Genomic DNA, 271,867 nt, shown 5'->3' with positions numbered 1-271,867 from the left:
TACATATCAGACAAGAATCTGTCTCTCCGCACTGGACAGCCACCCCTTCTCACCGATATCTATTGCGACTTGACTTTACCAAACAACTATTTGGGCTGTTACACATATCTACGAGGGCTTGAGGAATGCATCTACCCTTGCGACGCACGCATAGAGAATCCCACACCGCACTTTTGGGGTGACGCTCAGCTTGGTGGTCTCAAGGAGAAAGTTTTCCGACTTCTCTACTCGATCCAAGCGATGAACGACAAGGATAATCAATTACTCGTGCATATTCGGCAGCTGGATAATGAGATCGAGTGCTGGCGGTTATCCGTCCCTGTAGACTTTCGTCCAGCTCTATCAGTTTCCCCAGAGACTCTGATCGTCACGCCCGAGATGAAAAAACCCCGGCGGAAGCGATATTTCCATCTCCTACTAGAGTATTGGTACCTCATGATCTTTGTGCACACGACAGTCAGAAGATATGATGCCCATACGGTTATAGGTGATGGAAGGCACGACCTGCACAGTGTTATTCACTCAAGTTACGACCTGTCTTTGGAAGCTGGTAGATCGACTCTACGGTGCTTACGGGCTTTCATAAAAACACTCTCGGAGGAAGATATGTGGTAAGCTTGCGTGTTTGGTGAACAAGCGCTATTACTGAGAATGGACCGGTACCGACCTTTGACAGCGAGTAATTTTGTTTGACTAACTCATTCATAGGTTTCTCATCTTTTACACCACCAATGCCGCCATATCACTCTTCCTTAATATCATCATACATCCCGAGGAAGCAGATGGACAGCTTGATCTGGAGCTTCTTATATCGGCTGCAAACACCATCCGTACTATGAAACCACGGGTTGCAGTACCAGACGAAGGAACACGCATACAGCAACACTCCGATTTCATCATGTGGCTTGTATGGCTTGGATCCTGCGCGATAACCAAACAGAGAGAGGGAAGCAGGCAGCATAACTAGGATGAGCAGGCCTGCTACACTTAGTCCGAGGTGGCCTCTCAAAATAGCGGCTGCTGACCCCCAGCGTCCAAGGACTGGATTCCCGAGCCAATCTGAAGAGCCAAAGAGCCCAGACCATGATCGTATTTACTCCACACAAGCCATGGAAATCAAAACTCCATGTCAACTTTTATGGGTGTCGAACGAGAATAAGGTTCAGTCCGGGCGGGGGATTACTACCCATCCACTTTCCGGAGGCATTGAGCTATGGGCATAGGCGGTTACCATGGAACATATGGAGCCAGGTATTGACTCGGCTCATTTTCATCTTCTTAGCGAAGGTCGCTGGGCTTCTACGGCCAATGAAGGTATCATATTTTGTGGGCTTGGTTGTTTTGGTTGATCTTGTGAGCTGACTTTATACCCACGACCCTTCGGCCCCACCCGGTTTTGAGCTGGACGAGCACACCGAAGTGGTCGGTAAGCGGCGAAGTGGGTTCAAACACGACCCCGACATAAATATCGAGCTTCTGTTTTGCTGCTATAAAACCCGGCGAGCCAAAAGAGTGACCAACATACTTCAGCGGTTCTCTGCACCCCTCGATGAGTAATCATGCTTCAACTCCCGTTCCTCGGCCTTCTATTTGGTCTTGTCGCGAATCAGATTCATACGACCCAAGCGCAGTCGCTACCGAAGCAACTCGCCGTTGTTCGCCGCCGATCTGGTCTGACGCATAAAGAGTTCCTATACTACCACACGCTAGTCCACGGCCAGAAATCTTGGAATGCTCCCCGGGATGATTCTTTCCCATTGGCGTACATCCAAGACCATGTCTTCGACGGGGTGTTTGGTGCCAACAATAGCGTAGCAAACCAAATCTATGTAGGGCGCGATGATGTCGCGGAGCTCTATAGCAGCTCCCCAACGTCATTTACTGGCCCTCCCTCGACGAACTACACCCAGACGGTGATTGGACCGGATGGTGACAATTTCAATGACTTCGAGACGGCCATGTCGACCATAGCAACCGAGACATTTCTCACCGACATCCCTAAAGGCCCCGCAAGTGCTCAGCCAAAAGAAAACATTGGGCCTTTGGTGGCCTTCTTCTGGGCCATGGCTACCAAGGATGCCACTTCCAACGAGACGTTTGCCAGAGACTTGGCTGACGCGCTGATCAAGCCTCTGCCGGCCGGGACCATTTCTAACGCAAGTATACACGTTCCCATTCCTGGAGCCGATGTACGGCCGTATTTTGGTGGACAAGACATGCCGATTATCAACACTGTCATCAAGTTGTGGCTCAATGAGGGCGACTCGTCAATATCAGACCTCCGGTCTTCGCAAACCAAGTTGGATAGTCAAAAGCTCAACCTTGATGAGAATTTGTCTTTCATGCTGTTCTCGAGGGAGGTGACAATTTGGGATATGAGATCAAACATTGACGTAAGCTTCTCTCCAGACCATTCAAAGTAGATTCGCTGACTCTGAAGCAGTTTGACATTCCGCGCCTTACCGCGACACTCAAGGCAGAAACGTACTAGTGTCAAATGTTAATTTTGCAAGAGACTGCGGAACCAGCTTGTACATAAAATAGCTACACACCATCATACTTAAATCTCTGCCACAGTCGTTGCGTTTGCAATCGTCGTTTCTCGCACATCCGTTTTCGGCTACTGAGAAATATTGGTCCAAGGGTTTGCTCACTACAGATCTTGCTCAAACAATCTACGGACTGTATCTATTCGAGCTGGCACAGGCACACGAGTATTGAGTACGTAAACATCCCACTGGAATTTCATCCACAAGCAGTTAAAACTTCTATAATTTCATCATTTGAATTCAGGCCCCAAGTCCAGTGGATCGGGGGAAACCAATGCCCCAGGGTCTCGCTTTCCGAACTCCTATAATTTATGTTTCCCAGGAGCAACCTGAAAGCCAATCTACGTTCACTAATCTACTTACACGATGATACGCTTAGAGAGTAGTAGTTGTGAGCTTTACCTCCTAATGCTTCTACTCCAGTAGAAAGTAGCAAAGCCCAGAACAATGTTCATCAAGCTGGGAAACAGCTCGGTGCAGGGTTCCAAAGTCAACGAAGGGAATACACTGCAGCCAATCAGGTTCAAGCGCACAATGAGGCAGCAGGCTGTGTCACGTTGTCAAGATGGCGGCCCTTCTGTCTTGGGACAAACCGCGAGACGATTCCGGTGCAGGTAAATACGGATACACGTACCATCCGACCAGCGTGGCTCTGAAATGTCGCCGGTATCAAGACTTTGCGGCTTAAAACCGGTGTCTTTACGCTCAAGGTGCCGCCTTTTCGCCTCTGGGAGGTACTCCCGACTTCTTCAATTAATCTTATTGGACAATGATACTTTCATCGCAGTTTCGTGATAAAAGCCACATGAAGAACAAGTTCTCGATTTTGGTCAAGATTATCTCTTCCTAAGCCTATTAAAACCGTGTTTCCGTCTCATTCGGCCATAAAGTCTCCTGTCCCAAGAAAGACATTCTCGAACTGAAGCCTGACGCGACAGTCAATAGAAAGCTATTCCCATAGCGCCTCAACTTCGTCTTGCGTGGAAACATGCACTATGGATAGTAATGTCCATACATACTCGATAGGAACAAAAGCTGGGACCCTATTATCCTCCTTGGGTGCTTGCGACCTTGGCAGGAGGGTCTTCCTTCTAAACAGCCCCTCTATCGATCCCCGCCATCTGAAGCAAACGATTGTGCTTCTCGGTAGAGATTCCAAGACAGACGGGTGACAGATGCCAAAGCATGGAGCCACAGTGGAAAAACTATTTTGAATACCCAGACTCTTGCAAAATAGTGATGTCGGCGTCGTCTTGAGGACCCTAGCCGGTAGAGCAACGACAGCAGAGAAACACGGGCGCACCGAGCCATCCGAAGAGCACACCGAAGGCGGCTAACTAGGTGGGTTACTTTAAGGATCAACCCCCCCTCGCATTGCCATCCCGCGCTCCGCTTTTAGGTGCGATATCCTGCTCTCCTTGTTCACTTCCCGGCAACCCAGGCGCTCTATCAGACAGATAACAACGGGTCGCGAACTCGTAAATTGACGACCAATGAATGGCTGTTCCAAACATTTTTTTATTTCCTTGCAACGATTTTCTTTCCTTTCTTTCAGGAGTCGTCGTTGACTTTGCTGCGCCTCCTCTCCGCATCCAAATGCTGGCAGCCACACCCGGATGGCGCACCGCTGGTCGGCGACATCCGACCGACATATCGACAAAAGCAACCTCACACAAACTGATATTTGCTATCGGGAATATAGACGTTGAGATGGGCTCGCGTGCCCTCCTGCCCAAGAGGGGTAGCTCATCCCTTGTGCTAGCGTCCGCATCATCGGTCGCCCTTTCTTATCTTTCTCTAGTCATCCTAAACAATTTTAAACCCACGTTCCGACAAAATCAAACCCGACCGAAAGCGTTACGCAAGCTCGGCCCAGCAGCTAAGCCAACCTCATCGCCGGGATCGCAGCTGAATTACCTTTTTGACTGGCATGGCTAAATGCTTGCCAGGGCGGAGCGGAGCTCAGCGCTGTTACATTGACCTTCCGTCTTCGGCTTAGGACTTTGAACAGGCCCCAACGTTATCAGGGAACTTTGCCAGGTGCAGCGTGGGATTGGATGCTCGCTGAATTTAACGTTATTTTTTTCCCCTCTCCAAAACCCCACAGGCCGATCAGGGCTCTATGGCCCGTGTTGCCAGTACCTAGCCGGGGAGGAGTTTGGGAATGGGCAATCTTCTTCTGTTTCGCTCCAAAGCCATGTACAAGATGCCGGCTTCGTGGAGCTTGGATGGAAACAGAATGAGGGAAGAAATGCCGGAATCCAGAGTGAGACATCTGCTCAGCCAGTCTGGAGCAACACAACGGGCGACGATGACGTTGTAGAATTACACAGTATGTCGTGCTGCCGGCCTGGGCTAATTATGCGGTGTTCCCGATGGATTGTCTCGCTCTGCAATCAGGAGGACCTACATTACATCGATCGGCTCCATGACGAGGGTCTGTTTGCTCCGCAGATGTCCATCAGGGTTCGCGGCGTGGACGGTTGTAATTCCGATGCACGGAGAAGCTGAGCACTGTTGCGACTGATGGTTATGTGTAGTATAAACCTCGGTCGCCCTTTGAAGAAGTTGACCGAGCTGAACAGAAGCTGTGGCCAGTCGCTGACCGCAGATTGACCATGAGTCGCACTTCATGCCCAAAGGAACACCCGCCAACACTAACCCCGGCTCGGGTCTGGAACCCCCTACGAAAAGTCCTCGTCCCCCTTCCTTCGGGCCAACGTCGCGTCTCCAGAAGAGGCAAAGGGACCGCTGATAAGCCAATCATTTGGAGCACGACCACACGTGTATCACGCCTCATCTAGCCCGCGACTCTTGGCATACTGCGACTTCATCACCGAAGAAGCTGTTGTCCCGGCATCAACCACCCTGCCAACGTTCTTGGCGAACAACCACAAGCACTTCCAACCGGCCTTCCTCGTCTTTGTCCAGCCAGTCAGCGTCCTCCGAGATGCTTCACAAGATGCAGGGCCCTGTCTGTCCCCCTCGTCGTTCTGTGCCACCGCCGTCGCAATCGCATGTGCTTCCCCCAGCCGTCCACTCGTGTGCGCGCGCGCAGAGATCGGCGGCTCATTACTTCTCCGAGTGGGTGCCCAGTAGTAGAAGAAAAAAGTTGTATATATTGAGGGCGTACGGCATCAATGATACATGCGATAGCTCTCGCGACGCCAGCCGAAGCTCATCCAATACTCTCCTCCACTCAATTGTGTGGCACAACGTCATCCGCGGCATCGTGAAGGCTTAATTCACTATTTGTGCAACCCGGACATCAGATTGAGCTCAGCTTCCGTTCGCGGTTCATCTTTCTGTCTCTCCCACACCCAGCCCTTGCCCACGATGCGTCAGTCCCTTCCGACGCTGGCCCTCGCCCTCGCCAGCACCGCATTCGCGGTCCCGGAGAAGGAGGATGGCGATCACCTGTACTCGTCGCGCTTCACCAAGCGCGGCATCGACGCCGACGGAAACTTCAACGTCTCCTTCTTTCACGTCAACGACGTGCACGCCCACCTCGACGAGTTCTCCTCCTCGGGCACCGACTGCACGCGCCCGGAGCGCGGCTGCTACGGCGGCTATGCTCGTATCAAGCACACCGTGGACGAGCTGCGCCCGCAGTACAACGACTCGCTGTGGCTCAACGTTGGTGACGAGTTCCAGGGCACCCTATTTTACTCTTTCTACAAGGGAGAGAAGATTGCCGAAACCATCAACCAGCTCGGCTTTGATGCCATGACGCTCGGCAACCACGAATTTGACGGCGGCGACGACCAGCTCGGCGACTTTTTGCTGAACCTCACCTTCCCCGTCATTTCGGCCAACATCGTCTCGGACAACGAGAAACTCAACCAGACCATCAAGCCTTACCACATCTTTAACGACCAGCAGCTCGCCGTTATTGGTGTCACAACCACGACCACCCCAGGCATCTCGTCTCCCGGCGAGGGCACGAAGTTCCTCGACGTCGTGAGCACTGTGCAATCTACGATTGACCACATCAAGTCCACCACCAACATTACCCGCATCGCCGCCATCACCCACATCGGCTACGAGGAGGACCAGAAGCTCGCCGAGCAGACCTCCGGCCTCTACCTCATTATGGGTGGCCATTCCCACACTCTCCTCGGCGATATGGAGGACGCCGAGGGTCCCTACCCGACCATCAAACAGAACAAGGACGGCGATGACGTCTTCATCGTGACTGCCTACCGATGGGGTGAGTACGTCGGCTACATCGACGTCACCTACGACGCTGAGGGCAAGATTCTTGCCTACCACGGCGGACCCATCCACCTCACCAACACCACCGAGCAGGACCCAGAACTGCAGGCGCAGATTGAGTCGTGGCGCGGACCCTTCGAGGCCTTCGCTGCTGAGGTCGTTGGCGTCACCAACATCGAGCTCGACCAGACTCTCTGCCAGCGCCAGGAGTGCATTCTGGGCAACGTCATGACCGATGCCATGTACGAGTACCGCCTCAACAACTCGGAGTCTACGGCGCCGGACTTCGCACTGATCAACGCCGGCGGCATCCGCGCCACCATTGACGAAGGCAACATCACCCGCGGCGAAGTCCTCACTTCGTTCCCGTTCGGCAACTCTATCGTCGAGATCACCTACAAGGGCTCTGACCTGCGCAAGGTCCTCGAAGGCGCCGTCAGCAAGGTCAACCAGTTCAACAACCTGCCCCTTACCTCATTCTTCCAGGTGTCCAAGAACATCGTTATCGAGTACAACCCGGCCGGCAACAATGGCTCCAAGTTGGTGTCTGTCGAGGTCGCTGGTGAAGCCCTGAATGACGAGAAAGACTACCGCGTCGTCACCCTCGACTTCCTGGCTGGCGGCGGTGACAACATCTTCGTAGCGACCTCCGACTTTGTCTCCCTCGACACCCAGGACGAGGTCCTTGTTCAGTATGTCCAGGCCAAGAGCCCCATTGACGCCAAGATTGAGGGCCGTATTGTCCAGAGCAACGGCACAGCTAGCACGCCCTCTGGCACTGCTACCGGCACCGGCGCCGCCCCGACCTCCACCTCAGGAGAGAGCGGTGCCAGCATGGTTTCCATGAGCATGGGTGGCATTGCTCTGAGCCTGTTCGCAATCTGGGCGATGTAGATAGCCTGAATATGGAAAGGGTGCATGTGTAATGCTGTAATGAAGCGGACGATGGAGATAGATGTATGAGTAAAAGTAATTAAAAAGCACGTCTGTCAACCGAAATTGGAATTATTCCCATGATCTGCCAATATGGTGGTGAGATGATGGCTTTTCAATGCTATGCTTCTCCATACCTGGAAATAGATGGACTTGGTTGTTGTCACTTGCGCGCCGTAGCCATTACGTCAAAGTATCCCATAGTCTTCCGGATACTTTGATATCCGTCTCACTTTGCTGCCCCCTACTGGAGGTGCAGGTATGTAAATTGAACTTTTTCCCGGAGAATGATGAGGAGAAAGAGGTGCCAAGAGTTTAAGGGTAATACAAAAAGCTACTGCAACCGGTAAACTTCTATGAAATGTCACACAAGTTGAATTCGAACGGGTTGCTATGGGCTCTTTGACACGCAAGTCCGTTGCCATTCAGCTACCTGCTCTGTAAAAACACCAAATTTCGCAGCTGACTGAGTCTTTCGAGTAACTCCTGAAAGATCGTGAATCTCATTTGGCTCAAGGTCGTTGTCAAACAGGTCGCCCATCACCACTGCACAGTCTTCTTGACGTCTTCCAGCAGCCCTTCGGGAATAGATTATGGCACGGTCTGTCGCATATTGCCACTCGATATGCCGGTAACTACTTTTGGTGCTGTTTTTGATGTTGCTCGAGGAAAGGGCCAATAGAAGCGCCGAGAAAGTCAGCTTTCCCCAACTGCACGCCTTGGGAACGCAAGATGCAGTAAGCGGTCTGGACGTGGAAGAAAAAGTTCGGAATGCTGTAGGCGCGGATGTAGTCGACGGCCTTCATCTGAAGGTCCTCCTCAAGATGAGGAAAGGCAAGAGGTATAAGAGCGTTTGTGCGGCCTTCAAAGGCATCTTTGCTGGCGGCCTTGATAAGGTCAATCGTATGGTTGACCCTGCCACGCAGATCCGAGACATTCTTGAGATCGTTGGTATAGGGTTCCGGCTCGACGTTAATGATACGTGTGACGGTCTTCATAGCGGTATCGGTAGCCACGTGGTATTGAAAGATAAGTGGATGCATGTCCTCTGCCAGCTTTGCCTGGAGGAGTAACGAAATGTCGATGTTCTTCTCGGCGGCATGTTCTTCAGCCTTGTCTAAAATGGCGAGCAATGTGTTGAGGCTGTCAACGAAGAGAGGGACAGTAGCATCGTAAAGAGTGTAAGTCATGGTGGCGGCAGCGCTTGAAGACTTTTCGACGAATATTTTGTGTGTTGTAATAACTCCCACAAAAAAATGCGGCTGTGACGACGAGCTGAGGACAATGATATAATACAGCTTTGTTCTCGAGAACTGCGGTATAACTGGGGGCTTATATTCTACCGATGAATGCTCCAGATGAGGATACGCTAGCATCTACATCTCCTCCCGGTTAAACCGGCAGACTAAGTCCTTCGTTCGGCGGTTTAATCAGTCTCACCGGCGTCCATTCAACCTAGATATCCTTGTCAACATCATACCGCTTCGCTATATGTGTGCCTGAATCATTGTTACTGCGGGGGGGGCGCTTATGGGGCAGGTCGCGCTATGCTGCGGCTTTTTCCTTTGGCAAGAGACTTGGAACAAGAATTAGCTTTACATGGATGAAGTAGCAGGCCAATGCCACTTCCTAGTCGGCGTTAACAGTTCTTAAGACGCCTATTATCCCCGGAGGCTTCAGGCCGTGCTTGGTGGAGTCGTGTTAATCAAATTCCGTAGGACTTCGACACAATCCGCATGTTGTGATTTCTAAGGAAAGCAGGCCATGCGGTTGAAAATGCAGCGTAAAATTTGGTCGTTGGTGGATAAACTCAGTATCATCTTGAGTGCAGAAGGGTGTCAATCCCTCGATTCTGTTTTCTTTCCTGTCACTGACCTTGTACTTACTAACAAACTGCGGCGTATATCAGAGGCTTTCTGAATACATCAATGAAATAACTGCATTCAGCACTAGTTTTGCCGATTTATCACCGGGATGTATTTGAGCTGCTCGCTATGATTGACAAATGTGTATCTATGATGAGATGACTGTATGCCTACAGTCTACAGTTACCAGCGTTAGCTCTGAGCGCAGGCCGAGAGTCAAATGCAGTAAGCTGTGAGCTAGCCTCTTTGCGACAATCCGTCTGAATGCCCATCGGATTTCGGCACCGCGGTTGGACGGAGATCGGCTCAACTCTTCGTTAGCTGACACATCATCTGAACCGGCACTAGTAGACTGGGCCACCGACGAGAGAACAACCCCATCGAAAGTGCTACGAGTCAGCTTAAATTTTGTTCGTCTGGGCTTTGATTCACTCACGTACCTGTGCCTTGTTTCTTTTATTTCCTGCTCATGCTAAGGTTACGTTAACTGTGATAGCCTGTCGGGAAATATGATAAAATTAGTAGCTCCGTTACCATTTTCTTTCTGCCTTAAATGCCACGAGTCAAAGAGCTTCGTATTCCAATAAGCTCCAGATGCTTTCCCGACAGGCAAAGGTTATTGAGCGGGCTTCGATAGAGTATCTATTGTGGCCAACATCAAGTCACTTATTGAGAGATTGCCGCCTAGCCGGTCATCGTACACCAGGCTTTTCTAGACATGGGGCTCGATTCTGCCGGTGTCGTTGGTTGATGACGACGTTCCCAAAACTCTATACCAGTAGATGGTTGATATGCTAATGATGGATTTCTTGATCATCTTTCGATTTTAATCAAGCAATATTTTTGCTGAAATTTTACCAATCTCCAAGGGAAATCGACTCTTTCATCATTTCGTATTACCTTTTCTAGTTGAACTTGTGGTGTTGTCGGTGCGCTACATGTTGTCTGGTTACCTGGTCCTTCTACCGCTAAAATCATCTGTAACTGCGCTGTCGGGAAAGGAAACTTATCAGGACTCCTCCGGGTGCTCCTGTTTTCCCTAATGCTTGGAATCTTTATAATAAGCCAACAAATCTCTGTATACTTTAACCTGGGGGCTCAATGTTCAAAAAAGAAAATAGTCTCTTACTGTTTTGCTGTGGCGCTGCCCCCGAAATCTCCATTCCACGTCAGCACTACAAGCACCGTCTTTTTTCCTCTTCAGGACGGAGAAATACACTTGCCTTGAGGGAAAGACCCCGTCTTGAACCTGTCAGAAGTCTCCTGCCTGATTTCTCGTTCTCCAACAAGGCTCTTGTTGGCAACATCTGATGGTTGCTTCACAAGGAAAAAGCTGTATCCATAATGTGGTGTAGTCCAAAGCGACATTATGGCCGCTTGATACTCCTCTTGGCCATTCATCGCCTAGATCTAGGAACCCAGGTGTTTTACGTCTTCTGAACCGCACCCGTGTAGTGCGATGAGCCTTATTTCGTTCCAGTAGAAAGTCTCTTGACATAACGGGTCTGCGTCATCAGGTGTAAGACCTGAAGGTACATTAGGGGTTAGGAGACAAGATATGCTTCTTAATGTTTGCAAGCAACAATCAATGGAAGCGTGGCGAAGCATGCTGTAACTAGTTTGCGAACCTCACAACAAAATTCCTGGGTTGCCCCTGCATCCTTTGATACTAACGTAGATATGCCACTGCGGGCACATGAAGAAGGCGCTTGGCTATAGTTCGGCAAAGTTGATGTTTCGGAAGACCCGGTGAACCAACAGTGCGGGGAGAGCTCGGCAGATCGTTTCCGATCAACATGCGTCGACGATGCGGGGACTACCGCTACGTAATGAACACTAACTCAGCCAAATCGTTCATTCCAGTATAATCATCGAGACTTCAGTAAACCAAGCTACTGTTATTATTGCATGATGCAGTCTTCACTCCTGGAAACGAATGGCGCCTCAGTCTTACTCACATTGCTAGCGACTGTCATCATCATAAGATTGGCAGTTTACATCATATACCAGCGATATTTCCATCCACTAGCACATTACCCAGGCCCGTTCTGGGCGTCCATCACGGATCTATGGCAAGTCAATGAGTTTCTGTCATTAAAGCAGCCTTACAACCTGACGGAGCTTCATGAAAAGTATGGCGAATTCGTGCGCTATGGCCCAGACAAACTAAGCATCACCGCCGAAGAGGTCATCCCTCTCGTGTATCAGAAGGGTGGCCAACGACTGCCAAAGACGGAATACTACGACGCGTTCGGCTCAAATACTCCCAATGTGTTTGGGATGAGATCTCCAGAAGTATGAACCCCGAAACTCTTCATTCTCGGAGTCACACAGCACTTGATCTGACCGTTGATAGCTGCATTCCATTCGTCGGCGCCATATGTCACACAGTTTCTCAATGGCGAGTGTCAAGGGTATGGAACAATACCTCGATGAGAATATCCAAAATCTACGCGACAAGATTGTAGCATTTGCAAAGGATGGGAAAGCATTTGATATGAAGAGACTGCTTCATTATTACACCATCGACATCCTCGGAGAGCTGGCATTCAGTCGGTCTTTCGGCGTCCAGCTTTCCGGCGATGAGTCTCGTGTCCCCCCGGTTATTCCACACACCCTACTGGGTTCGACGCTGGGGGCGTGGCCAGCCATGACCCATACACTCAAGAAATGGTTACCAAGACTGCAGCATGAAGGTCTGCAAACCCTGTTCCGAGGGAGAGCTAGATGTGCGGGTTTGGCAGTTGAGTGCGTGCAGCGACGGCTTCGCGAGGTAGAACAGGACGAAGAGAAGGGAAAGATTCAAAGGAAAGACATTCTCACCAACCTCATTCTAGCAAGGCATCCCGAAACTGGTGAAAGAATTGCGAAGGCAGACCTGGAGGCTGAAGCCTTCGGAATGATGTAAGTACATGCTTTCTTAATGTTGATGGGCGCTAAAGTTTGGACCTCTCAGCATTGCGGGCACACATACAACAAGCGCCACAACCACGCTGCTTTTCTGGAACCTGCTACATAATCCGGAAGCATTGAGAAGATGTGTCCAGGAGGTTGACGAAAACTTGACATCTCTGGACAATGGAAAAGCCGCTTATTCGATTGCGGAGGTTGAGAGTTCGTTGCCGTTTTTGCGGGCGTGCGTAAAAGAGAACTACAGGCTTACTCCTGTGTTTACCATGCCGCTGGCGAGGCGTGTGACGGCACCTGAGGGTATTGTTGTCGCGGGCAGTCATATTAAGCAAGGAGTAGGTTGTCTTTCGGTCTTTACTGACACGAAAATATTTTCAGAGCTGTGGCTTTTCCTCTAGAAGTACTATTACTGACAATCATCACCACAGACATCAGTTGCGGTATGCATTCATGCGTTTCACCATAACCCACAGATTTGGGGCAACGATCACGATGTGTTTGACCCAGATCGATGGGAACGGCCCGAAACAGCTCCCCGCGCACGCTATCTCATGCACTTTGGCTTGGGAGGACGCCAGTGTCTCGGTAAGATGCTAGCACAGTCCAACATCTACAAACTAGCCAGCACTCTGCTGCGTGACTTCGATTTTCAGTTGGCCGACCAAGAGGAACGAGACCAAGCAACGAAAGGGAAGTTCCATGGGAAGTTACCAGAGATGATCAGTGTAGGAGTGAGTGATCTGAAGGGGCCGTTGTTAGTTGTCGTTAGATCGAGGACCGGGAATGAGGTGTACCCAAGTGATGGGTAGTGAGTTGAGGTTTAACAGTGGGAAGGACCTTCGTGGTGAACGAAGTATTCATCTTGATGCTGAAACTACCATTCCCATCTCATCTTGAAAATTGGACAGTCAGGAAGTTAGGTGGATATTGCGACTAAAAGCCCGCACCCGTTTTAGTAACAAGATTAAGGCATCTATATGATTTCTTCAGTACAGCTGTGCCCAATATGTCCACAGCACTCGAAGTTTTAGCGTCTATGAGACAACTGAAGTGCGAGTCTCTATCATTAATCCAAGTTTTTAAATTGTTCAACAGTACGCTCAATCGGTCTCTGACTTATATCTAGCCAATGCTGGGAAGTTGAATTTGGGCTCGCACACGTTATAATCCTTAGCGTTCGTGTTACCCTCTGTTCGGTACCTATTCGAGTATTTGAGCCAGAGATTTGAGCCAAAATGTTCAATATCTATTTCATGTGTTGACTGAGAGTAATGGCGAGGAAGCCTTGGAGGCGTGGGAACACAGTAGATGCTTCTTTCTTTCTGTCATGGAAGACCCCCCTAGACAACAAGAACATGTTTATGAATGCTGTCGAAGTTATACATAGCCTCTCTTGCTCGGACGTATGACAAGAGATGATGCCTGAAATAGAACAAGTGCTGATAACACACACACAAACACATATATATGTATATATATCTAAACTCCAGAGTTCCAGTCCTTTCACAACATGAAACCAATCATCATATATGCCGTTTCCAAACGCCGCATCAGGCTGAAGCTGAGCCAGTCCCATCATTCATGAATCCATTATAAACATTATAGACACAAGAGCATTGTCTTGCATCGTCATCATCATTAGCATCCATCAGATCGGTGCAGGCTTGACCTTGGCCAGCTCAGTCGGAAGGCTGGAATGCCTCACCGGGCCTTCGGCGTTCCAACCTCGAAACATGGGATGCGAAAGAAGAGGCGGCGTCTTCAGCCGTATAGTAGGCGGGCGAATAGGCCCACCTGACTCCTCTTCGACAGGCAATGTCACCCGGCGTGTCGGGTACTTCTTGTGAAGCAGTTGCCACGTTCTCTCAACGCGGGCTTCATGTTCTGTCCAGTCGCCGCGAACAGACATTAACAAACCCTCGCCCTCTTCGGCCTCAATGCTTGTCTTCGATCTGTTGCGACCATGCCATGTCCTGGAGCGCGTGCGAGCGGGCGGCGAGACGGGCGTGTCCATGTCGGAACTGCAAGAATCAACTGGATTTATGGTGATGGACGTCCGGTTCTGAAGTGACTTGCGGATAATTGTGTTCCTCAACTCTTCCTCGGCCAGCATGATGCGCGACTGGCTCAGCTTCGTCCGCCGCGTATACTCCTCCCACGTGAGATCCGGGTCGCGCAGGCAGGCATTTTTGTAGTCCTCAGCAAACTGTCTTTTTCGGCGGCGTGCGATGATGAAATATGCGGCGATGGCGATGGCGAGGAAAAAAGCGGTCCCGAGGACCGTGGAGATGATGATGAGTGTCTGGGTGCTGGGGGTGCCGGAGGCCGGGCCGGTGAAGTCGGCGGCTACAGGATCGGTTGACGAAGATGAAGAGGAGACGATATTTGCGTCGGATCTCGAGGCGACAGGGATGATCATTTTTCCCCCAGTGATGCGGCGATGCGGCCGTGAGATATAGCGAGTGACAGATTATAAGATTAAGTGGTTATAACGAGCGTGGTGTGGCCATAAATCCGACTGAAAAGGCGGACCGAACAGACCGACTGCGGACGCGCAAGGAATATGTGGATGAGTGCAGATTCTTGACCGCTTGAAAATGTGTGAGTGGCGATCGCTCGCGAGTGGGGGAACGCATCAGTCTTTTGTATGTCCACGAGAACTCCCAAGTCCATCGGCTGGGCAAACCAGTCAACATGGCGGTATTCTATTTTAAACATAAAAACATGCAGTTCCCCAAGCAAATGTTCCACGCAGCTCGAAAGACTAGCCTCCTGTTCGACTGTGCAGGAACGCCAGGAACACGGCACTCGCTGCGCAGCCCTGGGCTGCTCACCGCATTCCACAGAGCTGCAGGTGATTTTCTCCTCTGCACGCCATCCCATCCTGCCACCCTTGACGGGCAGAAGCGAGACCTCGATGCGCCATACGGAGACCGCATAAGTACCCCCGAAGGGAAGTGAAAGTTCGGATACGGGCCTGTGCTGAGAGCAAAAAATGGATAGGGGGCAGCGTAAGCATGCATATCGGAGTGGGATCTCTCTGTGATGCCGGGGTGGGATGAGAGGAAGAAAAGATGGCTGGACAGTTGTCTCTCTGGTGATTCGGCCGTTATCCACGAACTACGAAGACCCTCTCGCCAAGGTCAGTCAACGGCTCGCTGCAACAGGGGATGGGGAAAGAAAGCATGCGTTCGTTGCGCCCCCGGCCTTAAAAATCAACAACACGACCACCCAGCCAAACACATGAGGGACTTTAGGGCCCGTCAGAGGTGCCGGATTGGCTGTCTGTGCGCTATAATTGGCTCCGGACCTGGCCTTGCCGGGGTTGTCAACACGAGGTTGGGCACAGTAGCGCCGCGTTGGCGGAACGGGGCCCAAAAAGCAAACCCGGGCAGCATGTGCCGGAGGGAAGGCTCTGAGCTGTCTGTTTGTTGGGTGGGAGAGAGAGATAGTTTTCGATTCACTTGAAGACCCGGGGCGGGATGTGACGCTCGTCACCCGCGGCCTATCAGATTCTCACGCACACCCGACGGCTGGGCTGACGACCAAGCCGTGCGAGACAAGGATCGGATGTTATCCTCTCAGCCGCCTTGTGGTCCAGTCGGGCAGGATGGGACTTCTTGGTCTGAGACTGGAAGCCCATCTGTGGTTGCAGTTACTCGTTGGGCAACAATGTCATCTACATCATCCCGAGTTTGTCGCAGCCTTTTCCTCGCCTATCGCAACAGTCCCTTGATTCCTCATCTCTACAAGCACAACATATCTATCTGGTATGCCTGTTGGGAATACCCTGCTGCATTGCTGTGCCTAGAATGCTGCAACTAGCGAAGCAGAGCATTTGGCTGTCTCTGCACTGCAAAGAGTGAGCTGTTGGCTGACACCCCTTACACGCGCTTGGCAGCTAAGACCTGTGCGGAAGACGGGAAGCGGCACCTCGAACATGACGATCACAACATTGTCTCACCCATTGACTGCCCACACTGTCTTCATGTTCTACCTTTGCTTCATCCGGACAAACGCAACCTCACCGCCTCGCCGGTTTGCGTCTCTAAGCGTCAGGCAAACATCGCCTCATATGTTTCTGGTTTTAGTTTTTTCCCCTTTCCTTCTGTGATCGTGCGACAGCATGTTGCAAAGTGTGGTAGTTTCAGCGATGCGGCAAACCATGCAGGATGCCGATGATTCCCTGCCGTCTCTCACCTTTCTCGATCGGGCGGCTCTTTAGGGTGGAAGGCTGCTGTATTGGCAATACATCAGAGATCCTCGTTCAAAGCAAAGTCCAAAACCACCACCTTTCTTTCCTTTTCTTCGGTCCGTGTGAAGATTGAAACCAGCCGCTGCGAACCCGATTCATACGTCTCAGCCTGCGGCTCGCCAGAGAACCCGTCACCTTCCCAAATTGTGGCATACTCCAGCTCGGTTTCTTCGGTCGTAACGTCCTCCTGAGGCAGCCGAGCGCCAAGGACGGTGAGTTTGTCGTCTCGATTGCCCGGCAGCGCAAACACAATCGTATTCTTTCCCGGCACAGCGATAACGTCCCCGCGCGCTCCTGTCCGCGTCGGTCGGAGGTTGGGCAGCGCGTTACGGCTCCAACTTCCCAGCGGGCTCCGGTAGTAGTGGATCCAGACTTCGTTTTCGCGGTTCAAAACGTGGAACCCGCCGTTGTCGTCGGCTGCTTGGGCCTCTTGGTTCAGGACACCGCTGTTCATGGGGATGTCGAACACGATCAGTCCGTCGCAATCGGGAAAGACTGTCTCACCGAGCTCAAGGTTGGCGAGCCGTTCACCTTTGGTATTGTTGAATGTCTTTCCACCATCGTCGCTGCTTACGTAGAACAACTGTCACAGATCAGCCAAGTCTCACATCAGAGATCAACCCAGACCGGTACACCCACATTATAATTGTTTTCTGGGCCGTTCGGGCCGGCCTGGACCGTGTGCAGCCTCGCTTCCGGGTCGTCGACACCTTCGTACCAGACAAACCCGCGGTACGTCCCAGACACATGGATGCGCCCGTTGGCATATGAGATGCCGTTGATGTATGGGTTATTCTTGATGCCCGTGAGAAACTGTCCGATATAGGAATATGACTGGGTCTTGCTGCTGTATTTGAAAAGGTGATCGGATCCTGCTCCAGCTCTGCATATGAATCAGTCGCGAATTTGCGTCACCAGTCGGCGCAATCCACCTACATGCCAATCCGGTAGCTCAAGAGAAGATCATCTTCGATCGGAATGAAGCGAGGATACGTTGTCTCCAAGAAAAGCTTCTCAATCCCTAGCTGACCAGTGCGAGTGTATCCTGGGAGTTGATTATGAGTCGGGCTGAATAATGACGGCTTCCACTTGTGCGCTGCTGGGTTCGTCGCTACGCCTTGTATCGACATGCGGTAATGCAGACTGCGTCGCGCGCATCTGTCAATGAGGCTCCACGAGATGAGATGACTGTGCAACTCACGGGTCACAGTGATGGTCGAACGAGACATGGATCGAACCGTCTCCAGCACAGACGCCTATGGAGATGGTGTTGTGCCCATCGTCCGCCGTCTGCTCATAGTCATCAAACGTCAACGTCTCCCAGCTGCCCAGAGATTCTATGATGGGGCGTCGCGCAAGGCTGACGAAGAGAGCATTGCCGGTTGCGTCCTTATGCGTATAGAAACAGGCGTACTGCCAACCGTTGAAGGTCGTCAGCGCATCTTGCTGGAACGAGTTGGCGTTAATCCGGTGCTCTCGGCGTGCTTCGAGCGTCAACTCAGACTTGGCGATGAACTTTAGTTTGGAACCCATTTCGTGTTGTGATTCTTCCCCAAGTCTCACCAGCCTCAAGTTGAAGCCTTGCGGAAACAACCCCTCTATGCGCTATTCATCGTGACGTATGATGAGCTTTCCTGCTGGATTCGGGGAAGATGGAGCCGAGGCCACAAATGATGGGCCGTTCCCCGCCCGACGATTCCCCCGATGCACCGATGCGACTGCGGGTCCCGAAGCTTCGCCCGATACCCGGCGCCCATTCAAAGACCCGGCGCTTCAGACGACGCCCGATTCAACCTCCCTTGTTGGTTCGGACTAGAGATAACCATGAACAGCAGCGAAAATCCAGCCCGATGAAACTTGGTTCCCCCGCAATTGTCTCCATTGTTCCTGGCTCTCGCCATGTCCCCCATGTTTCCCCGCGTCTGTAACCATGTGCCGCTTCTCATAGTACTTGCCAATGAATCGCTCCCCGGACGAAGGTCTGGGTGGGACCACCCGAGAAGTCAAGACTTGACAGCGAAGCCGTTCAAATGGCTATGATTAGCGAGGGGGAATGCGATCTTGTGGAGTTAGATATAAACAACCGCAGGCGTCCATCATCTCTGTGGCCTCAGAGTGTCATGCCCCCCATGTTCATCATTTCTACCAGATAGGTTAGAGGACGAGACAACATATCCGCAACCATGGGCTGGAATCTCAAGCTGAAGAACAGCAATGACCGTCAAGCTCTTGAGTCAACGACACCGACGACCACAAAAACAGTTTCTTGGCTGAAGGATCCCGGACTCAGACCCCTCAACTTTGGCCTGTTTTTCCTCCTCTTCGGTGACGTTGCACACGGCTTTGACGGATCTTTAATCAATAGCTTACAGCAGATCAACAAATGGCAGGAAGGTAGGCAGGAAGAAACGCCTAGAACCTTTCAAGCTTTCGCTGACACAACCTTGACTTCGACCACCCGCGCAAGAGTGTTCTTGGCGCCCTCAGCGCGTCCTACTGGATCGGCAATATACTCGGTGTTGTTCTCATTCCACTCGTAAGCGATCGTCTCGGCCGCCGGCTTGCCATTGCCATGGGGTCGTTTCTCTGTATCGGAGGCGCCGCCGTTTGCGTCGCAACCACAACCAACGGAGCCTTTATTGCTGGCCGTATCCTCCTTGGCATGGGCGGCGTCATGTGCTCCTCTGTCTCGACAGTCCTCATGACAGAATTGGCATATCCAGCGCACCGCGCAACGGCGACGGCACTCAGTAGCACGACATATAGCGTCGGTGCCATTCTCGCCGCATGGGTTGCTTTCGGCAGCTTCCGCATCGAGGATTCATGGTCAGTTTTGCTGAATGAGGGAGGTATTATTGGTGACAAGAGTCTTGACTGAAGCCTTCTGTAGGGCCTGGAGAACGCCAACGATAATACAGGCATTCCCATCAGCAATGGTACTATGCGGACTCTTTTTCCTCCCAGAGTAAGTTCGCCAACAAACCAAACTTAACTTACCAAGATTTCTGAACCTGTTCCTCAGGTCTCCTCGATGGCTTTGCAGCAAGGGCAAGGAACAGACGGCGCTCGAAATTCTCACTAAGTACCACGGTGCTGGCAGCGTTGATGACGTGGTCGTGCAGCATGAGTACTCAGAAATTCGTGATACCATCGAGGCCGAGATCTCGCAAAACAAGAACCCCTTCCACCTCAAGGCCCTGTTTGCGACTCCAGGCAACCGATGGCGCTCATTTATTATTATCTGGTGTGGTATTTGCAAGCAACTCAGTGGGAATGGCCTGATAAATTATTATACGAATGATCTACTGAAGAGCGTCGGCATCACGAAACAGATCGAGACGACACTCATCACGGCAACGTCGCAGATGTTCAGCTTCGCATGCTCCTTCGTATTTGCCTTCCTTCCTTCGCGTGTCGGTCGCCGGCCCTTAATGTTGACCAGTATGGCCGGTATGTGGGTTGTGTTTGTCGTCATCACAGCCACAACTGGAGCCTACGTTGAGACGGGCAGCCGACACGCTAGCTATACGACCGTCGCTTTCATTTACTTATACAGCGGGGTTCATAATCTGGGATGGACAGGCGCGCAGATGCTATACAGTAAACACGGGCCTTCTCATACGAAGCGTAAATAGTTGAGGCACTGACATTCTGATAGTCGTCGAGATCCTTCCTTACACTATCCGCGCCAAAGGTATGGCCATGTTCTCACTTGTCGCGGGTATTTGTGGCGCCTTCAACACTTACGTCAACCCGCTCGGCATCGCTGCCATGTCTTGGAAATATTACTTCTTCTATGTCGGCTGGATCATCGTCCAATTCGTTGTCGTGTATCTTGTGTTTCCAGAGGTAAGCCCCAGAGTGTTATGACGTAGATTCATCGCTGATTCGTTGCAGACCAAAGGCCCTAGCTTGGAACAGATTGCTTTGCTCTTTGACGGAAAGGATGCCCAAATCGGGAGAGTTAACGCAGTGGCGGACGAGATGCTTCATGAAAAAGAGGGTGGTATTTCTGTAGAGACGCGAGAGAAACAATAGTTTAAAAACGTTGAATCTCGCTTGACTGACTTACATGTAAACGGAGGGCACATTAACGATGACCATAACCTAGCCAGACTTTTACGAGCGACTTTCCCTTACCTTTTGATGCCACTTTTCATCCGGAATTTACTTTCATTTTCAAGGCCTCAATCAAACAGGGATGCTGCTGTCTGGCTCGCGGTGTAATTTCCGCTGGGAAGCTCAACTTCTCTTTACTTTGTTCGTAGTGAGCGATTCCATACCTAAAGTTTTTCAATATGCGTAATTCGATTCAGGATTGTCTGGTCAACTTTGACGCTAGGAGCGCCAAGAAAGCATATTTCTTGCCTAATATCCAACATGACTAGAGAAACCACCCGAAAGCATCATCCAAAGCTCCCTTGATGCCAAGACGTTCAACCAAGACCAATGTTTGACAACTTGTCAAGTCCAGGTCCGAATGCCACCCACGTACATCGTTCGGACCGAGAATCTCTTCAGACTCAGCAGCAGATGAACGTGTTATCTGGCAGTTGTATCATGAAACGCAGACCACCCATCGTCTCAAAATGCCCAAGTGAGGCTTCAGTTGGTGGCACAGACTCAGATCTTGAACACTTAGATCTACAACTCTCTCATATGGGCCGAAAAACAGCGTTTCTCCTTTTCGCTGCAGCTTTCCGGAGAACAAGATCTAACTTACAAATTGGACAGCTTTTGAGAAGCGTAAATGGTTGCACATGCTTGGGTCGGTAGCGGAACACATGAGTGAAACTTAGATCATTTCACAGATAATTACCACGATAATATTTCTGCCTAATCCCAATGTCACTTTGCGTCAGTGAGCAAAGCTATGGACGCACTTGACTGCCATCTCAATGAAGTCTCGGATTGGTTATTTACTGCACCGTATTCGACTCAACGAGAACGAGACCAGATCGAAGCACTGCTGTCACGAAACCAAATTAAAAGTGTATTTACAGGCGTTGACGTCATCACCTTCGGAGATAGTTGTCCTTCTTTTCTTCTCAAACATCGACAGTTTTGGATTCCAGCTGTCAACCGCTACTGACAAAAGTCTTCCACCTGACCCTAGCCAGCTGTCCCACACGCGTTCGGGTAAGTTTCCCGAGCTGTCCACGGGGAGGTGGATTCATGGGGTAGAAAACCGAATCAACAGGTGGAGTGATTTACCACGGACACCAGGCATAGTAACATATTCCCGCCGTCTTATCCAGACTGGGAATCAAGCTTTGAGATTCTGCTACTCTTGGCTCGCCTGGAGAAAGAAATAGCACCGAGTGCTCATCTAATTGGTCAATAGAGGACTTTGAACAAATTCTTCGGCCTGATCAGCTAATTCCACCCGCTGTACTGGTTGCAGTCTGCGTAATACGGCAGATAGCATTTGCATCGAGAGCTTGGAGAATGTTCATATTATTGATTGTGTTATTTGTATGCTTACAGTTCATTGGTTTGTACAACCAAATATCATATCGGGGTATATCATAGCTCTGATGAGCTGCTGTCAGGCTAGGCTACTGAAGCCTGCTCTGCCGTCAATACATAGACATCTAAAGTGTTGATCGTAACCTAAACACCCCATTTCGTGCCACCAAAGAAACAGGAATTCTTATTCCTTGATAAAACCTGACTTTGATGATCGTGTGGAATCGATGCTGAAACTGCTAGCTTCGCTCATCTTTCTACCCACAGCGACGAGCTTCGGTCTTGATGGTGGCGCTAGTGTGTTGACCTCCACAGAAACAGTCGTAGTTGTCTCACATTGGATAGCCATGCCCATAATAGAGCCCCCTCCAACGCCGAATCCCCTCATGCTATCAGTACTCTCAGTACTCTCACTGCACTCGATCTTTAGTCCTTTAAGGCCGCCTGATTTCGGCCCCTTTCGTGCTAGCTTGTCGCACCATTTGCTGCAACTATTTTTTTTCTTGTCTGGGCTTACTCCACCCACCACGACGGTAGTGTTGCCAAACTTCGGAGGTGTGCTGCACATGAATGTAAACGTCTCTAAGCCGACGTCTTGCGTGGGTGGTCCTTCAGAGGAAAAGACAATGGACCTCCGTGTCGAAGAGTAGAGAATAACATCCATCCAGCCATTGCAAGTGATCATAGCCCCTGCAAAACAGAAGTACGCTAAAGAGACTTCGTGTCCAGCCATGGATGCGAGACGACCCGCCGCCAAAGGTATGGTGCAGATAACATAGACCAACGGATACAAGAGAAAGGTGTGTTGGCGGGCGTAATCTGGTATGCCTGGTAGCCGTCTCAAAATCGTCGTGAAGCAAAGGGGGCGCCACGTTCGCCACTTCTGGCTGCCACAGCTGCTTCCTATCGTTCGTGCCGAGCTTGTTGCGCCGCAATTTGTTGAAGTTACTCCCCTACAGCTCGATGAACTGATTGCAGGCCCAGTGTTGCCGCAGCAAGGGACAACACCGCCACAAGTTTTCGCGAGCGACTGCAGATGCAAAAACACTGCAAGATAAATCATGGTTGTGACGACCAATGAGATGAAGATCCAGAGATAATGAAGATTCAGGCGGATATCCTGGTATTTGGAGTTGATCCAGCACTGTGACATTATTAGCACATCAGACGTTGACTTGCGCAGCATCAAAACTCACCCATGCACCGGCTCTGACGTACAGACCACCTTCACTCTTTCCATTTTCCGTAACAATGACACCGAGGATTCCAGTTCCGTAGACGAACGCCCACATCATGACAATTGCCGTGTGAAACACCCAGGTCGGTATTTTCTTGGCCGAAACGATCGATATGTAGGTATGGATTGCGATACCTGTGATAAAGACGGACGATGCTAGGTCGCCAGTTGACACAAACCAGCCCTGAGTCCAACAAGTGCTTGTGCCGACCTCGATCGCATTTCTCGTGAGCCATTCGACGTTGAGTAAAAACGCCAACGCCTGTTGAATGTCGGCAAGCAGCAAATTGAATATCAAAACAAGAAACTGGTTCGGCGGCTCGTTTATCGCTCTTCTCCACCAATTATCTTTTGCGGCTTTCTCGGCTTCGGCTTCTGTAGCAGCAGTCCAGTTGCTCGGAATGATGAATTCTGCGCCTGTTGGCCTTGGCGATTCGACTTTGATAATTGGTTCTTCTTTTTTCGTCGTTGGAGGTCCGTTGTGCCATGATATCAGTTTGTATGTAAGAAAAATCAACAAACCAAGGCTGGTGAAGAAGGAGATAAACCCCATTGTCGCCACCGCGGCGAGGCCATTGCGAAGCACTGGTGGCAGTGGACGGATCGAGTACGGCGAATTATCCGAATCGTAATGATTTGGCGACTCATTCATCTCCGCTATACAAAAATAATTGGCGAACCTGCGTGGCTTTGTGACAATGTCATGGGGGACCGACGTGATGTGTGATGTTTTGTGAATTTATGTCGAAGTTATCCAGGGTCTCGAAGAGTAGAAGACTCATGTATTAGAGGAGGCCAAGGCTCGAAGTCAAAAGGAAAGGGACCGTCTGTAGTTTAAGAGAATACGACCCAGCTTTCCCATCAACCTTTAAGCGGCAAATAGTACAAGGAGCAGCTGACGATTTCCAAACGCCAAGATCCGTTATTCCCGCCAAATGGAGGAAACATTCCGAGTCAAGATCGGTAGAAACGACTCAGCCAATGGAGTAAGGATGAGTCTCTATTTTTCTGCCAGTCCGCTCCTGTCGTTGGGCCCCCGCGGCCTGCCAGTAAAGTTGTGCGCTATGGTAAATAGCTGATCAGCGATTGGATTTAGGGATTAGGGTTCAGGCTGGGCAGTGCGCAGTCTGGACATGCGTTAGCCCGTCTTGGATTAGAAGAGTGTTGCATGTTCCATCCCCGTTCCAAATCGTTCCAGGCAAAAGTATGTCTTGACGGGACGGACTCTCGTGGGCTCGGAATGCGGCGGACCGGGATGACTCAGGCGCTCTGCCTCCTGTCTATTAGTAGTTTTAATGTCCAAAGTAAAGACGGAAACTTGGGTTTTTGCAAGGAGTCAATGAGTCAAAAGCCATGATTGGTTCTCGTGATGGCTGCTTTCTTAATCTACAACTGTCCGAGCACGACACGATACTAGTATGGGTTGAGGGCGGACGTGCGCCTTCCCGCCGGTCAAACATTTGATTCCGCCTCGTCTGAGACACCATGAACGGTTGGACTCTGCCTGGCTCCCACAGTGATCCTGATATTTTTGGTTTTATCGGTAATCTAGCCGCTTGTGTCCTTGCAACTTCTTGATGGGAAACATCTGGACGCTGCCCGAGACGCCGCTTGGGACTTCAGCCGCATTACTGTGCGACGAAATGGTGTGGTTTAGAAATACGGTGCTCGACAAACCCATTTATCTCCCCGGAGATGTGGAGGCCAAATGACCAAGGCGGTTTTCATGCCTGTCAGGAGGGGTCCCATACTGATACTGATCGTACTGGGGTAATGTACCGACTCTACTGCACGAACGTTAATATTTGAGGCGGATGGTTCAGGCGGGATTTGCAGATAGAGCCGATCATATCAGAAAGTTCACAAAAGTTACCAACCTTATGGACACTGGAAATCTTCTATTGTACTAAGCGCACCTCTATATATTGCCACCACGCGGATATCATATAAAAAACATGAATCTCTGGAAGCCCGGACTCCTTCTGATATAGCAACGCAATAAACCTCTTCATCTACCATTGACTTAAAAGTTGCGACTCGAACAGCGCGAGGGATAGTTAAACCGGGATTGTGTCAATCCAAAACTATACCTACAGCCATCATCGGAGATCTCGTCTGATTGTTTTACACAAAAAGCTCCAAAGAGCAAAGTCTAGACGCAATATTTATGTGAGGCTAGCTAATGTTACACAGCTAAACAGTTATGCCTATCTGCCTGTCGCTTTCGGATGATATGTGTGCCGACTGCCTTGCACTGCAGTCGTTGGCTGTTAAGAACGGACTGTATTCCGTTACTTTCCTCTGCCAATGTCTGTGTCGAAGAGGTCCCGTCCAATCGCAATTTCATCAGGGGAATATGCGACGTGCTATAAACTTTCTAAGGTTATCCGATGACTGAAGCATCTTGAAAAAAGTAACGGCGGCTTGTTTCTTTTCTCGTGATTCTGAGTAGTCTCGAGCATGTACCCCTGGATCATACATCTGACCAACACCCCAAGGGGATAGGTCTAGGTACCCACATACGGAATCATTGTATAAAAAATGCCTAACGTTGTGTTCCCTGCTTCGGTCGTGCCGTGCTGTGAGTTTATCTCAGTATCATTCAGCTCATCGGAAGTTGCCCATGACACAGTGGAGCTCAGGCTGTGCCGCTTGTTGCCAACAAATGTTGAGGGAAGACACTCTCTTCGCAATATCATCGGCTCGAACAAGATTGAGATTTCATGAGAGACTATCCGGCCGAAAGTGGCGAATACTGTGTGGTCCTCAAAGTTTGGATGAGGGGTCTGTTTCGTTTTGGATTTGATGTGGACGCAAGGCCCTCTTGCAAGCCAAAGCGGAACCTATGACTTCTCATTGCGGGGTTCGCTCCGAGTGGCCCCCGATCATTTTCTTCCAAGTGTCTACCGGAGGCAGTGTGTTGTTTTTTATACCCGCGGATAGTCAGGGAAGAGCCTCGCTTGGCGCAAGTCGCCCACATCGTGAGATCAAGCTCTAGATGTGATTCGCTTTAACCCCCACGATACGACATGCGTGCAGCCACTAAGAAATATGCACGGAATAACAGAGAAATAAACGCAAAGGAGCGGCCCCATCAGTTTTGATAATAAGCTTGCCGAGAAGACATTCGGATCCGCAGAGTCGAAGCTCCTCTCATCCAGCTTGTGACAGTTCGGAGATTGGTTTCGCCGGCGATGAAACCAACCTCGATGTGTCGGATAAGATGGTGAAGACAAGTAGTTACATGTATTCAAATTGACAGTCCACCGAAATCATGGTAACTTACGTGTCGCATCGCTAAGTGCAATGATCTTGGTGATTTCACCTGCATGGCTTGAAACAAACTGGTCCCTCCCGCTAACGACTATCCTCAGGGATGTAGTTCCCTCAATGCACCTAGGGTTCATGATCCAATTGTCGAATATGCATCATTTTCATAGTATTCTTGGTTACAAAAGTAACTATGGCTGAACACTAACAAGGTTTGCTAAGGGCAAAAGTGACCGTTGACACTTTCTGGGATATGAGGTTGAACTAAGGGAACCACCGCCATGCAGTTCATACATGAATGCGGGAGGTCAATAAACCTCGCGACCTTTGGACTATATCAGCTTCATCGAGCACCGTAATCTGAGCCCATACGCAAGACGCCTTGTAAGGATGCTGTTGAGTAAAGGGTTAGGCTTTAGCATCTAGGGGTTTGCGGTTTTAATCACTGAGATACACTTTTTAGCCTCATCACTATACGGACTCTATATTTTGAAGTAGGCCGTTCCACTGCTCAAAAGTCGACGGTAAGTGGAGACAGCATAGTCCGGCTAATACCAATGAATTTTGATTACGAACATTCTCCTGGCACGTATCTCACATTCCATCAACAACCCTTACAAATAAATCGAGTAGATGATGCGTTGCATGCTTTTTATTGAAATCTCAACACGTGACTAGTCGTCCACTACTGGGTCGCAAATGAGGATGACCACTCCACCTTTCCCAAGGACTTGTTCGGATCACTGCTCGGGTTGAGATGGAACTCATGACTTCACAGTGATACCGTAAACACATGCTCAACAAACGAAATGCCTAAGATATATCATTCATTTGTCCGTGAAGTGGAAAGTCTTGGTACGGAAGGATCCATCATCTCTATTATAGTGATTTCTCGTTGCGCTTTTCAAACAAGGTAGCTAGCGCATATGAGCATGGTTCGTCATCTACACTAGCGGCCTATGTCCAAGGATAGTTCAAGAGTGTAGCTGACGCTGCAGTCACTCTGACGGCTTTGAACATCAATTTATACCGACCCTTATCGAGATTTTGGAGCCTCGATGGTACCACCCGGTTTCCTAGCCGAAATGGCAACATACCGCCAACGACCCTTGCCGCGGTAGGTCTCAACGCCAGCTACAGTATTGATGAAGTGTTTTTCCAGGCCAAAAAACTTGATGAACAAGTAGGGGACAATCCCAAGGAGGAAAAAGAGGCGGCACAATGGGCGAATGTTCTCCGAGAAGTCTCGGACTTGCACATCGACGAAGCCCGCTTCTTCCAATAGCTGCTTAAATACGCCAGGGTTAGAACGGTCGTTGGTGGGCATCGCAGCCCACTCGTTGATTTTGCGCATGTTGTCGACCATGTCTGATGGGGAGCCGTCAGTGAAGTGATGGTCGTACTCAAAGTTGGAAATGTGACCGCCTGGCTTGAGTAACCGGTAGAAACCGGCAAGAACGGATTCCGGATCGGTAGCGTGTACCAATGTCTCCATGGTATAGATACCGTCAAAAGACTGATCTGCAAGTGACTCGAGGTGGTGGTAGTCTCGTCGATTGACCGTAACAGAAGCTTCGAGACCCGCGTCTTTGATTGATTTACGAGCCCTCTGCACATGGCGCTCGACGACATCGAAAGCCTCAATTTTCAGACCATGCTTTCCAGCGAGATGCCGCGCGACATGTCCATTTCCACAGCCAGCGTCCAAGACCGTTGCCCCCTTTGGAAGGTCAAGAACTTCAGCCATCTTGTCCTCCATGCGCCGGAGACTACGGCTGACTGGGAAAGGCCAATACGTGTCGCGCTCCCAGTAACCGAAGTGCCTAGTCCCTCCAAGGACCAAGCGATACCCAATTCGTGACTCGAGTGATGCATAGTAAGACTGCAGAGTCGGATTTGGGTTGATGAGAGGTTCCGTCTCGGTGGCCGTTGTGCTTGAGGCCATGGTGAATGCGGGGGTGGGTCTGTTTCCCGCTCTTCGAAAGTCAGGTTTTGATCGTTTGGTCAGAAGCCAGAAGCGCGATGAACCCCCAAAACCAGCTGGAAGAATGCAAGATAAAAAAAGAGAGCCGAGATGCGGCCTTGTGACGAGGGAAGCGGAAGAGAAGATATTGAAAAGGTGTGGCCAGGTTGTGGAAGAGCTTGGAGGGGCTGGGCTGGGCGGCTATCCGCTACCTGGGGCCACGCCACCTGTCTTCCAATTCGCTCACGGAGAGACACCCCAGCCAATGCCGAGAACTCGAGAGCAACCCTACACTTCACGACGTTGTGTCATTGGCTTGAGAAGCCCCAGTGGGATGCAGACAACCATGTCCACCGAGCGATGATTTGAAGCTCGACCATATCAGTACCCCTGGCCCGCCCCTGGCTTCGCGGGAACACAGCTGCATACCCGCGCAATTGCACGCGGGCTCAACCCCCATGTTGGTTACGATGTATCAGCTTTTGAACCCCCCCCCCCCCTTTCTTGGAACAAACCAACAGCAGAATCAACACTGGAAGCGCCCGGGATTTGCACTCACGTACGTCGCAATGGCCCCCAACTCCAAGGCATCAGGTGTCTGTTGCAGGTTGACCTGCTGTTTTCAAGGGCAAATGCACAGTAGATACAAGGATGTTGGCAAATGATGGTGTGCAGCCTGATGGCGAAAGATGCCCGAGTTGGCAGCGAAACCCGCGTCAAGCCTGCCTTGCTGTTCGCCGGTTTCCCTTACATAGTCTTTGCTGCCCTCCAACTTGAATTACAGAGCCAGTTGTGCGTTCTTTTGCTCTGAGAGCTGGCGTCAATATACGCGCACTAGTTATCGTCACAACCCTCGCAAGCCTCGAACACAGCCCGGAGCTATCACCGAATCATAGATCGACAACTGGAAAACGTGTAGCCTGTTCGCGACTTGCGCGGCGCCGAATGGCAGACCAACAGAACATTAGCCTGCCAAGCACCTCAGCCACGGGCAATAACACCAACATACACAGCCCCGTTCAAGGATGGGTTTGGGGTGGCAATGATCGCGGTACCCCCGATATTCTGTGGTCAAGCCTTCTGACCATCGTACTCTGCATTTGGGTATCGACTCATCCGAACGCGCTGGCGCCTAAGGACAAGTGGTACCATGGTGTCATTGACAAGTTCAACCTGGCCATGATAGGTCTTCTTGGTCCCGACTTTCTTTTCGGTATCGCTGTGGGACAACTTGCCAATGCTGGCAGAAGCGTAAAAGTAAGTTATCGAATGCGCGGCGGCTCGGTGCTTTCTCTTTTCACTTTGTTGTGGTTCCGCATCGCTGATTGAAGTGACGACAGCAATTCAAACACGACTTGCGCCTAACCAACGGTCGGAAGTGGACGTACACGGATGCCCTATTCGTCGATATGGGAGGAATCCATCTGAAGACCCCCGATTATCCAGACGGCTTCCCGATCAACGCCGAGCAACTGCACTATATTGTTAAACATGATTTTGTCGAATTCCCTGATATGGATTCAATGGATATTTCAGAACGCAACACTGTGGATACTCTTTCAAGGTATTCAAACTGTGTGACTTGGGCACATCGTTGAAGGGAGCTAACAAGTTGTGGAAACAGAATGATAACAGTGTGGCAAGCCCTCTGGTTTTTCATCACAGAGATGGATCGCCTCAGAAATGGTCTTCCAATGACACCTTTGGAGCTCACCGCCCTGTCGTTCACATTCGCAATGTTTGCAACATCCATCTGTTGGTATTTGAAGCCTTCAATAGCGTATCCTCGGTTTATTGAGACCAAGTTCCATAACGAGCAACAATTCACTGCAGAATCGATTCGGAGTTTTGCCAGAGAAAGAGTAAGCTTCAAACCGTGGCACCTGCATGCTGTTCAGCCAGCTAACAATTCCCTACCCTCCAGACGCATCTCAATCTTTCTGACAAATGGTACCGCACTCCATTAGACTTTATAAGTCGGCGGGAGTTTCGGATTGACACCCACTGGTGCTACTACAAGCGAATCGGCGACATTTTCCATCTCCACCCATACGGACGGCCCATCAAGCAGGACTTGTGGGACCGATTTCCGTCAGACATGTGGTTTCCCATCGGCTCCACCACTCTGCCTTTGAGCCTTTTCTTGATCATGGGCTTTAGCGCATCCTTTATGTTCGGATGGAACTTCTACTTTCCTTCCCACGCCGAACAGCTCACCTGGAGAATCTTTAGTGTGTACCACATGGCCTTCTCGTTATACGGCGCTGGGTACTACAGCGTCGAGGCATGGAAAGCTGTTAGACGATCTGGACAGGAAGAACTGCCGAGCACAACCATCGAACTGATCGACCCCGAGGCTCAGCAGTTACGCGGCGAGAACAGGGGATCGGAGAAGAGGCCACGGGATTTCATCAGCGGATGGATGAATACCTTTCGCTCCTGGAGAAATATTTCACCGGACCAGGATCCGGGCATGGCGGTCCCATTGAAAGTGATTGCTCCGACTACCATCATCTGTGGCCTGTACGCTGCTTGTCGTATGTATTTCTACATTGAGGATTTCGTATCGTTGCGGGAGCAGCCACATGGCATTTACTTGACGGGAAACAAGTTCCTGCCCTTCATAGTAAACCCGGTTTGATAATGCCCAGCTGTTTCTTATGTTTTCTTTGGTTAGATGGAGAGCAGTAAAACTTGAGGAACACAGATTCCTTCTCTTTTTTCTTTGTGTAACCCCTTCACAATACTGAAGCATGGCAGTCGCAATGAACTACATTGAGTTACGTGGAGATGAGAGAGGAGTTGATCATTGCAAAGGCTGAAAAGTGACGGGGTGTAACTTCGAGTCCTCTTTTGTGTTTTTAGCTGCAGTCTTATCGCTGTGAAGATAACGCTGTCGTCGGAGTACACAGTTTTACTCTTGTTTTTCGTTCTTCCCTCGGTGAGTCCAAGCGCTTCACTGAATCAACCTGAGGTGACCTATTTAGGCAATTCTAACAGTTCTTCAGCGCCGTGATCCCAGCGTGTCACAATCGGCGCTAGCGCCCGGGTCTATGAGGCGACGGACGGGCAGAAAATGGGGCGATTTTCTCCGCTGTCCATTGGGAAAAACGCCGAGTTTGTCCCTAGTGACGCAATGGGGTAATCTTCGCCCGTCACTCCACCAGAGCTCCAGTCCCTCCACGATTGCCCCTCATCGCGCTTCATGCTAACCCAAGTGACGCGACTCTTGACAGCTCTCTATAAAGCTGTGAGGTCGCTGCTCTTGTGAAGCGTGTGTTATGAAAATAATTCTACATTTTCTCGCAATTTATCCCTAAAAGATCGAGCAAGATGGCAGACAAGACCTACAACGTTGGAATCATTGGATATGGGTGAGTCGAGGGCAACCCCGTGGGTGGTGATCGGACATCCTTGCTCCGAAGCAACCCCCTTGCATGCTTCCGGAATAGCCTCGCCGCGGCGCGACTCACCGAGTGATACCATGTGCTGACATTTGCTCACAGCCTGTCCGCCAAGGTCTTCCACATTCCCTTCATCAGCCTGACGCCTCAGTTCAAGCTGCACAGCATCGTCCAGCGGAAGCCAACGGCCTCGTCATCCGCACCAAATGACTACCCGGAGCTGAAGCACCACACCTCACTGGAGCCCATGCTTCAGGATCCCGAGGTCAACGTCGTCAATATCCTCACGCCGCCCAACACCCACTTCAGCTTCGCCAAGCAGGCCCTCCAGGCCGGCAAGCATGTGTTGGTTGAGAAGCCCTTTGTGCCTACCGTCGCCGAGGCCGAGGAGCTCATCCAGATCGCCAAGGAGAACAAGCGCCTCATCTGCGTCTACCAGAACCGCCGTTGGGATAGCGACTTCCTCACAGTTAAGAAGATGATCGCTGACGGCGTCTTCGGCCGCGTCTACGAATTCGACACCCACTTCGACCGCTACCGTCCCGAGCGCCCCACCTCGTGGAAGGGAGAGCTGGGCATGGCCGAGGGCGGTGGCGCGCTCTATGACCTCGGCTCACACCTCATTGACCAGGCCTACCACCTCTTCGGCATGCCGGAGTCGGTCTACGGCAAGCTAGTCAGCCAGCGCAGTGGCAAGTTCGACCCGGAGGACCCAGACAGCGTGAACGCGCAGCTGGCGTACAAGGACGGCCTCATCGTCAGCGTGCGCATCGGTGTCATGAGCGTCGAGTCGCACCAGCCACGGTTCTGGGTGCGCGGCACCAAGGCGTCGTTCCACAAGACGGCGCTCGACCCGCAGGAGGACCATCTCAAGGCCGGCAAGAAGCCCAACGAGCCCGGTTTCGGCGTCGAGGACCCCATCAACGGCGGCAGGCTGCTGCTCGTCAAGGAGGGCGGCAAAGTTGAGGAGCGCACGAAGCTGACGGCCGAACCCAAGACGTACCTCAAGCTCTTCGAGGGGTTCGCCAAGGCTGTAGAGACTGGAAGGGATGAGGACGTTCCCGTGCCGGCGAGCGAGGCGCGCGATGTTCTGCGTATCATCGAAGCCGTCAAGGAAAGCGCGAAGACTGGAAGCGAAGTACGCTTCTCTTGAGACATGGAAGCATGTCTCGGTCGCACGGCCCGAAGTGTTGGCGGTTCGGCGATGATGTTGGAAGCCGGTGCGCGGCGGCGATGGTGGCTTGACGTGCCGAGCCGACGGGCGGCGACTAGAGCCCGTTGACGCAATCGCATGTCACGCAATTGTGACTATTTTGGGAGTGCCAAGGAAGGGGGTTGGCCCTGTTTATAGCGGTTTCGTTTGGTAAAAATCGAAAACGATTCACAGTTCAACCTCTTTGCGGTATGCGATGTCGCCGGTTACGGCTGGCAAGTCTGAGACGCGGGAGGGAGAGGTCTTGGGATTGGCCGCAACGGGGCACCGCCGCCGCCGATCTCCCGTATGCGCGAAGCCAAGACCATGGGGAAGAGGGACTATGGGTTCCATCTACTGGCAAAGGCAAGTCTTCCTATCCGGTTGGGGATTAATCCGGATAGAAGGAGTCTGGCTTGCTTGCGGGAATTCTGACTGTGCTTACATTTTATCTGGGTTGGCGATGTCTTAGAAGAGAGATCTTGGCAGACTGTGATGGACCGCCCTACATTCTTTCCTCGCCATGATGATGTCTGGCGATCATCTGAATGGTGCAATAACTGGCAACCCTGACGTCTTAAGGCTCATGAACTCTCACGCGGAGGAGGGATCTTGTATAAAAAGGTGTATGCGGTCACGATGTCTAGTCAACATCTAACAACACATCACAACATCAACCTCATAGTTAGACCGCCTCAAACCATTTTGAGTATCAACCAAAGCCACTCATCGGCTTACTCGGATTTAAAACACCGTAACAATGCGCTTCACCAACCTTTTCGCCGTTCTTTCTTTCGTTGCTAGCGCCCTCGCTGCCAAATACATCCTCGTCTTGAACCCTGTGAGCTTCCCCAACTGGCCCTAATCCCCACTACTCTTCATTTTGAGGCCAGTGCTAACTATGTGTATCCACAGAGCGCCGATATCGACAACTTCAGTGCCAAACTCGTGGAGAATGGCATCACCATCGTCTCCGCGTTCCCCTTTTTCAACATTCTGGTTGTCGAGACCAGTACCCATGACGTAGCGGCGCTACAGAAGTACGAGGAGGTCTCGAGCGCGGAGGCGGAGCAGATCTACTCAATTGGTCTCCCGCCTTCCAGCCCGGAGCCAGCCCCGGTCGAAACCCCCTTCCCCCTTCCCGGCTGGTCCTAGGTCCATGCCGAACCACTTTGGATCTGAAGCACAAGCGAACACGTGCAAGTCAGGCAGCTCCAGATAGGGGCTATTCTAGAAAGAAGGGTCTGGGAAGTGGTCACAGTAGACCACGAGTGCTGGGGTCTGGTCTTTTTAATAGTCTGGACTCTTGGTTTGGGACGTCTCTACTGCTTATGTTGTTTGTTAGCTGTCAATGTTCTCGACCTCGATATAAGTGACTTTCTCTACAATGAGCTTGTGCCCAGTGACTTCGTCCTACTGCTTCATCAAGGCAAAGCAGACACTAGTTCCGATCTCCTCCTATGTCCATTGCAGGTGATCTACCAGACCAGGAAGGCCAGTGTTAGGGATGACTGGATGAAGAGCTTACTGTCTTCACAGGAGTCATGTTTCCTTCAGGTGTTTCAAGAGTATTCCGGGAGTTCAAAAGAGCAAATGACGAAACATACCAAGGTATGATCACGCCGAAGTATGCGTATGAGAACCGGTTCTTCTGCTCAGGTACCTGTGTGGAAGAGTTCCGATAGGGGATGCTCATGTGGAGCGTCTGAATGCTGAAGGATATGCACGGTCCACAGGATTCCAAGACTACCCGCACACTGACGATGTTCCTTCAGCACCTAGCCGCAACCAATTAGTTATATCAACAAGCCGATCGACCTTCGTTCATTAGCCTAGCAGCCCTACCCGTCATGTCCTTTCAGGCATTGGGTGCCCTTCCCCAGGTTATTCCGCACACTGGAGATGAGTGCGACACATGCTTCTGGCTCTGTGCAGTAAAGGGACGCTCACTTCCGCTATTCGCGGCAAGCGGACTTTGAAAACTTGCCCTGCAATTTAGTTAGCTTTTTGGAATAAGCACACGTCATGACGACCATGACTGGGATGATGCATGACAGCCTGCCCGCCCGCGGACTGAAGATATCTGTCTTGGAGCCGTTTCTCGGTTGCTACAAGGCCACTGCAGCCTGGGCTCTGCAAGTCGAGGTTTCAACCTCCTGGCTGTGCAGCAGGAGAAAGACCATTAAGGACTGGGCTCAATCTAATCAGGCTCAGGCTACATCGCGATCTCCGTGTATAGTAGGATACGAGAAAGTCGCATCTTTTCATTTTTTTACTTTTTTATTCTTTGGAGCTTAAGGCTGGCCTGGCCGTTTTACAGGGAACAGGGCGTGGCGCCACGAACCATGACTGGGATTTGCCGGCGTAGGAAACTAGTGGCACAGGCTAAATGGCTGACTGGATAGCAGTTAAGACAACATGCATGTATTATAGAAAGATCGTCAGGGGCGACTTTTTAGCAAAGCAGACAAGAGGCCATCGCCGAACTTCGGATTTCACCGAGGCCTAGTCTGAACCTAGAGTTTCTTCGTTAGGTTGAAGGGATTGACATCAATTCTATAAGTAATTCCCACTGCCCCGTCACTAAGACGATCTAGAACATCAACCAGACAACTCTAGCTCTAGGCGATCGCCTGTAACATTCATTTCATCGTCACACTCGTTTTATTGACAGTCTCAAATTAACAAGCTTTTATTAGCCAGTATGCGTTCCTTCATCCCCACCTTTCTTAGTGGTCTCCTTATGGTCACGCCGATTTTGGCCAGCATCTCCTTGTCCCTCTAGTTTCCTTATGAACTGGACAAGCGCAGTTGCGGAGGCGATTTCTGCAAATGTCAGCGAGTGCAGTATCATCTTATTTTTTGCTTTGATGATCATGTAGACCCATGGATCTTGGTTGATAATGCCAGCAAGTAGACATCCTCGCAAGCGCTTTGCTGCGCCACGAGAAACTTCACTCTTAACAATTCTCCATTTCATTACAGTGAACCAATACTACGGAGTGGACTGCGGTCAATGGGACAACTGGCAACGAAACGACCCCGCCGAATATTGCAACAACGGCCTGCGCAAGGGGAACGGTGTGTTCAACATCAATCGCAAATTCGGAACGCTCGGCGGGGCCTTTGACGTTTCTTATACGAATGGGAATGTGACTGATCCGAGCCGGGGCTCCGTGTCTGGCAGCTGCTTCTTGTCTAAGGTCGTCGTTTGCAAGTGTTACGGGACATACAATGCTACCGCCCCTGATTGCTCGGGCAAATGCGGGAGTTAAGTCGCGCATTATACAGGGTGGTATATTGATTGACATGGGTGCTAGACTGCAATTCACAACGAGAAATCGGGAATTGAAGAACAAAAAACCCCTTGTGGGACTCTGAATGCGATTTGACCACCTATGAATCCCGAAATGATATACTCCGACATCATGATAGTTATCATGCTTGACATAAAAGGCCAACCATGGCCAGCAGCTTATGTGTCTATCCTGAGACTCTCCATGAGCAACCGCAACGTAGGGTTTAGGGTGCCGAACTCTCTCTCGAGCGTTTCGATCTCCTTGGTAATACCCTGCTGCCACTCCAGAAGCAACTTCCTGGTCGCATCCAAGGACCCAGACTTGTGCAATAGCGAAACGATAAACTTCTTCGTCTCCAACGCGTCACCATCGCCGTTCTTCATTGCCTTGAACATCCCTTCCACCTGATCCATCATTTCCGGACTTTGCTGTGCCATATAGACCAACATGTAAGAAAACTTCTGCTCGTCAAGGTCCTCAGCATACCCTTTCTTGCTGGCGTAGTCCGCAGACATAATGTTCATGTAGTCATCGCGAACTTGATAGTACAAGCCGGAAAGTCGAGAAAAGTTGGAAAATGCCCGCTGAGAAAGACGTTGCTGACTTGGGTTTGCTGCTCTGTAACTTGGGCTGGCTGCGACCATGAGGTCCGACACCATGGAAAGGAGAGCGCCCGTCTTCTGGTTAATCATGTCAAAGTACTCCTCCTCACTCGGGCATCTCCTGTTGAAAGTCCAGTAGAGGTCCAGTGATTGGCCACGAAATAATTGTTTCAAATGACTTAAGAGGACATTCATCATTTGCTTGTCCTCCAGCTCATAGACAGTCTCCACAGCTTGCACATACAGAAATGTCGCGCTGTTGATGGCCTGACTAGTGCCGTAAACGACGTGAGTTGCAGGGAATCCACGACGGAGCTTCGCACCATCTTCAATATCGTCCAGGATCAGTGAAGAATCATGAAGACTGTTGATGACCTTTTTAATGCACTCCATATCTTGCTGGGGTACTTCGAGCCATCTGTTGAGGCAGTCGATCAAGGTCACCCGGAAGCCTTTTGAAGGCAGGCTTTGAACATACTGGATGGGGGCTGAGATGACGTTCGTGTCGAAATTGCGCGCTTTTGACTGCTCTGAGAAAGACACACTCGACGCCGATTCGGAAGATGTAGACATCGACCGCAATGTAGTGGACATTCCAGCGCTGCTCAGTGTATTGGTCTCCGAAGCCGAGGCAGATGAACCCACTTCTACTTGTTCATCCTGCGGAGAACCCTTTTCAAGGAATGAAAATAGAGAAGCTGCATCAGTCGAAAGTACCAGGTTGGATTCTGCAGCAGCGCCGGACATCTGAGTCTCAGTCGTGTTCGACAAGACTGAACCTTGGGGCTCTGTGGGCATGACAGCCTTGCCCAGAGAAGCGAGCTCGTAAACCTTGGGATGGTTCTCTGATGGCTGTTCTGGTACATTAGACCAGTCGTTGTGGCGATAACATTGCGAACTCCAGTAATCGTTTCCAGCAAGCGCTGTGTGCAGGTTTTCCAAGAACTTAACCAGGTCAGTTCGCAGATTTGGGTTCTCCTGGTAAATTTGCTGCTTGGCATCAACCCATCTGGCCTCTTCAGCAGCTACCATATCAGCAACTTTGAGTTTCGCCTCTTCTTCTGAGCACTGCTCCTGTTTCATCAGGAACCAAACAGTATTGAAGACCTTGCCAGCCTCTTGCGTCTTGGCCTGCTCTCGTTCGCGTGGCCAGCTCCAGTAGTCATTAGTAAGAAGCATGCAGCGCTCGACGTGCTTGATGGGTGTAGCCATCAGCTCATATTCTTTGTCTGTAACGACTATTCCCAGAGAAAACTCAAGCATAGCGTAGTACGCCCTGTCGATGATTAGCCTTCAGTGTTGGGCTAAAGACATACAATGTCTACGTTTGAGTTGCAAACTTACCCCATGCCGCCATTGTTCGCGCGAGAAAAAAAGTAATCATCGAGGTTGTCGATTTCTTCTGTGTTGTAAGTTTCCATGATAGCAAGCCATTTCTTGCGGTAGGCTTCGAGCATCCTAAGAGCGCCCACACGATCGACTTTGACGCATTCGAGAATGGCCATCGATACAAGTTCTTTGGTCTTTGCAGATCGTGAGTTGTTGCTTAGTGACCTGTTGTCTTCAACATCCATAGCGGCGTCAAGGTCAAGGTGTTCTGCATGAGCAGCTGCAATGGTCATTTCTTCACATGCGTCTAACGGATGTCAGCATCAGTTAGAGCAAAAACAACATGAGGACATACCATCGTGGAAACAGCCGACATCCAACAGATAGCATAACAACCCCATTCTGTCCGGGATACTTTCAGGCCAGATAAAGCTTCCCCAGTTTCCTACAACACATGGAGAACCGTTTGACTTCTTGTCTTGTCCATCTTTCATGATGCGACCCCAATCTCCTGTAAGACAAATCGCACCGGCGTTTGCCAGGTCATCGTGTTGATGAATGCGAACAGGCAGTGTTGTCAGGGCTCCGGATCTCACCACAGTGTCCCGATCAACGGGCATGGAATACGGGTAAAGCTCCTCTTCAGACAGCATTTTGAGATTTGGGACAGGATAGAACTAAGAGGGTCTAAGAAACAGCATGGGATGGGAAATGAATTGTTGTAGTGTGCGATGGCCGCCCTTCGGTTTGCAGTCGAAACTCTAGTTGGCGTGGTTCATCCACAGGTCACTACATATAAGTTATAAGTTGAGGTCCGAATGTCTCGTTGCCCAAGCCTGTACCCACGTCACCTGCTTTCGAGAAAAAACTCCTTTCATCCCTACAGCATGTATGAATCATTGTTTTTGGTCGACCGGACGGTAACTTTCCATTGTTTGGTGTTCGGTCGGGCCTCCACCTTTGGAAAGTAGCAGGTGCGTAAGCTGCCATCCCGTGGCGGTACAGAATGCCAAGATTGAAGTAGGGTTTCAAGAGCGGCTTGAGTCAAGCATTAGACTTATCCGGGAGTTCTGTCAGTTCTTGGCGATTGGCGATAGTCAAGCATGGTTGCTGACATTCTCCATACCGTCGGGTACAGATATGTGACCGTACGGTCGGGTCCTTGGACGCGAGACATTCGGCCGCCGATGATCCTGGATGTCATCCTGGCATATGAGGCCGATCCCACAGCCAAGACACCGTAGGAGTACACCGTTATTGCATTACTCTCAGAAATCAGCGACGTATCAAAATATCGTGCTTGGCAGACTGTTGATCACGGCGCATCTGTAATGACTCGTCTCGGGGCCTGTCAGCTGCGAAAGCTCTCCTGCTCTTCGTCAATGCGCAACTTAGGTTATCGTTTCGTGTCGGCTGGAGCTATGTCTGTTCGGCCCCAACCAGGCAACTAATCATTTCAGCCGTTTCGCGTTGTTCAAAACGGGCCTAAGTCTGTCTGGGTTTCTCGGCCGGACAGGACACGCCCACAGCTGTTTCTCTTGCAATGGATCACTCGCAGGGATTGCCAAGTTAGTCACAGTTTCTTTCTATTTTTTTCTCTTTGCGAATGGGCCTAGCACTAGCTTAGATAGTGTGTTATGCTTATTAGCTTTTCTTGTCAAAACAGAAATTGGAAAATTGGGATCAAATTGTGGTGACAACGTGCTGAGGTCTGCGAGAGTGTTTAACATGACAATTTCACACGATTTAACGATTATGTTTGAAATTGTGACAATGTTCAATGTCATAACTCATTGCTAATCCTTGTAGAAGGAGCTGCTTTGATGAACAAGGCCCCCTTTTCTCTCATCATTCTTACTGTGGCATTTGTGCCAGCAACCCAATTGTAGGATTCTGAGCACAACTCTATATCGAAGTGCCAAAAAAGTGTAACAATAACCATGCGCACCTCATGATACACCAGGCTAGATTGCATCATCCGTTAGCAGATTAAACTCATTGCAACAAAAGGCTATGGCCCGCATGTTGTACTCAACTCACCGCTTTCCTATGCAATCTAGACTTCCTTTGGCGAAGGGTTTGAATGAATCTCTCTTGTCATTGGCGTACCGAGGATCGGGATTAGGCAGCCAACGTTCAGGAACAAACATATCAGGATCAGTAAAGTGAGACTTTAAGTGTGCGCTGGCCCAATGCGGAACACCGCACACAGTCCCCGCAGGTAAGAAGTACCCGTCAACCACGGCGCCACCTTCCGGCACGATGCGCGGAATCGCAACTGAGAATGGCGTGTGCTGCCTCAAGCTCTCCATGATGCAAGCATCCAGATACGGCAGCTTAGAGACATTCGGCACTGTGATGTCAGACGACTCTCGAATAGCAGTCCGGATCTCCTCCCTGAGCTTCGTATGCGCGTGTGGCGTGCTCAGAATCCACCACATCATACCGGACATGAGGACGGGAGTTGATTCCGCTCCAGCCAAACAGAGAATTGACGCCAGGTCGTCCGCCTGTCTTTGCGATATCGGAGTGTTTTGATCTTGCATAGCTTTCCATATGACGCTCATGACGTCACCTCTACTATCGTCCGCGTTTTCAATCCATTTTGCCGCTTTAGCTTCTGCAGTCGCTCGAAGGCTGTTCCAGAACCTCATCCACGGTAGTTTGAGGAACAAATCATAGAGCCCTCTTGTGGCTTCGTACCGCAAGATGATTTGTAGTAATGACAGGAACGGTGCGCCCATCTCGATGGCCTTGAGATACGGATGTTGACGGTTTGTTTCGATACATCCGAACGATTCTCCGAAGCTCAACACACCCATGGTATCGAAGGTCATCCATACCAATTTTTGGGCTATGTCAACCGGTCGTCCTTGTTCTTTCAGGATATTGAGTCTCAGTTTCTCAGTCCATATCCCGAGAATCCTCTCGTGTCGAAGAAGTGAGCGATCGGTGAAGGCAGGCTGCAACAGACGCCGGACAGCGTTATGTTCGGTCTTGACGGGTGAGATAAAACTGTGCCGCTCATCGAGCTGTGTGACCCGCAGGAAATTCAGGTCTCGCACAAAGGTCTTGCTGCCACAAATGTCTTCCCAAGCTTTGGCCGAAGCGTTAGAGACCTCATCTGGTCCTGTCCGAACGATGCAGCCATATTTCTCGTGTAGTGCTACAAGGTTTTTCCAGTGGGTGCCACGAATCTGCTGATGCCACAACCGCGGTATCCACGAGATGGCATAGAGTTTCGGTCCAGGAACTTTAGCTAGAGGATGAAAGTAAAGATTGTGTATGATTCGGTAGATGCGATAGAACAACTATCATCGTTAGAAAATCAGACGAGATCCTAGCGGACTCACGCGGAGGCATTTCCAGCGGCACCTACAAAAAGAGCAAAAACCGCCCACAGTGTCGGTGACATGGTTGGTTCGGTTAATGCTGCTACAGTGTCAGAAAAAGAAATGGTGTGTACAATCATATGCAGGTAATGACTAGTGTGAGATCAATTGACAGAGAACTAGTTGACATACCGTTGATGTAGTGGTGGGAATGGGAGGAAAAGGATAAATTACCGACGCAACAAATACATGTCCACACCAGGTCTCCGGACTCGCCCGCTAGTGGACCGACGGCGACATTGTGCGTCTCATTTAACATCCACGTCTAGGAGAACCATTGTGAGTAGAAATGACCATTTACGCGCAGGTCCGGAGATCAGCAAAGAATTCCCCGCGCTCCTGTGTCTCGGTTTCAGATGCCAGAAGCTCAGGATGATCATTGTTAATCTTGGTTCATCTTGTCTATAGTTCCCATAAATAGGGTCTCATCCATAGTCGATCGGGGCGTCCACGTGTAGAGGAGCTTCACGAAGAACCTTTGGGGAAAGGCCCAATAGAGGTCTGGCAAACTGTCTGCCCAGGTTGCCTTCTTGGTATCAGAACATCCTTGGCTTCCCCACGCGCTGCAAGACACGGTCGATTCAGAATCGTTCAGCCAAGAAGCTGACATTGCGTGGGGCATCCAGGCAAGAAGAATGGGCGCCCCCGGTTACACTCATCTATTTCTGTGGTTGAGCGCTTTCACAGCAACTCGTGCGGGTTCGCTGCAAAAAGCCCCGGTCTTGGGCTTACTGATGATTTGTGCGATGTCATCAAGGATGAGTCGTGAACGTCGCCTTATAGCTGGGCTCTCCTTAATGGATACACCGGAGGGTTTCTGGATCAAGATATGGAACATCTCCCAAAAACTAGCCGTGCGACATGACTAGTAAACATAGTGTGTACGAGAGTGATGCACGAGGGCTATCATTCGTCTCAAGGCTTTGATGGACGTCAACTTGCAAAAAAGTGGGCATCAAAAAATAACTTCTGATTATTCAGACAAGTCCGTGTGGTTATCTTTCTAATGTTATCACGTAGAAATGTTCGAGCAGTTCTGTTGCGTTGATAGCCTCCGGCAAGACTGCGATACACAACATGGGCTTACACACGATTCGACAGAAGTACGACGAGGAACGAGACAAGCGGTACCACCCTGCAGGACTGCAGCAGTATGTGGTTGACCTTGCTGCTTCGGACAAGTTTAGACGATTTCAGGCTGATCCCTGGGTCCGGCCTGGACACTCACCACAGACGTCCAACGGTGATCGTGTCCACACTGCTGGCACCATCGCCAAAAACATTGCGTTGAAAGATGGAGATTCTTGTGTCTTTCTCATAGTTGGTGCAGGATACGGAGGAATTCTTTTTGCAGCCAGCCTTATCAAGGCGGGCGTGGCCCCAAACGACATCCGACTTGTCGACACGGCCATGGGATTTGGCGGCACTTGGTATTGGAATCGTTACCCCGGACTCCAATGCGATGTTGAAAGCTACATCTATATGCCGCTTCTCGAGGACACAAAATACATGCCGAAGCATAAATACTCGTTCGGTCCAGAACTAAGGTCTCATGCTGAGCGCATTGCCGCACACTTTGGCTTTCAAGACAAGGCCCAATTCGGCACTCGAGTCGACACTTTAGTCTGGGAAAATAGCAGCTCCGAGTGGAAGGCCAAATTGCATATCGAAAGAGACGATACATTTATCCACGTGCGCTCCAAGTTTGTCTTGACCGCATACGGCATTGGACACTATCCCAAACTACCGAACATTCCAGGACTCGACTCGTTCCAGGGATCAACTTTCCACACCAGCCGTTGGGACTACAGCGCCACTGGAGGGTCGGAGGCCGAACCAGGTCTTACTTCCTTGGCGGAAAAACGAGTAGGCATCGTGGGTACCGGCGCCACGGCTGTTCAGGCAGTGCCATATCTTGCTCGCTGGGCAAAGCATCTGTATGTGTTTCAACGCACGCCTAGTGCTGTTGGGCCCAGAAACAACAAGCCGACCGATCCAGACCTCTGGCAGACTGAGATTGCTACACACCCGGGCTGGCAGACGGACAGAGCGGAAAACTTCAACGCTTTCTTGGCCAACGACCCAAATAAGCCGCAAGTCGACCTGGTCAAAGACGAGTGGACCAAGCTGTCATCGTATAGTGCGCTCATCGGGAATCCAACCAATCTGGACGGCAAATCAAGAGAAGAGGTGGACAGTTATGTTGCTATTTTGGAAGGCCTGGATTTACCGCAGCAAGAATCTCGTCGATCAAGGATCGACAGTATTATTCAAGATCGAGACACCGCTGAAGCTTTGAAACCATGGTATCCTTCGTGGTGCAAACGACCTTGCTTCAACGACGACTACCTCAACGCCTTCAACCAAAGTAACGTCACACTTGTTCCAACCGGTGCCAGAGGCATCGAAAGGATCAGCAATAGTAGTGTGGCAGTTGACGGCTGCGAATACGATATTGATGTGCTCATCTTTGCCACGGGTTTCAGGCCACCAACGTCTGGAAGTCCTGCCGAAAGAAGCAGGATGAAGGTTTATGGACGCAATGGGCTCGACATGGACACCAAATGGGCACAGCCCCAGGGTCAAGCCACACTTCACGGCCTTATCAGCAAAGACTTTCCCAACTTTCTGTTCCCTGGTCCCAACCAGATGGGTGCCGCGCCAAATGGGACATATCAACGGGATCAACTTGGCCAGCACTTTGCATACATCGTCAACGCTGCGGCAGAGATACATAACAGAACCCATTCACGGAAAGAAGAGCAGAATTTTTCGAAGTATGGCAAGTACGACGTCGTGATAGAGCCAACCGTCGAAGCTGAAGAGGACTGGGCCAAGGCAGTTGCACTGCATGCGGTGAAGTTATCCGCAATGGCGGGCTGCACACCAAACTACATGATAACACCAGAAGAGCAAGAAGCGGTTGCGAAGCAGAAAAAAGACCTGTTGCATCGGAATGCAAGGGGCGCCTTGTGGGGAAAGGGGGTTGCCGATTACATGTCTATCCTTCGAAGCTGGCGCAGTGAAGGTATACTACGAGGTCTAGATGTTACAGCTTAAGAGCTCGCGTACACTTGGATTCGAGATTCGACTACTATCAACGTCCTTCTTGTCAAACAGTGTCCTGAAAGACAGATTCAACTCGTATTGCGCGACGTGACAGAATTGGGGAGGCAAAGTAATTTGGGATCGAGAACGGATAAGATGGGGTGGTTGAGTATGACCACAGCAACAAAGACTGCCACTACATCATTTTGGAAACCAGTGGCAATAATCAAGACCTTAAAGAAGATATCTTTACTAATGAGAGACAGGCGGAACGAGAAGTTAAGTATAGACCGTCTGTTGGCCCTTGGTATCCCTTCTGACTGCAACCTTGGACGTTTGTTTTTGTTCTCCAGACTTGCCTTATCCAACTGTACCAATACCAGGTCACAAGCCGTCAAACCAGTCAGTCTTGTTCATCAATATGACAATCTTGCCAATAACCGTTATGGGAAAAAAATTTGGTGAATGCATCAGAGTGGCTCGTCGGCCCAGAGTTTATTTTTTCCAACCTTCTTGCGCCTGATTGGCAGGTTACATGGATAGAACCTCGGAGGCCACTCGACACAGCCTCATAGATCGGCAACTCCATTAAAAACAGAAAGAAAACAACTGTTATTAATATATTAAGCCCAAAATAACAAGGAAAATAACATTAGTGCATTGCCTTATTCCACCTCCTTAATCACCCAGCGCGAACTTTTTGAACAAACTCCTCGCCGCCAAGCGACCACTAGTTAGAAAAACATTCATAGTTTTCGGCTTCCTCCGAGTAATTTCCTCCTAAACCGCATCATCGGATATCTGATTCACACTATTTATGATCTCTTGCCAGTTACTAAAACATGATTTTGCAACTTGCTATTTCTAGGATAATTCGGGTTTTACCCAGCCACTTTTCGGTCTCTTCCTAACGATATTCCAAAGCAAATCGATATCTATGCGCCGAAGCCCCAAATAAACTCTCAATCATGCATCCTTCTCAATTTCTACCAGCCGTTTTCCTTCTGGCTTACTCCGTTGCGGTGGATGCCAGTCCAATGGCAAAGCTCGAAGGACGCGCAGTGGGACTCGTGCCTCGCGTACCACCAACATCAGGTGCAGAATGTATCAAGGCGCCGGTTAGTGCTGAATACGACTATTCCTACTATACTTTTCACATCGACGCAGCCGTGAAGAACGCAGCCGCTACAGCAGGTCTCACTAAGATCGGCGTCCGGCAGCACTGTAACTCCAATGGCGGAGCCTTCGGTAGTTAGTTGGTCTTGTTCTCTTTTCGATCCCTCCACTCGCCCCTACATAGCGGCTAACTCTGACAACCTATAGGCTGGGCTGTGAACACCGAAAATTGGGCGTATGTACCACTGGACAAATTCGGCCCTGAGAACACATACACAGTCAAGGTAAACCGGTGCAAGAAGGACTTTAATCGGCATGTCTGGAGCTACAACGTGTGGCTGTGCAATGACAACGACTGGTGCGGGACCACGGATTGCGGCCTAGACAGAGAGATTTGCCCGGATGAGAAGACGAAGTCGGTAAACTTGACAGACAGTCTTATTTGGAACTGCTCTGTCTGAAATCCTCCGAATAATGATTCTCACTGATGGGTAGGCTACTTTAGTCGTGGGCATTCAGGTGTTTTGGAAAGGCTCCCAATCGACGCATAGAACTTGTCAGTTACCCCTTATCAGCGGCATAAGACCTCTAGTAGATACGAGTCCGGCTATAGATATAGATGTGTAATACAGCTTCCAGCCCCAGCAACTCTCAAATCGTCGTAAATGGACGGCATCAATTTCTTGTTTCTTGATGACAACAATTCTAGCCTAGGCACGTGGCCTTTACTTCATATACTTTGACTTCGGGCAACCGAGGTTGAGCGACATAGTTTCGTGCCACACTCAGCGTTTTACTAACATTTTTGTATATTCAGGGCAGTCATAATAGCATGACATCGAGCAGCTAGAGTGGTGCCTGGAATGGCTCTTTGGACCGGGTAAAGATCACGGTCATGTTCACCTCAAGTGTCGTAGTCACGATCTTGCGTATGCATGTTCTAAATCATTAGCTTGGAGGCAGGACTATGGATTGAAACTCGGGTGAAGTATCGAGATCCAAAAACAAGTGTTCAGTTCCGGGATGTTGCTGCATTATCCTCGGTTAATTAGCCTCGCGTGGGTAATTATCCAGCGGAGTAAGGCGTTCTAGAAGGGTAGTGATACGGCTTAGAAGTATTGCATACGACAAGGGCGTCTTCACCTTTCCAATCGTACGACATGGTCTAGGGTCCCGTACAAACTGCAAATATGTGTCACATTATTGGCGGTTTACCCTGCTCCAGCAGCCCAGATCAGCGGTCCATGGCAGCAAGTCAATCAAATGTCAGGACCAACGGTTCCCAGTTTTGATCCACCACGCTGCAGAAACAAATGTTCCTTCCGTTTTCAAGCAACTCGCCGGTCTTGATGCTACGCTCGGGGAGCCTTGCTTGTTGGAACCAACAAGATCAAATAAGCAAACTGCTCTACTACCACCAACCTGCATAAACATATTCGGCCAAGAAGAGGGGTAGTTTTCTATTGTCTCAAGCAAAGATAAATGGCTCGGTGCCATCCTCAGTAAACTGCATCGTTCTCTGTCTAGCTACAACTTGTCGGATCTTCCGCGATGGCCGACACTCAGACTACTACAAGGGCCGCCCAGAGTCTCATGCCTGTCACTATCCCAGGACCGATCGATGATGCTGCGCCTACTAGTATCCCAGCGCCTCTAAGCCCGGAGACTGCCCATGGTCCTATTATTGAGACCGAAGACGGAGATGTAAGGGATGATGAGAACAATTAGGACCTGTGATAGCACTGACTCTCCGATGTAGTCCAGTGATGAAACCAACTCGGACAGGGCAACCGTAAGCAAGGCCACCAGCCCCAACCCAATTTCCCATTCAGCGAGACTTTCTGACGCTCCTTAGAGTGTGGTTTCTTCTAGCACGAGCTTGGCCAGTTCAATTCTTCAACACCGGTTGGAGAACGGGAGAACCTACCATAAGTACAAGGATGGGAGTGAGTTCTCTCTTGGTCTCTAGAGTCTCATTGAACCAATCAGCTTCTGACACGATCAAGAATATATCTACCCCAATGACGAGAAGGAGAATGATAGGCTAGGTGTGTTTCATCTGTAATTATTTGGTGCTTTACTCACGAAAAACTAGATCTGCAGCATAACCTCTATCTTCTAACACTGAATTATAAGCTGGGTCTTGCTCCTCCCAACGAGGAAAATTCGGGCGTCAAGCGCGTCCTCGACATTGGAACCGGCACTGGACTTTGGGCTATCGAATTCGCCGAAGAGCATCCTGAGGCCGAGGTAACCCTAATTGTGGCCGCCGTGTTGAGTGGACTAGATGCTGAACAGAATCTAGGTTCTAGGCGTTGATCTCACTCCGGTGCAAGTTCGATTGTAAAGCTCTCCTTGTTTGCGTTTTGGTATCCTTGCGTCTGCTAACTGGTTTCAGTGTCCCGCCGAATCTCAGATTCGAGGTTGATGACATCGAGCAGTCCTGGACGTACAGCCAACCATTTGACTATATCCACATTCGCGGCATGACTTCTAGTATCTCTGACTGGCACGGCTTCCTTAGACAAGCCTACGAGTGAGTCGTTTCTGGATCCATTTAGCGTATGACACACACTCATCTCCCTAGTGGTCTTGCACCTGGTGGCTACATCGAGTTGTTCGAAGGCCACGCTCGCACCCAATCGGACGATGGATCCCTGACGCCAGACCACGTGCTTTGGCAGTGGTCAGGCAAACTTGAAGAATCCTGTAAGATTTTCGGCCGTCCGTTGGTTCACGTCCCAAGCCTCGTCCCCATCATGGAGGAGGTCGGCTTTGTCGATGTGACCATCGTTCCGTTCAAGTGGCCTATCGGCCCATGGGCGAAGGACCCGCACTACAAGGAGCTAGGGTCATGGGCCCTCGAGAACTCATTTGAGGGCCTTGAGGCCTGGAGCATGGCTGCCTTCACCAGGGCTCTTGGATGGACTCCTGAACAGGTACAAGTCTATCTTGTCGACGTGCGGAAAGAGTTGAAGGACAAGAGCATACACCATTACTGTCCTCTGTAAGTCCTCTTTTCATACCCACCTCTGTCACTCGCATCCTTTAGTTTTCTGTTGCCGCAGAGCGCCAGCTTGACTGTTGCATACAAGATTCTAACTAGAAGCAGTTGGGTGATCTTCGGGAAAAGGCCACTGGAGGAAGCCGAGTGATTGGGCTTAGCCTTTAGGCTTGGAGTCAAACCTATATGTGTTGCGCAAGACTTGCAAAGGACTAAAGATTACTCTATGCCCGAGGCATTGCACGTGGTGTGCCCCAGTTATTATTCTGTTACAGTTAGTGTCGCTCTTCGAAGCAGTTCCGTCGCAAACTCGACCGAAAGATAGAATATCATTATTTACTTATCAACTGTGCTTAAACTGCATTGCTATATGAAGACTCCTTCATACTCCTGGCTTCCGCTTAGGCAAAAGAGAACAATGACTTCACACTAATAGAACGGGTGTGGTGTAAAGAACACTGGTGCGGTATCAGACGCAGCGTTTCAAACGTTGGTTGGATTAGGTGGCGGGACGGAATAGCCTAGTACTAAATTCCCCAGATGGACGCTTAATATATCAATGTAAAAATTGTTAGGATACAATCGATTGTGTTCTGACACGCCGTGAAGGCTGTCGCGCCAGCAAAGAAGCAGCAATTCCTCAGCCTCCACTGTGTTTAGTTTGAATGCGCTCAGAGGCAAAGACTCAGACAGGTGCAAATTTAGTCCCTTCTCCCCACCATGGCACACTGGTCGGCGGCGATTATTCCGAGCCATGCCCTCCGCGTCGTCCTCGTCATTCGAGTCGGGTTGTGTTTCCATTGCTTTCCAAGATAGAATATTTGTGAATACCTACAATCTCAGAGGATCCGGATGATACCAAATACGAGGGGCAAGCAATCCCTGGTCGCCCCTTTTTGACAAGCAATAATCAGCTGACGGTGCACTCGAACAGATTGACGCCGCCAAGCTCGTGGTATACGGCTATACTGCGACGCCTGGATATCATACTTCCCGTGCTCCCCTGGTCCAGTGCCCCCGCGAGGACGCCTCGTCGTTGGTTGCCCGCGCGGTGGTGTGTGGCGCACGGAAATACATGCGCTGGCGAATGCACATACCGATATGGCAGAAATGATGATAAAACACCTGTGGAGCGCCAGGCAGACAGATGTCAGCTCATGCAGCTGTGCTGGCGAATGAGGAGCTGTGCCACAATTCTGTCCTTATAGTAGGGACAATGGGTCCCAGGCCTCCCATTCAGTCATCGTCAACCTCACGCGCGTAATCATGGAACCGGTAGGACTGGCCGTCGGGGTCCTGGGCCTTGCTGGCCTCTTCAGCTCCTGCTTGGAAGCCGTCGAAAAGTTCGACTCGTACAAGAATTTCGGCCGCGATTCACGTTCCTTGGCCACCCAGTTCGACGCCGACAAGCACCGCTTCGAGCAATGGGGTCGCGCTGTCGGCTTTGAGAAAGGGAAGTTGGCCGATCATCATCACCCCGCTCTCGACGATGGGCAGAAAATGGCAATAGTGCACAAACTGTTGGCCAGCATCCAAGACTTTTGCAGTGGCGCAGACGATTCTTTCAGTCCACAATCTACGCTGGCAGATGACAATTATCTGAAAGACGGTTTGCTTTATGCACGGCAGGTTCAGCCTCGCCATGGCGCGCCTGTGGATTCGAAATGGCGGAGGGCGGCTTGGGCGCTGACCGGCAAAACAAAGCGTACCGGCCACGTTCAGACTTTCGCAATCCTGGTGCAGTACCTGTACATTGTAGTTCCTCCCGACGACCCAAAGAGTTCACTACCAGGACATGGAGCGCACAGCTATGGTCCTGCGCCCCTACACGGTTCAGACCAAAACCCCCTGATCACTGCTTGACGTGTCAAACTAAAGATGCATAGACATCGCCCTGAATGAGGGTCCTTGGCTTGACGACATTCGAGCGTTTCTGCACAAGGCAGAAGAGGAGATGAGAGGTAATGATGACTTAATCCTGCACCCCTTTCATCCAGCTAATGGGTGCAGCCGAGACAAAACGGGACCTACACACATGGCTTGGGTGCCCGTCCCCAAACGATCTATACGATGACTCTATCCAGAAGCGACTGGGTGGGACGTGCGAATGGATCCTGGCGCGCAACGATGTTCACAACTGGCTTTCGCCTGACGGCTCGGCCGCTGCTAACAGCGTGCTATGGATCAATGGTCCGGCAGGATTCGGCAAAACCATTTTGTGCGCCAGGCTGGTTGAAGTCCTTTCTTCGACTCTCCAAACGCCTGTCGCACATTTCTTCCTGTCGTCCAAGTTTGAAGGTCGTGATGACCCCTTTATGGCTCTACGGTCGTGGATTGCAGAGATGACATTTGGCAGTCAAGCTGCTTTGGACGTCGTCTGTAAGAGACGATTAGCCCATCACGAACAAGTCGCGACGCGAGCAACAATCGTCAGGCTCTTTCGTGAGGTTCTCCAAGCCGTGCCGTTTTGCACTTTCGTCTTGGACGGGCTGGACGAATGTACTTGGTTAGGGGAGAACCGAAACGGCAGCCATTCCGTTGCCCGGTTTCTACATGAGCTCGAACAAGCAATCGCTGGTACGACTGCCCGGATTTTGATAGTCAGCCGCAACGAGCCTGAAATCCGGCAGGGACTGTCGCGTTTCCCCGGGTTCAGCGAGTATGCGATATCCCCCGAAGACGTCCGTGCCGACAATATAGCCTTCTCAAAGAGCATTGTCAACAACAAGCTGCCTAACAAAGACGAACTAACGAGACTGAGTATCTCCGAGAGAATGGCTGAGCGTTGCAACGGTCAGTTCCAGTGGCTGAAAATGCAGGAGGAGATTTTAAGAAAAGGCAGGAACAAAAAGCAGCTTGAGAAGGATATTGACGAGACTCCGGCGGGGCTTGAACAGCTCTATGACCGCAACTGGGAGAGGATTGAGAGATTGCGATATGCCGAGAAAACGAGAGCATACTCCTTGCTGCGATGGGCCGCATTTGCTTTACGGCCCCTGACTGTCTGCGAGATCACTGAAGCCGTGCTCATTAACGACGACTGTGAGGATCTGCCGCTCGACGAAATGCCGGACTCTATTGATGACGACTATATCGAAAGTGAGATCATGGGTCTTTGTGGATCTTTGATTGAGGTACGAGGCAGTCTACCGGAATCTCCCGCTGGATCGAGGAAGATACACCTAGCCCATTTCTCGGTCAAGCAGTACCTTCTTTGCAGGATTCCTTTACAGGGGGCGGTTCTGTTCGCCAATGAGAGTTTACGCGCATCCAACGAGGCTATGGAGAGTACCGCCCTTGCTAAGCTATGTCTTCAGTATATCAGTTTTCAGCGAGTCTGGGACGAATCACATACCGAGGAAAAAGACCAAATTGGAATCTCGTTCCGAAACTACGCGGCGGAGTACTGGCATCAACATACCGACCTGAGCGAGGCAAAGGAAAATTCATTGGTGGAAGCTATGAACGGCCTTTTCGACGGACACGTTCAGACTTGGGAGTCCTGGAGGCAATGGTTTGACGTTAACGTCGAGGACTTGCAGTCAGAGGCGACAGAAACAGTAATGCCAGCAAGCCCCTTATACTACGCTTCCCGTCTGGGGTTGACTGGGGTAGTAATGCATCTCATACAACAGTGCAAACACGACCCGAACGAGCATTCGATATCAGGAAGATCAGCGCTTGGCGTTGCATGTGAAAGAAGAAATCTGGAAGTAGCTCGGGTGCTGCTTAGAGCGGGAGCTGACGTGAATGTCGCCGGCTACAGAGGGCGAACGCCACTCTATGCAGCATCAATGAACGGTCACGTTGATGTCTTGAAACTGGTTCTTGACAATGGAGGCGACGTCACGATTGAGAACATCAATGGATGGACACCGCTAAATGTAGCCTCAGACGACGGCCATCTTGAGGTAGTGAAGCTGCTTCTTGACAAAGGCGCAGACATCGAGGTTTCTAATGAGAACGGCTGGACGCCGCTCTCTTCAGCCTCAAGCAACGGCCATCTTGAGGTAGTTAAGCTGCTTCTTGACAAAGGCGCAGACGTCTCAGTTGCTAGTAAACACGGATGGACAGCGCTCTCTTCTGCCTCAGATAGCGGCCACGCTGAGGTAGTTAAGCTGCTTCTTGACAAAGGCGCAGACATTACAGTCAGTAGCAAGGATGGATGGACGCCATTAGCTTCGGCCGCAAACAATGGGCATCTTGAGGTTGTCCGGGCGCTTCTGGATAACGGAGCAGACATTAATGCTAGCATTGCCAACGGATGGACGCCACTCTATTGTTCTGGGGGTAGCGGCCATACAGAAGTAGCTAAGCTGCTTCTTGATAGAGGAGCAGACATTGCGGCTAGTGACGTTTATGGGTGTACACCGCTCTTTATAGCCGCTCTCAATGGCCACCTTGAAGTAGTTCGGCTACTTCTCGATAGGGGTCAAGATATTACGGCTACTGATAGACCCGGATATTCGCCACTCTTTTCAGCTGTTCAAAAAGGCGATACTGAAGTGATCCAGCTGCTTCTTAATATGGGAGCAGACATCACAACCACTTCCTACGACAGGTGGTCGTTGCTTCACCTCGCGTCACAAAACGGTCATTTTGAGGTTGTTCAGCTACTTCTTGATAAAGAAGCAGACGTTACAGCTACTAGTAAGGACGGCTGGACACCACTCATGCTAGCATCACAAAATGGCCATCTTGAGGTTGTTCAGCTACTTCTCACCAAGGGAGCAGATATCACAGCTGTTGCTAAAGACGGCTGGACTTCGCTTAATACAGCATCAAGTAACGGCCACCTTAAGGTAATCCAGTTACTTCTTGCTGAGGGAGCAGATTTCAAAACAGCTACTAAGGACGGCTGGACACCACTACACACAGCATCAGAAAGCGGTCATCTTGAGGTTGTCAAGTTACTTCTCACCAAGGGAGCAGACATCACAGCTGTCACTAAAGGCGGCTGGACTTCGCTTAATACAGCATCAAGTAACGGCCACCTCGAAGTTGTCCAGTTACTTCTTGCTGAGGGAGCAGATATCACAGCCGTAACTAAGAGCGGCTGGACACCGCTACATATCGTATCACTGGAGGGTTGCGTTGAGCTAGCCGAGTGTTTCCTTAAAATATGCCGAGATCAAGCCGATGTCAGGGATGATTTTGGTCGCACACCTCTTTTCTTTGCGGCGATGCGGGGACACAGCGAAATCGTGCGGTTGCTGCTCGCCGACAAGGCATCAGTAAATGTGAAGGACTTTTATGATATGACCCCACTGATAGCAGCGGCGAAAAACGGCCACGAGAATGCAGTAAGGCTGCTACTCCAAGCGGAGAATGTCGGCCTAGACTATCAGGACGATATATGCCTAACCGTGCTATCTCGGGCGAGAGAAAGCGGAAGCATTCAGGCAAACCAGCTTCTCCTCCAAAAGTCGGATAGGGTGGAGGTTGAATTACCGTCCACTCTACAAACACAGGTGGAGAAGAGTCATGAAGAACCAGAAGACATTGACGGTATGTGCCTTAATTCTGCTTAAAAACAATAACTTCATTGAGTGGCACCGTTGTTCTGAGTCTCGCCATTCTTGCATATATGACGAGCAGTAGTTGACGATGAATAAAGTTTCGGGACACCCACGCAGCGCCCGGCCCTCCACTATCCGGCCAACGGCCCCACCAATGTGCTGTCACATATCTGATCTGGCTTTGGCTATGTTTAAACCCTCGGTCAACGAAGCTGGTTGCCGAGTCCCCCCAGGAAAAGGTTTGATTCTGTTCTGGTGTGGTATATCAGAAGAGAGTGTCCTTATGTGTCTCTTGGTTTAACCTCGCTCGCTCTCTGTGACTGACCGAAACCTTGACCTATCTTGCAATCCGATTGATATAAGGATAGAAACTGGCTTGTCTGACACGCAGACCAAGAATAACACAATGCCAGTAAACAGAGCTGCTTGGATTACCTCCCCCAAGTTATACCCGTTCAAGGTGGACGATGCACCATTTCCCACAGCCGGGAAGGGCGAGGTCGTCATCAAGAATGTTGTGACTGCACTGGTAAGTGATGCCCACGTCGCATCACCTCAGTCGTGGTTGTGTGGATATGGAACCAATGCTGATTGAACGGCAGAACCCAGCGGAGTGGAAGATCCAGTACGCGCAGCCTTTATTGTCTGCGAAAGTCTGAGTGACTTGTGAGTTGACTTGTGCTAGGGATCTCGGAATCATTGTCAAGAATTATCCCTCGATCCTCGGTGCCGACGCCGCGGGCTTTATTGAGGAGGTTGGAGAGGGTGTGACCCATCTCAGGAAAGGGCAGCGGGTCATTGGGTATGTCCTCAATGTTCGACGGGCAGAACTACTTCGTCCGATCAGTCTGGCTCGAGAACTATTCAGGATGGCTGTGCCCCTGGCGGATTCCGACTGATATCATGGTTCAGATATTGCACCGGCTTGGGTCGGCAAAACCACGAATTCGGAACCTTCCAGCTATACAGCAAAGCAGATGCGAACCTCGTTTCCTCCATCCCGGACGGCATGAGTTTCGAGAGCGCGGCTGTCTTGCCGCTCAGCATCGCCACTACCGCCGTCGGCCTCTACAAGAAGGAGCACCTAGGCCTGCCGTTACCCTCTCTGGACCCAAAGCCCACTGGTAAGACGCTCCTTGTCTGGGGCGGCGCATCATCCATTGGAGGCACCGCTGTGCAGCTAGCCGTCGCGTCGGGGCTCAGGGTCGTGACGACGGCTTCCCAGCGCAACTTTGACAAGGTATTAGCCCTCGGCGCGGCCGCGGTGTTGGACTACCACTCGGCGACGATTGTCGACGAGGCCGAGAAGCTGTTGCTGGACACGGAGTTCGTCGGCGTCTACGATGCAATCTCGACTTCCGAGTCGCTGAAGCCCATCAGTGCCATCCTGGACAAGATCGGACCGCGTAGGGTGGTGACGGTTCTCCCGGGCAATGGGGATTTTGGGAAGAACGCACTCATCACTGTTGGTAAGCTAGGAGATCCCAAAGATTGCCCCGAGGGGTGACGGCGATTCTGATAGCCTACACAGAGACTGCCTATCAGATCACGCAAAACCCGGAAGAAGTGCAGAACCCCGTCTGGCGGGACTTCGTGCCAGGAGCTCTGGAGAGCGGGCAGCTGCAACCCAAGCCGGAGCCAGAGGTGGTGGGAAGGGGACTGGAATCAATTCAAGGCGGTCTTGACACGCTGAGAAAAGGCGTGTCTGCAAAGAAGCTGGTGATCCAGTATTGACCGAGCGCACATGTAATTAAGTGCATGCATGAAAAGTAGCGGGCAGGCTTTGGCTGAGGGGTTGAATTGAGTTGATCTCATGTTTGGTTGAAACGGATGATCGGACTAGTGCAAAGGCATAACGAGTGCGCATCGAACGAATTTTGAACAAAACTTTTTTTTTCTTTGCAGCAAGGCGGATTGACATGTGATGGAGATGAATCACAACAGTCAGTAAGATAGTTGAAGCATCATCGTCAAGTCTTCGTGTTTGTGTCGGTGAGGGCCGCCTCCCCCACCGTGGCCATACCGAGAACAGCGGCAGGAACGCACGTGTCGGGCGGGATTACCCACGGCGGGATTGGCCCGGAAGACGCCGATCACGGCCCATAAGTGGAGACGAACGGACACTCAGAGGGACGGATTTCGGCTGTTCAATGATCCATGGCGTCACTCTGCATGCGGCCTGGCGCGTGCGTTCTGCCCCGCCATGGAACCATTCCACTTTCGTCGCCCAGTCCCGTGGGATTGACAGGTCCCGCGGGTTGCAGGCTGCACCAAGACGGGCAAGTGCTGTGCAGTGCAGTACCTACAGTTTCCAGAAAGCGCGGAATCCAGACACAGTAAGACTCTCCGTCTCCGAAGAAGCCGGCAAATGCCAGTCACAGGCCACTTATCTCTCCATATCCATATCGATATCCATCCCGCTGCTGACACAGCGAATCAGTACAGTAATACGGGACGATGTTTGCGCAACCCCCTCCCTAATCGTCCCAGATTCAGCTCCCAACTCCTCCAAGGCCGCCCGCGCTCGGCCGGTGGAAGTTCAGGCTCAGACTCAGGCCAAACCAAACCAAACGAGACCAGACCAGACCGGCCGGCCCGGACCATGACTGGGCCGCAACTCACCCTCGACACACATTGCAAGCCTGTCGCATAGTCAGCAGCATGGTTTGCTAGCTTCCAAAGTACCTAACCCATCCGCCGCTTAGCCATCTCCGTTGCCTTGGCCCTGCCTGTTGATCATCCTTGCCTAACAGCTCAGCTGTCGCAGCATCCTTTTCTTGCTTTCTCTCCCCAAAAGCCTCCAGACCGCCATGACATCGCACCCATAGCTCCAGTTCCAACGAGCCGCCGACCTGATCTGATCTGACGAGAGCAAATACCCATACCTGCCCGGCTCCGAACACGAACATTCTCCTACGCACCCCGCTCTCGGTGGCTCTGATCGACCCTCTCCTGCCTCGCCCCGACCCCGCCGTACCAGGCATCACCCCGGCTTCCGACTGTCCAGCTGCTCGTCTCACATGCCAGGTTCGCACGCGACACTACAACAGACGTCTTAATCCGCAACGAAGCTCTTTTCCATTAAACACCTAACCACGTCTCGACCCTCCGCGGGCGATCGCATCCTTTCGAACCTCCTCCAATCCGATGAACGACCTTCTCCCCCCTACCTCGTTACCAAATTTCCCACCGAACCGACAGACACATACCGCCATCATGGCCACAGACGTCCACAAGAAGATAGACCCCAAGGAGGTGCCCGCGCCGACCGCGAAGGCGGGCTTGGTCAGGAAACCAAGTGATTCTCATCCAGCCGGCCGGGCCAAGTACGGCGTCGCCATGCAGCTGTTCCGCGGGTTGACTTTTGGCATCTACTTCGCCGCCTGCTGCCTTGCGTACGTTGTCCCCAGTGGCGCTGCACCCGTTCCATGCGACAGCTCCCCCACTGACCGTTGTCGCGCGCAGAATCATCACGACCCAGATGCTTGGCATCCCGCTGTACTTCTTCAACCGCGAAATGTTCTACGCCTACATGGCCCTGACGAAACAGTCCTTCGGCCTGACCATCACGGCCATGACGCACATGTGGAGCAACACAACGATCCGCATAAGCGGCGACAAGTCCATGGACGGCCAGATCAAGAAGACGCCCGACGGCAGGGTTGAGTTCAACTTCCCGGAGCGCCTCGTTCTGGTCGCAAACCACCAGGTACGCCCCGCGCTGCTTGGGACACAATGCTGCTTCGTACAGCGCACAAGAAGGCAATACTGACGAACGGACGGCAGATCTACACCGACTGGTTGTACCTCTGGTGGGTAGCCTACGCAAACGCCCCGAGCATGCACGGCCACATCTACATCATCCTTAAGGAGTCGCTCAAGTACATCCCCGGCGTCGGCATTGGCATGATGTTCTACGGCTTCATCTTCATGTCGCGCAAGATGGCCACCGACAAGCCCCGCCTGGCGCATCGCATCAACAAGCTCAAGACGCAGCACGTCGGCGCCAACGGCAAAAAGTACCTCGACCCCATGTGGCTCCTGCTCTTCCCGGAGGGCACCAACCTGTCCACCAACGGCCGCAGGAAGTCGGCGGCCTGGGCCGAGAAGCTGGGCCTCAAGGACCCGGAGCACGTGCTCCTCCCGCGCAGCACGGGTACCTTCTTTTGCCTCAACGAGCTCAAGGACTCACTCGAGTACATCTACGACTGCACCGTCGCCTACGAAGGCGTTCCGTAAGTCTGCCCCGCGCCGCGCATTCCTCGCGCCCCGCTTGTGACACCCCGTTCTGCGACACGAGCTAACAGCATTCCAGCCGCGGCAAGTTTGGCGACCAGTACTTCAGCCTCATCAGCACCTACTTCCAGGGCCGGCCCCCGCGCTCCGTCAACTTCCACTGGCGCCGCTTCCGCCTCGCCGACATCCCCCTCGACGACCCAAAGGTCTTTGACGTCTGGCTGCGCGAGCGCTGGTACGAGAAGGACGCCATCATGGAGGAGTACATGTCCACCGGCCGCTTCCCGGCGAGCGCCGACATCGAGGGCGGCCACCTCGAAACCGAGGTCCGCCTGAAGAGCTGGTTCGAGCTGGCGCAAATCTTTGTCGTCGTCGGCACCGCGGGCATCATCTGGCGCATGGTCCTCAACGCTGTTGCGAGGTTCTCCACGGTTCTCTAGGCGGGGGACGGGGGGTCTGCGAAGACGAAAAGAGGAAACGGGGTCACGCATCGGTGTTGGAGTCGCGTGGCGGCGGCTGGTTACAGGTACATATCTCGGTACAGTGGTTCGTTCTCATGGAGGCTGTTGCTTAGCGAGCGATCTTATTACACGGAGCTTTCGGTCTGGTTTTCAGCGGCGGTACGGGCGGGCGGTGTCTTGGGTGTTTGGCTTTCCCTGGTCTAGACCTCGACGAGTGCTTGGCATGATGCCTTGCACCGGCTCAGAAGATTACTACAAGTCTATTCATACTATATTCATGATATTTGTTCAAGTCACCCATGACGTCCTATTCGATTGCGCTTGCCTGCAGCTGCGCAAATGCAAACCCGATCGGGAGCACAGCCGGCATCGAACTATTCGTAAGAAATAGCCAGAAAGTCGAATCACACATGGCCGCGTCTGTCTTGGCCCTTACAACAGCATTTGAAGGGCACCCAGAACCAACATGTGTTTCAAATAAGTCCAATGACACCCCCGAGACGCAGGTGGAAGGATCCCTTAACAGCCAAACCAACATGCACTGTTTACTGAGATTATTTCAGTCACCAACCGCTCGCGGCCCATTCAAAGACCAACAACCTAACTGTTTGGAGCCAATAAGCATCTCATGCCCAGGCTAAAACCCTTCGATAGCATTTTAGGCGCTGGGCGCGTTTTGACGCTGTCGATCGCCTTGACATGATTTATTTAACCGCGCGGTTATACCAACTGCATTTGTCGCTTACAACTGATAACCCGTTGGTTGTGCAAAGATGAAGTAAGATAAAGCCAGCGACGCCACGGTTGGGAACCTCTTTTCGAAAACACATCTGAGACAGCATCTCATTTTCTATAGATTTACAAAGTCTCTATATAAATACACTTACTTTACCATTCCGGCGCAAGTTTCGCCTACTCAAATTCCCTCTTGTTCCAAATAATCATCTTCCATCTCTTTTTCAAGGTCGTACCACGACTTTGTATTGTACTCAAAATCCCACAATGGTTGGTTTTTTGAAGCGTCTTGGTATTTCGAGGCAAAGCACGGCAACCCAACAAGTGGAACCGAATCCAATGGCCAAACCCTCAGCCATACCGACCGTCAATCGACGAGTTGTATCTGCACCCTCATCAGCAAGCAGGCAGCCAGCTGGAAAATCCAACAATGCCCCCTCTTTCCGGGCGAACAGCTCAGTGGCTGTGCCTCGAGCTCGCTCAGGTATGGGACCCAAACGCCGCTGTTCAAGTCGCCTGATATGCAGCCTCACACTAACCCTAACAAGTGTACGAAGCATATCCTCTTGGCGAAAATGATTTCCGCCTCCTCCACATTCAGCCAGCATCTTCGTTCTCATCGCCCGTCGTCGCCCGGCTGTCAGTCGTGCACCACAATACCGCCACAAAGGAACCCCCGGCCCATTATGAAGCCCTGTCGTACAGATGGGGAGATCCCAACGATCGGTCCACAATTTTCATCAATGGCTCAGGGGTGAGTGTCTTGAAGGACTTGGAAATCGCTCTGAGGCATTTCCGTTACGATAATGAAGAGCTCGTTCTCTGGGCCGATGCCATATGCATTAATCAGGATGATATCGAAGAGCGCAACGTACAGGTAGCCCTTATGGGAACGATCTACTCCAAGTCTTATCGCCTTAGGATCTGGCTGGGCGAGCCCGGTCCCGATACCGCAGCTGCTATGAAGCTCATGGACGAATGCTCCGAGTACCCGCCTGATGCGGACGGTGTTAAGAAGATCTTCAACGACGAGCGCGGCTCCACTGGCCTGACGGAGCTGCTCGGACGTGAATACTGGAGCAGGATGTGGATGTTTCAAGAAATCCTTCTCTCCAAGATTGCACGAGTGTACTGCGGCCGGTATACTGCGAATTTCGACGGCATCAAGTACTTGGATATGGTGTCGGCCAATGCGCGCCTCTGGCCGGAACCCAGCAAGACCCCGCCGTGGGTCCTCCCGCTACGCAGAGCGCTGGTCAACACTACACAGTTCACCATCAACCCTAGCAGGCTCGGCGAATTGGAGAACATGCTCGTCCTCACGAGGCGGCTCCAGGCGGGCGACCCTCGGGATAAGCTCTTTGCGCTCATGGGCACTTGCGACATGGCGCCGTACCTGGCTGTGGACTACAGCAAGCCGGCGCGTGATGTTTATATCGAGTTCACGCGGCGGCATATAGAGAAGACGGGGAGTCTAGCACTGTTGATGCTCGCCGGGTGGGAGAACCCGAGGGCCAGACGGATACCACGCTGCCGTCGTGGACCCCTGACTTCCGCGCGTCTAAGAGAGTAGCGATATACGTCGGGTATGGTATTGAGATTCCTGGCGTATTCAACGCCTCGAAAGGGACACGGTTCACGGCGGCATCACATAGCGGACATCCTTTCAACCATTCAGACACAACCCTCGTCGCCGAAGGGCTTCTGCTGGACACAATCCAAAAAACGGCACCGGTCGTGAAGATCAACAGCTGCCCCGAGCAAATGATATTCACATTTGGTCTCGGGCAGGTCGGTCGTCATCCGTCAGGCAGATCTCAGGTCCAGGCTTTCTGCGAAACAATCATCTTCGACATCTACGGGCCAAGGGATGGAGATTCGGCGGAAAAGAACAAGTCCAGGCAGCAAATCCGGTTGCAGCATTTGCTCGGCTTCATGAAGCACATGGAGACTATCAAAAACAACGCCGTCCCTAGGAAGCGAGATGGTTCCGTTGACTTTCCCACCTTGTTCGGCCCCGAGGCTAGTCGTCCGGGATCGGTCGTGCGTCGTTACGAGGACCTCAAGAGGTCGCAACCGGACCTTCTCGAGGAGCATCACAAGTTGTTCATGAAGGAGTACTTGTACAGAGCGGGCAATATCTCGAGCATGTTCTCTACTGGGGGTCACTACTTTGGACGGTGCAATCACAGCGTGCAGCCGGGCGATGTTGTCGCACTGCTATTTGGATGTACTCTTCCTGTAATTTTGCGAAAGACTCAGTCCGGGTTCAAGCTTATTGGTGCTGCGTATGTTAGTGGGCTTATGCATGGGGAGTTGATGGATAATCCGAGGCGTGACTTGCGAGTTCAAAGGATTCCGTTGGTGTAATAGACAGTGATTACTCAGATACCGATTCATTTGGCGTGTTCGATAGCCGGCATCCTTTTCCGTCGTTTTTCCCACTGATGGTTCGCCATTGCTTTGCTTACAGCGGTGCATTAAACAGATGTGGTATCATCGCGCGGGACGACACCTGCGGCGAAGCCCACGCGGGCCAATGAATATTGAGGCGCAAGAACCGCAGTGGGATGCCAAAAATCGCAGATAATGCAATGAGTTTTCGTGCAGACACAGCCACACCGCTTAAAGAGTCTCCAATGCACTAAGCTTACACAATAATTTATATTTGACATGCAAGGCCCCGCTGCCAGCCTTCCCACCAGTCATTCCCTCTTCTGCCTTATTCAAATGTGTTACCAAATAGTTGAGCTCTTCAGCGCTTGCCGCTGCTTGTATTATCAACATGCTATTGATCGCTGTGCAGCTTTTGAAAGGCCTGGGCACTCTATCCAGAGGCGCAGTATTTTAATTGGTTACGCTTGCGCCGAGCATTCTCAGGACTCTGGAGACTATTCTTGTCCTATCGACAACGCGAAAAGAGCCAGAGGCTCTTCTTTCCTTGTTAACTATCTAAGTAGAGCCAGTGAGCTCGCGTGGACCCATCGATATACAGCCCACGCTGAGAAGGGTATCGAGAAATCGGCAATGGTTCCCGATATAGACCAGGCCCGAAAGGAACGTTCCGTAATTACTGCGTTGAGTAGAAACTTTCATCCCGGTAAGCGTTCTGAGTTTTCTTGATCCGAGTGCGGCATTGTGCATTAACTAATAAGTATGTTGTTCAAGTTCACCATTCCCTCCCAATTCGTCCGGAGGAGTTTCGTCTCATGAGACTGAAGCCAGCCGCCTCTGCATCTTCCCCTATCATCATCAGTATGTTCGTTGATAAACTCGATGACCCAACGGTTCGATATGATGCACTCTCTTACACCTGGGGTGACGATTCGGGGGGCGATGTTATCATCGCCAACGGTTACTCCCTAAGCGTAACAAATAACTTACAAGTGGCTTTACAACACCTTAGACGACAAGAAGAGGAAATCGTGATTTGGGTTGACAGTATTTGTATCAACCAAGAGGATACAGACGAAAGAAGTGTACAGGTCGCTCAAATGGGCAAAATTTACAGCAAAGCTGATCAGGTGAGAATCTGGCTAGGACCAAAGTCTCGAACATCGGAAGCAGCAATGAAGATGCTTGAGGATTTCGAAGTCATGGATCCCAAGCAGATTGTGCAAAGGATTGCCACTGACGAAACGGCGACGCGTGCACTCATACAACTTTTGCAAAGACCCTACTGGACCAGGATGTGGGTTTTCCAGGAAATCATTCTTGCTCGAAAGGCGACTGTTCATTGCGGCTCACTTACGGCAAAGTGGTCAACGTTCAAAGCTTTGGACGCTGTTACAGGTGACCCCTTGCACTGGTCACTCTCAAAAGTCCGAAAAGAATGGACAATGGAACTTCGCAAGGCATTCTTTCGCATCGCTCAATTTTTCATTAGCATACAGGATGCTCAGGACACGATCAACGTTTTGCATACAACAAGGACCTTGCAGTCAACTGACCCTCGCGACAAGCTATTCGCTTTGATGGGGGTTAGTAATACGAACTCCTTGTTGGAAGTTGAATACGCCAAGCCAACTCGAGATGTTTATATGGATTTTACAGCGAGATTTATACGCAAAAACTTGGATTTGTCGATTCTACTCACAGCTGGGCCTTGGAATCCGAGCAACGGGGTGGACATTGACCTGCCTTCCTGGACACCTGATTATCGTGGCCTGAGCGGCGTAGATGTGCGATATCTAGCGGCCAGTCACCTGGAGTTTTTCAACGCGTCGAAAGGGAGGTCCTACGCTAGTCCTCTTCCTGAGCTGCTGCCGTCGCCCTCGGGAATGGGCACGCTCATTGTCGAGGGAGTCGTCTTGGATATGGTCACCAAGTCAACTTTGTTGGGAAAGGGGGAGTCAAGGCGGAATCTGGTCATGGAAGAGGTCGACCCAATCCGTCGCCACCCGCGTGCAACAAAGAAGCAATCTTTTGAGGTTTTCTTCGAAACCATGATATTCGATAATACTGTTATGTATGGTGGTTCCTCCGGAGAAACAAACTCAATCAAGAAAGAGAACAAATCGCGCTTGGCGCTTGGGTTTCTTCATGATTTCAATGAGTTTTATCAAAGTCGAACCTCAACAACAGGCGAAGAAATCGATATTACATCTCTCGAGGAAATCCGCGAAACCGATACATTCAAGGAAGTTGTTGGAGAGTATCGTCATTTACGAACGACAGAACCCCGTACCCTTTCTTTGAGTCGCAAGGAGTATGTGGCCAGGGTCGAGGAGGCAACAGACGGGAATCTGACCAGTATTTTTTCTACAACAAGCGGCTACCTCGGCAGAGGCCTCTCAACCATCAGAGAAGAAGACATTGTCGTGGTTCTATTCGGGGGTCGACTTCCGTTTGTACTCCGCAAAGTTGTGCAAACTTCGACACATCAGCTCATCAGCCCGTGCTACGTCTCGGGCGTCATGCTGGGTGAGCTCATGGAAAGGCTGCAATATGATAGTGGGGGGGAAAGTCGAAACGAAGAGGAGCGTGAGAATGGAAACGGCAATGAGAAAGAAAGGAAAAGCGAAAATGGCGGTTTGCAGGTAGAAAAGTTCATCTTGGTGTGACCTGCTTTTCTAAGCTATACACGGGCTTATCATTTATCTTGATATGCATGAGCTCAACGTCCATTGTTAACTGCCGTTTTCCTTGCCCTTTCATTGCTTTTGAAGTTCTCGGATTCCAGCGGGCTATGTATCATGGAGTCCGTACTCTGCGTTCCCTCAACCTGATTCTTGATTAAGTGCAACACGCCTCAAATCCAACCTTACATAGTCTAGGTGTTTGAATCCACAAGTTGCTAGATGACGCCCACGGCTGTTGTTAGTCCACGATTGAACGTTTGGTATTCGATCAACTCCTCTCCTTTGGGAATGACGTAGATGCCTTTCGTGGGGTTCCCCTTGAGGACCGACGCAGAGCAAAGGCTCAACCGATTTCGGCGACCGGCCCATGGCCATATTCCCCAGCTCAGTTCGGATGCGTAAATCAGGAGAGAAGATAGCAGAGCAAATACCACAAGGGTCCTTGAGGGCATTCGAACCGTGTTCCGATGGAGAAGAGTGACGTCTCCTAAGACGAAAGGGGCAATAAAACCACGGCCGACATCAAGAAATATGTCCTTAGTTGGAGGCACTATCGTCATACTGGCTCCGATTATCACCACGAGCCGGCCCGCCCAGTGCCCCACACCTCGGTGAGTCCTCGGTCGGGGCCGATCGGGCTGTACCCCTCCGCGATCGCCTTGCCGCTGAATATTCTAGAGGCGCGAGCCCGCTGAAACACCAAGTTTTTTAGTTTTTGCGGCGCGATGCGCATCTCGATGCTATCGAGGTGGGAGGAGAATAAGGGTGGGGATGATGTAATTCGTTGCTCATCCCATAGCGCCAAATAATTCTGAAGGCGATAATGTGGAGAGCTGAAGTCATCCCGCAGTGGGTGTGCCGTCTGTGCTGGGGGAGTATTCTCTCCGGCTGAGGTTGATGTAAGACGAGTTCAACATGATGTCATGTGCCGAGACGGTGTTTAAAGGGAAGCGTTTGAACCTCGAATAGACGGGATAGATCAGAACCATCCAATTCAATCACAACGCTTCCATACCAAACGACTTGAACTCATCTACCCGAGTTTTTGACACCCAACAAACACCTACAACCAATCCCACCGCCAGATCTCCAAACAATAACAATGTCTCCTCAGTACAAGGCTCCTAGCGCTGGCACCAAGGTATGCTTTTGAAAATATTCCGAGGCCTGCGTGCCTTGTCCAAACTGTCTCGATAACAAATGCTAACAAGCCCAGGTCGAGCCTGGTTCCGCAGCTCCCACTCGTAGCGAAGCCACCGGCCCCGTCCCCGACGGCTCCCTCGCAGCCGAGTCCGCCAGCCACGGCGGCGAGTTCGCCAACAACCGCGGCGTCGACGCCTCCAACCCTTCCTCTTTCAACAACAACGGTTCTTCGAGAACCGGCACCGGCGCTGCTCCCGGGTCCGGCGCCTCATCGATCCCCGGTCAGGCCGGCACGGCGCCGTCTTATGTGAACAACCAGTACATCCGCGACCCCAACGGCCCCCACGGCAAGAACATCACCGAGGGCTTCGACACCAAGAACACCAAGGATGGCGTCCAGGCGGCGTTCAACGCCGAGGTCGGCAGCGAGAACGACCCCGGCCGTGTGGCGGAGCAGGGCTTCCAGAAGGTCCAGACCAAGGCCGGTCGCGATGCCGGCCCCAGACAGGCCGAAGTCGACGGCCAGAGTGTGTTTGAGAACTTGAAGAGCGATGTTCAGGCATAAAAATTGGGCTAGCGGGACATGTGTAATGAACTTGTATGAATAGCAACAGAATACCCAACGGGTGGTTGTGGAATAAAAAAGTAAATCCAGACTTAAAAATCCCAACTCCTGCTGCCCACGTGTATGGTGCATTAACGAGGAAACATAATCTGGTAGGGAAGTGATGTTGTGTGCGTTTTCGATTATGTGACAGGTTACGGTAACCGCGTGAAGACAGCATCTCTTCATCTTAGCATGGCGACGTTCATCCCTAGACCGATACGAAAACCAGGAAACGGATATCATCTCATCGTAATTGCTACGGCGTATCGCGATGTTATTCGCTGACTGTAGAGAGCAGTGTGAGGCTAGAATGATAAGCCTCATTCCAATTGAAACATGCATCGATCATGGGCGCTTGGTCTAGGGGTATGATTTTCGCTTCGCACTTCCAAACGGAACGCGCTCTTGTGAAAGGTCGTGGGTTCAATTCCCACAGTGTCCAATCTTTTGCGGCTGACGACAAATCTTTTGGCGTGCAATCTGCTTGAAGCCACCCCGGTCGGCGCATGATCGAGAATTTCATCATTGCCTGTTTCAAGAGCTCGAGTGAGGTGAGTGGTGATGACTGAGAGGACAGCCGAGCCGAATCTGTAAGTTACGGAGACGGCCGACGGTATCCACCACCAAAACACAACTCAGACGCAGTCAGATCCCTCAATTGATGTAGGCGTCCAACTGACTGCGATTCGGATCCATCGGTAATGGTAGGCATGCTCCTGATGAGCATTTCCAAGATGCAAGTGAGTTGTCCAGTTACGGCGAGGGACGAGCACCCAACGCAGATGGGCTTTCGCAGCCTCCAACACGGACGGATTCGGTCGGTTGCCGTTGCCGAATGTGGAGCCCCTTGAAAAATACGGTTGCCTAATTCTTCTCTCTGTTAATTAACTGCATGAAGCGGCACCGCGTCCGGGGGGGGGGGGGGTTCGGTCTGGAGACGACCGTTTCTCTCATTGAAAACAAGGGGGAATTGAACATGGGCTGGATCGAGTCTTAATCCAACCTCCATTCCCATCTTTCTTTTTCCAATAACATTGCCGACTTGGCTTTTGGACCCCGACGTCGACTTCTGCATTGTCAACATCGAGGCGCAGCCGCAAACTCCGTTGTGCTTCTTGGCCTTGTTACGGGGCGAGTCAGGAGAACCTTAGGGAGAAGCTTCTTCTTATTCAGCGGGGGTCCCAACGTCGATGCGCCGATAATACGAGGAAATTTGAGACGGCGGAGATTGCTCCGTTCAACGTGCGCGACCCGGTTCAGTTTTTTGAATAGCAACAAGCGACGACGAATGTTTACGAGACACCGGCATTAATACAGATCAGCGACAGTGGGAGGACGAGGTCGACCGCAATCTCACCCATGACCGCCCTCCGGTCACGACAATGAGTGCGACCGAGTCGTACCAGCTCGAGTCCCTCGCCTCGGAAGCGGATGGCGTCAAGCCCCCCTCGCCAACGGCTTCAATCGACCTGGCAAATGTGCGATGGCTGAACCAGGGCGGCCGGCGATGGGAGGTCAGCAAGATCTTCTTACGCATCGTCTCGACGCTGCTGTGCGCCATCATCCTCATCATGAACATGGCATGGTATGCGCATCCAGAGTTTGACAATTACAACGTCTGGCCATGGCTATGTCTCCCAGGGGTATGTCCTCACCTCGCTCTCCTCATCCTCGACGAGACTTGGTGGGATTCCATGGACTTATTCATATCATAGGCTTTACTCTCGTTTATGTGGGATCTGGGCGAGTTTCTTTCCGTGTGTGCCCGTCACGGCCGCGGCATCACACCAAAAGCCCATATCGGTGTCGAGGTGATTCTGTCCATACTGGCCTACATAGGCGGAGCGTGGCTGGCTTACCAGTTGGGAGTCGAGGAAGCCGGCCAAATCGGCACCAGCCCCCTCAACTATGCCCTCGCGCAGTGCATATTCATGTTTGTTATCGCGTGAATACCACCGTTGCCCCCTCCTTGGCGCCCAGCTGCTGACGCCTCTCACCAGAACAATCCATCTATTCTTGTTCATCCGCGCCTGCGTCGAACGCAGGCGCGAGATCCGCCGGCGCAGGCCGCGCGTCATGTACATCCCCGAGACGGGGCAGACGGTCTACGTCGTCGCCAAACCGTTCCCCAAGCTGCCGACGTACAAATCACAGCAGCAGTCCGGCCGCGCGCCGTCGTTCCCCCGACCGCCGCACAGCCCGGTCAACAGCCCCTTGCGCAACGACTTCCAGCAACTGCAGTTCGAGTCCCCGCCGCCGCTGCCCCAACGCCCGGGCAACCTCTCCCCCGCGACGTCGTCGATCAAGAGGAAACTGGTACCCGGCATACCGCGCAACATAGCGGTGGGCGACCGTGAGCGGCTCCTCCGACCGAACATGCGCCCGCCGCCAGAGGACTACGAACCGTCGGAGGAGGAAATCGAGAGGATGAGGAGGGGGGACGCGCAGCCGCAGCTGATCCTGCCGGGGGACGTAGACATCAAGTTTGCGACGAGCGTCACGGGCATGACGCCGGCGGACGCGAGTGCGCGAGAGGGCAAGTATCGTGTGAACATGACGCAGATGCCGATGATCCTGACGGGGAGTCGTCGAGTAACGGCGGAGGCAGGCCACGATCGATGTGATCTGGCAGCAGTATACTCTGTATTTAAAACCTACATGCATATTTGAACGGTTATACGACATGGTGGCACGGCGTTTAGGGGAAGCTACACTCTGTATGCGTATTGGACTACCAAAGGACTAGGGTAGTCCCACTTACACAATGACACATCTTTGCATATAACAGTTTCTGCTCCTACGAATGGCTTGATTTACTGTCTATGAACTTCATCCCGAGGTTTGTATCTTAACACAAAGGCCAGTTCATCGCCTGCCGAGAAATCCAAGCCAACTCCCTGGGCGAAACATTGTCCGCGGATCCTCTACTTCTCATTTTTCCAAGGTCAATCTCGGGGATGCAAATGTCCCAAACTTTGAGGCTGGCGCATTCTAGTTTTACACTAGGTAGTGCACAGCCCGTCAGGGGCATGTCGCGGCGTGGCAGGCCACTCTAGGCCCTGCCTACAAGGACGACACGCCCCCACCCGCGCCCCGCCATAATGATCGCGTTCTGAATGGATCGCAACGAAGGGTCCCGGGCAAGGGTGGAGTAGTACACCGAGTTCCATAGTGTACTAGTGTACTAGGTATGTATCTAGTGTGCGGTACTACACACAGAGCACACACACTACCTACTAACGCAGGCAATGCTGCCCTGCCCTTCTCTGATCCTTTTCTGATCCTTTCCCAGGGTGGCTTTGGCTGTTACTGCTCCTGCCACCATCCGCCGACTGGCCCCCCGGTATCAATTAGCACTGCGACGCCCCGTCCGTCCCTTATTTCCCGATCACCGACCTCCGCCGCGTGAGACACACTCACGGAGCAAAAGAACACCAACAAATCATTATCGATCCCTAGAGTCGCTCTCGACCCTCGACCACGATCGGACCCATTGACTAGCGACCCCAGGTCTCAATGGCGAAGCAATTTTGACCGCGCGATCTCCCAGTCGACTCCTCCCCGTGGGCTCCGAAACCCTCCAGACAAATAGACAAAAAAAGATAAACATCAAACGATGCAGACCTCCGCCGCCGCCGTCGACGACGATTTCCGACGACAATGGACAACACGCCCCTCCACCCCGATATCATAACCCTGCCACCGGACAACGGTCACCGCCATGGCGACTTCCTCACCGCGATCCCCTACAACCGGTCCATGTACCGCACCACCCTCATCCTCCGCATCAGCTCCATTCTCGTCGCCTCCATTATCGCCGCCCTCGTCGCCTCCAGTCAATCCGACCCCGCTATAGCCCTTAACAACGTGGCCTTTGGCTCGCCGACGGCCGGCTTGGCTGGGCTCTGGAGCATAGGCGACGTCGCCGCGCTGCTCGTGCGGGACCGGGGCTTCCGCTGGACCAAGAACGACCCGACCAAGCTGCCGCGCAGCACGCGCTTCAGCTGGGGCAGCCCTGGCGGCCACGTCGCTGCGCATCTGCTGATTTGGGTTCCGACGTTGGCGTTCTTGGCCATAATCATCTCGGGAGTGAGGCTCGAGTCCTACGGAAGCCTCTCCGACCCGCAACAGCTGGGTACGGTCGCCGCGTTGATTTTCTTCATGTTTGTCCTGATGTGAGTCCACCGCCAATCTACCGCGCGGAAGCAGACGGAGAACGTTGGCTAACGGGAGGCGCCCCCAGGATGATTCATTTCTCGCTGTTCGTCCTCGCCTGCGTCGCCGTCGACAACAACAGGCGGCAGTACTCGGACGTGGTCTTCGTCCCGCGCGGGGAGCTGTGCGAGATGGTGCCGGTGCCGCCGACGACGCCGTGGGAGCTCTTCTCGCCGAGGAAGCTGCTGCTGTCGTACTTTGCGAACCACTACGTCCGCTTCGTGCCGGCGGCGGACGGGACGGTGACTATGGCTAGAGACTATAGCAGCCGACAGGCGAGGTTCTGAGTGTTTCACACGTGACGATTCGGCATACAACTAAACAATGCCAGACGGCAGACGATGACGTCGAAAATGTCGAAAGGACCGACGGCATTGCCGAGCGAGGGGCGCGATTTGGCTTACCAGGTGATACATGGCCATGTTGTAGTCTATGACATAAATACCGACGATACGGAGAGCCTCGGTAAAAAGACGGAAGCGTCTACCCGACCACGGACGAGGTTCTGTTTCGATACACTGTCGTTATTCACACCCAAGTTTACTTGGGTTGGTAGACAGAGGACACAGAGGGCCCCAGAGGAAACCCGAAAGTACCGATTGAGAAAGGGGCGCAACGCTGACCACTTCATGGCATACATGACGGCTTGGGGAAAGACAACGAAGATAAACTGGAAATGGTCGGACGTCCTAAGACAGGGCGCGAAATATAATCGCAGCTGTCTAGCAAGGGCCGACAAGCTTGGCCAGCAACATGTTGCAAAACATTACAACGGCCAGCAACCATGCAATGACGCCAACAAACCCGAACCATATATCGCAGCAGACGCCCTGCTGCGGTCGGCCATGAGAAGGAAGACTCATGTTCAACACCTACAGCACCATCTATAACACGCGGATAACGCCGCGAGAACCAGGAGCCATTGGGTTCTTACGGCTGGATTGATACCCAAGGGCATACGGAGTACTATATGGCAGTACATTACACATTTAGCTTATTAAATAGAACATAAAGACGCAGCTCAACCACGCACTATTGTGTCATTCACCCTAAGCCTCTCACACACGGCTGTTTCTGCGTCGGATCAGTCTCCTGCCTCAGCCACCAATCATGTCAGGCGCATTAGCACGTGATACGTGACGTCAAGCCCCGCGTCCCCAGTTTGCTGCACGGTGGCGTAAGGGAAGCCACTCAGCGCGGGTCATTTCTCGAGCTTGCAGGGTCCGATTAGATAGCGATAAGTGTACCCAGCGATGGGTGCCCGAGGGGTTGAGTCGAGGCTCTCGCCGGATGTTCAAGACAGTCCCAGGTGAAATCCCGTGATAGGTGGCCTCCAAAAAAGGCCTCACGACGCCGCCTAGCCTCCAAGGCAGCCTCATGCATGGTTATTGGCAAAATTTGGCCGGCGCTTGACGTGTATGTTTGACAATTCCATGTGTTGCACGGGGTGGAAGGCGGTGGCGGTACGTACCGCTTGCTCGCGCTGGGTTGGTGCCTTATCGCCTGCGCTACCCTATCGGTTATCAGCTTTTCAAATTTTTGAGTCGTTGCCCCACTACCAACTCCTCGAACCTGGCAAGCAGGTGCAGCAGGCAAGCCCAACGTAGTGTGTGTCCAGTTGCCCCTCCCCAGGCTGTGTGTGTGTCTGTGTTTCGCACCGCCGCTCTTTGTCCTGTCGGAGAAGAACATCGAATTTTTTTTTTCCCTTCCACCTTTTCTCCTACACGCCTCATTCTATTTCCCCCTCCCTCTCTCTCTTTACAAGTCGACTTCATCGCCGACTTGACGCCTGCGTGACACATTTCCGTCGTCGACGCATCAAGGAAAAAAAAAGGTTTCTTTATACAAAACCTATTTCTCTCCTTTTGTTCTTTTTTGGGCGACCACAGGTTCCCCGCCATCGCTTAAAAAAAACAAGAAGCAACCCCGCCATCACCAAAAAAACCACCGTCATCATGGTTTCCTCATCCAAGGAGAAGAGACTCGCCAAGAAGGCCGCCGAGGGCAAGCTCGACAAGAAGAAGGCCTCCAAGAACACCAGCACCACCGCTTCCTCTGTGAACGGCGACGATGGCCCCGCCACCGGCGCCGACAAGATGGACGAGGTCGCCCGCCTCGCCGCCCAGATGGACCAGCACGGTATCTCCGACCGTGTCACCACCGGTGTCCTGGCCTCTACCCAGGCCAGCAAGGACGTCAAGATCACCAGTGCCAGCTTGGTGTTCCACGGCCGTGTCCTCTTCAACGACACCACCCTCGAGCTCTCCTACGGTCGCCGCTACGGTCTCCTGGGTGAGAACGGTTGCGGAAAGTCGACCCTCCTTAAGGCCATCGACGCCCGCGAGTTCCCCATCCCCGAGCACATCGACATCTACCTCCTGAACGAGGGTGCTCCTCCCACCGAGCTCGGTGCCCTTGAGTGGGTCGTTACCGAGGCTGAGCGTGAGATGGAGCGTCTGGACAAGCTGGCTGAGAAGATTCTCGAGGAGGACGGCCCCGAGAGCCCTGTCCTGATGGACCTGTACGAGGTATGTTTGCTCCCCTTGCCCGATGCTTGAAACACAGCCGTCTAACAGCTACGCAGCACATGGAGAAGATGGATCCCTCAACCTTTGCTACCCGCGCCTCCCTCATTCTGACGGGTCTGGGTTTCAACAAGGTTACCATTCACAAGAAGACCAAGGACATGTCCGGTGGATGGAGAATGCGTGTCGCTCTTGCCAAGGCTCTGTTCGTCAGACCCTCGCTGCTGCTGCTTGACGACCCCACTGCCCATTTGGATCTCGAGGCCTGTGTGTGGCTGGAAGAGTACCTGAAGAAGTGGGATCGTACCCTCGTCCTCGTCTCTCACTCCATGGATTTCCTCAACGGCGTGTGCACCAACATGATTGACATGCGCATGAAGCAGCTCCTGTACTACGGTGGTAACTACGACATCTACAACAGGACGCGTTCCGAGCAGGAGACCAACCAGATGAAGGCCTACCAGAAGCAGCAGGACGAAATTGTTCACATCAAGAAGTTCATTGCCAGCGCCGGTACCTACGCCAACTTGGTCAGACAGGCCAAGTCCCGCCAGAAGATTCTCGACAAGATGGAGGCCGACGGCTTCATCCAGCCCGTCGTCCCCGACAAGGTCTTCACCTTCCGTTTCGCCGACGTCGAGAAGCTCCCCCCTCCCGTCCTGTCCTTCGACAACGTCACCTTCTCCTACTCTGGCGACGCCAAGGACGACCTGTACCGCAACATCGACCTTGGTTTCGACATGGACTCCCGTACCGCCCTCGTCGGCCCCAACGGTGTCGGCAAGTCTACCCTGCTGCGTCTGATGACCGGCAAGCTCTCCCCCACCGACGGTTCCGTCACCCGCCACACCCACTTGAAGCTCGGTCTGTACTCCCAGCACAGCGCTGAGCAGCTCGACCTGACCAAGTCCGCCCTTGACTTCGTCCGTGAGAAGTACTCGGAGAAGTCCCAGGACTACCAGTACTGGCGCCAGCAGCTCGGCCGCTACGGTCTGACCGGTGAGGCCCAGACCTCCCTGATCGGCACCCTGTCCGACGGACAGAAGTCCCGTATCGTCTTCGCCCTTCTCGCCATCGAGAGCCCCAACATGCTCCTGCTCGACGAGCCTACCAACGGTTTGGATATCCCCACCATCGACTCTTTGGCCGACGCCATCAACGCCTTCAGCGGTGGTGTCATTGTCGTGTCCCACGACTTCAGGTAAGAGCTCCCCCGTGCGCAATGATATGACTAGACCTTGACGCTAACAACTTTTCAGACTTTTGGACAAGATTGCCAAGCAGATTTTGGTGTGCGAAAACAAGACGATCAGAGCTTGGGATGGTTCGATCGGAGAGTACAAGAACTACCTGCGCAAGAAGATGATTACGGCCGGTGCTGTCTAAGGAGAAGACGACGACTCACTTGGTTCCGGATGCATCTTTCTTCAGCGTATGTGGTTTCTTTTTTCTCGGGAGGGGAAAAAAACAGAACACAAAAAGTGTTGTTCATGACTTGAATGAAAAAAGTGCCGCCATGACCGTCACGACCCAGGCCGGGTTGGCTGCTGCGGAAACGGGAAACCCTCGAAGGAGGAGCAAAATTGGGATGAAGAATGAGCGGCATGGGACGGCATCATCGAGGGACATTTTTCAGCATCCATCAGGGCGGCTGCTGGCACGGCATGGGATAGACAGATATCTGCAGCTGCGACTTTTTTTCCTTTTTTTATCCATCGTCTTTGTGTAGATGACGAGGACAATAGAGGCCACGAGCCATTGATTCGAGCATTTACAAGGTCCTTGTCCGCTCTGGTGATGTTGTTTTCGTGATATGCGCTGGCGTGTTTGCCGTTATGAGGCTTTAGTCGAGGCCACAACCAGGTATTAAGACCGTTATATCCGGACGATGTAGCAATGACAACGCTAATGGTGTCTGCGCTGACGAAGACGGTTGCAGTGGTAATGACTCAATCGAAAACCCAGTGTACGCGGCGTCTCCGCTGGCGCTGGAGGGGAGGATGAGGGGGATCACATTCAACGAGAAAAGCTTGCTAGGCCGCAGATGGGTGAGAGGGAAGACGATACACGTGATGAGAGAGACGAGGCGCTCAAGGTCGTGGACGGGCGGCGGATGGCGGCGTACAAACGGTTGGCCGGGAATTCTGGGACAGGGGTGCGGGAGGGGCGAGACGCGGCTTTGGCGTTGTGGAGGGCCAATCATATATCCGGGGAAGGGCGGACAAGTGGGGACAGGGGTCTGTTGGCTAGTAGGTAAGGACAGGATGCCCTTTTCTCTCTCCATGTTCAACATTATTCGCCTCGTATGGATAATAGTCGGGTAGATGGATCAGAAGGATCAATGATGCTAATGGTGAAGACGATGACGGGGCAAGACTTTGTTTCAGGGATGTGCTGATTGGCACAACCCGGACGGGAAAAAAAGACCATGGGCGCGAGCGAGTGCACGAGGAAACCAGAGGACAGACAGTTGGTTTTGTCACATCTTGCTGAGGTGTGAGGGAGAGATAGGGACGGAAGGGAGGTACCTGGTTGGAGCGGCACTAACAATTATTGTCAGGGCGGGTGGGATATGCCACGGCCCCCTGTGCTTTTTTTTTTTTTTTTTTTTTGGCGCCCGTCATTGGGCCCCGAGCTTCTGCCTCGTGGTTTACTACCATTTTCATAATGATGAATGTGAAGTTCGCGACTTGATGCATCATGGGCAACGGGCAGATGAGGTGATGGAGATTGCTGGACAAAAGGGGGGGAAGATGAAGAAGTAGAGCATAGGGTGGAATGGGGGAGTGGGTTGGTCATTTGTTCTTGGTTGGGGCTGACGCTGCAGCAGGTTTCGGAGGCGGTACGTGGAGGAGGGAGACGTGGAGGAGGGCTGGAGGGAGGAACACATCGCCAAAACCCACTCTGAGGCAGCACATCATCCGGCACAGGTGAGCTGCAACCATCGCCATCCGTCTTTGCCGTCCCAAGCAGGCATGTTTTCTGATCGTCGCAGACTGTTCTTGGAGGGTGTCTTGGTTTGCGTTTTGTTTTGAACCCCTCCCGATACCGCCACGAACTAATTGCCAGTGGCGATGCGAGCCAGTTTTGGGGCGACGCTCTGAGTTTCTCGTCAGTTGGGACAATAATCCGTTTTTGGCACCTCGACTGCCGAGGTGGTGGTGATTCGGGATCGGGCGGGCGGGCGGATTGAGGCCATTCCCAGCCCAGGTCCCCGGGGGAGGCGGGTTGCACACTGTCGAGAGCTGTTGGTGGTGTTGGGCTTGAACAATGTGCGGGCCTCGAGCGTTCAGGCCGTCGCCATTTCAAACGACGGGACACCCGCACAACGCGACCATTTTGACACGCATTGTGTGCATTCGCATTCTCGTGGCCCGTGTTTCTGCCTTCGAGTCCACACGACTCTCGCGTCTGGAAAATACAGCAAGACGATGGCCGGTGGTTCAGGAGTGGCCAGAGCAGCCGGAGAAGGCGTGGGACGGGGGAGGCGGCTGAAATGCCTCACTGACAGGCCATGTAGACACATGTACCGACAGGGTGGGAGTGGCCGGGGGAGGTACCTTTGGCGACACATCCGTCTGGCCTGAAGTGGGGGGGACTGGGCGGACCGGGGCAGGGAAGGCGCGAAGCAACCCAAGAGGCTCAGACGTGGCCCGGGATTGGCGGGAGCGTCTGCACTAGCCCGAGTTAGCAGCCCGGTGCTAGGTACCTGGACCGCGCCTGCGCCTGGCAGCTGGGAAAGCATGGAGCTGGGGGCAGCTGGGAGGTGACAAAGGAAGGAGGTAATGGGAGGAGCACGAGGAGGACCTTCCACCTAACAATCACGACACTGACGGCCTTGGACCGATGAATTGGCATCCTCACTCCTCAGGGGAAAGAACTGGCGGCCGGTGACTTCTTAAGAGGCAAGAGAGGGTGGCAGAAAGGTAGGGGGATAGAATAAACAGGTCAAAAGGCAAGAGCACGGTTGCCTGGCAGCCCGCCCTGCAAGACAAGCGCCTTCCATTCTCTCTTTCCTCTTGCATTCTCACCGCAACCTGCTGCTCATCCTTGGGGAGAAACAACAGCAGCAGTGGCAGCCAGCACGGGGAGAAACAGGAAAAAAAAGAAAGAGACGAAACCACACCCATCTTCGGATCTCTCGCGCCTGACATCGCTCCCCAATTCAAGGCTGTGCGGTGGCCTTGAGCAAGTGATACCGACACCCGAATCCAACACTGGGAACTGACTGCGACTGGGCTGGACTGGGGACGGCACGTCAATGGAAAAGTCTGGACTGGATGGAACTGGACCTTACACTCATCTGCAGCATCGGCATCGGCCTCGCCCACACACCCCATCGGATCCAATCCCCAATCCAAACCCATCGCACACTCACTTGCGCAGTCTCGCTCACTCTCCATCTCTGCGAGCGAGCGTCCGCCCCCCGATTTCCAAGGCATGAGAGAGCCAGAGATCTCATCCTCGCTCGTTCTCTCCGTCCTCCACAACAATTTGCCTTCCCTTCTTCCCCCCCTCCAACCCGTCCCCGTCCCCATTCCCTTCTCATCACCACCACGTCCTCCTAACTGCTGAATGCATCGTCGTCGCCATCACAACGCCCTCACCACTTTGCAGCAGGGCACACCGCACCAGCATCGCATATTCGGCTCCGACTAGCTTCGTCCCCAAGACATCCGGCGATACCGCCCAGACAGGGCGAGGCGACATTGTCAACACGGACATCACGCTTCCCCAGCAAAATACTCCCCACTTGCTCTTGCGCCCACGCCCATCCGTCGCATCCCATCGTGTTGCAAGTTCCAAGCTGGGCCACCCGACCTGACCCTGGCCGCTCTCTCTCTCTCTCTCTCTCTCTCTCTCTATTCCCTCTTCCCCTCCAAAATCAATTGTCAAGAGACAAGTCATCCACACCGTCCACGCACCTGACCTTAGCCCCGACATTCGCACACCACATACGCAGCCGACACCAACTTGAACCGACGCGCCCAAACCAACATCGCCACCCATTCCTTCAACGATAACTGGGGACCCCGTCGGCCGCCCAATTCGCTTTCACCAACGTCGCGAATAGCATCACCCGCTCCCGCCATTGTCGTTTCGCCGAACCGGCGGAACGCCCGACCCCCCTGTACACACACACACACACACCTCTCCCAACGACACCAACACCCAACTCCACGTCTTTTTTTCGCGATCCGCCTCACCTGCTTCACACCTGCCCCCCGAAACCCTCCAGGCGCGTGATCCAATCAACTCGTCGCCATTGTCTCCCACCACTCATCTTCTGCACATGGGTCCGCGATCCTCGCTGAAGTAGCATTCCCTCTTCCCCATCCCCTTCTTTCCTTCCGTTTTCTTTCATCCTTCCCCCACTGCCTCGTCGTGCCGCAACCTCCCCTACAAAAGACAAGTAGGGTCTTGCGATCGCGACGCCATCGCCGCATCCCGTCACGATGGACCATCCGAAAGACTTCCGCTCGACGGTCCTACAAGCGCCTTCCCGCCACGACGATCGCGACCGCGACGATGACCGCGATCGCCGCCATCACCGCGACATCATGAATCCGACGCCTGGTAGCACGCGCCATTCTGGCTTCAGCTTGCGATCGCCTACCCAGTCTGAGTATCATCACCCCCAGCACTCGTCCTACTCGTCGCCCAAGGCGGCGTCCCATTCGCACCCGCACCACTCCCCGCGATCCCACCAGTCCGGCCTGTCGCATCCGAACCCCTACTCCTCCTCATCGTCGTCGTCCACCGGCCCGCTCGCGCCCGCATTGCCTGCCCTGGGAGGCAGCAGCAGCAGCTCGGGAGCTGGCCATCATCAAGCTCCTCCGTTGTCGCCGTTGCACCCTCCGAGCGGATACTACCCGCCGCCCGAGGCGCATCAGACGCGCGAGAAGCCGACCACGAGCAGCTACTACGATCCGTTGACTGATACCACAAGAGAGAGGAGGGTCTCGGACGCGGGATGGAACGGGAACGCGGCCAAGGGCTCGCCCAAGGTAAGAGATATTCTAGCATGTCCGTCGTTGCATATTCCATCACTGCCCGTCGCATCGCATTGGTTCGTAGGTGATGCGATGCGACTTTCGTAATCTCCTTGTTTGATGTCCCGCTCCCACGTAATCCTTCTTGTCGTTACCCTACAAAAGCTTGCATCATATATCATGTATCTTGTATCGATCATAGCTCCCCTGGTCCTTCAATTAGCGTAGCAGCAATCGCAACACCAGCAGCGACTACGACAACAGCGAGCAAAAAAGGGCCCATTTGGCCTGGTTGATTGCTGTCCGTGCTGCAGATCGTTTAGTGGCGGCTGGTGTAGTGCTGCTGTTGCTGGTGGTGGTGTTGGTGGTCATGCTGACACCTCTTTGTAATCTCTGCCTGCTGCTTTCCCCCATCCGGATTTTCGGAGACGATGGCGTGTAGAGCACAGAGGAGGAAGACCGGAGGGCGACAGTAGCAGTGAAGGCTGGACTGGGACAGCAGGATAAGAAACACGCGGAATGCTTGGATCCCCTATTGTTCACGGCTTCAATGATACCAACGTCCCCCAGTTTTTTCCCCCTTCTGCTGCACTTTTGCACCTTTTTTTTTTCCCTTTCTCTCCCGTTTGGCGGCGCTACACCACTCTTCACATCCCGTAGCCATCCCTTCCCTTCCCATTCACCTTTTTTTCCCTCTCCTTCCCTTTCCCCCGTTGCAGCCCTCGCCCATCTCCAACTTTACCCGATGGGACCAAAATTCCCAACCAACCCAATCCTCAACCCAAAATTAATTCCATCGTGGCCATTTCCATTTCTTCACCTTGACTAATTTTTCCTTCTTTCCATCATCAAACAGACCACCCGCGATCCCTACGGTAATTACTCGCACCAACAACAACAAACCGAGCCGGTATCTCGAGACTCCCACGCGTACTACAAGAACGGAGGCACCAACGCTGGCTACACGTCGCCATCAGCCGCCAACTTCCCCCGAGAAGTCCGCGATCCCATTCAAAATCCCACTCGCACTCCCATCAACCACCCGCCGGTTCCATCAGCCCACCGAACCGGGCTACGCCGCACATGACTTCCCCCAGTCTGCGGCACGCCGCGTCGCCCAGCGTGCACTCGTCATCCAATGGCGGCCCCGTCACCTCTCTACCTCCCCTGGGAAAGCCCGAGCCTTCTCCCTTGAAAGCTCCTGCCAGTGTGCGTACAGTCCCAATTGACCATCCTGGGAGACGCCAATCTGACACTTCGCAGACCCCTAGCCGCTCCGCCGATCCCATGTCCTTCTCCAACATTCTCTCCAGCGCCGAACCCATCTCGAAGCCAAAGTCAAAATCGCCCCCACCTGTCGACGAGGAGAAAGAGGCCAAGGCCGACCCCAAGCCCGAACGCGAGAAGCCTCGCTCCATCGAGCCTCCTGTCAAGACTGAGCGCAGCGAACGTGAAGCTGAGATCGAGCTCCGACCCGAACCCGTCAAGGAGCGATCGAGCACACCGCTGGTCAGAAAGGAGAGGAAGGAGAGGGTCCCGAGAAAATCAAAGTCCCGGGCCTCCGATATCAGAGATGCCGAGTCCACTCCTAAGAGTCGCCGAGCTTCCTCCAAGCTCGACACACCTACTCCCCGCGTTCCTTCCAAGCGTCAGGCCAACGGCCAGCCGAAGCAAAAGACCTTGTCCGCCGATAAGGAGAAGAAGGTCATGGACCTGATTGCCCAGCTCGATGCAGAAGCCGACGAGCTCACCGATTCTGACCTCGCCGCGGAGCGTGCTCAATACCAGGAAAGCGGCAACAAGAGGCGTCGTCTTATGCAAGAAAAGGACGGCAAGCGCAACGTCGAGCGACGCGAAGACTTCTCGGTGGAGATTGGCCGTAGGTTGGGCGCTCTTGCCGACCTCGGCAAACGCCGCTACGATGACATTTACTACGAAGAGGCGATGAACGAGGTCCGCGAGCGCGAGCTCTTCGCCGAGAAGGAGCGCAAGAAAGACATGCAGCGCAAGCGCCGTCGCGAGAAGTCTATGGCCGTCACGATGGAGCAGCAGAAGCTCGCCCTCGAGCGCGCACGCCTGGCCGAAGACGAGACCGAGAAGGCGAAGCACCTTCGAGACGCAGAGCGAGCTAACAAGAAGGCTCTGCAAACGAAGCTGATTCTCCAGAAGGGCATCAAGGGACCAGCGCGTAACCTGGTCGAACTCAACCTCGACGGAGGCACCATGGCCACCTTCCAAGCATCTGACATGGAGCCCGGCACGAAGCCCAAAGGCAAGGGCCGCAGCGGTCCTCGGCCAAAGAAATCCAAGGAGCAGAAGCAGGCCGAGAAGGATGCCGCAGAAGCTGCTCAGGCTGCCATTGACGCCGGCGAGGAGCTTCCGATCAAGGAAGAGTCCAAGATCCGCATCAAGTTCAGCAAGAAGTCCAAGGACAAAGACAAGGAGAAGGACAAGAACAAGGACAAGGACCTGGACGAGCCCGATGTCGAGCTCGAGGGCGATGTCGAAGTCGACCTCGACGACGACACAATCATCGAGCCCGTCAAAGAGAAGAAGGAGAAGAAGGGCAAAAAGAAGGACAAGGAGAAAAAGGAGGAGAAGCCCGAGGAGCCTCCCAACAAAGATGCCAAGTTCGAGACCAAGGGTTTCCTCCAGATCTACGACCAGATTTGGCGCGACCTCGCCCGCAAGGACGTCAGCAAAACCTACAAGATGGCGGCCGAGTCGTACCAAACCAAGGCGTCTAACCTTAAGAAGACAGCCATTCTCGCGTCAAAGGAAGCCAAGAGATGGCAGCTCCGGACCAACAAGGGCACCAAGGACCAGCAGGCTCGCGCCAAGCGCGTCATGCGCGACATGATGGGCTTCTGGAAGCGCAACGAGCGCGAGGAGCGTGATCTCAGGAAGGCTGCTGAGAAGCAGGAGATTGAGAACGCCCGCAAGGAAGAAGCTGAGCGCGAAGCCGCTCGTCAAAAGAGAAAGCTCAACTTCCTCATCTCGCAGACTGAGTTGTACTCCCATTTCATCGGCAAGAAGATCAAAACGGACGAGGTCGAGCGCAGCACCGATAACCCGGAGATTGCCGCCGAGAACAAAAACGAGACCGAGCATAACAAGCATTTGGACATTGCCGAGCCGACCGGACCTCTGGGCGCCAAGGTCACCGACTTCGAGAACCTCACGTTCGAAGAAGAGGACGAGGAGACTCTGCGCCAAGCAGCTATGGCGAATGCTCAAAACGCCATTGCCGAGGCGCAGAGAAAGGCCAGACAGTTCAACGAGCCCGATGGCCCCGACATGGATGAGGAGGGCGAGATGAACTTCCAGAACCCTGCCGGCATGGGCGATGTCGCTATCGAGCAGCCCAAGTTGATTAATGCCCAGCTCAAAGAGTACCAGCTCAAGGGTCTAAACTGGCTCGCCAACCTGTACGAGCAGGGTATCAACGGCATTCTCGCCGACGAGATGGGTCTCGGAAAGACTGTTCAGTCCATTTCCGTCATGGCTTATCTTGCGGAGAAGTACGACATCTGGGGTCCGTTCCTGGTAGTCGCGCCCGCCTCCACCCTCCACAACTGGGAGCAGGAAATCAGAAAGTTCGTTCCGGAGTTCAAGATCCTCCCATACTGGGGCTCGGCGGGTGACCGAAAGGTGCTCCGAAAGTTCTGGGACCGCAAGCACACCACGTATAAGAAGGACGCCTCGTTCCATGTCTGCGTCACGTCGTACCAGCTGGTGGTGTCCGACGTCGCGTACTTCCAGAAAATGAAGTGGCAGTACATGATTCTTGACGAGGCCCAGGCCATCAAGAGTTCTCAGAGTTCCAGATGGAAGAGTCTGCTCAATTTCCACTGCCGTAACCGTCTCCTTCTCACCGGTACGCCCATTCAGAACAACATGCAGGAGTTGTGGGCCTTGCTCCATTTCATCATGCCGTCTCTCTTTGACTCCCACGACGAGTTCAGCGAGTGGTTCTCCAAGGACATTGAGTCGCACGCCCAGAGTAACACGAAGCTCAACGAGGATCAGCTCAAGCGTCTGCACATGATTCTCAAGCCGTTCATGTTGCGTCGTGTCAAGAAGCACGTGCAGAAGGAGCTGGGTGACAAGATCGAGGAGGACGTCTACTGCGATCTTACCTACAGACAGAGAGCCATCTACAGCAACCTGAGGAACCAAATCAGCATCATGGACCTTATCGAGAAGGCGACCGCGGGCGACAACGACGACTCGGGAACACTCATGAACCTTGTCATGCAGTTCCGAAAGGTGTGCAACCACCCCGACTTGTTTGAGAGAGCAGACACAACGTCACCGTTCTCGTTCGGCTACTTTGCAGAGACGGCTTCCTTCATCCGAGAGGGCAACATGGTGAATGTGGGCTACTCTACGCGCAACCTGATCGAGTACGAGCTGCCGCGCCTTATCTGGACTGAGAGCGGTAGACTGCACAAGGCCAGCAAGGACAACCTGAAGGCTGGCTGGCGGAACAAGACCCTCCAGCACATGATGAACGTCTTTTCGCCGGAGCACATCCGCGACAGTCTCGAGGGATCCGACGCATTCTCGTTCTTGCGCTTCGCCGATGCCAGCCCTAGTGAAGTCTACAAGGCCAGCCACCAGGACATCTTCTCCCGTGCCGTCGAGCTGTCACGGAAGAAGGATCGCTTGGCCCTCATGAACATTGCCTACGACGAGCCCGAGGACATCAACTTCACACCGGCACACGCTCTGTTCAACATCAAGGCCCGAAACAACCGAAAGCCGTTGGCTGACATCACTCAGGAGGGCATCCTGGCCAAGCTCATGAATGTGGCCCGAGAGGAGTACATTGACAGCAGCTTGGGACGTCTGGAGCAGGCCGGTCGGCCGCGTGCCTCGGCGCCACCCATCGAGGTGAGCTGCTGCAGCCGCGGAACGGCACTCGAGACGGAAAGCGTTCTCTTCAACGTGAGCATGCGCAAGAGCCTGTTCGGCCCGAGCATCCACGAGGAGCGCGCATTGGTCACCGAGAAGATCCCCTTCGAGCGATTCCCTCCCCCTAAGCTGCTCCCTGCGCCTGACAACGAGAAGAAGAAGTTCAACAACATCGCCGTCCCGTCAATGCGCCGCTTTGTTACTGACAGTGGCAAACTGGCCACGCTCGACAAGTTGCTGACCCGGCTCAAGGCGGAGGGTCATCGCGTGCTGCTCTACTTCCAGATGACTCGCATGATCGACCTGATGGAGGAGTACTTGACGTACCGTAACTACAAGTACTGCCGTCTCGACGGTTCGACCAAGCTGGAAGACAGACGAGACACTGTCGCCGACTTCCAGACGCGGCCCGAAATCTTCATCTTCCTGCTGTCGACCCGTGCTGGTGGTCTCGGTATCAACCTCACTTCTGCCGACACCGTCATTTTCTACGACTCTGACTGGAACCCTACGATCGACTCGCAGGCCATGGACCGAGCCCACAGACTGGGTCAGACCAGGCAGGTTACCGTGTACCGTCTCATCACTAAGGGAACGATTGAGGAACGCATTCGGAAGCGCGCCATGCAGAAGGAAGAGGTGCAGCGCGTCGTCATCCAGGGAGGTGGCGCTAGTGTCGACTTCTCTGGTCGTCGCGCTCCCGAGAACCGCAACCGCGATATTGCTATGTGGCTTGCGGACGACGAGCAGGCCGAGCTGATTGAGCAACGCGAGAGGGAGCTTCTCGAGAGCGGCGAGCTCGACAAGCCGCAAAAGAAGAAGGCCCCCAAGCGCAAGCGGGTAGTGAACGAGGACATCAGCCTTGACGAGATGTACCATGAGGGTGAGTTTCAGTCGGCCAACGATGGGCGGGACGACACTAATCAGTTGACAGGCGAGGGCAACTTTGATGACAACCGTGCCGGCGCCGCCGGGACCTCAGGCACTGCCACGCCTGTTGCTGAGCCTGAAGTGAAGGGAGCGAAGAAACGACGCACTGGTGGAGGCAAGAAGGCTAAGACCTTGAAGCAGAGACTTGCCGTTGCCGATGGGCAGGTCTGATGCGTCGACAAAAGGCCGCCCTGATAGAACGATGAGTGATTACAGCAAACGAGCACCGATTCGTTTGGAGCTGAGGAAGAAATGGTCGTATGGATTGTAGCAACATGGTTTATGGATGGCATACTGCTGGGCGCGAGAGATATGCCTGGCGTCGGAGTGGACACGCGATTTGCATCAAGACGACGGACGCGCCTTTTATGACGGTGCTGCGGCTTGTTTGTTAGACTTTACAAAAAAGCTTCTTTTGTTTGTACTTTTTTATCTCCTTCATTTTCAAGATTTGGGTCCGGGAGCTCGACCCTAGATGACTTGGTCTTGGGGGCATCCAGGACACAAGGCGGATTTCGGTGGGCGCCGGCATTCCGAACGAGTTGTACGAAGGCTTCGGGCAGCAATTCCGGATGGGGGAGGTGGACATACACTCGAAGGGTGGCTATGGGTGTGCATGTGGTTGTATTACTACCTTTACCTTAGACGAATGGAACCGCCACTGAGATGAAGACTGCTTGATGCGCGTGATGGTCAAGGAGATGACGGGAGTCGGTGCTTTTTCCACGGTTGCAATTGTCCCCTTATTGGACAGCATGGTATATTGATAGCATACGCGATACTTTGCTTGCATTCGTCCCATCCCAGTTTGGGATTCATCAATCATGGGTACAGAAACGGAGTCATTCACTATAGTGATAGTAATCACATCGGCCGGGCTTTCTGTCAATTATTCTTGGTAAACAAGTAATCAGTTGGTTCTTCATCCTAAAACTCCCAAGTGACATTGAGCGGTTCCAACTAAGGGACTAACTCCCCGTCAGTCTTGGCAGAACATGCCTTGGGGAGCGGCATGGAAGAATTGAGCATCTGACGTTCACCTCAAATGTGAAAATATCAACTGAACTGTATTCCGCGAAGGGTATCTAAGAATCGAACGATGACTAGCCAAGTCACACCCCGTCGAGAGCGAGGTCAAGGAACTACTTCCATGCAGGCCGTACTGCCATCACACTATAACCAGCCTTCTCTCGACTTTTACAGCCGGAGGCAGCATTCCCCAAGCCAGAAGCACCGCTCCCGGTCTTTCTTCCACACCGCCAGAAACCTCTCTAGCACTTGGCGCCCGAGCCGGAGGGGATGTTGGAGCAGTCCTTGGCTGACTTGCCGCCGGTGACGGAGACGCCGGACCACTTCCAGTTGGAGCAGGCGCCCTTGGCGCACAGGATGTAGACGTTGGTGCCCTTGGAAGCGACGGTGCCCTTGACGTTCTTGACGGTGACGTCGGTGATGGGGATGCCGGCGGTGGGCTTGCCGGTGGGGCTGCCGTTCTCGTAGTCCTGCTGGATGACGATGCCCTTCTTGTTGATGTTCTTGAGGGTGATGTTCTCGAAGGTGATGCCCTTGACGGAGCCCGTCTCGTGGGCAATGGTCTTGATGCGGATGCCGTTGTCGGCCTTTTCAATGGTGGAGTCGCGGATGACGACGTTCTGCACCGTGTTGGAGGAGCGGCCGCCGACGGAGCCGATGGACAGGCCGTGGGAGCCGTAGCAGTAGCCGTTCTCAAAGGTGATGCCGGTGCCCGAGTTGATGGCCAGGCAGTCGTCCTGGTTGTAGACCTTGGCGCCCGAGATGGTCACGTCCGTCGACTGGCCGACGTCGAAGGCGTCGGTGTTGTGGCCGCCCTTGGAGTCGCCGTCCTTGTTGTCGAAGAGGATGTTCTGGCTGCAGGAGGTCAGTCGGTGTAAGGGGAGATGGACCGGCACCAAAAGACTTACACCTTGAGGCCGCTGACGCTGTTGATGCTGAAGCCGTGGGCGGGGGTGTTCTTGACGTTGAGGCCGGAGATGGAGCCGTCGTTAATCTTGACCTTGAAGAACTTGGGCTTCTTCTTGCCGCCGTTGCCGCCCTTGCCGTCCCACCAGCGCTCGCCCTGGCAGTTGATGGAGTTGCCCGAGGCGCCGACGACGCTGACCTTTTTGCCGCCGACGGCGATGAGGGGGCCCTCCCACTCCTTGTAGCCAAAGGTGGTGGTGCCCTTGAAGGTGACGCGCGTGCCGTCCTTGAGGCCGGTAAGGTCGAGGGTCTCGCCCGCGGGCACCTTGATGCCATTGAGGACGATGTCGGTGCACGACGTCTTCTTGGCCATGGCCGTCTTGGCGTCGGTGAAGGTGCACGAGGCGCGGGTGTCGAGGTCCGCGGGGGCGGCGGCGGCCAGGGCGCTGAGGCCCGCGATCATGGGGAGGAACTTCATCGTTGCGGAAGTCTTGTTATGTATGTGATCAACACGTGGGATACGTCAAGTATGTACAGAAAATGGGGCTCGAAGGAGAGACTAAAGTTGGTGGTAAAAGAGCGTGGGTTGAAAAGAGAGTGGGTGGAAAAAGACACAATGGGGTATTGTGAAGTGAGAGAAGGAGGCGGGCAGAAGAGACGGGTTTTATAAGAGGTTGCCAGTTAATCCAACTCAATCCCCCTTTCATGGACTTTCTCGCTGACAGACCGCAATTCTCGAGTGATGAGGTGCGGCTCCCATATCGGATAACCGGCACCGTTGTTGTCCATCTCCCCAGTCTCCCGGAGGATCTAGGAGGAGCCCATGATATCCCAAACCACCTTTAATCTAGCAGTGTAGCGCCGGAACCTATTCCCGATTTCCGAAGAATCCTAATTAAATCCACTCTGTATTGAATCGTTCAAATCTCGGACTCTGTGAAGTCGGCGCGCTAGCCAAGTGGGGAGCAGGATACCAGACGAAGCGCGACAATGGGATCATGCCGGGTCGTTGGGATGGCAGGGCTGACGTTCCGAGATTCTTCAGAGCTAGTGTAAGTGGCCACAGTAGAATACCGAGACACGAACGCTTCCATGCCGTCTAGACTACTGTGAAAGAGCCCGTCCTACCGGCCGAGACGCGTGGTCCGCTGTGAAAAACGGCCATTTCAGGCTGTCCCCAATCTCCAGTGTCATCTTGGCTACGTCTTGGCTTAGGCTTGATTCTGCCGATCTATCCGATCATGGACCTCCGGACCCAGAAGAATGAGCCTGTTTATCCACCAGTTGATGCAGCCGACCCATTTGAGGCATGTGCAAAAGGAGGTTTCCACAAGAAGGATTCCACTGGCAGGGTTGTTGTGTGCAATAGTCGAGGTGGGTTGGTAAGAAGACCTTTACAGCTCTAGTAACGTCTTCCGAAGCAACAATCGTTTTTCACAACTGGACGCTGTACACGCCGTTGGAATGTCTCAACTAGACACAGACACACCCGCAAACTTCACTCGTTTCTCTGACGTCTTCTTAAGGATTTTGCGACGAACCTCCTACCGGAGAGCCCGGACATCACCCGAGAGTATGATTAACCTTAAAGCCCTAATTGCGACCAAGGACGCTAAGCGGCCGACGAGCCGTCCGCCTTGTGGGGCCAGAGCCTCCCATTTTGGCGGATACGGAATTACGCGTAAACTTGCCCTGTTAGTGGGATGTGAGGCTCAAGGGGCATGAGCTCGCCACTGTTGCTTCGACTCATCTTATAGTTAGAAACTTGACAGCGTGTTGTTTGGTCAAGTCTGGAGGGGAAGAGCTTGAAGAAGGTCTGCCGAGAAGAGGAGATGATGGTGAAATAATATCCGTCTTGCAGTGGGAACACTTTGATGGATCCTCTAGTCTCTGACTTTGCCTGCTTTTGGTGGCCTCTAGCGCCGGAAGCTGCTGATTCATGGAGGAGCTAACCGTTGGCCCTAGCCGACTCAAGCAAGTCGGACACCTCACGGTGCAATATGGCCGGCAACAAAAACCGTCTTGGTATCGCGCTCATGCAGGAACATCGACGCTTACACGACGGAGCCTGGCCATGGAGAATCAACATACATGAAACTGCCGGACTTGGGCGTACTTTATTTCCGTCTCTGCATTACGCTAATAACTAAAGCAAATGTACGAATAGCTTGTTCGTTTCGGTGTCATTTTTCGGCGAGGTGTCTCAATCTCGTTTTTCCGCTCACCGCAAGTGGATATCACATCCCAACCGGACGTCATCCCAGTTACAAGTGACTTTGGAGCTCGTCCTCGGTCCACTTCCACAGCTGCTCCTTCTTCTCGTTGTCCTGGCTCAACTTCGTCCCCTTGCCCGCAACGCCGACGGGGAAATAAAACGTCCCCGTCTTGACGTCCGGGTGGAACGACGCCCAGAGCTGGTTCAGCGCGCCCTTTTGCGGGCTCACGGCCACAATTTTTGTGCCTATCCAGACGAGCGTGCCCAGCAGCATGTTGGAGTTGTTGATGAGGGCCTCCGCAAGGTTGGTGTCGACGACACCAGGGTGGACGCTAACGATCTTCATCTCTGGGTTGCGCTCCGCGAGCGCGGCAGCGTAGTGGATGTTAGCGACCTTGGAGATGCCGTAGCGGAACCGGCTTGCCGTCTCGGGCATCTTGGTCTTGAGCTTGTCGAACTGGTACGTGCCCTTGGGGGCCCAGCCCTCGGCGGCCGAGGAGAGGAAGACGACGCGCACGTCGGGGTTCTCGACGGCGGTCTTCTTGAGGGTGGGCAGGAGAAGCTGGGTAAACAGCGCGTGGCCCATATGGTTTGTGCCGAACTGGATCTCGTAGCCCTCTTTTGTGAGGCCCTCGGGCGTGGACATGATTCCGGCATTGTTGATGAGGAGATCAAGGCGCGTCGAGGACGCTGTGAACTGCTTCGCTGCGGACTTGACACTCTCAAACGAGGCGAGGTCCAACGGGAGATACGAGATTGGGGCAAGGCTGGCGTTTTCCTTCTTCAGGGCCTCAATGGCGGCCTCTCCCTTTTCCTTGGAGCGGCCCGCCAGGTAGATTTGCGCGGGGTTGTGCTTGGCGATCTGGCGGATCGTCTCCAGACCGAGGCCGGCGTTTCCGCCCGTGACGAGGACGACTTTGCCGGCAAGGTCTGGAATGTCAGTGTCTGGCTGGAAGTTGCACCCGCCCATCATGAGTGCTGTCGCCATGTTGTCTACGTGTGTTTGATTGGAATACTTTTACTAAATGATTATCTCATAGGCAGCTCCGATGAAGCATCGGTTAGATTGTTGGAGCTTGTTGGATCGTGATTTGCAAGCACGTGTGCTTTTATACCGCGCTGTTAGAGTTTGGCGTTTCACCCTTGGCGTCCGACCGTCCCGAAGCTCAGGACCTGTTCGCCAACGATACCGGTCGCAGGGTGACATTTGCGGTTTCAGGGTCCAGGGTCCCCCGCTTTGACTAACATTCTGCAGTTCGATTTGGTCGATCACGTCTACCCAGCTAATTACATGAAGGCCCAGTTTGAGTTGCCGAGGTATGGCGAAACAGGGATTCTTGGGAACCATTCTTTGGTTACCAGATCTGTGGTTGACAGAGTGAATCATCTTGATCATTAATATTGATATAAGCCTTGTAATTGCCTGTTCAACCGGAAAACATGGACACTCCCTTGACATCACATATCAATCGTATCTCGGAGACAAAAAGGACTGAGCAGATCCGCCAGTCTCGCGACATGTTCACAATATTCAGTTTACAAATAAACACACTGCAAGCTCAGACTTACAAGATGTGACATTCCACCATCTGACGTCTGAAGACCGGGGAGAAATACCCAAATTCCATGAAAAAGATGTTGAAACCAAGAGAACTCTCATAGAAAACTCTGCTACGGGGCACTGCAAACACTCATATCTATCTACGCGCCATCAGCATCATTAACATCCTGCTGACTCCTCAGCTGTCTGATCCCTGTGTATTGCCAGTTAGAGATATAAGTTTCGAAGGCTTGTTCCCCATGCTTTCCATTGGAGGTTGCGAAGACGCCGACCACGACACCTAGATCTCGTTAACGCGAAATGATCAGTTTCGCCACGTACGGCAAGTATTACTCACCAGAATAGTAGGGGACCAGCTCGGTCCCCTTGCAATGACCAAAGACCCTGAGCTCAGTCTCCTCTGCAGGGCCAGCAAGACCAGCTGAGAATGCAAAATGAGTACTGTTAACCGCCTCAATCTGCAGAGAAATCTTCTTTCCCGCCCAACCCTCGGGGAGCGGGAATACTTCTCTTGGCGGGTTCTCTGTCGCACGATATGGCGTCTCCGAAATACCACGGAACCGAAGATGCGGCCGAAGGTCCTCACCTCCATCGGGCTTGAGCATGACGATGCCCAGGTCGAAATGCTGGGCTTGGTCCTGGATAATTGAGACACCGACTTCCATCTCCTCTTTGGTCAGAGACTTGGCCCATTCTACATCAACGCGGTATCGGAAGAGCGAATGGGCCATCCGTCGTCCGATGAAGGTCTGGCCGCGCCCTAGGGCAAAGTCTGCGTCAAACCCCGTGAGGTTGAGAACAGAGGACTTGAGTGCCAGGGTGTTCCAGTGTCCCGGGGGTGATATGGCGTAGTTCCTTGTCTTTGGAAAGCGCCAGTGGATGAAGTGGATGGGCATACTGCTTCCGGGCGGGAAGTTGATGTCGTCGTCTGCATCGTTGAGTTGTCCTTCTCCCTCTTCCGGGATGGATTCCGGCGGGAGTGGCCAGCCAGAGACATCGCCGGTGACGGGCGTGAACACTGGAAACTCGCCCTCTTCCCACGTTACAGGAGTAAGCACGGTTTCTCGACCCATTGGCAAGTTGCCAAAGTATGCGCCAGGGTCTTCGCCATAGGAGCCACCGGCACGGACTGCTAGTGCGACAGCCCACCACTGACCTGCGGCATCTTCGAAGAGGTCGGCGTGTCCAACGGCTTGGAAGTAGGAACTCGTGTTGTTCGCCGAAGTCAGGAGTGGGTTTGCCGGCGCAGGATCATAGGGTCCTTCAATGCTTCGGGATCGAGCCATTGTAACCATGTGGTTCTCGCGAGTGCCACCTTCGGCAAGGAGGAGGTAATAATATCCGTCTCGCTTCCAGATGTGAGGAGCCTCCGGGGATCGTCCGCCGGTGCCATTCCAGGGCATGATGATGTCTCCGGTCTCACCGGTCTCCAGGTCGAGTGGCGCATGCATGATGCCAGGGTAGTAGGCAGCTGTGTGCGCACCGGACACGTAGGTCTTCCCGTCATCATCCCAGAAAGGTGACGGGTCGAAGCCAGGGAAGCTGAAGTGCACCGGATCAGACCAAGCGTCCGAACTGTAAGGGTCCGTCGAGGCGAGAACGAAGTTATCCCATCGACTGTCGTTGGTTCTGGGGAGTTGTTGGTTGACGAGCGTGCAGAGAAGATAGAACACGCCCTCATGGAAGCGTAGCGTCGGTGCGTAGATGCCGCTAGTTGCCTTTGGCAAGAAGGCCAGTCCTGGGAGTTGGTCTGCGCGGCTGAAGGCGTTAGAGACGTGTTTCCAGTGTACCAAGTCTCGACTGGCGTGGATAGGGAGGCCGGGGAAGGCGAGGAAGCTCGATGTCGCGCAGAAGAAAGTGTTGTTCAGCTCGGGGACGAAGATACAGCTGGGATCTGGGTTGAAGCCGCTGATGATGGGGTTCTGAAAGGTTGAGTTCTCTGCCTGGCTGACTCCGAAGAGGGCAATGACCGAAATCACATGTCTAAATCGCATCTTGGGGGCATACGGGTAGATCTTTGGGATAACTGAACTTTTCATTCTGTGAACCATCATTGACTGGAGATCTGGATGAAGTTCTCTTTAACTCTAGATTTAAAGCACATCCAGATTAAACCTAGCCCCTTCGACCCCGGAGTGTTGGTGGAAATGCTGCATCCGAACATCCATCAGTGTCTAGTCGCAGAAAGCTATCCGTGACCGCCGGGGGGCAGAGACGAGACCACGAGCGGCGGTAGGATACTTTTCCGTGCGACCGGCGCTTCTGGAAGCTCTATTCAGAGGATCCTTCGTTTAATTTATGTTGCGCACTACCGATCGTATCCAGATTGGCACTTTTGAGAATGCGGGGAAACTGCAAAGTCACCAGGGCCAAGCTCCGGCCGCTGAGGTCATGACGCATTTCCGTGGATTGCTTCGGTGGTATTGCTGGCGAGCTCAAACTGAGGTAGGTGTTAAGTGCATATCCGTCTATGCTATTCCTCGACAGTTGCTGCTGATCAATACGCGTGCGCTGGCTCGATACCCCATTTCTCTTCTCCCATTTTGAGCAGCATTCCCAAACGCTTCAGGTTCTATCGCCCAATAACGCCTTGCGTGTTGCCAAGCCCCCTTCCTGGATATTACTCCTATCAAACACTCCGAGCTTCGCAATATCAAAAGTCTCCTATGACTTGTCTCTCTCCTTGTATGACTCTCTGCATTGCTTCAGGCCATTTCGCTGTTTGCCGTTTGCATCAAAGTTGTCTTCGCTCAACCAAGCCTCCAGGCCGCCCTTGACAAATGGCCACTCTTCGTCGGTGATACTGAACCAGGCCGTGTCTCTGCGTCTGCCCTTAATGACCATGTGTTTTCTGAAAAGCGTCAGTCGATTCCCCTCGTTCACTGAACATAGCAATATTTCACCTGAAGATACCCTCATATACGTAGCCAAGGCGCTCTGCAGCCGCCAAGCTGGGCTTGTTGAGGTGGTTAGCCTTCCACTCAAGCCGAAAGTTCCCTAAATTTTCAAAGGCATTTTTCATCAGGAGGTATTGGGCTTCCGTAGCAGCCCGAGTCTGCTTGAGCTGCTCGCTAAAAATAATGCAGCCGATTTCAATGCGCCTGTGGCTGGGAACAATGGATAAGTACGACATAATGCCCACTGGTTCGGACGACGGGTCCGACGCGGGGCCTGACAGGACGGCAAAGTACAAAGGGTCCTTTGAGGCGCTCCATTGGGTGACGGCAGTCTCGCATTGCTCATACTCGAGAAACGGCTCGTTGAACAGGTAGGCCCAGCGATGAGCATTTTCTTCGCGCCCGAGATGCTTGAAGATGGCTTGCGAATGCATTGCTTCGAGAGGGACAAGCGACGTATACCGCCCGTGAAGCGGGGTATGAGATGGGGCCGTTGCCGGTCCGGACGGTACCGAGGGGCCAACAGGAGGATCCATTGTTGAAGTAATAGAAGCTGCAACAATGAGGGTTCTCTTCCTTCCGATGTTGCCAAGTTTTCGGATGGTATTCACAGATGGTTTTAGTTGTTTGGAGCTGTTGACAATGACTTGGTGACTCATCCGGCGATTGTGGAAGGTCAATCCTTCGAAGCACGACATCTCTCTACTTTAATTACTTTTACGGACTAGCTGAAAGTGGGGCAACCGGCCCGGCGTCAAACCCCGATGCGCAATTACCTTGCTCTCAATCTCCATTACGACAGGGCCTGCAAAGAACCGGACCGGGAATGCCTAGATCAAAGGGCCAATGACTCACAAGATAGAGGTGATATCTAACAGACCAGCTTCTACAACAGAGCGATTCGATTGCGGTCATCGGGACACATGGCCGTCCGTCTACTTTGCAAACGTTGCGTGTCTGTTAAAAAGCCTTTGCATCGCTGAAAATACCTGCTAGAAATCATAGAAATTTAGGAACTGGGCAACTTGTCTATTAGTTCAAGGTGAAGAGTAACGGTTTATCTCATATCATATGTTGCTGTTAGAGTCCACGGAACGAAGAGCGCCAGACATTTCGAATCACTATCGCTGATAGCTTGGTATCTGATGAACGGAAAGGAAGACAGTTGTAAGGGAATTTGGCCACGGGCTGCCTATCTAGCCGGAGCAGTTAACAGTCGGGCCGGGCTCAGATGCCGCTGGACTGGCCGATCCGGCAGGGATCTGGTGTATGTGAATGTTACCGGTTGCCCACTCTACATGAGATTGGATAAACTTCTTTGCAGTATACGAGGCAGACAAAAAGATAGACGTCAGGTAGATTCCATGACATACCTTCATTCCATTATTCATGCGTGTGCTCCATTAGAAAGGATTTCGTTGATCCACGCGCTATTAATTCACTATCATGCTTTCGGCACCGCCATCTCATTAAACCTATTATAACTAAGTACGAGAAGCTGGAGCTAAGCAGACCAAGTTTTTTGCTTAAGTCTGCTGTTAGGCACATTTTGATATATTTATTATGAAATTGTCTGATAACCGTCACATCGGTCGTCTTTGCTGTTTATATTAAAACACTGTGGACGGTACAATCCTGGATTGCTTTAGGATGCCTGTCCTCGAGATCACCTTATTACCTGAACCGCCATTGACGGGTTACAGACAATGCGCTTGAAGTTCGCGCATGGACGTTTGATTGGCTACATCTGGTGTCGTTCGTCTATCCGGTTTCGGCATTCGAGGATGATGTGACGGGCCGTCTGTCTTCCGCCGCCGCATTAGCACTCGTCGGTGTCGGCCACATTGATGTCTTGGAAACATCCATGTAGACTAATCTTGCCTGTGCGCTTCTGTGTGATAGCGGAACTGATCGCTCTGTGTGTCTCGATATGTGAGCTCAGTGACGACTTTCCTGGTCGTACCCCGAGCTTGTAGAGGTCCCTGTCGTGCCTGGACTTACCTCATGACGCCTCTTACTCGTCTTTCATTTCTTGGCGGATGATGGTTTTTGTGGTTGCCGTGAGTGTCCTCAAGTGTTCCGGCTCCGGCAGTAGTGCAGCGTAAGCATCGCGTTGGGGCTGAAGCCGGCGGCTTCCTTGGCTGCTCAGTCTGCCATTTCGTTGCCTGGCACACCGACATACGCCGGGATCCAGCATAATTGAACCTCAAACCTCGGCTACGGGCCTATTTATGCATGCATCGCCTCGATAAGGATTTATTGACCTGGCGGGCACTTAGGGCGCTGTAGCGCTTAAATAGCGGCTTGGTTGTCGGTAGATATAGTGCATTGCTGGGGCCATTAGCCGATTTGTTTAAGTCGAAAATCATTTGCAGCGTCAATACTAGCCCTTTGAGTTTTGCAGCGTACACCGTGGAGGATGTGGATGTGCCCATGTGCCCTAAGCGATTCGAGCCGTTGCGCCCATGGTGGTTTAATTTATTACCGCCGCTGTGCCGACGTGGCCGTTGGTAGCGCTTCCGTCGGTGTAGATGGCGACGTGCTCCTTGATTGCGTCGTTGGCGGACTCATTGACGCAGACAATGGTGGAGTCCACCGTGGTAGGATTACGTGTGGCAGGCGTCTCTTGATTCTATCGAGCTGCACGTCGTGTTTGCGTTCCAACATGCCCGAGAATTGATCCAGGGAATTCCGCGCGTTGCGTTCTGGACTAAGTCCCAAACCGGGAGTCCCAGACACTGGGTCCCTTTGACGGCAACACAACAACTGCCGATCGATCTGGAGTTATTGTCTCGGCGGCGGCTCTGGTCGCTGTTACTATCATGCTGGCCGGGAGCGGATTTGACTAGCTGACAGTATACTATTGTTTGTTCCGGCCGGGCACGATTGATGTACCTCACCCCGAAGCGACCGAGCAGACCCCAAGACCATGCCGAGTGCCCCCGCACCGAGATTTGGTTACCAGTTGATCACTCGGATACGGATTCAACAACTTCGTCAGCTATTTCATTATCATCGTTGACTAAAACTTCTGCTACCTGATCATCGTACTAGACGGTTTGTACCGCAAGCATAGGCCGGCACTCAGTCCATGTGGTAATAAAGTAGTACTCAATAGTCAGCGCCTCTCATGTACATATATCCATGCCACTCTATAGTTGCGCCTTCAATTCCCGTTGGTGGTCCAGGAAGCTTGAAACAGTGTCCTCCATGCTCCTCCACTGGATACCTAACAACTCGGTAGCCCGATTGACGTCCACCTTTGATGCCTCGTCAAATGGTCCCTTCAACTGTATGTTAAGTTCCGGGTATTTTCTCCCCACAAACTCGATCACACGTTCCCACTTCCACCCAGAAGACTCTGGGGCGCTGAGTAGAAACTCTTGCACAGCAGACTGCCCATTGAAGTCCAAATCGAGGGCTCTCAAGTGGGCCAAAGCAACGTCCCGAACATCGACAGACACCATAGGAACGATAGGCTTCTCGGAGTGGAGCGACTCCCAGAGCATACCGTTGGTGCCGTCGATACCATCTGCAGAGGTCTGCGTGAGGTTGCGACCGAAGACAAACGATGGGTGGATTGTTACAACTGTGAAGTTCGGCTGGTTTTTCGGCACCCACTCAAGAACAGAGCGGTGAGCGAGGACCTTGGAGGCTTGGTATTTCAACCCTGCGCTCGCGAAAGGGTCGTCGGGGAAATCCATGTCGGGGTCGATGGGGATGGATGGATTAGACCCCTCTGTACAAAGGCGTTAGTGAGGAGCGTCAAAGAAGTGTGATAAAGCTTTGGGGGAATAAAGAAAGGAATTGCTTGCCTTTGGTGCTGTAGTTTCCTGTGACCCAAATGTCCAGAGGGAGCAGGGCAAGTATCGAAGAGGTGATGACAATGCGCTTGATCGTGGGTACCGCCTTTGCCGCATCTAGAAGCGCAATAGTGCCCTGCTCTGCTGGAGCAAGGTAGTCTGTCTTGAAGTCCGATCCTGTCCCGGGCATTGGCGAGGCGATATGGAAGACGTATTCAACGCCCTGGAGTGCTTCGGTGAAAGACTCCGACTTGGTCAAGTCTGGGACGACAACAAAGTCAAGTTTCGCCTTGTACTCTGAAAAAATTTCTTTGAGGCCGCTAATCTGAGACTCTTTGCGCACGCTCAAGCGGACATGGTAGCCTGCTTCAAGTGCTTGGGACGCGGCATGGCAGCCGATGAAGCCTGTTGCACCAGTGATGAAGATGAGGGATTGAGACATGATGGAAAGTTAGATTATGGCGTTTGGGGTTTTACTTGTTGAGTGACACAGATGGAGATGATCAGAGTCATCCGAAATACAACAAACATGATGCCTTTTATATTTAATTATGTCTCTGACGTGTTCGAGAAGGTTTTTGCGTGGTATTCCAGTCGCACCGTAAACCTCGGGCTCATCGTGTAATTTAGGTGTGTTTTGCCGTGCATTTGTCATGCAGCAACTACAAATCTTAATCGGCCTTGTTATGTCATTTTGAGTTGACCAATGGAAGAAGATTGTCGTCGCAACTCAGATGAGGGGACTTGAGTTGTGGTAAGCATTTTCTGAATAGTAATCCCATGGCCGGAGCTCTTACGCTTACAAAACAGCACGTATTGCGTGGACCGTGGTGATTAATCATCATCCTTGTCGTACGTTCTTATGGCAATCAAGTAGTGTGAGATGATAGCTCATGCTGGTCAAGTATTTAACATTCAGTCACCATTCACATCTTCTAACCTCAGATCTCATAACTTTAAATCCTTAAAATCCTACATTCTTAAGATCTTATTTTACAATCCCATATCTCTGCATTCCGACATAAAAACAAATAACCAAGGGACAATTAGGAAAAGGAAGAAGACGCCCGCGAAAATGCCCCTTTGGCTGGTGTACCACCCCGATGGCACGTTTGAGGACGATGCCAGCAAAGAAGCCCTTTCCACCGACATCACAAAAATCTACACCAGTATTGGCTTGCCTGCCTTCTATGTCGTCGTCAACTTCATCAAAATGCCTGGGAACACCATGTGGATTGGCGGCAAGAAGCTGAAGAAGGAGAAACCATTCATCCGCATCTCGATTGACCACGTCGCTGTCAAACTCCCCGATGAAGATAAAGCCTACAGAGAGTTATCAGAGGGCGTGGATGCAACCCTGAAGCCGCATGTCGCCGACAAAGGTTACGACTGGGAGTTCCATATCGACGAGACAGAAAAGCGTCTTTGGAGGATCAATGGCCTCGTTGGACCGCCATTTGGGAGTGAGGTTGAGAAGATGTGGGCAAGAGAAAACAGGCCAATTCCATGGGAGAATCAGTAGTAAGATCTTTTAGCTGGACAGGTTTTGATTGTCTGGTCTTCGTCAGCGAGCCCGGGGAATCATTGATCCATCTTTTAGGAAATTAGCTTGGTAGAATGATTAAAAAATGGACAAGGAAATACTCAAAGGTTCCCATGGAGGCTAGAGGCAACACACCTAAAGTATTGAATCTCTCGTTGAGACATCTTAACAAAAGACCACCAGGCGTAACTTGTGAAAACCAAGAACAGTTTAATTTTCTTCCAGTGTGAAGCGCATTGGTGATGTCTTAATCGATATTTTACCAGAAGAAGAAGAATGCAAGTGAGAGCACAGTGGCTGCTTGGTCTATTGGCATTTCAAGTGTGAGTATTCTTCGGCGCGACAAAGGTGAGAGTACTTAATTAAAGACACCAGCTGACTGAGTTACGGAAAAGATTACGGGAATCAGAGATCGTCGGATAATCCAACGCAATGTAGTTTGCGGTGGTCTATGTCAGCTTAGAGCGCCTCGATGAATGACTAGATCATGTAGCCTGGTTCATGGCCCGGAGCTGTCATATCACTAACAATGAACTGCATTTTTGGGCCAATCAAAGCTGCAGCGGTATTATGCTTGTGACATATCTCCCATAAGCTGTGCTGCATGCCAAGGGCTCACACAAGGCTGCAGGCAGAGCTGATAGCACTGAAATACTCCATTACCCCTCAATCTCTCCGTTTTTCTTTTCTTTTTTTCTGTCTTTCTCCGTTTTACAAATAGGTTTGACGCAGCCTAAATGACTCGTGTCTTGTTATCTCTCGACTGCCATATTACTTACCCGTTTGGGGTTTAGATGGCTTTAGACGTCCTCTCGAGAATAGCCAACTACGATGTCTGATCCTCTAAAATACACCATTGGCTGGATCTGCGCCATCAGCACAGAATACGTGGCTGCTCAGTGTTTCCTTGACGAAGAACATCAGCCACCCAGCAAAGTCGCACCTCACGATAGCAACGAATACAGCCTTGGTCGAATAGGCGCGCACAATGTCGTCATCGCTGTTCTGCCAGATGGCGAATACGGTCTGAGTTCAGCGGCAGTAGTTTCTCTAAACTTGCTGCACAGTTTTCCGAATGTCAGAGCTGGCTTGATGGTGGGAATTGGAGGCGGTGCACCAAGCGCTATGCACGATATCCGACTTGGAGATGTCGTAGTCAGCTCTCCCCACGACGGTTATGGCGGCGTCTTTCAATACGATTTTGGTAAAACAATACAAAATCGAACTTTCCAAGAGACAAGGTTCCTTAATCAGCCCCCGCCAGCACTCAGGGCAGCCGTTGCCGGTCTTAAAGCTGATTTCGAAAGAAAAGGTAACGGTATCGAGCAAACCGTGGCCACTGCTTTGGCAGCCAATCTGCCACGGATAAGAAAGAAGTATGGCCGTCCAAGTCCTGATACGGACATACTCTACCGCAGCCATGTCGTCTTTGATCCGAGCAAGCCCATTACAGATTCAGGACCGAACACGGTCGTTTTGCGTCTGGAGCGTGACGAAGATGACGACAACCCCGAAGTTCATTACGGTTTAATTGCATCTGCAAATAATCTCATGAAAGATGCGAATGTGCGGGATAAGCTTGCGGCGGATAAAGGGGTGCTGTGTTTCGAGATGGAGGCTGCGGGTCTGATGAATCACTTCCCGTGCTTGGTTGTGAGGGGTATCTGCGACTATTCCGACTCTCACAAAAACAAAGTCTGGCAAGGATATGCTGCTATGACTGCTGCCGCATATGCCAAGGCGATCATATGTCGTGTTCAACAGGCAAAGCTTGAGGAAGGGGATAGACTGGGAAACCTTGTTTCTATAAGTAAGCAAGTCTCATCATAGCTCGCGGCTGATTTAGAGTCTCTAACGTTCTTAGCCCAGGCAATTAATCAAGACACATCTTATACTAGACAACACGTTGATTGGGACACCATCAACATGCTGTCTATTGCTGAGGGTGCTATATACGATGAATACCGCAATCAAAACGAACCAACATGTCTTGAAGGCACCAGAGTAGCCCTCCTTCAGCACATTGAACTCTGGGCGAAGGACTCCAGCGATCGGCGTATTTACTGGCTGAACGGCAAAGCCGGCACAGGAAAATCAACAATATCTCGTACAATTGCTGAGACCTTCGACGACATGAAAATCCTCGGAGCAACTTTCTTTTTCAAGAGAGGCGAGGGCGAGCGCAGCAGAGCTGGCTTGTTCTTTAGCACGATTGCACGACAGCTAGCAGAGCATCGTCGCGAGCTATTGTCGCACATTTTAGATGCAATCAAAGAAACGGTCCTCATTTCCTCCAAGAGCATGAGGAAGCAGTTCGAAAAGCTCCTTCTCGGACCGCTTAACAAAGCCAAGCCTGACTTAGGCAGTCGACCCACGTGCATCATAGTGGTTGATGCACTGGACGAATGTGTAGGCCTAACCGATGTTAGAAGTCTTGTCTCAATGCTTTCCGAGCTTGCAGACTCCGAGTTTTCAGGGCTCAAAGTTTTTATTACTAGCCGCCCGGAAACTGATATAGAATTCGCATTCCACCCTATCGGCGAAAAGTACCGCGAAATCATTCTGCAAGAAGTTACCCAAGATGTCGTCAATCAAGACCTGGAACTCTTTCTCACTCATGAACTTTCTAGAATTGGACATGACTGGAACCTGGTATGCGATAACGAGGCCCTTCTTGAAAAAGTAGCCCCGGATTGGCCGGGGAAGACGAATATCACGAGACTCGTACAAATGGCTACCCCTCTTTTTATTTTCGCTGCAACCATATGTCGTTTTCTTCAAGACGATGAGCTGAGAAGCCCTCAAGAGCAACTTGACGACTTCATGCTGCAAGAAAACGCTTTCGGCAACGACTCTACCGAGAAACTCGTCGCGACGTACCTTCCAGTGTTAGCAAAGTTTGAGCGTTACAACACCAAGAACGCAGATGGCAACAAAGCTCTAGAAAGATTCCAATACGTGGTGGGGATTCTCGTCCTACTCGAAGAACCATTGTCCGTCTCTTCAATACAGGCTCTGTTCAACGTCGACAAGAAATACATCGTTTCTACTCTCAGGCCTCTAAGATCAGTGCTTGACATACCTTCGAGCACAGACTCCCCGGTTCGCCTTTTTCACCAATCTTTCCGTGATTTCTTACTCGACTCAGCACCAAGGCCGTTCTTGATCAATCCGGAAGCAAGGCATCTGAAGATCTCGTACGATTGCCTGGACCTTCTTACGAACGAGGACAGACTGCAACTGCGCAAGAACATGTGTCACCTTCGCCCCGGAGACTCACGTTCAAGCATTGGCAAGCAAGTCGTAGATTCGTGCTTACCCCCATCATTGCAATATGCTTGTATTCACTGGTCTTCTCATCTTATTCAATCGAAAGTCCGTCTAAAAGATGATGACAATACGCATCGATTCCTTCAGACGCATCTTCTTCATTGGCTTGAGGTACTAAGTATCTTGGGAGAAGTGACAAGGGCACTTGAAATTCCTGACCAGTTGAAAAGGCTGGTAGACGTAAGACTGCAACATCCTAGATGTAGACTTTCACTCGCTGACGGACAAAAGGACCTCAATGGAAAGAAACTGTTGCACTTTTTAGAAGACGCACAACTATTCATCAATCATAACATTGCTTCTTTTGCTCAAACGCCACTCCAACTTTACATATCGGCGCTTGCATTTTCGCCCACAGAAAGTATCGTTCGAAAAACATACATAGACAAAATTCCGCACTTCATCACGTCTTACCCATCTACCGAGTCTCATTGGACTCCTTGGATGCGTTCATTTCAGATCAACCCCGATAACCAACTGCAGTCGGAGGTAGATAGTTTTGCTTTATCTCCTAACGGTTTGCAATTTGCAAGCACAGTAAACACTAAGGAACGATTTGAAATTTCACTGAGGTCGGTTTCCACTGGCGACCGGCTGCTGCGCATTTTGCTCGACAGTTATTGGCGGCTGCGTTTAGATCAGAGAAATCGTGTGGTTGTGTCACTTGTTTTTTCAGAGGATTCAGCAATGTTGGTTTCAGGAACCTACTCCGATATTCTTGTGAATAGAACGGACACAGGCGCAGTGTTACTCCGAATCAATTTCAGAAGTAACCGTCTTACCAACCTAGATGTGTCAAAGAACTCTGAGATGATCGTTTCGGCACACTCAACCGGCAAAGCCATGTTGTGGTCTATGTCCACTGGCAAGCAACTTCGCATATTTTCACGCAAAAAAACCCGGCCTGCAGTTCTGAGCAACTGCTGTTCTTCTTTCTTGCATGGAGATGAGCTGGTGGCAACCTCTTTTGGACGAGATATTTACATATGGAGCACGAAAACAGGAGAATGTTCGTACTCGATTAGGAACGAAGTCTCTATCATTTCTTTGAAGACGCCTACTGGATCGAGCAATTTCGTTGCTGTGAAAGACGCACAGGGAGTTATCAAGACACACAATCTTCGTACAGGTCAATGCTGTTCTGTCTTTCAGGAAAGCCGAACTGGAAAGGGTCAAATCGCCATCTCTCACGATGCAAAGTTCATAGCATCTGGCTTTCCTGCAGCAGGCACCACAGAATCTGGAGGCAACGACGAGGCAATATCGATTTGGTCTCTAGAAACAGGCAAGGTCTATCGGTCTGTGAAGTATCCTTTCTTGCGGGGCCATGAACCCACTCTGTCCTTCTCAAGGGACGGGAGGTTACTATTCGTTGCAGACAAGGGTTATGTCCGTATCGGATTAATGTCCATGATCCACCAAGCTGCCAAGCATGAAGGAGTCTTCCAGCCAGAGGTCCAATCAACCAACGCATCCGAATGCTTGATTGGTCCCTCTTGTGTAGACGAACGACTGATATCCCGTCACACAGATGGGAAGACGAAGTTATGGTCGTTGGAGTCTGGTCACGTCGACAAGATTGTAGATACAAGCTCGTCCAAGGTCATATTTTCGCCAGATCTGAGATCCATGTTGATCTCCATTGACCCCAGCAGCTATCGTATTTGGTCACTGAACCCCCCCGAACAGGTCCTGGACATCAAATTCTTAAACGCCGTACTCGACGAAGAGTTTTTGGCAGCTTTCTCACCAAACTCGCAATTTGTTGCCATAGGGTCTGCTCGCGAATTTCGTCTCATGACCGTTCAAGGGCGGCTCATATATCAACATGTTTGGAACCGACCTTCGTTGAAATGTTCTTTGCCGGATGCGCCTATAGCCTTATCCGACGACGGCAAAATTGTCGCATTCCTTGAAGCAGGATACACCAAGTTTCAAACCGAGGACGGACTGCGTACCACCACCAACGACTTATGGAGGCTCAAAGCTCTGTCAACTGACGAGGGAAACCTTATTGCGACTTACAAGCTTCCACTTGGGTCTGTGTCCTTCAAGTCGAAGGCCAAATTATTAGCCATTTCGCCTGATTCGCAGTGGATAGCCTTCGCGTCGGATTTCTTCGGCCTAAGCATTTGGTCACTTGCATCCCACATGCGGCGTGACTTGATTAAATCTTCAGTTCAGCCGGTGGTGGCGACATGGCAGGCAATAGCATTTTCGCACGATTCAACGAAACTTGCGCTGGCAACCAATCACGAAACAGTACTGATATGGTCAGTTGAGACTGGCCAGTACTTATGTATAAGAAACGTCGGGTACATTCACGATATTTCTTTTTCTGATAACGACGCGTTTCTGAAGACATCGTTTGGAGACATCAACACCCAGGGCTTGATTCCGTTAAGTTGGACCGAATTACTGAAAAGGAATTTTAGAACTGCGAATTTTCCCACGATGGTTTCAAGGACTCCTCGTTGGCATGGCTATGGCATTGACCCTTCAGGACGTTGGATAACTTGGCACGGGATCAACGTTGTGTTTCTGCCTGTGCATCTTAGCCCTAACCTGGGGATAATTGACAAGAAGGCACGTCATGCAGCGGTGGGAAAGTTTTCTGTCACGTGGATAAGTGACACAGGCAGACTGTTTACCCTGTGCTTCTCTCGATTCATACCGCCATTTAGCCTAGATGACCCCATGGATAGATGATCAAGTACAATTTTGGTTCCAATTGCTTTTCAGGTCGTGATAGCACTATGAATAGCTGAATTAATCCTAATTTCTCTTTCAGTATGAACCTATATAGTTCCCCGGGTAAGTCTGTGTCAGTGCTGTGCAAAGTCCAGAGTGGTGTATGGACTCTGAGGGTTTCAACACGTGAATAGAAAATATATTTTCAGGTTTGATGGTATCCCCGAGAACATAGACTAACATGTCTTGGACGAATTTACGAGATGGTATCACAAAACACAAACAAACAGCAGCTCGCCTGCAACATCAGGCTACGTCCCTACCCAGGAGCCTCGCAACCTCACTTCTTGTCCGTACTTGCCGTCGTCTCCGAGTCCACCGCCCCCGGGATCTTGCCCTCCATAACCCCGTCCGGCCCGGGCTGGAACTCCTCCTTGGCCACGGGCGGGCCGTGGAAGTTCTTCCTCGCATAGGCAAAATACCACGTGATGGCGATGAAGGCGAAGCCCGCAAAGACCACCGAGGCGTAGTTCATGGTCGAGGCGTCGACGGGCAGGCTGACGGGCATGCAGAAGATGATGACGGAGAAGCAGATCCACAAGATGCAAATGGAGTTGATGGCAGTGCCGAACTTGCCGAGCGGGTAGGGCGAGTTGGCGACGGCGCGGCGGCGCTGGAGCAGGTTCACCAGCACGGGCACGCCGTAGCTCGTCGACAGGCAGATGGTGGCGACGCCGGTGAAGGAGTTGAAGGCGGCGCTGGAGCCGAAGTAGATGCAGCCCAGGATGCAGTCGACGGCCGTCGACAGGCCCAGGGCCCAGAGGGGCATGTCGAGCTTGGGGTTCACGCGGGCCCAGAGCTTGTACCCGGGGATGGCGCCGTCGCGGGCAAAGGCGTAGGTGCACCGCGACGCGGCGGTGAGGGCGCCGATGCCGGCGAACATCAGGATGCCGAGGAGCAGGAAGAGCAGGCCGAAGCCGCCGGCGGCGGAGCCGGTGACGATCTTGAAGAGCAGGCCGATGGGCTGGGAGTTGGCGACGCCGAGGAGCAGCTGGACGTCGGGCAGGACGAAGAGGATGGGAATGAGGTAGATGACGCCGGTGACGCCGGCGGCGGCAACGGAAAGGACGATGGCGCGGGGGACCTCGCGTTCGGGGTTCTGGACCTCCTCGCACATGGAGGCGACCATGCCGTAGCCGGTGAGGGTGTAGGCGGCTGGGATGGTGTTAGTTGCGGTGTTCGTCTGATGGTGGAGGGGGGAGCGAAGCTTCGGGTGTACATACCTTGGAGGAGGCCGATGAAGAAGGACCAGCCAGAGGGCCAGCCGCTGCCAGAGGCGTCGTAGTGGGTGAAGACGAACTCGGCGGACCGCTTGGTCGGCGCCATGACGAGGATGGTGACCATGATGATGAGGACCGAAGCACCGGTCCAGTAGATGCAGACCTGCATCGTCAATACGGGCAATTCTAAGATGTTTCACGAACTCTGCAAACTCACCTTGTTGATCAGGTCCAAGTATTTCGATCCAAAAGCGTTCACCGAGGCGCACACAAGCATAACGGCCCAGAAGCACAACACGGTCTGCCACTGGTTGGCGACAAAGTCTTCGTTGAAGATGCTGATGGCGCTCAGAATCAACTGCGCGCCGCTAAAGTTGATGCTGAGCGTCACGGTCCAGTTGCCCACGAGCGTCAGCCACCCGTCGACGAAGCTGACGAGCGGCGCCCAGCCGGCGGGCGCCAGCATGGCGGACCAGTAGTACACGCCGCCGGCGGTGGGGTAGACGGCGCAGATCTCGGCGAGGGAGGCGGCGATGCAGAGCGAGATGAGGGAGACGAGGACCCAGCCCCAGAGGACGGTGACGGCCTGGCCGTTGGTCAGGGTGATGTACATGGTCGTGCTGAGGCCGAAGGGCACGGCCATGATGGCGAAGGAGAGGCCGAGGATGGACATCATGGAGAGGTTACGCGGGAGTTCGGCCTTGTAGCCGAGCCGGGCGAGGGCCTGGTCGGCGGAGACGCGGGGAGGGCTTCCTCCATGGTTGCGACGAGGTCTGGCCGGTGGATCGAGTGTCGTGTGTCGTTGTGTAGTTGCCGACGTCGTGAGTTCTATATGCTCGAGTTGCAGCGACTCAATTGATCGGGAACGTCGACGGGGGTCTCGTGGGAGGAAAAAAGCCTTTAATCGTGCGTGGCGCAAAGGCTGGAATTGGCTCGATGCTTGGTGACGTCGCAATGCGTCTTGTTCTAGACGGTCAGACGGACGTCCTTTTTCTTCGTGCGGGAGGGGGGGTCAGAGACGAAGAGTAAGTATTAAAAGAGAGTAACTCTGTAAGAAAAGTAAAAAAGAACCGCGACTTGGAGAAGCGCGTGCGGTAGCCAGGCGAGTGGGGGGACTAGGCCATTCTTTAGTAGCTCAGCTCATCGAACCTAACCACACACGTAGAGGCGAGAGAACTGCCAGACTACACTAGACGTTGGCGTCCCGGGGGGCCAGGCCAGGTTCGAGCTAGTCTATCCGGCAGTGGTATCGAGTCACACACATTCAAATGACACAGAAAGCGCGGCTACGCCAATGCAACACGGACGAGATCGGGGTTGGTGCCGGGGTCGACGACCGGGATGGATGCATGGCAAGGGTGCTGTTGGATAGGACACCAAGAACCGAGGAAACAAGGGGCTTCTCTGGGAAGAGAGAGAGAGAGCGAGAAAAACGGCCCAAAGACGAGAGCCAGATACGCTAATCTCTTCCCAGACGACTCGTCGAATCCGCTTCCTCCCCCACGCCCCGCAGGGACCTGACGGAAGTGAGGAGAGAAAGTGGAAACTGGCCGAGATGTTGATGCGTCGGGCTTGGATTAGTGGAGAAACGGTCCTGGGTCAGGTCAGTTATCCGTCATTCTCTGGATGGACAGCTACTCTGGGCTCTGGTTTTCTTGTAACCGGTCGACCGCGTTTGGACTCTCTGCTTTCCAATGTCTACGGTGTATCCAACGGTCGACCCTACAGCCCGGACATTACTACGCATCGTCTTCCTGACCCTCTGTGATGATCGCCCTTTATCTATGGAGCCGCTCTAGAGTTAGAAGACCAAGTGGAAACTTGTGGACTTGTGGAGGACGGGGGTTGTCTTGGGCAAGCCAGATTAAACCGGTCGGCCTGGGAGATGCAAAGGGGACCACCGTCAGCCACCACCCCTTACGGGACCGCGATTATCTCTAGGCATTGGGGGACAGGCCGCAGGTGTGATGTGTGCGACCCGTATCGATGATTGATTTCGATGACAGGTTTATCTGGGGTACATCGCACCAACCCAGCATCAGCGCCGAAAAAGCCTACGCTTTCGTGGTTCGTGCGTATCGTAAAGACGCACCCAAGAGCCCCCTAAGCTCGCCCGAAGCTGGGATCCTGAATCATGTTCACCGCGGTAGGGATAAACGTCTAGGTGCTCCTTTCCGGTAGCCGGCATCCAATCTATTCTATCACGACTAGAGTTGGCGATACGTCGAATCGGGTAAACCGGACGGGCTAACAGGGACAATCAAACACCTAGACTACTGACTGATAAACGCGGTCCGCGATGTTCTTGAAACCTTCTAGTCTGCCCTGCAGCTCCCCCCCTCCCGGGGCGTCGCGTGATCGGATACAGGGACACGCAGCCTAGAGCGCGGTTAATCCAGTTCCCCTCTATGCCCCAAGTCCCAAAAGGCTTGTTTCGCTGCCCGTGATGTCATCCCCTCTGTTCCAGGAGCCCAGGTTGCCTTCCCCTTCCCCCTCCTACCCCAACATCAACCTGCTGCAATGGAACGTGCGGTGCAGCAGGTCGACAACGATTGCATAGCCCGGGAGCTTGGCATGGCGTGTGCGTTCTGCTGGGGGACCGCGCTGGGTGGCGTGGTGTGCCGTGGTGTGTGGTCTTTGGCTGTCTGGTTGCATGCTGTGAGATTGTACTCACGAGACTAGGTATACAGTCCCGAACCATTAGCCAGAACCATGAACGGTGAACCGTCAAAGGACAAGGGGCGTCGTGCCATCGCTATCTCGCCCTATCACGACCCTTACCCGCCTCATCTCAGCTCGTCCCTAATGCAGAACGGGGGCCCATTGCAGCAGCATCTTATCAGCGTCGTCGAATCGGGCCCCCGGTTCACTCTGGATTCTTCAATGTGCTTGTGTCGGCCAGCCCGAGGACGTGGTTCAGCCAACCGAGCTTGTCCTGCTTGTCCTGCATGTAGATGGACACAGGACACCGGGCATCAAGCAACGCCAATAGTCCATCCCAAAGAAGACGCCGTTCACGCTCTTCGTCTTCGTCCCGAACATCTTGCAACTTCGTATGCTCCACGCCTTCAACCATCTTGAATTTGGCTTACGTGGATATCCAACCCCGCAAAGCGTCGAGTCCCCCGTATCATCCAGCGGGGAACGGCCAAATGACCATGAATGGTCCCACAGCCCACTCAACCAGTGGGCTCGAGCGATAGCGGCCGTTCTCGGAAACGGAAAGCCGGGGGTTCGGAACGGGGAGGGACAGACACATCCGCATGCGCCGCAACACGCAAAAAACCCCCCAATCGTCCGTCTTCCTTCTCGACTGTTCAAAGAGACTGTCGATACTTCACCGCAGCAATGAGCTGGAAGTTTGTGTGTATGTATGTGTGTATGCTCAAGGGTCTCGTTAGTGCTGGCTGGACAGTTTCCGTGTAACGCAACAAAACCTTTACTGCACCTCCAACCGGGTACTTATCAGTCCTCTCATGCGCCCCTGACCACCCAAAGATAACGACGGACCCAAGTAGTAGGGGGGGACGTGGTGTCCCGGGCCACACTCTGGGGCCTCTCTCTTTCTTATCAGTTGCCCCCTTACAAATGGGCATGGAAGGCTGACATTGGAAAGATATCGTTCGGCCCGATCAATTCACCTCTGCTTGCTTCCTCAGGTTCCAATGCTTTGTCCAATTCTAGTTTACACCACGGCTCTTGTCTGTTGCCCGGCGGGGGGTTAGTCATGCCCCCCTCCGTCCCTAGGTAATTGCGCAATTGGTCTCGTTGGACCTACTCCCCACCTCGCCCGCTCGCTTGCTTACATGGCACCCATCTTGTCTCCATCCCCGCGTCAACAATAACAGAAGAAGACCAATTCAGCGGCTTCGACACAGATGGCCGAATAAATCGTCGTTAATCATCGACCGCCCAGGACTGTCTGAAGAGTGCCCCAGGATGCCGGGCAAAAGCAGAGGTTCCTGCCCACGCGTCCCTTTCTCCCCATCCCCCATTCTTGCAAAACGCCCATATAGCAAAGCCCGTCATCCATCACCCAATCGGCCTCTCCTGATAGCTGTCATTGCTAAGGGGGAGGAATGAGGTTTAGCGAAGTTGCCCCAAAATAATTAGCTTAGGAGTTCCGCAGCTTTCGCACCTATCTATGCAACTTGACAACTGCATCCTTCGCGTCTAACCTCGAGTTACATATGCTTCTGCTTCTCAATTGAATCTATGTTCTCAACCATCTCCTGCGCAACCAAAGCAAACGTCGGGATTCGTGTTTATCACCTAGACAAAGTCTCACCTCAACTCCAAGGCCTCTTGGCGATCCTCCACTCCGGGGCCGCCCGATGAGTCTAGAACAAAGGGCACGCGATGAGAAGTCACGGAGGCTACTTGAAATCGAACGCCGGCACCATCGTGCCGGCTGTTTTTACTTGCGACTACGTGCTAGGTCCTATTTTCAGCTACCGTAACACCGGCCGTTGTTGTCTGTACTGCGGTCATTTGGTGCCGTATTCTTTGCCCAAAAGACTTCGTTCTCTCGTCCAATGCCCACCAAAAGAAAAGGAGAGGAAAGAGTTTGCTGCCTTTTTTTCTGAGCCGATTCTAGGTCCCGTCCGGGACCAATTCAGTCGTATCCCCCCAAAACGCCTTGCGAAACTGCGACTAAATCACTCATGGTCCACGCCGTAGAAAGAAAGAACAAAACCTTTCCACAAATACGCCCCCAACGAGAGAACACTCCATGTCATTGCAATAAGACTTCACGCTCCGTCGTCTCGTCGACTAGTTTCCGTTGTTTCAAAATCTCGACCAGCTCCGTCATGGTCACTGGTCGCGTCAGGAAAAGGTCCATTCCGCTCGCAAAACCCTCCTGCCGAGCACCCACCGACCCTAGACTGGTGATTGCAATCACAGTCACGGCCGGCAGGTTGTGCGCTCGCTCAAACTTCCTGATCCGCCTTGTGGCTTCGAGCCCGTCCATGACAGGCATCGTTATATCTGTGCGTCGTTAGGCGTGGGGCTGAAGAACGATCGGGCGTCTTGAGCAACAACTTACCTATGAGGATGCAGCAGAATCGCTGTGGCTGTGATGTGTACGCTTGCAGAGCCTCGAGGCCGTTGGACGCGGTGGCGTGCCGTTTGTGAAGCCTCTTCATATACGCCGACAGAATCTGTTTTCGTCAGTAATCCGCACCGACATCGTTCGGAGAGGACGAGCGAACCTTCAGATTGATTGCATTATCGTCCACTAAGAGGAACTCTGATGTAGGCTTGACGGTCCCAGGGGAAGGTGAGACGCCTGTATTCATGCTTCCCCTGGCCGAAGTTGTCGATGTGGCGGGCGCCGCCAAAGACGCGGCAGGTCGGAACGGAAGCGTCAAGGTGAAGTTGTTGGAATCGTTTGTATTGGCAATCCAACTGTCCCCGGGCGACTGCGACACATTTTCGGGAGGAGGCGACGTCACCCTTATCATCTTCACCGTCTCGGACTGTGCTCTGGGCCTTGATGTCAGGCTGTCCGACTTCAACACACGTGGGCTTGGAATCGGCGCGGGGAAAGCATCAGACAGGGGGCTGACTGGCATTGGCCTGGCGGGTTGGCGCTTCTTCCAGCGGTCGAGGGCGCAGGCCAGAGCCTTTGCAACTTTCCTCGGTCCGGTACTACATTGGGTTAGCCTCGCAGCTCGATCTGAGGGATCGGGCGACTTACGGCTGAGCGATAAACTCCATGACGGCTTCGTGTCGAAGAGAGCGTCTGTACGATGTGGCAAGCTTCTGTGCGGCCTCGGCGTTGCCGCAGACCACGACGAGCGGTGTCTCGACACCTCCAGTCTCCGACAGACCATACTTTCTGAAGGCTTCCTCACTGCACACCATCAAATCTGAACTCGACGAGCTCCGGCTGTCCTCATTGATCTTTACGTCCATCCACTTGAAAGGTAGACTTTCTACGGGAAGATCGAGCCCGCCGGCCCGGAGCTCCTCCGAATCATCGAAGCCCCGGCTGAATCCACGAACCGAGAGTTGAGTGCCAGCCAGTGTGTTCAGATCAGCCGAAAACTTCCTACCACGGCTGCTGGCTTTCCGCGACAGGATAAGCGGCATTGACACCGTAATGCTCGTCCCGTGACCGACCTGGCTTCTGACACTAATTGTCCCGCCGAGACCCGTCACAATTTGCCTGACAAGACTCAGACCGAGACCAGTTCCCGGTGCCAGGGCGTCTTCCTGGGAAAACGGGGTGAAGAGCTTGTTGTGAAGGAACTCCTCGCTGATGCCTTTGCCCGAGTCGGTAACGGTCAGTACAACCATCGACGCAGACCTCGACGATTTGTGTACAACTTCCTCTTGCCTCAGGTGAACCTTGATGAACCCCTTTGACGTATACTTGAGCGCGTTTCCAAATAGGTTCATAACGACGCGGCGGATGGCACCTGGGTTGGTGTGGAACACCCAGGAGTACTGCGGGTCAATATCGACAAGAATCTTGACGTCCTTGAGGCTGGCAGGCTGAGTTTCGGAGGGGCTTCGCCGGTGGCCCAGACCATCGGATGTAGCGATAGCGTCCAGCTTTTCTTGAGCTGGCGTAGGAGGGCCTGAGGTTGAGCCATGGCGAGCCAGTGAAGACGCAACCATGTGGTGGAAGCTGTGGCCAATGAAGACGCTCTCGATGACTTCCTCCACAAGCAAGTCGAGATGCACGTCCGACACCAAACTCATCATTCCCGACTCAATGGACGCCGATGTTTCTGGCCGTAAACCGCGTCCGGGTCCATTGTTCTTGCGTTGAGACTTGGACGCTCGAAGGAAGGTGTTCACTTTGCTGTAGTCCAGTAGCTATGCCGTGTGTCAGTATGTGCAAAAGACGGCGTAAGTGGGTGGGCGCCTACATGATCAATGGTGTCAAGCAGCGTCTTGCCAGATATCTCAATAGTGTGGATAACATCAACCTGGAAAGCGTCTAGCTGGGTATCATGGAGAAGCTCAGCCGCGGCAACGACCCCGTGGAGCGGCGACCGAAGCTCGTGACTCAGAGATCCCAGAATATCCGTCTTTGCCCTGTCTGCCAAGATGGCATCGAGCCGGATAACCTCGGACATGGTGACCATTCCGAATGCTCGCAAAAAGGGCAAGTCCGCGGCTGGTGTGAGAATACGAGTCGCGCTTTTGCTCCAAACGAACCCCCCGGCAAAGCATCGCTCTTTGGAGGGATCCCACAACGGAACTACCGCAACACTCCTGGCGCCTGGAAAGATGTCGACAATCGTCTTTGCCTCGTTCCTCTTGGTGAAATACGAATGGGCCGCCTTGCTCTCGGGTCGCGTAGAGAACTGTTCGGTCTCTTCCGTAGGCGTGACATCAGCATCGTCGCTTTCATAGTCGGCAGCCAACCAGTTACCCGTCTCGTCGAAGCTGAAAACCTTTCCGTTCGGATACCTACGAAGCAGTTTCCTGAGGAACCTCTCGCGCAAAGTCAAACGACCCAGCTGTGGCGCGTCTGACTCGCCGACGGCATCGTCCGTGGCCGATGATCTTCCAAAACTCTTGCACCATCGATCGTTGACATCTTCGGGTCTTTCTGAGAGGCTGTCTTCGCTGCTCGAGAAGTTGTGGTCTGCCACCTCACTCGCCCTGCGAGGGCCGCTCACAAGGCCGCCGAATGATCCGATGCTGGCATCCAGAAAAAGAGCGCCGTCTACTTCGAGAGACTTTCTAATCACGTTGGCCGCCCGCGAGAAGATCTTGATGGTTTCCGACAAGTGCGGATCTGGCGGGGCGGTGGTCGATGTGGTCGTCGCTATCGTGGCAGTCGTTGCAGTAGTTTCGACAGAGTCGCTCGAATCAACCTTGGTAGGAGAATTTGTCGGCTCCGGGCTAACTGGGTTGAGGCTCGGTCGGGCGACTGGAGGAGATCCGGGCGACGACGGGCCCGTCTCTGGAAACGACGCGGCAAGCCGAGGAGGCTCGTAGCCATTCGGAAGCCCTCGTGGGTTGAACTTTGCCGGCGGAACGGGGTCGTCTCTCCCCTCGATGAAGTTACCTAGTCCTTGCACCATGCGCTCGCTGCGGCGATAGCTTTCGTTGACCCTCCTAGCATCGAGATAATCCATTATCGTCCGCGCCGTGTCGCGGAGAAACTGCACCGAGTCGGCATCGAGCCCGGAGCGTGGGCGGTCATCGAATATGCAGTATACGCCGATGTTGATACCTTTGGGAGATCGGATGGGAACACCCGCGTAAAAGCGGTTATATGGGGCTGCCTCAATGTAGGGACGGTTGGAGAATCGCCGGTCAGCTGCGAGATCCGGGACTACGGCCACGGGGAGCTCGTGCTCATTGGCGGGTGCCGTCGGGAGTCGGGGGTTGGACGACGACTCTTGGGTCGCTCCGACCAACACATGTTCGCAGATTCCAAACGAGCGAGGGATAGCCGTGCCGCAGAGCCAGAGATGATTTTGCGTGGGATACTTGGCATTTGGCGACAGTGGCATGGAGCGAGTTGCCTCAGCGACTATGTATTGGTGGTGGCGATCGAACAGAGAAATCAAGGCTCGCGAAGCATTGAGCCGCAAGGCGCCCAGCTGTGCAAACGCAGTGAGCCCCGTATCGGGCGACGACGAAAGAGAAGAGGGAGGGATCGGTCGGTCGGGACTGTTGAAGACGGCGCTGGGAATATGGAAAGAATCATATCTTGGTTAAGGAGGTTTTGTCAGTAGGTCACCAGACAGGTCATGAGGGCTTCGAGACCCGGGCTTTCCAACAGGCCTCGTGGAGGAGTTACACACTTGAATGTCTCCCATTCACGGGCACCTTCTGATATCTTGTTCATACTTCATGCAGGTCGTCGTAGAGTGGAATGATGCAGGTCGTCGTGCCCATGGTCTGCTGGACGGGCTGATCCAGGACGGCGATAGGCAACGAATGCGAAGAGAGAGGATCAAATTGTTTTGTTGTTCCCCGTTGTCAACGACGTCGTCAAGGCAAGGTCAGGGCAGGGCAGGTCAGATCAGATCAGAGGTAAGACCAAGATCGGGATGGGAATTTGGATGAGAATCCAAGTCCTGGTTCAGGTCCTGATCAAGGAGGAGGAGCATGCATCGAAGGTGAGGCGGCGGGCATGACTGAAATGCCGCCCCTCCCCGCTGAGGTAAAACAGGGATCCTGGAAGCCGGGATGGGGGCTGTTCGAGACGGTTGGGGGAGAACAAGGCCATTTTTGGCGGGTGGTCTCGCAGCGGCGGCAGCAGTAGCAGCAGAGCGTTAGGACAGACGAATGTAGGCGTCAAGCGAAGGCGCACATTAGCGCAAGGACAGTCGGTCGAGAGGGGGAGGAGTGTTCGTGGGCCTGCAGGGCCCAGGCCAAGGCGGCGCACATCCTTGCCTGGAATGGGAAACCGGTTCTTTGGGCGGTTTGGAGATTGGCCATTGCGACCCATGGAGGCTAGGGTTCCAGGCCACCCAGTCATTCCGTGGACCATTGTGTGGGTGTCGGAGGTGCGCGTGCGTTTTGTTGGTGGGAATGGGCACTCGTTTACCTTCGTTTTGCGTTGATGGGTGACCCTCGGAGACTCTGAGATGCGCTAGACGTTAGCGGCCGGCGCAGAGAAGCGTGCGGCTTGCCTCTTTGCAGCATGGGGGCAATAATCTGGCGACATATCGAGCCGGACTCCGCAGCGTCATGTGCGGTGTCGGGTCTAGTGTACCAGCGAGCGCAGGTGTGTGTCTTGGGTAGCCCTTGAGTTCAGATGCATGCCCAACCCCGATGTGCGCGATGTGCCGGGCTGGTTCATTCGGGCGAAGATTTAGGGGTCTAGACGACGTTAGCGCTGCGGCACGTGGACGGGAAACCAATGGCGACGCGGTGTTTCCGTGTGTTTGAACATCCAAAGGTAGCGGGAGAGCAAGTGAGTCTGGTGTTTTGCGAGCCGACGCCTGAAGAAAGAGATCGGAGGCTAGCTAGGCGGGACGATGGCAAGGGCACAGATGGTTCGGGGATGTGGCGTTGGCCAGGCCCTGTTGATTTGGGAAAATGGTAGATGGGTACACAAGAGCAAGACACCACAGAAGCAAATAGAGATTTGCTGGCGAGATCTGAGAGCGCCTGCGACGATGATGGGCAAAGTGTAATCGTGGTAGCAGTTGGGCAGAGTTTCCTGCGCTGTGGGCGCGGGCATCGCCCATCTCCAAGGTTGTGTGTGACATGGGATCGTTGAAAATGGATCACCGTGTGGATAACGGGGTCGATGGGCATCGACTGACCGAGGTCGGTTAGGGTGTTTGCAGACCATTTTGCTCGGTCACCGCTTCGCATCGCCGTCATTGTGCTGGTATCGATGAGTTGTCGTCGTCGTCCATCGTGTACATCGCGAGCTGACCGAGAGAAGCACCCACAGCCCTCTGGCCAGAAAAAAAAGCGGTGGGGAAACCAACCACAGCATCGATGACGGGGCTAGCTCCGGGGGTCCCTTGGATCTTTTGGGCTGACTTGCCCCACCCATGTATGGTTTTCAGTTCCTGACCCCTGGCGAGGGCCGATGGGGGAGAAAACATGGCCATCGAGAAGAATCGGACAAGGCAAGGCGGACGAAGTGATGCGGTGAGGTGACGACAGACGGGGGGTTGCCGATGCCCGAGTGCCAATGTCATTGATTGCCAACAATCACGATGATGACGACGATGCTAATAATTCAGAGGACGGCAATGAAACGATGATAGGTTTAAGTTACCTCAGTGCATTTTATCTGGTAGGGTAGGGCGAACAGAGAGCAGAATGGCCGCTGCTGGCCAGGAAGGACCACGATGAAAACGGGAATAGCAGCGACAGCGGCAGCGGCAGCAGCAGAGGGCAAGTCGCAGCGTGGCAGGTGCGCGGAGCGTGCTTGCGTGCCGTGCCTGCATTGCTTGCTTGCTTGCTGCCTCCTTCCTTCCCGTCGTCATCCGAGTCGGAAGCCGCTCAGCCGGGAAAACACCACGCGTCGCCCCCTACTAACATACAATGTACTACTATAGCACATGCAGGCAGGAGTAGGTCATTAACACAATTGCAGGCGCATGGACACATTGAACATATGAACACGGACACAGTACCACGGCGTTCCCCGGGGCCACAACGGGGGAAGGAAGGGGTGGGACGAGACGATGGAGGGAAGGGGAGGGGAGGAGAGGGGAGGGGGCAGCTGCCGGTTGGAAACTTGGAATCTGATCAAAGTTGCTGCGGAACAAAGCTGGGAATGGGCAGGAGCAGGGCCATTGACTCGTTCTGCCCCGCTCCTTCCCTTGTTTGGCTTCGCCGCCCTTGTAAACTTTGGACATTTGCCCCGCAAAGATGCTGTAATCCCGTACTGTGCGGTGACAGTGCAGGCACATGGCCGTGTCGTGTTGGCCGATTCCCAATGCCAACGGGCAAGACGAGTTCGAGTTCGAGGAAGAAGGCACTGGCGGAATTGATTAGGCGCGGTGTAGGTTGGTAGGTAGGCTGGTAAATTGGTAGGCAGGTAGGTAGCTGTTCTGCAAGGGACTGGGTGAGTGTCGGCTCTGCCTGCCCTTTCCTCCGTCCAGAGTCTCCATTTCTTCGGTACGTCCCCTCATTCCCTTCATGCGCCTTCCAAGTTTCAATCGCGGCTGTGACACTTACACACGGCCTTTTCATTTTATCACCGACGCGGCAATTACTACCACGGCCCCATCGCCAGCGCCAGCGCCCCTCGAGGCACTGCCGGCCGCACTCCGTATGGTGCCCCGGTGTTCCCATCATCAACACGTAATAGAAGCCGACTCTGGGTGTTTCTCTGCGTCTCCCTCCCGCCAGTGGCCACCATCACCAACACCACCACCACCTCTTCATCCCCATCCGTCCCGTCATCAATTCAACACGAGAGGTGAGCCACTTCTCCGAAGCTTCGCACGCCTGCCCGTCCGTCCGTCCATTCTGTTACCGCTCCGCCGCCCCAATTAATGCACACATTCCTCAGCCCAGGCGACAATGAGACGAATACACCCAGTTTACCATCAACTCAAAACGTCGTCATCATCCTATCTCGCCTTCAGCAAACCCAACGTCGACATTAGCCGTTGCTGGACGGCAGAAGCCTCGTGAAAGCCCCCGCCAGCCAGGACCCACCACCCACCGTTGCCCGTGACCGAGCATACCATTGTTGATTGATTTACCCGAGGGGGAAGTGGGCATCCATGAGTCCTTGGAGATTTGAGTCCACGGCGTATTATTGACCGTTGACAGGCAGGATTCAAGTCCGAAAGCCCTGTGTAGCGGCTGTCTGTGGCCCACCACTGCTGCACAAGGACCCTTTCTTGGACCCTGATTCAGCCCCTGGCCCATCATCCATCCCTGCAGCGAGCATCCGTTGCCGTGGCCTTGCTGGGGGGCTTTCCCTCTCATATGGCGACGCTCAAGGCACACAGGACACACACAATGATACCCTCTCGCCCACTGGCCCCTGGAAGCCCGCACCCACTGCCCCAAGACCCCCGAAGGACCCCGATCGGTCACCCGGGACGGCCGAGCCACCACATCGAGCCCAGAATGTGACATCGACTTGTTTGTGTGGCCGGGGGGGTCAAACGACGACGATCAGCACCAAAACCATCATGGCACTGAAAACCATTTTGCACGAGAACCTTCTGGCATCATCTGGCCCTTTCGATGACGGCTTTGAGGCTGACGATTGTTCGTAATTGGTGATCCTCTGTACTATGCAGTGGACGACAACCGACACCAGTCTCGTAGTTTAGTAATTCCTACCATGCGGGTTTGGCAACGCCATGTCTTTGCATACAGGTAATAGTACGACTCAGTCCACCTCGTCCCGCATGACATACTATGTAGCATCTCCATTCCAAGGAACTCGGCACCGTAGCAACCCCAAGCAGGATGTCATTCCCACGGCCGACTAAGGTCTCCTGGGCCTCCCCGTGAGCAATAAGGCTATTTCAAGCGTCGCCAACCAGCTTGATCCCGCCCATGACCCCTTCAAACTCGCTGCCCCAACCGTTGCCAATGGCGCCTCCACCGCAATCGGCGCCCAAACAAACCGTTCCCCGTTCCATCCCAAGATAGTCAAGAACTCCATGGGCTCGCCGTCCCCGACGTCCAGGAACGTCTGCTTGCCCCTGCCGATGAGGCTTGCGTTCGTCCATGCCCCACGGGGAATGTGTAGTTGAGCGCGTACGTGCTCTCCCCTGAGAACAGCATGACCGCGTCCACGGTTCCGTTGCCAAACCACAGCCCGCTGTCCCCACCGCTGAAGATGGCCCCCTTGGCGTCCGACGTGGGCTTGATGGAAAACGAGAGCGTGTAATTCCGCCCCTTTTGCACCAGCGGAGTCGTGATACGACACGAGGGCGCAAGGATGGCGCCCTCTTCGCCCATTGCGCACGTCGACGTCGCGTGGTAATTGTTCCCCGACAAGTCCTCGACAGCCGTGCCATTGCTGCCCCTTGCTTGCTTGAAATCGTATTCTACAATCGTCGAGCCCTTGGACGCAATACTGCGATCCAGATTCTGCCCGGGCGTCAGGGGCTGCAGCGCAGAAAACAACCCTTGGTAATCAGCCTCGGTGACCTCGCCTCCCCACTGCTTGTCCGCCAGCGCAGGCAAGCCATCCCGCCACTGGTAGTAAGCCTCCGTCACCGTCGTCGCGTTCGGGCCGTAGTCGTTCCATTGTGGCGCGATGTGTCCCAGAAGCGACGGGCTGTCTCTCGCGGCGTTGTTGGTGGCGTTGTCGCGATCAAAGATGTTGGGCGCAAAGGCCGATCCGTCGGGCGACCCGTGGAAGATGAAGTCAAGGGAAAGTGTTTGTGCATAGCTTTGCGACCACTTTCCAACTGTATACACGTAGTCTCCCGAGTTGAGCACGTCGTAGCCGTTGTTGATAAAGTCGTAGAGCGGGTTGGCCTCGAAGTTGGCCCAGTGTTGGATCGAGACGGACTTGTTGACGGTCCCGCCAACCGAGGGTGCGAACGTGCCCCAGATGCGGACGCTCTTTCCAGATGTGCTCGTTATGTAATCACTCATTTCGTCGACAAACCGCGTGTACTCGCCGACCAATGCCCTGAACTGTAAGCGCATGTTCGTGAGCTGGGATCTTGCGGTGACTTACTCTTCGCTCAACACCGGGTCGACATACTCATCCGCGCCGATGGACACCGTCTTGGTGTGAAACCACGGCAGAAAGACGTTCCAGATACTCTGCATTGTCGGGATCGTTTCAGGGTTCGAGACGTTCAACAGACTCAAATCGCTGTCCAGCCCGAGATCCGGCTTCCACTGCGAAATCACGAGCGCATGCCCGGGCGCCTCGATCTCCGGCAGCACCGTCACGCCCCGCGCGGCGCATTTGGTCTGGATATCGTCAAAGACGTCGCGGGTGTATGACTCGTTAGCACGCTTGTTCAGGCCCTCGAGCGACGGGTCGTCGGACAGAAGGCGGAACGCGGCGTAGAGCGAGAGAGAGCGCTCGCGGGAGTAGATGGCGACGTTGTTGTAGAGGTTATCGCTGAGATGCAGCTGGAACGTGTTTTGTTTGAAAAAGGACATGTAGGCGCACATCTCGACGAGGAACTCGGGGGGGTAGTAATGGCGGGCGATGTCGAGCTACGGGATCCGGACGGTGGGGTTAGCGCACAGGGTCCGGGGGCCGGAGGCCGGGTCCGGAGGGACGCGTATCGGCGGAAGAGCTTACCATCATGCCCCGAGTTCCCCATCCGGGGCTATCGGCCCCGTACCCCAAGTTCACCTCCCCGCCGCCGAGGATCAGCTGCTGCAGAAGCGTCCGCGTCCCCCACCACACGCCCAAGGGGCTCGCGCCGGTAATCAAAACGCCGTCAGCGGTCACGTTCAGCGAATATCCTTCCGAGGTCTCGCGCCCCGCAGCATCCAGGTAGAGTCCCGCATCGCCGAGGGTGAGGAATATCGAGCCCTGCTCCGCGGCGTCGCCGAGCTCGACGAGGATGTCGAGCTTGAGGGCGGAGCTGAGGTCAGAGGCAAAGGTCGTAGCAAAAGAGTGCAGCGTCGGCGGGATCAGGGTCTGTCCAGCCTCATCAACAGATTCTGCGAACTCGGAGGAGACTATGATCTTGCTAAGGGAAGTGGACGGAAGTGTGCCGCCTGTGGTTGTGTAAGGGACGGTTGGGAGGCCGGGGAGCGTGTCCGCTGCGGCGGTAATCACAAGACATATGGGGAGGAGTGTGAAGCGCATCGTGAGAGTCGAGTTTTGGCAAATCTCCGTCGCGATGCTGAACCAGACGAGGGCATCTCAATCGCATCGCAGATGGGAATATATAGCCGTCTCCATCTTATCACGACACACAATCATCATCGCGGTTATCATACGACGACATGGTCCAGCAGGCGCAGGGCAGGGCGACCGCGTCGGGTCCGGACCGATGAGGGGAGCCAAGCCATCCGCTGTAGGGAGGGAAATGAAGAGCTATGCGCTTGTAGAAGGTAGCAATCGGCCTAACATGAGCTTGGCCCCTCAGATGGACGGTTCGTCTGGTATCACTTCGCATGCATACGCACGTGGCCGATATGATGCAATCACTCTGCGCAAGGCATCGCGTCCATGGGGGACATGCAGAGGCAGAAGGGCGGAGATGGCTGGCAACGTTGAAATGCTATTCTGCTAACCCAACATTGAACCAATGCTTCCAACGGAAAGTAACAATGCGAAGCAGAGTCCGACCAGCGTCAGTATTGCTTTGTACAATGTGAAGCGTACCTTGCAGATGGACGCGTCGCGCGGTGGTAAAGTCCGGTTCTGGTTTGATGGCAACGTTGCAATCTCTCTTCCCCTTAGGTTCATCGTTGGAATGTTCCAATCTCCAATCTCCAAGCTCGAGCCGAGTGGAGCCTCCAAGCAATTGTCGCTGCTACTGCGGAGACGTTCATGTCCCCGGTCGGCAATCCATGGCCGGCTTCTCGACTGCTTTGCCGCGGGACGGGCGGCGGGGTACGATGAGGGCCGGGGGGGAGGTGATATGCAGGGGCCGGAAGCGGGGGTTTGGGGAGACGACGTTGCGGTTTTGATATGTGGTGTGATAACATGGCGATTCGGATGGGGAATTTCAGTCCCATGGCTTGTTGATAAGCCTTTGAGGAGGTGAGACTGGGGAAAGGAGCAGAGGGAGATATGTGACATCACTTGAGAATCGTAGACTCTTTCCCGTGACTTCCAATGGTTGAGATGTCGGTGATGCTGATCCGGCTTTCCGCCGCCCGTACAGATACGGCCCTTCTTCAAAGACAGACGGCAAGCAAAATGGGTCCCTGTGTCGGTTTGCAAAGCTTCACACACCAGGACCGGTTGGATGTTTTGGGTAAATTCCCTGGAATAAGCAATGGTCACCACCACCGAGGCGGCGCAAGGCCTGACCTTCAACGTGTATTCATCACGAGGCCGTTACATACATGACCCTCGCTCGGCGCCTCAAAGCACCGCACGTACCGGATTGACATCCTGGAAATGTGACACGAACCGCATCACCGGACTCAGCCGCTGGCCAGCACTGAGCTGCTCCCCGTACGGAGTCAAGCCTCCGGCATGCGGCACCACGACTTCGGGCCGCACGAAGGCGTTGTCATACTGCGAGCCCGTCATCATCTCCGACTCCCCGCCCGTCATCTGCGTCAATCCGTCGACCTTCATGGGCGTTTCGCCCTTGTCCCTCCTCGCCGGATCCGCCCTGTCGCGTAGCATATCCAGCACGTCGGCCCAAGACCCGTCGGTCAGATGCGGTGAGTATATGCCGAACGACGTCATCCGCTCGCCGACGAGGACCTCGAGATCCGAGGCGCTGAGGCACGGGTCATGTAGGACCAGTCGGTTCAGGTTGCGCCAGTTCTGTGGTGCAGATCCCAGCAGCGTGTTGAAGGCCCAGAGGTCCTGGTTCTCGCGCCGGAGACCCCCGAAATCGAGGATCACGGAGATCAGCTCCTCCGACGCCAGCGCCGCGCTCATGAAGGTCCCGAGGCGCTCGAGCTCCTCCGGCCTGCGCGGCGGCCAGGTAGGCTGATCGAAGCCGGTGAACATGGGGTCGCGGGTCTTCACCTCGAAGGCGGCGAAACTCACCCCGCGGACGGCTTTGATGATGTCCTCTCTCTCAGCTTCGGTGCATCCCAGGCCGTGGTACCGCGCGGGCGGCGTGAGGTTCACGGCGAGGCGGGTGAGCCCGGCCTCCTGGCGTCCGAGACTCACCAAAAGCTCCCGGAGGGCTTCGACGGGATGGTCGCTCGCCTCACCCCACCCGTACGCCGCGGCGTACTCCCACTGCATCGGCTGGGTGAGGAGCTCCGTCAAGACCTGTTCGTCGACGAGGCCGTCGTTCTCCCGCCTCGGTTCGTATCTCCCGTGCCACTCGTCCCGCGGGTCCTGCGCGACCTTGTCGTTCACCTCGACTCGCGTCGCATTGCGCATGCGCGCCACCGCCCGCGCAACGGCGTCCCCAAACCCGGCGCGGACGGCCTCGTACTCGTCGCACCGCCGCTTGTACTCCCCAAACGTCTGCACTAGGAAGGGCGGCTCCGCACCGGGCCGCCTCCACTCCTCCATCCTCGCCCTGTGCTTCCCCAGATCCTCCTTGCAAAGCCCGCTAGCGCGGTTGCCTCGCTTCGCTTCGATGACGAGGCTCCGGAGCACAAAGTGCACGAACTGGGCCCATTCGGTCTTTAGCGACGCCGGATACGACGCCAGGCCGACGCGGACGTGGTGCACGCCGCCGCTGATCGTCGGATGGCGCGAGATGGCGTCCAGCTTCGCCAGGGACGCGGGCGTCATGGCCACGTCCACGACGCGCACGAGGTGCGGTGCCGCGAGTTCGGCGAGCACGCGGCACGTCAGGCGCAGGCTGCGGATCGTCGCGACGTCCCCCGGCGGTCTGGCGCCGACCCCTGTCGCGAGGTCCGGGTCATCGTGCGTTTGAGCGCCGCGCTCGCACTGCGCGACGACGTTTGCTAGGATTTCCGGCGGCAGGTCCTGCAGCCTCAGCGGCCTTAGGTGCGGCCGCGAGCGCTCGGCGATAAGGTCGCGGAGGCGGGCGTGCTGGTTCTCGAGCTCCGGAGCGGCAGCCTTGAACGGGCCTGAGGGACGGAGCACGCCGTCCAGGCGACCCCAGTTGGATTTGATCTGGCCAAGGACCTTGTTAACCTCGACGGCGAGGCGGTGTAGGGTAGCGAGGTCGGTGGTATCGCTGACGGTCTTGGCGTCGGCGAGGGAGGACGAGACGCGGGAGGCGACCTCGTCATCGGCCCAGCGGCGGCCGTGGAAGGGCGGGGGTAGCTCGTAGTAGCCATACTCGTGGCCCGGGCTGCGGTCGTCACCGCTGTGGTGGGCGGCGTCGTCCTCGCCGTCACTGGAGGCGACGTCTTCCCGTTCGCGGCGTGACATTGCACAGATTCTGGGTGGAGTGAGTCTTGGCGGTGAAGGTGTGAGCGGGAAGCGGACGGGCGTGGGAGGTGTACAGCGGTGCTTCGATCCTATGTGAGATAAGGGTGCTTGCTTTATTGTGTTGTGTGGATGGCGGCGGGGAATGGCGTCGAGGGGCAACGAGGGGCAACAATTTGGCGAGCCCATCTGAGGAGGATGCTAATGCCTGCGCTCATGTGGATACGGGAGCCAGTGGCTAGTTTTCAGGTTGCCAACATGCGCATCGTTGGCTGACCAGTTAACAATGTAATGGCATCGAGCTGTTTGTTTGCTCAGATCAGATGTGTTCTGTTGGGGTCGTAAATTCGCCCGCGACAAAGAATTCATCCATCTAGGCAATGTCTGACGCCCTATGTTATCCATGATCGGCATTTGTCTGCCTATCGCTTGGCCGCTTAACCGGGCTAGACCGGGGTCTCTCTGCATGTAACCTTGATATGAGGGGTCCAAAAGATGAAGCTGGGTTTACTCTTGAGTCCACATTGTTAATCTGTGTTGTTTCAATAATGTCGATATCTGATAACCATTCGTCGAGATGTCTCCATGTCTCCATGTGTGTCTCATGGTTCCACGGCGTTACTGTCAATTTGGTTGCCCATGATTGATTGGGCAAATGTTGCAGTGGAACTCATTATGCAAGGCCTGCGGGAGCCGTAATGGAGCCTTGGGTGTCGATGGATTATTTATGTCAAGGGAATAGGCTAGGTGAAATAGAAAAAGCCTTGATCATGTTATCGTGTAGCATGGAGGAAGATTGGTTGGGTTCACGATGTGCTAGTTTGTGGGTAGGTTCAGTGCTGAATGCCAGCTGACTCCGCAACCCGTGCATCTAACTGGACTCTTGGATGCTCTACATCGACTTGTAGTCTTTCGTGTATGGCCAAGGAGACTCTCACCGCTCATTCCATCCGATTGTGCAACCTACCTGTTCTAATCAAGACAGAGCCGAGTTTGCATAGCACCATGCGATATTCCTGAGTTCGGAAGATCCGTGACGTGAGGTGTTCTGCCTACTGTAACGTAGTCTACCAGCTGTGATAAGCTGTCTACAAATTCTTATGCGAAAGAAGCATCAATATCTCATTGTGACTGCAAGCATTAACAATGGACTTGGATGAGAAATTTGAGATGCACAAAATTCCTAGTAAACTGTTTCCTACCGAGCTGGCGCAATGGGTTGATGGAGGGTGCACGAAATTACTTCCGCAACAAGCACTACTGGTGATTATTCTGTTTCCTAAGGCTATAGATCTTGGTGTGGCTTGGATTGGCGAAGATGCAGCCCAAAAGGGGCGACCTTAACAGAGACGTTATGGGCCCCACGAACGCCAGTTCTGTTCTGATGTTGTGCGCCAACAAGGGTCCGAGTAAAACTTGATGCGATGTGATTGTGAAAGTCGGGAGACAAACTGTTCATTTTAGGTTCAAGATCTCACAATAGTGGTATCCTTAAGTCCTTAAATAGTCAGAAATTACTTTTCCGATATAATCTGAATAAAAGACGTTGAAAACAGCTACAGTCGAAGTACAAATCGTTAAGGGACAACCAATCAAGCCAGCATCGCTCCCCTCAGCCTCTCCACTCCTGGATTTCGTCAAGAGTGAGGACGTACTCGCTCTCATATATCTGCAACATTTCAGGTCTTAGCTTCTTTTGGTCCAAATACGACGGACTTAACATATTACATACCTTCTTCAGATCGTCGATGCTGTTCCACTCAGCGTTGTTGATGAAAGTGTCGCCCCAGACACAGAAGTACAGCCAGTGGGCCTCGTACGCCTGCAGGAGATCAGGGAAGGGGGCGCTGCCGACTTCGGTCGCGGCAATAAGCTTCTTGTCCTGGCCGAGGGTAATGAGGTCGTTGTACTGAGTCGTCATGGGCTAGACACATGTCAGTCGTAGGTTCAGCAGTGAGTGAGGTAAAAGACGTACTCCGTGGCCCTGCGCATACACATCGGCGCTGAGAATGTCAACAGTGTCATCGCCCGGGTACCAGTCCGCAGCAATCGAGTTCCATATCCAAATGAGATTGTTAAGTTCGTGATGGTTGGTAAGACGGTCGTACAGCAGAGCCCAGAGCTTCTTGCACGCCTCAGGCGATTTAGCTCCCCACCAGAACCATTGTCCTTCAGCTTCATGCAGAGGACGCCAGAGAACGGGTACACCGGCGTCCTGTAGCCTCTTCAGCTGGACAGCGATGGCGTCGATATCGCGGATGATGAGGGTGTAGTTGGCGTTGGTGGTGTCGGCAAGAGCGGTCGAGACGTCAAAGTCTGTGGCGCGGGTGTAGAAGCCGCTCCACCACTTGTTCTCCTCGGTATCATAGAGGCCAGTGGGCGCGTTCCAGTGCCAGAGAACCGAGACGATACCGCCGCGCTCGTGGTGCGTGATGGCCTCTTCGACGGCAGTGCCGACGGTACCGCGCTCAACACGGCTAGGGGAGTAGTCCATCAGGTCGACACTGACGAGTGCGGGCAGCTTACCGATCAGGTCGTTGATCCAGTTGGAGTAGGAAAGCTCCTGCTGGCCGGACAAGATGTTCTTGCCATAGATGGAGCGGAGGTATGTGTAGAGGGCATTTGCGTCAGCGTTGGCATTCGAGTTGACAAGAGCAGTGTTGATGTTGTGAGGTCCGCGGGGCTCAGTCGCCGTGAGAGTAATCGAGTCAATGAGGTACCTGTACGGCGTCAATGATGAGCTGCGTATGTAGACTCCATGTCTTGGTACTAACCATCCCCAGTTGGTTACGATGTCAATTGTGTTGCTACCCTCGTTGAGCAACACTTGACCGGCATTGGCAGTGGCCCAGGTCTCACCGGCAGTCAATAGCACCTCGCTGGCAGCACCGCCGTTGAGGATTACGTTCGTGCGCTTCTCGCCATAGATACCAGCATATCTAATGCTAAGGTCGAAAAGTTTTTGGCCTTCACCCTGGCAGTCAACGTTGATGGTGAGTTTGTCGGTGGCATCTTCGAAGCCAGTCACGTAGCCGGTGCCTAAGTTCCCAGACACGTTAAATCGATATGGAACAATCAATGACAGCTCAAAGTACCTGTGAAGCCAGTCTGAGCCGTGTCGACCCTCGTTCCAGAGAGGACACCATTTTCCGCCTCGTAGATTTTGGGCCCAGTGCTGCCGATGCAGTTCTGCGAAAACACGCCAGCGACAAACGCAGAGACGAAACAGAGCGAAAGCGCCGTGGATCTCGCCATAGTTTACGGAAGTTCAACCAGAGATGTGCCAAGGAGGAAGGGAGAGAAAAGGAAGGTATCGCCTGTAGAAAGCATCTTCTTAGGAGCAAAAAGAACGTGTTGGGTAAAGGGTATAGATATTTAAGCTTGCTATTAACCTCACATGCCTGAGTTTAAAATTTCTTCCTCGAATGCTGCCTCCTCAATGTGAATCAATCCCGCCATATGGCGTAAGAGGATCATGAGTGGCAGGCGATCTATGAGATTCCAGGGGTGACGGACGTTAATTCTGCGTCTCCACATTCTGCTCAGTTGCCCCTTTGAATACACTTATGCTTCGATGGTGCTGTATGGGGATGACGGAGGAGGCTTGGCTTTCATGTATGTGAGGACGGAGTGTGACCCTCCGCGTGCGGCAAAGGGGCAACACGCCGGCTCAAGGGGGTAACCACGCACGGGAGGCTCCGTCTCGGTACTTCTCTCGGACGAGTGCCATCGCTGCCACGTGAGGGAGAGGATGCAGCCATAGCTATGATTTGCGGACAAACTTCACATCTCATGGCTGGGCGTCAACGACCCAGGCCAGCATCAACTCTCCAGAGTCTTTGCCTTGCTGCAATCCAAGGATTCAATCAAAACTGGCTCATCAGTTGTTCATCCGAACTTTTAGGCCTTTTCCCCATAATGGAGCATCTCTGATTACGGATTGGCCGATGATCCGCCGCCAAAGGCTTTGCGTGACACATGGTCCGGCCTTGCTTCCTGATCCACTTCAACTTCAACTAGATTCGAAAATTTAGTTCTTCGCATCGACCTCGCAAGGGTATCGTGCCCCCGTCTAGATGATGCCACCCAAGTCGCCGCCAGCTCAACAACTAGCAGTTGCTTACAACTGCCCGGCTAGCTCAATCGGTAGAGCGTGAGACTCTTAATCTCAAGGTTGTGGGTTCGACCCGTAAGCATAACACCAACTCGAGCTCTAAATATAATTCATATCTAACACAAAACAGCCACGTCGGGCTCAATTCCCGTCAGCGATTGACTTCCCTTTTTGCCTTTTCCGCGCATGCAGGGTTTACAAGTCCATCAGCCGGACACTTTGTCCATTTTGCAAATGTCTTGGTGTCTATTGCTTCACAAAACAGTAGAACGGCCAATGCGACGTCGCATCAAAATTGCACACAGAGATGCTATTTTTCATATGGACAAGTCGCTAAGCACCGAAACAATCCAGCGCAGTCAGACCATCGCCTTTGTTTCTCTCAAAGCTCGGCCCGCTTTTTGACTTCCACCTCACGACTGAAGTCCGGCATGACAATCATCTGCTTGATCAGGTTTGGTGGTCTCAGACTCGGATTCTTGCCATCACTGCCTTTAAGCCGGATATCGTAGTTGAGAAGAAACTCGATAAAGATGCACTTGATGATATAAACCGCGAAGAAGCGGCCGGGGCATGCGTGCGGCCCATGTCCAAAGTTAAAGGCGTCAGGTCCGGTAGCTGCCGCCTGGTGCTTCATTTCGCGACCGGGTTGCTCTCGAAGGCGGGCAAAGCGGAAACCATCGAACTCGGTCGGTGGTGCGTTGCCAGTGCCTGTGTTGTACTCGGTGCTGAAAGCTTTTGTTGAAGAAGAGTTACTGAAGTCGCATTAGTTTCATTGAAGCTCGAGAAATATGCCTGGTGTTATGGTGTCCGATCCATGGCTTACTAGACGCCCCACAAAGGGAACGAGATGGCAGTTCCAGCCGGCAATTTCAACCCGTTGGAGAAGGTCTGGTCTTTTCGAAGTCTTCGTGCTGTGCCGCCTATGTCACCATTAGCGCTGCATGTCCGTGTAAGTCGTTCAAGAGTTTCGTACCAAAGTTCATCGGGCTCGTCCGCTGGCTTTCTTTGATGAAGCTATCCAACTTCTTGAGTTTGCTGAACGAGCTCTTGGATAGAAAGAGCTCCCCGTTCTCGTCTCTCTCTGCGTCGTCTTCAGCCATCACCTGCTTAATCTCCTCCCGGAGAGGGTCGATATAATTGGGGCGACTTAAGAGGTCATAAAGAGCCTGCACGAGTGAGTAAAGCTGCGTTGTTCAGCTGTTCGACGGAAGGTACTTACAAAGGTAGTCGTGGTAGACGTGGTGTGAATAGCAGCAAAGGACAACAACATCTGGTTCGTTCCCATGTTCTCAGAAGTCCTATCCTTAGCGGGGAGGTACTTCATCACCCAGGACACAAATGCCCCAGGAGCACCAGGTTTCGCCGGCTTCTCCTCAAGGGCACTTTCGTTCTGGAGCACTTCATTCACAAGTGGCCTCATCCAGTCGTTGGCCTTTTGAAGCGCTCGGCGCATGTGTCGCACCTCCGGAAGGAAGGGAAGCACCCAGGGCCGGATCCATGGGTTCCATGCCAACGCAGCCATCCTGCATTTCCCGACGTCTGTCGCAAATGTGATGGAGGCCTTTATCCATTCCTCATCGCGGCTTAAAGGGAGTCCGACGAACACGCGGCTGCTCATCAGTGCAACCATACGAAGGACCACGTGATATGCGTTGAACGATTTCCAATCCTCCAGCTCCCCGAACATTTGCTTCATGGCGAATTTAACCTCCTCCTGAATAGGTTGTAGGATGGCCGGTAGGTTTCTCGTCAAATCCACTCTTACAGCCTCGATGAGTTCAGTACGGCCATCCCCGAGATGAGTGTATTTGCCGAGGAAGATGTCGTACAGTTCCGCCGCGAAGGAGAGCTCCGAATCGGGTGCGTGGATGACTTCCTGGTAAAGTTTCATGGGAAGAAGCACCCGCTGAGGGTCGCAGGGAACGACGAATGCAGACTCCGGGTACTTGAGCACAGTCCTCGGTCAGTGGTCAACTTTTTGCAATGGCCCATTTTTGCTTCATTACCTTCTGGTATCCTTCAAGGACCGCGTTTGCCAAACTCTGATCGGTCGGAGACCCAACCACTGGTAGGCCATAACTCGGCTTGTATCTCTTGCGCAGTCGCTGCACGACGAGTATCGCAGTCGCAAGAGCGACGGGGAGCCAAATCTGCCACAACATGTTGTCGATTTTTCAGCTGCAGCTTGGTGATGCAGATGTGAAGAACGGCAATACCGGCAGAAAGCAGACATCAGCCCCCAGTATTCTCTTATACCTCGGCACTCCGGGAGTTTCGGGGTTTTCAGCGACACTATTTGAACCTTCGCTGTCGTACCAAGTCCCCACCTGCTATAGAAAAGATCCGCGATGTAAATTCAAGACTCTCGCTTGCGCAATTTCTCGAGGAACGAATTGCTGGGGTTGCAACTACCGACATGGGCGAAGAAGAAAGCTTACCAGGATCTCGGCTAGTTTCTCCATAAGCGAAGTGCTCTGGTGCTTACCAGCTAGACGTCTTATCGTTCAAGCTTTTCTTTTGGCGTCTTACAAAAATCTACACGTGCCAGTATGGTGGAACGACAGCGATTGCGCATCCAATCGCATACCCAGTATTTGAAGGCCGTTAGCTGCCACGTAGTCCGTGCTTTACACATCTCCAAGAAACCTTGCCAGTCATGAGCTCCCGGGTACTGCCAATCACTATATCGAGGTTCATCTGGACTTAGCGATGGCTTCACTGGGGTCGTGAAGCAGGGAGATCCGCAACTAAAAAAGCTCCAAAACGAAGCGCAGTCATCTCGATGGGTAGTGTTCCAGCCGCACAAGCTTCACGTCGTGCCTAACTGTCGACATTTTCGTGAATTTGGGCAATGATGTAACGTAAGTATTAGGAATCATCACTCACGGCAAAATTTTGTGTTGTAAGGGTAAATCCATCGCTTTGGTAAGTGAGCAAGGTTGCAGCGACGTTCGAAATCTTGGGCAATTATCCAACCGAGGCGCCATATATTTGCGTGTTGCAGTTATGGCAATCACAATTTCCCATGGCGAGACTCCCATCCCATCGTTTCCCCTGAGCCTCGCAATAGCTTATTACTTAGCACTGTTAACAGGCAAGCGCTTTGTTCGAGATTACCCGTAAGGCCACATTTCAAAAAGTAGACGGCCCGGCACGTAGTCCCATATTGGAGTTTTCGGAAGAGAACCTGACTCTTCCAATCGGGGCTCTTGGCCTGCTCGGCAAGCGAACCAGATGCCGGGCGCCATCACTAGGGCGGCAGCCGGAACCAAAGATCTTGTGGCAGGGCAATTTACTAGACACAGCTTACCATCCCACGTTTCCCCAACCTTGGCCTTTGGCCCTGCATGATGCGTCGATCCTACCCCAAAAAGGCGTCTCGGACGGAGGACTCTGTCATTTGCAGCCGCTTGGCCACGCATAGCCGTCGCATTGTGATGAGGCACCTTTCCTTCCGTTCCTCAGATGGCGATGTAAGCTCCGTGATTGAAGAAACGCCGTTGTTGAACTTGACTATGACACTTTAAACAACTATAAGAAGGGCCGTGACGGCCATGTAGATGTTATTGATGATTCTTCTCTTGCGATATGCAAACAAGCCCGCCGGTCGAGTAATTGCAACATCCATTTTTCTCCGCGATAGACTTGCCCGAATTTTCAAAATGCATTTCGCTTCGATTCTAACTATCCTTTCCACCTTGGGCGCTGTTGCGGCATCTCCACGCTATGGTGCCCGAGGCCACCACTTCCGCCGAGCAGGGACATCCAACGACTCGACCAACCCCTTTGAGGGCAAGAAGCTCTACGCCAACCCGGATTGGGCTGAGAAGCTTGAGCAGACCTACGACGCGTTTGTAGCCAAGGGTGACGGCGAGAACGCTGGAAAGGTCCGCACGATCCAGAACATCGGTACCTTCGTCTGGATCTCGAACACTGCGAGCTTGCCTAACATTGACACTGCCATCGAGCGCGCCCGCGCGGCCCAGGAGAAGACCGGCGAGGAACAGATCGTTGGTCTGGTACTCTACAACCTCCCTGACAGAGACTGCAGTGCGGGAGAGAGTGCCGGCGAATTTAGTAGCGAGGAGAACGGCCTGGAGCTGTACAAGGAGACCTACATCAAGCCCTACGCGGAGAAGCTGGCTGCCGCGAACAACTTGACTTTTGCCGTTATTCTTGAGCCTGATTCCCTTGCCAACCTTGTCACAAACTTGGTACGTCGATCTTACTGTTGTGGAGTACAATTTGCTGATTGTCAATGTCGTAGAACGTCGAGTTTTGCGCCAAGGCTCAACCGGTGTACGAGGAGGGTATTGCCCATGCCATCGCCAGCTTGCAGTTCAACCACGTAAACTTGTACATTGATGCTGCCCATGGAGGTTGGCTGGGCTGGGAGCCCAATCTGCAGCCTTGTAAGCTCTCGGTTCAAGTTGTGGCCGCATAAACTAACAGACTTGCCAGCGGCCGAGATCTTTGCGAAGGTTGTCCAGAAGGCTGGCAACAACACCAAGATCCGCGGGTTTTCCACCAACGTCTCCAACTATGTAAGTACCTTGACTAGTCTCCTTAGGTAGAAGAAAACACTAAGAAACTGTCAGAACCCTTTCCACGCCAACCCTCGTGCGAACTATACCGAGTGGAGCAACTCCTGGGACGAGAACCACTACGCCCTCTCCCTTGCACCTTACCTCGAGGCTGAGGGCCTGCCTTCCCGATTCATCATAGACCAAGGCCGTGTCTCCAACAGCAGGGAGGAGTGGGGTGAGTGGTGCAACGTCAACCCTGCCGGCTTCGGCATGCAACCCGGCACCCCGGTGAACAACACCCACATCGACTCGATTGTCTGGGTAAAGCCTGGTGGTGAGAGCGACGGACGCTGCGGGCTTGAGGGTGCGCCAGTAGCTGGTGCATGGTTTGATGAGTACGTGCAAATGCTCGTAGAGAACGCAGACTCCTCTATTGTCGCGAGCAAGGTCTAGGCATCAGAGCCTCAATAGGAGGGCCTATGATGAACCGATGTCTGACATGGTTGGAGTTTTCTTCTTTGTTCATTCTTAGTAGAGCCGTATCTATATTCACCATCAGAATGAATGAGAGCTTGAGGACGAGTGCATAGCCTTGTCGATTCTTCAAATCTTTGAGGCTTGCATGGGTTTTTATTACAAAACTTTCTCTAGCAACTAACATCACCTTACCAAAGCCTCCTCCAGCGGACTTTCGCGTCCCTATCCGGAGGTACAGCAGCCGACCCAAAGTAGTGCTTGTCGTCAATCGGCGGCCGATCGGATTTGGACCCATCCTTGCAAGTCCATTCCACAAACTCTATTTCGAATCTCGTTACAAGCATGGCAATGGTCAACAGAATTTCCTGTTTCGCAAAGAAGCGCCCGGGGCAAATTGATATGCCTCCACCTGAAGTGAAAATATCGTCAGTGACGTGCAATGCCGAACCAATGCTAGAGACCCAGAAGGAAGATATTTACCGTATGGAAAGAATTCACTGGGCTTTGCACCCATGACAAACTGCCTTTCCGTTGTCCGAACGCCTGTAGCTTCATCCACCTTCGCTACCTGCTGGATATGCCTCTCTGCCCAAAACTCCGAAGCAGGGTGACCTTCTTGGCTCCATATCTGCTCATCAAGATGCATGAGGTTCGTCAGGGCCTGTATCATGGAGCCCTTTTCCAAGCGATAGCCTTGAAGTTTTGTTGGCTCGACGACTTCTCTGGTGATGGCGATGGAAACGTGAAGGCGCATGCATTCAACGTAAATGGACTGCATCAGGGGCATGGAGAGGAGCTTTGCCGTGTCGAAGGAACGTTCTCCGGTAGCGGGGTCTTTTATCACTGTCTGGAGGGCCTCTTCACGGACTTCTTCAAACAACTTAGGATCCTGCAAAGCTTCCATCAGGGCCCAGGCAGTCACTGGTATAGTGTTTGCGTTGATCCTGAACTGTTAGCAATCGTACTTCCCAGCGGGCAACTCGTCGACCAAGTACTGAACTCACCCAAGCACTGAAATCATGTGAAAGCCTGCTCTAGTCTGCATAGTCATGTCTCTGTCAGCTAGCCACTTCATAAGCAAGCGCACGTAGCGGGATCCGAAGGTTGGTTCCCAATGCGAGTCAACATCGTGCCCCTCCCAGTCGAACGTGGAGAACGCGTCCTTCATGAACTTTTGTGTCATGCGGTTCAGCTTGTCGCGTTCTTCAACCGGCTTAGGGTTTATCCACTTCGGAAGACCGTATACCGCCTGAACTCCAATACTGTCAAAACGCCAAAATTGGTCGATGTAGTCGGGCACTAGCTCCAGGATTCGTGTGCCGCACAAAGACTTGAGCGCGCTCTCGGCCATATCCTTTCTCAAAAAGTCGAACAATCGTACCGTTGCCCATTCCCCCAAGGGCTGTTTTTCCAAGGAGTCGCCAAAGAACTTTGTGAACATGTTGGCTAGATGACTCGTGGATTCAGTCCTGGAAAGGTTGTCTACGGTGAGGTGATGCAGCTGGTACCAGTATCTCTGCTCTTGCGGCATGTTTTCCCAGCCTGGGGCTGGCGTCTTGTTGCGGGACGACTTGTCCTTAAGGAGCTTTTCGACATCTTCCTTTGAAGAACCTTGCAAGTTTTTGACAACCATCAGAATGAACTTTTCATAGCGGAAAGTGGACGACGACCGGAATATGGCCTGCACGCTCTCTCCGCCCTTCACGAGGTAAACACGCATAGGCCCAAGCCAGAATTTAACAACGTCGCTCCGGATCATTGCACGGCTTTGAAAGTTAAAGTCAGCCTCAGAACGCGTCAGTCTACAAAATCTGTGGCAACTACCTGGCACGCCCCATTAATGTGGGCAGGTCTGTCATGTACTGATACGTATTGCTAACGAATGGCAGGACCTCGGGTAGAGAGGGCGGCTCATCTTGACCACTTCTTGCGATAAGCAGATAAAGCGACGCAAGAATCACGACGCATGTGACAAGAGGATGGTCTGCTGCGAACTGCAATGAGCCGGGTGCTGTAACAGCCATGGTGGTAGTGAAAACCTAAAAGTAGGTATAATTATCGTGGAACATGCGGGCTGTGTGGTTGTGGAAGCTGGCGAGATGTGCGGGGTCAGCAGCCATTAGATGACGGGAAAGCGGAAGGATTTATGTGGCGCAAGTTGCTCCAAAATCAGAGAATGCGGTCAGTATGAATCGGGCTAGCGCCATTGGCGAGTGACAGGTGCGGAAGCGAGTAGTAGTCAGCATGCATGGCCTCGTCCCATATTGGCGGCCTAACAGTGAAATCGTTATTTGATTTCGGATGACTCTTTCGTGTTGGACGTTTCTTCAATGGTGCGCTGGCCAGCTAACCATTTATACCAAATTTAGCCCCACCTGCTTCATCATCACTCTCAGTATCCTCCAACGCCAAGCTCTTCATTCGCGACTCAACATCAGAGATATTGGAGGCCATGGTCCACCTTCCGTCCAATGTCGTTCTCGCCGAAGATGTGAAGCTGTCATGGTCCCTAAACGTTGGACGAACTCTCTTTCTCAGCAAATCAAAAGCGTCTCGCCGAATTCTTTGGGCCATTCTGCTGAACATGATCTGTCTTCGGATTTCGCCCTTGGCGCCCTGGGACGATAAAACATCTGGTACCCGCCAACTGATATACAAATTGTGGTGACTACTGCGGTGTTCCACTTGGGAGCGGCGCTCCTCAAAGTAGTACTGACATAATCGACAAAGAGGCTTGATGCTGCCGATAAACATCCATCCATGAAGAACCTGTCGGAAGCGATGTTGCCGCTTTTCTCAAGGCTGTCCAGAAGCAAGATTGCTGAGTGAACAATAGGGGAGAAAGTAAGCCTCTGGTATTCAGCTCGGATCCTCTCATCGAGATCTTTGAGCTGGATATCCTCGACGAATCCCCGAATTGTTCGCATCACATTCTCTTTGGACGTCATACGACCGATAATCCCATCCCCCGTCATACCGGTATTGGTACACTGGAAAGCACGAAACGGACCCTGAAGCCTTCGAACAGCTCCGGCCATAATTCTTTGGCCAAAAGAAAGAACTCAGTATCCTGGGTATAGGATAGAAGTCGGTTCATCATGTGCCACATCTTTGGCCAGCCAAACATGGATTTCTGCTGCATCCTACTTTCGCGGACTTGTCGTGCACAATGGCTTATGCACTCCCCTGGGTTTGAGGCTTGTAATCGTATCAGCCTTCGTAAGAGTTCGCCACGGCCGCCGATATCTGTAGAGAATAGGCAGAAAGCTTAGTTGAGTATCTTTGATTGGACGCTTGGATAGCCAACTTACATTCAGTTACAGAGGCAGACTCGTCCCAGGCAAAGTCAAGCGAGGCAAGGATATCTCTCAAGCGTATCGCAATCACTGCGTCTTGATTCCGTAAAAGTAAGCGATGGTTTCGCTAGGGTTCACCGAGTAATCCTTGTAATTGACCTTCCTCGGTATGAGAGAATCAAGCATTTAGCAAGACAGCCTTGAATCTCCATCTTCATTGCCGTCAGGTATGACGCGATTCGATCTCGATTGAACTGCAGAAAAAGACCAAGCAAGTGCCTTTGCGCACGGGGTTTGTCCTGTGGCAACGTCGCTGTGTGGAGAACATCAAGGAGAGTCGTGATGAAAAGAGAAGTACTCTCCATTTCTCTTGCAGAACGCTGATTTCAGGCAAACAAGTATTCTATAACGTCCCTCACAGCTGGTTGTGGCTCTAGTACCATGACCGAGGTGGTGGTACGGCATCTATCTCCCTTGACGCTGTCGCATACGTGGGTGAGTTTGTAGACAAAGGCTTGAAACATTTGTTTTGGATCTCTTCGATGATCGACATTTTCACAATTGACATAGTCAGCAATCTCCTTCATCTCGATATTCAAGGCTTTGAGAAGGACGAGGGGCTCGTAAAACCTCCCCAGTGCTTTGGATTTCATCGGAACTGTCTCGGCTGGAGGTTATTCTCAGTTACCAATCAGACATTCAAGCTACTGGAACACAAAGAGGGAAACCAATAGTTCAGTGGTTGCGAATCCATATTTAGTTTTACCGGTCAAATTGACAGGTTTGCTGGGTTTTCCTTTTACAGTCATCTATGAGTCATTTGTTCAGCTGTAGTTGTCCATGTTATTTTGTACGTTTGAAGGCGTCCCAAAGACTCTCAACTACTTTTCGGGAGGATCAGGTGGCGTAATCGTGCTCAAACTCGATGACTGTATCAGAAGCAAAAGGCCACTCCACCTCCTCATCAAGCGAACCTCCCAACATATTTAAGGTTAAGTTATTGGTCTGTCCACGATGGATCATGTTCAGCTCCCAGTATCCCGGATGCCTGATAGGCACCTGAACCACGAAGCTTAGTTGCCGGGACAAAGCTTGATATGCTTGTGCAAGATGATAGGTGGTAATGGTCCCAATGACATTACGCAGCATCTTTACTACAGTTCTACCGTTGCATGATGGTAGCTAGCTTCTCAAGAGTTAACGTCCATGACTATCTGGTTCAGTATTTACTTGTGACAGAAAGATTGATGAGCGAAAATATATAAATCGGTACTATCTTTCCACCAGCAACCCAAGTTTTATTTTTCTGTGCTCGGCGTTCAGGTATGATGTCTTACTATCTACCCCAACTCGGCACCTTATGAAACCAATAGCATCCTTGACCATCATTACACCTCGATTATCTTATACTTCTCATCAGAGATCTCTCCTGGCGGCCTTTTGAATCACCAACTCCGCTTGTGTTTGTTTTCACAAGTTAAAATTTTCATACACGATGGACTTCACAACTGGGCATCCTGATCCCGGCGAAGATCCATACTTTAGCCCCGAATCATACGACCTCGCTAGCGCCGGTAATAATTCACAAGTCTTTAGTAACGTATAGCAAGAAGTAACAGCTTTGCAGAAAATCCCGGAGAGGCCGTCAATGGTCATCTTGAAGGCTTCGAGAGTTCACTTGTACCACAATCAACTGATTCGGAGAATCATGGGCCAGATTCAATTCATATCGATAACCCCAGCGACGCCACAGAAATCTTCAGTTTGGGTGATCAAGCAAGCTCAGGTGTCGCTCCGCTTCTGACTTTGGCAGCAAGCTACATCTGCAAAGGCCAAGATGATCCTACTTTGAAATTAGGAACGAATACTGTTGGTGTGTCTTCGACCGCTCTGTATGGACCAAATGCGACGACTTAGTTGTCAAATTCAACACACGCTTCTAGCCTCGATCCCCATGCCCATGGGTTGGCTGGATTCTGTGCTGTGTCCAAACATAGATCTTGGAGCCCCACTGTCTTTGCCCCAGTCCACTGATCCCAGCGATGAATCCTTGGTTCCCTTTTGTTTTTTTCCAGTGATTTTACCCCCCCATACTTTCCAAGGAGCCCTGGCTAAACAGTGCTAGACTCTCATCCAGATCACGTTCATTGCAAAGTGCATAAAACGTTGTACGAGATTGGAAACAAGTTCAAGTGTGTTGTCGGCCTATGATTATGGCTTTGAGCGCCCTCTACTGATATGTCCACAGGCGGCACAAAAGAAGACATGAGCGTCCCGTTCAATGCAAGAATTGCAATAGAAGGTTTCCGTCCAGAAAGGAGTATCACGAGCACTGCTACCGATACCACAAGAAATAGGCCAAGGAAGAAAACATTCCAGACCCACGTCGGCGATGCTTACTGTGTCGACAAAGGGTTTCGAAGGCCTCTCATCTCTATAACGCGGTAATAGGTGGCTTGCCTACAAAAAGCCAAACAGCCATGCTCTCTGACTCTGAGGAAGACTGATGGCATTGGCCTTCCATCTGTTTAGGCAGGAAGAGCAACTTAAAGTTTGCAGATCATGGAACAGCCACTCTCGGGGAACACGAATCCTGACTCATTACTCCAGGCGATGCTATTTCAAAGATGTAGATCACTGTTACCTTGGCGTATATTCTGGTGGTATAAACATCTTTGCTTAGTACCTGCCTGTGATTAAGTTGAGACTGAAATTTAACATGTTCCGGGACTAAACCTTTCTCGTCTACTACGGTTAATCAGTTTGTAGGACTCTAGCTGGCTCATCTCAAACCCAACTAAACAGATTCACATACTGAGTCTTGCTCATAGAAACCGTCACTCCGCAAGAAAAGCTGAGAGCTTCTCAATAACATCGACTCCTCTCTCACAAACAGCCCATAATGAAATTCATCCCTCTCGTCGCCGTTACTACTCTCCTGGCCTCGAGTGTCCTGGCCGCTCCCTCCGAGGGCATTATGTTGAGTCGTCGGGACTGCTTCGACTGTACATATACCACGTCTTTGACCGATCGCTGTAAGGGAAATTGCGGCAGTGACGAGAAGGATGGCGACGGTCAACTGTGCAAGACATGTATCAGCGGCTGTCCGGCCGCTTCAGGAAGCGACAGAAATGGTTGCACCCTTGTAAGCTGCTAGATGTAAAATTCAAATGTCTACTTGCTGCTATGGACAGGGACCATGCCTAGTGTGCATTTTGTTCACATTTAACAACAACCAGTTCAAATTGATTTCGCAACTACCTCAAACAACAGTGTCTTCGAGTTATAATTTTGAGGGGCGTCGAAATGAGCACAAGTTCATTCTATTGGCCAGACTAAACGATACAACAAGCAGTCACATGATGATCATTCTAGTTTGCCTTGTCCACTGCGGCTCTCCTTCTACTCTGCCGTGACGTAATCGCGGTCTTGAAATGAAATTTAGGCGACAATTAGTCACGTGTGACTGATGGGTTCAGTTGTATCAAAATGATCTCAGTAAGTTTTGCCTGTGCATATCGTGCGTTATGCTGAAAAGAAAGTGTTAATGCTCTCTGATATACGATAGATCTCCTACGCCGTGGAGGAACATCGAAAGACGACAACCTCGAACACTATTGGGACGGGGGTGCTCTGATCGACTATTACCCTATGAGTTTTCAGGGGAGGCAATGGAGGATTTGCCTGATTGTGTTGTGCATTCATCCGCATTTAGAGGAACAGAAACATGATGCTGCTTGATACTAGCACGGACTCATCTACAACACCTTTACATTAACTGCTATTATCTGGTGGTCTGAAACTGGTCTGTCGTCCCACTTCTGTATCTCTCCTCTGCATGCATGTGTCATTGGCGTCAAGATATCTGACCTGCTATTGTCATCCTCTTCGCTTTCGAGAGGAAGGCGCAAGGGAGTGACATCTCATCTATAATGTCCAGGAAGTCACCTTTGTAAGGGAGAAAACGGACAACAGCCAAGCGCACAGGTTTCAAGAGTCCACCGTCAGTTTTGGGGCAAAACACGTCTCTCGTGGTCAATCATGTGCCGCGTATTGGAATTTAATTGTCCACGCTAAGAGACAGAATTCTTGAAACTAAGCCAACTCTTTTCACCATCAGGCACCAAGCTGTCTTTTACTGTCGAATTGGCAAGGTCGTCTCATTGACACCATTGGTCCCGTTTGAGTTTCCATTCACTCCGTTCGTGCCATTAACATTCCCGGCACGGTTTCCCAATACAAGGCAGCCTTCAAAGTACTTCTGCAAATCATCAAAGTCCTCGAGCTCACCGATCCAGGCGACATACTGATCAGGTCGCGCGACGACGACGCATCCCCTCTGGTTGTCGATGCCATAGTTCTTGTAAGCTTCTCCATGGCCCTCATGGTAACTCTCATCGTCCACGAAAACCTTGTTGTAATCCCAGCCAGTGTGTGGGTCAAAGGGATGTAGAATGTCAGGGAAATCTCTCAGCAGCTCGGTATCAGTGCGTTTCGAAGAGTGAACTGTGAGGACCTCAATGACGCTGTCAATAGGGGCTCCAGGAGGAGTGGCCCTGTGCAGAAAGCTCTCGGGAGCGTCAAGTGAAGCGCAGAACTTGTCGACGCGGGCCTTCTGGGCAGCATCCAGAATATTTCCTGCGAAGAGAACAACGCGGAAACGGCCGTCCGCCTTGAGTCTCTCCTGGAAGTGCCACGGGCGTGCACAAGCCTGGTTGAGGACCTTGAAGCTGTTGAAGCGCATGCCGACAGGCAATCCAGGTGCAAGAGCCTGCTTTTTCTTGAAGTCCTCTTCAGAGATGGCTGCAACGGACTCAAGAACCTTACTACCGTCACCCTGCTTCAACGAATCGCCAGCCTTGACGACGAGATTGCTGGCGCCGTAATCAACCGACAGCCCAGAGGCAAACATGTTTCCCTTGAGGAAAGCATCCTTGAACTCCTCCATGCTGACTCCTTCGGCGTCCATGACATCCTTGGCCGGGCGGCCAGAGAAGAGACGGCTAAAGCGGTGGTCGAACTCAATTAGATCCTGTGCAACACGACGACGCTCACTCTGGTATGTGCTCAAGATCTCGCGCTTTGCGATGCCTTTGGCGGCTAGAGCAATCTTCCAGCCGAGGTTGTAAGTGTCTTGCATGGAGACATTCATGCCTTGACCAGCCTTCGGGGAGTGGGTGTGAACAGCATCTCCAGCAAGGAAAACACGGCTATGGGCGTCGAAGGTGGTACCGACCCTTTGACCAATCTGGCAAAGACAATCAATATGTCTTCTGTACACAGTGACAGGGATATTGCATAATGCTCACCTGATACGCGGTCCACCAGTCGCAGTACTCGTAGTCGATCTTGTAGGGGCTAAGGATCTTCTGGGCGGCGCAAAAAATTATTTCGGGCGTGATCTTGGATCGGTCTGCCCTTCCAGATGCATCAGGCGTAACCTCCTTCAATTGAATATAGAGACGGACGAGTTTGTTCTCTCTGGGGATAACCATCAAACTGCCGTTTTCAGCAGAGTGGATGGCGCATCGCATACGGATATCGGCTGTTTCACTCCGGTTAATACCAACTACTGGTTCAAATTCAGCACGAATATGGCAACCTACGAAAATCAGTGATGGGGATGATGTCCATCACGCCCCAGATGAAGTCAGTAGCCTCTCCGTCGAGCTCAAACCCGAGAGCTCTTCTAGTCCAGCTACGAGCGCCATCACAGCCAATGACGTACTTAGCATGAACAATCTCACTTGCTCCAGCTCGAGCCTGGCTCTTCTTGATCAGGTCCTCTTCATCGTCATCCTGCACGAGGTTGCTTCGGAAGAGACCGTCAGCAATCTTGCTTGCGTTGGCCACTTGAGGGGGCGTAGCCTCTTCCTCTGAGAGTTGACGAAGCTTCACAGTCACAGGGTAGGCAGAGTCGTCGTTAACCTTGGACTCGTCAATGTCGAGAGACTCAGGGAGGACCCCACGCTCGACTTTGATCTGGTCCTTGGAGTACTTCTTAATGTTTTCGAGGAAAAACCGCTCGATACGTCCCTGCTGCAAGACGATCTGTTGGAAGCGCGAGAGGCCCACGATGGTGTCTGGGATTCTGTCACTGCGGCGGATGATACCATCATTGCCAGGGTTCTAAGGACGCATAAGTACTCTTACTTTTTCTGGAGCTACCGTTCATGTGTTTTACATACCCACATGCAGATCTAAAAGAGCTAGTCAGCGAGATATCTTTGTAGCAAATCACAACATATCATACCTCAATCATGTGATTGGCCTCCTTCCACGCGCGATCCGCGAAGCCAAGAGAATCAAATATCTCCAGACTGCGACATTGAAGGCCGTCGGCCTGGCCGCAAAAGACCTTTGTGCCTCTCTTGTCGACGATGCGGGCTTTGACGCCGCAATGTGCCATCCAGGCGGCAGCCATTAACCTGCGCGTTTAGTGGTTAGCCCATGCTACCATCGGTTGGGAAAGGAGAGCATGGTGGCGCCCATGCGCCGCGTCTAGACTCACCCGGAAGGGCCGGCACCGATGATGAGCCTGTGGAACAAAACGTCAGTGAATCTTTCATCTTCATGACTACAGGAAAGACTAGGTGATGTGCGGCTGGGCTTACACATCGACTTTGGACTCGAGAACCTGGTCAGTCGCCATCTTGGTAGGTATAGTTCAGCGCAACGTCAAAAGAGACTGCTTGAATACGCCGATGATTAAGGTTTGTTTGGCTTGAGAGAAGAAAGAGCAAGGAGACGAAGAAGAGCGTCCGTGAACAAGACGAAGCGAGATGGTTTGCATAAGCTATCGCTCAGGTCGCGGGGCCAGCGAGCATCTTGACTCGTCGTCGAAAGCAGCTTCTTTCTGCTCATTCCTTGACTGGTTCTCCCCACCCGCAGTCGAAGAACTCTTGGTCCGAAAGGCGATTGGTTGAACGCAAGAAATGAGCTGATAAAGCAACAGGATGCTATTCAACGTCTCAAGTGCCGCGAATGCGGGGTTGTGTGCTACGGCTGGCGGAGAAAATTTGTGGGACATGGGCTTATCCCTCCAACGTCCGGGAGCGTCCCGCTGGCGAGGGCCCGGTTCATGGATTATAGCCGATCTGATCCCTTTTTGGGCTCGAGTCAGCGGGTGGCCAGGACCGAATTGGAAGAGCTCATTGCTTGCCCATGCGCCAGCCATTCCCTAGTTACGCGGTTCCCTGGCTATTGGGCCGTGGACAGCGGATTGCGATGGTGCGCCATTTAACGTGGGGGTCAACACAACGCGGCTACGGCATTACGAATGCAGCACACTCTTCAATCCAGCAAGATGCAGGGCTCTGTTGCCTCGCTCGGTTCAAAAGCTTATCTTCAGGAAGAACGATGTATGTAAGCCAGTAGCCCCCCTGTCGACTTATTTTTACAAAAGGAGACACAACATGAATGAGTTGGAACTACAGACCTTTGCCAGTCTTCCCGGAATTGTGTATTCTGACGAGTCTAACACCAATAGTTAACTGATAATAAAAGTGTAGATGGAATTCTGTGTCATCCCATGGTAGTCAGAAACCATGCTAAGCGAGGTGCTTCATATTGTTGCGTCTCGATACCATGGTACAGTAGATCCCACGAGTTTTTTTTCTTCTTGGCCACGCCAGAGTCATGAACTTTTGCCCCACGCCCACCCGGCCGTTAATTATGGGACAGAAGGAAACTGCAACCGTAATTTGTGGGCGATAGTACAACCTCTTGGCGATTCCACACCAGCAGTCGCAACCCATTCGTTTCATGACCTGTTGACGTGGCACTGATGCGTAACAACGACAAATGTACTGGAGCCTTCGCAAATCCCCAATGAAAGTACAATAATGAGATTCATACCATGATAGCGCCTAGTTTGATGGGTGACTAGTTGCACAAACTGGGGTCTTGCGTGCAGCCTTCTTCGGAAGACAAAATAAATGTCATGTCTACAGAAGATATAGAGACTCAGGACCCTTGGGAGTATGTCTCTTTACGGAGAACCCCCTGGCAACTTCAATATGCAAGCATGGGTGGTTCTTCGCCCAGGTTCGTGCCTTTGTACATACACTATGTAGTACGCTGTAATCTGTGTCCACAGAATTACTGGTTGCCCCTCTTGGTTATCTATGGTCCATCTCGTCGCTGCATCTAACATGACTCAGTCAGATATGTTGCATGTTGACGAGTGGCTTCTTATTTAATTTGTTCTTGCAACATACAGAGTAAAATTGGTCAACTCGGGTTACCAGGCATAATACGCCCAGGGGCATTGAAAGGGTCCATCAGGACTACTCCGGGACCAATGCCCCAAAAGTAGAAGGATCGACCTACTGCACCTCAAAATCCAAGCAAGAGGATCCGGCTATGGGTTCCGTTGAGCCGATGTCTTGGAATTGGAGTCCCGTAGTGTAGTTGGGGCGCGGAAAGCTACTGAATGCGACAGTACGGAGGAAGGCTTTCGAGTTGTGCCGAAATGACGAGCGCTCCTGATGGCACTTACGGATTCGTTCTCTTCCTTTGTTTGACGATGGATTAAGCGAGATGCCAAGCGGAATACTGGAGCAATGGCCAGGGGAGGAACGGCAATGCATGTCGAAGATGATATGCTGTTTAGACACCAGGGAAAAGGTGCTAGTGTTACTCAACAACGTTCCCAATGAAGCCCACCTGTTGTAAAAGGAAACTATTTCTGACGGCAAGCCGTTACTGGGCGTCTAGAGCCTAGAATTTGACGCACGTCGGTTTTCCACATCATCTTAGCGTTATCTTCATGTTCGCGCATTGATATTTGCTGAGCCCGCAACGCCTTGATTTCACACGAATCATGCTTCCGCCGGGCCACTGTCCGGTCCCCCGAAGAACGCGTCGATCGTGCGATTTGGTTCTCACCGTGTTGTATCCAGAGTGGAATTTTGCTGGGGTCGTCTCCTCTGTCACCGTTACTATGCAAAGCGGAGCGGGCCCCATAACATTACTTACCCCTGGCGATTTTGGGAGATACACACTCGAAGCGTAAGGCTTTAGCCGTAATATCCATGACCATCAAGTCGAGGAGGTGCTCCAAACACAGCAAGGACTTTTTCTGAGCTGGTATCCCTGCAGTCTCTTTGCGATCGACAAGATGTGCCTGAATTTTCGGAACAGGAGCCAGGGGTTTGGAGACGAGGTAGACCTAAGTCGGATAACAACGAGAGCAGTGACGAATTGCCGGTTCAAGCCTCTAGACCTGACCCAATCGTCTGCGCGCCTCAGGGTTTTTGTTCATGGGTTTCGCCTGCAGTTATTTACACTTCGACATCCCTTCGGAATTTATAATTTCGGCATAGCTGCTGGACTCAGCTACCCTCTCTTTTTTTCCCACTATCAGTGTCTTCATGTGTTGGTTCTGCCTTTCACCATGTCAGCCGAAGCCGAGAAATTCATCCGAGAAGTCTGGGGGCTCCAAGGTGCTGCGTACCTTGTAGTCGGGATGCGATACTACAGCCGGATCTCTACGTTGGGATGGCGAAAGGTTTCCTGGGACGACCTCCTGATGGGCGTCGCAACTGTGAGTTTACTCTAACGAACCGTACAAGAAACGTATCTGACAGCCGTGCCTAGCTTGTGTACACAGCCGAATCAGTTGCAGCATATTACGTCGTGGCGTTCTGGAAAGGATTCGCCAATAATGGCATGACCGACGAGCAACGGGCTACTCTAGATCCAGCATCGGAAGAGTGGCAGTTGCGAGTCAATGGATCCAAGACTCATGTCATTGGCCTCCTATTGTATACAACTCTACTATGGCTGTTGAAGGCTTGCTGGGTCATCTACTACTCGCGCCTGACGTATGTCACACTGTCAACTACGTAGGCGATTCTAAGTACTGACACTCGGAAAAGGGATGGCGTACACAAGATGAAGCGGATCATATTCTGGGCCATGATCATCATGCCAGTCACCTACGTTGCCTGTCTCTTAGTTGCATTTTTGAAATGCATACCATTTGAACATCAATGGCAAATCAATCCTTCGCCAGGCAGTAAGTGGCGTAAACTCCTATTTGGGAAACACTCATACTCATGTAACAGACTCCTGCATGCCCGCAATCTCCACTCTTCAGACAGTCTTCGTTATGGCCATGAACACTTCCACCGACTTCTACCTGATGGCTATCCCGCTGCCAGTATGTCAATCCTCTCTCTCCTTGGGTGTAGTTGCGGATTGCAACACTATTGAGTGCTTGCTTAACAAAATATAGATGGTTTGGAAGTCACACCTTCCCTGGCGGAAGAAGATGACCCTTATGGTTATGTTTAGTGGGGGTTTCCTTGAGATGGCTTTCGGTATAATGCGTTGCGTTTCTATTCTTACAGTAAGTAATGAACCCGAAACACAAGACAAAGGCATGCACTAACACTTGTCCCACCAGGCTGGCGATACCGACCCCGCGCAATCCGGATACTGGTCCGTTCGAGAGTCTTTTGTTTCTGTAGTGCTTACAAACATGCCGATGGTCTACCCCCTCTTCAAGAGCTTCATCGATAAAAGCCGCAACATGAGTACCAACAAGAAAAGCACCATAGGCGACAGCAACGGCTACCGACTCGGAAGCTATCCAGGGAAACAAGGGCCTAGGAGCGGAAGTCATCCACTGTCCATTCCAAATGACACAACATGGGGCTCAGATGAAAATATTGTCTCCAGCAACGTTGAGAAAACGATCGGCAGCGAAGAGACTTCGGTCGGCTCTTCTGACAAGCATCCTCAGAGCCCCTACATGCCTCAAGGCCACAATACTGCAGAAATAGCATCTGAGCTCAATCGGATTAAGAATCGTCACTCGATGAGAACAAAAAGACAAGAAGGCAATGGACAAAACCACATCAAGGTCACTAAAGAGTACACCATCTCAAGGGCTGATACCGAACTTGCAACACAGGATAGAAGGATATTATGAAAGAACAGTATAAATATTATCCAACTGTTGGAATAACAGCACCAGCTGGTTGTACGACACGCACGACTCAGGGACACACATCATGGCAGAGGGCACAGACTGGATATTCGGCTCTCGGTTATCCATTGAGGGGATCAAAAGTATATTCATGCCGAACTGACTCAGGGACGTACGAGATCATATATCTTGTGTACGAAAGCCAAGTCTTGTAGTTAGGAAGATAATCACGGAAAATACATCTTTGGTTCACCCTAACTTTAACCCGAGTACGATCGTACAAACGGGTTCTCTCAGGAAGAGAGAATCCATTCAACACTGATCAGTGGTTGCTTGGCAATCCGTGCGATTGCTTTGTGCAATCACAGATTAGCAAGAGTGAAGAGACAAGACTTAGGCTTTACGGCCGGGCTACCGGGTAGTCTTGCACTTCGTGCGAGGCGAGAAATCCTCAGGGATACCTAAGGGGTCACGCTAGAAAGTCTCTTGTGCTAAGAAGCCTTAATCCTACCTATTGTCGCCTGCTAAGCTGAACCGGGTAGATAGGATAAAGACGACTTTTGCTTTACTATCGTACAAGACAGATTCCCGTTGTCGCCTGCTAAGCTGAACCGGACGAGAATCTTTATTGTACTGTACGTAGAGTACAAAGTGTGCGCCACGGCACCAAACAAACCAATTTTGACGTCGTACGATACGAAACGACTACCGAACACAACATGGCTTCCCAAGAGGATCCAGAAGACAATCGTCAAAGCCAATATGACAATATTGATGGATACCTGCCAACGTACGAAGAAATAAGTGCAAGGAGCGAAGTCCCACTGCACACGTGGAAGAAGACTGTGAATCCTAGACGCTGGGGAAATCCAGTCGATATTACACAGGCACCGTCCGAAGAAGAGATGACTACGTACATTGCGTACATCAACATGGAAATGCTTCATCTTAGGCAATCAAAGGAAAACCTGACAATATCACTGTACGAAGATTTTAACGAATGGTCTACCTTCCAATGGGAAAAGGTCTATCGTGCGTTCAGGGCAGAGTTCATACGACTTATTGAGCTAAAGGGATTCCGATTACCGCCAATAAGAAATGTGAATCAACAGCTAGTTGAATTCATCAAGGAGATTGGGAGGAAGTTTGATGAGCAAGAAGAACAGCTTTCTACTCGTACAGCACTTACACCAAGTCGTACGATTACAACAACTCAAACACCTGTTCGAAACCCTGAATCAACTTTACCCCAAAACACAGCTGAACCGACAACAGAGCCAATCAAGCCCCCGTACGATACACAGACAACTCAAACATCAATTGTACGAGAGCAGTCACAATCAGCTTCAGGAAACATGCCTCCTGGAACAAGATTCACACAGGAGGTTGAGAGTTTCCCACAAATCCAGGGTCGTACAACACCTTTACATCAAGGAGACAGCATCTATGACCTACCACCAAGACGAATAGTCCAGAATGGATTGTGCGAGCCAACTACAATCTCAATCTTCCAGAAGGGATGGAGAAAGGACAGGAATTATACGGGCAAGCCGTACGATATCCTGTACGACAAGGCAAAGGTCTTTATCAGTTTTTGTCGACGCCTCAGGATCACTGAAGATCAATACCATGCAGTATTTCCTGATATCTTGGCTGATCGTGCGGAAGAGTTTTATCTCCATCACATTGGACCAACAAGGAGATGGGACGAGATGTACAACATGTTAGAAATGCACTTTAACACTAACATCAACCACACTCTCTATTGGACAGATTGGACAAGTCTATCCTTCGCACGAGTCAGACAAGACAATCCAGACAAGAATCTGATGGACGTATTAGAGATACTCTTAGACAAGATACCCCTCGTACAGCGGGCACTTGGCCCAGGTTTTCAGGGGGAGATTATGCTTCGTACGCAAGTCACCCAAGCGTGCAGAGGTGTACTAGAGCTAGAAACTGCTCTAAGCAATCTTAAAGCACATCACACATGCGAGCAATTCTTTTCTAGCCTAAGAGCATCACTACAGGTCGCTTTAGACAGGAAGTCTATGTCGCACGACATCAACTTTGTGGATAGAAGATACTCTAACAACAAGAGTTACCCACGACCATCGTACAATAGACCGTCAGACAACAGAGGATCTTCTCGACAACCTTGGAAAGGTCAACCTTCATCACGACCTAGGTTTAATCGTGCAATATCTAAGAAAAGATGTTTTGTGTGCAAGAAGGAGGGTTGTTGGTCTACGAATCATTCGGACGAAGAACGTAATCGTGCGAAAGACCAATACCTTCAGGCATGCGGTATACTTGAACAAGAACCACAGAGAGATTTTGCCTCGTACCTTCTTGACTTTGAAGGAGAAAACCCAGTGGACGAATCGTGCGATGAGGAGGGAGAATTCACAGGAGATGAAGAGACATCAGCTTTCCTAATGTCTTCTTCATTCTTCCATCGCACGACAGGGGAGGATATTTTTTCATTACCAAAGACGTCAAAGGCCTGTCAATTCTTGTTGCACGATCCTTATATCTCATCGTACCAAGGGGAACTATGGGATACAGGAGCAGCGAAGTTCTCTACCGTAGGGAAACCTCAAGTGCTTGCATACCTACGGGAGAACCCTTGTACGGCAATATCCTGGGGACCAGGATCAGCAAACGTACGATTCGGGGCAAATGACTCAATCACATCGGTTGGCACTATGGAAATGGAGAATCAGCTTGGAAAGGTTACGTATCACATCCTTGATGCTCCTACTCCGTTCCTGTTTTCATTGTACGATGCAGACAGGTTAGGTGCATATTTCAACAACGTCGACAACGTGATTGTACGGCAGGATGGAAAACCTATCCCAGTCGTACGGAAATGGGGTCACCCATTCTTCAACCTTAGTCGCACAGAGGCCAGCATGTTCTTCACAGAAGGACAACTCCGAAGGCTTCACAGACGATTTGGACATCCTCGTACGGACCGTCTTTACCACCTCCTGAAGAAGGCTGGGCATCACAACATTGACATCAACATTCTAGAAAAGGTCCAGAAGTTTTGTCATCATTGTCAATCGCACGACTCAGCACCGAAGAGGTTTAAGTTCACACTTAAAGACGAAAGCTACTTCAACTATGAGATAGTTGTGGATGTCGTACGACTAAGAGACAAGAACGCCTTACACGTTATCGACACAGAGACAAGCTTCCAAGGAGCCACCTTCCTGAAGTCCTTATCTGCACGAGATACGTGGAATGCACTTTGCAAGTGCTGGATCAGCACGTACATTGGTCCACCAGACCATATCGTACATGACCCAGGTACAAACTTCGCATCAGCAGAATTCAGGAACTATGCCGACATCATGGGCATATCGTGCGAAGAAATGCCAGTAGAAGCCCACTGGGCAGTAGGCAAGATAGAAAGAGCTCACGCTCCTCTGAGGCGTGCGTACGATATCTTGTATGCTGAGCTTGGGCACAACACGGACGAGGAAACCATCCTCCAGATGGCTGTGAAGGCATTGAACGACACAGCTGGTCCGCACGGCATCGTACCTACACTACTTGTCTTTGGTACATATCCAAGGATTAACAAGGACTCACCTCCATCGCCCGAAATCACCCAAAGGGCAGAAGCAATCCAAAAGGCAATGAAAATGCTTCAGAGCATTCGTGCAGAAGTAGAGATCAATCGTGCGATCAACACCAGAAATGGCCCTAACCTCCAGAGCATACTATCACTACCGATCCAGAGTGAGGTTCTAGTATGGAGAGAAAACAAGGGATGGACTGGACCGTACAAAGTCCAGGCTATAGAAGGCCATACGGTGACAGTCAAGATGGTCAATGGTCCTACACAGTTTCGTGCGACACATGTCAAACCATACCATCAAGACACAGCACAGTCAGATTCAGATATCGCACGACCTATTCCTCAGAAACAGCCAAACAAGAGAGGAAGACCAAAGAAAGGCCAGAGAAGGGCTGTACGACAATCACCACGTACTAATCAGGCATTTCTATCTCAGAAAGAAAAAGACCACAAGGAGTTAGCAGAAAAGTTACGGCTTGACAATGTGATTACAACACCAGGTGCTCCGTACGAAGAGTCAGACCAAACAGAGATAGACAACCTTATTAACCAGGGAGTCTTTACCTTTGTACCGTACAATCCAAAAGAGCATGACCACCTCCGTATCTACAAGACACGGATGGTACGAGAGATCAAGAACTTGTCATCTAAGCCGTACGAGAAGTCAAGACTTGTCGTACAAGGGTATGGGGACTGGGAGAAAGAAGAACTCTTAACCCAGGCACCTACTATCCAACGGATGAGCCAAAGGCTCATACTTGCGATTGGACCTACCCTCGTGCGAGACTACAAATGCAAAGGGGAACTCAGAGACATAACCCAGGCATATACACAATCGGACGATCGTCTAACCAGGACGATTATCGCACGACTACCCAAGGAGTTAGAAGACAAATACCCTAAGAACACACTTCTCCATATCTTGAAACCACTATACGGCCTAGCAGAGTCAGGCCTATACTGGTACAAAACCTATTCTGAGCATCACAAGAAAGATCTGAAGATGACAGAGTCAACGTACGATCCATGCTTGCTGTATACAACAGAAGGACCGGATACCTTCGGGATTACAGCTATACAGACAGACGATACACTTAGCTTTGCTACACCTGCCTTCTCCCAGAGAGAAGAAGAAGAGCTGAGAAGGAAAGGACTTCGTGCGAAACCAAAGACCACCTTATCGCCCAACAGTGAAATTGACTTTAATGGGGGAAGGATTCAATCGCACGATGACCATATTACCTTTACTCAAAAAGGCCAGGCAAAGCACCTGAAACTCGTTGATCCTGATGCGCACGATGCACATCAGCAGTATGTTTCCCAAAGGGCAAGAGGAGCATACCTCGCATCTATCTGTCAACCAGAGGCATCATACGACCTGTCAACTGCAGCCCAAACTAAGGAACCTGATAAGAAGGATATTGAAGCTTTGAATGTACGACTTCAGTGGCAAATCGATAACCCTACACGAGGTCTTACATATATCCCTCTTGATCTCCATCGTGCGAAGATGTACATCTTTACGGATGGATCATTTGCAAACAACTCAGATCTATCGTCACAACTTGGATTTGTTATCGTACTAGCTGAGGAAACAGCTCGCACGACAACAGACTTCCAGATCAAAGGAAACATTATACACTGGAGTTCAACAAAGTGCAAGAGAGTCACACGAAGCGTACTTGCAAGCGAGTTGTACGGGATGACCACAGGATTTGATAGTGGGATATCCCTTAGTACGACACTCACCAAGATCCTTCATACATTACAACTCCCAAGGATTCCAGTTATCATCTGTTCAGACTCACGATCTCTGTACGAGTGCCTCGTACGACTAGGCACAACAGATGAAAAGAGGCTTATGATTGATATTATGAGTCTACGTGAGTCGTACGAAAAGAAAGAGATCTCAGAAGTGAGATGGATTAATGGGAAAGATAACCCTGCCGACGCCTTCACCAAGAAATCGCCAAACTCAGCACTTGGACAATTGATTACAACAAACACATTAAGGATTCGAATCGAGGCGTACGTTGAAAGATTAGGAGAAAACACTTGACAATTAATTCGTACGACCTCACCGCCGTACGTAACCAACTATCTGAAAACGAAGTGTAACCTCAAGAAGGTATCTGATATACCTGACCACTACCAATGCCGATCTCAATGTCGGATCGTACCTCCACCATATCCACAACCTTCCCGAATTACCATATCGTGCAATCCATCTGATTGTCGTACGAGATTTCAGGGAAGAGAAGTTGTGCGATTACTCCTTGTCGATAACCATGGGGCTGGCAGAAGTGCCAAGGAAGCGACCGCCCTTGCCGACGTTCTTGCCAAGCTTGCTGCCAGGCGTACGAGGCTCACGAGCATTGGTGACGTTGGGAGCCTTGTAGTTGCTGGGGCCGCCGTTGTCATCATCGTCATCATCATCGCCCGGGTTGTCGGACGAATCAACATCTCGACCGCGGTGGGTGCAGCGAGCGCCGTGCGACTGCTAGACGCACTCGGCGCAGGCGCCACCCTGAAAGGTGGGAATGCGGGTGCACTGGCGGAAGCGCGGGGAGTCAGTAGTCGCGCATTTATTGCCACAGGCAATGGCCGCACGACCACGAGACTGAACCAAGACCGCAAGGAAGTAGCCCTGGCGGCGGATGATGCTGGCAACAAACTGCTGGACAGAAGTGTTGCTAGTGACGCGGATCTCGATATCGCGCGACGGCATGTTGATGATGAGACGCTCCTCATCCTGCAGTCAAGGTTAACGTACGAAGACAAGGTAAGGACAAAAGTAACGTACATTGATGGCCAGAGCCAACAGAAGAGCGCGATTGTTGGCGTTGCCAGTCGGAAGACGAAGCCAACGACCACCGGACGCATCGGTATGCATACCGATGTTGCCGAAGATCGAACCACCGGTGGCAGCGAGAGACATGATGGATTGATCGTGCGAGGTGCTACTGATGAATCAGTAAGAGGAAACGTACGAGAGGAAATCCTACGTACAAGTAGTTGTTGTTGGAGTTGATTGAGGAAGAAGGGGAAGATCGTTGTTGATCGATTGTATGGGAAAACGACGCGTGCGAAGGGTGAAGAAGAAAAGAAAAGAGGAAAAGAAAAACAAGTGAGAAGGGTTTTAAATACCTAAGGTTGCCGTACGAAGGAAGGAAGGTACGTTAACAGCAGGAGCAGAAGTGAAGTCAACGAGGAAGGAAGGAACTTCACCAACACGTGGCTTGCCTGCTCAACCAGGCAAGAAGGGAATGGACAGTTGCCTGGAGTTTTGATATTGGTGATTTATCGTACAACGCAAGTGGCCTAACCCACAGGGTTGTACGATGAGGTTATTGATGTCACAATCAGCGCAACCTGATTGGACACCGCAGGGAGTCGTGCAGTCACAAAAGAAAAAGTTGTGAGTGTTGGAATAACAGCACCAGCTGGTTGTACGACACGCACGACTCAGGGACACACATCATGGCAGAGGGCACAGACTGGATATTCGGCTCTCGGTTATCCATTGAGGGGATCAAAAGTATATTCATGCCGAACTGACTCAGGGACGTACGAGATCATATATCTTGTGTACGAAAGCCAAGTCTTGTAGTTAGGAAGATAATCACGGAAAATACATCTTTGGTTCACCCTAACTTTAACCCGAGTACGATCGTACAAACGGGTTCTCTCAGGAAGAGAGAATCCATTCAACACCAACATATATTAATCCAGTTATTTTCGTATTGAATACGATTAGCCCGAGATAAAAGTAATAAAGAGCAAGGAATGAGAAAAACGGATCATGATAGACGTAGATAAATTTTAATCCAATAATTGCTAAGGCCTTTTCGTTTCGACAACCATCAACTCATAGCCTATGGACTTTAATCCCCAGCATTGCCCGCCTCCACAACCGCACTTTCGCCTTTATGAGTCTGAAAAATGTTAGTCTTGATTTCATTTGGTCTCAGGATCAACTCTTCGAGGCAAATATATAAAGCAAGTACCAGAACCGGCATTAGGGAGCAAACAACTTTATGCTCACCGAGGTTTCCGAGTTTCAACCGGTCGGCCATCTACATGCCAGTAAATAGGGGCTCTTGTAAGGGGAAAAGACTTATATCTCACTTGATTATTTGCCCCCAAAAAGGCCGACCATCTTGCCTGATGGAACAAGCCATACATTCGTTCGTTCGAAGAATGACGTCGACTTACTCCTTTAACTCGTCTAATATCTGAGCACCATAACTTGGCAGAAAGAGCGCTGGCTGTTTTAGACAAAGACTTCAATCCTTTGGAGAAATTTAATCCTCATGATGTCGGCATAACTCTCAATGTTAGCAACCTCCAATCAGTGTCGAGAATTGCAAGCCTCAACGCTCAGAGCAACGCATTTTCCATCTATTCAATCGTCCCTGGCAACACTAGACTAAAAGTGCTTTAACGCAGTTTTCGATGCTCAGGCTTCAGATTAAGATTTAGATTCTACTGCTGCGAAGTACCAAGATGTCTTGGCCCTGATAGAACAAGAGAGTAATTAAGATGTTTGTGGGCCAGCGGGCAGAATTGGTTTACAGATAACTGGTGCAGTGTTAGACTCAAATCGGGTAAGATGAAGCTGCAAACAGATACTGGCGTCTTTTGAACGTCATGCAAGTTTGACTTCAGTTTGGTGGCGTCGAACTAACCATAATTACCAGTAACTAATTTTCAGCTACCAGCCGAGCGAAGCAAGTGAATCCAAGAATTTGGTTAGTGCACGACTGAGAAGTGACTAGTTTCTCCTAGATCGGCCTGTGTACCTGAGTCTAAATCCTGACGTTTGACTACTAGCCTTACAATATTGGAGTGCAGATTGGCATGAGGCACGTTCTCGTAGTAATGTGTTTGAAAAGCGCCTTTTCTTAGTCACCGCAAACAGCTGCGCGGCGTTGGTAGTGGAAATCTTATATCTTATCGAGTTGATATAGTTTTCGTGCTTTCACAATCGTACGTAAAGTTTTACAATTCCATCGCGATGATATTATTCTTTGTGTTGGAATAACAGCACCAGCTGGTTGTACGACACGCACGACTCAGGGACACACATCATGGCAGAGGGCACAGACTCGATATTCGGCTCTCGGTTATCCATTGAGGGGATCAAAAGTATATTCATGCCGAACTGACTCAGGGACGTACGAGATCATATATCTCGTGTACGAAAGCCAAGTCTTGTAGTTAGGAAGATAATCACGGAAAATACATCTTTGGTTCACCCTAACTTTAACCCGGGTACGATCGTACACACGGGTTCTCTCAGGAAGAGAGAATCCATTCAACACTTTGTGTTTTACGTTAACATATCTTGGAATCACTGTTTGTTATCAGGAAAGATTTGTTACAAGACGCTGATAAATTACGGCAAAACGCGTCGGCTTAGTGTCGCTGTTCTCATCCTGGCTGGTACCACTGTTAACGCAGTTGATCTGAGGGAGATTTACGAAGGCGGGTAGAATTCCACGACGTTGCCTCTCCTTCTGAAAATTAGCAATGGTGGTGCTGGACAGAGTGGGCTCGTGAAAGGTATGCATACATGACCCAAGGCTTGAGCTATCAACCATAACAATGGTGTATACCAGTTTTAGTAGATGCGTTTATCCAAGAGAGCGTCAACAACGGCTCGTCACCGTTCCGCGTAGGCTGGGTATTGGGCGACACAACCTTCACGATTAAGTACCTACAAAGCGGCGACGCCGACGTAGGAATCACGTACAGCGCGGCTGCCGAGAAAAATGCTGGAAATCAGGATATCGTGGACCCAGAGATATACTATATCTTCCGCGATCATTTTCTCATAACTGACCCTCCGGAGAATCCCGCCAACATTAACTCGTCCATGGAGATAGTTGCTCTCTTTGCCCAGCTTTTTGAAGCCGCTGACCTCGCCAACACAACCATCCCCACTCGATTCTTGAGTCGTTACGACAAGTCAGCCACAAACATCAAAGAGTCAGAGTTGTGGCTTGGGATTGGTCAGGTGGGCAAAACGCTGTTCTTCAGTCATTTGTCATCATTTGTAACCAATCGTCAAACTCGAAATGACTTTAGTTTCTCCTGAAAGAATATGCGTTGACAGACCGGGGTACCTACCTGTCGCTGGACAAAGCGTTAGTAAACCAGACCATCATCTACAAGGCGGCAACAGACGACGAAACAGACATGCTACTCAACCCTGCTCACCTGCTTATCGGCAGGAAGGCTAAGAACCTTACGATGGCCTACCAGTTCGCCAATTGGTGTGTAAGCAAGAACGGTCAAAATGTCATTACTGACTTCAAGAAGAATGGGGAGCAGCTGTATAGTGGTGCTCCATGACTGAACAGTTTTGCTAGGAAAGTTTGTTTCCGCTATTATATTAGCTCACATCTGATGAAGAGAAATGAACTGAAACGTTTGCGGTCAGTTGTATAAAGGTGCCATTGGCTTTTATAATATTGCCAAGAGTGACCAGTCAGTGACACAGGATATACATTCACTACCCTGACTGGTTAGAGTGTACTCTCGCTACAGGATTAATGGGTGTAATCAGAAATCTTCAGCAATGACGTCGAGAGCCTCGGTTGCCTGCTTGAACTCCTCCTCGCTCCATGGAACCGCCTCTTCTGGCAGAACAAAACCTGAATAAGACTGGCCAGCGTCTTGAATCAAGGCTTCAATACCAGGTCCGTTGGTAAAAGTGATTGCCCTCATAAAACGGCTGCCGTAGTCGAGTGTAAACGCCTGGCCTGCTGAGACCAAAAGAGTTTGCCCCTCTCTGACCTCGGTCCAAGTGCCAGACTCCTTTAGCTTGACTTTCAACAAACCTTCCTGGACGCAGAAGCAGTGGTCCACTGTCGAGAACGTCAACCACCTCGCAAGAGGAGACTTTGCGTACAGCTTCGAGGACTCAAGACTTGTGATTGAGAACTTGCCGCTGCATTGAGAGGCATTGATAAATGGCCGCGAAAGTACCCCGCCAAGGATGTATCTGGGTCCGGTGTTGGCGCGAAGGAAGTAGGGCTCCAAAGGACCGGGGAGGACATTTTCTGACTCTTGCCAATCGGCGAGCTCAGGCGGGGTGTAGTTGCGCTCAAAATTCACGTCGAATCGGTCCTTCGCTGCCATGATCTTGGGATCAGAATGCTCTTTATGTCACGGTCATCGTGTTCTGGCACGATAAGGCCATTGTACTGCTCGCCGACGTATCTGAAGAAGTCGACCCAGTCACCCGGCGCAACCAAGCCCAGGGTCTCAGAGTGGGGGCCAAGTAGCTGGGGGTTGTGAATGATTTTCTACATCATGATCAGTCATTATTTTTACGAGCTACACAAACTCCGGAGACTCACAGGGGGGACATAGGCGAAGTCACCCGGTCCCATGATGCGACACTTGTCACCATTCCATAGCTTCAGGTAACCTTTTGTCACAAGGAAAATGTCGTGCGCTTCCGCGTGCCAGTGGAAGCCAGGAGCATCCGACAGAACAGCACCGCTTGAAAAGACGGCAATACCGCCGTTTGTCTGTTTGGACGAGGCCAAGATTCTGAAAGTTCCTTTGCTACCGGGGATCGAAATGCGCTCACCCTCAAGCTGGTCAATGATGTAGCTTGTTCTAGCATTGGGGGGAGCAGAGAGAACCGGAATGCTCATGACGGGCAGGTGGGTGCGTCCAATGAAGGAGGGGGAAAAGAATGCTTGTTTCCGTTGAAGAATGTGGCGTGGGAGTGGGTTACCTGAGGGGTCCAGTTCTCGAACTTGAACACAATTGAGCTGAACAGTTTGGAGTGGCTTTTGATGCTGCAAAGATAAGTCGCCGTTGCTTCCGAGATGCAAACAGCGCCGGCCCAGCCTTTTACACAGCTTCGATCCCCCGCATTTTGAAGCTATGAGGGTCCGACGGGAAACTGTCTGGCGCCGCCCGCCCCGCCGGGACCACTTGTTTCGTCGCGCCATGGAGACCGAGTTCGGCCATTTGGCCGCTACACTAATATTTTATTCACAGTCGACTCTACCTCACCTACACACTTCTCACTCTACTACTTAATAATCCAAATTCTAAATACTAACGAAACCGCTTATACTGTCCAGTGATCTCAAATTCACCCTACGTTGTTTTTTACCTCCTAGATTCTTCCCGTTTTGTTGACTTATTGTCTTTCAAATCATCAGCGACGTAAGTTAGTTTACATGGGGAAAATGTTAGTGTATCCTTGTGGGGCAGAATCTATGAACGCTGACCCCGTTCGGCTTGTCAGTGCGGGATGTCGGAAAATCCGACAACCCAGAACACTTTCCGATACAACATCGGAACTCCCGCTGTTTCGACGTTGGCGCTTACCACGCGGTCCACTGCCGGAAGCCCGGCTCGGTGAGAGATTCCAGCGAGCTTCAAAATACACTGCAACCCCGTTGAGCTTTCGCCACGCTATCCATCTAGGTTGTCCCCGTCACAACATTACCCCGAAACGCTTACAGCTACATCTGCAATTCTTTGCGTAAGCTACCGTATCGTAGAGAACACCCTTCAACGAATCACTTCGATCAACAACTTCATCATGGCAAGCCCAACCTCTTTCCGAGCGGTATACAAGTCCTTAGGGCAACAAGAGATTGATGTGGATGTCTACCTGCCTAAACCTAGCCAAGTGCGCAAGGCAACACAACCAGTTGGTATGCTTTCTCTTCAGAACCCTGGCCTGATCTGCCAGAGTAACTCCGGGCTAACGGGGACTTTGTACGTAGTCATCAACATCCATGGAGGGGCCTTCATGCTCGGCTCGTCCAAAATGGTCAATAAAGACCAGGTAGCGGACTGCCTCGGTAGAGGATGGATTGTTCTAGCGCCTAACCATCGTCTCTGCCCCCAACTCAGCCTCTTGGATGGTCCCATGCGAGATTGCCGTGACCTTTTAGCATGGGTACACGACGGCGGACTCCAAAATGTCCTTGACACTAGGAAGGAGGGGTCGTATGCAGTTGACACCGATCATGTGTTCTCTTTTGGCACGTCTTCAGGTGGCACTTTGTCTCTCAGCTTGGTACGTTTATGCATGTATGCTACACACGAACGATTGTTCGGGACTAGGGCAATTAAGTGTTCAATGCTAACAGGATGACCTCAACCTAGGGCTTTGATGTTCCGCGACCAGTAGCCGGCATCTACGATATGTACGGGCCTAGTGATTTCACCCACCCCTTTTGGGAGAAGCCTTTGCAACAAAACCTTGCCAGGCTACCCCTTGGGTTGACTGACGACTTTCTGCGCAAAGTCTTCGATGAAGACCCAGTCCCGATCACAGGAGGCGTCTCCCTCGAAGGCCAAGCCCAAGGGCCGCCCAATTTTAATGATCCAAGACAGGCCTTTGCATTGACACAAATTGCCAAAGGCAACGTCATGAGTACTATCGTCCCCGACAAGAAGTGGAAATTGGTTGACCCCATCAGAAACATTACCCCTTCCTTTCCGCCTACCTTCATTGTACATGGCCAGGAAGACACCCAGGTACCGCTTTTCCTTAGCGAAAGTCTGATCAAGGTGCTGAAGGAAAATGGAGTAAAGTCAGAATTGAGGGTGATTCCGGGAGAGGAACATACTTTCGCTGCAAAGATGAAGGTGGGATCCGAGACTTGGAATCTCCAGCGGGGAGGATTCGATTTCCTGGAAAGCTTGATCAAATGAACATAGCATACCGGACATCGGCACAATAGTCAGGGTATTTAGTGCAAGACGATACTTGGAATCACCATGAGCTTAGAATCTTGTTGGCGAGCGCATACCTCTAGTCTCATCCCTGCAGAAGCCTAACATCCGTATCGTCGTGAATAATTGCATCGCCGCAGGATGCTACGCTAAAGTTCAGACGATTCGAAACTCAACATGTCCCACAGCCCTCGGATGATCATTGTGCTACTCGGTTGAACTGCCAGCGAGCGGGTCGCTCAGGAACACGAACAAACATTGATAACACAAAAAATCAACTGGACTCCAGGAAGCGCATCATGCGCCCTCTTACACGGGAGTACGAGCCAAGCGCAATGGATAATCAAGCCCCTTGCTAGGTCCATATGCCGAAACCAATGAAGTTAGCACCATCCGGGGACCCCGCCACCCCAGACTACTGAAGAAAACCTGGGGTGCAGCCGGGAACTCCGATCCTGGCCCGGATCGCTTCCGGCCAGCGTTACAGAAGTCAGCAGTGACCAATATCCCAAGAGTCGGGGAAATTGCGATATAATCTTTCCGTTAGATATCAATCGACCCGCCGTTTGAGTTTTGGCATCTGCAGACCCTCGCACATACCGACTCCTGATCGGCAACTTCAAATACCGATATCCCGTACTTGAGAGCAAGGCTTCCGAGCACCTCGCAAACCTCGACCACTTTGAGTGTGCATTACGCCGGAACGTAGGCACATTCGAAAGAACTCGGGTCGGCTTTACTAGTTCGCCGACGACAGCGAATCGGGGTTGACCACCAGTCGTACCTAGTGTCCTTGACGATGGACTCACTTCGCGATGATACACGAAAGGATGATGGCGTTGTGGATAAAATCTACGTGCAGCACAACGAGGAGGCGTCGCGGGAGGCGGACCGCCAGATGAGCCCGTGGCAATGTCTTCGCCAAAACCCCAAGATTGTCCTCTGGACTCTTTATGCCAACAGCAAGTTGACCATCTAGTTGTCTATCTCATCATGGCTAACCTTGGTAACAACTCAGTCGGTTCAACTCTTGTTGGCTATGAGAATTTGGCCCTTTCCGTATGTTTGGCAATGCCGGCATTCCAGTAAGTGCCCGCACAGCACTACCATCCCATCACCCGGACTTTGGCTGACCATTGGCTCCTTTACAGAATGACATTTGCCACTGAAGTCAATGGGCAACTGATTATCCCAGCCTACTGGCAATCCGCCTGGAGCGCCATGTACAACGTCATGATGGTTTTTGGCTCATTCACTGCGGGATACATGCAAGATCGGCTCGGCCGTCGGTCTGTCCTCCTGCTGGCCTCGATTGTGGCTGCCACAGGCATCGCCATAAGCTTTGTCTCGGAAACTCCTCCCCAGTTCCTTGGCGGCAAGATTGTTACCGGATTCTCTGTTGGCTTGTTCACAACAACTACACAGACATATGTGTCTGAGATCGCGCCCCTGCCAATCAGAGGTATTGCACTTTCCGTCAACACCATTATGATGGTAAGTTTAGGACTACACTCAGCTAGCGCGACCCAAGTTCTGACGAACATGCATAGAACCTTGGTCTTCTTCTTGCCATCGCCACGAGTTTCTCTCGTGTTGCCATCATGGACAAGTCCGCCTTTCGCGTTGTCTTCGCCGCGGCTTGGGCGTTCCCTGGCATCATTGCCGTCGGCCTTCCCTTCATCCCCGAGTCGCCCACATGGCTAGTCTTCAAGAACAGGCACGACAAGGCCCGAAAAGCTCTCGAACAGCTCTCCGGTCCCTATGAGAACGTCGAAGCCCGTCTAGCCCAGATCATCGACAATGTAGAGACCGAGCGCCGGTTGCAGCTCGAGGCCGCCTCCTTCGCCGAGTGTTTCAAGGGGACCAACTGGCGCCGTACGCGCATTATTCTGATCTGTTTCTACATACCCCAGGTGATCGGTGCCGTTCTCTCGTCGAACGCTCCCTACTTCCTCAATCAGACGGGTCTTTCTAGCAGTACGGTCCTCATGTTGGTGCAAGTAGGCATCGCGGCCGGTGTCATCTCGGCGCTCTTGAACGCGTTTATGATGATGAAGTTCCGCCACCGCCCGCTCATGTTCTTCGGCGTTGGCATATGCGTTGCCATGTACTTCACTATGGGCGTCGCCGCCGCGTTTCCCAAGACTAACACGTCGCTCCTGGTCATTGGCGTCGCGCTGGTGTTCACCTCCATCTCCTATGGCCCGGCTGTGGGTGCGTCGATGGCCGTGGCCGGTGAGGTTTCCGCGTCAAAACTCCGTGCCAAGTCCCTCGGCATCGGCGTGGCCTTCTCGTCCATTGTCTCCACCATCTGGACCATCGTCCTGCCGTACCTTTTTAACGTCGACCAGCTCAACATGGGCGGACATATAGGCTGGATATTCTTCGTAATGGGAATTTTGATGTTGTTTGTGCTCTACTTTGATGTTCCGGGCACCAAAGGTAGGACATTTGAGGAGCTGGACATCATGTTCGAGTTGGGCATTTCGGCGCGCAAGTTTGAAAAGCACAAGCTCAATGAGGGGCTTGTGGATACTAAGTGAAGTGGATATTCTTATGCAGGAGGTTTTTGTTTTTGTTGAGCTATGAGGTACAAAACTTGTTTTGGTAGAGTTGCAAATCGCTGTTGGCGGGTCTCGCCGCAACCGCTTTGGGTCCTTGTGTGCTACATGTATTGAGCTGCATACCCAGCAAAAATTTCCATGATTTGCTGCGTGATACAAACCTTCTGCATTGTTGCAGTGATTTCTGTGTGTTTTCGGCCCTTTGAATCAATGCGTCGTCGGCGGCAAAACCAGCATGAAAGGAAAAAAACCGGATTTCCCGACATTGCCGGTAGGTGGAGAGTTCAAGTGGCCCCGCAGAAGGAAGTCTTTCTTAGTAATCAAAGTGGTTTGCCCATCAACAAGAACAGTTCCATTCTGTGATCGGAGGAAGCCCCCCAATCAAGGGGACGAGATGAAGGAATCTACCATGTTCGTCCGATATGGGTTCTGTTTCAAGAGCCAAGGCTGGTTGGTATTTGAACGTTCTGATGAGTTGTGGCTGTTCCCCTGAAGCATCAGCTCCCCCCTTTTCGTGTGCGACTCAGCTGCGTTACACTACTATAGTAGGTACTGTGCTTGCATTTCGATCCATTGTAAACTGTTGCGGATGGACCCGGCTCGCTTGTGAAGTCTTGTTCAGTACATCCCAAGGTTCAGATCTCTATGACAAGAAATCTCCCGAGACGAAGAGACTAGGGCTTTTGGCCAACCTTACGGATGTATCGATGCTCCAGAAGACACATGCAACCTCGATGAAGAATGCCTCAATCTTCGTGCCTGACAAACGATTGAACCCCACCAAAACATTCCCCGCATCTGCTTGCCGTCCGCTACCCTTGTGCGGGGGCGGAGGTCGATCCTTAGCGCGCGTTCACACATTCTTGTGGCACCGCAAGTGTTTCGGATGCACGGCGACAACAGCTCTTCACCCTTTCTGCATATCCAGCTTCTCCATCTTCACCCGCCCCCCCATTCGCGATATCCAACGACAGCAAACGGGTATTACGATACTGAGCCGTTGAAGACCTGAATCTGGTCTCATAGTTGTTCCTACACCTTCTCTTCAGCCTGTTTCCTCTTTACCTATGGACGTTGGCGCAGAGACCCAACGCACCGCGCAGAACTCGGGGATCAAGGTCCGCCGCCCCCGGGCCGCCAGAGCATGCGACCTTTGCAGGGCGAAGAAGAACAAGTGCGATGAGTTGTATCCTTGCACGTATTGCAAGAGTATGTTTGTGAAAACTCCGGCGCATAAAAATGCCTCATTGGAGGTGCCTCAAGGCTAACACGGCTAACCCCAGATCGAAATGCGACATGTGTTTACAAAGGCCAGGACATGTCAAGGAGGCTATACACTCCAGAGTATGCACGCCTAATTCAATTCCAAACGTATCCGTGGCTTACCTTGTTGACTCTCTTTAGATATGTGAGACAATTGGAAGAACAGGTCAAAAGCCTCTCGGCCATTGCCGAATCTGTCAAGGCTCAATCAACAGATGACAATGCTTCGGTTACCGCCACTGCTCCGGGGATTTCTGACGGGTACTCGCCAGACTGTAGTCTCCAGCGACGACCATCACGAAGCACGGCAGTGGGTTCACCCTCAAACACTCGGTCAAGGAATGCAGCCGGCCAAGAAATTTCTGGCGTCAACCGACACACGCGCAACGTCGAGTTCTACGGCAGCTCATCCTCCGTCGCCCTGTTGTCACATGTTCAAAGAAATGGCGAGGAACCTGTGATCTCACCGGACCTAGATTCCGACGCCGGGACTCTACTGTCGAATCTTCACAACCCCGCCTTCTCGTCTCCTTCTGCGGACCCAGGGCGAACTCCCGCTGCTGGGGCCGAAGCCAGCTCGTTTTCCCGGCCAATAACACATTACCCGCAATGCCGGCATTTTTTGCAAAGCTTTTTTTCCAGTATACACTATGTCCATCCAATTCTCGACAAGAAGATATTCTTCGACCGGTGTGAGGAGCTTTGGTCGAAGCCGCATGTCGCTAGGGAACCATCGAGCTTCATTGCGCTGTACTACAGCATCTTATCCCTGGGCGCACTCACTGGCGTTCGAGAAGATGAACCAATAGATGGGATTGAAAACCTCCAATGGAGCAGGAAATTCTTTGATGAAGCGAAAAGACGGTGCGATCAGCTGGGGATGGTCACTGACCTAGAGATGGTCCAGTGCTACTTTTTTCTCGTGAGTTGATCTAGACTGGTTCAAGTTGCTCATGGCACTGAAACGTTATCAAAGTCAAAAGTGTGCCAGAACGAACTAAATGCTCACTGTAAGCGCCTCTCCCGGTTCGCCGTCGAGGACTCTCCTAACCGGGATTTGTGTAGGGGCGTATATGTACGTTGGGCTCGCCGTGAGAACAGCGCTTGCAATGGGCATCAACCGAGAACCTGGACCGGATGTGAAAAAGGAACCAGCTCAGCTCAGAGCAGAATCAAGAACGTGGTGGTAAGAAAGCCGAGAGAATGCGGAAGATGTGATGGTGCTAACGCTCCTAAGGGGTTTATATTCGCTAGAGACGTAAGGATCAGGCGAACGCCGACATGGAGAGTCGAGTGAGATTCTAACTCTTCGTAGGGAAATGTCCTTCGCCATGGGCAGACCAGATACACTTGGCGCAGATCTCTACCACAATCGCCTGTTTCCAGTGATTGGGGAAACGGACACTGAATATTCTGGGAGCTCAGAACTCGTGGATCCGCCATCGTGTGCCATCATCAAGTGTATGGTGGACTACTCAAAGATCATCAGAAGTATCTGCCTGGGGATATATCTACCAGAGACGACAGTTCCGAGAACAGTCCATTTGGCACATCAGATCGATCAGGATCTTCAACGATGGGCCGAGAACATGCCAGAGTCGATTCGTCCAACAACCTCCGTTGAACCCCGCTCGCTGAAAAGCGTCAAAGAGGCGCAGTGGATGAAGAGACAGAAACTGGTATTGACTATGCGTGAGTGGAATTATACCATCGGACGGATCTTTTACCGTGGTTGACACGTTTTTAGGCTTCCTCAACATAAGGATCCTTCTTTTTGGATCAATAATTCTCACATCTACATCTGCTGAGCGAGCCTCCATCCCTGGCTCACAGGAAGGCATCCACCTGTGTCTTGAATCTGCGAAGCAAACGATTGAAATCATATACCAAACTTACCAGCATCACGATTTCTTTAGGACTTGGTACGTTGTACCGCAATGTCAAGGTCACATCGCCGAACTCAGGGTGAACTAACAACGAAGCAGGTTCTACAACACAACATACACGGTTTTTGCGGCATCCATGATCCTAGTTTACGTAACGCAAGAAGCGACGGAAGCGGAAGTGCAACCGCTTCTCAAACTGGTAGGAATGGCCATTGAGATACTGGAAACCATGGATGAGTGTGTCGTCGCGTTGCGGTCTGCCAAGTTACTCCACAAGGCCATCGAAAAGGCGGAAAAGAAGTTTTCAGCTTCAACGCCGGCTGCGCTGCAGATTCCGGCGATGCCACCAGCGGACGTTATGCTTCAATTGAATCACTATTGGGGACCGTTGAACATATTGGATAACGAGATGGACTTTGGGTTTGCAATGCAGTTCGCGGACTTTGAGGGGACTAATTCATTATTCATGGCCCTTGATGATCCAAGAACAATGCAGTAGGATGTTGAGGAACAAACTTGACATCAAAAATACATAATGCACAGACACTTGCGCAACCGTACGTTAACAGAATTCCTGCAATCATGGCATCGTCTGTGTTTGTGGTGTTCTGCCCGATTCCACCCTGGTGAAGTGGAAGAGGGCTGGCAACGTCCCGAGATATTTCCCACCAAGATGGCGAGATCAGGTGACACTTGAAGACGTGTGCAGGCGAAAGAAGTGCCGGCAAAACCTACCACGAACGCTTCCTTCGCCTTAGGCTTTAAATAACTTTGCAGCATACAACTCGGACACTCCTCGTGACGCTAAAAAGCCGACGCTAGATGGGGAACCTCTCTGCATAGGGCGTCCCGGAAAAGCCGAAACAGTCATCGCGGGATGTGGGGTTTCAGAGAGTGGGCAGAGACCGATCTCGTGGGGAGATTCCGGGGTCGGGCAGATCGGTAAAGTTTTGGACCGAGTTTGCATCACCACGTGGGGAACCCTAGCTGTTCGAATTTTGGAGTTGACGATGTTTTTGCAATAGAACAAGAAACAAAGCAACCTGTTTAAAAGTGATCTACAAAACTCAAAGACATCCTTGATGTTGAACTGCCAATCACCAGCATCGTTAGAGCAAGTCAACGCAGAGCTGCTCCCGACACAGAACCGAAAAGAGATTTTGACAGTACGACACCTTCGTTTTCGTAAGCACTGCCATGGGATCTCAGGTCGACGATAGAGATTTCAGGTCTCTGCTTCCCGAGCTCTCTCTGGAGGAAAAGGTTGCCCTTCTCTCGGGACGGGACTTTTCGACGGCAGCAGGCGTCCCTCGATTGAACATTCCTCCCATAAAGGTGTGTTTTCATCACAGATCACTTTCAGTCAGAAGCTCACCTTCCATTTCCAGGTTGCGGACTCTATCGCAGGCGTCCGCCCGTCCGGGCTCACAGCTGATGCGACAACAGCATGCTTCCCAAACAACGCTTGCCTAGGTTCGACGTGGGACGCCGACCTGCTAGGCCAACTCGGCGAACAACTCGCATACCAGGCGCGCCAAAAGAGCGCGCAGGTTGTCCTTGGCCCGACGATCAATATCCACCGCGACCCTCGTGCCGGACGCAACTTCGAGTGTTTTAGTGAGGACCCGTTGCTGTCTGGACAGCTGGCGGGCGCAATCTGCAACGGCATCCAAAAACATGGTGTCGGCTCGTGTCCTAAGCACTTCGTGTGCAATGATTCGGAGACACTGCGACACTTTTACGATGTACAGGCATCGATTGACAGTCGGCCGCTGAGGGAGGTCTATATCGCTGCCTGGCAGCACTTGCTTCGGACGGCTAACCCGACGGGAATTATGACTGCGTAAGTCCTCGTGGTTCCGTTATTCTCGACCTCAGATGCTGACCTATGATTTGGTGCAGGTACAACAAAGTTGATGGCACATTTTGCAGTGAACATGCTCGCCTCATCGAAGGAATATTGAGAAAAGAATGGGGCTTCGAAGGCATCGTCATGTCCGACTGGTTTGCCGTGCACAACGTGGTCGAGCCCGTCAAGGCGGGCCTCGACCTCGAGATGCCATTTCCAGTGTTTAGGGGCAAGAGGCTGACTGCAGCTGTGCGGTCCGGCGAGTTGACCGAGGCCGAGATCGACGCCAGGGTGCTCAAGATGTTGGACCTCCGAAACCGCACAAGGACCTGTCATGGCGAGCGGCCTGAGAGATCAGAGGTCAATGAGAAGACGAACGAGCTCTCTAGGAGGCTCGCTGCAGGCGGGATCGTGCTGCTGAAGAACGAGAACGTGGCCCTTCCCCTAAACCCCTCAGACGCGCCAAAGATCGCCCTTATTGGGGAGTTTGCGGGCTCCCCCGTCGTGACCGGAGGTGGGAGTGCTTCGTGTACGCCGCAGTACCGGCACTCGCCATTCGAAGTCTTGAAAGAGACATTTCCTGGTGATGCTGTTCGTTACCATGCGGGGGTCCGAACGCGGCGGGTGATTCCTGTTGTACCTACGGCACAGCTCACATCGCAAGACGGTCGAAACGGGGTCGATGTCAAGTACTACAATGACGACTCGATGGAGCCGATATTGACCGAGTTCCAGGAGAAGGCCGAGGTCTGGATGTTGGGCGAGTTCAAGGCGGGGTTGAGAGTTCCCGGGTCTCATATCGAGCTTAGCGCTAAGTTGACGCCCGCTTCGACGGGAGAGCACACTCTTGCTGTGCGGACCACGGGTGATTTCTCTTTGACCGTTGACGGGAAAGAAGTCATCTCAGGGCCCCAGAAAGACATCGCCACGGAACAGTTTATCTTCAACCACGTCAAGCTCGAGACAAGAGCGCAGTTTCGAATGAGCGCAGGTCAAGCCTACGACATTAGGCTCATTAACAAGTCGTGGGACCACTTGGTGAAGGGCGAGCCGACTCCCTATGCTGCAACCATTTGCTTTGAGGAGTATCGCTCCGACGAGACGGCTATTGCGGAGGCGGTCGAGCTTGCGAAGGCGTCGGACGTTAGCATCATCTACGCCGGCCGCAACGAACAATATGAATCCGAAGGTTACGACCTGGAAGACATCCGCATGCCGGCGAACCAGACGGCGCTGATCAAAGCCGTAGCTGCGGCTTCGAAGAAGACCGTTCTAGTATTGCACTGCGGCAATCCAATTGACGTGAGCGCCGTCGTGGACGACGTCGATGCCATCCTCAACGCCCACTTCCCCGGCCAGGAGGGCGCGCGGGCGACTGCGGACATCATCGCGGGCATAACGAACCCGAGTGGGCGCTTGGCGACCACATGGTTCAAGACGCTGGAGGATGTGCCAAGCTTCGGCGACTTCCCGGCCACCAAGGCGGAAGATGGTAGCGTGCGGTTCCGTTACGCCGAGGGCTTGGGCGTAGGATATCGTCACCCTGAAGCTGCGGAGCGGGCGAGATGGGCGTTTGGATATGGGCTATCTTACACTTCATTCAGCTACTCTGACCTTGCCACGACTGTGGGAGGACCATCTAACAGTTCTAGGCTTCGAGTCTCCGTTAAGGTCATCAACACGGGGTCTCGTGCTGGAAAGGAGGTTGTGCAGGTGTTTGTAACGCCAGCTAAAGAGACGTCCGTCTGGAGACCAGCGCGCGAGCTGAAGGCTTTCAAGAAGGTCCTCTTGCAGCCCGAGGAGTCGAGAGAGATTGTTCTGGAGCTTGACATCAAAATAGCCTGCAGCTACTGGGATGAGGCGTCGAAGGCGTGGAAGCTGGAGAAGGGACTTTATGGCATTGAGATCGGAGGCTGCCAAGGGACCTTTTCGGTCGCTACGGGACTGGCCTGGAGAGGGCTGTGAAAATTTTCGTGGGTATTCAAGACACGGGTTGACCTATCCGGGATCCTCCTTCGGCTTAAATGAACAGGGACCTTGCAAGTAAGAAACATTCCTGACATGGAACATTGTATACAGCACTGACGTTGGCGACAGATTCCGCATTGCCGCTTTGAGAACTTTTGGGATTCTCAAGGTTTCTCAGGACTGGGATATTTGGGACACACCGTGATTTACCGCCATAGGCATGTGTGTTAAACATCACGTTGAATGCATTTAGGCGAGTCAATCCATCAAGTCGAGGGGGCAACTTTGTTCAAGTCCAGAAAAGCGTTTCCTACTAGGTCTAGCGAAAGAGGCTCAAAACAACCAGCTCACACAGCGACTCGTGATGAGAAAACTTAGTTGCCATCCCGTTGGGCTGTAACACGGCTTTGAAATTCCTGGTCTGATGCTTAACGCATAAATGTACCCTAGTTCAGGACACGGGAAATCCTGTCCAAGCTCTGGAAATAATCTGATTTGGTGGTGGAGGTTGGGAGGTGTGCCAGACGATGCTTGGGATTGATTTCAAGGTTTCCTGATCATCGATTACTCACTAGCCTCGGCAAGCTGCCATTGTTTACTCACCGAGTACCAAAAACTATAAAATACTTTTTGGTGACAAATCAATGCTCTGTTGCTTCGAGCGTTTCTTTGTCATGCGCTGTTTATATAAATTCTTTAATATGAAGCCCGCGGCTAACGTGGCCTTCGCTAATTCCCGACTCAAAGCCTTTACTCCACTAGTTTCTGGCTATTACAGCCACTACCTTGTATAATTGCAACCTCAAATCGCGATGGCTGCTCATTCCCCTCTAAGATTCGCTGTCCACGTGGCACCCCCCATTCCCTGTGTTGACTTTATCAACAACGTCAAGGAAGGAAATACCTGGTCGCCTATTTCATGCACCTTGGTATATTCAGATACGGAAGCAGTTCTTGTTGATACGCCAATCACTATTGAACAGACAAAAGGTTTAATTTCTTGGATCGACAAAGTTGCACCGAACCGCAAGCTTTCATACATCTACATCACTCACGGCCACGCTGATCACTTTCTGGGTATTTCGCAGCTGGTTCAGCGCCATCCTGGGGCGGTTCCTCTGGCAACCAAGGCCACAATCCAGCACATTAAGCAACAGTTGGAAGACGAGTACTTTCAAAACACCTGGGAGGCTTTTTTCCCAGTTGGCCAGATTCACAAGCCCATAACCCGACCGAAGCCTTTGCCAGACAGCAATGAATTCAAGTTGCAAGGCCGCTGGGTCTTCAAAGCGATCGAAGTAGGACACTCCGACACATATGACTCTTCTGTGCTCTGGGTACCAGACCTTAAGCTCGCAGTCTGTGGTGATGCCGTTTATGGCGAGGTCCATCAGATGCTCTTCGAAGCCAATACGAAGTCTAAGCGGGAGGAGTGGATTCGTGCCGTAGAGAAGGTTGAGGCGCTCGGCCCCGCATATGTTGTTCCAGGTCACAGAAAGGCGGAGGAGCCAGACGGCGTGTGGCATCTTGCGAACACCAAGATGTACCTCCTTAACTGGGGATATTTACTTCGGGACCGACCTAAGGACCCTCGGGAGCTATATGAAGCTATGATAAAGCTGTATCCTAACAGGTTTAACCGAATGCCCGTGCTTTGGAGCGCCAAAGCAGCTTTCCAAGCACCAGAACAGGCGAGGTTTTAGACTATAAGCCGTGTATGTTCTCTCGCATCTCCCTCATAGTTAGTGAGCAGAGCTTGGGCTGAAATTTTTCTGGATTTATTATCGGGGTGTGTCGGAATAGCTCGCGCGCGCTGCTGGAGGCACACGATAGTAGGGGTTGACCGTCAATGTATTGTTGCCGATAATGTTCTAAGTCCTAGATATCTGGTAGATCTGGCCCTAATATAAGCTGGATCCTGCTGACTAACGTACAGGTGGCATTGTCGCTTGGATACGTACGAATGCGTGCAAATCTCTATTCCAACAGGGTGATATATTTCAATGATGAACTCAAAACTGAGTGTTCAAATTTTGATATAAGTTCTAATAGGCTTTGGCCTAGCACTTGTGAAAGTCATTGTTAGCCGTAAGTAGCTATGTTTGCTGGCTAAACCCACCGCGCAGCTTGAGAGAAATGAAACGATGGAGCAGAAGATAATTGAATCATGATCCTTTGGTTTTATTTAGATAAGAGATGCCGGGCGGTGTACTCGGCAAGTCTTATGGGAGAGGCTAGACTACAATCATCCTGCTATACGCCATTTTCTGTTCGCTAATTTTTACATTATTGAGTCCTAAGGTCGGAGTTCAAAACAATTCGCTATTTCTTCCACGAGACGTCCTCGGCTGGACTACGAAGCCTAACATTATTACACACCATATATCTCCCATCAGCTTATTTGAGACTATCCGTCTCTGACATAGTCTAAAAGAACACAATTTTGAGCGCACTCTCGCTGTCAATGCAGCTGCTGAGAAAATGAGTTCCCAGCCTCAATTAGATTGAGCAGTTGCACACAGATTGTATTATTCATTCAACAGAATAATGTAAGCCCAAAGTACTAGATAAATCATATGTTGACCTTTCTCCGTTTTTCCGAGCACACGCAACTGTTTTCTGTGTGGTTCAATCCGTGGCAGTGACTGTTATTATCCAACTTAGCTTGCGTAATTACCTTCCCTGTCGTCTTTATTCGGCCAACGTCAGACCAACTCCCAAGTGTTCCATCGAAGACCCGCGAGAAATCGTTGCCTTAGCGTACTGATCCGCCATGTCGGGTTCAGCCGTTCATATGTAGGGTCATCCGATATTAGAGATAACTTGTGAGCCACTTCATCGAACTATAACCCTCTATTATTAGCGCCGGCTGCCCTCTCAAAAGTTTTCAGCTTACCTGCGGCAATAGATCGGCTACATTAGGCAAGCTTAGGCCCTAGAGACTTCTAAAGTTTAGACTCTGCCAAAATTGGTCTGTTATGCTTGGCCCACAACTTTTCCATCTCGGAGCCTGTGGGAGGGGGTACGATGCCATCAATTTTCCAAAACTCCCGGGGGCCTTCCAGAACATAATACTCCCAACCCATCCCCTTTTGAGTCATCCTTGGAGTAAGAATGTTGTCAACCGAATTGATGAACGCCTTTCTTGCTTTCATCGGGTGGTTTTGCACGTTCTGGGCGACGTGAATGATTGAGATCATTGTGAACTTGGGATGGGGCTTAGCTCCATACCACATGTCGTTCTCCGAGAGAGGAATGAATTGAACATTGACATAGAAAGCAGGCAAGCCGGCATCGGTGTAAAGCTTAGTAATTGCCTCGGCCAAGTCCTTCTTCTCTTCGGCAGTAAAGGCGCCTGCAGAGTGACTAAAAGTCCAAAGAGGCATGGTTATGGTGCGGTAGTGCAATATAAGCTCTGTGACGATGGTGAAGGAGCTAACCGGAAATACGTGCTTGTTAAATGCTGTAAGTGGCTATTCAGGAGAACGTGGGCCGGCCCCAGGCTAAGTACTCAAGAAATCAACCTTTTTTCTATGTGTTACTCTGTTGCCCAAACAGTCAATACACCACAATAAACCCTCATGATTCATTACTAATCCTTGAGATTTAAACAGTCGGAAGGTTCTATATCGCCACGGCCCAGAGTTTCCATGAATACTAATCCCCAATACTTGGACATCCACCACTACTGTGATCAGTAAAACATCGGTATGGACTGCCGGGGTTCTATGACACCTGCAGGCAACGAAATCCGGTTCCATACTGGCTCCGTTTCTCCGTCTCCTTTCCTATATCAACCAAGATTTCAAGTAGGGTTACATAGGTCAGTCAAGCCGATTGTGGGTCGTCATCGTGGACTATCACCGCGGCTCTATGTGATCACTAATACAAGCTACCGAGGCGCTTGAGGATTCGTATTGAAGATTGGCACATTCTATTCATGCTATGATGGTCCGTGTGGGTTTTAAACCTCGCACCCGGTTTCAAAATGGAGAGCAAGGACTGCTTCAAGAATCCGAATGTTACTGTCACATATGAGCCAAGTGATGCTGTGTAATGATCCGTATCGAATTTGGTTAGGGGCATGATTGACCACTGCAACATGTTTTACGACACGAGGTCAAAATCAGGCTCCAGGGCGATCCAAGGTACACTAGATGTCGCTAACTCATGAGCACAGCTTAGAATCAAATATTCAGCCTCGGATTAGAGATAGCCCCCCCCCCCCCCCCCCCCCCCCCCCCCCCCCCCCCCCCCCCCCCCCCCCCCCCCCCCCCCCCACGAAACCACACAAGCGCATCACAACATGATTCGTGGAATAACCGACTCAAGTATCTCACCGCTGACTATAACAAAGTTCGAAGCGGTACGCGGGCATAAAACAACATTCCGACAGCCCCACGTCTTGCGGCAGGCCTCTCATTCTCTTTCGTGGCTGGCCGCACACCCCCATAGACGAATGTAATCAACAACATGAAAGAGAGAGCCCCATCCTAACCCAACGAACGACTGAGTGAAACCTAGCTGATTAACTAACGCCAGGCGACTGGGTCCTTTTCGCGGTACATATCAACACCAATCAATGCCTTCGGCGTCTCTGCTGGTTTCGGATTGGTCTCCTCTCTGTGCTGGATCTTTACAGCAAAGTCAAAGTACGCGAACCTGACCTAGGCACACATTATGCAGTCCATCGCCCAATGCAGATTTATGCCTGTCCTCAAAGTGTACTCTGTCATTTCCCAAAAAGGGATTACATAACATTGCTGGTCCGCTATATTTGGACACTACTCTGCTTCTCGCTGTTCACTGACAATGAACTGAACGGAAACGGGTTGGAGATTACCCATCGATTATATCTTATTTCATCTCACTTGTTCAGCTACAGAAAAAGAAGCCTGAATGATCGCCGTGGTAGAGAGAGGCCGATTCAATGCCACGGAAGTGCTGGTGGAAAACGTTGATCTACTTTCTTAGCAGGCTGGTCGACCCAATCCATCGTAAGCCGCAACTTGTTCTTGGCAAATGCTGTGTTTGCCAAACTGGCCGTATCCAGCGCGCCACGATTGAATATCTGGATATCACTGGCAATACCGAAGGGTATCGATATATCTCAGGCCCTGTTTGTACTTTGATCGTGAGTCATTCCCACCGAGTCCCTGTTTGACCAAGACCCTGCACTGCTAGAAAGGCGTCCGCCAGCATGATTGTTCGGATACGCATGAATTCTTCACGTGTTTCGCTAGAAGACTTTATCTAGAGACCTTTTGCAGCATCCTCCATAACGTTCGTGATGCCAAGTTTTATCACGGCTTTCCTCCCAAGCATCCCTGTTCCATGGTCTATCAGCCGTGTATGAAAGAGCAAGGTTGGTGGGCTGGGTTGCTAAACCCCGATCCGATGCCCACACATGTCCACGAAGGCTGCCACATGAACCACTACCGTATGAAACACAAGGAAGACGAGTAAGGTAAGCCAGACCCATCGCACCATGCTAAGTTGTTGCTGGGCCGAGACGGTGCTAGTGACGAACTCGTCCAGAGCAACCAGTGACATGTTTTGCTACTGCTTTCCCGGTATGTTGATGCTATCTTGTCGTATTGATGTTATCATGTACTGTGTCATAGTATACTGCCCATATCATATCATAGGCTTTGTAGAACAGGATCTATATCATCAAGGCCGAGGGACTACTCGACTGTCCAATACCCACCTCGCCGTCAGGGACTTCGAGCCAGCTATAAAGGCCCTTAAAGAAGCCACTAAGGAAGACATAGCTGTTCTTCTTGTTTAGTAACGGGTCTTTGGAAAGTGATCTCCACATGAAATGAGACACAGGCTTCTTAGATGCATTCCAGAATTGGTTACTAATGCCATCCGGATGCAACGGGTTTTCTGAGAGAGTATGCTCCTGTAATAGTTCTTCACACCCCTTCAGTAAAATTAGCCTGAGCTTTTGTACCAACTTGCTGAACTCTCATCTGAGAGTAATGAGTAAGATAACTTTCATTCAAACAGTCGGCCTGGCTGTCCGATTGCTTGTGGATGCATGGGAAAACCCCGTTAATAGCGCTTGCTCCTCTACTACTTTTCTCCATATCGAGGGAAACTAGTCTACTAAGCTCCAGTGACGTTGATGGGGATAGATCGATCTGTACTTTGGATATTTCCCTCGTACCACGTCTGTCCTGGATTCACTGTATGTAAAATCTGGCACCTATCAGTGCTGCAAATCTTTTGGCGGTCTAGACGCTTGAACTTGGGACCACGAGGCCCTGCGACATAGTGGTACTGGCTAAAAAGACGCCATTGACGGACATCAGCCAGACTATAGAGCTTGTCGCCCCAGTTGCCAGCATAATGAAACCAACTGGTTGGCGCAGTCGGATTTTCAACGGTTGGGATGAGACTGTCTGATGTGTTCTGGCATAGCCCATTGGTGCCACCAATCTTACTATCCACATCATGGTAGTGATGCATTTCCGCATCTTTTTCATACTTATACCAGTACGAATAGGTATTTTTAGCTGGATCCCAAAGAGGGCCGCGGTCGGTGACATCCTTCAGCATGTTGAAGGGCAAAACATAGGGATGATCCCCAGGGTTGGCGTACATGGCGTGGGAGCCAACTGCAGAGTATATAACAGGTCGGATGTCACGCTTCTCAACGGCATGAAAATCATAGGCCTGACCGCCTGAATGTTCGGAGAGGAAGATACCGCCTGGTTTACCATTCTCAAACCGAATCATGCAGTGTTCCCAATCACCCACGTGGTTGCCAAATCGAATACCCAGGACCGTTTGGCCGAGGTTGTAGGAGTAGAAAAAAAACCAAAAAGCATCAACAATACCGGAACCTTTATCGACAAGAATAAGAACGGACGGCGCTTCAGAGAATCCATCCTGCCGGGGTCTATGTGCTGGTGTATTTGTGATAGACTTCTGGTATTGGTCGCCATCTGTGGGCTTGTTGTATGGTTCGGATGGTGGAAGTCTTAGGAGGCGGTGAGAATCAGCAAGACTGCCGGAATGCTGTTTATGGGAAATATCAGATGCAGCTTTGTCATCCTCAGAAGACTGGGTCGGGGTAAGGTCTTTAGCTGATTCTTCTTCAACACTGTCCTCATTGCTGTCCCATGGTCCAGGGATACCGACGTGGCTATGAAGCCATTCCGGTCTGGATTCAACGTTGTCCTTGCTTGTCAAGTAGACATGTCCGCGCTCCTTGTTCAGTAGGTGCAGGTTGGAGAGGGATATCGACCGGTTCAATGCCTTTTCTTCGAGATGTGGCGTCATGTGCAGTATATGCTCTGCAATATCTGCCGGCCAGAAGTTCTCGTTTGAGTGGAGATGAACAAGTGGCGCATACTCCAAAACATATTGCGGGATAGCTTTTTGTATGTTCCTCCTCTCCGACTTGCAATCTCGTGGTGACGGCCTTGTGAAAGCTGTTTCCCAGCTAGTTTGTCCTCTCTCGGCTGTGTGCAGTGACCGTAGCTCGTTGCCGATGTAAGATTTTCCACTACCACCGTTTTGGACCTGTGGTGGCAGCGTAGCTGGGTCCCACGCTAGATGGTGAACACCACACAAGTTCAACCAGCGGCAGGACTGGCGGTCGAGCCAGTGTGGACTGCTGTTGATCCATTGTTTGTCCTTGAGCAGCTTCTTTGGGTTTGTTGGATTCGGGTCGAGGTAGCGTGGCAAGAACGATGTCAGAGACCAGAAGACTAGAATGAAGATGGAAAAGGGGACGACGATGTATCGTAGTGGCCAATAAAGTGGACGAAGACTAACGGTGCGCAAGGCTCTGTGAAAGTAAAGACGCAAGGAAGACCAAGACTTAAGGGCAGAGGAGCAGCAGCTGAGAGCTATGTGTCGAAAACCGTCAAACCTAATAAGAGCCTTGGGTCGGTACCATCGCCTACTAGCATCAGCCATCGTGATTGTAGTTTTGAAGGCGTCGGAAAAAGTAGGATTGTGTGGAGTCAACTGCTGAGGGGACGAAGTTAGGCTATATGTAGTGTTTCCATACCAAAAGCTTATATTAGCCGGCCGCTTGCCTGTGGATTATGATGGGTTTTCAGACACACGGGCCCTATGTCAGTGGTCTGAAACTACCCTGAGTCAGTTCAACGTTCTTCTGTTAACGTGGAGGCACCAATCCACATAGGTGTAAGCCTCCGATGAACAGGCGTTAGCCTTGACGGTGAGAAGAGCTGTTTGCGGATTTGTGACCGGATCCCGAGGGTTGCCACATCCTCGTTTTTCGTCTGTCCGTCTCATCCGACATGATGACACAGCTGATTTAGGTTTTTCGATGCTGTGAGTTTCACCAATTAGAGGCAGCATCCAGAGCTGGTCGTCATGTTCGGCGATACTTGTTCAACCACCAAGTGGGTTTTCTAGAATGGTAGGATCGGATGGTGAGTAGTAATATGGACGGCACATGAACCTTAAAAAGTCCCTCAAAGAACCCTGTACAGGGCGAGTTCGTCATTGTTCACAGATATGGCACCCTTCCATGTATTGTCTCGTAGGTCGACACCTGCATGGATGCATTTTCCGAGTACACGAATTTGGGCATCGCACCAAAACTGATACATCCTCGTCCCAAAGTGAACAGTGAGTACCGTCAGACAGCCAGCCATCTTCTCTCTCAAAGGACGAAGCCACTGGCCCAATGAGCACCTCGGACTGGTGTTGCCTCAACAATATCCCTCAGCAGAACATTACCACGATTGTAGAGAACTATAAATAGATTCAGTTTGAAGGATTTGACTTAAACCCTAAAATGGTCATCCCTCGTCGCTGGTCGGTTCAGGAGCAGCCATCGTGAAATATTGGGATATTCCCATTTAACTTGCTGCCGTTATATCCGACCTTAGTCAACCCTCCTCTTCTAGAACTTTGATTCATTGTAGCTAGGGCAGCCGGCCGGCCTTCGCAGCAAAGTCACCTCCCAACTAGCTTGCAGGCGACCCAAAGTGGCCGCGAAATTGCAGTCTAGGTCAAAAAGGGGGAAATGAGTAAAAGCTGACGAAGAGTGGGTGAGAATTCATGTGATCAAATACAAGCTGTCAGTTACTTTAAGCCGCCTGGGATACTTCTGCAGACACCGAGGCACTTCAAGCCGACGTGGGTGACTGCAGTATCAAAATAGAGATTGGTCAACAACAGATAGGCGTTCATTTCGTCGGGCGCCAAACTTTCTCCTTTCACCTCCTATGTATAGGAAACGGTATAAAGTGCTAGGGAAAATAAGTCATTATTGGCCGGAGTCCGCAAGTCCCGAACAGGAAAGAAAAGGTCAAGCTTTGTCTAGTGTGTAATCCGGGTTCCGCGGGATTAAAACCGAAGCCGACATTTCGAAAGCTCGAGCGTCAATGTGTCGCGATCCTAGTCGCGATCCTTGTAATCGGCTAACTTATTCCTTAAATAGCTTGGTTCCAGGGAAGTCCTTCTCTCTAATGTTTAGATACTCGGTGTTGGATCACGTATCGCCTTGGGCAAGCCGAGGCCGAACTCCACTCCGTTCACCTATGCCAGCCTTGCCACATCATGATCATCGAACAAGTCCCAGAAGACTGATGAAATCTTGATTTTTACTCTAATTTTATGGCTTGTTAGCTTATCGCGATGGTTTAATCTCAGCAAAAGGTGCGGAAAATGATGCAAAATCCGCACCAACTTGTACCTCTATCCTAATTCCTGACCCCATCGCAGATGGTCCTCATGATCCAGCAAAGCACAAGATCCGTAGTACTTCATTTTTGACGATGTGAATACTGTGATATCTTGATTGAGATTCCATTGTTGATTTGGCATGCGCCTCGACATAGACACAGCTGTAGAATTTCGTGTTCGATGCTTTGGTGTTTAATATCAACTCAAAAACATTTACAGTCGACTTTGATAGCCACCCGATTATTCAGCTATCCTGCACTCGACTTATTAGCCAGTGGCTCTTATGATCGTTATTGAGTATTACATAGATGTCAACAATTTATCCGTAAGCTCTATTCATATATGGCTTCAAATGTCTTGACGCAGGTGATTCATTCCTCGAAACGATGAGGATTTGCTCTTGCAGTTTCTTATTCTCTCCTCTCCGTTTACTTGCTGTGTGCATCTTGCCCAAGAACGTATGTTGCAAACGGCATCCCTGTACTTGAAAGCGCACGACAACAAGAACAAGTTGCTAGCTCTCACAAAACCCACCCCACGATTGCCAGGTCGCCTCACCTCGGTATCCACCTTGGCGAGCTGAAATTAGACTAGCTAACTGTCAGACAACTGTGGTGTGTGCATTGCTCTATATCACACACTTTTGGATCTATGCAAGGTTGTGCCACATCAGTGTCTACGTACCCTGGTCACCATCGGAGTGGCCACATGCTTCTTTTTATACCTCAGTAGTACAAAAATGTTCTTCTACCTGACAAGCTATTCCCACGCCCATGTATCGCTGGCCGCCGCTCTGGTACCAACGCTGCACACCGAGAGCCGGCCCTCCGAACTCCTCATGTGGGGCTCTATGGGTTCAATCGGCTTGGCCGGCTAAGGCGAAGGCTCAACTGTCAATCAAACCCATATTCGGGTCCTGTGATGAACTAGGCAACATCATAAGCCATAAAACCTTGAGAAGGAGCCTACTTGAAATTTATGATCCCAACGCTACAAGTTCATATATTGTCACGATGAATCTAGCCCATTCCACTCACGTATGACGCATGTGAAGGTGCCTTTATATAACATTTCAAGTTATACCGATAACGCCGACGATATCCCATTTGTTGCGTGACCGATCGTCTTATTCAAACAGTCCTTTCTTTTTCCCTTTTTTGGCAACATGCTAAAAACACTGCTACACGCTCGATTCTGGCGCACTCGTCATTTTTTATTCTCTGTTGGCATCTTCGCTCTCATCACCATCTGGTGGTCTTGGCGACTTCTTTTCTATACTACATGGACACTCGTCTCTCTTCCATTCACTTGGGACCATGACGAAAGCGAATTCTTGATCTCCGACAAGGTCGATAAATTCGATGTTACCTTTGCCAACTACAGCAAGATGCAGGAGACTGCCGGGCCTTCTTACGAAGACAAGATCCCGCCCATCCTCCATCATATTATCTTAGGGAATCCGACGGCGGCGACAAAATGGCAACACGTGCGTCAAAGCTGTCTGGACATGCATCCCGGCTGGGAGACACACTTATGGACCGATGCCAAGGCTAGCCAGTTCATTGCCGATAAGTTCCCCGAGCTTAAAGAAATGTGGGATGGTTATCCGTATCCCGTCCAAAGAGTCGATGCACTCAGGTATCTTATTCTTCTTGAATATGGCGGTACGTACACTTTTAGTGATTAAGGATGTTACAGTCTTCGAAAGACGATGGCTTCGCTGGCCAATGCTTAATACTAGCGATGTTCATCTGGAGGAAGGCGGCGATACATGATGCTGACAAGTGATCAAAGGAGCTGTGTTAGACATGGACTTGAGATGTCGTCGGGCTTTGGGTCCATTAAGGCGATTTGACTTCGTTGCTCCGGCTGCACATCCTATAGGATTTTCAAACGGTTTCATGATGGCGAGCAAAGATAACGAGTTCATCAAAGAGATCATACTGAACTTAAAGACGTACAACCGATGGTGGTTTGGATTGGCATATCCAACAGTTATGTTCAGCACCGGATGCCATTTTGCTTCGTAAGCCTTCTGTGGTCCAAGAAAACTACCAAAGGCGGTTGATTGTTTCATCCCGGTTTTACCAACTGACTCTGTATACAGTACTATACATGCTCTTCAGCGTAACAGGACCACGCTTAAGATACTAAAAGGCCCCAAAGGCAACCCAAAACTTCACCACCTAAATGGTGCAGTCACAACGCCTTTGTTCGAACACCTCGGAAGCTCATCATGGCACTCCTTCGACGCCGCATTTATAGTGTCGCTGGGTCATCTCACCATGCACCAGATTATCATATTGTTGTTTGGTGGCATCTCTATCATACTACTGTGCAGACGGCTGTGCGTCTGGCGCAAACTCAGGTCTCATTGGCTCCGGAATAGGAACAGCATGAAAATCTCTAGTGTATAAAGATATAAATGAGCCAGTAATTTGGCCACTTATTTCCATTTTGAATACCGTGATGAGGATTTTGGAATAGCGACTACCAATAGAAGACCATTGACCAGAGCTTTCAGGCCTATAGTGAATGATCTTCGCCGATTGCAGTGAATATCTTTGGAGTGGACAAGCCATACCCTAAACAATGGCGACTCTTCATCTCTGCCTCTGCAACGGTACCATTTAGATGAAATCGACGTAGACACGCAGAGATATGTAGAGTGACAAAAATTGAAGTGATGCTCGTCCCTACGCCAACCCTCTCCTCTCATTGAGACTGTCAGGGATGCTCTGGGCAATTAGTTTGATAGACCCAGCGATATTGATGACTAATATTAGCCCAGAGGGTAATGCAGCCACCATCAGGGATAAGAGAAACCTTGCTGGCACGGCAAACGGAGCTCGGGGATTTTGGATTGCGAAACCCCATATATAACGATAACACACGAGATCATACGGCATTTGCATTCCGAAAGAACGGGGGGCTCTTTGTTAGTGTCAAGACCTCGATGCTTAGAGTATCAATGGGTCCTAGAAACGGAACCCGCGGTAGCCGCATATCTTCTGAGGATTCCCGGTCATCCGAAGACCGATCTGAACAAGAATTATACCCACTCGCGCTTGGGTCGATTCGTACGTCTGATCTTGCACAGGAATTTTACTTCTCTAAGGCCGCAGCGTCACAGCAGACGGAAAAGTTGCCAAGGTGCTCAAACCTCGACAAACATCGTTTCTCTTTGTTGTTTCGTCTATGGCAAACAGAATGCGGGAATCACAACAGATGCAGATAGCAGCAGGCATCGTCCTCACCTTGGTTTGCTTTCTTATAACTCCATCATCAAACGACATAATCAACTAATTCAATCCCTGACAGCTCACAACCCAAAATGCAGCATCTCTCATGGTAAGCTTTCACCATTGCGTCCACCGTTCGTTTCCTTATGAGATCAGTTGCAGCACAAGTTACAGAACACACCACACCCCGAAGATCCTAAATACGATCCGCTTACTGCTGTGGTTTTTTCAGAAGTTCTCAAATTGGTTATTTCATCTATAGGACTTCTCTGGACTCATACCAACGAACCTACTCCAAACCCCAAATTCGCATCTGGGCTACTACTATCAATTCATCGAGGCCACCACAGTCTCATCATTCCTGCCACTCTATATACCGTCGCGGCCGCCAGCCAAGCCATTGGTGCACGCAATTTGTCCCTGCTGCCCTACCTGATGCTGACGCAAATTAAACTCATACTGACGCCCATATTCGGTATCATCTTGCTGAAACAGATGATGAGTCGACTTCAATGGTGCTACCTGGTCATCATGACTACTGGAGTCCTTTTTGTACAACTTAGCTCGGTCGCCACTTCCTTGAGGGCGACCACCACGTTACAAGGTCAAGACATAGCTCTTGGAACCATGGCAATGGTCGCATCAGGCATCTGTGTCGCCTTCTCTGGTGTTTATATGGAGGCATGCTTCAAAGCTAAAAGCAGTTTTCTAGCCAACAATGCATACCTGGCAGGATATAGTTGTGTGCTTGCTCTGCTTGGTATAATTTTGCGGCCTGGAACGGGTTTCAAAAACTTCTTTGAAGGATACACCGCGTTTGTCTGGATATTGGTGGTTTTGCAGGCCATCGGAGGATTCCTTGTTTCGTGGTGCGTTCGTATCACCAGCACAGTCGCCAAGAATTACGCTCAGAGCTTGGGGTTTCTTATCGCATCTATCAGTCCACTGCTCTCATCTTCTGGGACTATGGAATACTCAGTAGGTTCCTACATTTAGATGCGGTTAAAAACTATGCTGATGGTGATACGAGTTCTATTATGGAGTGCTCTTTGTGCTCTGGGGAGTTTTCGGATCACTTTGGGCTGCCAGTAAAGAGAAAATGCATGGTAGTAAGCAAGATCAGAAGGAGTGGCAGGATCGAATTGTATGATCAATTTGACGCCGCAACTGACGCGAGCATAAATAAACTAATTCTCTACAAATAGAAGGCTGTTCAACCGGTTTCTTCTTTGGACAATTCTCTCCATGCATCTTGATGCTGCTCCAGCGAGCTCTTCTGCTGTATCTTAGCTAGACCCCTCCATATAGGGTGGCTGACCCTGAACTGTGGCTGACCGAATAAAACACTGAGTGATTGGGAAGCGTAAATAGCATGCAAGGATCCCATTCTAAGCAACGTCTTAAGTAGAGCATTTATTATTACTACCGCCTTTCTGTCTCTTCCACCTTCGAACTGCCTTGAATGTCGCAAGCAGATCGGGCTGGTCATTCCATTTGTGAGCTGTAACATAACTCTAAGTACATGAGGGCGGACGTCAAGCAGTATCGGGTAAACCAATTATTCCGCCATCCACTTCCGCGCCTGCCGAAGTTCGTATATTAGTAACAACTTCCCTCCCACTTCTGCTTGTTCTTGATTAACATCACACAGTCAATCTGTTAGTTATGTCACGGAAGACTGCCAGCCAAATCATTCCCAGATCCTGCCGTTGGCTTGTAGCCACACGTAGCCGTCGCCGGATCATTATCCGTATTCTTATTGTCTTGCTGCTGGGCCCTGTTCTCTTACAATGGGCTCTAGCATATCTTTTGGGTGGCGATGCACGGCTGCTTCCACATGAGCTGCAACATGCTCACAGCATCTTGTTCGTGACGGCGCATCCCGACGATGAGTGCCTCTTTTTCGCACCAAGCATTCTAGGTGTGCTGGAGAGGGATCATAACATTAGGGGTGGACTGTTAGTTATGTCTGTTGGTGGGTAATAAGCATGTTGAAAGAAATGGGGTACGGTACTGGGCTAACCAAATGCATCATCTTTATCACAGGTAACAACTACGGGATAGGCGAGAAGCGGAAACAGGAACTGAAAGGATCATGCGACGCTCTCGGAATCGATCCGTCAAGATGTGTGGCGTTGGACCACCCTAAGCTTCAGGACAACCCTACAGTTTGGTGGGATACGGCTCTTATCCAGTCCATCCTAGAAGATTATGTCCGCAAGTGGGACGTTAGCGCTGTGAGCCTGATGCACCTAGGTGTTTCCTCCCATTGGGCAAACATTGACTTATTTAAGATTGTCACATTTGATGAGAATGGCGTCTCTGGGCACATTAATCATCGCGCAGTAAGCGCTGCTGTAAAGTACGTGCATTTTCATGGGTGTTCTTTTGACTATTCAATGCCGCAAACCCCCGCTTACGGTTATGGCTGTTTCTAGGGAGTATGTTACGAGTGAGAGCACCGCCCCGGTTGCTTATAAGCTCGTCACCACAACAGTTCTCAGAAAATACACGTTTCTGTTTGATCTTCCACTCACTGCACTGAAATTCACTTACCGGATTATTGCTGCCCTGTTCTTTCCTTCCAAAATCACGGACCCAGGTTACAGGGGCAAGGCACTGATAGCCAACACGTGGCGACGATATATTGAGACGCGCGACGCTTTTGCAAGTCATAGCAGCCAGTACACGTGGGATCGCTATCTATATATGATCTTGAGTAGATATGTATGGTTTAACGACTTAGAGAGGATGACGGGTCGACAAATTTCGACCCCATAGCGATAAATAAGGCAGTCAGAGCTTGCTGCTTTTCTTGTGATTATAGTATCCGGCATCTAACAAACAAATTCAGAGTTCAAGCCACTTTCCACCTGGCTCAGGCATAATTTCTTTCAGATAGTGTGAAGTTATTCTTCATAAAGGTCCACAGCGGTGACTCGATAATCAATGCAGTGCAGCCTGAAGCCAGCCTGAAGCCAACTTGAAACACGGGTGCCCTGTACTCTCTGTAAGTCAAAGCACCCACTTTTCGGCCACCCCTGCTTTTCGGCCACCCGAAAATGCCGCCCAGCCACCCATTTTCTAGATGCCCTCCAACTTCTAACTATCACAACATTTTCTATTCTTCATCAAATCGCTTTATTTTTCTAGCATCTACTCTTTATAGTCTAATGGTCCAGTATACCGAATTTGAAGTCAATCGAGCGCTTGCCGATATTGCAGATGGGGTATCTGCTCGCGATGCCTCTAAGCGATGGGGGGTACCACGATTAATACTGCAAAGTCGATTAAAGGGCAGCCAACCTAGAGCAGCAGCATTTGAAGACCTCCAAAGGCTCTCTATTAGTCAGGAGGCTAAGCTGGCAAGCTGGGTGCAAATACAGGCTGACCTCGGGCTTGCGCCAACGCATCAGCAAGTCAGAGAATTTGCCCAGCGTATCCTGAATGCGATGGGCGATACCTAGCCTCTAGGAAAGAGATGGTTAGATGCCTTTATACGAAGAAACCCATCTATCAAGGTCCAGAGAAGTCGATCTATTAATTCTAGACGTGTTAATGGGGCATCTACTGAGATTATCAGGGACTGGTTCAGATATCTCGCAATCCCAGCAATATCAGCCATCTAACCAGCCAACAGATACAACATGGATAAGACTGGTATCCTTGAGGGCCAAGGCGCAAATGGGCTAGTGCTAGGCAGGGCAGAGACCAAGTCTATACGGAAAAAGCAGCCTGGATCGCGAGCCTGGGTATCTATTATCGAGTGTATCTCAGCTGAGGGCCTGGCACTACATCCTCTTGTGATATATAAGGGCAAGACAGTCCAGCAGCAGTGGTTTCCTCTAGATCTTGGCCCATATGATGGATGGGAGTTTACAGCAACAGAGAATGGATGGACAACTGATGAGACTGCTGTTGAGTGGCTGCTGAAGGTCTTCTTGCCGCAGACTGCCCCCTCCCAGCCTGATCAGGCCAGACTGCTGGTCCTGGATGGGCATGGGAGCCATACAACGACAGAGTTTATGTGGCAATGCTATATTAATAACGTCCATCTGTTATTCTTACCGCCACATACCTCCCATGTCCTTCAGCCACTAGATCAGTCAGTCTTCAGCCCAGTTAAGGCAGCCTATCGTAATAGGCTCCAGCCTAACCTCAACCAATGGAACGATTCAACTATAGTAGGCAAAAGACACTTCCTATCTTATTATCAGCTAGCGCGCCTAGCTGGGCTGACGAAAAAGAACATTCTAAGTGGCTAGAAATATACTGGACTATAGCCTATTTCTACAACTAGACCTCTTTTGAGCTCTTTGCTGCTACCCAAGGCAACAGCACCATCAACACCACATAACAAGGCTACCCAGGATATCCAGGGTATCCAGGTTACTCAGGGTATAGATAGATAGGCATCTGCTGTATCTGCTGTTGCGTGGTCTACGCCTAAGAAGATACGGGATCTCAACAGTCAACTAGACTTATTCAACAAGATGGATCAAAGTATCGCCACACAACGCCAACTATTCAGAAAGGTCAAAAAAGGCTTCCAAGAGCAGTCCTTCCAGCTAGCTACTGCCCAGCACCAAATACAGCTTCTCCAGGCCCAAGTTAGCAATACTGCAACAAGGAAGAGGAAGACTGTCAAAATCGACCCTAATACTAAGTTCGCTAACATCAGCGATATACGGCAAGCCCAGATCGAGGCTGGCGAAGTTGAAATGGATACAGATGAATCCAGCGCATCTGATTGCCCTAGCGAAGCAGAAAGCTGTATCATAGTTGCATCTGGGCCTCGGCGATAGTTAATTGAAATAGGTGGTTGTGTTGCGATAGCCTCGTTTTTGGGTGGCCGAAAAGCAGGGGTGGCCGAAAAGTGGGTGCTTTGACTTAGTATACCAGCCACGAACAGTTCAGCTTTATCTGAGAAAATAGCAAATGCATGATGACCCTCAGGTGGTTAATGGCTAAGGCAACTAAACTGAAATAGAACATCGAAGAACTGATCAGCTACATGTAACCCGATAACCATTATCACAGGACGCGTGGAAGTTCGGTATTTCTGTGTGAATCTACAGTGTCTGGTCTCCAAAGATGCAGCTTAATTAGTGGATAGGTCTTGTATTTTGGCCACAAGAAGATAAAAGAAGAAGCAAAATACCGGCGGCTAACCTTTCGTCTTGTCAGGTCCTATCGTATACGCTCTGAATAGCCTTGCTAGCATTACCTCGGCTACGCACCATGTTGCCTGACTTGATAAAAAGGGCTAATCTGAAGCGATGCGACGTAATGACGGCCCCGCCTGTCGGCGCAAAAATAGGTCCATGCCTCGTTGCGTGTCTTCCCTGTCCCCCGTTGACTGCCATTCCGCAGACCCGGTCTCCTACCTGCACTGACAACTAGCTCTGTAACATTCTTCGAGGAGACTCCGCATCTGTAATTGCGGACAAAAATTTGATCACGTATCTTTGATGTTTGATTGACGCCATTTGCAAAGAACATGCGTGTTTGAAGCTACCACATTAAGAAACCTAGGCAAACTGCACCGGGCCGGTAGCCTAAATTTCGGATATAGCGGCTCACCGCCAAATTTGTGGGCAGATCTCTCGCACAATGTTTTTTCGATACCTCTTAAGAATCTTGACTCCTCAGTGGCTTTCCGGGCAATGCCGCGGACTTTGACTTGCAACACCATTACCTGTCGCAAATTTGGCAAATCGTTTCTGCCCACTATTCAACATGTTGACAAACATTGATGAAGAAGAGAACCTCGCTCGAATGCAAAAAGGCGAGCTATACTATGCCTTCTCTCCTCAACTCGTCGCAGCACGTCGCCGTTGTAGCCAGGCTGTGGGCAGACTCAATAGAGCTGGAGACTTGACACGCAGAGAGATAGCCGAGCACTGGAAAGAGCAAGTCACAAACCCTAGGATTTCTGCTCGCTTGGGTGCTTGAGGTGGTTCATAAGGTTGTGAGCTGACAAATCTACAACCAGCATCACAAACAGCGACCAATCCCTGCCCGCCCCTGGGGCGACGGAAGATGAAGAAGACGCCATTCTGCATGCGTACCCTTGGATAGAGCGCCCGATTAACATTGACTACGGGTACAACATCAAGGTCGGCAGCAACGTCTTCATCAATTTCAACTGCACGTTCATCGACACCTGCACCATTTCTATTGGAGCTCGGACTCTTGTGGGGCCTAACGTGTCTTTTTTGAGCGGAACCCATCCACTCGACGGACATATTCGCAATGGAACCAGTGGCCCAGAATTGGGCAAGCCAATTTCAGTAGGTGAAGACTGTTGGCTGGCGGCAGGTGCTACGATTCTGCCCGGAGTGACTATTGGCAAGGGATGTACCGTCGGGGCGAGCAGTGTTGTCACGAAGGTAGGCAACCAAAAAATCAAATCTATGTCTTAACTCAACCACCCTGCTTCCCACGCAACCCCGCATACCACGCAGCCCCAAACCCCCATCAATATCACCATACCCATCAACAACATCCATTATTCCTCATCCCTACCACCTACCCAGATGCAACTTTCTGCTTCACTAGATAATTCAGATCCACTGGATTCACTTGTGCTACTCTCTGCTTCGCCAGCAGCAATTTGCGCCCGTCGGATATCCTCGATATTAGCGAACGTCGTGTTAGGGTCCGTCTGGACCCTTTTTCTCCTGCCTTGTTGCTGACTATCCGTCTGGGCCTGGAATGCCTGGGCCTGACGCTCTAGGACTGTCAGTCTATAGGCCTGTTGGTCCCAGCCTTTTTGGACCTTTCTAAATAGGTGGCGTTGGGTGTAGATTTCTCGGGTATCTTGCGTAAGCTGGTTGAATAGGTGCAGCTGACGCTGAAGATCAGCAGACTTACGCGGGGTTGACCATGGGACTATAGATACAGCTCCATCCCACTGCTGACTTCCTGACTGCCCAGCTGTCTGGCCGTCTAGCTGTCTGGCTGGCTGGCTGGCTGATGCCTTAGACACGAAAGGGCTAGATAGAGGTTGCGCTACATCAACTGGCCATAACCCAGTGTGTTTCCAGCCGCTTTTAATAACCTGGATAGTCAAGGCGTCTAGACGTGCCCTTCTATAACAGTCTATAAAGTTCCTCTTGCCTGTTACAGTTGAATCGCTTTGTATATCTAGGTACCCTAGATACTTCCTATAGGCTGCCTTAAGAGGTCGGAATACTGACTGATCTAGAGGCTGGAGGACGTGTGATGTGTGCGGCGGCAGAAACAGGAGGTGTATGTGGTTCCGGAAGCATCGCCACAGAAAGTCTGTTGTTGTATGGCTATGATGGGCGTCTAGAACTAGTAGTCTAGTATCTGAAGGGTCCTCTGGGACAGTCTGAGGGATAAAGACCTTTTCTAGCCATTCTAGGGCATTCTGATCAGTTGTCCAGCCGTTCTCTGTTGCTGTGAATTTCCAGCTAGCATAGGGTTGAAGATCTAGAGGAAACCACTGTTGCTGGACTGACTTGCCCTTATACATAACAAGAGGCGGAAGTGCGCGTCCTCTGGCAGAGACGCACTCGATCAGAGATACCCATGCCCGCGATCCAGGCTGTTTTTTCTGGATATACTTGGTCTCTGACGATCCTAGTACTAGCCCATTGCTTCCTTTGCCCTCGAGGATACCAGTCTCATCCATGTTCCATCTATTAGCTGGCTTGATGGGCAGGATTGCTGGCAGATCAAGGCGATGAAACCATTCCTGGATAATGTCAGCAGTTGCCCCATTAATTCGCCTAGCGTCAATTGCCCTGCATCGCTGGGTTCTGATAGATGGGTTTCTGCGAAGAAATCGCTGCATCCACTTCCTCCCAAGTGGTCGCTGCCCATCGCCCAGCATGCGCTCAGCCAGCCCTTTGACTTGCTGATGGCAAAACGCAGAGCCTAGGGCAGCCTGCTTAGATATCCACTCAGCAAGTAGACCTTCCTGGTTCTGAGATAACCGCTGCAGTCTACCAAAGGCAGTATTTCTAGACTGGGTACCATGGAGACGTTGTCGTACAGTCGCCTCTGGGATGCCCCATTTGCGACCTGCCCCGCGGATACTAAGCCCGTCAGCAATATCCCAAAGTGCCCGCTGCAGCTCATGTTCACTATACTGCTTCATCTTATAGTAAAAAAGATATCCTCAAAAAATGGCGTTGTTTGGGGTAGAATAGAAGATGTTGTGATAGTTAGAAAAGAGGAGTAGGTTTTATGGTGACGCGTTGTTGGGCTGCGTGGTATGCGGGGTTGCGTGGGAAGCAGGGTGGTTGAGTTATGTGTTGCTAAACTTCTTGCTAGGACGTTCCTGATTATCACGTGGTGGCTGGCAACCCTGCGAGAATCATTAGGAAGCTCGAACCCTCACCAAGCGATGCTATGAAGACTACATGAGACACCCGAAGCATATTTAATCCCCTTTTTTACTATTGTCAGCGCCTCAATCATCTATGAAACTATTTGTGCTTGTTACGCGTTGGAGTTGAATCGTCAACGGAGACTGCAGGAAGAGAAATCTGCCCTTATAAAGGATTTCAGTTTACAATGAGAATCTCTTGCAGAGTACATTGCCGAAGAGTGAAACCTCCTTTTGGCGAAACACAGCCGTGTTGCCATGCGAGTTCCGACCTCCAGACTCATTAATAACCTTTTGTAAGGCAAACAGTTTAGTTTCTACAAACGCGGCTTTCTCCGGTCCGTAAAATGCCGTAGCCATTGGATCGAATGCTTCGTTAGTGAGATGCTCGTGTCCTAGGGATTAGTCTAAGTTCAAGCCCGATGATCATGCCGTTGCACCATTGTCAGTGCGGGCTTGGGGTTTTGATGTGCAGTAGGGTGCTCAGTGGTCCATGGACGATACCCTCTAATACTACTGCATGCTTTTTGAACAAGCGTATTCGTGGCGTGACTTTTTTGACCACAGACAGAGCAATGAACATCATCTCCTCTACCTCACATCGACTATAACTGCCACTGCGCGGTGACCGGAAGCCCCGCATTTTCTCCGTCATGTTATGAAAAGCTGTGCATGGCGCCGGAGTTCGCTGTCCCAATCCCGAGGCCAGGCAAATTTTATGGACAGGCTACAGGACCCACTGTCAAAACGCATATTCGCTGTCACTCGGGTGACAAAAGACAGCGCCGGTTGTTTTATAGGGGAGTTGCAGTCAAGGCCATGACTTCCTACTAACAGAAGTGCAATAAAAATGAAGAAAATTTCCTAGAGTACCCCAATGGCTTTCAAATTGATTTCTATTTTTTTTTCTTACAAAATCGGTAGATTTGATGGGGTTTCTTGCTGATGGAAAAGCTGGCTCGATTCGACAACCGGCGCTGTTTTTTTGTCACCCGAGTGGCTGTACATGAATTACACAGTAGGAATTCATTGCGCGAACCCTACGCCACTTCGGACCCCACGCGTACAGCCACCTGGCACTACGCCGCATAAGTGCCACTCATCGAAACCTCAGGTTGGGCCCATTTCCGTGAGCATGACACCTTGCGGCAGTGGCAAGATCAGTGGCTCGATAGACACGAGGAACAAGCCGAACCCAGCGACGCCTCCTGTGTCTTTGCCAAGCTGGCAAGGAGCTTTTCTGGTTCTCGGGGCAGGATGAGTCGGCTTCAAATAAGAACAAGGATGAGGATGAGGAAAGACTCTTGCGGTGCTGCGACATGAGCAGACCTGCAGGCGCGATCCTTGATTATCAAGACAGCAGACGCAATCCTGGGACACGTTACGGGGCAAAACTTCATTTCGACTCTGCACCTTGGCTGATGAGAATGTTCTGCGGGATGATTTAATTGAGTGCAAAAACGTCTGCTGAAAATTAGGAGCCAGTGGTGAGCCACGAAGTTCCGACTAAACTTATAATCATGATCGAAGGGCAGTATCTCAGACCCAATGACAGACCAAGTACTCAGCCTTCATTGGACCAGATCTGAATTGTAGTGAATGGCGCCCGCCCGAGAGGGTTAACCATCAGCACATGCACATGGTCGACTGGGACCGCATGCGGCGTGACTGCCTTCCTAGAATTTGCGACGCGATCAGTAAACTGGAGCATTTGGTTGTGCATTTATCACATGACTAGGGAAAGACCCGGTGTGTGGTGGTGGGAACAAAGATACTATGTAGATCGATTGCTCACATTCTATATCGGACTTTGGGACGTGAGCTGTTTCCACTACTGAGGTGCTATGGTCATCAAATATCGTTTCACGGAACCGACATCTCAACCTTTTCTCGAGTTGATGGCTGGTTGGGATTCCGACTCATGGGTCAACAGTCCACAAGTGGCATAAGTGTCGATCAAGAAGTTTCTTTTTGTATCCTATAGCTTTGTCTTACTTCTTTCTATGACTTCCAAACAATGTGCCCGTTTTGTCTCGGCAGACGGCCTTTGTCTTCATTGTGGACCCCTCTGATCCACGTTGCTTCTGCGCAAACCTTTAGGCCGGTGATGTTGACAACGATATAGTGGGGAATCCCCGTCGGTCTTCCGTCGCTATCTGAAAAGGACGTTCCGTTGCGTGGCCAAAATGCTCAGACAAGTGCGAGATCTTTTTGGGTGCTTACAAGTCAATCGCTCTTAAGACAAAACAACATGTCTCGCAATGTCATGTGAGGGTGCACAATCTCTGCATGGGAAAGGTTGGCAGTTGAATCCGCGTCTCATCAACATTAGACAGTCTTACCCTTCGCCGAAGGACGAGACCGAGATACTGCCCGTGGACGAAAACTGGACTCCCCTTGCACATGGACAGATATTAGTGAGGAATCCGCGACAGGCGCGCTTTGGGCGTAATCGTCCCACAACTGTAGAAACCAATTTTCCGTTCTGTCAAGCTGCCATTACTGTGCCTCTGATATGGCCTGAAAGCGTCATGTGTTTATCTTTGACTGCAGTAATTAAGCGCCATGGAGTCCGGATTAGGCTTGAGCTCAACGGCCGAGCTGAGCTTTACAGCTGACCAAAAAGCTTGGCGCGTAAGCTGCATGTAGCTGGCTGCGCGATGACCCTGGGAATCAAGCGGATTGGGATTCCTTCCTGCTGGTTGTGGTGCGCCAATATCGTTCTCCGTCTCACGTCAATTTCCTGGCAAGATGTTAGTACTGGGTGTTGAATGTTGGCACCTAGAATCTTCATCTCGATATTGGGCCAGCGTAGAGCTTCGCCAAGACGGAAATAAGGCATCCCCTCTCATGGCGGATCTGGGGTCCGCAAACCCGTGCCCCTCACGTGTAATCCGGTTCCAAACGCGCGACCCCTGTGTAACTCTGGTGGAGGGCGAAATTAGCTCCAACAGAAGCAAAATGCGCTGGCGGGGAACCCTATTTCCCACCGGCTCTCCTCTGAGATAGTAAGACTTTCGAAAGCGTGGTCGCAATGGGCGTTTGGTACAAAATCCAAATGAACAAATTTCCTGCTACAGTTGCTCGCCGACTCGCCATCATCGTGCAGCGTGCCGCAGGCGACAAACCCCGTATACCCAATTTCCCAAGCCTGCGGGACTTTTGTCATGTTGCTCCCTCGGTGCCCGAGTCAGAAGGCAGCAAGCCGTTTAGCCAGAGGATGTCGACATTGCGGCGCGGACGCTCCTGTCAGGTCGTGGACCATACCTCATCGGTGCAAGTGTATTTGCGGTGACAGATGAGTGGTTTAGCTGGTTCTAACGCCCCAGGCGACAAGGCTGCGGAGCCGGAAGGATTTCTGCGCCATGGATTAGCAGGTTGGACGCAGGAACAGAATCAAAGAGAGTCGAGAAGGGAATAGGGTTGTCCAATCAGCGGGGAACGGGGATAGCAGGATGCAGGAACAGGAAGCATTTGGCATGAAAAGCAAGCCTACCTCAACGCCGCAAAGCCAACCGCCAGCCCCTGCCGGGGGCCCATTAGACCGGTTAAGTGCAGCCGTCGGCCGTCAGCGGCCTGGTTTGGATTACCCCCTTTATCAGACAGCCACACCAATGCAGCTGCAAACCGAGCAATTCGCGGCTTGTCAACGATTCCAAAAGAGAGGCCGAGAGTAAGATTCCTGCCCAGGCTGTGCCGCACAGAGTGCTCAAGGCTCTCGCTTAATTCGACGCTACGTGAAGCCTCCTAACCATTACGAGAAGTACCATCCGCGCTGCGCTGCTGTATGAAGTGACAAGTCCGCCATCGTGAACCACACATTTGCCCCTTGCACCTTGGGGTTTGAGTCCAGCAAGCACAACGCCGCCTATGGCCAGATACGAACGTCCTTCGCCCGTGTCGTTCGATGAACTATCACGGCCGTGAGGACCCGGGCGTGTATCCACAAGCATTGCGGCGCGGAGCACCCCTGGAGCCAGGCTGCCTGCTTGCAATCTCCCGGTTCTTGGGCTTTTGCCGCTGTTCCTGTCATGCCCCAAAGTGCACATAATGGCCGCGGTTGCCCCCCTTTCCCTGAACTGTCGGACCTCCAGGAGTCTCTCTTTTTGTTCCCTCACCGATCCCAGTCACTCTTTTGTATCACAGTCCGGATCCGAAAAACTCCCCAAAATGCGTTTCTTCGCCGTTGCCCTCGCCCTCGCGGCCCCTTTGGTCTCGGCCATCGAGTTCACCAGCCCGTCCCTGAACTCTACCGTCACCAAGGGCTCCAGCTATGAGCTGACCTGGAACACCGTCGACACTGATCCGTCGGCCTTCAGCATCTTCCTCGTCAACTTCGTCAACTGGCCCCCTTCCTACACTCTTTTGGCTCAGGACATTGAGACCGCCGCCGGTGCCGTCTCCGTTGAGGTTCCCTGCTCCACCCTCAACTCCTACGGCTACCAATTGTAAGCACAGTTCCGTCTCCTAATCGTTTCTTGAGCTGTTTTCTCTCCATTGGGTCCTGAGCTGTGCCCCATTAGCCTATTTCTCGACGGGGGTATATCTGTCCGAGTCATGCGCTGCAACACAGCGTCCTTAAATGAAAAGCGGAGCGCGCACCTGAGAACCAGCAGGGATTTGGATCGTGGGAAGAAGGCAAGCGGACTGACAAATCACAGCAACGCCATCAACGGCACCAACGTCTACGTCATCTACGCGCAGACGCCTAAGTTCTCCATCTCCGGAGCCGACTGCACCGGTCCCACCACGCTGCCCCCGGCTTCGCCTTCCACCTGTGCGCCGCCGAGCACCGTCACTGTCACGGTGAGCAAGACCCTTTCCAAGAACTCCACCGCGACGGCGACGGGCGGTTTCTCGGCGGCCCAGAGCATGATCACGACCTCCGCCGCCGTCTCGGCCTCTTCTGCACCTGTCTTCCATGGCACTTGTCCTGACACCATTGGCTGGGCCTCAGACTACCATCACCCCGTAACTCTCACTAAGCCCCCTCACCACCCCAACGACACCCGCTACCCCCAGCCCACCAAGGCGCCCTACCCGACCGGCGATGAGGATGTGACCACCATCTACCACACCACTTACCTGCCCTTGGAGTTGGCCCCCACTGGTGCTTGCACCTGCTAAGTGGAAGCTCCTTCTCTGACAAGCCCCCTCGACAATTTAATCAACACCTTGGCATGAAATGTGGCGAAACGGAAACCGGAGTGACATTTGGGGAAGAGGTGTACTTTTTGTGTCTCGCTTGAGGCAAAACTTCTTGGACGATGGTGGTTTGGTGTAATATTTTGGGCAAAAGCATAGAAAAAAATGAGCACAGGCGGCGGAAGTGTGACGGATTTTAAGATCACTTCAATCCTCCCTCCTGAGGCCCTTCTAACTACCTTCGCCGCACTTCCGCAGTTCATTTTGTGTGCTTGTTATCGTGTGCGCGTTTTACTTCCTTATGTCTCAATGTCTTACGACGCAGATAATACCAGATACCAAGTGTGACGAAATACGTGCTAAAACCCCAAAGAGTCCAGGGCCACACCCTTTTGATTGAGCGCCCGCCCTTCGGAAACTTGCGAAGTAGAGTTGCAGACTGGATAAACGCAGGCCACCCCGGCAACGCCAATAATAGCCTGCGCTGCCACAGCTCCGTGACGCCAAGACGTGCCGAGACGGTGGAGGCGGCAGCAAAGTCGCCCCAGAAAACCACTTGCGGCGGCGTCCGATGTTACCCAAAACCGATTCGCTATCATGCGGGCACCACCATGGGCGGCTTTCGTCCTATTTTCTTCCACATCCTCCATCTGACGTGTGTTTTGGTAGGCCTCTTCTCCGTGAGCGGGCTCTAGAGACGTGAACAAAACACAGGGCCCCTACGTGTTGAGCCCGGCAGGTTGGATCGCTGGGCGCTACGGTAAAAGTTGTAGCGCAGGAAGGCAAAACCTGGTCCGAGCACGACGCAAGTCCATGCAGCAGAGAGCTTCATGCGGCTCGAGATCTCGATACCACGTTCTATGGCCCTGGTTCACGACCACGTCAGCCTGTAGTAGGCAGCAGACTCTCCCGAGTGTCGCAAGGAAGTTCTTGCCAGGGCATGGGAGACATGCTTCCGACGACGGCTGAATTCTATGTTGTTCCTCTCGTAATATGTGGAACAATGTACCCGGTCCTCTCGTTGTTCCGCAGACCGTTCATCACTTCTTTGCATCTCTTTTGGAACAATTTCATTCTTTTCTCTCTTTCTAGTGGAACTAAAGCTTGACGCTTTTTGACATATTTGTTTTCCTTTTTAATAATTCATTCGCTGCTGTGCGGCCCGTTCTGATTCATCCGAAAGCTTTTTGTCTCTTGCTCCGATTTATCAAGGTCACAATGCGCTTCGGTTCTGTATTTGCCTTCGCCCTTTTGGCACTTGGCGAGACTGGGCTTTGCGATAGCCAAGAAAGCCAGTCAAAGTTGTTCTCGGTAAGTTTTTGTGATCCAATCTTCAAATGCTAGCAAGAAAATCTCGTGTCTTCTATAGTTGCCTTGCTATCTGACATCGTAAGGCTAACCCACGAACCATAGGGCAGTGTCGCCGGCCGCGCTGCAGCTCTTGTTAGAACAGACGTTGACAAGCCTAGCGCACAAAAAAGACAAATCAGCTTCGAAAACGGGGGGATTAACCTCGGTGGCCTACAGCTCGGTGGCAAGAACAAGGGCAATGGTGCGGGCCAAGCCTCGGAGACTGCAGGCAATGTCGCTGGCAACCGGACCGCCAACAACAATGCCGGCCTGACCATCGGGGGTGTTCAACTTGGGGGCAAAAAGCCTGCTGGGGGAACAGGCAATAGCGTCCTTGACGCCTTCTTGGGTGCCGCCAACGGGGCCAAGAAGAATGGAAACGCCACTGCAACAGCTGAACAAGGCCTTGGGTCGAATCCCGGCGAGGCCGCGAAAGCAAAAGAAGCTGCTAAAGAGGCTCAACGTCAGGGTAATAGAACTGAAGCGGTCAACCCCGCGAGAGGGACGCAACAAGCCGAAACTGGGCAAGCTACTGAGGGACAGCCGAAAGCCGTGGCAGAGTCTGAGCAGTTTAAAGACAACCTCGGCATCATTGTAGGTGCTAACGGTCAAGTCCAGAATGGTAAGAACTTCTGCACTTAGACCTTCTGTACATTACTAACAATTGGGGACTAGTTGGCGGCGACCTCGGCATCACGAAGGGCAGCGATGGCAGCACCTCCGTCGGTGGCAAAGATGGTCAGTACAAATACGACTCAACCCACAATCTGAATCTCCTAACAAGCGACAGGCATCAACATCAGCGCCCGTGGAAATAGCGAACAAGGTCAGAACAATGAGATTGAGCAGGAGTAAGCTACGTCTTCGCCGGCGAGGAGCCAATCAGTGACGCCAGATGCTTTACTCGGAGCCCCGTCTGGCAAAGTTTGAGGCATATGTGATCTTCAAAGCAGAGCAACCAAACTAGTTGGATCAAACGAGGTTGATGCCTCTGAAAATCTAGGTCAGGCTTACCCAGTTTGAGTGTTTACATATCTCAGTCACATATACTGTGCAGCTCGGTTTTAGACTTAGAGCGTAGGTCACGAGGCAGATTGAACGGCAGAAAAAACATGGAGCTTGCACAAGATATTGGTGAACATGGGACAGGACATACCCACAGCATCAGCTTCCATTACGCCCGGATTTTACACCCTGAAAGAGGTGCTTTCATAAGGCTTTCAAATATACAAACTCTTCGGCGCCGAAACCGCAAGAATATTATGCAATGGTCTAGCCTGTATTTGCGTGAGTAAGATCAATTGGCTCAGATCCGGATGAATATCAGCCTTTAGAGTCAGTTCAGTAACCTGGGCTTAGACGTTCAGAATATCGTCAGGTTGATAATAAATGAGACAAGCAAAGGTGATAATTCTCAGCTGGTTGCCGCCCAAAATTGGGAGTAAATTGCTCAGAGTTTGAAGTTGCATGTACTGTCTTTATAACGTGGATTAGATTGTATTCAAGAAGTACCACCATGAAAAAACAAACCAAAGAAAAAAGGACCGGAAGGAATTAGTTTCCTAGATTAGGGAAGACAACATGCGGCCAAGTCTTCAGCTATTTGCCATTGCGGATAGTTTTGATTCTGTCCAGCATTCAATGAACAGAAACGACCTAGCATGATGTATACTGTCCATTTTTGCTAAATGACGACAGAAATCCAAGGAAACGCTAGCCAGCATGTATTTAACCTTGAAACGGCACAGAGAGGCCTTTGAAAGGAAATCATTTGCTTGTAATTGTTGGTCCTTGGAAGAAAGCATGCCGCCAAGAGGCGGCTGCGTAACGTAGGCTGAGTACATGTATGTAGGGTGTCATACCACGCACGTTCGATTTGTCGAGCCTCCTTCTGCATGTATCTAGGTAACTCGGTCGTCTTCTTCCCGATGACCGAATTGGTTCTTAGTGATCCTTGCAGTGACTGGGAGTGGCTAAGACGTGCCAGTCGTTGGGTTTCCCAGAGTCTGTTGGTTGGTCATCACGCAACCGAGATTCTGATAGCGCCCGGCATTATTTGGACGTTCTTCTTCTATTCCTTATCTGCTTATAATCTCTATTAATCAATAAAGAAGCACATCCAATCGAAAAGCATTCAAGTTGAATCAACAGCCATTCAAGTAATAAAAAAAAGACCTCTGGGTGGGAAGACATGAACTAACACTCAATATTTATCGTTTCAGCTCAACAGCATGGCATCTTCTTCCTCATACGAAGTGTGGGACGCAAAGTTCAACCGGCCTACCGTGGGCGGCAAAGTGATCAACCCAGCCACTGGCCAGATTGAAGATGCAGGGCCAACATTCATCGCAGGCCCACCGAGCATCAACGTACTATATTTCAATATCGAGCCGTCGTCTTCAGGGTGGAAATCTGTAGGGTTTTCTCTCAGCTGTCCTATCAACAGGGCTTTGTGCGAAGTCGCCTCGCACATACAACAGGACGTCTACTCGATACACAGCCTCAACGCAAGTGTGTACTCATTGACGGTAGTGTGCAAGAGCGGGGCAACGTTGGAGAACTTTCGGAGTGTAATAAGGAAGATGAAGATCGATTTGAACGAGAATTTTGAGGAAACTGAGGAAAGGCCTTTGGGCGTAGGGGGGGATAGCGCACCGAAGACGACTTCTTGAGCCGAAAATGTCTAGTCGAGGCAAATCGACCACGTTCGAAAGCGAGTGCTGGGCGAGGTCGCAGGGTGAAAAGGATTAAGCCATGATCTACATATATAATCTTTGTTATGCACTTTTCCCCCTAGAGACACTGTGCACGGGGTTGCACGCGGAGGTAGCTTTCTAATTTCTCTATCAGAACACCTGTATCCCGCACTGTTATACCCTGTGGACGCAATGGAAGGTGCGGGACACCCAAATAATGACCTAATCATGAGAAACCCCCATTTATACTATGAATCATAGTTGTAGGCTTCAGTAACTGGTGTTGTTTGTCGGCGCGGAATCCCTAATACATACAACAAGCTACTAGTGGTATGGAAGAGCTATCCGTATATGCTACATCTTTGTTGGCACAGTCTCGGGGGCAATACATCACATTTAAAACCGCAACCTCTGTGAGGTACGCTCCGCAGCGAATCTGTAACCACCAGCCCAACCCCGCGCATGTCACATTTCTTCGTCGTGTTGCAGTCTCTTTACGTTCAAGAGACGTTGGAGAGAATAGTGTGGTCGAAGTGATGCTTCGATGGTCGTGGCATCGCCGTTGGAACGAAGATGAAGATGAGATATTTTCTTAGCTGAGCAAAATAGCCCCAAACCCAGAACAGCCGAACTCACGCTGTCGATGATTTTATCACAATTATTCGGTCGCTGAGAAAACTATGTACACACAGGTGAAGCTGGATTGGCGCCATGCGTCGTTGATGGGTGCCTGATTGTACATTAAGAGTCTTTCACACACTGAGAATCTCAAAGATACCCTGAGTGCTGGCTCCAAATAAGATATCAAATTTGTCGCGCCCTGTGTTGGGAAACCTCAAGTGTCGAGTTTTGCCTTTCCATCAGACTACGGGTCCAAGAACAGAAATCTGCTACAGAGAGGAAGATTTTTAATGTACAATCAGTTTAGAGACGGATCGGTTATGTTGTATTAAAGCATTTCTAGAGGAACAACTTGTACGTCCTAACGAGCTACATTCCAGTACATTGCAAGGTTATACTTGGAATGGTTAAACAGATGTGATTGAAGAGCGTCAATCCTGCTTTTCATACTTCTTGCGATACGAGACCCAGGGCAGAGTCGTCACTGTGCAGGCGCTGCAGTTCTTCATGATACCCACAAGCATTTAGGAATGGTGCTAGCCAGGATCTTTACTCGCGGATGTCGCAATATCACTCTGATGCCCGAATCTAATCTAATCTTGAGGAGTCCACAGAGTGATGAACAACTCAAAAGAAAGAGGTGTCGTCGAGTTGTACCCAACTAGATGTGTCGTGAACCTGCGGGGTTGAGTCGTCCGCAGTCCCGCTCCTCGGTTTGCCGAAGCCCCATGACTTCAAATGGGTCAGCTCCGTCACCCTGTTGCGCATCTTGACAAAGCTTAACTTCCCCGTAATCTAGCACATACTTATAACGTCACGATACGACACCACAGTGTCATGTACCAGGTCGCTCGAACTAATTTTTCGTAAATGTTAGCCCTAGATATGATTGGAAGGTGCAGCTTCATAGCACATCCTAATCTTGACTTGAGTAAGACATTCTCATTTGGCACAGGCATCACCTGAGCGGGATACGGTTACAACACACCATCAGACGATCCAATGGGTCCCATCGCTTGACACCCGGTATCTCATTCTCTGTCTGGTCGCCGCTGCGCAGCGCTCTCATTTACTATTACAATATTGTGTGTGCGCAAAAGGTCTCGTTCTGGTAGAGATTTATCTATTGCTTCATGACACTTCTAACAATCAAGGTTGGACTTTGACACCAACTTTTTCAACCTACCTATGAGATTTCGAATGTGGTCTTGACGTGATTAGTCCCATTACGAATCACTTCATCCGATCGCTTGGCTGAAACAGTTACATCGTTCTGACTCTTCATAATGCGCTCTTCGCTGTCATTATCAATTTCAATCCAGCCTAGACCTTTGCGTTGGCGACCATCATTTCCCAGACGGTCAAGACGATGGGCACTGTCTTTTGCACCAATCGTCACAATATGGCTAGCTGGCTCTTGACCCCCTGTCTTGGAGCAATTTTTGGAAGTCCGAGACCGCACGGCTGAAGCGTTTTTAGCTATCCACGGACCCAGGACCGGGGCATTAACAGCTAGGATCCCAACAAACTGCCGAGGTTAAATAAGGGTATTAGTGGCTTGTTCAAGGACAAAGAGAGTTTACCGGGTTCGTGAAAGGGGCTAGGGTGGTGGGCCTTACTGTTTCTCTGATAGACCAGATGGTTCCCAGGTTGATCGATTTCGCGTCTTGCAAGTAGAGAACGCACCTGAGAAGTGTGGCAATGATAATGAAGACTCCCGTACAGAGCCACATGGAGCAAATGACTTTGCCACGATCCAATCAGCGTACAATTCACAGTACGAATTGCTTGCTTCTGCTTTACCGAGCCAATGGCATCTGAACAGACCACAGTAACGGCAATGGAATGTACAAAATCATCAGATCAGTTCTTGGTGAAAGTCAGCACGACAATCAACTCTAAATTCTGATAGCTCAAGTCGGTGTGGAAGCATACATGACGTTGGTAATCCCAAGCGTGATGTAGTTGGGAATGTTCAGTGCGCACGCATCTAACACTACAAGAGCACGTTAGTCAATGAGCATATTTTCCAGCGAAAGAAACTAAAAGGGTAGAATATTACCTCCAGGATAAGGATAAATCTGCCAATTCTTGTGGATTGGCATGCACCGTGTAAGGAGAACGAGGATTGTCGCGATATAACAAAGGACTCAGGCGCCGGCAGAAATGCGAACCACTCTCTGCTGCTGTAAATTGAGCCTGTTTCCAATCAAAGAGGTTGGTTGGTTAGTAGTACGTTCTCAAGCTTCCAAAATCATTCGTGTGGGTAGAAAATCATACGTGAGCCTGCGGTAAAGAAAAAGCATGCATGCCTTCAAGCACCAAATGAGAGTAACGTAAAGGACCCATCCCGCAAGGAAACATTTGCTTCCTATGATTATTCGTTCTTTTTGTTGATCGGAAAGTGTCAGAGCAAACTCGTCACTCATTCCTGTAATGCTTCCATATCGACCTGTACGACCAAAGTTAGATTTTGGCAGCCAAGGTATTCGGGGACGACGGGATTGGAAGGAATTCTCACCGATCAACTCCAGCATTATCAATTCGCCCTGAACCAAAAATCAGCTGAAGTTCTGTTGCAATAGCGATCATTTGCTTGAGCTTGCTTACCGTCCAGAAAAAAACTGGAATGGCCGCAAAGTAGTCATCTCCTTCCCAATTGGTCCCAACAATCCTCGTCCGATAAACGATGCGAACCAGAAGCACGAGCAATCCAATGGCATCTTCGGTCCAAGCCTCAACCTGGAACGGTGTTGCCATGGTGTGAACAAGTGGTGGTGGTGGTGGTGGTGGTGGTGGGGTGAAGTTGGGCTATGGAGTTGCGGTGGTCTCTCGTCCGCAAGTAAGCCCCTCCTCTTCAAGATCATGCGGACTTTTTCTGTCTTCGTCTTCCAGGCATCGAAGTTTTGCTGGGGATTCGGGCATGAGTTTATACGATTGCGCTTCATCAAATTCCATTCATGCCCTCGTCTTCCCTGATCATTAAACGCTGAAATCCTGAACAGCAAGGGGGTAAACAGGGCTGTTTGTGGCCTTGAGTTACATTCGGTGTTCTGCCATGAGGAACGGATATTAAGTTCCCGTGAGTGCATAAATCGCGCAAAAGAGCTTTGTGTCCTAGTGTCGGTTGTTCCACATCGATCTGCGCCCAGCTGAGCAATTCTGATGCTTCAGTTGACTAGGAAATGCGTACTCTTGTACCTTGCCAGTGGGGAATCTGCATCCAGTAGCATATTGATCGGGTTCTGATGGTTAATTATCCCTGCAAGTGTCCATTTTGACTGATGCGCAAGATGCAAGACGCTATTATGTATATCTCATGCTTCTGTCATTCGTTGAATAATGGACTTTGAGATTTCTCGATGTGGATGCTTCTCGTGGCGCCATCTCTCTAGCATAAAGCCAGCGCCCGGGGAAGTTACTAGCTGGGGTATAGCTTACATTTATCAGGAGAAACAGAAATTAGATGGTAGGCCGTATAGAAGATCGCTTCCTTGACTTAGATAAAGCCATTGGCATTTGGGACAGACACGGTCGATATTGAGAAGGACTCGAGTCTGCCTAAAGTTCATCTCATGATACCGCCGTCGTTCGGAAGCAGCTTAATCTAGAGTATATTTCAGTTAGATAAGGGTGTGGTGGTCTCCGACAATGCAAAGGGTCATGTGCAGAGAAGACAATTGTCTTTCGTTCTTTGTTCATGATCCCTGTATATGCGTATCGGCAGCGCATCTGGATGGATTTGCCATGTTTGCTAGGTTCCCACAACGAAGTCAACGGGGTGGAGATTGCTTTTCGAGCCGCTGCCCATGTTCAGGCACTCTAATTTGGCTTAAAACCACAGCCCCCGAGTTTGGTTGGGTTGTCATGTATCGTTTTCCCCCATGCTACCAATCCCATCCCACGTATTACAACATGCTTGTTTCCGCGATTCCAGAGCACTTGCAGTGCCCCCGAAAGGTAGCTGCCAAAGGACCACCTGACTTTATACCTCCTTTCCCGGCCTATAGTGCCGGCTTCCCCAAAGACACGAAAGACCTTGTGTTTGCTGTCATTGGTGCTCAGTACACCTCCGCTGATAGGGCAAATGGAGATGCCATCGCGCAATTGACCAATTTCACTGCCTCCATGGCCGTCGAAATCGAAGCCCGTCCCCAGTTCGCTGAATGGGCTTCGGTAACCGACAACCTGGGCTACTACAATATTGTTCATTTGGCTTACTGGCCCAGCAAACCTGCATACGAACAGTGGGCTGGCGATTCGGGTTTCCGAAAATGGTGGGAGAGCCTTGACCTCGATTCACAAAGCCACGGATGGTTCCTCGAGACATTTCTCCCCACCATCGACCGATTCGAAACCATCTTTTCCAACAACGAAGTTCCCGAGGGGGCGGCACATATGAGAGAGCGGGTGATCGGTCCCATCAAGGAACATGTGTACTGGGGTAGCATGCGCGATCGTATGCCTGCTGCCCAGAGTGATAAACTCGTAGGAGAAAAGATCGAGCAGACCAAACCGAACGGCGTCATTGCGCACAGCGAGGTGAAAGCGGATCATGACAAGACACCAAAACCATCCAGTGTTCGTATCCCGGGCAAAAGTAACCTGGCTGTCATACGGTCTGGCCAGGACTGGTCTGGTACGCTGCCCGAAGAGCGAAAACTCTACCTCGAGACTATGCATCCTGTTTTGATCAGAGGCATGGACTTCTTGCGGGACCAAGGTAGTGATGTTGGTTGTCACAGCTGTCGCTTCATGGACCTCATCGATCCTGCGACGGGAAAAGCAGACAAGGATCGCACCTTTGGACTGGCTTTCTTCGATGAACTCGGTTCGCTCGAGGGATGGGCCAAGCAACATTCGACACATTTGGAAATCTTTGGGGGGTTCTTGCAATACGCAAAAAAGCTTGACAACAATGTTTCCCTTCGATTGTTTCACGAAGTCTTGGTACTCAAACCGGAGCAGCAGATGTTTGAATACGTTGGTTGTCATCCAAGAACTGGCTTGTTGGCAATTTCTTGAGCGATGCACGATGCAGCAGACTTAGGTCATCAAACATACCCGAGGTGTTTCCAATGATTTAAATGGAATGAAACTCCCAAACCTTGCCGGAAGTTAGAAGTTGTGGTAATCAACAATGACCACGGTGCATTGTAAGGCAATACTAGGACATTGGGCACCGTCTTGAGATAACAGAGCATAGTTAACAGATGGGATCTCATTGTACTGTGCTAGGAGAAAGGAGTACTCCGCGCAAACAGGATCAATAGGAGAGAATAATACGGGTCATGCTTGATTGATAGATTCGAAACCTGGTCATCTTTTTGCGCATCATAGGCTCCCAGATCCCAATATTGCGACCAATTGAATCCAGACTTTGCTATCTCGTGAATGGAGAAAAGTGACTAATCTTCTCTTCCACCTTGATCTTCACTGGGAAACATGGGAATCAACACTACGCCTGCTAATAGCGTCCGTGCCAACTTTCAAGTACCAGCAATTACACCCTGGTCTCAAGCAATCTTTCAACCCACATCACAGACTTAATAAAACCGTATCAAGCCTCTCATAGAAGCCTCACATCTGACGTGGTCAAAATGCTGCCATGTATCAGGAGATGTATGTTGACTCACGTGAAGTCATGTAATATTTATGATGCAACTTCGAGCTGAAAAGTGGCTCAACACACTCGTCCTACCGTTCTTGTTGAAGAACTCGTGATAGACCGCCCAGACCCATCGACCAGAATCCTGACTGTGTGACTATTCCCCTTTAAAGCGATAGAGTGGTCGAATACCTTGCTTCCGGTGAGTTCCAACGTAACACAAAGACCATTGTCGACTACTTTGCCCTTCTGAGCCAAAAGATCTTTGTGTGCAGAAATATTGATCCGGCCCAGCTTGCCAACACGCTTCATAGCGAGTGTTAATGTCGATTTGATGACGATGCCGCTCTATACCAGAGTGACATCATTAAGTAGCTTACGCCAGTCTTTTTCGGGCCAATGCTGTACATACAACCGTTTTAGGGCCTTGGTCTGTATGTTTATACCCCAAGTAGACAAACTCCTGCACAAACTACCTACATACTGCCAATGGCCAAGCACGACTACGAAGCCAAGCACGACTACGAAGGAGGCTTTCGGGAGTATTCAAGCAATGCCTCCCTTGTAATCTTTGGACGATGTAACTTTCAGTATCAGGGTTTGAAAGGAGCAGATGAAATCCACGATCGATTCGAAAGCGGAGGCTGTAGATGGGTTGTATCTTCTGGTAACCCTAACTTAGCCGCGTCATGGCTTTCTATTCGGGATAGAACAGCGCTTTCGGGGTACGCTGTTTTGGAAAGTCAATGTTGACGAGTGTGGGCTAAGCCAAGAACAATTAAGACTAGTTGTGTCCATTACACAAGAATGGGATACTAGTTTGCGTTGCTGCGGTCTTCACGAGTTGGGCAACATTGATACACAAGGCACTTCTTCAATTCGGAAACAGAGCCAAGTTTGGACAGCTGTGGCAATACACTAAGGCTTTGCGTCATCGGCGCAAAAAAATAAATATCAATAAAACAAGTTTTCTGTATAAATTCGTCCTGAAAGCAGTATGGTCTGGGTGACAAAATCGACTGTTTGGCGTCAAGCGCGAAAGAGGAGTAATATGATCTATTGGCTCATTGTCTTCAGCTGTAACTCAACAACGAACAGGTCCGCAGATGCTGTCAGTATGTTAGCTTTCCAGGAGTCCCCAAAAAACTGGGCATTACATACATATTATGATGCTAGCAGCCAATGCAGCTGCACTACTCCTTGAGAGTATGAATTCTACATTATCCGCTGCCAGTTGGAAGGTATTCAAGTCGCAAAAGGACCTCGTAACCATGATCGACAGTCTCGGATTTGCAGTTCACATATGTCGATTTCGGGGTGCTAGACTTTGCAACCAAGGCCTCAAAACTGCATTCAAGCCCTTAATGATGGACGAATGTGCTAGCATCACTGATGCAAATCCGTTCTCTTTCAATCGGCATTCCATCTGTAAGCAATTCCACAGCTTGTGCTCTTAAGGAGCTTGCTAATGTTCTTCTATCTTCAATGCCGTTGTAATCTTTCAAGAGTTCGTCGTTCACGAGGGTCGTTCGTACTTAGGTGCAAGGTGCAGTTGATGTCTTGAGAGTTGACGCGGCGAGATTGCAAAATGGGTGGTATTTGTGATCCCTTCTAAAAGAAATGCAAAGCTTCTTGTCAGTAAAATTCCAACAAAAGCCGCTCATATTCCAGGTTTGCGAATGGACACCGCCGGAGTGGGCACGCACCGTTCCAGGAATGAAAATCAAACACTCCTGCTGTTCCGCAAACCATCGCAGGGCTGTTTTTCGACCGGAATCCCATTCTCAAAACCATTGGTCGGCAAATGCATCTATTCCTATTGGCCTCGTGATGTTGTTGTACATAGCAACTTTGTCGACTCCGAAGCTGGGGAAGATTTGGGATTCTTAACTTCATTAGAAAATGACCTAAGGGGCATACTAGTCTGACTTAGTGGCAGTCAGATGTGCAACAGCCAATAAACTGCTTGGCAAAGAGCCCGTAACAAGTCGCCGTGACCAGTCATCGTATGGAAATTGGTGGTTCGGGGTTCCTGGGGTTCGTTTGGATGCTCGTGGTTCGCAAGAGGTGATGCTGAGGAATAACACGTGTTTCGATGTTTCAGACATGGTCGGGAAACTGACGTGTGTGCCTGACAGGATAGTTCATTGCGGTAACCTCTCAAGGAAGTACAGGAGACGTCAAATTTGACTACAGCCGATATCCCACATGGGCCGAAGCCGACTCCAGCCGACAGTCTTTGTTTCTGATATGCTTTAGCAGCTCCTCGTCACGTCCCTTCTGCACTACACCGCGGTACGAGAAGCTATGTACCGTTATCCCACCGGCAGACGAGGCCACCTCATCGTATGCGGGACCTGGTCGAGCGCCACGCAGGGCGTGGGTAAATAAATCCCGCGTAACACAATGTCTTACAGAGAAGCTCTTCAACAATTTGAGAGCCGCAATGAGGCAAATGCCAGTGTTGTCGACAATATTAGTTACATACCTTAGTAGCCACTTGCACTTCCGATATAAGCGTAGAAAAACATTTGCGCGTCTTGATCTATGTTACTATCTGATGTGTATCGTTTCCTTGGACTAGCTAGGACCCGGATAGCCACTGGATCCTTTTAAAGGATCAAGAACAAATGGCTTGATATTCTCGATAAACTCTTTGTCGCTCTCATTCCCCCGTAAGCACCAGCACCAGATTGCCATTCCCAAGCAGCGATCCCATGACAGCAGCGGGATAAGAGGTTTGTTGTCCATTGTCAAGCTCGCTTCCTCGCACATCCGGCTGACCGTCAACACATCGTCGTCACTCATGTCCAGTAGCGCCGGGTCTGTCGGCACAAGTCCGCACCAATGCGCTGGTGGGCCATCCCATATCATCAGTGGTAGAGGTAATTTAATTCGTAGGAGAGCGGGCTCTGCGTTTCGGGAAAGTCGTAGCGCTGGGTGTATCGTCATGAAAAGTGTTTGTAGGATCAGATGGAGCTTGAACTGAAAAACGGCGAGACTGCAGGCGTGTTGTTAGTCATGGCTTTATCAGGGTATCGCACACGAACCCGGTTCTGTCCTCGCGCATAGCTTCTACTGGTGGTATTTGCCTCGCCGCTTTGACATGAACAGGCTCAACTTACCGCTGGTATAGTTCTCTGAATACCCAAGGGTAGCCGTTGTGCCCACAAAGTCGCGATCCCGCGTTGATCTTTGACTGATCGTAGACTCCTGTGGCCTTGAACGTCTCTAACAACATGGCGTGCGTCATCATAATGTTGTCCATGGATTTATCCGCCCGGTATGGCACGAGGATCGTCGAAATCAATGTAGCCTGGAAGATGGGCAATAAGTCCATCCGCGGTGATAGAAAGCCTTGCCTCGACTGTTCCAGTAGATCAAGCTAAAGCCTTGTTAGCTGTATGAATCTTGAGGGGAAGCTCAAGCGTACAGAATGCCGTCCCGATGCAGACAAAGAGAATATGTACAGTCAAATGATGGGTGATACATACAAGCTTGTTTCCAGTCTCTATTAAGAGGTGGTCATGGAACTCGATGGCGAGGTCTCTGAATTCTTGTGATTCAGCGAACCACAAGCCAACGGCCATGACAGCCTGCATCAGAAGCTTTGGTTGCGCAGTTGTTTCGAACACTTCGCGATGCAACAGAGGCCACTGTGGGTGGAACTGTTCGAAATAGATCCTCTGCAGCTGTAACCTCATGCGTTTGTCCATAGTGAATTGAGAGCCAGGGGTGCTAAAGTCGAGCGTGTCATCCATTGTCGTGGGTGCTGGTGCTGGTGACATGGAGGACTGCATCGGCATGCCGGTGGGCGGCATGCTCGCTATCATCGGCTGGGGCAAGGCAACGGGGTTTGGCGTCGTTTCCGGAGCTGTAACGGAGCCGGAGGGTGATCTGGACAAAGACTTTGTACGCGGCCGCGGCCAGTCGCACGACTTCCCCTTGTCACTGCAAGTCGAGCAGACAGGCTGCCGGCCATCGCATCTGGTCTTTGTCCGGTGGCATGGAATACAGGCTTGTGCTACCCGGGTTGGCGGGGCAGAAGGGCCATGGAGTACCATATGCCTGCGGAGAGTGTCTCTGATGGTTGGGGTTTGTCAGTCAGTTGAGGATTACACACCCTGGACAACGCGTCTGCTATACGGAACTCGGCAATGGAACGGCATTGACAGAGACAAAGGAGAGAATTGAGCGGCATCAACCATACCCTCTTGTAAACTTTGTACCACATGATGGGCACGAAAAAGAAGGCGTCGCTGTATGCTCCTTTTTGTGACGCGTGAGGTGTTCCTTGCGAAGGTAGGAGCGGCCGCAGCCTTCATGGTCGCAGGTGAAGGGCATCTCGAATACCTCCAGCACGAAAAATGCGTAGATCCATCGCACCGGAGAAGGTTCCGAAGAGTATACTAGATCTAAAGGGGAGTCGTTGAAAAGGAGTCAAACATGCAAGATAGTCGTGTGCGTGGGTATGTTTGTGTGTGCGGGTGCGTAGTGGTGTTCGGACTTGGATTTCGCTTGGCTCCGAAAGAGCTATGCTGGGTGGGCTGTGACGCTAATCCATTCGTGGAAGCGCGATGCGACACACTCGCCAATGATTGGTCGGTAGAGATCCAGAAGTTTACTCATCAGGGATGACTCAGCTATGATGAGCCGGTGGGATACCGTTGAGGTGGGTCCTCTATCTCCGGCGCGGGCCTGCCGGACGCCGAATGTCTATCTATATCCGCCGGTTTGTCGGAAGGATCTAACTGGGCGCCGAACAGTAGAAGGCCAAAAAAATCAACTGCTGCATAGTCCGGGCACATGTTGACTACAAAATCCCCTCGGACTTTTCAAACCATTCTCCATAGAGGAGAAGATAAACCTACTAGACAGATCTCACTCCGGTGTTAGTGGTTCCTGAAGAGTTTCCAACCTGAGACGCATCCACACCGACTAGAATGACTATTGACGTTTCCAGGAAATCAGTATGCATTATGATAGGGCAAGGTACGAAAGTCATAGATCCCTGCAATCATGTCTGTCGGGCACTGGCCACCTCCTGCGTACATACTAAAATTTTCTTCCACTCAACGGCTATACATATTATCGTTCAGCGGTTGGGATGTCCAAGCTAGACTTCCTCCGTCTGAAGTTGAATGTGTCACAGCGAACTACAGGCCTTTCTCGATGAAATAAGGTTTACCTCTTGTGGGCTCGTCGCCGTTGTCAGTGTCCGCTCGGTCATACTTCGATGCCCTACTACTCCGCCTTCCTAACCATGGCACTTGTTGCAGGCATCGAGCGCTTCATCTTATTTAAGTTCGCCGTCGATCGCTCTTCGAAACCAAAAAACCCAATCTGTCTCACCCCTAGCGCCCAAGGTCCAGGTCTCCCAGACAGTACAGAAGCATCTACGAGGGTGGCATCGTGAACGCAGATATCTTCGAATGGCCAATCATGAAATAAATCATGACTTGCCACTAAGCAGTAAGTCATTTGGCTTGTAGTTAATTTGAATCGTTAAGTGATGCATTTGCGGGCGTAGCTAACGGCCCGATATGACGAACTGTATGGTCTTCAAGACCGATCAAGACTACTAACTCGAAAAGTTATGAAACGTAGAGACCACTTTGCTGAACCCTGAAATCGTTCCTTACCATAGCTTGTGCAAAACTTAACGAGAAAACAATTGTAATGAAGTGCTTCTCCGTGTAGAGTCACGGTTGACTGTCATAGTAAACATGCTCTGGAGATGGCGTTTGGTTCTTGAGTTGAACTCTGAATTACATGTAACGCCCACGACCCTAATTAATTCCTATGTATCAAACAATGATTGGTAAAAAGTTGAAAGACCTCTTAGAAAATTTAGCAGACTTCAAAAGGATAGCAGGCTCAAAGAGTATTAGCGTCTGTGGGGAATCGGTATTCTCGAGGAGACAGCACGAGTGAAATGACGCACTACACAGAGTACGTGCACCTTTCCGCTGCTAGTCACGGTCATGTACAAAAATTATTAAGCGGCTATCGACCTTTTGCTAAAAGTCCGACAAATAGTAGGCTTCAAACCCACATGGCTAACTCGGCAACAATCACTGTCCCTTAATTGATAAGCAAACAAAGGCGCATACATTAGCTACTTCTGGACCCCGTCCATCGTGGCGTTGCACTAATTAAGCGCAGACTCCTGCAGCTATACTCGTATAACAAAATTTCGAATAAAGTTACCAGTAGACGCCAGGTTTAAATTGGCGGCTGTCCGCGGACACCAGCTCTTGGGTACTTAGTCTGAAGGGCACATGACGCAACGCTAAGGTGGCGCCCGACGACGCGGCGCTGGGTGCGCGTCGGAAGTAGAACCAGACTTGGTGAAGATTGCGCTGCGCTGAGATCTTTTGCGCTGAAATTAGACTCCGCCACGATATTGGACAAACCCCGCAACGACACTTCAATCCCGCAATCAATTTCCATCTGTTGAGAACTCCTATCGCCACGATGAGCACCGGCCCTCAAGGCCAGTCGAAAACGCCTGTTGACGAGGTTTGCCGCCCAATAGTGTGAAGACAAAAGATTGTTGCGATGGCCCAATAGCACGGAAGCCATGTTTGCTACCTGAAACTCAATACACCACGGACGCCAACGGTAACGTCGGTAAACTCGCGGTCTGATTGGCCAATATCAGGCCAAAGTATACAGCAAATCTCCCTCAAGGGGCTTATTACATATATACGTATACTCTTTTGCCGGAACATATACATATACACCAAGCTTCCCAATCTAGTAAGTGTAACGGAAAGACTTGTTCTCCTTATCCGTCATTGACTGCCAGACCTCCGGCGCCATGTACGCGTCCTCGGACTGCCTGATGGCACCGCGTCTCTTGTTCTCCAGGCGATAGTACGCGTACAGGGCGAGTGTGACGATAGCACAGCCGGCCTGAGTGCCCATGACGGCGATCTTGGCTGGGCGGTATTCGGGCGCGTCCTTGGCCTGGAAGGTCTGAGGGCCGATGATGTTGCCCAAGGAGAATGAGCCGGAAACGATGGCAGCGGCGAAGGCGCGCTTGGTTGCACCACCAAAGTTGGCAGCAGTCCACTGGGAGTCTGTCAGTAGGTGTCTTAAAAGCCACGGACTCGCGGACCACTTACGGCGTAGAAGACGGTCAGAGGAGCGACAACGGCGTTGACAAGGTAAATACCTGCCAGGCAGCCCGAGCGGTTGCTGACGGGGAGAAAAGACATCAGAGCACCGCCAATAATGCTGTAATAGGTTAGTGGTTTACTTATTCCCCATGCCATATCTGCCATTAACTCACGCTGGGATGATGCAGATCACGATCCACGCCCATCGGTTGGATGTGCGACGAATACCGTAGCCGACGAGAAGAGTGAAAAAGATGCTGACCACACCAGAGGGCATGTTCATCAGAGCAGCACGCTTCGAATCGTAGCCGAGATTGCGAATCAGGGTAGCAGAGTAGGTGGTGACAACACCGCTAGATACGGAAAGCTTCGGCGAGTTAGCTCTGCCCAACCAAATCTTGGGGGTGGCATACGTACGAGAACAACGGCTAGAGTCATCAGGTACATCTGAGGGTCCATCAGGGCTTCGAGTATCTGCCTTGGGCGGAACTTGCGGCTCTCGATACCAGTCTGATTGACACTGACGTGCTTCAACAGGGCGACCTTCTCTATGTCCGACAACCAAGTCGCCTTCATGGGCGTATCGGGTACGAAAATGACGGTGCAGATTCCGATGGTCACGGTAAGGCAGCCTAGCACGACGAACATGATGCGCCAACCATCAAGGGCAGCATGGGGAGGGATGTGCTGAAACCCATACGATATGGCACCGCCGAGGATCTGGCCTAGACCAAGGCCAAGGTACCAGAAGGAGAAGCGCGGGGCCTGCTCAGACTTGGTATACCACTGGGAGCTGATGAGCATCAGTGATGGGCCGATGGTGGCCTCGAATATACCTAGGAAAACACGCGAGACGAGAAGAGTCTGGTAGTTGTGCGCGGCAGCACCGCAAGCGGTCGCAGTACCCCAAAGAATGACATTCAGCCCTAGCCACTTGGCCGCTGGGACCATCTGGAGGAAGTAAACTGGTAGCTGAATGTCAGCATTTTCTCTTGTTCGACTGCACGATTGCCCGTTGGTCGATGTTCTCAATTTCGGCTTCCTCCGCTAGAGATGTAAAGGTCTGGATTACGCACTGTTGGGGATCTCGAAGCAAAGAAGACCGACGAAGAGGAAGGTGGCGATATTAGAGAACTCATTGCCGACCAGCTTCAGGTCTTTAGACAAGCCCATTACTGCAGCATACTGTTGTCGCGTATCAAATCAGTTCAAAACTTTCTCAAGGAGGCCTAGAACGCAAAGAAAGAAGGCGCGCAGTGAGGATGAAGAGACGTACGTTGAGAATGACCTTGTCCAAGAATTGCATGGTGTAGCAGAGGAACATGAGCGGCACGATGCGCCAATCTATCTTGCGCCTAAGCGCATCAATGTCGACGGAGCTTGTGTCGTCCCCGGCATCGCGGTGGTCATTGAGGTACTTCCACGCGGCGTCAACGTTGCCTGAAGGCGCGGAGGAGTCGGACGAGGCCGAGCTCACAACGTCCTTGGGGTGCTTCTCTTCGGTAGACATTGTCGAGATTGTCTCCTCTAGGTTCAGGAGTGACACAATGAAGAAATAAGAAAAGGCGGAAAAAGAATTGCCCTAAGATGACCTGTCCAGTGAGAACAGGATGGGTGAAGCAGAAGCAACGCTATTCGTCCGTCTTGTGATCGACGAGGCACGCACAGGCTTCCGCTGCGGAACTGGAAAGGCTAAAGAAGGTTGAGGGGTCCCTTTTGCGATCTGCGCAGCTGTCAGATGGAAAAAGAAGAACAATAAGCAACGGGGTGAGAAGGGAGCGCAAGATAATGGTCGTAATGAAAGGGAGGGAAAAGTATCGAGGGACAAAGGCTGATTCGACTGATTAGTAGTTCATCCGGAATACAGTAGGACCCCGCCAGGAGGAGCACGTAAGAATGGGAACACCAGATCAGAGCAGTTCAAAAGGGGGATTAGAGGAGGGCCAGAAGCAACATGTTCGCCGGTGTTGCAGCTTGCGCCTCCGTAGAACCGTACCCATGCCAGCACCAGTACCTCGAGGAAATACAACCGTTCACGACCAACAATTGCTCCAACGAGCAGTTCTTAGTGCCGTACGGCGCAGTTCCCCGATCCCCCTCCTGTATCCACAAGGTTTCCGTGGTCAGACCAAATGGACCGGGGACCCCCGGCTTCGCATAGGAAGACTGGGACTGGAACCCTGGCTACCTGGTGCATGCAACCTGGACCTACAGTTCGAGGATGATGAGCGAGGGATTTCCATCCGCCCTTGATCTGCCCTCCCGTGCATGGCACTATCACAGTGGGTGTTACATCGTCAGCTGAGGACTGCAGCGGGATAGCAGCCAGAAGTTGGCCAACTTTTGAGAATTTCTCCATTGAGGACCCATCAAAGCCTTATCCCATTCGTATCCGGCGGCGGCTTCGCCTCTCAGCCTATGGTTGATGGCCAGTGTTAGTTCGTCCTAACAACTTTCTCGCCAAACCGGCCCGCTCTTCATTGTAGTAGTATCAATCGACCATCTCCCCTCACCATCTATCCGTTTACAGCTTGTCGTGCCTTATCAAGCAACCACGAGTCATCAGCCCGGAGGGATATTCTCATCGCGATGTAGTGCAAGGCAATTTTTATCGAGTGGAAAGTTCTTAGGTAAGGATATACCAGCGGGACTGATGCAAACAGAAACATGGAAAGGGGAGCTTTTTTTTCAATTTTTTTTCAAGCAATGGCAAGGCGACAAGACGGAACGGTCCAACCGACATCAAAGTACCAAATCTTAAATTTTTCCTCGAACGATACTGGATCTTTTTGGCCTGGCCAGACGGCACACACACGTGTACACACACTTAGGGAGAAGCTTTCGCCTCGTCTTCACGCATAGAGCCAAGACAGCGGCACAGCAGTACGGACGGCCGGATTTGGTAGATACCGTCCGTTGTCCTCTCTCCCCTTGCAAATCGCACCAAGACCTAATGCCGCTTAAGTCGCCCCCGTTTTACCGCCTGCATGTCTAGTGTTGAAGTGTGTAATTTGGCCAAAACTTCCATTGGACCCATGTCAAGAGGGCGCCGTGGGATATTTTGTCACGCCATAATCTTGTACCAAGTCTCAAAAGCAACCCTGACGGGTGGTTTTTATTTTTTCTAAAAGTAAACCTTCCCGTGCACAACCACAACAGCTACTTCCTTGGAGCAAAACTTCGGACGGCGTAATAGAAACCAGGCCATGGCAGTCCCGAAGAACTCTGTACGTTTGGAAACCAGACTTGCAGCCTTGGCGAGCTCAACGCGCAGCAGCTAGAAACCACGCATTGAAAGAAAACATAACGATGCAGCAGTCCTTGCTCGGCGGAGCCGCCCCCAGACACGGTAAGGCCAGGTACCTTTGCGCCGAACCCTACCCTCCCTCCAATGTCACCCTTCCAACCACCCGAGGGAGAAATTCCACACGATCAGAGTGGTATCATCGATTCTTTCTATGGCTCCAGTCCGTCCAAGGATCTCAGAGATTCCATACAACTTTCTCCCCATGTCGATGCCCTTGCGGAACCCCTTCATTGGGCCATGCTAGCACCGGTTCCCGAGACGCCCAAACCCTATCAAATTGATCGCATTTAGCCAGATTGACCCATCCTTGCGGCGCCTGAGACATTCGAGGGTCGACTGCAAGGCCAACTCTTCCTCCACCTACCCCAATGTTGTGACTGCATAAGGGTCACACTTCAGAGACGAAAGAACAATTGCAGTTACCTGGTTTACCTGGTTGTTCTTGCCTGTGGATAGGGTGATGTTGCGAGACAGGGCAGGCGAGACGATACGTAATAAAGATCCAAAGAAGTCCCAACTTGTTCCCCTTAACATAATCACAGTTCGTAGAGCGTGCTACCCGCCATCTTCCCAAATTCCGAGTCCCTCGCTTTCCACCTACAGTCTCAGTTTTTGTATTCTTTCCACCATTCAGCTGACATCGCACTTCCTTGTTTTGATCCTTACTCGGTCTTCCTGACTCTTCTCCAACGGCTTCGTCATTACTAAACCGTTGGGTCCCGCGCTTGTCTGTCTCGAAAGAAGGCGTGTCAGCTGTAACTTTCCTTTTGTCTGTAAGCCACAGTCTCACAGTTCGGCAACAATAAGGGCAGAGACAACTGTCGCCAAATTTCTTCATATCGACTGCGTGATTCGGCATTCGCAAACACCATCATGGGCTGGGTCCTAAACGCCACGGCCGAGGTCGAGGCCATCTCGCAGTGGCCGACCATTATCGCAATTGCATGCGTCCTCTCCTTTTTGTCTGTGTCAGTTGTTGGCGCACGTCTATGGATTCGGCATAGTGCTAGAGGTTTGGCGTCCGATGACTGGATGTCTGCGCTTTCTATGTTGTTTGCTCTCATCTACTCTAGTCTCACCATCGCTCGTGAGTACACCCATCTAGCTCTTTCGCCCTTGACACAGCTCTGACAAAAGAGTATCAGAGACGAGGTATGGTCTTGGTCTGCCGGTAAAGTTGCGACCGAAAGCGAATTTGATTATATATACTCGCATCAACTTTGCGGGACGTCCGTTTTATCAGCTCGGGATCAGCTTTTTCAAAATTGCGCTCCTGATTAGTTATTTGCGATTGCTCAAAGGAACCGATCAGAGAACTTATCGTCGGGTAGTGTGGCTTACAATTATTTTGGTCTTCCTTGCCCACCTAGGATGCTCCTTCTCGCTCATCTTCGCCTGCACGCCTGTCGATAAGTCCTGGAATCCCCTCAAAGACGGCACTTGCTTGCCATCGGGCCCGTCTTTTACAGCATACGCCGTCGTTACTATTGTATCCGACATTGTCGTGGCGATTCTCCCCATCCCAGTATTATTGAAGCTTAACATCCGTGTGGAAAAGAAAGCCGGTCTCATCGCCATTTTCCTACTCGGTCTCTTCACGACGGTCTGCTCTATCCTACGCTACCTCGAAATCGACCGCATCCAATACGGCGACGGAAACTCGACGATGCTTGTTTTATGGGGAACCATTGAGTTCAACGTTGGCGTAAGTTCTGCATCCGATCTTCGCAACGACTCGCGAGCTAAACTGATGACTTCGGACAGAATATTGTGTCGTCTTTGCCTTTCCTGGCGCCGGTATGCATGAAGAAGGCGAAGAACTACCGTTCAAAGTACTCGGGAGGCTCATCGCACGGACGGAGCCACCTCAAGGGCAGCGAGAGGTACAAGCTCAGCGAGATCAACCACGACAAGAGCGTCTTCGCCTCGGCGAATCACAGCAAGGGCGACAACGGCAGCGAGGAGAACATCCTTCCTGGAAACATTATAAAGTCTGTGACGTACAGCGTTCAAGTAGACGACAAAGTAGAAGCCACCACTGGCAAGTTCACTACATCTGGGCCACAACGAAGATATTCACGAGATTCGGATCTCTGAGCGCTTGCGGGTTGCGCCGTACTACACCGAAATAGCAAAATCAAAAGACAATCTGCACGATAATGTGTATGGATATTAGATGGGCATCAGATTCGATAGATTGATGATATGGGCGTTTGGGGTGTTTCCAATTTCACTACATAGCAGCGATCACATCCCATTACAGACCTTCGGGATCGGGTTAGATCTCACGCAGCACTTTTCGCTTCTGCAAAATAAAAACGATACCTCCAATCGATACCACAGACGGGGGCGAAGGGAACCTGGTCTTCACAGCACAGACTCCTGCGGGCCGCTCTCCACCTTCACCGCGCGATAGAGGGGAAGCGCAACTGGGGACAATAACGTATCCCGAACCACCCCATATCTCATAATACGACGTAGATCCCCATTCCCAATATTGCGGTGTGCGCGATCTTTATCTTACACAATTGGCTCAAACAGAAGACAATCCATTTTGTATATTCTAGCTTCTTTACTCCTCATCAAATTGAAGCATCATCTCCCGCTTGCTGAGCAGGGGGCTGGTAGGGCTTATCTTGGGCCAATCGTGCGCATCCATGCAAGCCCGTCGCGAAGCCAGCACGCCAGGTCGGGCTCTGGCAACGACATGATCCTCGTAGACGTCCATACCGGCTCGCAGCTCCGTGAAGCTAGCGTCCAGCTTGGGCACCACGTTTTTCGCGAAATCCAGAACATCAATGATGGCGTGATTTGCGCCCTCACCTCTGTCTGTGCGTTCTGTTAGCTATCGAGCCCCGTTTATTGAAAACGAGCCATATCCAAGGGTTTAAAAACGAAGCCGTCTCGATCGTGATAACAACACTGGAAGCTGCTCACGGCGGGGGTTTCAGGACATGGTACTTTACTTACACATCGCCATGGCATGGAAGGCGTCGCCCATCAGCAACACCCTCCCTTTGGACCTCATTCCCTTCGGGGGAGGGTAGTCGTAGAGGTCCAGGTGTTTCACGTCGGTGTCAGTAGGAATGCCGAGTGCAAGCCCACGGAACGGCTCCGACCATCCTTCGGCAAACGACTTGATAAGCGCGATCTTGCCGACAATCGTCTGTGGGTAGTGCGTTGGTTCCGGTTTGCCCAAGAACCCCGGGCGGTCCGGCCACGAAATACACATTTGGCAGCTGTACTTGTCCATGCTCTCATCGTGGTTACCGGGGGCATCAAGTACTACGAGTCGGAACACACAAGGTTCGGATTAGTTTCTACTACTTTACGCTTTGCTCGCACATATTTCCGCAGAGGAAGACTTAGTAGAGATCATCGGTAAGTTTTCCCGCCGCAGGGTAGCCCTGTTAGGCCAGGGACATCCTAGCTCGGCAATACAATCGTCGGCGGCTTCTATCGGCGGGTATTGAAAGCATGGAAAACAACAAATAACGTTGAAAAAAGCGCTAGGTAACTTACTGCTAAGATAGAGAAATGTGTCGCTGCGAGATGACGCACCTTGCATGAAGAAGGGGTCTAGCCTTCGAATTGGTGCCATCTGATCAGGCGACAGGAGCACCTTCAGGCCGAGCATCCGTACCGGAATTCGGTGTCTGTCGTGCTGGTCCGGAAACAACTGGCGCCGGACACGGGATGGGCCTCCATCGCATGCGACAAGCATACAGCCGGTCACCGATGAGCCGTCCTCGAAAAACACTACGACAGAGTCTTGGTTTTCCTCGTACTTTGTGAAGCCTTTTCCCCACTGCATTGCAACTTAGCATGGAAATTGGTGATGCCACCAATACGCAACGACTGACACCATGTCGTAACTTTGAGAATGCGGCATACCTGAATATTGACGTCTGTCGCAACTAACCGACGCAATCTTTCTCTCGTAACCCTGATCCTCAAACTCTCCGGCGTTCGTGGGCTTGCTCCCTTCAGATCGCCAGTGCTGAGATCGAAGAATGGAAATGCTGAGGCTTCTCCCCTCGCAACGGCAGCGCGATCCACGTAGGCCTCTGGCAGCCTAGCCACCAGGTCATCAGGCAACAGGGAGCGCAGCGCCGGCAGCGACCAGTGAAGAGTCAAACCCCAGCCAACGCCGCGGGTGGTGAGGTCCGTATCACGCTCGTAAACGCAGAAGGGAACGTTTGTCTTGCGTAGGTACTGCGCCAGCAGCAGGCCGCTAACGCCCGCGCCAACGATAATGACAGGGAGGGGTCTATGCACTTGGTCTTGGTCCCCCATAGTGTTTGCTTTGTGCTTTGTTGGCTTTGTTTTGCTTGTCACTGTGTGGTTTTGAACGGGTTATGGACTAGGAGAGCAGAGGAGGGGTGTATTAACAGCACCTCTTTTTAGCGACAAGACCATAGGAAACCCGATGGTAGCGGCGGTGCAGTAAGCCGTCGAATGAAACCGCTTCAGGCGGAAGGCCCTATGTAAATGCAGAAACGTTGTAATTGTATGTAAAACACGGCTGCGAGAGACGCCACCTCCGGCTAGAGATCGAAAGGCTTAGAGATGCAGTCCAATTTCACTCTCCCAAAGGCCCCGTTTCTCCTACCTCATCGGACCACCTCCGCTGTTGTTAACGAACCAAACTCTAATCCCACCTCCCTTGACCCTGGATGGGGCGACTAGGGAGTGGGAGTCGGCTGATTTCGGGGCCACCGGTAAGGATCGCCTGGCTAGCACCACCCTTGGAGCGGGAGGATCGCCGGAGGAATTCCCTTCTCCCCGACGCGCCGGCTGTGCCACACAGTCCACACACACCAAGAGCCTGAGGAAGACGCCGCCAACGGGTAGTCTTGGTCACTGACGCGCGCATTTCCTTCAGCGGCTCCAGGCCTGGCCAGAACCGCTAATCCCTGGCCGGTTGGGGGTGTGGGGGTGGGAAGGGTAGTGTAGAACCGCAAACAAAAGTCCATCCGTACGTAATTCCACCGAGCATCCACAAGGATGAGAGAAAATAAATGGGTGACTCGTGTTCGTCACCTTCCTGTTGCTGTTTCGAGTCTCCTTATTTACGGAGCAGAACTCCTCCCCTGGACACACGGCCAATACGCGAACTTCCCACATCTCGACTAGCCTGGCTAAGCCTTTTGAGAAGTGGAGGCACGGGAATCCATGCCGTAAGCCTACCGAGGCCCCCGCCAATATGCGAATTGCACTAATGGTCTGGCGCACCAACGGCGTCTCTCATTACCACTGCGACTTGATGACGGACCATCAAGACTCGAGGGCTCGGGCCTGACTCTCCCGCCCCCCGTCATACTCACACATGCTGTCTTATCCTTACGGTAGACTCATCATCCATTCGATTTACCTACCTCCGTACTTACTTTAGGATCACTTATCACTCCCAGTCCCCATGCTCAAGTGTGTTTAAATCTTCCAGAGCATGGGCCGAGTGAGAGAAATGATGGGTATCTGTCCTTGCGACCTAACGTTTGAATCTCGTCCAGCATTGCCTCTTATCTCTTCCGCATTCTCCTTCATAACGCGACGGCAGACAAAATATGCATAGGCTACAGGTTAGTGACACCGGCTGTCGATCAGACTTTTCTTTGGCCAGCAAGAACCCTTGCATCATTCATGCAACACCGCGGCACAGCACGCCGTGGACCATCTTGCCCGTCGGAAGCCTGTTCGAGGGTTTTTCTTTTCATTTTTTATGCGGTGATTCGCATCCCCGTCGCTACACACCCATCAATGCGGTAAAGCGCAGCTCCGCGTGTCGTCGTTAGACTGAAACTGTTACCGACCACCGTCACATCGGACAGGTTAGCGCTCGTAATGTGTTCCGTACCATCGCACGCTGCATCTTCACTCTTCCAGAACCCCTAGGATGGAACGTTGCGGTGGCGGCAGCTCATTGGGATCCCATATCCGATGTTAATTAAGTCGCAGCAACCTCGCCATTCAAGGTTCTGACTGGGAATATTGGCCGATGAACATCCGATCAAGCCCGCGCATGCAAATCTCCAATCCCCGAACATGCAGGTTACCTTTAGATGGCGTCTTGTGCCGTTCGTCCACCCTCCTTCGCCGTCCCAACGCCTAGTGCCCGGTAGTCTGGACCATCCAGCAGATGGTGCGGCACTGGGTCGATGCGAGCATTGCGTGCATCTCCCTACAACTCCCATGCCGTTCTGTTCGATTGAGCTGCAGCCAAGATGCATAAAACATGTTGTGCAGTCTGCTCAACTGCAATTTGCTATTCATACCGCCAAGAGGGTGACTTGTGAGCCATTAAAATATGTTATTCTGCTAGGTAATCTTCGCAGGTAGCTAGGCTGTCTCCAAATGCAATCGGGGCAATTGAGATTGAGGAAGAACCATGACATTGTTATTGTCGTCCAGACTCCTTTCCGCCAAACTCCACTCGCCAAGCGTACCGCAGTAGCCACGGCTTGAACAAATCTTCGGGAGCGCGAATCCTATGCCAGTGGAGCTACCACTGACCGAAGCTAGGGGGTACTTAGCGAAGACTTTCTGATGACCGACCCTCAGGGGACGGATTCGTCAGGCTGTTGATGAGTGAGAAGTGATAGCAGGGGGCCCTACACTCGAGCCCTGTCGATACCAGAGCCAAGGCCCATCAGCAACGGTCGTGGGATATTAAAAACAGCCCATTGGAAAAATCAACCCAGACACCGATGCAACAATGGGCATTACCGACGACGAGTGGCTGCTGGCGAGCGGGTTGCCAGTGATGAGCGGGGTAGCATATCTTGCATGATGTGGAACGGTGCAATGTGCGGAACGGCAGGCAGGTAGGCGACCGCCTAGCTTTGTAGAGTTGGGTTCTACATGGTTGAGTGCGTTGACAGTTGAATCACACAATCCTCTTGCTCGCTACAGGACTGCGAATTTCCTAGGATGAAGTGGCAGCTGCCTCATATCGACTTGCGACTACCATGTCACACTGGTGAGCTGCTTTAATTCCTTTCTTGGCGATCAGGACCTGGCTTCCACGCTACCGGAGGTTTTAGGAACCATGGGTTATGATAAGATGGTAACTAAGCTATTGAACCTAGCAGGTAAAGGCTCCCTCTTTGCTTGAAAATATAGCAATTTCTCTAGGACCGTTGTATGGTTATCTCCAAGGAGTCAATCTTTTAGTCAGAAACTTTCAAATCGGGTTTCACTTATCCCGTTCTGTGATCTTGTTCGCTTTCAATCTCGGCTGGTTGCAAACCCGGCTGGAGACATATATGAACGTTTCAGCTTTCGCAGGAGCAAAACCAAATCAGGAACTCATGCAATCCGCGTTTGCATGAGAAATGGCCTCTGAGTTTAGGTGCAGAAGGGTTTCTAAATCAACTGTCCAACTCCCTGTACGAATAGGCCCAGATTGTCCTGCCTTGCTACAGAACGATACATTGGTATTGGATGTGGCCCACACTTGCACTTCTGTCATCGCAACGTTCTTTACCGGTAGCAAGTTTTGACCGTCTAAATTAAACACTAGCTGCAATGGTATCTCATAATGATTTGCCGGAACTGAGGCCGCTATTGCCTGTATACTACCGCTCTAGGGATACTCCCGGTTTCACCTAAGGTTAATCGTCTACTGTACTGTTGCAAGTCGGCGAGGCTCATCTTGACGAAGTCATACTCCTCAAGTGCTTCCTCGGATGAGCGGGATGCTATTTGCGGTGGCATCTTTAGGTAGACTTCGGGATGGCTCACGTCGCCGGGGTTGCGGTCGGTGTCTATAAAGTTGCTGCCACAACGGTACATGTGAAGCAAAGGCCGCAGTGTCGGTAAACAACAGCATATGACGGCACTTCCTGACTTAGCTTGAGTTCACTCCTAAAATTCTGATCACAAGGCAAAAACATGGCTTACCAGTATGCCTCCAACCCTGTCCATATCATCAAGTCAACAGTTCCCCAAGTGGGATCGGAATAATCAAAAGTTGAAACCTTGATCAACCGAATGATTGTAATGAAACAGTTGCTATATTTCATAGGTTAACATGAGCTCCAATTCTTAGTCAATGAAAGGTCGGGAAAGCTCTATTAATGACATATTCCAGCAGTGAGAAACACTTACAAGCCTCCAAACACAAAAGATGAAATAAGAAGAAGTTTCTTCAGAGGAGACATTTTCAATCTCATTGCGTACGGTATAGGGATGATTATCAGCACGAAGTCCGTGACAATGCTGCCGACTGCGATACTAATGTATAATTTGGATAGATCAAGACAGTTCTTGTGTGTGGTCCAGAAATTCTGAACGGGGATACACGCAACGATGGTTGGTATAGTCTAGCATGATATTAGCGCCAGGATTTGAAGTGATGATATTTTGGCCTAATGACTATGATTCATGAGGCGAAAGGTACGTTGCTAGTATTCTTGAAAGTTGCGTTTTATCCGAAAGACGCAACAATGTCATGAAAGTGATGGTTTGAGGAGCAACTTACAGCATAAAGCGCCCACGCCCCGATGAAAGCCATCAAGCCGTATAAGTAATATCGTGCACTGAAAAGTCCAAAGATGCGATGGTACAGTATAACAAGCGAAAGTCGAGCGCTAGCTAGTCCCATGGGGTATAGAATCTCGTTGGCGAAGATGGTCTGATAAAAATGCGTGATATTCATAGGGTCCTCCTCCTGGACAACAATCTCGTGCCTTCCTAGCCCAAATTTGAGCCAGAACATCGTACCCGTGAACACTCCCACAATGAATACCTTGAGATTAAGTGAGTTAAATGTCCCAGTATATTTATTTATAGACGTGCTGAAGCACTGAGGATGGCTCGTCATCGTCACGCGGGTTGTAACTCACTAGTGAACCCACGGCCAACCAGTCGTCCCAGCCGATCTTCCGCCCAGAGTGTCTCGCAGCGCCAAGCCTTGCACATACGGAGAGTATTGCGAGGACGAAAAAGATGGTATGGATTGTATAGACCTCGCCGGCTCGGCTCTCAGCCCTGAAGGCCGCTAGCTCTCCCGGCGTCATGTCAGGCATGCCTTTAGACATGTCCAGAAGACCGAGATAGAGCCTCCATAGATGCGGGGTATCAGAATATTAGCGAGTTGTCAAAGGAAGAAGGATAAAGAACGAACGAGTAGGAATGAACGCTGAGAATATGCCACTAGAAAGGCTCTAGAACTAGTTTTAATTAGCAAGAGGGGCGCACGTACGTTCTGAAACACAGTGTTGTAGGCGACCTTTTCCAACGTGAACAGAGTTCGACAATGCATAAGGGAACTTGCCGCCGGGAACTTTGTGTCTGCACCTTTCTTTGAAGGTATTTATTAACGGAGAGTTTATTCCATAAGCAAACAGGTATTGCAATAGCAGTTGAATAGGTTAAGAGTGTACAAGCCAGCTCAGCCACCCAACAATTTGGTTGCTCGTGAGCATGTGGCTTTGGGCTGTCCCAAAGCCTACGAAGCAGTCGTATTAGGAATAACGGGACATTTCAGTTGCTCACCCGAGACAGCAGTGTCAACTGGTAAAATCCTGACCAAGGTTCGACTCTACGCCAATGCGGTTGGGACACGTCAAAGATTATACAAAACAATCAGGTCTGCGTTGTGGTTCTGTTGGTCTATGCCCCTGGCCACGTTAAACACGGAGTCTACGGATGCCATGTCTGCCTTTTAAGCCTTTCACGGTATCTCATTTTCTAGTGGTACCAATATCGAACTGATATTTCCTTCCACTTGTAGTCTCCATCATACAATCCTAAGACTAGCTTAATCATCATTCAAACTCTCTAGGTATCCCAATTAGATGATGTAACGTATGGAAGTGGAACTTTCGATGAGGCTGGGCGATTGGTGGCCTTGGACGAGTCAACCTTTACCGAGTCCGTCTTTGCCAAGCGGTTACATGGTCATCGAATTGCCCTGCTAATTCAATGCCAAAATGTTTTCCCCACAGCGCTCAGATAACTGCTGGGCATCGGACGTACGGTAGACAAAAAACTTTGTGCAATGAAGTCAGGGGCACACGATTTCGGGGTTTGGTGTCAGATGCGCAGTCGGGAAGAATGACTCGAACAGTCGGTTTTCTCGGCGACTGACCTTCCTTTTCCGTCAATCAGAGCGAGCATTGGTGAAAGCCATATTTCAAAAGTACGTGAGCTGTCAATGGCCCATGCGAGTTTCGTATTCGTGCTTGGAGATGCCTAGTGACAATTGAGACATTGAAAACATGACATTATTTTTGTGGGAACATCGTGGGTGAAAATGGCACTGCGTCTAGCACCACTCGTTGGCCACAATGGAAACGACCGGTTAGTCAGGCTGAACATAAGACGTCAATTTGTAAGAATCCATTCGCGCGTCAAAACATGCAACCACACGACACATTCGGGGGCAACAGTTGTCTGATGAGCTCTGGGGTTCCCGAACTTATCTCAACAAGTTGAGGTATGTATCCCCTAACTCCGACACGGCATATTCAACGCGACAAATTTCGGAAGATTAGACCATGGGAGTTCGGAGGTATCCAGCTGACTGTTTCAGTTGCCAGGATGTTCAAGCGCGGAATGTACCACCGTACGCGGGGTAAGGCTGGGAAGCCTAGGCTGGGTCGCTTACTTGGTAACAAGGGTGAAAGAGACCCGCGGGGCATGTGCTGCCACGACCTCGGCCCCAGGTTGGACGTGCATTGCGACCATCCTTCAATTTAAGGGAATCAACCAAGCTTCAAAACTTGAGGTATCGGTCCTACCACGCCACAAGTTCTGCCTTGAAACTTGAGGCACCTGAAACCACAAATGTTCTTGGAGAAGCACATTGCTGAGCCGTTTGGCAACCGCGCGCCCTTTGCGGAGCCATCCTGGTACAATGCTATAGCCTCGCCGTATTACAAAGATAGCCATTGTCGAGTACGCGACTATGTTCGGAAATACATCGAGGAACACATCGCACCGAACGTTCAAGAATGGGAAGAGAAAGGACATGTGCCGGATGAAGCGAGGCTTCACTATGCTCGGGCAGGACTGGCATATCCAGACTTGCCAAGTGAATACCGTCAGGGCGTTCCATTACCGGGGGGTATTCCGACCGCGGGTGACGTCTTCCCAAACCAACAGATGGAATTTTCCTAATTTTGACATTATCAGAGTGGGATGCTTTTCACTCTCTCGTTGTCAGTTATGAACTGAGTAAAATATGGGCCGCCGGCGTCTCAGCTGGAATGTCCGGAGGCACAACCATTGGAGTCCTCCTGTCATCCATCACGGTACGGATGAACAGAAGAGGCGCTGGCTTCCTGGTCTTTTTACTGGCGTAACGAGTTTCTGTCTCGGTTGCACAGAGCCTACTGGTTGGTTTTTTGACCCTCACAGGTCATTTTTAGTAAAGAAGTACTGATATGATGCAGGTGGCTCGGACCTAGCAAACCTCAGAACCACGGCGATCAAAACAGAAGATGACAGACATTACATAGTGAATGGTCACAAAGTAAGTTGAGAAGCTGATTGTTGGGAGACAGGTTTGACGTCTGGTGGGAGAACAGAAATGGATTACAGGCGCATTGCGAGCGACTCATATGACAACGGCTGTGAGGACTGGAGACCCAGGAATCGGCGGGATTTCTGTTCTCGTCATTCCGCTGGATCTTCCAGGAATCTCACGACGCAAAATCAAGAATAGTGGCTGGAATGCTGGAGATAGCACGTGGGTGACTCTGGAGAATGTCAAAGTACCCGCGGACCACCTCATTGGGCAGGAGAATTCTGGTTTCCGTTATATCATGACAAGTACGTTTCCTGACCAACCGACGCACTATTGTCTGCGAAATCTTCTGGAAACTCACTTACACTAACTGAGACTTCAACCGAGAGCGCTTCATCCTGGCGGTCCTTATGAACGGACAAGCCCGGATCTGTCTCGAAGACGCGTGGGCTTATGCCATGGACCGCCACACCTTTGGCAAACCTCTGATGGCTCATCAGATCATCCGTCATAAACTCGTAACAATGGCGCGTTATATAGAATCACACTGGGCATGGATCGAGCAGATTGCATACCACGCCCAAGTGACCGGATCGATGGGGACAGAGCTAGCATCGAGGATTGCTCTCGCGAAGGTTCACGGTGGCCGTCTCCTCGAGCTTGCTAATAGGGAAGCGCAGCAGATATTCGGTGGAGCAGGGTATCAGAGGGGCGGGGTCGGGATGAGGGTCGAGCAGATCAGCAGGGACTTGCGGGTGAACATTGTCGGAGGCGGTAGCGAGGAGATTATCTCGGACTTGGCCGTGCGGCAAGAGATTGGCGCAGCCGTGAGTAGAGGCGCCAAGCTGTGAGGTGTAGGAAGATGTATGACAACAACGCTTGTATCTACTAGTCTTCTCAATCACTGGTGTTTGTAGTACAATCTACCTAGCACGGCATGGCTTCTGTGCTTTTCTCTCGATTTTGGCTTGGCGGTTTTTTCGCAACATGATTTGGGAGTGTGAACCGGTTATTTTTTTGACCTTGGTATAGGACTGAAATACGACTGTTCATTGTATGCTGTATCGACCATTTTGAAGAGAAGCAACATATCTCTCTAAAGGTGTCGCTGGTGACACCACCTCACCTCCATTTTAATTCCCGCCAAGTTATTTCTTGTATGGTCAAGGGTTTTTCGCCCAGAGATTGCGCTGCTTGATTCATCACCTTCACTTGCCAACCCTTTTCCAAGCTCATCATATTGAGCAGCTAAGTATCCTGACCCTCCTTGTTCAATAGTCAGGCATTTGATTGCTACCAATATTCAGAGCCTATGCCCCTTGAATATCAACCTAACTTCTCTGGCCTGAGTATAGTTCTGCCTTTGTGGTTGGGATGTTGCCTGAATTTTCATGGAGATGGTTTTTAACCACAAAGAAACGTTAACAACCTATTATTCGTAGCAAGAGCCATCCATCTAACCAGGTTTACCTACCACCCTCAAGTCCAAAAAGATATCATCAACTATGCTGTGGGATTGAACCACTGAATCTCCCCGAGGTGGGCTCGAACCACCAACCTCCAGATTAACAGTCTGACGCGCTAGCCAATTGTGCCATCGGGGATGTTGAGATGTTGTGTCTCTGTGAGTTGACGGCCTGCGGGATTTTTGAGAATATGGACCTGATGATGTGGACCGTAGGGCTTGGAATAGGATTGCAGGTGGAGTTTATGAAATCGGGGAGACCCGCCTGGTTCACAAACAAGTAAAGCTTATATCACAAAACCTTAGGCATTAGGGAGAGATGTTGTTGCCCTGAGATGTTGAAAGACTCGGGGAGAGTAAAATTTGGTAATACAAGTAGAGTGTAAAGCCATTACGACAAAATCTCGGTCTTGGCTTAGAAAAACAAGATGAATGAGAGAATTTCTAATGAAATTCCAAGGGATGTTGTCCTGGTGACGTTGCGTCACACCACTCATGTTGGCTGTACGGTGCATGGTCGTATAGAGAGTCGTATGGAGTAGGTCTTTAGTATTTGGGGCGAGTTCCATCTAGTGATGAAAGAGTTGAGGTGAGATCCCTGGCAATTTTCGGTGAGTCGGTGAAGCTCGGATGGGGCGCACTTAAGCTCCGGTACGTACTGCCCCACGTGAGAGCGCATCAGTTTTCGACTCTGGCGATTGGCTGGTCGCGTCTCATCTTCATTCTCATCCTCCTTTCGGCGTTGACGCCTGTTCTCGACCCAACAACCAATCTTCGACAAAACAGAAAACCTCCTCATCACAAACAAGAGCTTCTTCCAAAATGCCAGACTCATCCGACGAGTCAGACTCCGAAGGAGTTGGTCTCGTGCAGAATGACGCTTCCGACTCGGATTCTCCCGGAAGCGACTCGGGATCTGAGAATGGCAATGGCATTGACTTCCTCGACGTCGAGGCTTCCGAATCAGGCGATAGCAATTCCGACAACTCATCAGATTCAGACTCCGATGACGAATCAATTCTGGGAGAAGGACGACGCCGTGCTCCTCGCGCCTTCTTCCCGGAATTCCGCAGGCTTCCCATCGAACTGCGTCATCGTATCTGGCAGTTCTTCTGTCCGGATCTCGCTCTACTACCACGCGTCATTTCTTTCCAAACGGTGTGCTCACCGAAGCAGGATAGCATATGGGAAAGTGCAACGTTGGAGAACCAGATCGCGGCAGCAAGTGCGATGCTCGCTGTCCACCGCGAGAGCCGAGAACTCGCCCTCAAGGCTTTTCCGGACACTCTGGCCATCCGCGAGGGACGCCGCATAGTGCGCTTCCACAAGCAAAGAGATGTTGTCCACCTCAACGGCCAAAAGAAGAGCTGGGAGCATAACATCAACGTGCCAGGATTTTCGGAAAATGTCGTCAATCTGGCACTAGACACCTCCGAGCTGGACCCTCGTGAAATGCGGTTATTCCTCGCTTTTCCGAACCTCAAGAATGTCTTCGATTTCGCCTGGCACAGCGACCGACGCATACCGCATAGGTTGCATTGGTGCGCCTCGGACAAAATCCACCGCTACGAGATCGAGCAGCTTCAGAAGAACGTCCACTCCGGTGAAGACTTGCACTTTATCTACTGCTGGCCGGATGTGGAGAAACATCGCGAATTTGCACAAAATAAAGCTGGGCTGACGGAATTATGCGAGGCCGCCATGACGGAAATAGCTGAAATCAGAGAAGATGACCCAGACTTCATGGAGGACGACGACGTGGCGCGTCTCGGCGAGATCGACTATTGGCAGATGACGTGCTTCGGTTGGGAAGCTGCTGATCGATTCGAGGCCTTTCTGGCAAAGCACGAAGTCACTGACGGGGACATGCCCGCTACGGATGGGTCAGACGACGATGACGAAGATGGATCTAATGATTCTGACGACTCATCTGACCAGAATGAGTACGAAAGTGACGGCATAGATGACGCAACAATTGACGGGGAGTCGGTCGACGAAGATGAAGACGACTTACTGATTGACACGCGACAAGAAAGCGACGACGAAGAGGAAGGCGGAGCATCTGACTTTGGTGGATTTTCTCCACTAAGGGATGAGGACGGTGGCATGATGATTGACGGCTCGGGTCCTACGGCCCATTTCTCCAGTCCGGAGCCAGAGTTTGGCAATGATCGACCGCGGCTGAGTGGCAGACGAGCGCGTCAGGTCGCGTCCTCCGACGATGACGAAGAATCGGGCGAAGACGAGGGAGACGAGCCAGGGCGCGGCGCAAACCGGCGCGGTCCTGTGATTCTTTCTGACGATGAAGATGAGGAGCAAGAAGACGAGAAGCCGTCACAGAGTACCGGCCGTCGCGGTCGCGTCGTGCTCTCCGACGATGAGGAGGACGAAGAGGCGAAAAACCCTATGCGACCCTCAGGGCGACGTGCTCGAGTGCTTCCCTCAGATGATGAGGATGAGGATGAAGATGACGGCGGTGCAGATGTCGGCAATGCTGAGATAAAGAGTGGCTCAGACCACGAGGATGGACAGGCAGGCACAAAGAGGCTTTGGTCCCTCGCCGAGAAGCTCGCTCGTAATCGTGAGGAAAACCCGGTATCCGACGAAGAAGAGTCCGAGGAGGATGAGAGCCCGGAGGAGGAGGAGGAAGAGCCGGCGGCACCCAAGAAAATGTCTCTCGCCCAGCAACTCATGACGCACCGCAAGCGAAACCCCATCGTTTCTGAGTCTGAGGGTGGCTCTGAGGGCAGCGTCATAGATGACAATGACGAGCTAGACGATGAGGACGAGGAAGAAGAAGATGATGAGAATGGAATGTTTATGAGCATGGCGGACGAGGGCGAGTCTGATGACGAGGGAGACGAAGAAGACTACTAGCTTCGTTGGCATGAACCATTCTCAGGGTTCTCTGTATCATAAGCTAGCTACGGCTACGGCAATTACACTTGGTCTAGAATTTTCAAGGGTCGGAAGGAATATGGAAAACTGGTTGGCACGACTGGGCAAGTTTGGAAGGCGTAGGGATTGTACGCGGTCTAGCTATAAAACATTAGGATCTAGCACAAGCAACCAATCAGTCATGCGCGGCAAACAACCCGCTTCTTCTTCAACGCCTGTGTGTCGGCCGCCTTGTCGCTAGTCTTTTACGTTTTCCCAACTGTTAAAGCAATATGAAAGGTTGTAGAGATAGGAACCCTCTTCAGAGCTTAGGGAAAGGTGAGTTCTAAACTTGGGCCAACGTCAGTTAACTTTGGGTTCCAGATGCACCTCTGCACCGCCATTGCCTGCAACCGGCCAATCGGCCCCTAACTCGGCTATAGGTGCCTCGTTAACACGAACGGTGCTCTTCTCCGTTTCAGAAATCGCCGTAACACTGCTTTTCCCCCACGGCTGTTGGCCGTCTAACTCCGCCCTGTTGACCAGCTTGCTATCGAGCTCAACCTTGGTCTTTTGCACAATTTCCACCCCTTGTCCGTCCAACTCTGGCTTTCTATAACCATCATTCTCACCAGCCGCTCCAGCAGATGCAGCGAGGCTTTTCTTGTTATGTCTTTTTCTCCAAAAGAACCACAACAGTCCAGCTATACCTAACAGAATTACGACTGCCCCACAAGCAATCCCAGCCTTTGCACCCGCAGAGATCTTATTATCGTCACCGACGGCAGGTGAGGCAACAGCAGTCTCTGCGGGCAGTACACTGGTCCCATAAGCCCCGGTGCCAGCGATGGAAGAAGCCGGTGTCGCCGTCGCCGACGCCGATGGTTCGGAAGATGCCAGGATTGTGAACGGTCCGCTGGTTGCGGTGGAAGCACTTGTGGTAATTGCCGCCTCTCGGATGGCAACTACGACATAATTGCCAGTTGCTTCAAAATCTTTGGGGACCGTCCAAATACAGGACACCACTGTTTGGTTGCAAACATCGGTCGGCACCCACCACCAGTTCTCACCTTCAACGTTGAAGGTAAAATTTCTTGCTGTAATAACAGCATGGTATGCTAGTTAGATGAGATCATAACGGGCTTCGACAAAAGATGACAGACTAACTGTAAATGATTTCCCTGAAGACTTTCACACCCGCATTCGTCTTCTCCTCGTATTTGGCGTCCTGGAGCCACACGTTCCAAAGAGCTGTGGTCGTGTTGGCGTAGTTGGCCGACTTTCCTGCGAACCAACTTGCAAGCAAAGAGGATCCTAGGTAATATGTTTCCCCTGCTGCCGGCCAAAAAGCTTTGCCATCCACCCCGTCACAGTAATCTCTCGCTACCAAGCGTTGGAACGGAGACCCAGCAAACCACATGTCTAAATGATCGATTGATTGATAGGTGCCAGGGAGCGAGCGATGATGTGATGTTCAAGAAGAAAATCCATAGACTTGAAGGGTCAATCTCAGACCTTCTTTTGGTACGCAAGCATGGCCCACAGGCGTGGCTTTTATTAAAAGAATAAGGCAGACTGGAGGCGGGTTGCTGAACTTCGCTCTTTCAGCCGCACCTTAGCCTGGACCTGATTATTAGCCAGCCTTAAATGGTGCGTACGCCACGTCTCAAAGGCTACGGCGGGGCTCTCACTGAATAAGCATATTGCTACGCGAAAGCGAACTGAGTGGCTACTATCTATTTCTCGAGAAGCCTACGGGTGTGTCGTTGCTGGAAGACAATCATGGTGATCATTCACATCTATTTAGAATACAACCTGTTTCCTCGTTATTCCCCTCTTGTGCACAGAGATCATGTTCCATTTACGATTAGATAGTCTTAATGCATCATAATACATCCCAAGTAACTCCAACACATCCCCTCTTCTAGGTTATAGAAATGGACTCAAGTCACTCATGTAGTGCTTCTTAACTGGCGGCACACTAACCATTCCCTCCCTGCCTAGTCCGTTTGCATCTAATCTGCGCCTCCCCAAGTCTGAACCAAGCTAGTCTAACGAAACAAAGCGATGGATTTCTTGGGGCAGTAAGCAAGCCACCACTATAGCGGAAGTGAGCTATTCTGCCACACGCATCCAAGTTAAAAATGAGGCAACAGAGTTGTTTGCTAGTACCATGAATGTAATACTTACGGTAATTCATACGATAAGAATTTAGTTGCTAGGAAAGATATACTCCTGGGAAGCCTTATCAACTTTTGATCAGTGTGGCTGTTGTAGACCACGGCGTTCCATCTCTTTTCCCTCTTACGCTTGAATTTGAATTAGGGATGCGATGGGCTTTGATAGAGCTACTGGATGAGATTAGAACTCACCCAATGAGATTGGTACACAAGTCCACTACATAGGGCAAACCCCGTCACTCAGCCTCTTCATTAAGCTCCGTAGCGTCAATCGCATTGAAAACATCTGCGCCGGGTTCTGTGAAATAAGTTCTGAGCTGTTTTACCGGAACTTTCGAACACCATTCAATACAACAATGCGACTGCACAGCAAACAGCATCTTCCCCTAGTCACTAAGTCAAGTCACCCACTTCTGGGCACCCCACCCATGTGGGCACCCCAAAAATCCCTCAACACCATGACCAGCCTCCCACTTCAAACTATCACAACATTTTCATCCCTTATCCAAATCACTTCATCTTTTGCAGATACCTTCTTTTATACCCTATGGGTCAATATACCGAGTATGAGGTTAGCAAGGCTCTTGGGGATATCGCCAACGGCGTCCCTGTCCAGGCAGCATCTAGGAAATGGGGCGTCCCTCGGTCAACACTTCAGAATCGCCTCAAGGGTATCCAACCTAGAGATATCGCATTTGCTGACCTCCAGCGGCTCTCTGTTAGTCAGGAGGCTAAGCTGGCCAATTGGGTACGGATACAGGCTGACCTTGGGCTTGCGCCAACGCATCAACAAGTCAAGGTTTTTGCCCAGCGTATCCTCCATGCCATGGGCGATACCCAGCCTCTAGGGAAGAGATGGATAGACGCCTTTGTACGAAGAAACCCATCTATCAAGGTCCAGAGAAGTCGATCTATTGATTCTAGACGTGTTAATAGGGCATCTACTGAGATTATCAGGGACTGGTTTAAATATCTTGCGATCCCATCGATATCAGCCATCCAGCCAGCCAACAGATATAACATGGATGAGACTGGTATCCTTGAGGGTCAAGGAGCAAATGGGCTAGTGCTGGGCAGGGCAGAGACGAAGTCTATACGCAAAAAACAGCCTGGATCGCGAGCCTGGGTATCTATTATCGAGTGTATCTCAGCTGATGGCCTGGCACTGTATCCTCTTGTGATATATAAGGGCAAGACAGTCCAGCAGCAGTGGTTTCCTCTAGATCTTGGCCCTTATGATGGATGGGAGTTTACAGCAACAGAGAATGGATGGACAACTGATGAGACTGCTGTTGAGTGGCTGCTGAAGGTCTTCTTGCTGCAGACTGCCCCCTCCCAGCCTGATCAGGCCAGACTGCTGGTCCTGGATGGGCATGGGAGCCATACAACGACAGAATTCATGTGGCAATGCTATATTAATAACGTCCATCTATTATTCTTGCCGCCACATACCTCCCATGTCCTTCAGCCACTAGATCAGTCAGTCTTTAGCCCAGTCAAGGCAGCCTATCGCAAAAGGCTCCAGCCTAACCTCAGCCAATGGAACGATTCAACTATAGTAGGCAAAAGACACTTCTTATCTTGTTATTAGCTGGTACGCCTAGCTGGGCTGACGAAAAAGAATATTCTAAGTGGCTGGAAATACACTGGACTATGGCCTGTTACTATGGATAAACCTCTTATGAGCTCTTTGCTGCTGCCCAAGGCAACAACACCAGCAACACCACTTAATAAGGCTGTCCAAGGTGCCCAGGGTATCCAGGATGCCCAGGATATAGAGGGATGGGCATCTGCTTCATCTGCTGTTGCATGGTCTACGCCTAGGAAGATAAGGGACCTTAATAGTCAACTAGACTTATTCAGCAAGCTAGATCAAAGTATTGCCACACAACGCCAGCTCTTCAGAAAGGTCAAAAAAGGCTTCCAAGAGCAGTCCTTCCAGCTGGCTACTGCCCACCACCAGATACAGCTTCTCCAGGCCCAAGTCAGCAACACTACAGCAAGGAAAAGGAAGACTGTCAAAATCGACCCTAACACTAAGTTCGCCAACATCAGCGATATACGGCAAGCCCAGATCGAGGCTGGCGATGCTGAAATTGACACAGATGAATCCAGCGCATCTGATTGCCCTAGTGAGGCAGAAAGCTGTATCATAGTTGCATCTGGGCCTCGGCGATAGTCAATTGAAAAGGGTGGTGTTGTTGCGATAGCTTCGTTTTGTGGGTGCCCACATGGGTGGGGTGCCCAGAAGTGGGTGACTTGACTTACACATGGAAGGCTCGATACAGCATACTACGTACGACTGCTACCACATGAACCATACTCACAAAACTGCAAGTGCTTCGAACGTCAGCAATTTCATAATCTACAAGCCTGTCACAATTAAGATCTTACTAAGATTCAAAATCGGACCCTAGATAGCACGCTTTGTCAGCAGTTACCCGTCGCAAGGGATCCCAGCCGGCTTCAGCGTTACTGACATCAAGCAAAGACCTAAACGATCTTCAAAGTAGCTCCTACCGCATCAATTGATCATTGCGTATCAGTAGAGAACACGAGATGACCCTTACGTCTTTGGTTCGGTAAACGGCTGACTGTTTCCTCTCTAAAACTTGCGACTACAATGTGCCATACACGCAAGGACCTCTCAACCGGGGTGTCCGGATGGCATGCCGTTGCGTTGAGTCATGAGAACCGCGAAGTCGTGGTAGCGACTTGGACGTGCATGTTAAAAAAACGTCTCCAGTTTTCCGCTTACTGCAATATAACCTAAAATGGGCTTTTGGCCGAGAAAGCGGAAATGAGAATAAACAAACGTTGAAAAAGGGGGGTTTCCTGCTAAAAATGAGTAAAAAACCTCGGTGAGCCTCCACAATGACTGCTCCACTGTTTGCGATTGAGGGTCAATCGTAAGTACTAAATAGTTGGCAATGGTTCCTCGGTCGTCTTTTGTAACACCAGCATCACCAACAGCCTCACCTTTCGTTCAATTCTGGCCAAGATGGACGTCCGAACCGTCCAAGACCGTGAGTTCAAGTACCAGACCGCCACACTGAACGGCGTCAAGTACAACTACATCCACGCAGAGCCGGCGTCGGGCAGAGTAGTTGGCACAATTTTTCTCATTCATGGGTGGCCCGACTTGTCCCAGGGATGGCGCCACCAGATCCCTTTCCTCCTCTCCAAGGGCCTCAGGGTCATTGCCCCAGATATGATGGGGTACGGAGGGACTGATGCGCCTGAAGATGTTAGCTTCTAGTGAGTTGTTCCAAGCCGCAAGAGTAGAAACTTTAGGAATCCGCGATGACTGACTATCCTGGCCAGCACTTTCAAGCGCGCCTCAGATGACATTGCCGCGCTCGCCAGCCATCTCGGTCTGTCTCGCATCATTCTTGGCGGACACGACTGGGGCGCAGCCGTAGTTTACCGCGCAGCCCTCTGGCACCCAGAATTGATCTCTGCCTTCTTCGCTATCAGCACACCTTTTGCGGCTCCGCGTGTCACCTATGTCGACCAGGCCCTCGCGTTGCCCACGCTGCACTACCAGCTGCAGTTCCGCACGGATGCTGTTCAAGATTATATCGGTCTCGGCGACGCGCAGAATGCCACGCGCGCGCGGCAGATCCTAAACACCATCTACGGAGTTACTCTCCCCAATGGCGAGTGGGCGTTCAACTCCAGCGGCAACGGGTTGGCCTTCGAGCTGCTTGACGGTGTGACGGAAGACACGCCGCTGCTCAGCAAGGAGGAGTTGGACTTTTACGTAGACAACTATGTCAGTGAACCCTTCAACAGAACGCTGAACTGGTACCGTACCGGGGAGCTGAACTGGGAGGACGAACTGGTCTTGGTGCCAGACGACGCTGCGTATACGGCTAAGTTCGCGCAGCCTGCGCTGTACATCGGCGGGTCGCTGGACGCGGCGCTGCCTCCGGTTTTGTCGACAGGGATGGAAACGTACTTCAACAGCTTGTCCCGAGGCGTGGTAAATGGCACGCACTGGGTGATGTGGGAGAAGCCTGAAGAGGTAAACAGCTATGTTGGCAATTGGTTGACCGGGTCGGTATTTGGGGACTGGACTGCCGGCCTAAACCTTACGGCGAGGGTTGGTTGCAACGCTCTTGCTATGCGATAAGGTATGGACATCTGGTTTCTAGTCAGAGCAGCATCTCCTCCTCGTTTTCACGTATGGAGACCCTTGATCCGATAATACGACTGCTACTCCATCGAGATTGTCTCCACTCTGTGTCTCCAGCCGTCGTGCCACTTGACTTGGGCTATGCAACCCAACAAAACATGCGGCTCAATAGAGAACAACGTCAACATGTCCATGGTCCATAGCTCCTTGGGCTGGGGGTCGTCGTATCCATGTTCCGCACCTAAGCCTTTTCCGTAAGTGGTAAAGATGGAAATTGATTCCAACGCGGTGGCAGGTTTCAAAATCTGACCGCAATTCTCACCAGCCTTCCGCAACATACCACGTCTAGCTGCACCGTGTATCAGCATCGGATGGCAAGCAGACAGCGCTTTTCTTATTTTAGTAAAACAAAAACCGGCTGCAAGATGTTCTGTAAATAGGACTGTCATTCAAAAGGGAGAACAAAGCTGAGCCGGGTTGCGATTGAGTACCTGGAACCAAGGTGTAACTCAAGTGTGACGATGGCATTAAGTCCTGGGCGACTTGGAAGCAGGCCGTCTTCATTGCTTCTATTACGGCAGTGTCATGACATTAGCAAATATCCATGCCGTAAAGCGTAGATGTGTATGTGGGGGAAATTGCGACATTGCACCAGTCTGACAAGTAATATCCGATGCAGCAGGATCGGCCTACAGGTTGTTGGAATTAGTCTTTGTCCGCGGATGTGTCCAACAAGATGGTAACCTCGACTATGAAGAACTAGTGGACAATGATGGCACAGCATAAATAAAGTATAAACAAAGACACGAGTACCTGAAGTAAATGCTTTCGGTGACCTGTGAGCAGAACAATGCCCTTAGAAACCTTCGAATGTGCACCACTTGGCCTTTCTTGAGACACGAGAATTCGAATGGCGTATTGAAATAGCCAGTAGATTCTGCGAGTCAAACAATCTGCAGCTATCTTGGCATCACCCGGACCATCAGCTTCGTTCCCAAAGGCTTCGCCAGGGCCCCCGCTCAACCAGTTCCATGTCATGGTCAGTCATTTCCTCAGTCAAGTCGAACCTATCAAACTCTTGAAGTAGTTTTGCCAAAACCATCTGCATGTGAAGCCATGCCAGGCCACGCCCAATACATCTGTTGGTCGTCCCCTTGTGTCAGTGGGTTCTATGTGCAATATCAAAACTCTCAGATAGACTTGATCTTACCCTCGTTTCCCCACCGAAAAAGGCGCAAACGCTCTGTTCATTTTTTCTCGTTTCTCAGCAGTCCCCTCCAGCCAACGATCGGGGCGGAAAGTTTCTGCATCTGGGAACTGGTCGTAGCTGCGGTGGACAGTGTACGGCTGACATCCGATAATTGTCTGCAGATGGAAGAAGGATCCGTTAGCTAAATTATTATTCTGAAGTGGTTTTCGGGGATGGTTACGTTTCCAGGGTACCACACTCCCTGAATCTTTGATCCGCCTGGCGGAACAACTCGAGGCATGGAAGAAGGAGCTGGCGGGTAGATTCGAAGCGTCTCTTTAATCACTGCATCCATCAGGGGAAGTGCCGCTAAATCCACGCCAGTATAAGATGCTGGAAGCATATCCACTTCTTCTCGCAGCCGATATAAGATTTCGGGATGCTTGATAAGAAACCAGATTACGTATGTGATAGTAATGGAAGTGGCTTCGGAGCCGGCGACACTTTCACAGTCAATACCCAATATTCCAGAGCGCAGACTCTAAGTGAAAGAGAGATTGAAGAAGAAAGGCAGTTCTGAAGTGACTGGTAACATACATGAAGCCGTGCCCGGCAATTGCGATCGACCACGACGAATAGGGACGCTTGGGCTTTCCATCTTGGAGGTAAGCGTCCATAAGTGTGCCGAACTCTGGTTTCTCCTCGTTCAAAAAGGCATCCACACGCGTTTGGGCGTACTTGAAAACTCTTTGAAGACCGTAGGTCGCATCCTTCAGCCGCTGGAAGGGCAAATACGGAATCAATGGGACCAGCCATGCGAACGTGTTTTGCTAGATCGAACTACATCAGCGCGCCTTTGTTGAGATGTTTAAGATTATAAGGGTAACTCACCAGCCCGATAACCATGAATGCGTTGTTGAAGTCGATGCAGTACTGATGCTCCTGCCCAGATTCAAGCTGGTGAAATGACTGCCCAAAGGCGAGATCGCCAATCGTATCCAGCATGAGGAACTTGCTTTCCAATTGTGAGTCTAACGCACACATATCCAAGAAAGATATGGACTCACAGGTATAAAAAGAGATCCAGCTCACGCTTTTCTTTCATAACTGCCACAAGAGTTGCCAGAATGGGCTGGAACCGCCGCTCATACTGGCGCAACGCCGCCGGCGAGAGTTGCGCTTGCAAATCCTTCCTCTCATAGGCTGCTTGCTGGTTATCAACATAATTGAAGAGTCCAGAGTACTTTGGACCGATTCCTGGCTGGATAGTGGCGTAAAAGTCGGACTTCAGAAACTCTTGACATCTCTTGTTGTAGATGGTTTGAAACGCCTCAGGCGTTGCCAAGGATAACTTGTTTGGTCCAACTCGCACCACCGGACCGAATTTGACATGAAGTTCATGAATCACCTTGAACTTGTCACCTGTGTAGCGCTGTCAGCATCGCGCTTATCTGGTCTTGGTCTGGAACATACATTGAACGGTATGATAGACCTCCCACCAGTCTGTCAAAGCGGCAATCCTAGGTCCCGGGAACTTTGTCAGGGGAGACAAAAACAAGTTCCAGATGACGGTCCAAAGTGTGTTCATACATACTAAAACGACAATGCTGATCAAGAAATATGGCAACAGAATAGATGGATGAGAACGGATTTGATGCAGCAAACTCGGAATGTCAACTATGCACAAGGCCATGATGCTGAATTTCGGCGGCCAACTCTTGCGATTGGATTCAGCCAGCTCTAGAAGATAAACACATGCGTTGGTGCTCACCAGCTGGTACTTCCTTTACATGTTATACCTTGAAGCCGATGCTTCCCCATGGGGTACTTCCATACACGCATCCCACACGGACCGCTCGCAGCTCCGAATTCGCCCCGGTGGGGGGCGCCAATGCACTCCACCCTCTCCCGGGCCCCCGTGTGGGGGGCGTGATCTTCCCCGAGCATCGCTGTTACATTTTCCCCGCAAGCACGATATACCTGGTCGTAGATTTGACATGGTCCATGTTTAAGCTGTAGACCACCGTCATGTATATAGGTTGTACATGTACTCGTCCAGGGCTATAAGTATTGCCCTTGCGTCCGAATCCTATCAAGCTGTAGAAACCAACTCGTAAGATGGCGTCTCGAAATCGGTTGCGTATTATCATCTGTGGAGCGGGGATCGCCGGCCTCGCCGCTGCCCTTCTTCTGAGAGAGGACCATGATGTGCTGGTGCTCGAGGCGTCGGACTCGAACAAGGAAATGGGCGCCGCCATCACGCTTTCAATGAATGCCACGAGATTGTTGAACTCTAGCTACCGGCGGGCGGGGTTGGACCCGGCTTTGGCTCGTTACGTTGAAGCTGAAAAGGCAAACAGTCTTGAATCAACATCCTTGAGAATGTCGGCACTGACAACCTTACTAGTTGCAAGAAGTGGACGGGCTATCTCTCAAAGTTCTGTCAGAGCTCCCGATGGCACCCGTTGAGGCAAGATACGGCGCGCCTTGGTGGTACTTTTCTCGACAAGACATCCACACAGAGCTGAAGAGAGCCGCCTTATCTCCAAAGGGGCTGGGAATGCCAGCCAAACTACTGCTGGGAGCCGGAATTGAGCACGTGGACCTGGAGTCAAACACCGTCCATCTTCGAGACAAGCGAACCTTTCATGGCGATGTCATAATCGGAGCTGACGGCATAAGGTCGCCTTCCGGAACGTCTGTCTTCGGGTCTCTGCCATATGAAAAGACCGGCTTCTCGGCCTATCGATTCATGGTCCCAAGCCAGCCTATTCGTGACGACGTGGACACTGCTCAGTTTGTCGACTGCGCCAAGGTCATTATGATACTCCACGGCGCGTACCGCATCGTCATTTACCCGTGCGCAGGCTGGGAGACGTTGAACTTTGCCTGCATCTTTCCGGACGATATCGAGCGGCGCCACCAGTGGGACACGAAGGTATCGGTGGACGACCTGGTGGAGACATTCAAGCACCTCCATCCCGCCGTGGTGAAGATGCTTTCCATGGCGGAAGACGTAGGCGTATGGGCGCTGCGTGACCGAGAACCCTTGTCACAGATTGTCAAAGGCAGATTCAGCCTCATTGGCGACGCCGCCCACGCCATGTTACCACGTAAAACCAAATCGTACTGAAAATGACGCCCGCGCTAACAGATTCATAGACCAAGGCCAGGGCGCGTGTCAGGCTATCGAGGACGCAGAAGCGCTCCGGGTGCTCCTCAAACACGCTTTGCGTGACGAAGTAGAAGACAGGCTGAGCATGTACAACGCACTGAGAGTGGGACGGGTTCGCCGAGTAATCGAAAACTCGAGAGCCATGGCGCCAAAGAGAGAGAGTGAAGGACCTGGGCAACCCGACAAGTCCTTTTCCCGCGAATGTGCCGATTACCACTGGAATTACAATGTTACGACAGAAGCGGCCAAGGTGCTGGAACAAAACGGGATCAAGCACGTAATGGTGAATGAGTCCACGGGTGCTGTGTCTCTGCTCTGAACTTGAGCGATTGGCTTAGCGTTTGCGATGACTACTTTGCTTAGCTTTCCACTTACGATGTGCCCTTATTGAACCACACTCATCTGTTTCTCGATTGGTGTAGTTCGACGTGTGTACGCAAGTCTTTGTTTAAAGTCAAAGTTGTGAATGTTATGGAGTGTGAGGCTGTACATGTTGAAGCGGATTTTTAAGTTGAGCGTGGAGCATGAGCTGTCAACGATCAAGGAAGTGCAAGGGCGGCAGCCAATTTCTGAGCATACTTCAGCGCGTGATCGACGGAATATCACTCCTTAGACTCTCCAGGTAGTTACTCACAATGGCACCGCGTCTGGTACCTTACAACCATCGACAGCTTGTAGTGGAGATGTAATCATAACTCGTTATTCATCAAAGGTATCAAGACTCAATATCATGAAGCAATGGTATCAACCAAGCCAAAAAACGCCGCCAAGCCGTCCCTCAACATCTCACTCCTTCCGTTCCCCCGCCGTCTTTAGCAATCTGTCGACCATTCTCCCACCTCTTCAACCTGACCATTACTCCACCCGCTCAACCATGCTTCCCAGTGACAGCCCCAACCGCCAAAGTCTCGATTCTTCCCGAGTACAGCCTCATGACGTGACACACAGGGTCTCCCCATACCACCCCTCTCAACTCCTCGTCCGAGACCGTCTGCGCGACAACCCCCTCGTCCAGCCTCTCGCTCACCGTCTTCCTGTCCTTGATCCTCGCCTTGGGGTTGCCGCTCCGCAGCACCACGATCCTGCCGGGCGAGCTGAGCGTGCTCGGCGGGAGGTGCCAGACGGGCTTCCTCCTACCGTCCCGGTCCCTCTCCGACGAGTCCCGGGGCTCCTTGGGCGGCGCGTGGACGAGCGACGCCTTGCTCTCCCTCGGCCTCAGCGACATCTTGCTCGCCTTGGCCGCCAGCCTGCTCCCCGCGCTCGCCTTCTTCTCCCGCTCCGGGCCCCGGACACGACCAGCGCGGTGCTCGCCTGCCCCGACTGCTTCCTCTCCCTCGGCGGCGCCGGCGCCGGCGACGCGAACAGCTCCAGCAGGCTCCTCACGTACGCCTTGTCCGCCCTCGCCACGGGGTCGCCCTCGTTCACGAAGGTCAGGAACAGGCTCTTGCGCAGCTCCGGCCGGTCCGGCCGCTTCAGCGGCAGCAGGCTCACGGGCGGCGTACCAAACGTCACGCAGTGCACGCGCTTGAAGCACCCCGTCAGGATGTTGAGCTCGCTCTCGGCCTGGCGCGACGTCGCCAGCATGTGCGAGTACAGCAGGGTCGCGACGGCGCCGCCGGCCGAGTGGCCCGTGATCAGCAGGCTATAGGAGCTGCGTCCCGGGTCCTCCTCGAGGAGCTGCCGCAGCCGCGCGGCGACGGGCTTGACCATCTTGCGGGCGACCGTCAGGAACCCCGCGTGGCACGAGTTGCCCGGGTCGTCGAGGAACCCGGCGGGCGAGGCCGGCGCCGTGTTAAGGTTCACGGCCCAGTCCATGAAGGTCGCGGAGCCGCGGATCGCAAAGACAATGGTGTTCATGTGGTCCATGGGGACCGACTTGATGACCATGGCCTTTGTGCCCGTCTTCCAGTCCGCCGAGACGTGGGTGTCGCGCTCGGCGCCCTTGGGGTGCTCGTAGACGCGCTCGGCGTACTGCGCAGCCATGCAGAGGAGGGGCCAGGTAGGCATGTATCTGGGGGGTGTTAGCGTTCTCGTCCTTGTCCAGACTGCGAGGCCGTGGGTTGCCGATGAGGAGAGAAAACTCACAGTCTCAGCGGCGGGAGGTTCATGGGCAACCTCGAGTTGGCGTACAACTCCACCTTGGCGAAATAATTCCCAGAGACCACCGACGTAGCGACGGCCGTCGACTGCACCTTTGACGACGACGATTCCTTTTCCTTGGTCCTCTTCTTCGCGCCGCTGCCCGCCTTCTCTTCCCTCGCCCCCCTCCCAACCCCGCCGGCCCCCGGACCGCCTCTCTTCCCATCCCCCTCGGGCCCTGGCGGTGGGCCCCCATTCTGGTATGAGAACAGGGCCTTCTCGTTCCCCACCAGCCGCTCCCGGTCAATCAGCGTCATGACGTCGTTGAAGCACCCAGCGATCTGGTCGACGCAGGCGGCGGTGGAGTTGATGAGCTGGGTGGCGTGCGGGTGGAAGTTGGGCTCCTCGAGGAAGTGCGGCGAGGTGAAGTCCTTGGCGATGGTCACCACGGAGCCGGCGAACTTGTCGAGGCCTGAGGGACACGTTGCGGAGGCGCCTGCGACGGCGCCCTGGGCAGAGTAAGGGTTCGCGCCCGCGCCGGTGTGGGATGCCACGGGCGGCGCGGGGAGGGCGAGGTGGGAGGGCGGCGGGTGGAGGTAGTAGTGCTGGTTGACGACGATGGGCGGAGGGTACTGGCCCCGTTGGGGATACTGAGACCATCCCTGGGGGCGCTGCTGCTGGACCTGGTGTTGTTGCTGTGGTTGTGGGTGATAGTATGGGGGCGGGGGTTGGTGATGTTGCCCCTGTTGCGCCTGGTGCTGCGGTCGAGGCTGCCAGTACGGCGGCGTCTGCGTCGTCGACGTGGCATATCTCGAAGAAGGCGGCGGCGGCGGCGGTGCGTGGTAGTGCCCCAGGGCGCTCACGGGCGCGGGCTTGACCGGCACCGGCACCGGCTCGGGGGCGGCCTTCCTGACCTTTTTGCGGTCGAAGAAGCCCATGGCGGCGGTGGCATTCAATCCACTTTGGCTGAGCTGAATGCGGTGTGTGTCTGCATACGCTACCTCTAGACTGAGGTGTGGTCTGTAGTTGGTGAACCCTTGTCGTCTTAAGATGTAGCCCGGCGAGTCTTGGCGCGAGGTTGAGTTTCTGCAAGCAGTCGAACTTACGGGAGGGCGGATGGCAAAGAGTCGGGAAAGGGAATGGCAAGAGATTCCTTCAATGTCTTTTGGCCGGGGTGTTGAAGGGGCCAAGTTTCCGGCATGAGGGTCCGCCAAGGCGGTCAGTGAAAGAAACGACGAGAGGGCGACACGAGCAGGCGTCCACTTCGTGTAGCCAGGCGTTCGGTGTCTTGTGGGAGGCTTGCTGGTCTCCCCACCTCGGATGTTTTTACCTCGATGAGAGGGATGATCTCAGTTTTGAGGTAACTCTGCGGCAGCTGAACGCGTCGCGGAACAAAGCGGTGTCCACGGTGCCTCGTCTGTCCACCGTATGGGACGAGGCAAGGTAGGCGACGGTACGAATTCGTAACAAGGTGATGGATATCTCGATGTCGTACGACTTCAGAAACGCTGCGCCCCGCCAGTTCTCCTGCCAGTGCTGTCGGTCCCGTTGGGAAACACAGACGTAAAAGCGAGTACGAACAAAAGGGATCAACGCTGGAGATGCGGCTGAGGCCTGGAGCCGCTTGGTGGCGATCTGCCGCGGCTGCGAGGCTTAGACAACGGAGGGTTGAAGGGATGTCCCCCGCTATGTCGAGGGCTTGACAAGATGGAAATATATGCACGGCGTGGGCTGCGAGGCGGGAATCACACCGTGGAAGCCATCTATCCAAGACTCTATCGGCCAAAAGAGAAAGGGGAAACAAGGAAACCAAACAGACCAAAAACGAATGGAGCCCGCCGACTCTTCTATTGCCGAGCCATGATGCGGCAGGGGCAGGGAAAAGGCATCATGTGTCTTGACTTTAGAGCCCTCTCTTACTATTCATAAACACCCTTTCTCTCCCCCCTCCCCTCCATCAACACCAACTCGCGCTCACTACCGGACCAGGTCCCCCTCCAAGAATCCCAAGCAGAGGGGTCACAATGGCCGCGCTAAGAACCCGCACCTATCATCATGCACCCTCGAAGCCAAGACTCATGTCTTTCTCTCGCAAGTACTCTTCCCATATACCGGACGCCGAAACGGTACATCTGAGCCCATGAAGAGCACCCCAACGGCGTCTCTGCTCATCCAGCAAACCCCCCGTCTACGCCCTCCGATTCGTCGCCCGCCGACCAGTCCGCCGCTCTCTCGCGCGCAGGGCCCTCTGCACTTGCGCCGGCACGCAGGCCCACTCCGGGTTAGCCAGCCCCCCCCCCCCCCCGATCGTCCGTCGGTTGCATGGCCGGACCAGGCGCTGCGTCTCTCTGCGAATATTTCATCGGGAGAGGCAAACCCGCCGTATCAACCGTCGGTGGCCATTGGCAGACACTTAAACGAGTCGCCGCCTATCGAGAGAGGGGGAGCGAATACATGCGCAACCCGTCCCCAGGCCAGACAAACCAACCTCTCTCGCTCTCTCCATCTCATGCTCAATATTTCATGCATCCCGCAGAGCCTGCCTGCAATAGACAGGTACACGGTGATAAACGACGAAAAAAAAACTCATGAACGACGAAGAAACACCAACCACGCCCCCCAAAAGCAACCCCCCGTCTACCAATGCCCGACGAGCCGAGTGAGTTCGTATGCGCGTAGCCGCCGAGAAACGACGCTACCGCACGAGCGAACCCCCTCGTCCGCCCTCTTATCCTCTTATCCTGCTTGCTTTTCTGGAGCGCTCCCCCCCTGGCCTGCATCCTGCGTTTCTGTTTGGTGTATCCTAGGTGTTGTCCACCTCTCCCTGCGAGAAGTATCTAGGCCTCTCAAGAGTCTGAAGAACACGTGAACGAATGGGGCGGGACGCTTTACGTGACTCACTCAGATGCGCACGAAAACCCCTCCCCGCGCCATTGAAGTTCTTTTCTGCAGTCGAGTACCGCCGCTCTCGCCATTGGATTTGGCAGGGGACGAGCTCCAACGACGATTGCATCCTGGTCTGCTTGCGCGCAACCTCGCAGCCCAGTAAGGCTTGCAGATGGCCGCAGACGCCGACGAGACGCCGTTCAAGCCCGCCATCGCCTGCACGTGTGGCCGAGGAACCGTCCGCAAGTTCCGAGATGTGCTGCTGGTCTTCGCAGTGAGTCAACGGCGGTAAAAACGTTGCCTTCTCTCGGCGCGCTTATCTCGAACCTCTCGGTCCATGGGGGCATGCACAGTTGCAACCCGCTCCCCCTCGAATAAGGTTGGGTTTGCAAGACACAGACAGTAGCCTCGGGGGCGCGGAAGCTTAGCATTACCTAGACATGCCCCCGGCAACCACGGCAGCCGGCCGGGTGCCAGGCCGCTCGGCTGCGCTGCAGATGCAGAGCCTATTCCACGCGTTGCTTGGCGCGCCCTGGTGGGTCGAGATGGTGATGGGAGGACCAGACAAGACAGCATTGTCCACGTGCAAGTGCCGTCTCTCATGTCTACTGTTTCTCGGGCCGTTTTTTCGTATTCAACATTGAGGAACGTAGAGAAATGTAGTCCGTTGGCTAAGAGATGCCTCTGATTGTCGTCTACCGACAACGCCCAAAGAACCTTGGTACATGAGGCGCGCCAAAGTTGTCCAGGATTGTCTTCCGTATCCTAACCTCCCGCTGATTGAGCTCTTGACTTCCAGGGACATGCTGCACATGTGCCCACATGCCATGTTGACCATCTGCCTAGACGCCATCCCAACACACTCATCATCATTGCCCTTATCGTTCAGTCAACTCACACATCTCCCCTCGTGCATCGCCTCGCCTCGCTCGCATGACAGGATAGAACGTTTGTGAACCTCTACCAAACCACAGAATCCCGAAATCCTCGGTCGGGTCCATCCCCCAAAAGGCACCAAGCACTCTCAGAAGCACCATCCCCTCCTCAGAACAGGCAAAAGACGCCATACATTAGCCGCGCCCCCAAGGCTTCCGGCAGCGGCGTGGCGCGCCCGGCTCAAACCTTTTTTCTTTTTATGTTAAAGAACGGGCGTCCGATACCACCTACACCACCGTCGTAACTACCGGGACGATGCCGAGCCAAGATATGGGATGAACAGCGGAAGCGGCAGCGTGTCCCCCCCAACACCCGGGGAACATGGGCCGAGTCGGCTCGAGCACCCTACGTCAAGCTAAAAGGCTTCCAGCAAGCCTCATCCAACAAGACAGGACTGCATCGCCGACATTGCGAGGTGGTTAGCTTCGGTGGTCACATAAACCTCACATCACATCACAGCACATTACACTATAGCACAGCACGGGCCGGGACAGATGGTTAAACAAAGGCACAACTTTCTCCATTTTCGCGAGATGAAAAATCGCTACTGACATCCGTTCCAAGCCGCCGTGCTACCATTGACGTCGTTATGTCCCGCTCGAGCGGAACCCACAATGACAAGAGGACAGACGCCGCTACAAGTATAGAATGATCCAGCAAACTCTTTCTCCCAGCTTTTCAGATAAAAGTAGACTACCGAAACAAGGCAAGAAACAAACAGACTTCTCTTCCCTGGCCAACCGTCGTCGCCGCATCAGATCGGGCTCTGCGGATCCCGCATGCTGCCGCTGGCGCTGGCGCTCCCGCTGTGCACGCTGCTGCCGCCGGACCCGGCGCCGTCGCTGCGTTGACGCCGCGTAAAGGCAAACGTCACCGGCGTACGCTGGGCCGTGGGCTGCTGCGCAGGCGTGTTGTGCATGGACAGGAACTCGTCGTCGCCGTTGCTCGACTGCGTGAATCCGGAGACGTCACTCAGCATCGACGAAGACCGACCCCTGGCCTTGAGAGACATCATGCTGTGGTGCGGCGGCGGGTACCCCCAGACCGACTGCGTCGAGTTCGTGGGCAGCGGCAGCGCCGAGCCGGACCCCGTCATCATGGACGTGGGCCACATCGAGGCTCCCGGCATCACGTACTGCGATGCGGGCGCGGCGGCGGACGTCGGCGTCCAGGCGGGCGCCGCGGGGTTGTAGGCGGGCGTGGACGTCTGAGGCGCGGCGGAGTGGTGTTCGGGCATGTCAAAGGGCATCGACGCGGCGGTGGCGTAGTTCATGTGCTCGTGGTACGCCTGGAGCTGCTGCAGCAGCGCGTTGACCTGCTCCTGCTTGAGGGCGTTGGCCGCCTTGATGTCGGCAATGCTACCCCGGAAGTTGTTCTCAATTGTCGACGTCTCCGCCTGCCACGCTGCCCGCGCCTGGCGCCGTCGCTCGGCCTCGTCAAGCCCGCGGTTGTTGGCGTCCGTGATGCGGCCGAGCTCGTTGTCGACCTTGGCAATGCGCGCCGCAATCTTGTTCCGCTTGGTTTGCATGCCGGCCTGCTCGTCCTCCTTGGCCTTCACAGCCTTGGCGATGCTGGCCTTATGCTCCTTGAACTCCTTGGACGCGGCGTCGAAGACAGCCTTCTCGGCGGACCACTCCTTCTCCGTCTGTTTCTTGCGCTCGTAGAATCCTTCCGGTGCTGTTTCAAACGCCTTGAGATCCGCTTCGAGCTGGGCAATCTCCTTCTCTGACTGGGCCTTGGTGTTCTCCTGCTGGATAATCTTCTGTCTGTGCTTGTCGTCGTTGCCACCCGCCGACTGGATCACGTTGTCGAGTCTCTCGTTTTCCTTCTTGAGCGAGCTGATCTTGTTCTTCCACTCCTTGCGCAGGGTCTTGAGCCTCGACTTCTCCTCCGCCAGCCGCTCGTTGTTCGCGTTGATGGTGCTCTTCAGCGTCGTAGCGGGCGAGTCCGGGCGGAGGGACTGCGGCGTGCTCACGGGCGGGTTGACGGAGCCCTCCTGGTCCTTGTTCTGGGCAAAAGAGGTGCGGATGCTGGTGGAAAAGATGACTCGGTTCGTGCAGGTGTCGACAAACTCGCAGACGTACTTGGACAGCGGTCGCAGTCCGTAAATGTCACCGCACCACCGGTGGTGGCCGGGCTGCTCGTCCTGGTCGTCGTCTTGGATGCGGAAAATGCGTGTCGGCTGCCAAAAAGCATTGTTGACTCGGACGTAAAAGGGCTTCGAAGTGTCGACCCCCGCCGGCCGTGAAACGTGGCCGTTCGGCGCAGCGCTAGGGCTGTCGGGGAAGTGACTGGTGTTGAAGCAAACCTCATCGTGACCGATGTAGGAAATCCAAATCTGTTCAGCCTGGCTGTCGAACGGGGCGTTCCCCAGATTGTGAATGTCGGTAGCGTTGGAGCCAGCTGACTCGGAGGTCGCGTGCGATAACTCGTATTCCTTGACCATGACGATCTTGGTGCTTGCCAGGGCCGCCCACAGCGGCTGCTGGAGGCGCACTTGTGTGCTCTGTTTCCTCTTCTTTTTTGTAGATGATACTGTTGCGTTTTGTTGGAAAGTCGCGTCGCTGTCTGGCGTGGCAAACCCGGCGTCGGCGGCCGTATCGGTGGCATACGGCTTGCCTGCTTCCGGGTCTGTTATGCTGTGTGCCGACGCGCTCCCCTTTTCTCTCCTTAGATACCACTCTCTGATATATCGCACTATGCCCTGTGTCAAAATGTGTATGGCGAGGACGCTCTTGATCCACCCGTGCGGCCCTCTCTTGTCGAAGCCGCGGGTAAACGATTCTAACGGGTCGTCGGAATCGGGCGAGAACCGCCAGTTGGCAGGGAGGAACTTGGCCGCTCGAGACCAGTGAAACCTAGAGCCGCGTAGCAAATGGGACCCTATGACCAGGAAGAAACAGGTGGTGACGCTCCTCGACGCTCCTTCCCTCGTGTTTGATCCACCGCCAAGCGTGGCGGCGATGACGGGCTTTGCAAAGTCAAGGATGGCAAGCTGCATGGTCGGCCACAGAAACAGCCAGACCAGAAGGATGAAAACATCCATGCATAGGACCGTGACGAGAGAGGGCATGGTCGAGTTGTAGTCGAAGATCTCGGCCAGGTTGATGTTCATTCCGGAGCTGGTGGTAACGGGGGGCACAAAGGTCAGAAACGTGAAGACCATGTAGATACCGGAGAGGGCGACGGGCGGGACCTGCATGAGCAGGATGAGGATAGCGAGGGTGTCATAGAGTGGCAGAGCTCTCAGGACGGTAGCGGCGAACTCGACGGGGCCGCCGGGGTCACGGTGGACGTCGGCGTTCTTGGTGGCATTGACATCGATCTGGCGATGGCTCGCGTCGACGACGCCGTTGGCCAAGGTGGACGAGAGCGAGTCGGACGACGACGTCTCGGAGCATCCGCCTAGCGAGGGCCGCCTGGCAGCGGCGTCGCCGTTCCGGTGTTCGGGGGCCATGGTGTCGTGGGCGGCAGCGAGGGTCGCGTTCTTGGGGTTGCCGTGAGGAGAGCCGTTACCGTTGGGGAGAGACGAGGGGAGGACCGAGGCGGCGGCATTCTGGTCGGGGGTGTTCCGGGCAGAGGCGTCGAGGTTCGGCTGGCTCTTTTTGTTGGCGACTCGCTTCGCGGGGCCTACAAGACCATTTTCGTGCCTGGTATCGCGTTGGTTGGCGGCGCCTTGCTGTCGCTTCGAGGAACTTGAAGCACGAGGCATGCGCTGCACCTATTTCTGCTGTCCTCCGACCCGGGAGCCTTGCAAGGCAGGTCGGGGGGCGCCAGCAGCACGACTTGGACTGGTCTGGATGCTGGAGGGGGGGAGTGACGGATCGGTATCCCGTCTCGAGAGCGACCGGGACGATGAGGCGGCAAGGGGGGGAAACTATACACTCGACGCAAAAGGGAGCGCAAAGCGACGGGTTCTCCGGGGGGTTCCGTGGGGCCTCATGCGTCGTCGGGTACGGTGGGAAATCGGGGGTTCCAGCGAGGCGGCGGCGGCGGCGGTGGTGGTGGTGGTGGTGGTGGTGGTGGTGATGATGGCAGGTAGAGTTGTTGTTTTTCGCGGGTCTGGGAACGGAAGGTTTGTGTGGTGGTAAAGTATGTGAGCTAAGACGGAATCCTCGCGTCGGGAAAGGTTCGGTAGGTGGGTTTGGTAAGGAGCGATGACCAAGAAAAGAAGGGGAAGAAAAAAAAAGTCGACAGGTACGGAGAGCAAGGTAGTTAGGTAGTGTAGAAGGGAAGTAATGCTAAGGCACGTAAGGTAGTAGTAGCCGTAGTATAGTAGGTTATGGCAGTGGGCGGACGGTGCGCAGGGACGGCACGAGTTCGGGTAAGAACCGAGCTGTGTGCTGTTGCGTTGCTGTTATTGTTTCTGCTGCTGCTCAATGCTGAATGCAGATATGTAGCCAGTCAACCCAGTGAGCGAGTCGGCCAGCCAGCAAGTGTCAGCGTCGAGCGGCAGAATGTCTGTCTGGTCGAGTCGGGCGTGCTGTATGTAGCAGTGGTCGTGGTGGTGGAGGTGGTGTTGGTGGTGTTGGTGGCGGCGGCGGCGGCGGCGGGCGTTAGTATTGGTTTAGGAAGTCTTGATTTTCACTTTTTTTTTTTTTCTTTCTTATGCCCTTTCGTCTCTTGATTTTTTTCCTTCCTTGCTCTTTCACAATTTCCCTTTGAACCAGTCTCGGGACGTCTGGGGTAGGCACCAAGTCGGAGCAGTGGGAGAGAGCGCCCTGCTTCGAGTTTATTTTAAAAAAGAATGCGCGTGAAAAGGATGAGAACAGGGATCACGGAAGGTGCGGAGGTACAAGCCTCGCACTGTCTGGTGCCAAATGCGTGGGTACGTACTGCCACACTGGGGGAGCACATCGGTACGTACCCCTCCTTTCCTTCCTCTCCTGATGAAATGTGGAGACGAAGCTGTGGGGTCTAGCTCGAGCACTCCGCCGCGCCTCGTCTCTGATTGGCCAGGGCTGTCTTTGAGGACCCATGCCTCTAACCCCCCGATCAGAATCAGGATCAGGATCAGGATCTCGGATCTCGACCTGGGCAATACTTAGTCCTCGGCCAAACTGTGCCTAGTCCCAGGGGCAATTTCGTGTGGTATGCATGTATCTTGGGGTACCCCCGGCGCCGGCAGCCGCCAACACCGAGACGGATCAGAAGAATGCGATGATGATGATGCTGCTGCTGCTACTGCTGCTGCTACTCATGTTGCTGTCCTCTGGGCCCTTGGGCAGCGGGTTCGAGGCCTGGCAGGACCACGCCGAGGAGGGAGGTCGGAGGCAGGGTCTCGAAGTGGTTGAGTAAGATTACAGGGGACCACCGATCCTGAAGCAGCTAGATGAGTGCTGACTGACGATGCCTTGCCGCACTCGACGGCCCACGATGGAGGGGGAGGAGGGTAGGGTATGGAGACGTGTGAGGACATGGCTTACAAAATCGTACATACATAGTGCGTACATACATTCATCCTCATCCTATCCAGCGGCTTCCAGCTAGTGGCTTCCAGTCGAGGAACGCTCCATCGCCGTCTCATGTCCGCATGTCTCTACTAACGCCGCCTCTCCTCAATCCTCTCCTCGTCTGTCTGGGTGGTGTGATAGGGCTTGGTCTGGCAATGCGCCGACAATGCACATCCTTTGCGCTCTGCATGGAGCAGCTGCTCCACGACCAGGTCCCAATGTCCAGGCCCTGGTTCTCATAATGGATCCAGACCAGTCGTCGGGTCGGAAAATGCACAAGCAAAAGACGAGAAATGCTGTGCTACAGGATCATTCGTTCTGCGTCTTGCGTCTTACGGGCGGCATCTTGGATGAGGCGCATCGGTAGGGCAAGATACTATGTACCATATGTAGATAGACAGGCAGGCAGGATGGTGTGTTGTCGTGCCTTCCCACTCATCGATCATCGTCGTGCTTTCCCTTCCCGATGCCAGATGAGTGCGGAGTTGGTTGTATGAGTCGATGCGCACGAGATGCCAATCTTCCTGCCTATGCTCCTCATCTGCCTTTGCTCCTGCCTTTGCACTTGCCTTTGCACTTGCCTTTGCACCTGCACTTCCCTTGCTCTTGCGCTTGCCTTGCCTTGCCTTGCCTTGCCTTACCGTTGCACCTGCCTTGCACCTTCTGTGCGGTGTTGCCGTGTCCTATCTTGTCATATCCTGTCCTATACCTGCTTGCTTCTTCGCATGGATCAGCCGTCAGCCGTCGTGGTCCTAACTCTAAATACTGCCTTTTCTTATCTGTCCCCTTTTTATTATCTTCGTTTTGCTTCGTTTTTTTCCCGTCCGGCTAAATCGCAACTCGCCCTCTATACTATAGATACTATAGGCACTCAACTAACACACCAGGACTATCCCGTCCACCCATACAACCATCCATCCATCCTCCGCCATCCATCACACAGTACAGTGAGCGAACTCTGTTCCTCCTGCTGTCCCCTTACCCCCTACATCCCCGTCCGCCGCCGCCCTCCCATTTCTTCTTTCGTCCCTAGTTCGGTTCCTCGTCGCCTTTCGTCTTTTCTTCGTCTTGTTCACGGCTTCCCCAACCGACCGTTATCCATGCCGTTAGCCCTCCGCAACATCCATAATCGCTGCTCGCATAATGATCCGGCTGCGGTGGAAGGAAAAGAAGAGACGGTCGGGACGGCCACCGCCTCTCCCAGATGTATGCTATGCCTCCTCGTAGGCCAACCTCGCCAATCCTCCAACCACCCGATTACCTAGCAGGCTGATATTGCCAACTGTCTTGTCTTATCGATATACTGCGATGCTGTCATCCCCTACGCCAATTCACCGACTGACTCGGCTACCTTGCCTGCGTTGCGCGAGCACACGAGATGCTCTGAGGCGTCTGCATCTCTATCTCTGTATTGTCGACGCATAGCGGCTGGCAGCATATCACCCAGGAACACCCAAGACGGGTGTCGAGACCGCCGTCAATCGGCTCGTTAAGAGTTGCACGCCGCTGCCATGCTCGTCGCCAGCAACCATCCTGGCCTATCTAGCAGGACGTCGGGCCTTGCGCTGCCCGGACGATCGATTCCCTTCACCGTCGTCATCGCACATGTCGAAACAACTCTACCCTCACCTCTCACACCACCGCTTCCTTGTCGCCGCAAGACCAGGCTCTCCCCGCTCTCGCAGCTCCCCGCGTACTCAAAGTCTCTTATCGAAAGGATAAAAGGAGCCACGAGGACATCCCAAGGGCAACCATCGCCTGTCCGCCCCGGCCGAAGCTTGTGGTCGATGGCCAATGATTACTCGCCATCACCCGTTCCCCAGGTGTACAGCGACGATCACCAAGGCGAGCTCCACATGACGCACCGCTAACCCGACGGAAATTTCTTCGCCCCAAAACCCATTCTCGGGTTGCCCTTTTTGAGGACCAACTTACTGAGGTCGCCTTTGCACTCTACATATGGTCCTACCCAGCCATCGATTGCTTCGTGCGTGTGCCTCCGACACTCGGTGGTCAATCGTCCCACGATCGACATTGTGACGCCGACAACCGGGGTTCCCGTCAAGCCGTTCGCCGGTGAGGCACGAGACACAAGGCACGAAGCGTAGGGACGAAACCAGAAGCCTGGTGAACAAGAGCCATGACCCCTTGAACCCCTCGCACAGTGGAAAGCATGATGGACACTGGCGACGATGCCATGGGCACTAGCGGCATGTTCCACGACGCTACAGGCGCCACGCTAGCCCTGACAGAGCATAACCAAACAACACGGCCCAGCGTTCAATTTCAGGGCAGGCATGGTCTAGGTATCGCTCAGTGTGGCTGCCATGGCATCGAGAAAAGACAAACCGACCTGATGTCGACGGGACGGGAGCATCGTCGGTGGAGCTCGACGTCGCCTACGACTCAACGACTGCGTAAAAGGCAGACGAGTGAGACTCGTATGCAGCAATGCATGCTCGTCTAGTCTCGTCTCATGGTCAACAACGCACCATCACGCACGTTCACAAAGCCTACTGAGCACTGCTTCAGCAGCTGCAAGAGCTGCAGCTTCTCAACAGCCGCCCTCCTATCAAGAGTAACGATAGACTTTGGGGGGTTCGAGGGGTTTGGGGGGGGTTCATTTTTCTGCGTCGATCTTTGGCCAGCCGCGGAATGCTGCATGCATAGCTTTCTGGGCGCTGCGTCTATTGAAGCGGCGGCGTCCACCACCCAGAGTCATTCCCACAACACGCCAAACGAGGACTACAATGCCTGGCCTGCCAAGCCAGAGAGTCCTCTGTTTTGCATACGCAGCCCAAAGGTCCGCATCGCTGTTTTCGACCCGTCGCAGGCCCCAGACAAAGCGGTCCGTATCCTCTGATGGCCCTTGTCTCTGTTGCCTTTCCCTAAGCGGCGGCGACGATCCCCCATTGACTCGAAACATAACAAACCCATTTCTGGCAGGAATCGAGACAGTGCGCCTCCGCACATACTGCCTTTACGACGACGGGCTCGACGTCGACCATTCTTCGTCCGCCCGGAGCAGCCGGCGAGACACTGAAGGGGTGCCGGCTGCTGACCGCTTCCGACACTGACTTCGCCCCCCTAAATCATTGGATGTCAGCCCTACTTGCCTACATCCTCAACCCTCTTCAAAGCCTACGGAACTCGCGGGGCGGACGGGACGGCATTGAGAAAAAAACGAAGGAGTCCCACGTCGCTTGGCCTTGCCCACAACATGCTCGCAGGGTCAAGCTTTTATTGCCGTCATCTCCACTTGTTTAGCTAATTATCCTCCGATCACGATGACTTCCCAGGAGGCACAGTGAGGCACAGCTTCCAGCTGGGGCCTCCCACCATCTCGACAAGTCACGACAGAGGTAATTGGCAGATGCAACCTTAGGTGCCCATCCACCCCCACTTGGTCCCCGTGGGTCCTGAGCATAATCAACGAGAGCGGGAAGAGGAGCTAGGCGCAGAGCGGTAAAGCAAGTCGATCTGCCTGTCGGCATTTGACCGCTACCAGCGGCGCCCTCCTGCCAGATTGCCTCCCATGCCACAGCTGGCTCACTCCAAGTGGACTGCTGACTCGGGAGGCCGTGGGGAGCAATTTGCAGACGCCATGTCTGATTCGCGGTTACAAGGAGCACTCTGCAGAGAGTCAGTGGCACACATCACCCCTTCTGGGGCTCTAACATCGTTAAAGTTGGACGAGCGCGTGACGGGAGGAGAGGCGATGTCACCGCGTCTCTATGCCGCTGCTGCATCAATCACTCAAATGCGTCAACGACATCACATCGCTCGATAAACAGACGACCACTCTAATCAAGGCAGCAAGAGTCAAGATGCGACTTGGGTCCCGTTCACTGATCCCAACATTGAGACTACCCGGGAATAAGCTTCATGGCGCGAGCTTCTTGCAGCACAAGCACGACACGCCTCCTCTCATGCACCTCACAGCCCTTCCTCCCTTGCCATCCATCATCGTCCCCCCTTCCTTGCCCAGCTTCCCCTCCATCACGTCGAGAAAGGGAAAGCTTGGCGGTCTACGGCCCTGGCACGACTTGATTGGTGCCCTGCAGACCGTTATATTCCTGCCGCTGTTTAGCGGGGTCGAACGTTGAACAGCACCCCTCGCCGTCCGCCCACTTCGCACTGTGGCGTCAAGATGGAAGCAAGCGTTGAAGGCGGTCTGGCAGTTTGCTTGCGTGCTGCCCCCCCTCTACAGGTACAGAACCGAAGCGAGCAGACGAGTACAGAGTACGGAGTACGGAAACGCACCTGTACGGAAACGCACCTAAACGTGAGGCGACACAACGTAATAGCGCTAGGGCGGCTCCGTGCGATGCGGATCTCTTGGTGGGCTTTCTGCCCCTCTTAGTCAATTTCGAATTTTGCAGCGGCCACGCACGAGGCCGAGTTGAGTTGTCGTGGACCGCGCCCGAGAAGTAGACCTTTTTTTCTTTTTTCTTTTCTTTTTTTTTTTTTTTTGTATCCCCTCGAAAAATTTTCTTCAAGGGATAATCTTTACCCTTTCTCCTTTTTTCCCACTTACCTGTAAACCTGTCCCACTTCATTGGTTCCGTGCCGCCGTATCGTTTGGCTTTCGACAAGCAGTACCTACCATCCATCCACCGTAGGGGAGTCGTGGAAAGCACGCCATTGTCCAACATCGAGTGCGGTTGTATCTGACCAGTATACTTACCACACAGCAATGGTGGGATACATATGGAAGCGACAACTAATGATTGGTACGGTTGAGAAGGGTTTCCCACGGTTCAGGCCGGCAATAGTATGGATTGTAATCTTTGGATTCTAGTCCCTTGGACCCTATCGTTCATCATCTGTGCGCATGTGGCGTTCTTACGGCTAGTCCTGCCACGCAATGCAGACAAGCATTTGTGTCGTTGATCGGCTACATTTGGCGGTTCGCAACAACATTTGTGGGCATTATCAACGCCTAATTTCCTCTCCGAATGATTCTCCGACCCAGCTTCATCGTCTGGTATGCAGCAGCATCTATCACGCGAGTCGCGTCCGGAGCCAAGGAGCCTCATTCTCCTCCAGCCATCGAGCCATTGCATTTGCATCGGAGGCGGTTGGCCCCTGACGGATTTGGTTTCCCTTTCGAGGGTCCCCCGCCTTTGTCCCGGTTCGCGCTGTTCGTCCACTGGCAGAATCCACTCCCACCAACTTGCCCGAGATTGCAGCACAGCCTTGATAGCATCTCGCCGCGGTGAACCACGCAGTGCCCCAATCTTCATTGTCCCTGGATCTACACTAGCCTACACCTGTGGGCCAAGGCTATTTTTCCCGGGTGTCGTGCGATATACACTACGCCCTGCCGCGGGACACACCGCACCACGTGAAACCAACCCCGCAGCATGTGTCCAGGCCTTAGTCGGAGGAGGCGGTGCCAAAATCCTCGACGGCATCGTGCCTATCCCAGGTCTCCTTTTCTAGTTTATCAATGGCCGACAAGACGGCGTCATGTTCTTGTCTCACCCGGTCGTACACCGCTGGGTCCCGGCCAAGTGTGAGTAATCGCCTCAATTCCCTGTCGAGGAATTGCGCCATGGCCGGGTCCGCGTTTCGGTTGTATCTCACCCAAAGAGTGACCTCTGCTAATCTAGTCATGTGCAAATGTGACCAGACGAAGACCTTGAGTGTAAAATAACCCTGCTCAAGGAAGCTCTTGGAGGAGTAGTTGAGTCGGGCACAAGCGCTGACGAGTTGCGGTTGCTCCATGCGGCTCTATCAGCATCGTCAGCGAGTGTTTGGCATGCAGGGAGAGTGGTAAGGGGAAGCGAACGAGGACATGGCTGAACTGGACACCGGTAGCCATCAATCGCGGTGTATAATGCGGGTCGTTTTGAATCTTTTCGTTTCGAAGTATCTGCCATTGGTCCCGGTCTTCGGGGGCCGCCGTCGCACGACTGTAGTCGAGGAAGCGCACCGCGGCCTGCTGAGCTACTCGTGCCAGTTGGGTATGTCGGCCAAGGCCCTAGGACACGAAGGAGAACTGGTTAGTGTGCATTGCGAGCGCGGGCACAGGGCCAGAGGTTCAATGAAGCACCACTCACTTGCCATGGCGGTTGCGATGCCTCAAGGCTCTTGTCGCCGCCTTCCCATAGCGGTCCCTTGTACACGAGGTCCTCGTGCGTGCCACGCCCTTCCAGGGTCATCTGGATGCCGGACCACCTGTTTACAATCGTGCGAACCAGCGCAGCAGCATCAGCGGTCTGCTGAGGGTTGCAGCCGAACGCGAGACATTTGCCAATTCTTCGAAGGAGTGGCCTGCCAGCATGGTACCTGATACTCGGCTTTTGGCCCATGCCTTTGACGGAAGCGTCTCGGACTCGTCCTAGGTCTCTCGTTGCACCCGCAGAGGGTGTGCCGCCCACGGGAACCGCGCGGACCAGAGACGCGGCTTGCTTGGTAAGCAGTCTCGTGGGTTGCATGTTTAGGGGCAGGTGGCCCAGATTTCGGATACCGCGAGAGACAGGGCAAGAATCTTGGTGGGAACGAGACGAGAGATGGACAGCGGAAGCTGCTCGGGGCTCCTTGCGGCTCAGGAACAGCTCCTTGGACGCGGCGCGATTCCTAGAGACGTGAGGATAAGGTCGGATGCTTATCTTATCGACACAACAGCTGACGCAGCAACACGAGTGGGTATGTTACCAGAGCTCCAACCAATCAGCGGAAGTGAGATGCCGCGAAGGGGCCCGTTACATCATCCGTCGAGCTTTCGACCTCATCTAACGCCGGCACCGAGCTTCCAAGCTGCTGCCGGGACCACCGAGGACTATCAATACCAACATTGGACTGACATCTTCACTTGACGGTAAACCCACTGCCATACGAAGATGAGCGCCGTGAATAAAGAGCTGCGTAGGCGGGTTATCGCCATTTATAAGGGTGAGTCTTGACCTTGTACCTCTCCTTCACCATTTGTTGTGGGAGAAAATGCCCCACGGCGAGTCCCTAGCTTCATCGCCTCTTCAACAACTGTCGTACATTGTTCTCTTGCAGGATGGCTCAGGCTTGTTTCCTCACCTACCATGATCTTTAGAGGGCTGGGTGTATACTGCGGATCCAGTTCTTGAGGCAGGTTACAACTCTTGCCAGAATCAACGACGACTGGATGTATGAGCAATCGGAGCTCCCCAGACTCTATGCACACATCACCTCTCCGTTCACCATTGCCATCACCCCCAGTTCCTCAAGCAGGGACAAACAAGTCCACTGACAAATCGCGTTACATAGAGCTCCTACATCTCGGCCGCGAATACCCCCTCGGCTACGACTACTTCCGCCCGCGCCTGCACAAGGCCTTTAGCGCCAACGCGGGGCTGCGCGACGAGGATGCCATCAAGCAGGGGATCGAGAGGGCCGAGTACGTGAAGAAGGGTATGTCTGTTTCTCTTTCGTCTGCGTCTCGATGTCTTTGAGCTCCGTCTTGCGTGCTTCGCGGGGCTGTTTCTTTTGATTGTCTCGCGGTTCGAAGGGGTGCTGTGGAGTGAGAGAGAGGGTGTTGGTAATGACAAGGTCTTTTTGACTTGGATGGCCAAGCAAGTGTTGGATGCTGATTTCCACTGCCTTTTTATTTTCTTCACGTCTATAAGTCAGTTTGAATTCCTCGCCCTGCATATCCCCCGAGGCTATCCACTGAAGCCAAACCTCTCTTGTGCCCACCGGTCACGTTGTCCATGGCATCACGGATGGCCCTTCTCCGCGAAGCAGGACTCGTACACACTCATGGGACTCATGTGTCTAGTCGTCACATGAAATAGCCTACTCATCCCTCCATCTGCTTGGCTTGCACGCGGCCCGTGGTTGCTCTGCTAGGACGGTTTGTCTTTATCCTTGAGGATTATATCCGTGGTGTTGTCGACACATGTCACTGGCAGGCCGCCCTCGAAAGATATCCCCCAAGTTCGACCCATTCACCATTCCCATATGAGCATCAAGCTGGTGTTCGCTCCTGGATTGTCTTCCTCTCCAAGCTTGGAGACCTGTCTGTGAGGAAAGGGGGTTATGCATCTCTACTTGCTTAGACCGTCTTGTCTTGGGGAAGTAACCTCTCGTCGACACATGCCCAGGCTTCGCCCAACTTCACAGCCCCTTATCACGCGTCATCCACCTCACTGCACAGCTCCCACTCCGTCTCATTTGCTCACTTACCACACGCCTCGGTTCCACGGCCCTCAATGCCCACGTTCATCTTCCTCCGATGCCAACCCTGCCCGTCGATGTCTCGCTTCCGAGAAGCATTTGTCTCGTTCAGTGCACAAACGGACCACTACACATCCCTCTCTTCACTCCCCGACGTTGTGTTCACGGTGACTGTAAGGGATTGGCCTTTCCTCTTTATCTCTTCTGGTACCGCTTGATCCCCATTTGTAGGATACACCGTCATCATCGTCGAGATGGACAGGTCACTGCCGCCAGACATTATTCACATCACGCCTGCCCTGAGTCTCTTCGATGCGGCGAGCCAGGCATGCCGGGAAATGGATCTTGTTTGTTGCGTGTCGGTCAGTCTCCCAGCCGCACGGGAGCTGCCACTCACAATGACTTTGGGTCTGCAACACCTACCCGGCTCCCGGGATATTTTCTATATTCAACACCGAGGCAAGTGCCGATGACGACCTCAATATCTGTCCCCCACAGTCACCTCATGACTATCATCAAACACCCATGTAGTCTCCGCAAGACAATCCTTTCTTGCTCAACAGTATTTCTCTCCAACCGCAGTTCCGGCCCCTTCCCACCCGCCTTCGCTGTCCGCAAGTATCGGCATCCGCGCGACCCCGACCCAAGGAACAGCCATTCGTCCCAAATGGCCCCCTTGGCCTGGGTCTCTTGTATCGCTGCCGCAACTCTACCCGTTACGAAACACAAGCCCTCAAAGACCCGGAGAACGTAACAGAAGCTAACATTACGCCCGTGACAGAAATTGAAGCACTGTAAGTGATGCGCTTGCGCTCGCACAGCGATCCGGCCCTCGCCCAATCTTTTGCTCTCAGTCCTTGCAACGCACGTGAACGACCAGTCCGTTTCATGCCCATGACACGCACTCGTGAGGTCCAGTTCCCCTCGCCCCCAGTTCCGGACGGCACGGAGCAGAATCGCGAGACGCTCTATCGATCCCGTTGCAAAGGTCCTCATGATGTGGCCAAATTCCCATCGAGACCCGCATCTCCTCCCACTTCATCATGCCCTCCATATGCCTGACGCGGGTGAGCTCCCCTCGGCAGGATACTCCCAAGAGCACAGTTGGGCTTAGTAGTGTCCTTTTCCTTGGTTGGAGCCACGGTGCCTTCCTGTTGTCGTCTTGACTCTGGGCTCTGAGCCCCGAATCCGGGGTCTCCCCTTACCCATATCCAGATCAAACCCACTCAAAGCAAACACCAGACACGTCAGTACGTGGCCGAGGAGAGCAGTCTTCGCGAAGACGGCACACCTCACAGTCCCATACCACATTCCCAGTACAGACAGTACACACCGCGGCGCTCCCCTCTCCATCAACTCTCTCTCCTCTAGCCCATCTACACATCACACACGCACCCTGCATCTCACAAGCCTTCACACAATGTCTAGTCGACAAGGTTTTCATTGCTGTCTCATATTAACAAGAACAAAACACCTCCAATTCATTCATACAAAGTTCCTTCTCTTGGACAAAAGTACGCACAAGGATGCTAGGTTCAGTTTGAAGCGGGTATATGACAACACGTAGAAGACAAGAAATAACCCTTCCGGTAGATGACGGTATGATGATAGATGGAGATGTAGTAGATGTAGATGTAGATGATGATGATGATGATGATGATGATGGGGTATCTCGATGATGAACTGGAACTCTGCCCTTTTCCCCTTCCTTCCCTTTTATTCCCTTCGTTTCCTGCCTTTCCTGCCCGTGTTTCCCCCTCCCACTTCCCTTTTGTTCCTGATACTTGCTGCTGTTGCTGCTGTTACTGTTGCTGCCAGTGCTACTTCTCCGATGCCACGATGCTGATGGACTCCATGCAGGTATTATCTCAAACGGTACCGGGCGCTGAGAAAGCGGTATGTCCCGGGGGCGTGAGGAGGATAGACGAGACGGCGCGGGAGCCAAGGACCTCGTAGACCGATAGCGGTTTCCCAACATAGAAGAAAAGAAATAAAGGAGACATCCCCAACAGGCGAAATGCAAACTCCGTCCCCATTTCTCTTCAGTGAACACACATGCGCCTTCCCGTCACCGCTCCTTCTTGCGCGCCCACCAGGCGCCCACCTCCAAGCACTCACCCCAGCTCGTCCCGTTCTCCCTCATGAGGTCGTTCATCATCTTGCCCATCCAGCCGTCCCACTCATCCTGGCTCTTGCCGCTGACCTCGCGCAGGATCGGCTCCAGGCTCTGGATCTGCTGCACGACGGTCATCATGGCCGTGCGCCGGAGCGCCGCCTGGGCCTCGGTCAACGTCTTCCTCTGCTCGTCCGGCTTGTCCTTGGCCTTGCCCTTGCCCGAGTTGATGAACGACTTGCCATCCTTGGTGACGACGCCGCCGACGCCCTCGCGCTCCCAGCGCACTTCGGAAAGCGGGATCGCCAAGCGCTTGTTTTGTATGTCCGTCAGCTCCTCCGACTCCTGGATCAGCATGGGGCCGACGAGGGTGCAGGGCACGGGGCTCAGGTTGCGGGCCTCGAGCGCGCGGTGCACCCAGCTGTTGTACTCGACGAGGAAGTTGTTCAGGGGTGCGCTGAGCGGGGTCTTGGCCGAGATGGGGTATGCGCCGAGCGACGAGACGGTGGCCGTGTCCTCCGCGTTGTCGGACTGCGGCGCAGCGTGGGGCCGCAGCATGCGGATCTGATGGTCGCTATCCCAGAACTCGACGGTGCCGCCAGGACGCAACAGGCGGTGGTACTCCTCAATGGAGGCCTGCAGCGAGTGCGGCGACGTCACCACCAAGCTCAGGTCCTTCACCATGACGAAGTCGAACTCGCCGTCGGCAAAGGGCCAGGGGAAGTTGCGGATGTCATGCTGCACAAAGTTCCACTTCATGTCGCGCGACACGTCGCCCGCGTTCGCGCCCATGGGCGCAATGTCCATACCAGTAAACTGAATGTCCGAGTGGCCTCGCTGGGCAAAGTACTGGTGACATGATTGACTCCAGAAGCCCGAGCCGCAGGCGACCTCAAGGACGCGGGCAGGTGGCTTGTTGGCGAACGAGTTTGAGCAAATGGGCGACCCAAACACCTGTATCAACAGCAATGTGCGCAGCGACTGGCGATGGATCTCTTGAAGGTCAACTGGCAACGGGTATGCCAGTGACGAGTCGGAAAGGTAGGTTCGGCCATTCCGCAGTGCGTAGGGGCGGGAGGCGTCAAAGGAAGTGGTGGGGTCGGACGACGTCATTGTCCGAGCAGACAGTGAGGTCGTCGAGGGAGCGGCCGACGACAGACTGTCAGTCCGGGAGAAGGGAACCCCGCTGGCCTTGGGGGCGGCGAGGTGACGGCCCGAGGTATCCGTGTCGACGAGCATGGCGACATGTTTCAACTCATTGGGAGAGAGGCCGACGAGGGGTGACAATGGGGGTTGGAGGGCCAGTCTCGCGTAAGAGCTCAAGCTGCCGCTTTCCTTGCGGAGGCGCGGTGGCGCTCGCGTGCGGGCAGGATGTTCGGCGCCGACACGCGTCTCCTGAAGCGAGTGGTGATGTTTGTGTTTGAGCCTCTTGGGTGACGTTGGCGACGCGGGAGTGCGTGAGTCGGTGGGGGACGCAGCCTGCGGGATCGAGGGGGTCGTCGAGGTGGGAGTCGTCGAGGTCTCGTGGGAGGAGCGGGACGCGGAGGACGACGACGAGGTGCGGGCGTGTTGCAGACGGGCCGACGGATGGTGTTGGCTGAAGTTGCGGTGATTGGGCTTCTGTTGCGACGGCAGGCGAGAAGAGTCTGCCGGGTTCGCCTTGGAGAAGAAGGACGACGAAGATGGTGTGGGTGGTGTCGCGGCGGAGGTTGATGAAGCGGGCGACGTTGTCGAGGCGGCCGCGGGTTGATTATTGGTGGTGGTGGGGGATGAGGATGAGGAGGAGGACGTCGCAGTCTTTGGTCTGGACGAATCGATGCGAGAAAAGACGGGAGGTAAGGGGGCGACGCTGGTGTACATGTATTGGGACATGTTTGCAAACTCTTCCGCTTCCGCGCCTGCTTCGTCAGAAACTGGAGCAGCACCAGAGGCGGATGCGGCAACGGATTTCTGGGGCCCTTGGGCTTGGGACCCGGTTGTTGCGCGTGTGGTTGTGGCTCTGGTCAGTTGGGTCAGTTGGGTCCTGGTCGTCTCCTCGTGTCTTGGTTTTGGGCCCTCGTCCTCTTCCTTGCCCTGCCCTTTCTGGGGCCGGGAGGACGACAACGAGACCCAACTCGCGGGTGGCAGCTCCAGCTCGAACGAGACCGGGGTGGATTCGTTTGGGTTTGGTAACAATGGGTGGATTCTGGTGAGTGACTTTTTTGCCTCTTCCTTGGAGGGGGTGAAAGAGAGGAAAGGAGAGGAGGAATGTCGACAAGGCCTGTGAGAGTCCCGACTACGACCTTGTCGTTGCTCTCTTGTCACCTCTGCCGGGGTGGGAGGGAGACGATGTGGATGCAGGCAAAAGGTACCCAGTGGAAGGGGGGGTTTGCTGAAGGGGGGAATTGGGAGGGGATGGGAGGGGACGGGAGGGGAGGGGTGTGTTCGCTCGGTGGAGGGGGAAATGTACCGGGGAGGGGGCAGAAGAGAGAGTATGCGGAAAGGGACGGGGAGGGGGGGGGCAATGGGAGAGGGAGAAGACAGAGAGGGGAGCATGTGTTTTTGTTTAATTTGGCATGCTCCAAACTTCAAAAACCCCACTGCACAGAGTACAGACGGAGAGACGGTACTTTGTCCGCAGTCAAGGCTCTCTCTTTCTCTCCGTCTCTCTCCGTCTCCCTCTCACTAGGAGAAGGACTAGTGTAACTTGCTTTAGCGTACTGGCATGTAGTGTACGTACCTTGCAGCAGCAGGAAATGGGGTCAGGCAGGAACAGGCAGGTAATCTTGCAAAGGTGTCATGCTCTCTGGATACACATTGACACCTGGAGCCGTGCCGTGCAGCCCAGCCGAGTCCAGCGAGCGCAGTGCAGCAGTGCGGTGCGGTGCGGTGGTGCAGAAGGAGGGTGTGTGGCAAGGGACAAGAAGAGAGGGAAAATGGAACGTGGGAATGAAGCGAGGGGAAGGGAAGAGAAGCAGCCGGGTAACCTTCCGTGGTTCCAACGAATCTAGTCAAAATTGGCAGAACCCCAGAAAGGAACTGAAGGAGGATTTGTATCCGTACAGTACTCTTCGAGCGAGGGAAGAATGACGGCTTGGGCATGTGGGAGGGACGGGACGGGAGACGAGAAAATGGCCAAGACAGCAGAACCAAACGAGAGCACTCGCACCTCCGCCGCCGGGACAAACAAGCCAACAAACAGACGCTGGAGAACCACCCAGACAACAGAGAGAGGGGGGCTGAGAAGGAGAGAGCAAACACACTCACACTCAACGCGGTATTCCGTCCACACTGACACCACACTGACCCAAACCCAACCCGACCAGACCAGACCAGGCCACACGGGACCGGGGGGCGGGCGGGGGGGATGGGCAAGATCCACCACAGGTTCGTTTGGTCGACTTGTACCTTGCAGCACCTGTCGCCGCTTACCGTAGTGGGTGATCAGAGGCAGTTTCGTCGGCGGGCTGCAGGTACCTGTACCGGATCGCAGGGCACCCACGTCACTCAAGTCGACGTATCTTCCCGCCGCTTGCTCTCCTGGCCGCCAGTCTTGTTTAACCGGATGGATACTCGACCTCGGTGACGGGAAGCACTGAACACCAGCTGGATGCTGCTCCTTGCTCGTGCTGTGGCGGTTTGTTTGCTTTGCCCACTTCAGTGTGCCCGCACCAGAGAGATGCACGAAGGTTTGTGTTCCCGCTCGGCGCCACGTCTCACGTCGATAGAACCAATCTAGCTCGGCCTAGCTAGGCGGCGGGCTGCTGTTTGCTTGCTAAGCGCAGGGCAGTAAAAAGCATCCGCTCCAGGGGGTCAGCTCACTGCGCTGCTTCCAACTTGGTGCTGTGCTTGCGTTTGCTGACTCCCAAAGTGCCTTATCGTGTCGTTCGTGTGTGTGTATGTGTATGTGTGTGTGCGCTTGTCGTTGGTTACGTACAGATGTTTGAGGGCAACCTGCGCGGCAAGCGACCCAACTTGTCCAGGCCCAGGTCCAGGTCCAGGAACGAAAGGCAGGCAGGCCTTCTCTCTCCTCTCACTTATCCACACCGGGAGGGAGATTCCGTTTGGGCGGTACCACGGCTCCCCCCAGTCAAGGCAATCAGATGAGAAGGGGTTTCTCCGACCTCCAATTGGCCCGTGTTTGCCTGTTCACTGCACAACGTGGTATCGTCGACTCAAGCCCCGACAAGGAGATCCACGTCGGAGGCTTTGCCTTGACCTTCGTGACCTCTGTTGGTGCGCCGTCCGTCTTGCTAAATGACAATGACAATGACAACGCACACTAGCCCCCTTTTTGCCAGTGTCCGATTTCCCAGACAAGCCACCTGGATGACGGCGGTTTGTTGTCTATGTGGGTGTATTTGTTTTGTTTGCTGTCCCGCGCACTGTCTTGTCGACTTTGTCTGCGTTTTCCGTTTGTCCGTCTCCTCGTTTGGTGTTGTCAAAGCTTGCACTTGGACCCGGGCGGACTGGTCACAGCTCCACGATGTCTCCTCTTCAGCTTTGTTGGCTCTGGTGTGACAGGAGCCACTAAACCGGCAAGACTGGGGGGCAACGCGAATGAATCGCCCCAGGAATTGATGGCACAAAACTTGGTTTGTTGGTCGTGGCCTCGTGGTTGGCAGCCGTCCACAATGGCGTCGATGTTGACGACGTCAACTTGTCCTTCTGCTCGTTTCTTTCTTCGGACTCCGCGGCGCAGCGATCCAAGATCCAGTAAGTTCTTGAGAACGAATGTGGCTGCAGTAGTCGACTTTCCCACAACAAGGAATGAGACCAAGAAACGCCTCGCTCAGCCCCTTATCCAGCTCGTCGGGACGCCCGGTGCCGTAATAGTCGTCTACCCCGAACCCACTCAAATCCTTCTTTCTTTCCCTTCTGCTTCTTTGTCCACGGGTCACTTGGAGCTCGTCGCCAAACGCCTGTCCTCGCTGTTCTTTTGTCCAATGCCTGTCTCAAACTTCGGAGACGTGCCGTCTGGCTTTCTCCCACCTGACACTCGATGATAGATAAGCCCAGAGCGCAGGACAAACAGGTATCAAGTCCGACGGGCTTACCAGACGGGTACCAGGGTCAAGCCGCAGTATTCTACTGTCAACTTGTGAAGTCAGTGGCCGTTGTGGACCCCTTCTGTCGTTCTTTGCCGTCCGCCCCTGCTCGACGAACTGAGGAATCGGACACCAACGAGGGGCCTGCGAGCGGAAAACCCTGCAGAGCAAATGGTGAAGGTGATGCCCCAGGAACCAGACCCCTGGTAGAAGACAATCAATCTCCCTGCCCGTACGGATGGCAGAGAAGCAAATGGTTGTAGGGAAAGGGCGTGGATTTGGAACTGACGCCCGGACACTGATTGATGGCCAGCAACGAGTCGGTCGACGTCGTGCGG

The 271,867-nt window shown here is 52.0% G+C and overlaps 65 protein-coding genes and 3 non-coding genes across 68 annotated transcripts; 37 read left to right on the top strand and 31 right to left on the bottom strand.

The window, feature by feature from the left end:
- Positions 1–2,063: 2,063 nt before the first annotated feature.
- Positions 2,064–2,491, top strand: ColSpa_06349 (uncharacterized protein; the record flags this gene model as incomplete). Its single annotated transcript, XM_049272561.1, has 2 exons — positions 2,064–2,393; positions 2,444–2,491. The coding sequence occupies 2 exons, from the start codon at positions 2,064–2,066 to the stop codon at positions 2,489–2,491; spliced, it is 378 nt and encodes a 125-aa protein (XP_049128518.1).
- Positions 2,492–5,885: 3,394 nt separating this feature from the next.
- Positions 5,886–7,658, top strand: ColSpa_06348 (5'-nucleotidase; the record flags this gene model as incomplete). The annotated part of the gene is made up of 1 exon (XM_049272560.1): positions 5,886–7,658. The coding sequence occupies one exon, from the start codon at positions 5,886–5,888 to the stop codon at positions 7,656–7,658; it is 1,773 nt and encodes a 590-aa protein (XP_049128517.1).
- A 674-nt stretch (positions 7,659–8,332) lies between these two features.
- ColSpa_06347 (uncharacterized protein) lies at positions 8,333–8,887 on the bottom strand (the record flags this gene model as incomplete). Its single annotated transcript, XM_049272559.1, has 1 exon — positions 8,333–8,887. The coding sequence occupies one exon, from the start codon at positions 8,885–8,887 to the stop codon at positions 8,333–8,335; it is 555 nt and encodes a 184-aa protein (XP_049128516.1).
- Positions 8,888–14,120: 5,233 nt separating this feature from the next.
- Positions 14,121–14,891, bottom strand: ColSpa_06346 (uncharacterized protein; the record flags this gene model as incomplete). The annotated part of the gene is made up of 1 exon (XM_049272558.1): positions 14,121–14,891. One exon carries the CDS (start codon positions 14,889–14,891, stop codon positions 14,121–14,123), a length of 771 nt encoding a protein of 256 aa, XP_049128515.1.
- Positions 14,892–16,725: 1,834 nt separating this feature from the next.
- Positions 16,726–18,260, bottom strand: ColSpa_06345 (uncharacterized protein; the record flags this gene model as incomplete). Its single annotated transcript, XM_049272557.1, is given in 4 exon segments — positions 16,726–17,310; positions 17,367–17,610; positions 17,664–17,915; positions 17,929–18,260. The coding sequence occupies 4 exon segments, from the start codon at positions 18,258–18,260 to the stop codon at positions 16,726–16,728; spliced, it is 1,413 nt and encodes a 470-aa protein (XP_049128514.1).
- A 1,039-nt stretch (positions 18,261–19,299) lies between these two features.
- On the top strand, positions 19,300–20,765 carry ColSpa_06344 (lactose permease; the record flags this gene model as incomplete). Its single annotated transcript, XM_049272556.1, has 4 exons — positions 19,300–19,553; positions 19,750–20,327; positions 20,386–20,576; positions 20,625–20,765. 4 exons carry the CDS (start codon positions 19,300–19,302, stop codon positions 20,763–20,765), a joined length of 1,164 nt encoding a protein of 387 aa, XP_049128513.1.
- Positions 20,766–27,739: 6,974 nt separating this feature from the next.
- ColSpa_06343 (demethylrebeccamycin-D-glucose O-methyltransferase) lies at positions 27,740–28,648 on the bottom strand (the record flags this gene model as incomplete). Its single annotated transcript, XM_049272555.1, has 1 exon — positions 27,740–28,648. One exon carries the CDS (start codon positions 28,646–28,648, stop codon positions 27,740–27,742), a length of 909 nt encoding a protein of 302 aa, XP_049128512.1.
- A 2,116-nt stretch (positions 28,649–30,764) lies between these two features.
- On the top strand, positions 30,765–31,307 carry ColSpa_06342 (uncharacterized protein; the record flags this gene model as incomplete). The annotated part of the gene is made up of 1 exon (XM_049272554.1): positions 30,765–31,307. One exon carries the CDS (start codon positions 30,765–30,767, stop codon positions 31,305–31,307), a length of 543 nt encoding a protein of 180 aa, XP_049128511.1.
- Positions 31,308–31,999: 692 nt separating this feature from the next.
- On the top strand, positions 32,000–33,223 carry ColSpa_06341 (scytalone dehydratase; the record flags this gene model as incomplete). The annotated part of the gene is made up of 2 exons (XM_049272553.1): positions 32,000–32,040; positions 32,173–33,223. The coding sequence occupies 2 exons, from the start codon at positions 32,000–32,002 to the stop codon at positions 33,221–33,223; spliced, it is 1,092 nt and encodes a 363-aa protein (XP_049128510.1).
- Positions 33,224–34,022: 799 nt separating this feature from the next.
- Positions 34,023–34,417, top strand: ColSpa_06340 (uncharacterized protein; the record flags this gene model as incomplete). Its single annotated transcript, XM_049272552.1, has 2 exons — positions 34,023–34,103; positions 34,178–34,417. The coding sequence occupies 2 exons, from the start codon at positions 34,023–34,025 to the stop codon at positions 34,415–34,417; spliced, it is 321 nt and encodes a 106-aa protein (XP_049128509.1).
- A 2,320-nt stretch (positions 34,418–36,737) lies between these two features.
- Positions 36,738–38,512, bottom strand: ColSpa_06339 (fusicoccadiene synthase; the record flags this gene model as incomplete). The annotated part of the gene is made up of 2 exons (XM_049272551.1): positions 36,738–38,439; positions 38,508–38,512. 2 exons carry the CDS (start codon positions 38,510–38,512, stop codon positions 36,738–36,740), a joined length of 1,707 nt encoding a protein of 568 aa, XP_049128508.1.
- A 2,016-nt stretch (positions 38,513–40,528) lies between these two features.
- On the bottom strand, positions 40,529–41,855 carry ColSpa_06338 (cytochrome P450 monooxygenase aclL; the record flags this gene model as incomplete). Its single annotated transcript, XM_049272550.1, has 2 exons — positions 40,529–41,751; positions 41,846–41,855. The coding sequence occupies 2 exons, from the start codon at positions 41,853–41,855 to the stop codon at positions 40,529–40,531; spliced, it is 1,233 nt and encodes a 410-aa protein (XP_049128507.1).
- A 1,106-nt stretch (positions 41,856–42,961) lies between these two features.
- Positions 42,962–44,944, top strand: ColSpa_06337 (FAD-binding monooxygenase ausC; the record flags this gene model as incomplete). The annotated part of the gene is made up of 1 exon (XM_049272549.1): positions 42,962–44,944. The coding sequence occupies one exon, from the start codon at positions 42,962–42,964 to the stop codon at positions 44,942–44,944; it is 1,983 nt and encodes a 660-aa protein (XP_049128506.1).
- Positions 44,945–48,807: 3,863 nt separating this feature from the next.
- ColSpa_06336 (putative methyltransferase tdiE) lies at positions 48,808–49,203 on the top strand (the record flags this gene model as incomplete). The annotated part of the gene is made up of 2 exons (XM_049272548.1): positions 48,808–49,055; positions 49,161–49,203. 2 exons carry the CDS (start codon positions 48,808–48,810, stop codon positions 49,201–49,203), a joined length of 291 nt encoding a protein of 96 aa, XP_049128505.1.
- A 1,115-nt stretch (positions 49,204–50,318) lies between these two features.
- ColSpa_06335 (heterokaryon incompatibility protein S) lies at positions 50,319–50,915 on the top strand (the record flags this gene model as incomplete). Its single annotated transcript, XM_049272547.1, has 1 exon — positions 50,319–50,915. The coding sequence occupies one exon, from the start codon at positions 50,319–50,321 to the stop codon at positions 50,913–50,915; it is 597 nt and encodes a 198-aa protein (XP_049128504.1).
- Positions 50,916–51,052: 137 nt separating this feature from the next.
- Positions 51,053–52,308, top strand: ColSpa_06334 (vegetative incompatibility protein HET-E-1; the record flags this gene model as incomplete). Its single annotated transcript, XM_049272546.1, is given in 2 exon segments — positions 51,053–52,186; positions 52,198–52,308. 2 exon segments carry the CDS (start codon positions 51,053–51,055, stop codon positions 52,306–52,308), a joined length of 1,245 nt encoding a protein of 414 aa, XP_049128503.1.
- Positions 52,309–57,787: 5,479 nt separating this feature from the next.
- On the top strand, positions 57,788–59,247 carry ColSpa_06333 (putative acyltransferase; the record flags this gene model as incomplete). The annotated part of the gene is made up of 4 exons (XM_049272545.1): positions 57,788–57,966; positions 58,037–58,280; positions 58,358–58,806; positions 58,887–59,247. The coding sequence occupies 4 exons, from the start codon at positions 57,788–57,790 to the stop codon at positions 59,245–59,247; spliced, it is 1,233 nt and encodes a 410-aa protein (XP_049128502.1).
- Positions 59,248–60,433: 1,186 nt separating this feature from the next.
- ColSpa_06332 (heterokaryon incompatibility protein 6, OR allele) lies at positions 60,434–62,373 on the top strand (the record flags this gene model as incomplete). The annotated part of the gene is made up of 3 exons (XM_049272544.1): positions 60,434–60,487; positions 60,605–61,443; positions 61,464–62,373. The coding sequence occupies 3 exons, from the start codon at positions 60,434–60,436 to the stop codon at positions 62,371–62,373; spliced, it is 1,803 nt and encodes a 600-aa protein (XP_049128501.1).
- A 3,813-nt stretch (positions 62,374–66,186) lies between these two features.
- ColSpa_06331 (uncharacterized protein) lies at positions 66,187–66,792 on the top strand (the record flags this gene model as incomplete). The annotated part of the gene is made up of 2 exons (XM_049272543.1): positions 66,187–66,225; positions 66,301–66,792. The coding sequence occupies 2 exons, from the start codon at positions 66,187–66,189 to the stop codon at positions 66,790–66,792; spliced, it is 531 nt and encodes a 176-aa protein (XP_049128500.1).
- Positions 66,793–67,183: 391 nt separating this feature from the next.
- Positions 67,184–67,276, top strand: ColSpa_tRNA_177. Its single transcript has 2 exons — positions 67,184–67,219; positions 67,241–67,276. It is a non-coding gene; the product is annotated as a tRNA-Ala (tRNA).
- Positions 67,277–68,216: 940 nt separating this feature from the next.
- On the top strand, positions 68,217–68,783 carry ColSpa_06330 (uncharacterized protein; the record flags this gene model as incomplete). The annotated part of the gene is made up of 2 exons (XM_049272542.1): positions 68,217–68,477; positions 68,550–68,783. The coding sequence occupies 2 exons, from the start codon at positions 68,217–68,219 to the stop codon at positions 68,781–68,783; spliced, it is 495 nt and encodes a 164-aa protein (XP_049128499.1).
- A 127-nt stretch (positions 68,784–68,910) lies between these two features.
- ColSpa_06329 (uncharacterized protein) lies at positions 68,911–69,504 on the top strand (the record flags this gene model as incomplete). Its single annotated transcript, XM_049272541.1, has 1 exon — positions 68,911–69,504. The coding sequence occupies one exon, from the start codon at positions 68,911–68,913 to the stop codon at positions 69,502–69,504; it is 594 nt and encodes a 197-aa protein (XP_049128498.1).
- A 990-nt stretch (positions 69,505–70,494) lies between these two features.
- On the top strand, positions 70,495–71,336 carry ColSpa_06328 (uncharacterized protein; the record flags this gene model as incomplete). The annotated part of the gene is made up of 2 exons (XM_049272540.1): positions 70,495–71,009; positions 71,078–71,336. The coding sequence occupies 2 exons, from the start codon at positions 70,495–70,497 to the stop codon at positions 71,334–71,336; spliced, it is 774 nt and encodes a 257-aa protein (XP_049128497.1).
- A 1,668-nt stretch (positions 71,337–73,004) lies between these two features.
- ColSpa_06327 (ABC transporter ATP-binding protein ARB1) lies at positions 73,005–74,960 on the top strand (the record flags this gene model as incomplete). The annotated part of the gene is made up of 3 exons (XM_049272539.1): positions 73,005–73,577; positions 73,634–74,775; positions 74,834–74,960. The coding sequence occupies 3 exons, from the start codon at positions 73,005–73,007 to the stop codon at positions 74,958–74,960; spliced, it is 1,842 nt and encodes a 613-aa protein (XP_049128496.1).
- A 4,070-nt stretch (positions 74,961–79,030) lies between these two features.
- Positions 79,031–85,585, top strand: ColSpa_06326 (putative DNA primase large subunit; the record flags this gene model as incomplete). Its single annotated transcript, XM_049272538.1, has 5 exons — positions 79,031–79,582; positions 80,424–80,477; positions 80,566–80,615; positions 80,665–80,776; positions 80,831–85,585. 5 exons carry the CDS (start codon positions 79,031–79,033, stop codon positions 85,583–85,585), a joined length of 5,523 nt encoding a protein of 1,840 aa, XP_049128495.1.
- A 1,100-nt stretch (positions 85,586–86,685) lies between these two features.
- Positions 86,686–87,827, bottom strand: ColSpa_06325 (polygalacturonase; the record flags this gene model as incomplete). Its single annotated transcript, XM_049272537.1, has 2 exons — positions 86,686–87,298; positions 87,352–87,827. The coding sequence occupies 2 exons, from the start codon at positions 87,825–87,827 to the stop codon at positions 86,686–86,688; spliced, it is 1,089 nt and encodes a 362-aa protein (XP_049128494.1).
- A 1,786-nt stretch (positions 87,828–89,613) lies between these two features.
- On the bottom strand, positions 89,614–90,552 carry ColSpa_06324 (putative oxidoreductase; the record flags this gene model as incomplete). Its single annotated transcript, XM_049272536.1, has 1 exon — positions 89,614–90,552. The coding sequence occupies one exon, from the start codon at positions 90,550–90,552 to the stop codon at positions 89,614–89,616; it is 939 nt and encodes a 312-aa protein (XP_049128493.1).
- A 713-nt stretch (positions 90,553–91,265) lies between these two features.
- ColSpa_06323 (non-reducing end alpha-L-arabinofuranosidase) lies at positions 91,266–93,119 on the bottom strand (the record flags this gene model as incomplete). The annotated part of the gene is made up of 2 exons (XM_049272535.1): positions 91,266–91,405; positions 91,463–93,119. The coding sequence occupies 2 exons, from the start codon at positions 93,117–93,119 to the stop codon at positions 91,266–91,268; spliced, it is 1,797 nt and encodes a 598-aa protein (XP_049128492.1).
- A 670-nt stretch (positions 93,120–93,789) lies between these two features.
- ColSpa_06322 (uncharacterized protein) lies at positions 93,790–94,456 on the bottom strand (the record flags this gene model as incomplete). Its single annotated transcript, XM_049272534.1, has 2 exons — positions 93,790–93,976; positions 94,029–94,456. 2 exons carry the CDS (start codon positions 94,454–94,456, stop codon positions 93,790–93,792), a joined length of 615 nt encoding a protein of 204 aa, XP_049128491.1.
- Positions 94,457–97,174: 2,718 nt separating this feature from the next.
- Positions 97,175–97,726, bottom strand: ColSpa_06321 (ketoreductase azaE; the record flags this gene model as incomplete). The annotated part of the gene is made up of 1 exon (XM_049272533.1): positions 97,175–97,726. One exon carries the CDS (start codon positions 97,724–97,726, stop codon positions 97,175–97,177), a length of 552 nt encoding a protein of 183 aa, XP_049128490.1.
- A 61-nt stretch (positions 97,727–97,787) lies between these two features.
- Positions 97,788–98,267, bottom strand: ColSpa_06320 (putative uncharacterized protein YbcY; the record flags this gene model as incomplete). The annotated part of the gene is made up of 1 exon (XM_049272532.1): positions 97,788–98,267. One exon carries the CDS (start codon positions 98,265–98,267, stop codon positions 97,788–97,790), a length of 480 nt encoding a protein of 159 aa, XP_049128489.1.
- A 633-nt stretch (positions 98,268–98,900) lies between these two features.
- Positions 98,901–99,347, top strand: ColSpa_06319 (uncharacterized protein; the record flags this gene model as incomplete). The annotated part of the gene is made up of 1 exon (XM_049272531.1): positions 98,901–99,347. The coding sequence occupies one exon, from the start codon at positions 98,901–98,903 to the stop codon at positions 99,345–99,347; it is 447 nt and encodes a 148-aa protein (XP_049128488.1).
- A 10,188-nt stretch (positions 99,348–109,535) lies between these two features.
- On the bottom strand, positions 109,536–109,745 carry ColSpa_06318 (uncharacterized protein; the record flags this gene model as incomplete). The annotated part of the gene is made up of 1 exon (XM_049272530.1): positions 109,536–109,745. One exon carries the CDS (start codon positions 109,743–109,745, stop codon positions 109,536–109,538), a length of 210 nt encoding a protein of 69 aa, XP_049128487.1.
- A 1,659-nt stretch (positions 109,746–111,404) lies between these two features.
- ColSpa_06317 (sensor protein GacS) lies at positions 111,405–115,152 on the bottom strand (the record flags this gene model as incomplete). Its single annotated transcript, XM_049272529.1, has 5 exons — positions 111,405–111,658; positions 111,717–111,831; positions 111,883–112,321; positions 112,371–113,497; positions 113,551–115,152. The coding sequence occupies 5 exons, from the start codon at positions 115,150–115,152 to the stop codon at positions 111,405–111,407; spliced, it is 3,537 nt and encodes a 1,178-aa protein (XP_049128486.1).
- Positions 115,153–119,734: 4,582 nt separating this feature from the next.
- On the bottom strand, positions 119,735–121,874 carry ColSpa_06316 (beta-hexosaminidase; the record flags this gene model as incomplete). The annotated part of the gene is made up of 3 exons (XM_049272528.1): positions 119,735–120,728; positions 120,777–121,270; positions 121,359–121,874. The coding sequence occupies 3 exons, from the start codon at positions 121,872–121,874 to the stop codon at positions 119,735–119,737; spliced, it is 2,004 nt and encodes a 667-aa protein (XP_049128485.1).
- A 1,230-nt stretch (positions 121,875–123,104) lies between these two features.
- Positions 123,105–125,060, bottom strand: ColSpa_06315 (uncharacterized protein; the record flags this gene model as incomplete). Its single annotated transcript, XM_049272527.1, has 1 exon — positions 123,105–125,060. The coding sequence occupies one exon, from the start codon at positions 125,058–125,060 to the stop codon at positions 123,105–123,107; it is 1,956 nt and encodes a 651-aa protein (XP_049128484.1).
- A 1,609-nt stretch (positions 125,061–126,669) lies between these two features.
- Positions 126,670–128,312, bottom strand: ColSpa_06314 (mannan endo-1,4-beta-mannosidase; the record flags this gene model as incomplete). The annotated part of the gene is made up of 4 exons (XM_049272526.1): positions 126,670–126,726; positions 126,790–126,981; positions 127,033–128,096; positions 128,153–128,312. 4 exons carry the CDS (start codon positions 128,310–128,312, stop codon positions 126,670–126,672), a joined length of 1,473 nt encoding a protein of 490 aa, XP_049128483.1.
- Positions 128,313–129,190: 878 nt separating this feature from the next.
- Positions 129,191–129,253, top strand: ColSpa_tRNA_178. The gene has a single exon. It is a non-coding gene; the product is annotated as a tRNA-Lys (tRNA).
- A 300-nt stretch (positions 129,254–129,553) lies between these two features.
- On the bottom strand, positions 129,554–131,065 carry ColSpa_06313 (cytochrome P450 monooygenase 3; the record flags this gene model as incomplete). The annotated part of the gene is made up of 4 exons (XM_049272525.1): positions 129,554–129,926; positions 129,998–130,094; positions 130,148–130,340; positions 130,394–131,065. The coding sequence occupies 4 exons, from the start codon at positions 131,063–131,065 to the stop codon at positions 129,554–129,556; spliced, it is 1,335 nt and encodes a 444-aa protein (XP_049128482.1).
- Positions 131,066–132,836: 1,771 nt separating this feature from the next.
- ColSpa_06312 (1,4-beta-D-glucan cellobiohydrolase CEL6B) lies at positions 132,837–134,153 on the top strand (the record flags this gene model as incomplete). The annotated part of the gene is made up of 4 exons (XM_049272524.1): positions 132,837–133,388; positions 133,442–133,586; positions 133,636–133,718; positions 133,773–134,153. 4 exons carry the CDS (start codon positions 132,837–132,839, stop codon positions 134,151–134,153), a joined length of 1,161 nt encoding a protein of 386 aa, XP_049128481.1.
- Positions 134,154–134,365: 212 nt separating this feature from the next.
- On the bottom strand, positions 134,366–136,201 carry ColSpa_06311 (cholesterol 7-alpha-monooxygenase; the record flags this gene model as incomplete). The annotated part of the gene is made up of 4 exons (XM_049272523.1): positions 134,366–134,586; positions 134,658–135,126; positions 135,265–135,943; positions 136,002–136,201. The coding sequence occupies 4 exons, from the start codon at positions 136,199–136,201 to the stop codon at positions 134,366–134,368; spliced, it is 1,569 nt and encodes a 522-aa protein (XP_049128480.1).
- Positions 136,202–141,608: 5,407 nt separating this feature from the next.
- Positions 141,609–144,125, bottom strand: ColSpa_06310 (phenol hydroxylase; the record flags this gene model as incomplete). Its single annotated transcript, XM_049272522.1, has 6 exons — positions 141,609–142,721; positions 142,783–143,045; positions 143,080–143,602; positions 143,727–143,901; positions 143,985–144,011; positions 144,088–144,125. 6 exons carry the CDS (start codon positions 144,123–144,125, stop codon positions 141,609–141,611), a joined length of 2,139 nt encoding a protein of 712 aa, XP_049128479.1.
- Positions 144,126–146,870: 2,745 nt separating this feature from the next.
- Positions 146,871–147,325, top strand: ColSpa_06309 (uncharacterized protein; the record flags this gene model as incomplete). Its single annotated transcript, XM_049272521.1, has 2 exons — positions 146,871–147,020; positions 147,074–147,325. The coding sequence occupies 2 exons, from the start codon at positions 146,871–146,873 to the stop codon at positions 147,323–147,325; spliced, it is 402 nt and encodes a 133-aa protein (XP_049128478.1).
- An 11,240-nt stretch (positions 147,326–158,565) lies between these two features.
- Positions 158,566–159,668, bottom strand: ColSpa_06308 (quercetin 2,3-dioxygenase; the record flags this gene model as incomplete). The annotated part of the gene is given in 3 exon segments (XM_049272520.1): positions 158,566–159,164; positions 159,176–159,290; positions 159,366–159,668. The coding sequence occupies 3 exon segments, from the start codon at positions 159,666–159,668 to the stop codon at positions 158,566–158,568; spliced, it is 1,017 nt and encodes a 338-aa protein (XP_049128477.1).
- Positions 159,669–162,517: 2,849 nt separating this feature from the next.
- On the top strand, positions 162,518–162,697 carry ColSpa_06307 (uncharacterized protein; the record flags this gene model as incomplete). Its single annotated transcript, XM_049272519.1, has 1 exon — positions 162,518–162,697. The coding sequence occupies one exon, from the start codon at positions 162,518–162,520 to the stop codon at positions 162,695–162,697; it is 180 nt and encodes a 59-aa protein (XP_049128476.1).
- Positions 162,698–162,711: 14 nt separating this feature from the next.
- ColSpa_06306 (MFS transporter fmqE) lies at positions 162,712–164,261 on the top strand (the record flags this gene model as incomplete). Its single annotated transcript, XM_049272518.1, has 3 exons — positions 162,712–162,803; positions 162,870–163,212; positions 163,269–164,261. 3 exons carry the CDS (start codon positions 162,712–162,714, stop codon positions 164,259–164,261), a joined length of 1,428 nt encoding a protein of 475 aa, XP_049128475.1.
- Positions 164,262–167,660: 3,399 nt separating this feature from the next.
- Positions 167,661–167,930, top strand: ColSpa_06305 (uncharacterized protein; the record flags this gene model as incomplete). The annotated part of the gene is made up of 1 exon (XM_049272517.1): positions 167,661–167,930. One exon carries the CDS (start codon positions 167,661–167,663, stop codon positions 167,928–167,930), a length of 270 nt encoding a protein of 89 aa, XP_049128474.1.
- A 698-nt stretch (positions 167,931–168,628) lies between these two features.
- ColSpa_06304 (putative beta-glucosidase I) lies at positions 168,629–171,245 on the top strand (the record flags this gene model as incomplete). Its single annotated transcript, XM_049272516.1, has 3 exons — positions 168,629–168,766; positions 168,820–169,274; positions 169,334–171,245. The coding sequence occupies 3 exons, from the start codon at positions 168,629–168,631 to the stop codon at positions 171,243–171,245; spliced, it is 2,505 nt and encodes an 834-aa protein (XP_049128473.1).
- An 815-nt stretch (positions 171,246–172,060) lies between these two features.
- Positions 172,061–172,951, top strand: ColSpa_06303 (uncharacterized protein; the record flags this gene model as incomplete). Its single annotated transcript, XM_049272515.1, has 1 exon — positions 172,061–172,951. The coding sequence occupies one exon, from the start codon at positions 172,061–172,063 to the stop codon at positions 172,949–172,951; it is 891 nt and encodes a 296-aa protein (XP_049128472.1).
- Positions 172,952–174,193: 1,242 nt separating this feature from the next.
- Positions 174,194–174,634, bottom strand: ColSpa_06302 (uncharacterized protein; the record flags this gene model as incomplete). The annotated part of the gene is made up of 1 exon (XM_049272514.1): positions 174,194–174,634. The coding sequence occupies one exon, from the start codon at positions 174,632–174,634 to the stop codon at positions 174,194–174,196; it is 441 nt and encodes a 146-aa protein (XP_049128471.1).
- A 2,728-nt stretch (positions 174,635–177,362) lies between these two features.
- On the bottom strand, positions 177,363–178,541 carry ColSpa_06301 (putative vacuolar protein sorting-associated protein TDA6; the record flags this gene model as incomplete). Its single annotated transcript, XM_049272513.1, has 1 exon — positions 177,363–178,541. One exon carries the CDS (start codon positions 178,539–178,541, stop codon positions 177,363–177,365), a length of 1,179 nt encoding a protein of 392 aa, XP_049128470.1.
- A 7,295-nt stretch (positions 178,542–185,836) lies between these two features.
- ColSpa_06300 (N-acetylglucosaminyl-phosphatidylinositol de-N-acetylase) lies at positions 185,837–186,609 on the top strand (the record flags this gene model as incomplete). Its single annotated transcript, XM_049272512.1, has 2 exons — positions 185,837–186,146; positions 186,218–186,609. 2 exons carry the CDS (start codon positions 185,837–185,839, stop codon positions 186,607–186,609), a joined length of 702 nt encoding a protein of 233 aa, XP_049128469.1.
- A 10,091-nt stretch (positions 186,610–196,700) lies between these two features.
- Positions 196,701–197,657, top strand: ColSpa_06299 (uncharacterized protein; the record flags this gene model as incomplete). The annotated part of the gene is made up of 2 exons (XM_049272511.1): positions 196,701–196,978; positions 197,054–197,657. The coding sequence occupies 2 exons, from the start codon at positions 196,701–196,703 to the stop codon at positions 197,655–197,657; spliced, it is 882 nt and encodes a 293-aa protein (XP_049128468.1).
- A 1,236-nt stretch (positions 197,658–198,893) lies between these two features.
- ColSpa_06298 (uncharacterized protein) lies at positions 198,894–199,880 on the top strand (the record flags this gene model as incomplete). Its single annotated transcript, XM_049272510.1, has 4 exons — positions 198,894–198,986; positions 199,089–199,647; positions 199,701–199,763; positions 199,816–199,880. The coding sequence occupies 4 exons, from the start codon at positions 198,894–198,896 to the stop codon at positions 199,878–199,880; spliced, it is 780 nt and encodes a 259-aa protein (XP_049128467.1).
- Positions 199,881–206,257: 6,377 nt separating this feature from the next.
- ColSpa_06297 (phenylacetaldoxime dehydratase) lies at positions 206,258–207,367 on the top strand (the record flags this gene model as incomplete). The annotated part of the gene is made up of 1 exon (XM_049272509.1): positions 206,258–207,367. The coding sequence occupies one exon, from the start codon at positions 206,258–206,260 to the stop codon at positions 207,365–207,367; it is 1,110 nt and encodes a 369-aa protein (XP_049128466.1).
- A 3,704-nt stretch (positions 207,368–211,071) lies between these two features.
- Positions 211,072–211,771, bottom strand: ColSpa_06296 (uncharacterized protein; the record flags this gene model as incomplete). The annotated part of the gene is made up of 2 exons (XM_049272508.1): positions 211,072–211,266; positions 211,445–211,771. The coding sequence occupies 2 exons, from the start codon at positions 211,769–211,771 to the stop codon at positions 211,072–211,074; spliced, it is 522 nt and encodes a 173-aa protein (XP_049128465.1).
- A 2,938-nt stretch (positions 211,772–214,709) lies between these two features.
- Positions 214,710–216,584, bottom strand: ColSpa_06295 (thiamine pathway transporter THI73; the record flags this gene model as incomplete). The annotated part of the gene is made up of 6 exons (XM_049272507.1): positions 214,710–215,027; positions 215,081–215,192; positions 215,248–215,471; positions 215,492–216,039; positions 216,151–216,259; positions 216,351–216,584. 6 exons carry the CDS (start codon positions 216,582–216,584, stop codon positions 214,710–214,712), a joined length of 1,545 nt encoding a protein of 514 aa, XP_049128464.1.
- A 2,670-nt stretch (positions 216,585–219,254) lies between these two features.
- Positions 219,255–220,478, top strand: ColSpa_06294 (satratoxin biosynthesis SC1 cluster protein 4; the record flags this gene model as incomplete). Its single annotated transcript, XM_049272506.1, has 3 exons — positions 219,255–219,468; positions 219,713–220,086; positions 220,146–220,478. The coding sequence occupies 3 exons, from the start codon at positions 219,255–219,257 to the stop codon at positions 220,476–220,478; spliced, it is 921 nt and encodes a 306-aa protein (XP_049128463.1).
- A 475-nt stretch (positions 220,479–220,953) lies between these two features.
- Positions 220,954–222,677, bottom strand: ColSpa_06293 (putative FAD-dependent monooxygenase; the record flags this gene model as incomplete). Its single annotated transcript, XM_049272505.1, has 4 exons — positions 220,954–221,210; positions 221,352–221,666; positions 221,904–222,189; positions 222,276–222,677. 4 exons carry the CDS (start codon positions 222,675–222,677, stop codon positions 220,954–220,956), a joined length of 1,260 nt encoding a protein of 419 aa, XP_049128462.1.
- Positions 222,678–230,378: 7,701 nt separating this feature from the next.
- Positions 230,379–230,705, top strand: ColSpa_06292 (acyl-CoA dehydrogenase apdG; the record flags this gene model as incomplete). Its single annotated transcript, XM_049272504.1, has 1 exon — positions 230,379–230,705. The coding sequence occupies one exon, from the start codon at positions 230,379–230,381 to the stop codon at positions 230,703–230,705; it is 327 nt and encodes a 108-aa protein (XP_049128461.1).
- A 679-nt stretch (positions 230,706–231,384) lies between these two features.
- ColSpa_tRNA_167 lies at positions 231,385–231,458 on the bottom strand. Its single transcript has one exon. It is a non-coding gene; the product is annotated as a tRNA-Asn (tRNA).
- A 683-nt stretch (positions 231,459–232,141) lies between these two features.
- On the top strand, positions 232,142–234,196 carry ColSpa_06291 (uncharacterized protein; the record flags this gene model as incomplete). Its single annotated transcript, XM_049272503.1, has 1 exon — positions 232,142–234,196. The coding sequence occupies one exon, from the start codon at positions 232,142–232,144 to the stop codon at positions 234,194–234,196; it is 2,055 nt and encodes a 684-aa protein (XP_049128460.1).
- Positions 234,197–239,377: 5,181 nt separating this feature from the next.
- On the top strand, positions 239,378–240,511 carry ColSpa_06290 (bifunctional epoxide hydrolase 2; the record flags this gene model as incomplete). Its single annotated transcript, XM_049272502.1, has 2 exons — positions 239,378–239,634; positions 239,701–240,511. 2 exons carry the CDS (start codon positions 239,378–239,380, stop codon positions 240,509–240,511), a joined length of 1,068 nt encoding a protein of 355 aa, XP_049128459.1.
- Positions 240,512–242,215: 1,704 nt separating this feature from the next.
- ColSpa_06289 (tryptamine 4-monooxygenase) lies at positions 242,216–243,291 on the bottom strand (the record flags this gene model as incomplete). The annotated part of the gene is made up of 4 exons (XM_049272501.1): positions 242,216–242,482; positions 242,595–242,718; positions 242,771–243,125; positions 243,177–243,291. The coding sequence occupies 4 exons, from the start codon at positions 243,289–243,291 to the stop codon at positions 242,216–242,218; spliced, it is 861 nt and encodes a 286-aa protein (XP_049128458.1).
- Positions 243,292–244,158: 867 nt separating this feature from the next.
- Positions 244,159–245,197, top strand: ColSpa_06288 (salicylate hydroxylase; the record flags this gene model as incomplete). The annotated part of the gene is made up of 2 exons (XM_049272500.1): positions 244,159–244,816; positions 244,866–245,197. 2 exons carry the CDS (start codon positions 244,159–244,161, stop codon positions 245,195–245,197), a joined length of 990 nt encoding a protein of 329 aa, XP_049128457.1.
- Positions 245,198–251,533: 6,336 nt separating this feature from the next.
- ColSpa_06287 (putative UDP-N-acetylglucosamine--peptide N-acetylglucosaminyltransferase SEC) lies at positions 251,534–254,491 on the bottom strand (the record flags this gene model as incomplete). Its single annotated transcript, XM_049272499.1, has 1 exon — positions 251,534–254,491. One exon carries the CDS (start codon positions 254,489–254,491, stop codon positions 251,534–251,536), a length of 2,958 nt encoding a protein of 985 aa, XP_049128456.1.
- Positions 254,492–261,611: 7,120 nt separating this feature from the next.
- ColSpa_06286 (uncharacterized protein) lies at positions 261,612–262,675 on the bottom strand (the record flags this gene model as incomplete). The annotated part of the gene is made up of 3 exons (XM_049272498.1): positions 261,612–261,968; positions 262,027–262,218; positions 262,298–262,675. 3 exons carry the CDS (start codon positions 262,673–262,675, stop codon positions 261,612–261,614), a joined length of 927 nt encoding a protein of 308 aa, XP_049128455.1.
- Positions 262,676–266,457: 3,782 nt separating this feature from the next.
- Positions 266,458–268,374, bottom strand: ColSpa_06285 (uncharacterized protein; the record flags this gene model as incomplete). Its single annotated transcript, XM_049272497.1, has 1 exon — positions 266,458–268,374. The coding sequence occupies one exon, from the start codon at positions 268,372–268,374 to the stop codon at positions 266,458–266,460; it is 1,917 nt and encodes a 638-aa protein (XP_049128454.1).
- Between the last annotated feature and the right edge of the window lie 3,493 nt (positions 268,375–271,867).

This window comes from Colletotrichum spaethianum, assembly GCF_022836535.1.
Source record: "Colletotrichum spaethianum MAFF 239500 DNA, contig15, whole genome shotgun sequence".
Classification (NCBI taxonomy): domain Eukaryota; kingdom Fungi; phylum Ascomycota; class Sordariomycetes; order Glomerellales; family Glomerellaceae; genus Colletotrichum; species Colletotrichum spaethianum.
Note: the sequence above shows the minus strand (reverse complement) of the source record. Positions and strands in the feature narration are given on the sequence as shown.